Genomic DNA, 288358 nt, shown 5'->3' with positions numbered 1-288358 from the left:
TGTCGACTTGGGCATGTGAACATGAAACGCATCTCTAAGATCCAATAGGATGGGATCTTTGAATCATTTGACTTGTAGTCGAATGATATATGACAGTCTTGCTTACTTGGCAAGATGACAGAGTTGCCTTTCACGGGAAACTGTGAACGATGTATGGATTTGTTGGACTTAATCCACACTGACGTATGTGGACCGTTCAAATCTACCACAAGGCATGGTGAACATTATTTTCAAAATCATCCACTATAAATACTTTTATTCTTCAAGAAATTCACGATATTCTAGTAACGACTAATATTTTACAGACTCTCGTCATTAGGGGTGAGCAAACTCGAACCAAGAAACCGAGAAACCGACGAAACAAAATTAGAAAAAACCAAAAACGAAGAAAAACCGATGGTTAGGGTTTCAAATTTTTAAAACCCAAAAAATCGGGTTCGGTTTCGGGTTTTGCCCAGAAACTGACCCATCCAACCCGAGAAACCGACCTAACGGTTGAGTGCTATGTTTTTTTATATGTAATCGTATGAATATATATATATATATATATATATATATATATATATATATATATATATATATTGTGAATTAAAAACATTAACACTCTCTTGGCCCAACAATTGAGCGCCTTCCCCTTGTACCTGATGTCAAGGGTTCGATTCTTCGTGCTTGCCAGATTTTTCCCCAAGTTTTCTATTTTAATTTGCATCTTCATCTATCCTACATCGAAGGTTGTATGAAAGTTACGTTTGTTTCACCCTTAATATAAGGATTCCTTACCTCTATCATTCCCCGTATCAGTGAAATTGGGATTAACATTGGGTTCGGGTTTAAACCCGAAACCGACCCATGAAGAAACTGAAAACCGAGAAACCAAACCGACGGTTTGGGTTCTGGGTTCGGTTTTTATTTTTGATACCGGTTTTATTGGGTTGGGTTCGGTTTTAGGTCAAAACTGACCCAAACCGACCTATGCTCGCCCCTACTCTTCATACTCCTTTATCATAATACTATTGTCATGACAAACTGTTTACAAATGTTCTTCATTTATCCTTATCGATTTGCCTTCAATGACTAATGTTAGTATCCTTCTTATGTTCCTTTACTGGATTCTTTCTGGAACCAACCATATGAATTTCAAGGGACATATCGACTCATATTGTTCCTTTATCCCACACAATTACTTCTTTTAAAGGATGCTACATAAGTAGACATTTCCCATTGCTATATAGGGTTGTTTACCCCAATCCAATCTCATCACTTCAATGTACTACATAGTAGTAATATATCTCTTTTACACTGGGCAATTATAATTATCAATTATATGCAGGTGTTAAACCTCTACTATATTATTCTAATTCTATAATCGGCCTTCTTCAATCCTTTTAGTGAAGCAAGAAACAAGTTTACTTCACATCCAATCTTATCTATCACATTTAACTATTACTATTTATCTATTACTCATATATCTTATGTACATGGAATGTTATCCATGATGATGTTATATTATCCATTCACTATAACCCTTTATCGTACTTTTTATTCTCATACCGCCAGTCGATCGACAATAGATTCGGTCAAGTAAATCTCATATTTTTCTCTTGGAGTTATACTATTCTTATAGTACACATTACAAACAAAAATATCTTCCAAATAAAATTTCGAGCCGCTAGTATTTCTTGTCCATGTTGTGATCTCATTTAATCATTTTTTAGCACCGAAGTTTATAGAAGAGTTGTAAATAAATTTCAATCGCGTCGTGTTCTCCACGTTTGTTTATAGCATCGTACTTCGTAACCACACCGCGAATAAACTTCAACCGCGTCGTGGTCATTTTATGAATTTATAACATTGTACTTTATATTCGCGTCGCGAACATCTCTAGTCGTCAGTCGCGTATTTCTCTGCATTTGTCATCGTCCACTATTGTTCAGAAATATCTCTACAATTCCCCATGCATCACCAGCATCATTAATTTCGAGTTTCTTCTGGAACTTTTATTGGTATAAAATACATGCCACATTCATCGCAACATTCGCCGCAATGTGTACCACAACATACCCGAGTATACTCCATAGCGTGCACCGCGACATACTCTGCAATGAAATTCGTAGGGAATTTAAATATATAATGTGACATCCCCTAATTTCTCGGCCAGAAAAAACCGATTTAATTTATGCTTTTTAAAATAAAATCAGAGAAATCTTTTCAAAAGATGTTGCGGCGTTGGTCCCCAAACAACATATGATAAAAGTTTATCAAAACCCTTCCTTGAGAAGGTATATATTTTCCATATATATCAAAACCTCGGGATGTCATGTTCCGATACAGATCAAAAGCATAAACAAGACATTATAAGCCTTACTACAGTTATTTACAACTACTGGCCTATAATCCAAAATTTTCACGTCATCCTCCGACTATGCTCGGGGTCCACTACCTGTAATCATAAAAAAACTGAGTGGGTCAGGCTTGGGAGCCTGGTGAGCATATAGGGTTTTCAACCCACAATAATAATAAACTTATTAAGTTCACCAATCAACAATAACCCTGATTACCCGTTCCCGTTATCCTCACTTTACGTCCCTAAACACTTTTCACAAGGGACCTAGCCTAAAGAATATCATCGGGATGGACACTACTACTAAGGGGTTTCCTCAGTCATACATGTCCTACAGGCAACCATGAGGGGGATGGAGTATAGAGAATGAACACTCTAGTCCATTAACACCTACAGGTTGCGGACCTGCTAATGTTTCCCACTGGACTGTCTAGAAAGTCCGTGGTCGTCATCCAAACTCCGCTAAATGACTGAATCACAAATCACATCGAGGCCTCTCATTACTTTTATTTTATCACACATCACTATCTACCCATGTTCTACCCAACATATTTGTAGATAAAAATACTTATACAGTTTAAAACTTGTATAAAACATCAACTCAACAGTCACCTCAAATAATCAATTAATATATTTGCACATAGCACGTATTATAAGGTAAATACTTCATATCTATGTGTAAAATGAAAGTGACTATACACTCACATGTTTTGATGAAAATCGGGCAGCAATTCGTTTCCTAAAACGTTCGTTTCTAATAAAACCGGGAGTTTTATTGAGAAACCAGGCTCTGCAAAGGTCGGGCTTCGAAACCGAAAAGATAAATTTTCCGGGCTTCACGGGCTCTTCATGGCGTATTTCGGGGCTTATAATCGATACCGGGGCTTTGGGGAATGTTAAGATGAAGAAAATATGAAGAAATGGGTGAAAGATGGCAAAATTCCAAATCTACGAGAGAAGGCTCGCAGGACCCTTCTATTTATAGGGGGTCCGAAGTCGGTTCCGGTGGTGGGGTCCGCAGGCGAAGGTGCGCAGGTTGCTGCACGTGCGAAGGCCTCGGTGGCAGCTGTTGATTGGACCGAGGTCTAGTGGTCCATGTGCGAGGCTCGAAGGCTAAGGCGTGCGAGGCTCGGTCCACCTGCGAGCTTCGGATTGGGCCTCCCTTCGGTCAAATTAGAATCCGACACGCAGCTACTGTTCATGCGAGGGAAGGTGACACGTGGCTTCGCATGACTCACCAATTTCGGACACGTGGCACTCTTTCAGCGAAGGTGACGTGGCAAAACGTGACTATGCGAATTTTCTCGAATTTCGCGCCAAAACTTCTAAAATCCATAACTTTCTCATACAAACTTCGTTTTTGACGTTCTTTATATGCACGCGTAGGTAAAATTACGCTCTACAACTTTCGTTTAGACTTCGTCGGATAGTTTTGATTTTAATTTTTATATTATTATTTTTAACAGACCGGGACAGGAAATCCGTTAAAAATTCATAACTTCTTCATCCGACGTCCGTTTTCGTCAGACTTTTTACCGTTGTGCTACTAATGACGAGACCTTCGATTCTCGTTTAGGTCGTGTCGGCTAAAAATCATTCGATCTAAAATTCGAGTTTTTAGCTGTCTACTACTAAGCTGAAACTTCGAAAAATCATAACTTCATCATACGAAGTCAGATTTGGGCGTTCTTTTTATACTTACTCTCGGTTTAACGAACACTACAAGTTTCGTTTAGATCACTAAGGCCAAAAAGTAGTTTATCGAAAACTCACTTTTTACGACATTCGGCCCCGTGCCGGTTTGTCGCGAAACTTCGACAGGTCATAACTTCTTCGTTATAACTCGGATTTCAGCATTCTTAATATATCCGTAATCCTTGTCACGCCCACTACAAGTTTCTTAATAGATATCGGCTTTATCTAATATTTAATTTTTGACGCTCATTTTTATTCTTAATTAATTAAGCCCTAATAATTAAGCATAAAACACATAATTCACATAATATTCACATAATTCCTTTTCATTTCTTCAAAATGAGTTACAAAGGTTAACCTAGACTATAATGTCAATATAAATGCCTAGCCTAGAAACACGGGCATTACATATAATCATTTCGCCAAATTCTCTAAAATATCTAAGAGCAGACTAACCTATGTTTATCAAGTCCAATAAATTTATATCATTCTACTTTTCAATTTAAGTTTAGGAATCTACTACAAGATACCTAATTCGCTTAAACCATGGTTCTGATATCAATTTGTAATGCCCAGGTTCACCCCAGGTACACCGCAAAATATACTTTCCATTCTTCATTTTATAGAACATTATTAGTATACACTAGCATTCCGGTTTAGAAGAAGCTATCACAAGGAATCGTATTGGCATCAAGTACATGATCCGAGTCGGGCGCTAAAATAATTTAGACTGCAAAATAACCCCGAGAAATATTGTAAGTCATACGATTTAGTGAATAACATCTACAATAACATAACGCCATATAATAATCGATTTCTCAATAATAAAAGAACATTTCAATAATTATATCAAAATCAACTAATTATCGTCTTGTGGCTTTCTTCTTCATTCCAATGATATTATTTCTGCATAATAATGATTGCATATGACTTCGTAAAGTCAATCTATACTTCTCATCAACAATATTATTTCTTCATGATAATGATTGCCTTGAACTTCGTAAGGTCAATATATAATTTCTTTGCCGTAATAGTATACATCCTTGGATATACTATGCCCAAGGTAACTATCCCATGTTCGTCATGTATTTCATATATTAGCTATCATATGAACTAACTTGCTTCGGCTATATTATATCTCCATGTGTATGTTACACAACATAGCAATATCACGATGTATCTCAACCACATAATATGCAACGTTACATATCCATAACCATAGGTGTTAGTGTTGGATTAGTGTCTAAGCCCGTAACCATATTTGGTAAATACTTGACCCGGTTGTGCATGGTCCTTTTGGGTTGCCTTCACCAAAGCAACTTGACTGGAGAAATTAAATAGAGAGAGAGGTTATTATGATTTATTAATATGTTATAAGAATAATATATTAAAGGAAAAATCATATTTGATTAATTAATATTGGTCAATAATTAATTAGGAATTAATTTTGTGATCAAGTGTAATTAATTAAACTAGAGGGGCTGAATTGTAATTATGTGATAGTTGCAAAATAGGGCAATGGTTATCCTTGTTAAAGGATGGACGAATTCAAGGATAAGGATATCCTTAAAATCGTCCAAGGTCCAAGAGATAAGGGTTTTCAAGGCTTATCTTGTGGTTGCTTGGTGGGCAAGTAACTGGATAAGGATAAGGACTGAAACCCTAATCCCAACCCTATATAAAGACCCCTAAGGCCTTAGGATTTCGTCCACTTGATCCCTAGAGCATCTAAGGACGATTTCTACCTCCTCCCTTCTCCCTTTATAGCCTCTCCAATTGCTTGTGGTGTTTGTGAGCCATTAGAGGCACTACACTTGTGGTGCTTGCTTTCAAGACTAAGGGTTTGAAGATTTAAGTTGTTATTGCAATATAACAACAAGAGGTATGTGATCTAACCTTATATATGAATTTCGAAAATAGCATGCTACATTAGGGTTTTATCCATGTGTTCATAATGTTGTGTATCTAATAGTGAAAACATAGATCCACCTTAGGGTTGCATGCACACATAGGATTGTTTGTACAAAACCTATCAGTGGTATTAGAGCATAGGTTAACTTGTTTTCAATTAGTATTATTCAATTGTATGAACTTGACAAATTAGGGTTTATAGCCAATAAACCCTAGGAGGTCATAGATTTCGAGATTAGGGTTTCCTAACCCTAATTTCCGAAAATCTTGAAAGGGTTTTTGAATCCTTTCCTTTTAATCCAATATTTCGAAATCTAGGGTTTGCAAACCCTTAGATTTCGAAATTTGCCTCCTTCCCCAAGATAAGATCCTAAATTTTAGGGATTTGGATAATCCCATATCTTGTAATTATCCTTTAATAGTTAAATATGGTAATTAAAGATCATGAATTATCCCATCCCTATTTTCGAAATTTATAGAGGGATTTAAGGGATTAGGATAACTTAAATGTTTAAATGGTAATTATCCATATGATTTAGATAATCCCTTATGATTTGATAATTTAAATTAATAGTTTAATTTAAGATAATTATTAAATCAAGAGTTTTAATATTTAAAATTTTAATGGTATTAAATTTTGAAAATTTTAAATTGAAGATTAAAACCCTAGTATTTCGAAATGTTTAAAATACACCTATACTATTATATTATTACAAGCTTAATAAATATATATGTATAATTAAAATGCTAGTCTTACCGTTAGTAGGCCTCATTCACGAAGCCGGTCTATAAGGTGGGTATAAGGTTGCTGCCTATAAAATGGCTCTTAATGGGTGTACACTCACACCCACCGCTTGCTTGACTGGTGGAGGGTCGTTAGCCGAACGGGTAGGATAGGGCAACCTCATCTCCTCATTAAAAGTATAATATAAGAATACAAAGTAACTACATGTTTTTCAAAATTCCCAATCCTAGTTACTTTAGGAAAAGTGAATTGATGCAATCCCATGAAATTACACTTTGCACCCTTGCTAAGAAGTTGGTGGAGCGTGCGTGGTTTACCGGCACACAAATTGGTTCTAAGCAAAGGTGGTAAAGGGTGATTCATTGTTTATCATAATTCGGTGGAGCGTGTGTGGTTTACCGGCACATCGAATAGGTGATTGTTACAATGAAGGCACCGTGTAGATTTGCATGGTTATTCACACCCACTTTGTGATCCTCGGTATCCCAGTCACAAACGAGAGGGGCATATCGAGATTTAAACATGCCATTGAAAAGTTCAATGAATCTCATCGAAACCTAGGAATTCTCAATACATTTAGAACTTAAGGTTATGTGGAGAATTAGTGAATCGTCATTCACTTACCTTCAAATTAATTGCATGTTGGATTACGGCATCCCTTTTCTAATGTGTGAATAATGTTGTTGGGTCCTAGCCCTAATTTTTCATGTTGGGTGATAATTTGGGATTCAAATTCTAATCTATCTTTGTCCTTTCTATTTGTATATGTCGAATACGAACAACGCTGCTGCGAGTTCATTCACATTGATGAGCCTTTGCCAAAAGGTGAATTTCGATGGAACGAACTTTAGCGAATGGATAAGATACATTCGCACAATTGCTCGCTACGAGGACAAGGAGTATGTCCTTGATGAGAAGCTCGAGAAGATCAATCCAGAAATCGCTACTCCGGCTGAAATGACTGCTTTTGAGACTCATGAACGTGATGCAACGAAGGTTCATTGCATCATGATAGCCACAATGAACTCAGAATTCCAAAAGTCCTATGAGGACATGTATCCGTACGAAATGCACCAAGACTTATTGGAGAGATACCATCAAAACACGAGGCAGGAACGTTATGAGATCTTCACTAACATGATCTCCGCTAAGATGGGTCATGGAGAATCTCTAACCGTGCATCTGCAAAAGATGCAAAGGTATGTCGATCGTCTTCGCAAGTTGAATGTCGACTTTGGGGAAGATTTGGCTATCGACATGGTGCTTCATTCCTTACCTCCGTGTTACAACCAATTTAGGATGACCTACCACATGAACAAGGAAGAGGTCACCCTAAGTAAGCTCCAAGGTCTCCTTAGGGTTGCTGAGAGCAACCTCAAGGACAAGTCTGTTGCACCCACTCCCAATCCACCCGCTGCTCCTGTTTTGGCCATTGGGCAAGGAAGAGGAAAGAAGAGGAAGGCTTCATCTAAGAACCATCGCAAGGTTAAGTCCCGAGATGGTGCCTCTTCTAGTGGGACCAAAGTTGATCCTGCTAAACCCTGTCCTAACCCAAAGGAGGCAGAGTGCCACCATTGCCACAAAATAGGGCATTGGAAGAGAAGCTGCCCAGAATACCTGCAAGCTATCAAGGAAGGAAAGATCAAGCCATCTTTCGCAGGTATTTATACAATTAAATCTGATGATTCATCTCATGCTATTTCTTGGGTCCTCGATACCGGGTGTGGTTACCACATTTGTTCTGAATTGCAGGGACTAAGAAGAAATAGGGATGTGGAGCATGGAAGAATAAATCTAATCATGGGGAACAGAAGATCGTCGCCTGTGACCAAGATTGGAGTATATTCTCTGGTGCTTAGGAATGGTTTATGTTTAGATTTAAATAATTGTTGCTACTCGCCAGAAATGGCAAGAAACATCATTTCGTTTCATGGTTTGTTTAGACAAGGATTTAGATTTTCTTTTAATAAAGAGAATGGTTCAATTTATGCTTATCTTAATGGTGTCTTATATTTTGAAGCAATGCCATGTAATGGAATTTATGAAACTGTTATGATTGTAGATAACCTAGGAAATGATGTTTTATGCATGGATTCGTCCAATAGTATGGATAAAGCATGTTTGTGGCATTGTCGTCTTGGACATGTCAACAAGAAGCGCATAGCCCAACTCCAAAAGGATGGAGTGTTGGAGTCATTCGACCTTAGGGAAGATGACACGTGTGAGTCTTGTTTACTTGGAAAGATGACCAAGTCACCCTTCACTGGTTCTTGTGCAAGGGGTGAGGGTTTGTTGGATCTCATACATACCGATGTATGTGGACCCTTTAGATCCACCACAAAGGATGCGAACCGCTTCTATGTGACTTTCACCGATGATTATAGTAGATATGGGTATATTTACTTAATCAAGCAAAAGTCAGAAACATTTGAAAAGTTCAAAGAATTCAAACATGAAGTGGAGAATCAATTGGGCAGGAAAATCAAGATGCTTCGATCCGATCGAGGAGGAGAGTACCTAAGTCTTAAATTCCACGATTATCTTAAAGAATGCGGAATCGTTTCGCAATTGACGCCACCTAGGACACCGCAGTTGAATGGTGTGGCAGAAAGGCGTAATCGAACCTTGTTGGACATGGTTCGTTCTATGATGAGTCGTGCTTCACTACCTATCTCTTTCTGGGGGTATGCCTTAGAGACTGCCGCCCATATCCTTAACCTAGTCCCTACGAAGAAGGTTGCCAAAACACCTCACGAGATGTGGACAGGGAAAGCTCCCTCGTTGGCACATATCAAGGTTTGGGGTTGCGAGGCTTTCGTAAGATGAGATACTCACGACAAGCTCAAACCTCGTAGTGAGCGATGTATTTTCATCGGCTACCCGCAGAAATCCTTTGGATATCTCTTCTATAGACCAAGTGACAATGTTGTCTTCGTTGCAAGGAGAGGGGTTTTCCGAGAGCGAGAACTCATAAGCCAAGGAGACAGTGGGAGGCAAATCGAGCTTGAAGAGATTCAAGAGTCGAGTGATAAAGGAACCTCTACCGCTGGCACTCAACCCGAGGAGGAAACTCCGGTTGAACCAATTGACAAGTCCTTACCTCTAAGACGTTCCGAAAGAGTTAGAGTTCAACCCCAGTTATATGGTTTTCATATTACTACCGAAGGGGATACGTATATTAGTGATGGTACACTAATAAATCTAGATGAACCTAAAAGCTATAAGGAAGCCATGGCAGGCCCGGAGTCTGCAAAATGGAAGGAGGCAATGGACAGCGAGATTCAATCCATGTATGATAACCAAGTTTGGAATTTGGTTGATAATGTGCCCGGACGTAAGACCGTTGGGTGCAAATGGATCTTCAAGAAGAAGACCGACGTGGATGGAAATGTACACACATATAAGGCGCGATTGGTTGCGAAGGGCTTTACTCAAACTCCCGGAGTTGACTATGATGAGACCTTCTCACCAGTTGCGAAAATAAAGTCTATTAGGGTGATGCTAGCCATTGCTGCATTTCATGATTATGAAATATGGCAGATGGATGTCAAGACCGCTTTTATTAATGGAAAGTTGGCTGAGGATGTTTACATGGCTCAGCCAGAGGGTTTTGTCGATACACAGCATCCGAATAGAGTGTGCAAGCTTGAGAAGTCCATTTATGGGCTTAAGCAAGCGTCTCGCAGATGGAATCTTTGTTTCGATGAGAAAGTCAAAGAGTTTGGATTTGTACGAAGCGAAGATGAATCATGTGTATATGTCAAAGCCAGTGGGAGTATAGTTAGCTTCCTCGTTTTGTATGTCGATGACATACTACTCATAGGAAACGACGTCCCGACACTGCAGGAGGTTAAGTACTGGCTCGGAAAGTGTTTCGCTATGAAGGACCTCGGAGAGGCTTCCTATATTTTGGGAATAAGGATAGTGAGAGATCGAAGTAAGAGACTAATAGGACTTAGTCAGAACACTTACTTAGATAAAGTACTAAAACGTTTTAGTATGGAAAATTCGAAGAAGGGAGAATTACCGATACAAAGTAATGCCAAGTTGAGTAAGACTCAAAGTCCGAGCACAGAAGCTGAGATAGCAGAAATGAGCCGAGTTCCATACGCTTCCGCAGTTGGCTCAATCATGTATGCTATGACTTGTACTCGCCCTTATGTAGCCTTTGCTTTGAGCATGGTTAGTAGATATCAAGGGAACCCTGGCAGAGCCCATTGGATTGTGGTCAAGAATATACTTAAGTACCTTCGGAGGACGAAGGAATGGTTTTTAGTCCTCGGAGGGAGTGATGACTTGAAGGTGCGAGGGTATAGTGACGCCAGTTTTCAGACCGACAGGGACAACTACCGTTCGCAGTCGGGCTGGGTCTTTACCCTGAATGGAGGAGCAGTTACTTGGAAAAGTTCCAAGCAGGAAACAGTAGCTGATTCAACGTGCGAATCAGAGTACATTACAGCAAGCGAAGCGTCAAAGGAGGCAATATGGTTGAAGAACTTCATCGGTGATCTTGGAGTTGTACCTGCCATACAGGAGCCTATGGAAATTTTCTGTGATAATGAAGGAGCGGTTGCCTTGACAAAGGAACCGAGGGATCATGGTAGATCTCGTCATATCGACAGGAAATATCACTTTATTAGACATCGAGTAGAAGAAGGACAACTCGTGGTCAAGAGGATATCATCAGAAGATAACCCAGCAGATCCGCTTACGAAGGGACTGAGCAGGGTTAAGCACTTGCAGCATGCTAGGAGTGTTGGGCTGAAGGATGATATTAGTTTAGATTAGATAGTATTAGAAACATATAATAGATAAATGTAATTAACATTTGATGATTAAATAAAGGAGTATTATTTATGAGTAATGTTACTGTCTTATGTTAATTGTTTGACTATTGTTTCACTTTGCATGTTTTGACTTCCAGAATAATTGAGTTATTAAGAATAATTGAATTATTCGAATGATCCACAATCGTTCATATGTTGGAAGTAGATATGAAAGAAGATTGTCATGAATTGGTATGTAGATTGTCTAAATGGTATTAGACATAGCAAAGGTTTGCTGCAACATTCATGAGTGCTTATGAACAAGTTTTGAGCATTGGAATAAACCCGCGCTTGCTGGAATCACTTTATGGAATGTGACAAAAGTGATCGCAAGACGATAATATCATATGGTCTTAAAACCTAGATATATGGTTTATTATTTACTAATTGGTTGTGCATTGATAATACGAAACCGCATCAGTAAATTGATGTTATAAAACGCATTGTTGTGTATAGCTGATTAGTGGATAAGTAAATGCATATAAGTCGAAGTTTATCTGTTACTTTTATCCTAAGAGGGTAAAAGCGATATCACGGCCGCTCGATGATTTGATTTGACTTATGTGTCGGGCCCGGTTAGGACTGAATTGATGTGTTCAATTAAGTTCTATGTCAAATGAATCTGAGATCGAGAAACCAACTGCTGGACAATTAGTTCCGTAAAAATTGTCCGCACAATATCTAAACAGAGGACTGTACGATCCCTTATCTAAAGGACAGGTTACTGATGAGATCAGAGTTCGACAGCGTCTTTGAGAGCTACGATTGCTAATCGAGTTGCACGTTACATTTGTGGTTACTAGACTTATCCAAGTGGGAGACTGTTGGATTAGTGTCTAAGCCCGTAACCATATTTGGTAAATACTTGACCCGGTTGTGCATGGTCCTTTTGGGTTGCCTTCACCAAAGCAACTTGACTGGAGAAATTAAATAGAGAGAGAGGTTATTATGATTTATTAATATGTTATAAGAATAATATATTAAAGGAAAAATCATATTTGATTAATTAATATTGGTCAATAATTAATTAGGAATTAATTTTGTGATCAAGTGTAATTAATTAAACTAGAGGGGCTGAATTGTAATTATGTGATAGTTGCAAAATAGGGCAATGGTTATCCTTGTTAAAGGATGGACGAATTCAAGGATAAGGATATCCTTAAAATCGTCCAAGGTCCAAGAGATAAGGGTTTTCAAGGCTTATCTTGTGGTTGCTTGGTGGGCAAGTAACTGGATAAGGATAAGGACTGAAACCCTAATCCCAACCCTATATAAAGACCCCTAAGGCCTTAGGATTTCGTCCACTTGATCCCTAGAGCATCTAAGGACGATTTCTACCTCCTCCCTTCTCTCTCTATAGCCTCTCCAATTGCTTGTGGTGTTTGTGAGCCATTAGAGGCACTACACTTGTGGTGCTTGCTTTCAAGACTAAGGGTTTGAAGATTTAAGTTGTTATTGCAATATAACAACAAGAGGTATGTGATCTAACCTTATATATGAATTTCGAAAATAGCATGCTACATTAGGGTTTTATCCATGTGTTCATAATGTTGTGTATCTAATAGTGAAAACATAGATCCACCTTAGGGTTGCATGCACACATAGGATTGTTTGTACAAAACCTATCAGTTAGAGTAGAGTTACTCAATGTAGTTTTGCTAAGTGGAACTATCGTCTTTGCTCCTTACTTTAATTTTCCGGGTGAATTACGCCTTTTACACCTATTAACATACACACGTCACAGTTTAGAACACGTATACTCTATTTAACACATTAGTTATCCGACTCTTTATAACTCATTTATTTATCTACCGATAGTGTAATCAAACGTATCATGTGCCTTAATATCTTATCCTCTTACTTCTTGTAACAATTGGCAATTTTAGGTCAAAAGGTGACGACCAAAAACCACCGCAAAAACTTACTATACAAAAATTTAGTAAATATGAAGGTGTATAATAAAATGTGTATATGACCTCATTATTTATAACCACTTGCCAAATATAGCGGTTTAGTAAAAATCTTGCTTAACGTTAAGATATCGATGAATATTGTAACATGAGACACAAATTAAGTGATAAATTTTGAGTAAATTAAACGTCACCAATGCGACACCACTACTTATTCGTTTACTGAATCATCTCCATTTGTTTAAAATGAATTACTTTCACTAACATACATAATGATATACATGTATTATGAAACACCTACATACCTATTCTCCCTAAAAATAACCATATGGAAAATTCTCCTCAATTAAAGGAAACAATACAAATGATAGGAAAAGCAATTATGGGAATATTGGTTGCACACAGTTCTCTATTCATCTTACACGCTTTCATTTCCTTTATAGCCACATTCATACATGGATGCATAGTTTGATTTATGACAATAGTATTATAATCATCACAATGAAATAAAATGTGTTTTGTCTTCAAATATGACACCCATTAGGAAGAATAGTGTCCATCATCTCTTTCCTTATGTAGTACACTCATTACTCCCATGCACTCTCTTTTACACCCCATAAGGGAACAACCCAATGCACTCCAAAAGTAAATAAATAGCGAAGGTATTTGCTCAATTGCTGCAGCCATAAACTCACGTAAACACTCCCCCTTACTACATCATTTCTACTCCAACTTACCCAAGAAAACTCTACTTGAAAGTGTTAAACTTTCAATCTTCAACAAAAAAAAGGCAACAACCTCATGCCTTTCTTCTCCCTGCTTGCTGTCGAATTAAGCCACCCAAACACTCTAAAAAGTCGTTGGTCGATGACCTGCTCCCCCTCTCACCGCAACTGCTGATCAAAGAAGAAAGGTGACAGCCGAGACCACCGAAGCAGCCTTGCTGCCACCTGTTGTCGGCGACGAAGGCTGCCACCACCACCGAGTTCTCCTATTTTTTGGTGAAACGACCCTCTATTGGCCTCGTGTTGTTTTCCCTTCGATCAAGCCACAACAAGGAAGGATTCTCTCGTTGGATAACCCACAAAACAGTCTCGGGTCTAGTGTTGTTATCCCATTTCGTTGCATCACAAGAAAATTTCTCAAAAAAAAATGAACCAACATCACTAGAATCACGCAACGAAAGTGAGTCTTTATTGCCCTGTTTTAAGCTTTATAAATCTTTGGGAGGAGATACATACACGTATTTCATGTTATACTAATATGGAAGTTATTGTTATAATGTGTTAAACGCATGATATTATACATATAACTACGTGTTACTAACGTTTACTAGATATTACATCTAACTTGCAAACTATATGTTAAAATGATTAAATGCATCATATACTATCCTTCATGTACATAAACAAATTGGTAAACTAGATTTAAATGGAATCAAAGGCTTCAAAATGGATATAGAGTTTTTGGACACCCTTTTAGACTAAAATCTATATGCATGTCATTGTTTAGATTCTATGTGCTAAACCTAAAAATGCTTTCTAGTAAGCTATACTATGAGAACATAAAAATGGACCTAACCTATTAATAAATTACTAAGCATGGTCAAAAATATAAGTACACAAAAGTTATGGGTTAGTTTTTATATAAAATTGATATTTTACATAAAAATAGATCCCTGGTTGTTGAACATAACCAGACCAATATTGATTTGTTGAAGCCCATGCTGAAAAATACCCAGGTCCAAATGATGAGTAACCAGTAAGTTCCCTCTGTAGAACTGCATTGCGGACCTGAGTCCTTTCATGAGCCGACTCTAGTTGGCGAATGCGGACAGTGTTAACGCCAGAGTTGGCGTCAATCTCTATGACTCGGTCGATAGCTGCTCGACCTTGCTCGGTGTTCCGAGCAATCCTACGAACCATGATGGGTAGGACCCTGTCAGCTGAACCTCCTTCGGTGAGGTTGTAGAAGCTTCTGTCTCCATTGTAGGGTATGGGTTGACCCTGTTCCTGACTCCATCTATTCAAGTTTGTGGCCCACAGAGGAGTGGGTCCTTGAAATGTTGGACGAGGGTTCAGGTTTGGGTCTTGAGCAGCTGGGGGTAGGTTGTTGACTTCAGGCTCTGAGTCAGAACCATCAGAAAAGCCTTCAGCTTCGTGATCATCCAAAGGGATTGGGTGATCATCTTCTGGCTCTTCTCCCAGCCATCCTGCATTGCCGTGGTTGGGATAGTACGGGTCTCCGGGGATATGGAATCCAGCCATGAAATCTACGCAAGAAAAGGGATAAAGAAATAACTAAATAGACGAACTAATTAGATAATTGTAAGATGATCTTTATCAGTTACTCCAACATTTGCGTAGTGCATACTAGTCATATGTAACCTAGACAGGATAGACCTTCGAATAAGCGACCCTAACTCTAAGCCCACAACCAAACAAGGAACAGGAAGTAAAGCAAAGATCACAGATTCTAAGTCTATGATATTCTAGACACATATAACCTTAGCGTATCCACTCCGCAACTATTGACATACTTAATAAAGACCTTTAGTTCTCAGATAGGTAATTAATAGCAACACAAAATACTCCTATAGTATTTTAAGTTTATGTTCTGTTCTACTGTTCTCGTTGTAGTAGTGTTGGTAAGTTTTTAGACTTGTTGCAACCTCACAACCATACTTAAGCACATGCTAATCACTCCTCGGATAATGTAGTTGATCAGGCTACATCTTCCCAGGGTTGACCATATGTCTCTAAGTCTACTTGTGTTGTCCAACAATCGTAATACTTTTGTTCTGTCCTAGTGACACTGATTTTAGTATGAATGCAGGTATGTATACTTGGTTAAATATTTTATTATTTAAAAGTATAAACTCTTTATCAGAGTATTTTAATCCCGCTGTGTTTATAGTTCGTATATCTTTTATGGGTTGATACACTCGATTCACTATAAACAATGCTCTGATACCAATCTGTCACACCCCAAAACCAGAACGGCGGAAACGTTCGGGGGTGGAGGACGTCATGTTCAGTATCACAACAATGCAAAGTAGTAAACAAGCAACAACATCATCCATTGCATTAATAATATAATTTCATACAAGTGTGTTCTGTCAAGTTATATAGACACCAAAAATATACATCAAAAATAAAAGATGAGTCTTGAACGAGCTCCATCTTCTCAAAACCTGGCACCGGTACCTATCTACTAGTGACCTGAGAATACAAGTTATTTTGAAAGAGTTTATCAGCTTTAAAGTTGGTGAGTTCATAAGTATATTAGTGTCTGTATTTGTATGAAAGTGTTTGTAAGTCTGTAATGTATAAGTTTTGTAAAAGTTTGTAATTGTTTGAACTCTCCTAGAAAACCCTATATTTCCTACTAAAAGTAGCCTTCTACCAAGGCATCTAGTATCTGTGTGTGTGTCTCTTATAAGAGTGTGTATTTTCCCAAATCTGACTATCATTAACCAAAAATATAGTTTTTACATTATTGTTTATTGTGTGAATATCACAAAGTAAATGTAAAGGGAAAATGAAATAGTACTGTAGTGTTGTATTAAGTAACTACTGCTGTACTAATTACTTTAAACCAATTGTTATTTAAAGTACCATGTGATCGGCCTGTATCCTGCTACCGACTCTATAGAAAAACGACGATGTAATACGTCGTAAGAAATGACGTTTGGCACCCGTAGATTTGCAAGTCCCACTGTAGCGAGCAGCAAGGTGTAGGATAGTCAATCCAGTATAGATCTATACACAAACTCATACGCTCCCCAATTAAGGAGATTCTTGATACAAAACGGGTCATGACAGGTAGTGTCATGCCCCCATTAAGTGGCTCACATAACTGTAAGTAATGTATATGTATATGTATATGTATGTGCTAGCTGTATTGTGTGTTCTTTCTCTGTCTAGCTTGTATGTTTTGTTTCTCATCACTGTGTATTATGTTTGTTTCTCATCACTATGTATTATGTTTGTTTCTCATCACTATGTATTATGTTTGTTTCTCATCACTATGTATTATGTTTGTTTTGATGGGTTTTGAGCATTCTAACACTCCTAAGTGTACATGCAACCCTAAATACCTTGGATCTATGTTTTCTCTATTATACATGCAAATATGATTATCCAAGGTATTATCCTAACTAGCATATCAAAACATTGATACTAGGATACTAAAATAGATAGAATACATACCTTGTTATTGTTGCTTGACTCCATGAAGCTTGAGAGCCTAGTGCCCCAAGTGTGACACCTCAAATGGTTCACACAACATCATGAACTCTTGGAATAACCATGAGAAGAAGACATACATGTTCAAATTGGCTAGCCCTCTTACATATGTATCACTAGTGCCAATTTCTTGAACTAAAGGGGTTCTTATATAGTGTGGCTATTAGGGTTACACCATGTAACTCATGACTTTACCCATTCCTTATGCTCCATGGGTTTTAACCTCCATGGAGTATCCATGGATCACCACATGGGTTAAACCCAACATAAAGGAATCTTGGATCATAAGCCCACATATATAAGAATGAATGATTTACACAATCAATCCCCATATATTTAATTAGTCTCTTTTTGATCACTAAATTAAGTCCAAATTAATTCTTGATCAATACTAATTAAATAACATGATTTCATATTAATATATTAGAACTTATAATATATTAATATGTCACAAAATGTCTTTTCCTCATAAACGGTCTATCCAAATGTTCCGATGCCATGCAACCCAAATGGACCATGCCGAGTCGGGTCAAGTACATACCAATTATAGTTATGGACTTAGACACTAATCCAACAGTCTCCCACTTGGATAAGTCTAAAACTATTATTGCGTATGACTTCAGGAACCAACTGGCAATCGTAGCTCTCAAAAGCCGCTGTCGAACTCTGACCTTGTAGATGAACTCTGACCTTTGTCAATGACTTGTCCATTAGATAAGGGATCATATATTCCTCCATTCTAGATATCATATGGACTGAGACATGGATTATAATCATTCTCTCTGTCCATTTGTTGTTTCCCGATTTCCGATTTATGACGATTGACTAATTGAACAAATCAAATCAGTCCAGGCCCGGCCGAACACTTACATTTGTCATCACCAAATCATCGAGGGGCCCACAGATATCGCTTTTATCCCGAAGGTAAAAGGAATGGATAAACTTCGACTCATATGGCTTGTTCTACTACTTGTTGAATCATACACAAAGGCACGTTTTATAACACCGAGTTACCGAATGCGTTTTCGTGCAATCAATGTACAACCAACTCATAGTAACAACTCATATCTCTAGGTTTGAAGAATATAAGATATTATCGTCTCATGATCACTCGTGATAAAATCCATGAAGTGATTCTAATGAGCGCGGGTTGAATCCAATACTCAGAACTTATGAACACTCATGAGTGTTGTAGCCCCTTGTCCAACATCTTAGACCTCTACAAGCCAACCCATGACAATCTTGATTCATATCTACTTCCAACATATGACCGACTGTGGATAGTTTGAATAACTTAGTCAATCAGGAAGAACGACCTAGTTATTCTGGAAGTCAAAACATGCAAAATGAAACACAATAATAATAGAATCTAATATGGTATCAAAACCTATGAACATAAATAAAACACCTTTTATTTATCACCATATGATTACACATTGTTCATTGTATACTGTTTCGGCTATCAACTTTATTCTTGAATTTAAAACAATAGTTGTCCCATGCTCCAAGCATGTACACTATGTTTTCTAAACACTAGTCATGCCATACACCAAGTATGCATACTATGTTTGTCTATGATCTTCACTTTGTGAATTAGATCAATTGAACATAACTCCAATGATCCTCTTTCACAGTCCCAAATCCTTACTGCAAATGCAAGAATTCCAAATTCATGCTATTTACTGAAATCTGTTAGATTCTAAACTTATATGCATTGATCCTCCTGTAATGATTATGCACAGAGTTAGAAAGACTTGACAACAACCATTACAGAGCATTCCAAAGGAGACCAGCTCCTTGGAAATATCCTTCTTGCATTAAGTTTCCTAATCTTACACAGATTGAATAATCTCTAGATTCCATTTTGACTATCACTTCTGAACAAGAGTTGCCTCCTTACAGATTATGTCAATATGGTCCTTCCAGAATTATCACTATACTTCCAACTGTCCTTGAGCAACCAATCTTTGGTAAACCTTAGATTGTCCTCAACAATTGCTTAATCCTTTTAGTCATATCCAGTTCTACACCTTTTCCCTTCTTAATGCCCCAGGCATTTGGAAAATTTTAGAAAGGATGAACATAGCACATGAAATCGATCCTATATCCGAAGCATATGGGACACGAGTCATGATGTCTCACATAAAGACTAAACCAGTCTTTTGCTATAACATTTCCATTTCTATTTGCCAAGTTCTCATAATTCAGATTATGAAAAGGGATGCCGTAATCATAATCGAATTTTAGAACGCAAATAATGGACCCATATATAGAATTTCCTTATGTTGAGCCATTCCAACATGAAATTCATATATATATCCTTGACTAAATACGATTAAAATCTCAATCTAAGCTTTTAGAATTGAAATGAAGTATAATTTTCTCTCCCTTAATTATAGCAAAACAACTTTTTCAACCCCTGCAGCCTCACGAATTGAAACTTTTGTTTTCTATAATTAACATTGCTAACTTGCAACCTTTATCATAATTATCATGCTCCCACTAACATGATGATTATTAGCATAACACTTATGCTCCCACTAGCTTTGACATGTAATCAGAAATCAGCTGGACTTCTAGAAATCAATACTTTATTGACTTTCTTACCAAAGTTCAGATTTCTGATACTAGATTGCTTTGATAAAACTTTATCAATATCATACACCTTATCTTAGATAGCTCACAGGTGTGTCTAAACAATTTTAAGAACTATGAAAATGGATGCCGTAATCATAGCCTCGATTGTTTAGACCTTTACCGCTTCTCACAAGTCCATGTTAGTGTGTCGGTTAACCACACACGCTCCACTAACGACTTTAAGAATGCAAATATCACAATTGCTATCTAGCTAAAATCTACTTAGTGAAAGTGTTTCCTCACCATCATTTTCATGAATCGGAGAGAAACCTTATGACACTTAGATTTAATGGTGTATGTATTCTTATCCATGTGAATTTGTCAAACCACAATCACAAGACTAGGATAATGACAAATCCAAACTCATATGGATTGAACTCAATCTTAATTTCTTGCCATGTGGCAGCTCAAGGGCCTGCCATTGCTTCCAAGTAGCTGTGCAACCAATTGAGAACTCTCAGAACTCCTATGCAAAGCCAACTTGAATAGGCACAGACATGTCGACACGATAGGTTATAAACCTCAAGTCGTGTGCTAGTGAAGAACTTCAGGTTTTATTCTTGATTAGTTCTTGAGACTTTCAAAATCTTTAAGACTCCCACTGTCTTCTTGACATATAAGACTCTCTTGTCAAATATTCAAGAGATAGTGTGGATTCTAATCAAGATAAACACTTCACACAATTGGCCTTAGTTGGTCTTTATTTTATCCAAAACATCACAACTTACCAATTTCAAATGTACAACAGTAGAAAACTTTTACTCTTACATTTGACAAGTGTTCTAAACCCTTTTAAGACACGTCACTCAAGTTACAATTTTAGAGTATAACTCCAAGAATTGTTTTTGGAACGAAGTATGAATCATCTTCTTGATTTAACCATTTCAACAATTCATAATTCCTCTTCTTAGCCATCAGAATGCACTTAGAGGATGAATTGTGATAAGGTCTCTTAATCATTAAGATGATTACATAACATGATACTAAAGTACTCTCTCATCTTTTCAGATTTAAGAAACTTTTATCTTTCTGCCCAAGTTGATTCTTCTCATCCGTTCTGCCATACATTGAGACTTTTCCAATGCTTCAGAATTATACTTAAACTTATAAGTATAACCATATTTGCTAAACTTTAGCAAGTCATGACGAATAGTCTTATCGATCTTTGTGGTGGACTTAATCAGTGCACAAGAATGTGTACTCGATCCCTTAGTCCTTTACTTGACTCACACATCCATGCGAACAAGTAATTAGTCTTAATTTTCCAATGCTTGAAAGTTCTCATTCATCATACTATACACCTTGCATGATTCCAAGTTTCTATCCAACTGAAACTTGGGTGATGAGAATCTTTCCTTATTTGGTAAATTTAGACACTACCACAAATGAAAGAATCAAATTCATATTTCCACTCTTGCTCTTAATGGAATCTTATAAGCAACAAAAAAAATTTCACAAATGCCATTGTAAGGATATTTTTTTAAAATAAATAAAATCAAAATTTTTTTTTTCTTTTATTTTAAAACTTTGCGGAAAAACTATCCTTACAATGCAAAAGCACATGAAAACTTTGTTGTTATCTAATCCTATGCAATATATCATAACTCCTAAGATGTAGCTCAAGAATCCGATCTTCAAACTATGCGATAGAAATCCATCTACGCGATCAGATTCAGCATAATCTTTCTTTAAGTTTCTTCACTTTTTTCTTTGATTCTTAAAACATCAACATGTGACCCAGTCACATCATGTATCAAGAATCTCAGAATAGAAACTTAGTAGAGTTAGATAGTGGACTTTACCCGAAGTAGAGTCAAACTTATTGACTTTAATATCCTTAGGTAAATTTGGCAGCTTCGCAACCAATGCCCCTTTCTTTGGCAATAGACCCTTGATAATGGGACTATCTCAGACTTAGCCGTTCTCTTTACCATTTGGTCAACCGAGTTGACTATGGCCGATCCCTTTCCATTGGGAAGAGAGAGCTTTACTGGATATCCAATGTCATCATTGTCAATGTCCATAAAGTTTTAGGAAGTTGATCTTAGCAAATAGATAAGATCATTAAGGGTCTTGTCATAGTCTGTTTCATAGGAGTCCCAAAGGAACTCACTATGTGACTTAGAAAGTGATTGATCATCAGCTTCCTCTAGACTTTGACACCCAACTCTCCCGGCTTGTCAATATGTGACTACATCTCCAAGATGTGATCACACATAGACCTTTGCTTGCCAATAGGGCTTGAGTGACCTTAAACTTTTCAGGAACTTGTGGGTTAGGGAGAATAATTGGAGGAGGTGAAAGAAGTATGATTTCCATGGGAAATCATCTTCATTTAGGAAAGCTTGTTTCAAGAGATTTGGGAAGATCATAGATGTCTGAACTTAGACATCTTTTGGGAGATATTCAAGTTAGTTGATTTAGAGTCCTTAATATAACACCCAATATGAAATATTAAGGCTAGGACCCAATAACCTATTTATAACTGGAAGAGGGATGCCGTAATCCAAGTTATAAAATAGTTAAAGGTAGGTAAATGACGATTTACCAATTTCCACCATAGAAAAACGAAATATAATTAAGTTTTAATTGGATTTGAAACTCCTAGATCTTTTGAGATACATTGAACTTTCAATGGCATGTTTGAATCTCGATTGTGCCCTCTCAAGTTTGTGACTGGGATGCCGAGGATCACAAACAAGGTGTGAATAACCATACAAATTGACTTGGTACCCTCAACAATATTACCTAATCGATGTGCCGGTTAACCACACACGCTCCACCGATCTATAATAAAGTCAAGTTACCCTTTTCCACTCTTACTAGTCCATGTTAGTGTGCCGGTTAACCACACACGCTCCACTAACGACTTGGTAAGGTACAAAGTGTAATTTTATGGGCTAGCACCAATTTCACATTTTCCTAAGTAACTAATATTGGGAATTTATAAGCGTTTAGTTACTTAGTATTTATAATTAATACTTTTAATGAAGGGAGAATTATAGTCCTTGTCCTACCCGTTCGGCTAACGACCCTCCACCAGTCAAGGAAGCGGTGGGTGAGAGTGGACACCCATTAAACTGCCATTTTATAGGCAGTAACCTTATACCCCCCTTATAGACCGGCTTCGTGAATGAGGCCTACTAACGGTAAGATTGACTTTTCTTATACATATCTATATAATTAAAATTATAATAATAGTATAAGGGTTGAATTTTAACTTTTAAAATTCTAAGGGCTAACTTGGAATTAAAGTATTCATAAGTGAAAACATTTCTAATTCCAAAACTTGAGGGCAAGTTTTGAAACTATTCAAAACTAATTAATTCCATGACTTATATGTTTAAGGTAGTTTTAATTAAAAGACTCTTCAAGTTCCATAACTTGAGGACAAGTTATGGAAGACTTTAAACTAATAAAAGAATGTAACTTTTCTTTATTTTATAACTTATGGAATTAATTAAGGTTACACATTTTATTACTTAATGAAGTGACTCTTGAACCTCCATAACTTGAGGACAAGACTCTTCATTTTTGTAACCATTGCCAACTTTTATGAGTTTTATGAAACTTAAATGTGACTTTTCATATAACTTGAGGACAAGTTACAAAAACACATTTTAGAATCAAATCTTAGATTAAAATGGATTGAAAACACAAAATCAATTAACTTTTCTATTAATCTAAGCAACTCATAAGAACAAGATAATTCAAATCAAACTTTTTCATGTAATTAGCCTAATCACTAAACTAATACAAAACATGAATCTATTGACAATTATCTTTGAAATTGGATTAGTACGAACATTACCACATCAAAAACAAGTTTATAAGTTCAAAAACATCTTAGGGTAATGTTTCTAGTCCATTTCTAGCCAAAAAACTTGAAAATATGCTGTCTGGGGCTCCTACTCGTCGAGTGTATCAACCTACTCGCCGAGTAGGATGATTTTCTTCATGGACTCGGCGAGTTCATCAGTGGACTCGGCGAGTCCAGTGCCCAGAATGCCCGAAATTCGACTTTTTCAGCATTTTTCAGCAATTTGCATCAAGTATAATTGAAAACAAGCCTAGGCTCTGATACCACTGATGGGTTTTGAGCATTCTAACACTCCTAAGTGTACATGCAACCCTAAATACCTTGGATCTATGTTTTCTCTATTATACATGCAAATATGATTATCCAAGGTATTATCCTAACTAGCATATCAAAACATTGATACTAGGATACTAAAATAGATAGAATACATACCTTGTTATTGTTGCTTGACTCCATGAAGCTTGAGAGCCTAGTGCCCCAAGTGTGACACCTTAAATGGTTCACACAACATCATGAACTCTTGGAATAACCATGAGAAGAAGACATACATGTTCAAATTGGCTAGCCCTCTTACATATGTATCACTAGTGCCAATTTCTTGAACTAAAGGGGTTCTTATATAGTGTGGTTATTAGGGTTACACCATGTAACTCATGACTTTACCCATTCCTTATGCTCCATGGGTTTTAACCTCCATGGAGTATCCATGGATCACCACATGGGTTAAACCCAACATAAAGGAATCTTGGATCATAAGCCCACATATATAAGAATGAATGATTTACACAATCAATCCCCATATATTTAATTAGTCTCTTTTTGATCACTAAATTAAGTCCAAATTAATTCTTGATCAATACTAATTAAATAACATGATTTCATATTAATATATTAGAACTTATAATATATTAATATGTCACAAAATGTCTTTTCCTCATAAACGGTTTATCCAAATGTTCCGATGCCATGCAACCCAAATGGACCATGCCGAGTCGGGTCAAGTACATACCAATTATAGTTATGGACTTAGACACTAATCCAACATGTTTCTCATCACTATGTATTACTCATGAATGAACTGACTCTTTGTATGTTTCATTGTTCTAGTAATAGTATCTTCCTAAACTATACCTATTATAGTTTACTAGTAATGTTGTTTGTGTATATGAACATGTTTGTATACCTTCGCTACCCAAAGGCATTGAACTGAATGAAAGAAGTAACCTTTTATATCTATACACATATACATGATATATAACTAGGATTCAAACGACCTTCGGACAAATAAACCGAATACCCTAAGTCCACAACCAAACAAGGAACAGGAAGTAAGGTGAGCTATCAGTCCTAAGTCCTTTCAATCCTACTTATATAATTATATTCATATAGATACACAAAATATAAGTTAAAAGAGTTTAATAAAAGTATTTGATATGTAAAAGAGTTTGTAAAACAGTTTGAAGTAAAACAGTTTGATAACACAGTTTGAAAAGTAAGAAATCCACTTGTTTGGTAGTTATTAATCACATGTGATTGATATAATAACTATAATAGTTCAACTTGTATCCCCCCTATAAAAGCATTTAAAAACATTTAAAAGGTTAATTAAGGGGTATGAACTCACCTGTAGTGAGTGGTTTGGATGAACGGAATGTATAGGATGCTAGGTGTCAAGTGAAGACTTGTACACACACGATGATCCTAGTTAACATATAATATCACATATATGTATCCAATTAGTCTTTAAACAACTAATTAACAAAGTTAAGACATCCTACGACATGTAAAACACCTTATTTAAGTGCTATAAGTCCTAAGGATTGCATCTAAGTGTTGTAGGACATTGCTATTGAGTTTAGGGTTCAAGGGGACCCTTTATTTGAGTTTACGGTTTTGTGACCATAACTCATTGAGTTTACGGTCGTAAACCCATGAGTTTACGGCCGTAAACTCATGTTTCTTTGATCATTTTGTGTTTTGAAGCCTTAAAGATCACAAGAAGCATTCCTACTTCATGTTTAAGCCTTAGGAAGAGATTAGGGCACCATTTCACTCCTTTTAGGAGTTTACTGTCCTTGGACCATTTCCCTTTGGGTTTACGGCCGTAAACCCAAATGGTTTATGGTCTTTTGATGTTTTCAAGTACTAAGCACATCAAGGAAGGGATCTAGGCTAGTTTCCAAGGCTTAGAAGGGACTAGGGCACACTTTGGCACCCTTTTTGGGGTTTACGGTCCAAGAACATCTTGGACCGTAAACACCTTTGATCCTTGGTTTCTTGGGTGTTTTCATGATGTTTAGAAGTGTAACAAGCTCTATAATACTCTAGGATAGAAGTACTTACTAGGTAGAAGCTTGAAAAGGTGCTAAAAGTCCAAGAACACTAGTGTGTGTTCTTGGTGTTCTTGGTGAAACTTGAAGATCTACACTTTTGGAATGATTTCACGGATGGAATCATGTTAGATCACTAGATTAAGGTATATATCAACTTATTAGGGTAAGAAACACTTACAAGTTGAAGATCTTGAAGAAATGTTGGATGATACTTGAGAGAGAATTGAGATTTGGATCTGGAAAATGTGAAAAGTGATAAATAATGACTAAGTGTCATATTTATACCCTCTTTTAGGGTTTACGGCCGTAAACACCTTTGTTTAGGCCATAAACTCCAAACTCTTGGAGTTTTGGAATAATATTGTTGCACAATAAACCCTAGGGCATCCTCTCTCCTGTTATCTTCTGAAGTACTAATCTTAAAATACTCAAACTTATTCCAAAAAGCTTGAAAATTAGCAGAAACAGTTTTGACTCCTATTGACGTGAATGGTTGTACATGATAGAAATTTCGGGTTGTCACATCATCCCCCCGTTAGAACGAATTTCGTCCCGAAATTAGAGTTTAATCAAATAAGTAGTTACAAATAACTAAGTAAAAAGAAGAGGATATTTCAGTTTCATCTGATCCTCTCGCTCCCAAGTGAATTCAGGTCCTCGCTTGGCGTTCCAGCGAACCTTCACTATCGGGATACGGCTTTGTTTCGTTTGCTTGACCTCCCGATCCATGATCTCTACTGGTTCTTCCACGAAGTTGAGGCTCTCGTTGATCTCGATCTCGTCGAGTGGGATTACAAGAGTCTCGTCAGACAGACACTTTTTCAAGTTCAAGACGTGGAAAGTAGAATGTATGTTACTGAGTTCGCGTGGTAAGTTAAGTTTGTAAGCTACAGGGCCGATTCTTGCGAGAATCTCGAAAGGCCCTATGTACCTTGGATTTAGCTTTCCATGCTTTCCGAAGCGTATCAAGCCCTTCCAGGGTTAGACTTTCAATAGAACACGGTCGCCCACCTGGAATTCCAACGGTTTCCTTCGTTTATCAGCGTAGCTTTTCTGTCGGTCTCTAGAGGCTTTCAATCGTTCACGAATCTGAACGATCTTCTCTGTCGTTTCCAGAATGATCTCCGGACGTGTGAGAGTTCTTTCAGGAACTCGTCCTTTAGCTAACTGGGTATCACCCACCTCATCCCAGCACAGAGGGGATCTGCACTTTCGGCCATAAAGGGCCTCGAATGGAGCAGCCTTTATGCTCGTGTGATAACTGTTGTTGTAGGAAAACTCTACAAGGGGTAAATGAGTATCCCATGCTTTCCCAAAGTCGATCACACAGGCTCGCAGCATATCTTCCAAGGTTTGGATAGTCCTCTCACTTTGCCCGTCTGTTTGCGGATGGTAGGATGTACTCATGTCCAGCCTAGTTCCTAGGGAACTTTGTAACGACTGCCAGAACCTCGAAGTGAATCTACTATCTCTGTCTGAGATAATGGATATGGGAACACCGTGTAGTCGTACAATCTCCCTAATGTAAGTTCTTGTAAGTTTCTCCATCTTGTCTGTTTCCTTGATAGGCAGGAAGTGTGCGGACTTGGTCAATCTATCAACGATGACCCATATGGTATCAAGTCCACCCGTTGTCTTGGGCAACTTGGTTATGAAGTCCATAGTGATCCGCTCCCACTTCCATTCCGGTATCTCTGGCTGTTGTAGTAGACCGGAGGGTTTCTGGTATTCGACCTTGACCTTTGCGTAAGTAATGCATTTACTTACGAAGGTAGCAATCTCTGCTTTCATGTTAGGCCACCAGTATAGCTTTTTAAGATCCAGATACATCTTATCTGACCCTGGGTGGACGGAGTAACGGGTGTTGTGCGCCTCGTTCATGACCAAGTCTCTGAAACCTCCAAGTTTCGGGGTCCAGATCCGATCCATGAAATAATAAGCTTCGCCACCCTTAACCTCCAAGTTCTTATCCATCCCTCTCAAGGATTCACCCGCCACATTTTCAGGTTTCAAAGCTTCGAGCTGAGCCTCCTTAATATGTGTGGTCAAGTGCGAATGGATAGTCATAGTCAATGATTTGACTCTACGACCAGAATATTCTTTCTGACTTAGGGCGTCAGCTACTACGTTGGCTTTACCTGGATGATAACGGATTTCGCATTCGTAATCACTGAGTAGCTCGACCCACCGTCGTTGTCTCATGTTGAGCTCCTTCTGGTCGAATATGTGTTGTAGGCTTTTGTGGTCTGTAAAGATTGTGCTCTTTGTTCCGTACAGGTAGTGTCTCCAGATCTTCAGAGCAAACACAACTGCTCCTAGCTCAAGATCGTGGGTGGTGTAGTTGACCTCATGTGTCTTTAGTTGTCTTGAGGCATAGGCGATGACCTTACCTCGATGCATCAGAACACATCCGAGTCCTTGATTTGACGCATCGCAATAGATAACGAAGTCTTCTATCCCTTCGGGGAAGGATAGTATTGGTGCGGTGCACAAGGCTCGCTTGAGCGTTTGGAACGCTCTCTCCTGCTTCTCTTCCCAGTCAAAGGCCACGCCCTTCTGGGTCAGTGTCGTAAGAGGTTTCACAATGTGGGAGAAGTTCTGAATGAACCTGCGATAGTAGCCAGCGAGACCTAGAAATTGACGAATTTCTGTAGGCGTCTTCGGTGCCGACCAGTTCTCAATGGCTTTAATTTTGGAAGGGTCCACGTGTATTCCCTCTTCGCTAACCACGTGCCCTAAGAATTCGACTCGTCGGATCCAAAATTCGCATTTCGAGAACTTCGCATAGAGCTTCTCCGAACGAATGGTTTCTAAGACTAGTCGCAGATGTTGACTATGCTCCTCCTCACTACGAGAGTAGATAAGTATGTCATCGATGAAGACGATGACGAACTGATCCAAGTAAGGACGACACACCCTATTCATTAAGTCCATGAATACAGCAGGTGCGTTTGTTAATCCGAACGGCATCACTACGAATTCGTAGTGCCCATAACGAGTTCGGAAGGCTGTCTTCGGAACATCCTCCCCTAGCACTCGTAGTTGGTGATATCCGGACCTTAAGTCGATTTTTGAAAAGAAGTTCGCCCCTTGAAGTTGGTGAAATAAATCGTCAATACGAGGCAAAGGATAACGATTCTTGACGGTCAGTTTGTTGAGCTCCCTGTAGTCGATGCACATACGAAACGATCCGTCTTTCTTCTTGACGAACAAGACTGGAGCTCCCCAGGGTGAGAAGCTTGGTCTTATAAAGCCCTTGCTGAGCAGTTCGTTAAGTTGACAGGACAGCTCTTGCATCTCTGCAGGTGCTAGACGATAGGGCGATTTGGCTACGGGGGTAGCCCCTGGAACTAAGTCGATTCTGAACTCGACTTGACGTTGCGGAGGTAATCCTGGGAGTTCTTCCGGAAAGATGTCGGGAAAGTCGCATACTACTGGAATGTTCTGAATGTCTTTCGTTTCTTGGCTCACATCGACCACATGAGCAAGGAATGCGCAACATTCCTTTCGCAAGAATTTCTGAGCTTGAATGCTCGAGATGATACGAAGGTTCGTGCCGGGTTTGTCGCCATAAACTACTAGAGTTTCGCCAGACGGCAGATTAAGGCGTACAGCCTTCTCGTAACACATGATGTCGGCACGATGAAGACTCAACCAATCCATGCCGATAATGACGTCGAAACTTTTAATATAAACCGGCATGAGGTCGATCGAAAATGAATGGCTATCTAGTGTTAGGGTACACCCTATGAATATATTGCTAGTGCTCTCCGTCTTTCCATTAGCCATTTCTACAATGAACGGTTCTTTAAGTGCTCGTGATTTTTGCTTAAGTAAATGAGCAAATTTTTGATTCACGAAACTCCTCTCCGCTCCACTATCAAACAGAATGCATGCATAAGAGTTATCGAGGAGAAACGTACCAGTGACCATTGTGGGTTCGGCAACCGCTTCCTCGTGGCCTATGGCCAGAACTCTTCCCACTCCACCGGCATTCCCTGCCTTCGGGCAGTTCCTTTTGTAGTGGCCCACCTCGCCACAACCGTAGCAAGTTTGGCTCACACCAGCGCCGGGGACTTGGATGATTGGCCTCGCTGGAGCTTTGCAGAAACGAGCAGTGTGCCCCTTCCTGTTGCAGTTCAAACACTGCATTTCCCGGCAGGCTCCTACGTGGTGGAAGTTGCACTTGTTGCACTTGGGCAAACTTCCAGCGTACTGCTTTACCGGAGCAGCAGCGGCAGGTGCTATCGCAGCATGAACTGCCACAACCTGCTGCTTTTTGGCAGCTTTTGTCTTTCTCTTGTCATCCCAAAACTTCCGCTTGGAATCAGCGGTTCTGGCGGGTTCTGAGATGGCCAAGGTTGTTGTATGAGCCGCTGTGTCAATCGCTTGGCACTATCAAATGTAGTGGGGTTTGAAGCCAAAACATTTCCCTGGAATGGAGGCACCAGCCCCCATATGTATCTTTCAATCTTCTTCCCCTCTGTATGAACCATGTTGGGACAGAGGGCCACCAGTTCACAGAACCTGGCGGTGTAGGAGACTATGTTGGAGCCCTTCATGGTTAGACTCCACAGTTCTTCCTCCAGTTTTTGGATTTCGCCCCTCGGGCAGTACTCTTCAACCATTAGTTCTCTCAGAGCTTCCCAGCCCATAGCATTTGCCACTATAAGGGATAGTGACTTGACATGGCTATTCCACCATGTTAGGGCTATTGACTCAAAGGTGCAAGCAGCAAACTTGACCTTGCTCCCTTCTGGACAGGAGCAGATCTCGAAAACCGATTCGGTCTTCTCGAACCATTGCTAGAGGGCAATGACTCCGCCAGTCCCTTTGAAGGATAATGGTTTGCAGTTTGTGAAGTCCTTGTAGGAGCACTCTCTAGAGTGCACAGGGATTTCACCATGATTAGATAGGATAGGGGTTCCTCCTCCAGTGGAACTAGAAGAATGATATTGTGCCATGGCTGTAGCCACAGCTGCAGCTACAGCAGCATTCAGGGCTGCCGTGTCGAATTGAGGAGCAGGTGGTGTCAGTGCGGGAGGATCGCGTCTTGTCGATTTACGTGGAAGCATCTTTTAACTATAAGTTTAGAAAGATGAAGATATTGATAAGAATTTAATAGGAAGTAGATAAGAATGACTCATGGACTAACTCTCCATAGTCCAACAGCACAAATGAATAACACAATCGATTGTAAACGAAATCATTTGGATATAATTTCCATGAGATTAGACATCTGTCAATAATACTGGGATTACAGATGTAATGAGTTCGGGAAAAATGACCTAGAAGTAGGTCTTACATCAACCAAGATGGGAAATTTTGACAGACTACTACCTAATCAAGACCTAACGGGTCTAAGATTTACAAAGATAGGAAATTAGACTAGAGTTTTTACACTAACTAGGTTACATCCAAAAGAGAAGTCGATGAGACTCTAACGGCGACGAGAACTACTAGAGTGAGTTCTTGACTCCGACAGAAGACGTTCTATGTCTCTCACACGCCTATCAGATCTTGCTTGCTGAGCTCGAAGTTCCCTGACTTCAGCTTGGGTTTCAGCAAGTTCCCTCTGTAGAACTGCATTGCGGACCTGAGTCCTTTCATGAGCCGACTCTAGTTGGTGAATACGGACAGTGTTAACGCCAGAGTTGGTGTCAATCTCTACGACTCGGTCGATAGCTGCTCGACCTTGCTCGGTGTTCCGAGCAATCCTACGAACCATGATGGGTAGGACCCTGTCAGCTGAACCTCCTTCGGTGAGGTTGTAGAAGCTTCTGTCTCCATTGTAGGGTATGGGTTGACCCTGTTCCTGACTCCATCTATTCAAGTTTGTGGCCCACAGAGGAGTGGGTCCTTGAAATGTTGGACGAGGGTTCAGGTTTGGGTCTTGAGAAGCTGGGGGTAGGTTGTTGACTTCAGGCTTTGAGTCAGAACCATCAGAAAAGCCTTCAGCTTCGTGATCATCCAAAGGGATTGGGTGATCATCTTCTGGCTCTTCTCCCAGCCATCCTACATTGCCGTGGTTGGGATAGTACGGGTCTCCGGGGATATGAAATCCAGCCATGAAATCTACGCGAGAAAAGGGATAAAGAAATAACTAAATAGACGAACTAATTAGATAATTGTAAGATGATCTTTATCATTTACTCCAACATTTGCGTAGTGCATACCAGTCATATGTAACCTAGACAGGATAGACCTTCGAATAAGCAACCCTAACTCTAAGTCCACAACAAAACAAGGAACAGGAAGTAAAGCAAAGATCACAGATTCTAAGTCTATGATATTCTAGACACATATAACCTTAGCGTATCCACTCCGCAACTATTGACATACTTAATAAAGACCTTTAGTTCTCAGATAGGTAATTAATAGCAACACAAAATACTCCTATAGTATTTTAAGTTTATGTTCTGTTCTACTGTTCTCGTTGTAGTAGTGTTGGTAAGTTTTTAGACTTGTTGCAACCTCACAACCATACTTAAGCACATGCTAATCACTCCTCGGATAATGTAGTTGATCAGGCTACATCTTCCCAGGGTTGACCATATGTCTCTAAGTCTACTTGTGCTGTCCAACAATCGTAATACTTTTGTTCTGTCCTAGTGACACTGATTTTAGTATGAATGCAGGTATGTATACTTGGTTAAATATTTTATTATTTAAAAGTATAAACTCTTTATCAGAGTATTTTAATCCCGCTGTGTTTATAGTTCGTATATCTTTTATGGGTTGATACACTCGATTCACTATAAACAATGCTCTGATACCAATCTGTCACACCCCAAAACCGGAACGGAGGAAACGTTCGGGGGTGGAGGACGTCATGTTCAGTATCACAACAACGCAAAGTAGTAAACAAGCAACAACATCATCCATTGCATTAATAATATAATTTCATACAAGTGTGTTCTGTCAAGTTATATAGACACCAAAAATATACATCAAAAATAAAAGATGAGTCTTGAACGAGCTCCATCTTCTCAAAACCTGGCACCGGTACCTGTCTACTGGTGACCTGAGAATACAAGTTATTTTGAAAGAGTTTATCAGCTTTAAAGTTGGTGAGTTCATAAGTATATTAGTGTCTGTATTTGTATGAAAGTGTTTGTAAGTCCGTAATGTATAAGTTTTGTAAAAGTTTGTAATTGTTTGAACTCTCCTAGAAAACCCTATGTTTCCTACTAAAATTAGCCTTCTACCAAGGCATCTAGTATCTGTGTGTGTGTCTCTTGTAAGAGTGTGTATTTTCCCAAATCTGACTACCATTAACCAAAAATATAGTTTTTACATTATTGTTTATTGTGTGAATATCACAAAGTAAATGTAAAGGGAAAATGAAATAGTACTGTAGTGTTGTATTAAGTAACTACTGTTGTACTAATTACTTTAAACCAATTGTTATTTAAAGTATCATGTGATCGTCCTGTATCCTGCTACCGACTCTATAGAAAAACGACGATGTAATACGTCGTAAGAAATGACGTTTGGCACCCATAGACTTGCAAGTCCCACTGTAGCGAGCAGCAAGGTGTAGGATAGTCAATCCAGTATAGATCTATACACAAACTCATACGCTCCCCAATTAAGGAGATTCTGGATACAAAACGGGTCATGACAGGTAGTGCCATGCCCCCGTTAAGTGGCTCACATAACTGTAAGTAATGTATATGTATATGTATATGTATGTGCTAGCTGTATTGTGTGTTCTTTCTCTGTCTAGCTTGTATGTTTTGTTTCTCATCACTGTGTATTATGTTTGTTTCTCATCACTATGTATTATGTTTGTTTCTCATCACTATGTATTATGTTTGTTTCTCATCACTATGTATTATGTTTGTTTCTCATCACTATGTATTACTCATGAATGAACTGACTCTTTGTATGTTTCATTGTTCTAGTAATAGTATCTTCCTAAACTATACCTATTATAGTTTACTAGTAATGTTGTTTGTGTATATGAACATGTTTGTATACCTTCGCTACCCAAAGGCATTGAACTGAATGAAAGAAGTAACCGTTTATATCTATACACATATACATGATATATAACTAGGATTCAAATGACCTTCGGACAAATAAACTGAATACCCTAAGTCCACAACCAAACAAGGAACAGGAAGTAAGGTGAGCTATCAGTCCTAAGTCCTTTCAATCCTACTTATATAATTATATCCATATAGATACACAGAATATAAGTTAAAAGAGTTTAATAAAAGTATTTGATATGTAAAAGAGTTTGTAAAACAGTTTTAAGTAAAACAGTTTGATAACACAGTTTGAAAAGTAAGAAATCCACTTGTTTGGTAGTTATTAATCACATGTGATTGATATAATAACTATAATAGTTCAACTTGTATCCCCCCCCCCCATAAAAGCATTTAAAAACATTTAAAAGGTTAATTAAGGGGTATGAACTCACCTGTAGTGAGTGGTTTGGATGAACGAAATGTATAGGATGCTAGGTGTCAAGTGAAGACTTGTACACACACGATGATCCTAGTTAACATATAATATCACATATATGTATCCAATTAGTCTTTAAAAAATTAATTAACAAAGTTAAGACATCCTACGACATGTAAAACACCTTATTTAAGTGCTATAAATCCTAAGGATTGCATCTAAGTGTTGTAGGACATTGCTATTGAGTTTAGGGTTCAAGAGGACCCTTTATTTGAGTTTACGGTTTTGTGACCATAACTCATTGAGTTTACGGTCGTAAACCCATGAGTTTACGGCCGTAAACTCATGTTTCTTTGACAATTTTGTGTTTTGAAGCCTTAAAGATCACAAGAAGCATTCCTACTTCATGTTTAAGCCTTAGGAAGAGATTAGGGCACCATTTCACTCCTTTTAGGAGTTTACGGTCCTTGGACCATTTCCCTTTGGGTTTACGGCCGTAAACCCAAATGGTTTATGGTCTTTTGATGTTTTCAAGTACTAAGCACATCAAGGAAGGGATCTAGGCTAGTTTCCAAGGCTTAGAAGGGACTAGGGCACACTTTGGCACCCTTTTTGGGATTTACGGTCCAAGAACATCTTGGACCGTAAACACCTTTGATCCTTGGTTTCTTGGGTGTTTTCTTGATGTTTAGAAGTGTAACAAGCTCTATAATACTCTAGGATAGAAGTACTTACTAGGTAGAAGCTTGAAAAGGTGCTAAAAGTCCAAGAACACTAGTGTGTGTTCTTGGTGTTCTTGGTGAAACTTGAAGATCTACACTTTTGGAATGATTTCACGGATGGAATCATGTTAGATCACTAGATTAAGGTACATATCAACTTATTAGGGTAAGAAACACTTACAAGTTGAAGATCTTGAAGAAATGTTGGATGATACTTGAGAGAGAATTGAGATTTGGATCTTGAAAATGTGAAAAGTGATAAATAATGACTAAGTGTCATATTTATACCCTCTTTTAGGGTTTACGGCCGTAAACACCTTTGTTTAGGCCGTAAACTCCAAACTCTTGGAGTTTTGGAATAATATTGTTGCACAATAAACCCTAGGGCATCCTCTCTCCTGTTATCTCCTGAAGTACTAATCTTAAAATACTCAAACTTATTCCAAAAAGCTTGAAAATTAGCAGAAACAGTTTTGACTCCTATTGAAGTGAATGGTTGTACAGGATAGAAATTTCGGGTTGTCACAAAAAGTCTGTTGTAAGTATGAAGTTTCAAGTAATTTCTAGATTTTTGTTGCGGTTTTGATTCAAATCGACATGGGAGTAACTGAGACATGAAGAGTGGCATTAATACATGCTTGAACGTATCCATCCATCTTTTTCCATGTGATGAAATCTGGTGAAGTAGATGCAGGTGGAGAAATAGCCGAATCGATGTATGTCTCAAGATCCATGGTTTGAAGTATAGTTTTGAATTGATGTCGCCACACTAGATAATTCTCTCCATCTAATTGAGTATAAACAAAATTCGTGATGTTTGAAACAGGAAAGTGTGTGATATTTGTCGCCATTTCAAAAAAAAATCACAACGATTCAAACCTATAAATTGGGGATTATGTTTGACCTAACTGAAGAAAGAAATCGATTGAGTTTTCAATCAATTTAGGGAAGAAATAAAAGAGAAACAGAGATCTGGAGCTCTGATACCATAAAACGATTGAGAAAGTAAAAGAGAGAGAAATTTCAAGTGTGTTCTCATTATAATGAACTGATGGTTATAGACCCTGGTCAATATATATATATATATATATATATATATATATATATATATATAGAGAGAGAGAGAGAGAAAGAGAGTCAACAATAAAGTCAACATATTAACTCTCTAACAGAATCTGTAACTAACACACACTTAACTAACATCTTGACATTCATTTAACTTATATACCTAAAATTTTGATGCTACTACCCATGTAAGTATTTTTATGAAAGGTTGCATGAGCTGATGAAAAACAAATGATGTTGAAAGATACATATATGGCTAATGGAAAACAAGTTGAAGTTGAAGTAATTGACACTTTTCCTTAGATAAGACGAAATTTAGTTTCTGTTATCAAGTCGAAAAAATCTAGTCATTATTGTTCATTTGGAAGTGATGAATTTAGTTTCTCTTTTATTACTAACATTATGGGTACTAGTTCTTTAACGTGTTTGTGATAAGTCGACAACAAATATATTATCAACACAAAACTAGTTAAATATTTATCGAAAAGTTAGATGAAAGAACTTGCAAAAATGCACCAAACATACTTAACTCAAGCAAAACCGAACCGAAGAATATGTGTTAATGTCATATTGGAATCTTTCATTAACATGACACAACCTTCCAACAATATATTAAATTTTCATCAAGAAAAATGTCTTGGATGCATTTGAATTTATAGTTGGAGAAAATAACTTTTGAAAACATTGGCGGCTTGGTGCCTTGGCTAATTTAAACAAGCATGTGTTCAAAATAACCATTACAAAAAGTGAGAAAAAAAATAGGCAAATATAACACCCCCGACCAGCGGTGGAAACGCCGAGCCGTGCGACATTTGATAGGAATCACATATATTGAATACATTGAACAGTATACAAAAAAATATAACATAAGCTTTACTTTTATTAATAATATAATATATATTACATTGTTCTATTGTAGTATGAGCATAATAAATAAAAACTAAAATCCAGTCAACGACAGACAAACGACATTGCAAATCAATCCCTTGTGTGAATCTCCGATAACATTGTCACTCCCGACTCTCATTTCCGTGAGAATACATGTGATTTAAAACGTCAACATAATTTTGGTGAGTTTACAAGTTTTTTATGTTTTGAAAATACTCTTATACATGGTTGTGTATAATTTTTAAAAGTATTTTGGATAATTGTTAGGATACTCTTTTAAAGGAATTTTGTTATGTTTTAATAATTATGTTTACTTTCCTTTAAAGTATTTTCCTTACTAATTGTTTCAAGTATACTATTACTACTACAAGGCATTCCCCTCTAAGTAGTTTAATTAATTAAGGCTGGCGGAACAATGTTACAATGAGTTCCCATAATCGAGCTTTCGACATGATATTTGCCCCACATGATGCTTCATCGGACGTCGTAATAGATAAGAAAATTATCCCTGTTGTGACTCGATCGCCAAGGTTGTAGCTAGTGACCATAGGTAGGGGTGTCAGCCCCATGTAGATCTATATATACATTTCCTGCTCACTTAAGATTTAACGATTATAAGTTGGGGATTAGCTAAAATTTAATTAGCTAATAGATGAATAGTTGTCTCATTAACATATGTTTCGATTAGCCTTATTGTATACTTTTTCGTTGTTACTTTGTTCTCATAATTATATTTAACTATATAATTATATTAGTTTATTCTATTCGAATGAGTATTCGGGCAAAGTACTGCCTAGATATAATGTTATCTTTGAGAAATTTGGTCATAGTAACAGCTAGGCATAATATTATCCTAAAGATTTGGACAGAGTAACTACCAGACATATTATCCTAAATATTTGTGCAGTATAACAACTAGGGATAATATTATTTATAACATTTGGGCAGAGTAACTACCAGATATAATATTATCCTAAGGATTTGAGCATATCAACGTTGCATAATAAATTAGGATATAATATCTAATGATAATTTTAGAAATTAATAATTTATTAACTATCATGTATTCCCCTGTGAAAACTTTTAAAAACGTAAAAGTGGGGTCGTGAACTCACCCTAGTAGCGTGCTTGTCAGGGGCTCGGGAGTGTGTCGTCGGGACTCGGGATCACTCGGGAGGTCGGGAGGATCAAAGATCGAGAGAAGGAGTGTGAGAGGTGTGAGGAAATGTTCTAACCCCGAACTTTCTATTTATAGCAAGTCTTAGGGTGTGTGTCGCGTATTTTCTAAGGGTGCGCGTCGTGCGTGTGCATGGTGGCTCCACTTGGGCACGGACACGTGTCATTATCTTGTGACATCCCCTAATTTCTCGGCCAGAAAAGACCGATTTAATTTATGTTTTTTAAAATAAAATCAGAGAAATCTTTTCAAAAGATGTTGCGGAATTGGTTCCCAAACAACATATGATAAAAGTTTATCAAAACCCTTCATTGAGAAGGTATATATTTTCCATATATATCAAAACCTCGGGATGTCATGTTCTGATACAGATCAAAAGCATAAACAAGACATTATAAGCCTTACTACAGTTATTTACAACTACTGGCCTATAATCCAAAAATCTCACGTCATCCTCCGACTATGCTCGGGTTCCACTACCTGTAATCATAAAAAAACTGAGTGGGTCAGGCTTGGGAGCCTGGTGAGCATATAGGGTTTTCAACCCACAATAATAATAAACTTATTAAGTTCACCAATCAACAATAACCCTGATTACCCGTTCCCGTTATCCTCACTTTACGTCCCTAAACACTTTTCACAAGGGACCTAGCCTAAAGAATATAATCGGGATGGACACTACTGCTAAGGGGTTTCCTCAGCCATACATGTCCTAAAGGCAACCATGAGGGGGATGGAGTACAGCGAATGAACACTCTAGTCCATTAACACCTACAGGTTGCGGACCTGCTAATGTTTCCCACTGGACTGTCTAGAAAGTCTGTGGTCGTCATCCAAACTCCGCTAAATGACTGAATCACAAATCACATTGAGGCCTCTCATTACTTTTATTTTATCACACATCACTATCTACCCATGTTCTACCCAACATATTTGTAGATAAAAATACTTATACAGTTTAAAACTTGTATAAAACATCAACTCAACAGTCACCTCAAATAAACAATTAATATATTTGCACATAGCACGTATTATAAGGTAAATACTTCATATCTATGTGTAAAATGAAAGTGACTATACAATCACATGTTTTGATGAAAATCGGGCAGCAATTCGTTTCCTAAAACGTTCGTTTCTAATAAAACCGGGAGTTTTATTGAGAAACCGGGCTCTGCAAAGGTCGGGCTTCGAAACCGAAAAGATAAATTTTCCGGGCTTCACGGGCTCTTCGTGGCGTATTCCGCGGCTTATAATCGATACCGGGGCTTTGAGGAATGTTAAGATGAAGAAAATATGAAGAAAGGGGTGAAAGATGGCAAAATTCCAAATCTACCCGAGAAGGCTCGCAGGACCCTTCTATTTATAGGGGGTCCGAAGTCGGTTCCGGTGGTGGGGTCCGCAGGCGAAGGTGTGCAGGTGGCTGCACGTGCGAAGGCCTCGGTGGCAGCTGCTGATTGGACCGAGGTCTAGTGGTCCATGTGCGAGGCTCGGAGGCTAAGGCGTGCGAGGCTCGGTCCAGCTGCGAGCTTCGGATTAGGCCTCCCTTCGGTCGAATCAGAATCCGACACGCAGCTACTGTTCATGCGAGGGAAGGTGACACGTGGCTTCACATGACTCACCAATTTCGGACACGTGGCACTCTTTCAGCGAAGGTGACGTGGCAAAACGTGACTATGCGAATTTTCTCGATTTTCGCGCCAAAACTTCTAAAATCCATAACTTTCTCATACAAACTCTGTTTTTGACGTTCTTTATATGCACGCGTAGGTAAAATTACGCTCTACAAATTTCATTTAGACTTCGTCGGCTAATTTTGACTTTAATTTTTATATTATTATTTTTAACAGACCGGGACAGGAAATCCGTTAAAAATTCATAACTTCTTCATCCGACGTCCGTTTTCGTCAGACTTTTTACCGTTGTGCTACTAATGATGAGACCTTCGATTCTCGTTTAGGTCGTGTCGGCTAAAAATCATTCGATCTAAAATTCGAGTTTTTAGCTGTCTACTGCTAAGCTGAAACTTCGAAAAATCATAACTTCCTCATAAAAAGTCAGATTTTGGCGTTCTTTTTATACTTACTCTCGGTTTAACGAACACTACAAGTTTCGTTTAGATCACTAAGGCTAAAAAGTAGTTTATCGAAAATCACTTTTTACGACATTCGGCCCCGTGCCGGTTTGTCGCGAAACTTCGACAGGTCATAACTTCTTCGTTATAACTCGGATTTCGGCATTCTTTATATATCTGTAATCCTTGTCACACCCACTACAAGTTTCTTAATAGATATCAGCTTTATTTAAAATTTAATTTTTGACGCTCATTTTTATTCTTAATTAATTAAGCCCTAATAATTAAGCATAAAACACATAATTCACATAATATTCACATAATTCCTTTTCATTTCTTCAAAATGAGTTACAAAGGTTAACCTAGACTATAATGTCAATATAAATGCCTAGCCTAGAAACACGGGCATTACAATTCTCTCCCCCTTAGGATGATTCCGTCCCCGGAATCACACATCAGCAAACAAATGCGGGTAGCTACTCATCATGTCACTCTCCGTTTCCCAAGTGAGATTTGGCCCATTCGTATGTTTCCAACGCACAAGCACTAAATCGACCATCTTGCGGCTCAGCTTCTTAGTCTTACGGTCAACGATTGCCTCAGGTTCTTCAATCAACCTCTTGTTTTCATCCAACCTTAACTCAGAAATGGGAATTATGTCGGGCACATCTCCCGTAAACTTTCTCAAATAACACACATGAAATGTGTTATGAATACCCTCCAGTTCTTCTGGTAATTCTAGCTTGTAAGCTTAATTCTCGGTCCTCTGAAGAACTTTAAATGGTCCAATAAACCTTGGACTCAACTTTCCCCTCTTACCAAATCTTATAAGTCCCTTCCACGGCGATACTTTAAGTAAAACCGAATCTCCAACATCGAAGAATATCGGTTGTCATTTCTTGTCAGCATAACTCTTTTGTCGATCTTGAGCAGCTAACATCCTTTCTCTTATCACTTTCAACTTTTCAGCAGTTTGATGGACTATCTCAGGTCCCATAAACTGCTTTTCCCCAGCTTCCAACCAGCATGATGGCGTTCGACACTTCTCCCCATACAAAGCGTGATAAGGTGCCATCTTGATGCTCGAGTGGAAACTATTATTATAGGAAAATTCTACTAGAGGTAAGTGTTCATCCCAGTTACCTTGGAATTCTAGGGTACATGCTCTCAGCATATCCTCCAATGTTTGAATCGTTCGTTCGCTCTGACCATCGGTTTGAGGATGGTAAGCTGTACTCAAACACAACTTGGTACCCAATTCCTCCAAAACCTTGAGGTAAAACGGCTGTCACGATCGGTTGTAGACTTCTCCAAAACCTTGAGGTAAAACGGCTGTCACGATCGGATACAATCGTTAACGGAACACCGTGTAGCCTCATAATTTCCTTCACGTAAGAATTCACAAGTTTATCCATAGACCATTTCTCGTTAGCGGCTATGAAATGCGCACTCTTAGAGAAGTGATCAACGACCACCCAAATCATGTCGTGACCGTTCCTTGTTCTGGGCAGTTTAGTCACAAAATCCATAGTGATATCTTCCCATTTACCCATGGGTACAGGTAAAGGTTCTAAACTCCCATACGGTTTCTGATGTTGTGCCTTAACCCTAGCACATGTTACACACTCGGCCACATACTTAGCAACATCGAGTTTCATCGTCGGCCACCAGTAATAGGGTTTTAGATCCCTATACATTTTCGTACTGTCGGGATGAATCGAGTACATGGTTTTGTGAGCTTCTTCCATCAGAACACCTCTTACTTCTCCCGTCTTAGGTACCCAAATCCTATCTTTGAATACCTTCAATCCTTGACCGTTTGTATCAAACACCAACGTTTTGCCCAAACGTTCCTCCTTCCGGTCAATTTTCTCTAAAGCTTCCTCCTGAGCTTTCTTTATACTTTCCACAATTGTCGAGACAACTTCAATTCTCAACGCTCTTGGCCTTCTATTTTCAAGATTTACCTTCCGACTGAGAGCATCAGCAACAACATTTGCTTTACCAGGGTGGTAAAGTATCTCACAGTCGTAGTCCTTGAGTAGTTCCAGCCAGCGCCGCTGTCTCATGTTCAATTCCTTCTGATTAAAGAGATATTGAAGACTCTTATGATCAGTGAAAAGTTTACACTTAGTACCATAAAGATAATGCCTCCATATCTTTAAGGCGAACACTACCGCTGCCAACTCCAGATCATGAGTGGGGCAGTTCTTTTCATGCTCTTTCAACTGCCTCGATGCATATGCTATCACTTTATCCCTTTGGGTCAGAACACATCCTAACCCAACTCCAGAGGCATCACTATAGACTGCGAAGTCCTCAACTCCTTCAGGTAACGAAAGAATTGGTGCTTCACACAGTCTCTTCTTTAACTTTTCAAAGGCCTCCTTATGCTTTTCATTCCAAGCATAAGTAGCTCCTTTGTGGGTCAAAGCTGTTAATGGAGTAGCGATCGAAGAAAAGCCTTGGATAAATCGGCGATAATATCCGGCTAATCCTAAAAAGCTTCTAATCTCCGTAGGACTTTTTGGTTGTTCCCACTTCATCACAGCTTCAATCTTTGCTGGGTCAACCATTATTCCTTCTTGGTTAACCACATGACCTAAAAATTGGACTTCTTGAATCCAAAATTCACATTTGGAGAACTTTGCATACAGCTTCTCCTCTTTCAGAACTTCTAGCACTTCACACAGATGCTTTTCATGCTCCTGCTTGCTTTTCGAATAGATCAAGATATCGTCTATGAATACTATCACGGATTTATCAAGGTATGGTTTACAAACCCTGTTCATCAAATCCATGAAAGCTGCTGGGGCATTGGTTAATCCGAACGACATAACCAAAAATTCATAGTGTCCATATCTAGTTATGAACGCAGTCTTTTCGATATCCTGCTCTCTCACCTTTAGTTGATGGTATCCCGACCTAAGATCGATCTTCGAGAAATAGCTCGAACCTTGCAATTGGTCGAGCAGGTCATCGATCCTCGGCAACGGATACTTGTTCTTTATCATCGCTTTATTCAGCTCTCTATAATCGATGCACATTCTCATGCTCCCGTCTTTCTTCTTTACAAACAACACAGGGGCTCCCCAGGGTGATGAACTAGGTCGAATGAAACCTTTGTCCAATAACTCCTGAAGTTGTGTCATAAGTTCTTTCATTTCGGTTGGTGCTAATCGATAGGGTGCTTTGGCTATCGGCGTCGTTCCTGGTAACAAGTCGATACGAAACTCAACTTGTCGATCAGGGGGCAATCCGGGAAGATCTTCGGGAAAGACTTCCGGATAATCACACACTACCGGAATATCCGGCACCTCCTTCTTCTCCTTCTTAGCATCGATCACGAATGCTAGATATGATGTACATCCCTTGGCCAAACACTTTCTGGCTTTCATTAGGGAAATGGTTCCAGAGTTTACTCTGCGTTTGTCTCCATACACCATGAACGACTCTCTCCCTGGCGGGTTTACTTTTACTATTTTCTTCCTACACAATATTTCGGCGTCATTGGCGCTAAGCCAATCCATTCCTAAAACTATGTCGAATCCATTTAACTCGATAGGCAATAATTCCTCGTGGAACTTATTCTCATCCAAGTCAATGAGGATATTTTTCATACGATGGCTAACAGGTACAAACTTGCCACTAGCAATCTCGACTAATAAGGCATTAACTAGTCTATCTACAGGCAAAGCTAGTTTTCTACCAAATTCATGCGATATAAAGGAGTAATTGGCTCCAGAATCAAACAAAATTTGGGCAGGCAATTCGTTTACGAGAAAGGTACCTGAAGCGACATCGACTTCTTCTTTTGCAGCTTCAAGGGTCATCTGAAAGGCTCTCGCCTTCGACTTTGGTGGTAGATTGGGCTTTGCTGCATCCTTCCTCTTTGGACAGTCTTTAAAAACATGCCCTTCTTCATGGCACTCAAAACATACCCTCTTGTCGGATGGACACACGTTGGCATAATGCCCAGTCTTTCCACATTTGTAGCAAGTTACCCCCTCGCTACATTTCCCAGAGTGCTTTTTCTTGCACTTCTCACACCATTTCACTTCACTTCCTCCTCCTCCAAACTTCTTAGACTTAGAAAATTTGCTTTTCTTGTTGGAACCTGAAGTTCCTTCAAATTTTCTCTTCTCATCAACTTCTGCCCTCTCCAGACCCTTCTCTTTGATCTGAACCTCCACATTCTTAGCAGCCCAGATGGCGGCTTTCAAAGTGGTTGCTTGTTTTACCATCGGACCAAAGTCCGCTGGTAATCCGAGGGCAAACTTGTTGACCTTAGAGAGTTCAGTTGGAACTAGGTAAGGAACAAGCTTCATCTTTTCAGTAAAACTAGCAGCGTATTCAGTAACGCTCATCTTTCCCTTATTTAAATTCTGGAACTCATTATTAATTTCCACAAGATCCTGCTCAGAGCAATATTGCAGTTTCAGTTGTAGCACAAAGTCTTCCCAAGACATCTTACTAGCTTCTCCCTTGGGCATCGAATCAGCTAGTAATTTCCACCAGCTCAACACACCAGACTTTAACAGAGGAATTGCAAGTGCGGTCCTTTGTTTGTTGCTGCACTCATAGCTTTCAAACATCATCTCCATTTCGGAGATCCAGTTCATGACTTCCACCGGTGTCGGACTTCCAGATAGACATGGTGGTTTAGATGCCATGAAATCTTTGTATTTGCATCCGCGTCCATCAACTCCTCCATCATGGTTGTTTTGTCTAACTATCGGTGGGTTGGCTTGACCAAGAGTCCCACTATAGTTCCCTCCTACTGATTGCCCTTCATTCAATACGGGCTGTTCAACAGGCATCGTAGTTTCTTCCCTATTCTGTTGTAGTAATCGCCTCGTCTCCTCCATTTGGCGATCCAGCATCGTCTGTATCATTGCTTGTACCCCAGCCATCGTCATTGGCTCAGGTGCAACTCCTACAACAGGTACTTGCTCAACTACTTGAGGTTGAGGCTGTTGATCCCTGTTTCCGTTTGCATTCGCAACTCCACTACGAGTTCTTGCCATTACAATCTATATACCGAATAAGGCGAATTTAGGTCTTTATCCTTGTTAGACAATTTCAATTCCCTTATCACTCCGAAATGTTTACATGTTAGTTCTAATCTCGTAATCATACGCTTAGAATCCTACACACATAAGGTTTCCAGATCCGGTCGGCAACAGACCATAGATCCGAACAAATAATGGCACATATGGCAAACACATAACATTTAGCACATAAGGGCATTTTAGGCATCTTTCCTAAAATAAACTAGTGCTCGTGTCTAAAATATGGTAGACACTCATCTCACAATCATCACTTAGCATTCTAAGTTTAAGTCTAGAAATCGTAGGATATTTCTTAGTTCGCTTAAACTAATGCTCTGATACCAACTGTGACATTCCCTAATTTCTCGGCCAGAAAAGACCGATTTAATTTATGCTTTTTAAAATAAAATCAGAGAAATCTTTTCAAAAGATGTTGCGGAATTGGTCCCCAAACAACATATGATAAAATTTTATCAAAACCCTTCATTGAGAAGGTATATATTTTCCATATATATCAAAACCTCGGGATGTCATGTTCCGATGCAGATCAAAAGCATAAACAAGAGATTATAAGCCTTACTACAGCTATTTACAACTACTGGCCTATAATCCAAAAATCTCACGTCATCCTCTGACTATGCTCGGGGTCCACTACCTGTAATCATAAAAAAACTGAGTGGGTCAGGCTTGGGAGCCTGGTGAGCATATAGGGTTTTCAACCCACAATAATAATAAACTTATTAAGTTCACCAATCAACAATAACCCTGATTACCTGTTCCCGTTATCCTCACTTTACGTCCCTAAACACTTTTCACAAGGGACCTAGCCTAAAGAATATCATCGGGATGGACACTACTGCTAAGGGGTTTCCTCAGCCATACATGTCCTAAAGGCAACCATGAGGGGGATGGAGTACAGCGAATGAACACTCTAGTCCATTAACACCTACAGGTTGCGGACCTGCTAATGTTTCCCACTGGACTGTCTAGAAAGTCTGTGGTCGTCATCCAAACTCCGCTAAATGATTGAATCACAAATCACATCGAGGCCTCTCATTACTTTTATTTTATCACACATCACTATCTACCCATGTTCTACCCAACATATTTGTAGATAAAAATACTTATACAGTTTAAAACTTGTATAAAACATCAACTCAACAGTCACCTCAAATAAACAATTAATATATTTGCACATAGAACGTATTATAAGGTAAATACTTCATATCTATGTGTAAAATGAAAGTGACTATAAACTCACATGTTTTGATGAAAATCGGGCAGCAATTCGTTTCCTAAAACGTTCGTTTCTAATAAAACCGGGAGTTTTATTGAGAAACCGGGCTCTGCAAAGGTCGGGCTTCGAAACCGAAAAGATAAATTTTCCGGGCTTCACGGGCTCTTCGTGGCGTATTCCGGGGCTTATAATCGATATCGGGGCTTTGGGGAATGTTAAGATGAAGAAAATATGAAGAAAGGGATGAAAGATGGCAAATTTCCAAATCTACCCGAGAAGGCTCGCAGGACCCTTCTATTTATAGGGGGTCCGAAGTCGGTTCCGGTGGTGGGGTCCGCAGGCGAAGGTGCGCAGGCGGCTGCACGTGCGAAGGCCTCGGTGGCAGCTGTTGATTGGACCGAGGTCTAGTGGTCCATGTGCGAGGCTCGGAGGCTAAGGCGTGCGAGGCTCGGTCCAGCTGCGAGCTTCGGATTAGGCCTCCCTTCGGTCGAATCAGAATCCGACACGCAGCTACTGTTCATGCGAGGGAAGGTGACACGTGGCTTCGCATGACTCGCCAATTTCGGACACGTGGCACTCTTTCAGTGAAGGTGACGTGGCAAAACGTGACTATGCGAATTTTCTCGATTTTCGCGCCAAAACTTCTAAAATCCATAACTTTCTCATACGAACTCCGTTTTTGACGTTCTTTATATGCACGCGTAGGTAAAATTACGCTCTACAACTTTCGTTTAGACTTCGTCGGCTAATTTTGACTTTAATTTTTATATTATTATTTTTAACAGACCGGGACAAGAAATCCGTTAAAAATTCATAACTTCTTCATCCGACGTCCGTTTTCGTCAGACTTTTTACCGTTGTGCTACTAATGACGAGACCTCCGATTCTTGTTTAGGTCGTGTCGGCTAAAAATCATTCGATCTAAAATTCGAGTTTTTAGATGTCTATTGCTAAGCTGAAACTTCGAAAAATCATAACTTCCTCATACGAAGTCAGATTTGGGCGTTCTTTTTATACTTACTCTCGGTTTAACGAACACTACAAGTTTCGTTTAGATCACTAAGGCCAAAAAGTAGTTTATCGAAAACTCACTTTTTACGACATTCGGCCTCGTGCCGGTTTGTCCCGAAACTTCGACAGGTCATAACTTCTTCGTTATAACTCGGATTTCGGCATTCTTTATATATCCGTAATCCTTGCCACGCCCACTACAAGTTTCTTAATAGATATCGGCTTTATCTAAAATTTAATTTTTTACGCTCATTTTTATTCTTAATTAATTAAGCCCTAATAATTAAGCATAAAACACATAATTCACATAATATTCACATAATTCCTTTTCATTTCTTCAAAATGAGTTACAAAGGTTAACCTAGACTATAATGTCAATATAAATGTCTAGCCTAGAAACACGGACATTACATATCTCGTCGGGCCACGTCACTCATATCTTCGCAAATCCGGCGTCAGAGTGCGGTCCACGTGTGGCGTGCATGTTGTGCGCGTGAATTTTAATGATTTTGTAAATTTCGTAACTCCCGTGTATGAGCCACATTTTCGACGTTCTTTGTACACACGCGATGGCCTCGACGAGTACTACGACTTTCAATTAGGTTAAATTAGTTGATCTAACTTTCTTTTTAGCCTAATACTTTGTAAGGAGGGGGGATTCTAAAATGATTTTATAAAAATCATAAGTCCCTCATACGGGCTTTGTTTTATGTGTTATTTGTCTCAAAAGTCTTACATCAATGAGTCTTACGATTCTCCTTTTTATGACTTTAGGTACAACTCAACCAATCTCTCTGTAACTTTTTACGTCGTAAATTTTTTCGTGCGGTTGATTTTTAAATTTTATAAAATTCACATCTTCTTAATATGAAGTCCGATTTCTACAAAGTTTATCATTTCATAATCACGTTAGTGTGTGCTTTTCGAATATGTCATAATATATATGGTAACAGAACTTTTTGCGCACTCAATTTCTAGGTTTTTGGTTGAGTTGTACTGGCCATATTTTTATGAATATGTAAGGACGTACTCGCATATGTTATTAATATTAAATAAATGTTACACCCTTAGTCTATTACATTTGTTTGTTTCTATTATTTCTAACGGCGGTGGGTGACGTTTTTCCTTCTGTTGTCACAACAAAGGTTCTAAAGAAACGTCCATGATATTCCAATCATGATTTTTCATATTAGTTTATGCAAAATAACATTGTCATTCAAAATAGTGCTTAAAAGTTAAAACAAGTTTTGTCGATTAAGTTTGTTTTAGCACTTACTGTTACATATAAAATTAGTTACACTTGTTCAATTTACAAATTACACTAAAGTGATCCCCGAGTTTTGATCTTCTTGTGATTTGTCGTCTGTTTTAGGATCAGTTCTTCGGTGATCAACGTCAATGTTGTCAAAATATAATTTTGAACAAAACCCAAAAAACCAAACTTGCATTAAGGACAACATATTATTATATGAGTATTCTATTGGGACAAACTTGTTTTAACGGATTACACTTGTTTTCTAAAAGATCAAACAAAAATTATTACCAATGATAAAATGAAACATTTTATATCATGCATGCATTGCACTTATGAATGCCTAAACGTGAGATTATGGCTTATGGATTCTGATCTTAGCCCCGTGTGGACAACAACTATACACAGAAACAAATATATATTTTGGTGATTTTCTGCATGACGAATATTCAATTTCTTGGAGACGAGATACGCCTTCTGTAGTTCTGTTGCCTTTTAAACACTAACATGATGTCGCTCTCACAAGGATACCATTTGTCGTGTAAAACCACCAATTCAAAATCACATTTATAATTGGATATGCCAAGGTACAATACTTATTAGGACAATCGAACTTTTCTCAAAACCATCTTTTAAGATCTAGATGCTTTTTCTAGTTTATTCCATTTGTCTCAAACAATACTAATTTAGGTGTCAATTTCATACTCAACATTGGTGTATAATGAAAATGAAGACGAGAACACGTCATTGTAGCAATTGTAGCAGTATCGAGTCATTGAGTTCACATGTCATGTACTTCTAATAGGGCATATACACCTAATAGGGCGTGTCTAATTGTGATTACAAAAATAACTAAAGTTAAAATAAATGAAATGTTTGCACATGAAGCTAGCTAAATTAACAAGATGACAATATTCGTTTGTATAGTATTCAACTTTCTCCATTTTCCTCATCTTAAGGACACCCATCGCAAATTGTAAGAATATATCCTTTTTATATTTATTTTATATTATTTGTTTTTCATTGTGATTTCATGTACTTAAAATCTACATGCTACATGACTTGAGCCAATGAAACCTTATACCAATAATCATCTTACCGTTGTCTTTAGTTGTCTTTAGTTGTCTTTAGGTGTCTCTTTGAAGGTCAAAAGGTCGGTAAAACAAATTAATCTAAAGGCTAGTTTGCGTAGAATCCATATTATCCATCAATTATCGTCGATTTTTGACAAAACATTTACACATAATGTATATAATATGTTGACATCGTGTGAAATATATTTAGGATATTCTATATGCATACACATATCCAACTGTTTTATTTGGCTATAAATAGCTTTCAAGTGAACAATATCATCTTATAAGTTGCATATGAATAAAGACTTTTAAATGTATGTATGCATTACGGGGTAATTACTCCTTGGGCAGTAGACCATTCTTTTCTACCGCCAAGGGAGATTTGCCCTGCAATTCATCGTTTACAACAAGTCGATTAGCCAAGGTAAGTTTCCTTCTAAATGTTATTTAATATTGTTTGACAACTATGTAAGTAAATTATTTAGTCATTTGTATTACCATCTGTATTACCATCGTGACTAGATTTTGATACTACTAATACTAGTGTATTATTTATTTTTATTGAAAACAAAATGCAGTATAAACTATATATGTGGCTATGGACACATATGTAGAAAAAAATATGCAAATGTATATTTAATTATTCTTCTACCCTCTCTTTAATCAAACTAGCTAACTTGATGTTTTTCATTGGATGTTCTGCGGTGAACTTTCTGTTGTTCCACGTTATTCATCATCCAAAGCCAAAGGATGATGCTGGCACTCACCAAGGTCACTGCCACCCATTCAAACCACGATTTTACAAATTATAACTACGGAAACAAATTAGTTGATTGCATTACAAAATAAAGGGAATGATCTGCCATACCATATATATGTGGCTTGAATCTCTATAACCCTAATATCAAAATCGGACCTATATTAAGACTCTGAAGCTTGACATTTGGGTTCATCTCTTGTAGGGCTTGAAATTTTATTTGAATCCGGGGGACCAAGTGCGGCATCTATATCACGGATTTGGCTGATGTTTCGATTTTTGAACTCCTTTGCTACAGATGGCGAAGGGAAACGGGGCTTCTAATAATTTGTAACACAGATAAAGATTTAGGCACAAGATAAAAGTTGTAGAACATTTGTGTCCTTCATGAAAAAAAGTTTTCTACCCCTTAAATATATTTTTATGTATTTTTAATTAATTTTCAATGTTTTATTTTTATTTAAAAGAAAAACAGATCCACACCCCTAATCATCGTCGCTACTTCATCCACCTTCACCATAGAGGAACACCCTTTAGCAATGAAATTTCTAAAGTATGCAAATAAATTAAAGACAACGAAGAGAATCCAATTTGGGCATAGACAATTATCATTACTGGTCACCGATCTAAGTGTTCAAACATTACGTGCAAATTATATATATTGACATTTATTAAAGAAACTTGAACAACAATAGGACTTAATGCAATAACTCACCAAAAATTTCCTAATATATTACACTGCAAATTGAAAAGTTATGATTAACCGATATCAAACAAATATCATCCATCAACCCAAATATAATGGGCGTCAAATTCGTCAAATTCGGTAAGTACATTTCTTAGCTTGGCAAACCAACAAATGATACTGGGGTGTAAAACGTGAAATTGGATGAAATAAAAAAGGATATAAATGCCATTTCAGGTCTCAATACAAAAAACTTAGGGACCAAATGCACAAACTACAACAAACCACACGAACCATTCATGTAATTTACCATAAAGAAAAAAAAACGTTTTGTCAACTGAAAATATATGTGGTATATGTTGGAGTGAATAGGGTCGGCCCTGAGAGTGTGCAAGGTGTGTAGCCGCACAGAGTCCCGAAAAAAATAGGGCCCGAAATTTTGCAAAATTATTTAATTTAATTAATATTTGATAGTTGATATATATTATATTATTCAATTTTAAACAAAAAAACTCTTTGGTTCAGTTGGTTGAAGACTATATGATTCGCTTCCTTTTCTGTTTCATTTCACGGATGATGTAAGTTCGATTCCTCCCATTGATGCTTAATTTAAATAATATTTTACCCATGTTACACTTTCAGTCCTTCATTTATGCTTCATATTTTACAATCTATCACACCGTCCAATTTCTTTACAAAATCAGTTTTTAGAAATACATATTTATCCCTTCAATTTTAGAAAAATGCCATTTGTCCATTTTTTAATTTATTAAACTTTACTTTTTAGACAATTTACTACCTTATATATATATATATATATAATATATATATATATATATATATATATATATATATATAGAGAGAGAGAGAGAGAGAGAGCTAGGTTCAAATGTTTCTAGTAAATATTGTGTTCCTAAATGCACCAATGATAATTCAAGAAATAATAAACAATTAAATAAATCATTTAAGGGTATTTTGGACATTTTGTACTTTTTAATTAAGGAATCATTTAATTGAAATCCTGCAATTAAGGAAATAAAATCAATATTTTTGACCTAGTCTCTCTCTTGCATCGTGTCTTATATTCAAGGAATTACCAAGATGAATGACCAATTCAACAAGTTTGGAACAAAGAATCGGAGCCACAATTATGGTGATCGACACCCCACAACACAACCGATCAAGACCTCGATTTCTTCTTTCTTCTTCCAGTCGACGCACACCACATATAGAAGGAGTCGATCGCTTCTCTTTTTTTTTTCTGATACGCACACACGAGATGGAGAAGAGAAACGCAACACCCCCTTTCTTCCCTCCTGACGATCGATACTTAATAACCCAAGTTAGTTGAGGCTTCTCCTGGTCGAATGTATAAGTCCATCAAGAAGCGTATGAAGCCTAACCGATCCTCATAATCCCATAGGATGTAACCCCAGGAATATTTAATGAGATCTATGATCAATAAAATTGATTTGGTAAGTTTCTTTCGACATCTATGATCGACAAAATCAAATTGATTTTATCAAGTCGTCTAGATTTTATCTTGATTATATATATATATATATATATATATATATATATATATATATATATATATATATATATATATATATATATAGAGAGAGAGAGAGAGAGAGAGCTAGGTTCAAATGTTTCTAGTAAATATTGTGTTCCTAAATGCACCAATGATAATTCAAGAAATAATAAACAATTAAATAAATCATTTAAGGGTATTTTGGACATTTTGTACTTTTTAATTAAGGAATCATTTAATTGAAATCCTGCAATTAAGAAAATAAAATCAATATTTTTGACCTAGTCTCTCTCTTGCATCGTGTCTTATATTCAAGGAATTACCAAGATGAATGACCAATTCAACAAGTTTGGAACAAATAATCGGAGCCACAATTATGGTGATCGACACCCCACAACACAACCGATCAAGACCTCGATTTCTTCTTTCTTCTTCCAGTCGACGCACACCACATATAGAAGGAGTCGATCGCTTCTCTTTTTTTTCTGATGCGCACACACGAGATGGAGAAGAGAAACGCAATACCCCCTTTCTTCCCTCCTGACGATCGATACTTAATAACCCAAGTTAGTTGAGGCTTCTCCTGGTCGAATGTATAAGTCCATCAAGAAGCGTATGAAGCCTAATCGATCCTCATAATCCCATCGGATGTAACCCCAGGAATATTTAATGAGATCTGTGATCAATAAAATTGATTTGGTAAGTTTCTTTCGACATCTATGATCGACAAAATCAAATTGATTTTATCAAGTCGTCCAGACTTTATCTTGATTTTGATTCGAGATCGAGATCGTGTTCATCGTCTTATTAAATTCGATTTCTTCAATGTTCTATTTCTTTTCGATTGAAGAAATATTCTGATACAACTTGCACTTCACAGTCATAAGTTGGAGTTTGTTTCGAAAAAGTCAAAATTGGTGTTCATATTTCTAAATCGATATTGCAAATGTGTGTTTGTTTCTTGAATTCATGACTGGGAATGGATGCAGATGTGTGTTGATGATTCAATCACAGCTCTTGAATTCTGTATTCAATCACAACTCTTGAATTTTGTATTCATTCACAGCTCTTGAATTCTGTAATGTATTCTATTAGAATTTATTTATATAAATGTATTCTGTTAGAATGTTTGAGAATAATTGTTAACAACAAGTATATTTGTTTAACTGGTAATGAATTTGTGATGCTTTATGGTTGACTTTATAGTCTCTACTACATCCTATCAGAATTTATAGTTTTTATTTTCTACTATATTCTGTCAAACTTTATAGTCTTTAATACATTCTGTCAAAGTTTATAGTTTTTATTCTCTTAGAATTCATTGAATTTTTTAAAATTTTGAAACTTGATTATATTTTCTTTGTGGATTTAGGTTTTGAAGAGGCTAACATTGATGTGGAGAAGGAAGAAAACATAGAGAACGAGAGTGTATTATACCAGAATGTGTTATGCTACAATGTATAAAGTGTTGCTTAAAAATAATATTCTCTCAGAATAGATTGGTGTTTTTTAAGATTTCGATGTTTTTTTTTTCTTTTTTCTTTCAGAATGTTGTTATTATTCAATGAATCACAATCATACAATATAATTAGTTGGTATATTATTAGTTCAAGAATTGATTTTGTGTAGTCTTTTCAGAATGTATTTACTAGTTTATGGTTGGCATTCTGTCATTCTGACAGAATAAAATCGAAAAATATATTTACTAGTTTATGGTTAACATTCTATCATTCTGACAGAATAAAATCGGATTTTTAATTTTGAATTAATTTAAAATATTCAGATTTTTAAAAATAAAGGAATTAATTATCCCTAAAAATCCGAAAATTTCCTTTTTTAATATAGGTTAATTGACTAAAATGCCCTTACGCTGAAATTTGTGTGATTATATGGTACATGTTATCCTATTCTACTATCATAGACCCTCAGATCATGACCTTTGATTATATTCCATCCAATGGTCCAGATCTGTGCATTCTGGCACACAATAGTTATTAAAAACAAAATAACCTAACCATATATATATATATATATATATATATATATATATATATATATATATATATATATATATATATATATATAAATCATAAGGTAATGATTGACCAATAATAAGAAATTTTTTATTAACTTAAAAGCATATATGTTTTTAAATCATAATCTATAAAGAAAAATGCATTTCATAAATCTAAATCGTGTATGGCTATTCAAATATTTAGAAGTTGGGTTAGTAACATTTGTAGTCGATGGACTTTGATTAATCGATGTTGTAGACAAATTAATGTTTTTGTTATTATGCAGATATAAATTATTTAATTTTATCTTCTGTTTAGACTTACATGAGTCTATTATATTACTGGAATTTGAATTAAAAAGAGTAATTAGATATACAATAATATGATACACAATAAACTATCTGTATAAAGCAAAGGAAAAAATAACATATAAAGATATGATCAATGTTTGATGATTTAACCAGGTAAATGTATTATGATTATTTTAAATTAATATGATTATGAAATAGAAAAGTTATATAAACCGAAAAAAAAACTAAAACAAACAGTCATGGAATTAACATTATTTTGTTTAAAAAGAAAAATAAATATGAACATTTAAATATATATTTTTGAATAATTATTAACTTCAAATGTATTGTTTATTTGTTCTATTCAATCCATACATACTTTTCACCATTTTAATATTAATAATAATATACTATAAAAGTTATTATTATTATTTTTATTTTTAAAAAAAGTCTGCCTATCTTTTAATCAGTTCCAACATACCCACCACCCTCTTGTCAGCAAAACCCCACTCCGTCTCCCCCAACTTTTTCTTCCTATTAATCGACATATGAAGGGTTTTTTTGCCCTAATTGAATTGGGGTTTTGTTTATCTATCATCACCGGCCTACTTTCCTTCGTGTTTATTTTATGAAAAAATTTATCTCCAAATCCGTCGATATAATCGCAGAAGCATCAGTTGCAATCGATTACATCATAATATTCAGTGAATCCCTTTTGGAAATAGATCCATGTCGATTAAAAGCAGAACGGAAATCTTAGATTGTGGTATTGAATTGGATTCAACCGTACAGTTGGAATCGGTAGATGCTGAATAAAGGTATGGTGTAAAGAAGGTTCTATTTGTAGTATGAAGATGGAGATAGAAGAAAATTAAATAAATATTTTCTGCTTACCTGATGCAATCGGTCATTGGAGCTGTTAATTTAAAGCAACAAATGTATAACATAAAAGACGGTAAGATTCAACATAGAAGAAAAGTTTATATTCCTCATTCTTCATTATTTTTGACATAAGAAAATGAGTTTGCCTGTTTAATGTGCAGAAATTTGGTGGAGATGATAGCCAGTCGGATATGTAGAAAGCAATGAAATAGCAAATACATGAGAGTGGAGGAAATTTGGCTAGTTGGACGTATTTACAGTAAGATAAGTTCAAATTTTGAAAATTTAAAATGCGATATTTTTTGGAATGTATTACTGTCAAATGTTTGGGTAATACATTTTTGTAAAAAAGGTTGATTTTTATTTATTTAATAGCATACATGATTATGTTGGTACACGGTTAGGATTTGTTTTGATTATTTAAACACTCCAAAGAGTTTTAAAGAAAAATAATGTACATTTATGTTTTTGATGGATAATTAAACTATTATTTTGTTTTTCTTTATGTAAATATGATTTTGGGGGATATAAATTACCATGTGTAGGATGTTTTGTTGGATGCAATCACTAAACTATATATTTTTTTTCACTGGTTCATAGATTGGAGGTGAAAATAATGTTAGAATGGATCTTGTTATGACTGTGGAACCTAGCTTTGGCGGGCAGAAGTTCATTCTAGATATGATGAATAAGGTGCTATTTAATGAACTGTGTGCTGTGTATGGGGAGTTTATTAAAAAAATTACATTTATCGGTTTTTTTAGTGATTTTTTTCTAATAAGACATTGCATGAGATGTTCATAGTAAATACTGGTAGTGGATTTAAATTACTATGGAATACAGCAAAAGGGTTTCTTGATCCAAGAACAACAACAAAGATAAATGTATACTTTACCATACTCATCTTTTCAAACCATTTTACTTCATTTTCAATGCTTTGTAAAGCTATTTTCAATTTTGAGGATGAGGGGGCATTAACGTCTTTTACAGGTTCTTAGCAATAAATATCAGGAAAAGATGTTGGAAGTTATAGACTCAAGGTATGTGTATACTTTTTATTTGCTCTAAATGCATTAAATTTACTAAAAAAACTTACACATTTATTTCATGTAGCCAATTACCTGATTTAATTACAGATTTATCATAAACAACCAAATACAGGTAAAAAAATTGCACATTATTTCCTATTTTTTTTTAAAAGCATTCATTTGTATAAAGGTTGTTTTGGTATGATGGAATGGAATCAGAAAAAGGAATGGAATGGTTTGTTATCATATTATGTTGGCTTAAATGAATAAATGGATAGATTCATTTTGAAACTGTAATTAATTGAATAAATAAATGAATGGAATGGTCTGTTATCATTTTAGGTTTGTGATAATTTGTTGATGTACTGCAATGGCTAAAAAAGAAAAAAACTAAAAATGAATTATTTTAATTTTTTTTTTGAAAAAAATTGATTTATATCAATTATAGCAATGTACTTTCAAAGCAGATTGTTACAATTGGGAAAATGTCTAACTGTATTTCTATACCACAATTCCTTAATAAAAAAAATTGAAAATGAATTGATTCGTGTTTAATGCCTAATTTAATAGTAAAAAAAATCAACTTCAGAGTTAAATTTATAACAATGTGTTTTGAAAGTACGTTGCTATAATTGTCATAAATTGATTGTTTTCCAAAAAAAATCATTTTTTGTTTTTTCTTATTAAGCCATTTTAGTACATAAATACATTAACACAAACATAATATAATAACAGACCATTCCATATCTTTTTCTAATTCCATTTCATCATACCAAATCTACCTTTTTACAGAAAAATAGAAAAACATAGATAAACATCACAGTTGAAAGTAACAGAAAAACACAAATAAACATCATACAGGATCTGAAATACACACACATACACACACACACACTTTCGACTTTGGAAGAAAGTTGGTATAAAATGGAATTTTTATATTGTAATTTTCAGTCATAGTAGGTGCTATACATAAGTTAATTCAAGAAAATAACAATAAGTGATAAGATTTTCAGTCAAAGTAGGTTGTTATACGTGTAAAAAAATATCATAAGTTATGAGGAAATATATTAAGAACATAGATACAAACACAATAACATATACACACAAACCGGAACAGAAATCGACCATGACACACACTCAGACACAACAACTTTAACAGTACAATGTTATAAATGGGATGATTGTGAATGTAAGATGCTATAAAATAAAGTTTTCATTTTATTTTCATAAAAAAAACAACATATCTAAACAGGAACGGAAATTGACCATCAAACATAATAATTTTTTTTCAGAAAAAAGCAACACGCATAGTAACATAGACATGCATAAACAGGAACATAAACACACACGCACACACACATACACTACAATATAGAAACTAATGTGAAAAAAACACACATAGAAAAAGAACAACACAAGAAGAAACAAAACAAAAACAAATAATTTGAAAGTAGTTTTTTTATAAACTTACCGGATTGATTGAACTCCTGTGAATGAATATGGTATTTTCCATTGGTGCAGACCGTGATTGGAATCAAAAGATAAAGACAGAAAAAAAAAAGATGAAATTCCAAACAAAATAAACTTGTTTTGGGGTTAGGCTTTTATAAATGATATCAAAAGGATGTATATTTGGTATAACATAAATAAATTCAAAAATTAAATGCAGATTTTAAGGGATAGAGTAAATATGTTTGAAAACTGAATTGCTGGTTTAAAGGATATTGTGATTGAATATAGGAAAGATTTAAAGGATATTTTCAGATTAAATGCGTTTGACTTATTTATAATTATTATTATGGTTTTGATTGTAGGTATTTTTGGATATAAGATTACATCCCTTCAAATAATAAAAACTGAAAAGCTGATTTCTAGGACATGATTGGTCGATTGAAGCAATGAGGTATGGGCGGGAAAATTAGGGAGTAAAATGTTGGAGGAGTGACACGTGGCAAGAAGGTGGATTAAAAGGGTGACATGTGGCACCTTAGAGAGGTTTTTATTAAGAAGATATATATATATATATATATATATATATATATATATATATATATATATATATATATAGGGAAGGGTTATTTGGAAAACAAAAAAACTCTAAAAATCATAAAAATGTATAAAAAAAATACTTAAAGATCACAAAACTTTTTTTTTGAAAAAATCGTAGCTTTCTATACAAATTCGCTGAAAAAAATTTTGAAAAAAAATGTTTTTATTAAAAAAAAATTCAGCGAATTTTAAGAAAAACCTGCGATTATTTATAAAAAAATTCAAAAAAAAGTTTTGTGATCTCTAAGTATTTTTTTATGCATTTTTATGATTTTTAGGGTTTTTTTTAGGATTTTTTGTATTCCATGGAACCTAAACCTATATATATATATATATATATATATATATATATATATATAACTCAAAAATGTATATCAGACGTATGTAATCTTACATATAGAACTTATCAAAAACTACATAATTTGAATTAAATCATTCATAATAGAAGATTATTTGTTTTTTTACATATTCTCCTAGTTAATCTCCAACGTAGGCGTCTTCGTCTTCTATTTTATATATTCACTTTCTTCATTTTCATCTAATTTCTTATGATAATATTATTCAAATAACCCATTATATAGCCTAAACAAAATCCAATCCGGACGAAATCAAATTGGAGATATGTTCGTTTATTTTTGAAATTTCTATTCATGATTAAATCAACAATACCGCATCAACAATTTTGAAACATAAAATTATTTTTTGACAGATCATTTTATTTTTTCTTCATTGTTTTTTCTTTTCTGCAAAACCACTATTTGTGGCGATGAAATTAAATTGAAATTATGAAAGCTCGTGTTTCACAATTGCATAAGAAATTATATATTATAAAATAAATAAAAAAAAGTTTGAAATGGATTTTGAGGTCGTAGCAGCAAATGTTCGCAAATAAAAAAGCGATTTGTTTTCTAAATGGTTGTTAAAATCATAAAATATATGATAAAAATAATAATTCTAAATAACGAGGTGATTTAACTAGTTTTTTTTATCGAAACTACGCTAGTTTTATCAAATTCTACACCTAAATTTGCATACATATTCACCATGCCTATATATATATATATATATATATATATATATATATATATATATATATATATATATATATATATATATATATATGAGCCCATTTGTTACGATTTGCACAGGGCTTTCAAAATCAACGGACCGGCCCTGGGAGTGAAACAAATATATATTATTTTGTAAGTACGAAAATGAGATGGCATCAATGATATATTTGAAATGATACCAAGTGTTACATAACTAGTAATTGAGTCCGGGTTTTGCAGCGAGTTTTTACATGTTTTTGTTGCGGCAATGTACATTTTTTTAATAAATGAACAAAAGTTCAAATAATAGAAAACGTGGTATATATAACCCGATTCACACCTATAAAACGTACATAAAAATAAGTATCAAAACATAAAAAAAATTAAGTCGAAACGTAAACAAACTCGAATTTGAATATGTCCAAACGTTGACCATCTTTAATTTATAACAACACATACATAACAAAAGCAAATAAAAAAATTAGTTTTTTGAAGTCAATGAACGAAAGTTATTAAGGAAAATTAGATTATATATATATATATATATATATATATATATATATATATATATATATATATATATATATATATATATATTGCGGGGGGTAAACATAAAAGTTTAGAAAATGGAGGCGGTGAGAATGACATTTTATAAAGTTCAAAGTTATGATGGTGAATAACATTTAAAAAATATAAGGGGTGAAAAATGAATTTTACAAAGTAAAGAAAGTTGAGGGGGTGAAAGTAATATTTACAAAATAAATGAGTCGCGGATTATACAAAGTTGAAGGATTAAAGTTACATTCTAATGCATTGCCATACTTGTATTGTGGATGAAGAATTATACATTTAGCTATAATAACCTTCTCTCACAAAGAAAAGTTATCTAGAGTATTTATAATAAATATTATTATTGAAAATCAAATTAAGCCAATTAATTTAATAATGAAGGTAAATAAATATTGTTAAACATGTATTAAATATACTATTTATCCAATGCCAAAATCGTGCATAAAAATGAAGATGTAAAAATTATAAAATTTTAAATTTCAAAAAAGAAAAAAGTCATAAAAAAAGACTTCTCTAAAAAATGTTTTGAAAAAGATATAGACACAATTTTTTTTAAAAAAAATGTTTGTAAAAAAGAAAATATCAAAAGTACTTTTCTAAGAAAAAATTGTAAAAGAAAATTGGACCAAATTTGAAAAATGAAATTAATATTTGACAAAAATTATAGATAAAAAATTCAAAGGGACGAATTTGAGTGAGATTTTAAAAATTTAGCAAAAAACATAATAAAAAAAGGAAGTTGAATGAGACAAATTTGACCCTAGTTAGTAAAAAAAAATGGATAGAGGAAGATGGTTTAGATATTAAAATTTGAGCAAGAATTTGAAATGAAAGAAATTGGATGGGACGGATTTGGATGAAATTCGGGTTAGATGGGAGGGTTAGTTCGGATCCAACCTTGACCTGCGTAGAAAAAAATGGGTGGGCCATGCTTCAAAACTCTCCATCTTATGGATGGCAAAGGAAATGTCAGAAAACGCCATATAATAGAAATAAATATAATATAAAGAATATGTGAATTGATAAAAAAAAAAAAAACAAAATGATAACGTATTTACCGGATTTGATAACTTTTACATTTTGATAGGCGGACATTATTTATTCGATATTGGTTCATTTTTGTTTTTGATGTTATAAGTTGGTGATAGAACAATATTTTAGGTATTATATGTAGGTGGGGCCAAAAGAATGAGAGTATCTTTTCAATGTTTTAAACTATTATTTGGTGAAAAAAAATGAAGAAGTGATCTCTCATATAGATTGAAAAAGAAGAGAATAATTACTTGTATACAAGGAATTCTAACCAACTGATAGATATGAACAACTCTAACCGACTACCAAACTCTACTATAAATATGTTAAATTACATAAAAAGTCATCTGAGTATTCCACTTTTCAATGCCAATATGATATTATAATTTATGACATCTAGATTATTGTGAATGTTCTTACGGACTACCAAACTCTACTAAGGCTAAAAGGAATTGTATTGTGATTCTTACACGTGTATGGATGCCATATCATCCAAATATTCACTTCACCACATGTCTACTAGTTTTGGGGATGGTGTTTACTAGTGAACTATTAGTGAAGAACCAATCAAGGAGAGAGAGAGAGAGAGAGAGATGAATTGGTGAACGTCCGTGATAGCCACCACTCCGCAAGACAACCACTAGGTCTTGGGATGGTGTTCACTAGTGAACATCTTGTCCACATAGATTCTTACGCATGAAAATGCTTCCATACCCCAAGGCCTAAAAATATATAAGTTAAATTACATAAAAGCCATTGAGTATTCCACTTATCAATGCCAATGTCAGATTATAATTTATGACATCTTAGATTATTACGAATGTCCTTAGCCCCATGGACTACATCTATGTACGGAAACAATATATATATATATATATATATATATATATATATATATATATATATATATATTGGTCTTTTTTTTTACATGTCGAATATTCAATACTTTGAGGACAACATATGCCTTGTATTGTATTTTTAAACATTGTCATAATGTCGCTAGCACAAAAAATACCATTGTTCATGTAAACCAACTATTCACAATCACTATTTTCTCACCTTTTTAATTGGATATGCCAAGGTATAATTCTTGCAAGGACAATCAAACTTTGCTCAATATCATCTTTTAAGATCTTGATGCTTTTTCTAGTTTATTCCATTTCTCTCAAAACAATACAAAGATAATTCAATTTCAAGACTGATTATTAGTTTAAGCAAAATTATGACTAAAGCGTTGTCATTGTAGCATTATTTAGTCATTGAGTTAACACATCCTATACACCTAATAGGGTGCATCTAATTGTGGTTACAAAAAGAAAATTTTATAAGTTTGAAAGAAATTAAGTGTTCACAAATGAAGCTAAAGTAACAAGATGACAACATTCTCTTGTTTTTGTATTTTACCTTCTCCATTTTCCTCATTTTATGACACCCATAAAATGGTAAGAATATTAACATTTATATTCATTTAACTTTATTTATTTTCCGTACTGATTTGATGTATTTCATATCCACCGGATGTTAGATTACTTGAGCCAATGAAACGGTACCAATAATCATCTTATCTTTGTGTGTCAGTGTCTCTTTAGTGTCTCTTTGAATGTCAAAAGGTCGGTAAAACAAATTGATCCAAAAGCTAGTTTGCACAAAATCCTTATTCTCCATCAATTTTCATCGATCTTGTGACAAAACCTTTTACACATAATGTGTATAATATGTTGATACTTTTAGAAATATGTTTAGGATATTCTATATGCATAAACATATCCAATTGGTTTATTTGCCTATAAATGGTTTTCAAGAGAACAATATCATTTGATAAGTTGCATATGAATAAAGACTTTATAAATATTGTATGGATGCATTACTGGGTAATTACTCCTTGGGCAGTAAGACGCACAGTCCTACCGCCAAGGGAGATTTGCCCTGCAATTCATCGTCTACAACAACAAGTTACTTAGCCAAAGGTAAGGGTTGTTTGGTAGTCTCTTAATTGAAAAATTAAGAGACAACCTCTTAAAAATTGAGATGTATAGTGTTTGGTTGTATCTTATTTTTTTGCCTCTAAATCTGAAAATGCCTCTTAATTTTTCAGAGATAAGTTTGTATCTGAAAAAAAAAAAGTAACACGTGTTCCGATTTTGCCCAAAATCTATTCCCTACTATCTTTTCTATTTCACGGCACGGCTTCCCCTCCCAGCCATCTCCGACGACTTGCAACCCTCCACCACTCTTGCCATCGACCGGTCACCGCCTCCACAAGAACCTCCGCCTCCTTCAGTGCCGCTGCCTGCGCCTCCCTACAACGTCGTTCTTTCCCGAATCTGTTTCTCTCGCTCTCTACCCTCGCCACCAATATCCGGAGAACAGTCGACGACCCTCATCACCATCGCCATCTCTGACCATCGCCACCCTCCCCATCGCCATCGCCGTCCGTTTCCACCACAGGTTTGTATCTCTCTCGCTATGTTTCTCTCGTTTTTTTGCTGATGTTGTTGAACTTTTCTGAAATTGCAAATTTTCTGCAATCGGTTTTCTGAATTGAAATCGATTTCCCCATAGCCATGGGTTCCCAACTCAACCCAAGTAGTTTCAAGAACATTACAAACTATTACAAGCTCCCCTTTTGACCAATGCCACTGCAATGTTGCTCAACAACCACATAACCATTGTGATTGCTTGCTTGTTCTACTCTATTCTTATACACATGCTTGCTAGAAGCTTGATTTCATTATAGCTGCAAGTTAAAGTTTTTTTTTGTCAAAGAATACAAAAATACTTCATAGTTGCAAGAAATTTAATGAACAATTGGTTTATGGTGATATAACTCTGAATAAATAGTCCATTGTAATGATGTTTGGTTACAAATTTGCATCTGATATGAGATGTTCTTATGTTTATTGTTTAACTAATTTATAATCCGTGAAAAGCACGGTTATAAAATTAATTAAACTTTCATAGTAAAAACTTAAATTTATTAATAAGTTATTTCAAATAAATTGTTTTAAATAAATTATTAATTAAAAGATATTTTTTTAGTTATATAAAATTATAATCGTTAATTTAAATAAATATATGAAATTATATCACCTTATAATATATATTAATTTTCTTTTATTTTTTATTCTAATGTTATTAATTTAATGTAATTAGAGTGTAAATTTGAAATTTGAAATGAAGAATCAATTATCAATTATTAATTTAATCTAACTAAAGTGGGAAATTTAAAATTTAAAATGGAGAATTAATAGGTTGAGATGTGGCATATAATATTAATGAGGATTTCTAATATTGTGACACTTGTCAATAGGAGAATAAACTTATTCATTTATTAGAATAGGGAGATTTTGTGGAATTTTCTCATGTGTTTAGTGTTGAATTTAACTTTTTGTGCCTTGTTTTTAGTTTTTGGTGAATGAATATTTTTCCCATTGTTTTACCGGGAAGAAATAAGTTTTGTGAAGGCAAGAAAATACATCCAATTTGTTGAATGAACGTGTCATGGCTGCAATGATTTCTGGGTTTTATAGGGATGTTTTCAATGAGCTTCCACATATCAATGATTTGGAACACACATAATCATTAGATAAGGTTATTGTACTTGTCGTGATGTGTATGTAAATGAGAAAATAGCAATGTACTTTTATTGATTTATCTATTATAGCATCATATTTTCACCTCTTCCAATTAGAGCATTGTATTAAAAAAAATCTATTTAGTTATAACAATGTCATCCAAAATGTTTCTATTTAGATTTTTGTTTAATATTGTATGTTTAATTTTGAATTTGTATGATGTTTATATATTTTTTAACTATTGAAGGAATTGGTTCAATTATTTTATAAAAACAAACATTGAATTCAGTATAAATAATACGGAGGGTAAAATAGTCAATTTTATAATTCGGTACAGAAATTCAGAGGTTCCAACCAAACAATATGTTAAAAATTCAGAACCTCTTAGAAATTCAGACATCTTAAAAATTCAGATCTTAAAAATTCATATCCTACCAAAGTTTGCTTCAATGTAACTTAATAGTTCATTGCTTGGTAACTATGGATCAAAACTTGGCTTTATTCCCGTGTATTACCACTAAAAACTTTATTTTAAATTTTAATACTCCTATGTCATTTGTTTTTCACGAATAGCTAAATTAATATTCATATGGTCTTACATGTTTTTTTACTAATAACTATATTTTAATATTCACAGCGGAGATTAATTAGAAATACAAAAACAAATTAGTTTGAAAAAAAAATAAAAAATAAAAATAAAAATAAAAGCTCTATTGCTTTGCAAAGTTTAGGGGGATAACTTGCCATACCATAGATTTGTGGCTTGAATCTCTTCCTCTCTTTATCTTGATTGATCGATCGGTGGTGTTGACAATGACAATGAATGTGGCGAGGGAACTTTCTGCGGTTGTGACTCCGGAGTGGTGCCGCTTGCGCTGTTGGAGTGGTGTTGCTTGCGGTGTTGGATGCCGGGTAATGGCATATGAGTGGGAATATAGGCTGGTGGATGAGTGGATTTGGTCGGTTTCCCGGGAGAGAAAATAGATGGGAGCAGATAGATGAAGGGTTACGATCCGAAGTTCTAAATTTCCTCTATTAAGCTTTCTTCTTCATTTGGAAATGGATTTTGATTGGTGAAATTGTACAGTGGAAATGGCTTTGTGTTTGGGTGTCATACGAACTCATACCCAATGTGCTATCCAAAATATCCAATTTCCATTACTAGGTGAAAAGATCATACAATTTAAAATTTAATTTTAATTTTAATTATTTAATTACAATTTTTTTGTTTGTGTTTTGTGGGTCAAATTTATTTTGGATTATTGGTTTTTGTGATTGATATTTGGTTGAATTTTTTGAGTATATGAAAAGTAAACTATATTTGATTTGTAAATACATATGAAAAATAAACTATGAGATGGTACGAGGTAAATAGGTAAATGAAAATTAAAATATATATTTATAAACTAATATACAAAGGCTTTAAATGTTTTAAGGGTCGATAGTTTAAACTATTAGATAGTTGTTTCTTTTTATCAATAAACCCACAAAACCCAGGTTCGATTCTTCTTGTTGTTTTTTAAACTAATATACAAAGGCTTTAAATGTTTTTCATAATGTCACTGGTGTTTCTTCCTTCAACTAATGTTTTTCATTTCAATCTCGGCTGACCACTTGGTTTCTATGAAGTTTTTTTTTCTTTCACAAATCTAATTTTAAAAAAATCTAATGAAGTTCTATGTTAAGTTATGAAAGTTGTTGAATTATCGGTAACTATCTGTGGACTAAATAGTTTTATGTTTATGTCCATGTAAATTTTTTTTTAAATCTTTCGTTCACATTTTAAAATCCGTCAATAAAAGAATATAGTTTATATATATATATATATATATATATATATATATATATATATATATATATATATATATATATATATATATATATATATATATATATATATATATATATTAGTTTATAACCCGTGAGAACCACGGTTATATAATTAATTAAATTTTTATATTAAAAAATCAAAATTATTAATTAATTATTTTAAATAAATTATTACTTAAGAGATATTTTTTTATTTATATAAAATTATAATCGTTGATTTAAATAAATACGTGAAGTTATCTCACCTTATAATCTGTATTAATTTTATTTTATTTTTTAATGTAATGTTATTAATTTAATATAATTAGAGTGAAAAATTTTAAAATATGAAATTTAAAATAGAAAATCAATTATTAATTTAATGTAATTGAAGTTAGAAATTTAAAATTTGGATTTTGAAATTTATAATTAATAGGTTGACACGTGGCATCATATGTGACATATAATATTAATGAAGAGTTCTAATAGTATGACACTTGTCAATAAGAGAATAAACCTATAGTAAGATGAGATGAGATGAGATGATATATATATATACTAGTTGTGAGACTCGTGTATTACACGAGTTTATTAAAAATAAAAATTTAATATCAATATTTAAACATTAAATATTTTATAAAATAATACTTTTCCATATCATAATGTAATCTTTTGAAAAATTTATAAAAAAAAATCAAATCTTCTTTAGAGTTTTTATGAGACTTTATTATCAAATTAATAGAATAATTCTCTTTCCTTATATGAAATTTTATTTTAAAAAATGGAAATTCTCAAAAAATACAAGTGGAAAATAATAATTCTAAAACTTCCACAAAATTACATGTGGCAAAACTCTTGAGAATTTGACAAGTGGCAAAAAAAACTTTCATTTATTAGAGAAGATATATATATATATATATATATATATATATATATATATATATATATATATATATATATATATAGAGAGAGAGAGAGAGAGAGAGAGAGAGAGAGAGAGAGAGAGGTTCATGTGTTCTAACTATTTATTGTGTGGATATAGGAATCAATATAAGCCAATCATTTAAAAAACCTAAATAAGGGTTAAATGGTAATTTTAACTATTAATTAATATTACTAATTACATATTAAACTATTAATACATTTAATATAGACAGATTAATGGAAATTCGTTTAAATATCTTATTATCACTTAAACCCTAAATTATCTGTACGCTTTCTGAAATCTAATTTTTAAAAAAATCTAATGAAGTTCTATGTTAGGTTATGAAAGTTGTTGAATTATCGGTAACTATTTGTGGACTAAATAGTTTTATGTTTATGTCCATGTAAATTTTTTTTTTAAATATTTCGTTCACATTTTAAAATCCGTCAATAAAAGAATATATATATATATATATATATATATATATATATATATATATATATATATATATATATATATATATATATATAGGTTTAGTTTCTATGGAAAACAAAAAAACCCTAAAAATCATAAAAATACATAAAAAAAAATACTTAGAGATTACAAAACTTTTTTTTGAATTTTTTTATCAAAAAATCGCAGCTTTTAACATAAAATCGTTGAAATTGTCAAAAAGGCTGCGATTTTTTGATAAAAAAATTCAAAAAAAAGTTTTGTAATGTTTAGGTTTTTTTTTTATGTATTTTTATGATTTTTAGGGTTTTTTTGTTTTCCAAATAACCCTTCTCTCTCTCTCTCTATATATATATATATATATATATATATATATATATATATATATATATATATATATATATAATGCAAACCTGAATATTATTCAATTTAATATTTTTTTAACTTCAACTTAAAACTAGGCCATATATTACTTTTTATATACGACGTAAACACATTTCCGATATAACATTTCGAGACATATTACTTATTTTTATTTCTAATATACTTATCAATTAAATTTATATATGAAAGGACGTCGTTTGGGTATTCCGTCCCGATTTTGTTTTTGGGTTTTTATATAAAGTAAGATCAAACAAACCTAAAAAAATCAACCTTTATGAATGCCAAAACCAAACCGGGGGTTTTTTAAAATGCTTCAGTTGTTCGGCTTTTTGGTTTTGTTTGTCGTTGGTTTTTTTGTATAGCGCAAGAGTTGTATTGGTTTAGTTATCCGACTATAGATTTCTGAATTTTAAAGGGCATCATTTTTTTCACTTTTTTCCCGGGCCTTAAATCGACTTGGGACGACCCTGTCCCTCCATCTCAATGGAAAATATCATACCCATTGATTGATTTTAATCCCTATGTAACCGAATATTTATTTTTATCGCAATTAATTATGTGTTTTATCGATTTGGAATGACTAATAAAAATTATTATTGCCCAATTATTTTTTACATATTACAAAGAAAAGACATAAAGTACCATAAAGTCATTTAATTATAAATACTATAAATTTATTTAACCTACAAATAACAAATTACATAATTTAAAAATACGAGACATCTTTTAAAAGATTTCAAGCATGTTTGTATGGAAAATCAACCCCGTTATTTCTATTTTTGTATTGCACTCTAGCTAGCTGCAAAATTTATTCTTCATCTTCATTCAATAATTCGTTTTCGATCTTATAATAAATTTTGATAAACATCTTCACCTTTAATCTTATGTCTTTAAACTTAATCTTCACTTCTTCTTCTTATTCTTCTGTTCGATACACTCTACAATATAACTTATAATGAAACATATTTTTCAAGCACACCCAACTTGACCCGTACATCAGATGTGGGAGACTGGTGACAACTATATCATCCTTAATGATTATCCAAGTCCGAACAAACATGATATCTTCTTGTGTAGTCTTGGGTTAATTTATTGCCATTCCGGAGTTGTATGTATATGTTCTTTAATTCTAATCTCTTATTTATAGTGGGTCTTGAACATTGATGAGCACATAATCCAATGCACACATTTCGGACGTCAAATCAATCATTCAAGTCATATATTTCTGACATTTCGAACTCACGGTCACACATTGTGAAGAAGAAGATTGCTTTGTTTGTTGGGAAACTAACCCATTTCCTGACGGCCCAAATTTACATTCCCGGATAAAATGTCTGATGACATTTTCCAAGCTATGACAGTCGTCGAAGAAGCCAACCAAAGGGATTCTGAAATCAGTCGGACACTCGATCAACGTGCAGACGATCTAGCGGAACAAGTAAATGAAAAAGAAAAATGGGTTGCTGAAACTATGAAAAAAAGTCAAAGAGGCTAAGAAGTGGATTCAAGATGCGAATGCAGAGATTTATAAGATTCTGGCAGAACGGACCGTCTTACAGATGTTGTTAGAATTGGAGGAGATTTTATCGACTGTGAACAAAATATGTATCTCTTACAATTTCCTAATTTGTCGAAACCAATATAAGTATGTAATAGCTTTTGTAACGATCGTTTAACTAATGTTAATGAAAAACATTTCCATTAAAGAAAACCATACAATTTCTTTTACATATTTAAGTTTAGAAAGACATTAAAATATCTAAAATTAGAGTACATTTTTAGGATAACTCGGAACTTGTATCCGGTGCAAACTAGCAGTGTCTACATGATTTTCAAACAATTTCATGTAGTTTTCAATTAGGAAAAACCCATTATTAGTCATTTGCATTTGTTCTATTATTGTTGCACCTTCCTACATGCTTCTTCGATAATGTTCATTGTGTTCACAAACTGTTGTATATCTCCAGAGATCATAATGAGGAGCCTTTGCATATTATACAACGCTAGTTTTCTATGTTCCTCAACCGCAGAAGGCGTTCGCACGTTGGTAATCACGAATCATTTCTAAAGCAGACGTATTAACAAGACGTTGTTGCTCGTCTTCAAGACATAGTATTTCATATTATATTGGCAACACATCCTCATTACTCGAGTCACTGGATGTCAGACACTATGAGTAAAAATATATAAAAAAAACATATTAAAAGAATGTTCCAAAAATAAAACTAACCTGCACAAACGTATCCATAACAAAAATTATAAAATGACAACTAGTCTAAAATAACAGGTTTGGCTAAACTTGCTTCGGTTCTATCTTTTAGAGTCTTGTCTACTTTCAATTTAAGCTTTAACACCCTCTTCAATTTTCTTTTTAATTTTGTTTGTGCCCTTGGTGGTTTACCGTTTTTTTTCTAATTAAACATCAACTTTTTTTATCTTAAAAAAAAAGAAAATAAAATCAAACAACTTTAAATGTAGTACCATAAAAATAAAAAATGTACAACAATTTTTTTAATTATAGTTAACTTTTTTCGGGAATAATTCTTAAAGCTCTTATAAATGGAAGTTAATTTCTTCATCCGTAAAACCCACTTTTTTAACAACATCGACAAAAATTGATCTTCGGACTAATACGGGGTATTGATATGGTCATATTTAACTATATATTTTATGCCATTATCCTAAGGTATTTGAGTAAAAATGTTATATTTTAAGATAAATTATACTTAATATGCTTTGAAATGTTCAATTACAGTTAAAATGGAAGCTAAAATGCAAAAGGATAAGAAAAGGAGCTAAAAAGACGCAAAAAAGATGTTGCTGGACAGCTTGACCCCTCGTCAGTGTTTTGGTCATATCTCATGACTCGTAACTCCGATTGACGAGATTCAAAATGTTCTAAAAACTAGAAGCAATTTCGGACGACTTTCATGTTTTGAGAAAATGAGGATTCCTACTCACCACGACGTGGTAAATGGAATCTTCGCGATCGTTGAGTGTACTTGGAGAATACGGGATGTCGACGAGGACTACTACGTGGTGACCAGTTATAAGATATAAATAGAGCCGAAAATTTCCCCTAATGATATATATTCAACCCTAATTCGTTCCATACGATTATAAACCCCAGAAGAGCCGTTTTCAGGGTCTAGAAGGCGGCCGAAGGGCCGTTAAGCTGATATGGAGCGAAAATCTGAAGGATTAGAGAGCAGATTCATGTCAGAAATCATTTGATTTGTTGTTGTGGTCACGATTAGCATTCCAATGTGATTCCATGTGTGTTTACTTTCTGATTTGGGTGTTAAAACCCTTTGATTTGTGTTTATGATTTGATGAATTTTGAGATTATGGATTAATTGCTATTTGGATTGTTTATTCTTATTTAATTCATTTTGTCAAGTTTAATTGCAAGATCCATATGTGTTAAATATTGTTACTCTATTCCCTATTGCTGAATTAATAGAGTTTAGATGATCATTATGATTGTGTTAATTTGAATCATAGTTATCCATGAGCATTGGTAATTATGACTAGAGCTTGATCAAAACCTAACATTAGGAAATAAAGTGGTGAACTTTAATGTGTGTGCATGAGTAGATGATCATTATATGCATGATTTAATTCCTATGATCATTAAGATTAATAAAGATCAAATCTTGCTTAATACGAATTAAAAACTGATTTACATGATTGTTTGTTCACTTGATCGATGAATTAATAGTTGTGTTAAAATCAAAGGATTAGTAGTATGATCATGATGTTAGTCATATTAGCAACCAGTGAATAATGAATAAATATTCATTGCACTTAGTAGTTAACCAGTATTTTGAGATGAAATCCAGTCTGAACCAAAGTACCCAAAGTGATTTGTTTCCATTTAGTTTATCTAGTTAGTTTAGTTATTACTTAAGATTTAATAATAAAACCCCTTTTTACTGTTTTCGTGTGTTTAGTTTAACCTATAATCAAAAATTCTAATATTAATTAACTACTGTTCCCCTTGAGGTCGACACCCTTACTTATCAAAACTATATTATACTCGATCATGTTCACTGACTGTAAGGTGTGGTTTAGATGCGATAGACTAGGAATTATAAATAAAAAACTAGTGCATTAAAAATAACACCTCAAGTTTTTGACGCCGTTACCGGGGAACGTTTTCAATTAATTTAGTTTGTTTGATTATTCGTTATTATTTTTAGTTATTTTATTTTATTTTTATTTTCTTGCCGGGGAACGGATTTCAATTGATTTGGTTTGATTGATTATTCGTTATTTGTTTTTAATTTTTAGATTATTTTTATTTTTGTTTTCGTTGATATCATGTCACTTGTCGGGAAGTTTTTTGTTGTTATTTGTAGGAATTCGTGATCATACGCATTGCTTGGTTTTATTTTTTGCATGCGTTTCGAGATTGCAAGCGATTAGGGAATTCTTGACTTGTTTAGTCTATTACTTTGGTGATTTGTCCAACTCAATCCACGAGGCGTAGTATAGCAAGGTGTATCGAGGTGGTTAAGTGGAAGACGGGACTCCTATTGCTCTTGAATAGTTGGGTCAACTCTTGTTCTACTTATTAGTTAATGGTGCAAAGAAAACAAAGGAAATAGTCTGACGGGTCCCGAAAGTTTTTATTTTCGCAAACTACTTCTTGCATGCAAATGATTCAATCAACAATTGAAACATGATTGCGACGAGGACGAGTGATCGTGATATCCTGGTTATTTATTTTAGTGTTCTTTTGTTATTATTATTATTTTTAGTTTGTTTAATTTTGTTTTCCATGTTGATACTCTTGATGTTTCAGATCTTTTGCAGAAATTTTTTTGTTCTTCGAATACTAGTAGAAATTTCAACAAATGAGGCCGAATGTTGATTTGTCACGAGAGAAAAAGTCGAGAGAGTCTGAAGTTGAATATCGAGAGACACAATTTTTAATAAGTGTGGGGTTTCCACTTGACGAGAAGAAGAGATTTGAAGGAATTTTACAGAAAGAAAAGGTCGGGAATGGTCTTACGCCATTAAGAAGAAAATGTGCATTATTTTGGTGCTTAAAAGACATTCTGAGAAGACCCCACGATGTGGCCATCATCTCCATGTCGTGGCATTTGCTATTATCACGACTGCATCAGAACTGTTACTACGACATGGCAACACTAAACCACGCCATGGCGTTCTTCTATTTCGCTATCATGTAAGTTAAATTACATAAAAGCCATTGAGTATTCCATTTATCAATGTCAATGTCAGATTATAATTTAGGACATATTAGATTATTTTTAATGTCCTTAGCCCCATGGACCACATTTATATACGAAAATAATATATATTTTGGTCTTTTTTTCTACATGTCGAATATTCCATTCTTTGGGGACAACATATGCCTTGTATTGTATTTTTAAGCACTGTCGTGATGTAGCTAGCACAAAAGATACCATTGTTCATCTAAACCCAACTATTCACAATCACCACTTTCTCACATTTTTAATTGGATATGCCAAGGTATAATTCTTGCAAGGACAATCAAACTTTTCTCAATATCATCTTTTAAGATCTTGATGCTTTTTCTAGTTTATTCCATTTCTCTCAAAACAATACAAAGAGAATTCAATTTCAAGACTGATTATTAGTGTAAGCGAAATGAAGACTAAAGCATTGTCATTATAACATTATTTAGTCATTAAGTTAACACGTCGTATACACCTAGTAGGATGCATCTAATTATGGTTACAAAAAGAAATTTTTATAAGTTTGAAATAAATTAAGTGTTCACAAATGAAGCTAAAGTAACAAGATGACAATATTCTCTTATGTATGCATTTTACTTTCTCCATTTTCCTCATTTTATGATACTCATCAAATCGTAAGAATATTAACATTAATATTCAATTAAATATTTATTTTCCATACTTATTTGATGTACTTCAAATCCACCAGATGTCAGATTACTTGAGCCAACGAAACGGTACCAATGATCATCTTATCTTTGTGTGCCAGTGTCTCTTTGAATGTCAAAAGGTCGGTAAAACAAATTGATCCAAAAGCTAGTTTGCATAAAATTCATATTCTCCATCAATTTTCATCAATCTTATGAAAAAAACTTTTACACATAATGTGTATAATACGTTGATACTTTGAGAAATATGTTTAGGATATTCTATATGCATAAACATATCCAATTCGTTTATTTGCTTATAAATGGTTTTCAAGAGAACAATATCATTTGATAAGTTGCATATGAATAAAGACTTTTTAAATATTGTATTGATGTATTACCGGGTAATTACTCCTTGGGCAGTAAGACACTCACTCCTACCGCCACAGGAACATCAACAAGTCACTTAGCCAAAGGTAAGTATTCTTCTGTGTAACTTAATAGTTTATTCCTTGGTAACTATGGATCAAAACTTGGCTTTATTCCCATTATTACCAATCAAAACTATATTTTAAATTTTAATATTTCTATGTCATTTATGTTTTTTTACAAATAACTATATTTTAATACTCTATTGCATTGCAAAGTGTATGAGAATTATCTGTTGGAAAAGGTATCTAAGCCCATAACTATAATTGGTATGGACTTGACCCGATAGTAGCATGGCCCATTTGGGTTGCATTCATCAAAACAATATGTTGGGAAGGATATTTGAGTAAGAGGTTAATTATGATTTATTAATATATTATAAGTATAATATATTAATTGAGGAATCATATTATCTAATTATTATTGATCAAGAATTAATTTAAGGATTAATTTAAGGATTAATTTAGTGATCAAAAGAGACTAATTAAATTGATACATATGAGTTAGGCTAATGATCCATGGTTTGATTTGTGATGGGCTTATGGGTTAATCCATGAAGTATTTATCCAAATGAAATGGGTGGATCATAAGCTTATGGGTATGGATTAGGGTTACACATGACCCTTGATATTCTACACACACACACACACACACACACACATATATATATATATATATATATATATATATATATATATATATATATATATATATATATATATATATGTATTCATACTAAAATCGGTTACACCTTGCATTCCAAGAAGTAGAATCTGATTTCTAGTCTCTATAACCTCTCCATACTCATCCTAATTGTTCTTGGTGTTTTGTGATTCCATTTGAGGCATCAAACTTGGGGTGCTAAGCTTTCTTGAGGCCAAGTTATTCAAGCTACTACACAAGGTAATATTCTAACTAGTTTTTATGATTAAAATATCACCTTGCATGCTAGTTTAGGTTTCATGCTTTGGAAAATGTTTATTGCATGTATAATTAGAGAAAACTTAGATCCAAAGCATTAGGGTTGTATGTGCACCATAGGAATGTTAGAGTACATAAAATCCAACAGTGGTATCAGAGCCATGGGTGTTTTCTATTGTATTGATGCAATTGTGTAATTTTCAAAGCTGAAAAACTACATTTCGGGAATCTGCCAGGGCCAACTCGCCGAGTCCATCATTGAACTCGACGAGTTGGATGATGTTTGACTTGAACTCGACGAGTCCATTATGGCACTCGACGAGTTGATGCATCTGATGGCAGAATCTTCGAGTTTGTGCCCTGTTTTGGATAAGGAACATTACCACAAACTGTTTTGGTTCATAAAATTCGATTTTAATGATATGGTAATGTGTATTCCCATCCAATAACATGATATTTATCAAATTCTAAGATAACTACTTGTTTTTGTGATATACTAGTTATTTGTAAAATTTGAAGTTATCATGTACTATGAATCAAATTAGGTCAAAAAGTAAATGATCATCATATCATAATTGGATTAGTTAATTTGATCTAAATGTTTTTAAGGAGTTTCAAATTTTTTCATCAAATTTGGAACTAAAAAGTTTTTAAAGTAGTTACAAATAAATTGATCTTAATGTTTTTGAAGAGTTCCATAAGTTATGGAACTTGAAAAGTCTTATCTTCATAAAACAAATTAACTCCTTAAGTTATGGAGTTCAAAAGTTTTCAAGAATTACAAAACTTGCCCTCAAGTTTTAAAAGTTGAAAAGTCTCAATTAAGAAACATTGAATTCACAGAAACCCTAGTAGTTCGAAAAGTTTTCAAAAATGTAACTCATGGCTTCATAACTTAAAATTAATTAAATAGTTTTTTTATTTGATTTAGCATCTTGATATGTTTTGAATAGTTCCATTAACTTTTATGGACTTTATTAATAGTTAATTAAATGTTTAATTAAAAGAGTATTATTAAATCCATAATCATATGGTTTAAGTTTAATTAAATTAAGAGTATAATTTATTAATGATTAAACCATCAAGTATTTTAAAAGTTTAAAATACACCCTTATACTATATAAAATTAAAAGTCTAATATATTATATATGTATAAGTTAAAGGTCAGTCTTACCGTTAGTAGGCTGCATTCACGAAGCCGGTCTATAAGGGGGGGTATAAGGTTACTGCCTATAAAATGATGGTTTAATGGGTGTCCACTCTCACCCACCGCTTCCTTGACTGGTGGAGGGTCGTTAGCCGAACGGGTAAGACATGACACAAACTTCCATTAAAAGTATAATGAAAATACTAAGTAACTAAACACTTATAAATTCCCAATCTTAGTTACTTACGAAAAATGTAAAAATGGTGCTATTCCATGAAATTTCATTTTGCACCTTGTTAAGTCATTAGTGGAGCGTGTGTGATTAACATGCACACTAATTTGGGACTGACAATGTGTGGCAAAGGGTAGGTTGATATTAATCATGGATCAATGGAGCGTGTGTGGTTAACCAACACATTGACTGGATGATTTGTAACATTAAGTGTACCAAGCTAATTTGCATGGTTATTCACACCTTGTTTGTGATCCTCGGTATCCCAGTCACAAACTTGAGAGGGCATAATCGAGATTAAACATGCCATTGAAAAGTTCAATGAATCTCAAAAGATCTAGGAATTTCAATTCATTTAAAACCTAAAATTCCTTTTCGTTTTTCATGGTGGAAATTGGTAAATCGTCATTTACCTACCTTCAAATAATTTGCAATTGGATTACGGCATCCCTCTTCCGAATTGTAAATTATTGTGTTGGGTCCTAGCCTTAATATTTCATTTGGGTCGTATATTAAGGACTTAAATCAACTTACTTGAATTTCTCCCTTGTAGATGTCTAGTTATGCCAACTATGGTCTTCCCGAATCTTATGGAAAAAGTTTTTCATATAAAGATGATATTCCACAAGACGATCAAGGTGAAAGATTAATCCCTTCTTCGTGCTGTAGTGGAACTTCACTTCCTCCACCTCCTCCAATAATTCTCCCTAACCCACAAGTTCAAAGAGTTGAAAAGTTCAAGGTTACTCAAGCCCAATTGGCTAGCAAACACCAAGATGGAAGGTCTGTGTGTGCATATGTCTTGGAGATGAAGTCACACATTGACAGGCTGGGAATGTTAGGAGTCGTTGTGTCAAGGAAGTTGGTTGATGACTTGGTTCTTCAATCACTTCCTAAGTCATATGGTGAGTTCATTAGAGATTACTATATGACAGACCGTGACACGTCCCTTATCGATCTTACCTATTTGCTAATTGCTGCTGAATCAGCAATGATTTGGCGCACTGGTAATGCAGATTTGATTGGAAGATCTACTTCCCAAACTTCCATGGACATTGACAATGGCAACATTGGAAGTCCAGAAAAGATTTCTCTTTCCAAGGGAAAGGGAAATGCTAAGTCTGAGATTGTCCTGTGTACCATTCCAAAAGAGTCTGTTTGTTTCCCTTTCCAAGAGAAGGGGCATTGGTTGCGAAGCTGCCCTGACTACCTGAGAGATCTAAGAGATGGTAAAGTCAAAATGTATGACTCTGCTTCAGGTAAGTTCACTATCTAACTCTATTAGGTTCCTACTTATAGATTCTTAATACATGATGTGATAAGATTATATTTTGATGTTTTGTAGGATCAAAGGAAGCTTAAAGGAAAAGCATGCTGAGTCTAATCGCGAAGAGATGGATTTTGATCGCATGGTTCGATGATCGGATTTTTGAGCTGATGCTAGGAGTTATGATAAATTGCTTAGGAATATGTAGTAACATAGTTTTCATTTGTAATTGCATTGTAAGGAAAAGTTTTTCCGCAAATTTTATAAATAAAATTTTTGTTTTATCTTACTTATATTTCCTTGCAATGGCATTTGTGAAAAACGATGTTGGTATGTTTCTATTTTTAACAATATGGATTTAATTCTTTCGTTTGTGGTAGTGTCAATATTTACCAAATAAGGAAAGATTCTCATCACCCAAGTTTCAATTGGATAGAAGCTTGGAATCATGCAACTTGAATTGCATGATGAATGAGAACCTTCGACTTTGAGAAATTAAGACTAATTCCTAGTTCACATATATATGTGAGTGTAACACCGTAATTTTTCAAACAAATTTTTCATTTCAAAATCGCATACTTTTCATAACATATTGTATAGAAATCTTGTTTATTCAAAATACAAACACAACTCCATTAATAATCCAGGATCCTCAAAATACAACTCTTTCTCTGGTGTGTACAATCAAGCCGGTGCCGTCCCGCGATCCTGAGAAAACCTGAAACACATAACACATAACACTGTAAGCACAAAGCTTAGTAAGTTCCCCAAAATACCACATATAACACATATTAGCCACTCGAAGCTATAACTCTGTGGGCCTATTGGCCCTAACTCTGTGGACCCTCTGGTCCTAACTCTGTGGACCTTCCGGTCCTAACTCTGTAAACTCTAGAATACACACAACATAAATCACATAGAAATAATGCAGTGCAACACATCACATACATAGCATATAAGATACTCTGTCACATAACTCTAATTACCACTCAAGGTAAAGTATAGTGAGAAGACTCACCTGACCAGCAGCAAGTAAAGACCCCGCTCCTGAATCTCGAACTAGCCTCCACCTAACACAAGGGATGAATATCTCTAAGTGATACTCTAATCACAACTCTAATGACCGAAGGCTATTCTTCCTCTCTTTAACTCTTTGAAGTGGATAAAAGACCATTTTACCCATCCGTGGTCTCTACTACTTATGTTGATCCAAGCCCCAAAAGTCAACATAAGTCAAACTCGAGTCAACAGTCCATGTTTGACCCGAATCGCCGAGTGCACCCTTGCGACTTGTCGAGTCCACTTACTTTCCTCAGAAATCTCGTGGCAGTCCAGCTCAGCTCGTCGAGTTGACCCCCAACTCGTCGAGTTATCGCCTGATTCGGTTCCTCGGGACAAACCCTAACCAACTCGTCGAGTCGGCTCATCGACTCGGCGAGTTCATTCAGACCAAATGTTCATTCAGACGATTTAAGGCAAATCCATCACCCCAAACACTAGATCTACCATCCTGAGGGTCGAATGTCACGTAAAGTTGCAAGCTTTATGTTTAAACATGGCATATAAAGCTCATAATGCCAATATAACTCTAACAAGGATGATTAACCACAATAACTCTTCTATGGTTAACTAAAGCTATAATCTTTGGACTCTCTGGACCTCACAAGGTCCAGATCTGAAGTCTAGGCCTCATGAGAGACCTTATGCATACAAAGTCCCAATAATGGTGGAAGAAACCCTAATCTTCCATATCTACAAGATCTAAGCAAAACAACAAGAAATGTGCAAGCTTTTACCTCTTACTCAAGCCCTTGCACGAAGTTACACTAGATCCACTGATTCTCTAGCTCCCTTGATGGGTGATCTCCTCTTCTCCTCAAGAGATGCACTAGTTTACTCCAAGTTTTAGCTTCTAAGACTCTCATGGCTCTCTATACACGTTTAGGGTTTGCTCTCAAGGAAGGGTAGCCGCAAATGAGGCTATAAGTTCCTTTAAATAGGTCTCAAACCCGGGAAATTAGGGTTTCTCTGCCCAACACCTACTCGACGAGTCCCTCCTCTGACTCGTCGAGTCCATTCATTAAATTCACGCAATTAACTCGACTCGACTCGGCGAGTTGGTCCCTCAACTCATCGAGTCCCTCCTTAAATCTCAAGATTAACATACACGATAATGTCCCTGGAAATCCGGATGTTACAATTCTCCCCCACTTGAATTAGATTTCGCCCTCGAAATCGCTCCTCCACCACATATAGATCCAATTCATTAACCAAACAGCACCATCGAAAGGGTCTCATACCATACCACTTTCTTCCTCTCTGGACACCTGAATCCAAACAGGAATTCCTCCCTGGAAAAAGGACAGACCCATCTGCCACTATGCTACCCCTTCTGACTCTCAAGAATCTGGAACTCTAGTAGCCTGACACACAGCCAGACTGCCCTCCCCAGATGTTACCATGTTATTCGCTCCTCGAATAACAAACCCCGATAGCTCACTGCCCCTCTGATTCTCTAGTGGGAACCGATAAAACAAGTCCATGCCCAAAACTGGCTACCGATCACTCGTCCGAGACATGATAAACAATCCAGATCATATACCAAGGAATGGAAGGATCACATCACACCAGGGACTCATCCACTGTACTGCAATCACAACCCCTCTGAACAACGAACCCTCAACACCCTGTCCTCAGACACGAACAATGACTATGCTTGTTCAGAAGCGTCCTCCGACATCTGACAAGCATAAACCTCAGCTCCCTTCTCAATATCCCTTTCAAGACTGAGCGCCAGGTCATCTCCCGACCCAGCAATTGAACCTCCAAAGGTTACCCATTGCATGTACCAACACGCCTCACTGACTTCCTTATCAATGTAACTATCACGGCTCTGTGTGACACATGAGTCACGAAGTTCGCTTCACCTCAAGCGAGTACGGAATTCGACTCGCCCTCGACCTCTGCCGTCTACTACTCATTAGTTCCATGTGTTTCGCGGTTTTCTCATACCAACGAATTGACCCACTCCGGTTTAAGACACCAGATGGAACAATACCCCTTCCAAATGATGTGCATCTCTGAATCTGGAATTTCATTCCGTCTACTCAATACACCACTAGAATCGAACTCAACTCAAGAGTCTGATCCGGCACAGAATTGGAACCACTCGTCCCAACGAACCACTCAACTCATGACTCCTGACCCGCAACTTATGCGTAAACCGCTTCTCCAATTCCTTTGGGTTGCGACAACCACAACTCAATTCAGAGTATAACGTTTCCCAACAAACATAGAGACCTCCGTCTCTTTCCTGATCTGGCCCTCAGGCTCCCGAATACTCAACCCAAATAAGGCTACTCAAGCCTAAGAACTCTCTTGCGTCATGCTTTTGATCAACAATTAACGCGGCTCCCAGCCGCATCGTGACGCCCTCTTACTGAATAGTGGTTACTACGGCTCCCCGCAGTATCACAACACCCTCTCGGTGACTAGTGAGTACTATGGCTCCCCGCAGTATCACAACACCCTCTCGCTGACTAGCGAGTACTACGGCTCCCCGCAGTATCACAACACCCTCTCGCTGACTGGTGAGTACTACGGCTTCCCACAGTATCACAACACCCTCTCGCTGACTGGTGAGTACTACGGCTCCCCGCGGTATCACAACACCCTCTCGCTGACTAGTGAGTACTACGGCTCCCTGCAGTATCACAACACCCTCTCGCTGACTGGTGAGTACTACGGCTCCCCGCAGTATCACAACACCCTCTTGCTGACTCATTGAAACTGTAGCTCCCTGCAGTCTTACCACACTTATTCTTACCACTTCACAATCTCATCCTCAGGTTGACACCATACTGCGATCATTAACTCATGCTCTACGACCTAGCATAGATAGGTACACACACACTCATCCGGGCTAAGCATCACTACTTCGGACGACAACCGTCGTGACGAAACCTCTTTTTCTCGCTGCAATTCACATTCTCAATAAATCTATTTGATGTCAATTATCTGAAGGGTTCCCACCAGAACCATAGACACTCGATACACCACTCGTCTTCTCAAACTTAAACTCAAAATAATCTGAGATTTTTGGACATTAAACTCGAATACCCTGGAATATCATCACAACGCCTCGCAGTGTCTTGGCTCTACCACTGATCTCATACTCATGGCATCATACTTAGATACCGTATTGCTTCCTCGGAACCTCGCAACCGGTCTTTCTCTTGTGCCACTTGTAACCCCTGAATACTCCATCTCCCAATTTAAAACACGGAGAAATTGCCAACGACTCAGAACACGAAGATGACAATCCGAAACTTCCTCCTCTATTGCTCAAAACTTATGTAAGAATACTCTTAACGACCCTGAAGTTGGTTGCCCAAACAACTTCTTCCTTTCCCATACTGCATATAATAGCCCATACTCTGATCCAGAAATTCTCAAACTGCCGAACTACCCTCACAAGCCAACCACCTCGAATTCACCATTTAACCTTGAAGGATTCCTAACCATCATAAGGTCTCCGACCAACGGCCACTTGCCGTAGAGACACTCATCCTTTCTTAAACACGTACCACATGCACTATCTCACTCTGCACCTCTCCTTGACCACCAATAACCCTGGACTCAGGAATCCTCACCGCAGGCCTCTTTATCCAGTTCTCTAACCGTTCTTGAACAAATCTCTGATCTCCTCAAAAGTACCCGGTCCTCCCCCACTCAGGGTTCGAACCATCACCAATTGGTTCGCCAACCATCTAGCCCACATACTGTTTTTACCAATAACATCGCACCTACTCTTGGAAGGTGATACACAATGCTCGATAATCCCCCCGATGGAGGTCGAGCAATTCCAAATACCCCGAATCTCCGATGAAATCCTCAGAAACTTCTCATCATGACTTCCTCTAGTCATTCAGAATCTCATACCGTCCCACTACCGGACATCTCAACTGTCCAGTCGCAACCCTGACTCTCAGTCTGAAATAACGAACTAACATTTTCCTCATCCTTGACTCTTCAACCAATGTTCCATCACGTGGGTTGTAATAAGAGTGGAGTCCTCATTACCACACTCAATACCCATCATAGATAATAAGAGCCACCGCTCCAATATCCTCTTCTTGATCGTCTGCCGCTGCAGCTAATACATGCCCTACTATGCTCAAATAGGGTGTATCCTTGTCCTTAATCATCTCGGTCCCCGCTGACAACCTGCTCATGCTCTAACATTACCTCTCGGCAGACATACTGCCCAAATACTCTGATGAAAGATCGTAACCAAAGCTACCCCACAGGGCTCACCCCCAACCTTGGAAACCGAAAATCTCAATACCCCTCTTGTTTCTCACAGGAACAGAAATAACACCGCTCAGGTCACAGAAAATGACATCTCCACCATCGGCTGATTGCTCAACTCATGCCGTAATCCTCCATAACCGCCATCTCTACTTATTCTTGAGTCTTGCGACTCCAATTGGCATTTCACCAACAATCCCTCGGAGCTAACTCGATTTCCCTTTTAAGGGATGCTTCACTAAAACTCGTTCATCATGGCCCTCTAGCCCCATACTCTTTCACCTCTGATCTCAGTCTAACCAATCACCACGGAATAACTGGTAGAACCAATAACACTAACTGCCATGGGTCATGGTACTCGAACCATGTTATCTCTTCTTAATCCGCTACGAATCATGGTATTCGAACCATGACATCACCTCTCGATCTGCTACAAATCATGGTACTCGAACCATGACATCACCTCTCGATCTGCTACAAATCATGGTACTCGAACCATGACATCACCTCTCGATCTGCTATAAATCATGGTACTCGAACCATGAAATCACCTCTCGATCCGCTACTTAGATCCTCCGGAATGTTCCCTGTATCTATTATGGGTCCTCTGCTTTCAGTAGTACGGGCCCATACTACCTGCCACATCTACCCATACTTTCTGCACGGACCATCCCCGAGTTCCTGAGTAGCTGCTCAACCTTCTTGATCACCAATCCTGTCACGTGTGTTCGCTCCTCTGCGAAATGCTCTATTCTGTCAGCGTACTCATCTGACTAGGGTCACCCTTTCCTAGGCTCTTCCTAGGTTCTCACACTTCTCCGCCATCAGCTGCTGAAGAACTCCTTATGATGCCAGCCACCTACCTCCTGAATATCATCATATTCACTTAGTAGGTGACTCCCATCATCAAGAGTTCCACAAAGCACGAAGCAAGCAGCATTCAGGCATCGAATAACCTGTACTAACATGTAAAACGACTCTAGGTTATTACCCACTTGCTCTCCTCATACTCAAAAGATATCACCGAACTCAAGCAACTTTACCCCACGCAGGCATCTGACTACTCTCTCCGTAGGCTCCTCAAATGCTCATCTAGGTATCTCTCCTAGATTACTCCTCTACTCAGATCCCTCTCTAAAAGGATTCCTGCTGGATACTCATACTCAGCACATACTCGAAGGCACATCACATATAACAGCAACTCCTAGGCTAATGCATCACAAATCAGGCCACTCTAGTCCTAAAATATGAATACCTAGCCTATCTCTAGCATGCATAGCATATCACATCATATCTCATAACACATAATGTAAGGGTATTTTGGGAAATCACCGTTCGGGCGCTGGCTGATCGTACACACTGCTCCGTTCTGATTTTCTCAAAAATCTTTTACTCTTTTTAGAAAAATTGTTTCTTTTATGAAAAATTTCCTCAAATCCTCAGTTTGAGTTCAGATACGCCCGGAGGTGCATCCGAATCCCTCAAACCAAGACTTTGATACCAACTTGTAACACCGTAATTTTTCAAACAGATTTTTCATTTCAAAATCGCATACTTTTCATAACATATTGTATAGAAATCTCGTTTATTCAAAATACAAACACAACTCCATTAATAATCCAGGATCCTCAAAATACAACTCTTTCTCTGGTGTGTACAATCAAGCCGGTGCCGTCCCGCGATCCTGAGAAAACCTGAAACACATAACACATAACACTGTAAGCATAACGCTTAGTGAGTTCCCCAAAATACCACATATAACACATATTAGCCACTCGAGGCTATAACTCTGTGGGCCTACTGGCCCTAACTCTATGGACCCTCAAGTCCTAACTCTGTGGACCCTCTGGTCCTAACTCTGTGGACCTTCCGGTCCTAACTATGTAAACTCTGGAATACACACAGCATAAATCACAGAGAAATAATGCAGTGCAACACATCACATACATAGCATACAAGATACTCTGTCACATAACTCTAATTACCACTCAAGGTAAAGTATAGTGAGAAGACTCACCTGACCAGCAGCAAGTAAAGACCCCGCTCCTGAATCTCGAACTAGCCTCCACCTAACACAAGGGATGAATATCTCTAAGTTATATTCTAATCACAACTCTAATGACCTAAGGCTATTCTTCCTCTCTTTAACTCTTTGAAGTGGATAAAAGACCATTTTACCCCTCCATGGTCTCTACTACTTATGTTGATCCAAGCCCCAAAGTCAACAGAAGTCAAACTCGAGTCAACAGTCCATGTTTGACCCGACTCGCCGAGTGCACCCTTGCGACTCGTCGAGTCCACTTACTTTCCTCAGAAATCTCGTGGCAGTCCAGCTCAGCTCGTCGAGTTGACCCCCAACTCGTCGAGCTATTGCCTGATTCGGTTCCTCGGGACAAACCCTAACCAACTCGTCGAGTCGGCTCATCGACTCAGCGAGTTCATTCAGACCAAATGTTCATTCAGACGATTTAAGGCAGATCCATCACCCCAAACACTAGATCTACCATCCTGAGGGTCGAATGTCACGTAAAGCTGCAAGCTTTACGTTTAAACATGGCATATAAAGCTCATAATGCCAATATAACTCTAACAAGGATGATTAACCACAATAACTCTTCTATGGTTAACTAAAGCTATAATCTTTGGACTCTCTGGACCTCACAAGGTCCAGATCTGAAGTCTAGGCCTCATGAGAGACCTTATGCATACAAAGTCCCAACAATGGTGGAAGAAACCCTAATCTTCCATATCTACAAGATCTAAGCAAAACAACAAGAAATGTGCAAGCTTTTACCTCTTACTCAAGCCCTTGCACGAAGTTACACCAGATCCACTGATTCTCTAGCTCCCTTGATGGGTGATCTCCTCTTCTCCTCAAGAGATGCACTAGTTTACTCCAAGTTTTAGCTTCTAAGACTCTCATGGCTCTCTATACACGTTTAGGGTTTGCTCTCAAGGAAGGGTAGCCGCAAATGAGGCTATAAGTTCCTTTAAATAGGTCTCAAACCCGGGAAATTAGGGTTTCTCTGCCCAGCACCTACTCGGCGAGTCCCTCCTCTGACTCGTCGAGTCATTCATTAAATACACGCGATTAACTCGACTCGACTCGGCGAGTTGGTCCCTCAACTCGTCGAGTCCCTCCTTAAATCTCAAGATTAACATACACGATAATGTCCCTGGAAATCCGGATGTTACAGTGAGTCAAGTGAAGGACTAGGGGATCGGGTACACTTTGTTGTGCACTGGTCAGGTCCACCACAAAGAACAATAAGACTATTCGTTATGATTTACTAAAAGGTTGGTAAATATGGTTATGCTTACAAGATTAAGTGTGATTCTGAATCATTGAAAAAGTTTCAATGTATAGCAGAACGAATAAGCAGAATCAATTAGGCAGAAAGATAAAAGTTTCTCCAATCTGAAAGGAAAGGAGAATACTTTAGTATCGTGTTTTATGATCATCCTTATGATTATGGAACCATGTCACAATTGATCCTCTAAGGATACCTTTGTGCATTTGTATGGCTAAGAAGAGGAACTGTGAATTGTTGAAATGGTTAAATCAAAAGGTGAATCATACTTCGTTCCAATATCAAGTCTTAGAGTCATACTCCAAAATTATACATTGAGTGACATGATCTTAAGAAGGTTTATAACACACTCATCAAATGTGGAATAAAAAAAATGTTTTCTTACTCCTGCACATTTGAAATTGGTAAGTTGTGATGTCTTGGATAAGACAGATACCAACTAAGACCAATTGTGTGAAGTGTTTATCTTGATAAGAAACCGCACTAACTCTTGAATAATGTTTCTTGACAAAGAGAGTCTTATATGTCAAGAGGTCAGTGGGAATCTTAAGGATCTTGAAAGTTTCAAGAACTAATCAAGAGTAAAGCTATTATTAATCATTAGCCCATGACTTGAGGTTTGTAACCTATCGTGTTGACATGTTCTTATTTTTGTGCCCATTCCAGTTAAAGTTGACTATGCAAGTGAGTTCTATGAGCTCTCAATTGTTTGCATAACAACATGGAAGCAATGGTAAGCCCTTGAGCTGCCAGGTGGCAAGAAATTAAGATTGAACAACTTCACTCCATATGAGTTTGGATTTGTCACTAACCTTGTCTTGTGATTATGGTTATGACAAATTCACATGGATAGGAACACATACACCATAAAATTTAAGTGTTATAAGGTTTCTCTCCAATTCATGAAAATGATTGTGAGGAAACACTTTCACTAAGTAGATTTTAAGGAGATAGCAGTTGTGTTAATTGGATTCTCAAATTCAATTATGATTACGGAATCACTCTTCATAGTTCGAATTGTGAGAAATGACAAAAAGTCTAAACATTTTAGACTTATTACTATAAAAATTGAAATTGGTAGACACACATGTGAGCTATCTAAGTAAAAGTGTATGAGTTTGATAAGCCTAGATAAAGTCTTATCGAAGCATCTTGTATCAAAAATCTGAACTTTGGTAAGAAAATCAACAAATATTGATTTCTAGAAGTCCAACTTATTTCTGAGTACATGTCAAAACTAGTGGGAGCATAAGTGTTATGCTAGTAAGATAATAATTATTATGCTAGTGGGAGCATAATTATTATGGTAAGTGTTGCGATTTAGCAATGTTATCTATAGAAAACAAAAGTTTCAATTCACAAAGTTGTAGGGTTTGAAAAGTTGTTTTGCTATAATTAAGGGAGAGGAACTTATACTTCATTTCAAATCTAAAAGCTTAGACTGTGAGATTTTAATCAAATTTAGTCAAGGATATATATGAATGTTATGTTGGAATAGTTCAACATATGGAAATTCTAGATATGGAAATATTATAGCAAGAGAATGGTAAAGTATCATGTCTTTATGTAAGACATTATGAATTGTATCCCATATGCTTCGGGTATAGGATCAATTGCATATGCTATAATATTTATGTGTTCTGAATTTTCCAAATGCCTAGGGCATTAAGAAGGAAAAAGGACCAGAACCGGATATGACTAAAGTTGCTAAACAATTGCTAAGAACAATCTAAGGTTCGCCAAAGATTGGTTGCTTGTGGGAAATTGGAAGTATAGTAATGGATGGACCATATTGACATTATTATGAATAGACATGATTCTATTTATAATGAGTTGTCGTATGGGAAATATGGAAATGTTTCCATATTGGGAGTTGGATATTAGGAATCTATGTGTAGGTTAGAAACTTTTATGCTAAAAGGATGTTCAAAGGAATGTACTTTGAATTGTTTTGTTGTCAATCTCCAGTGGAATACTTTGTAATTTCATTGTCCAAGTCTCTGTGGCTTTGGTGCATTGACATTACAAAAGGATCATTGCGTAAAGGTTAGAACCTAACACATTCTAATAGTGGCAAGAATGTGGCATTCTTCCACTTGTGATAAAGATTTGGAGTTGAAATGAGTTTCATTGAAGATGTATTCAATTAAACTATTTCAAAAAGAAAGGACCATTGGTAAACATAGTGTGAATGCTTGGAGCATGGGATAACTATTGTTTTACTTCAAGTATAAAGTTGATAAATCGAAACATTATACAATGAATAATGTGTAATCAATATGGTGATTAAATAAAATGTGTTTTATTTATATTCAAAAGTTTTGAGACCATATTGGATTCGATTATTCTTGTGTTTCACTTTGCATGTTTTGACTTCCCGAATATTAAATTGTTCAAACTATCCACAATCGATCATACTTTGGAAGTAGGTTATTAAAGAAGACTGTCATGAATGGGTTTTTGTATGATTGTCTAAGGTGTTAGACATAGCAAAAGATTGCTACAAACATTCATGAGTGCTCTTGAAATAAGATTTGAGTATTGGACTAAACCCACACTCACATATCACTTCATGGAATTTATCACGGGTGATTGTGAGACGATAATATTGTATAATCTTCAAACCAAGATATATGAGTTGGCGATTATTTGTTGATTGTACATTAATAGTGCAAAAACGCATCAGTAACTCGATGTTATAAAACGTGCTATTATGTATGATTCAATAAATAGTTAATACAAGCATATAAGTCGAAGTTTATCTGTTCCTTTTATCCTAAGAGGATTAAAAACGATATCTTGGGTCCCTCGATGATTTTGTTTTGACTTATGTTCCGGGCCTGTTCAGAACTCTATTGATGTGTTCAATTAAGTTCTATGTCAAACAAATCAGAAATCGGGAAACAAAATGTTGGGCAATGAGTATGACTTTAATTCCATGTCTTTGTCCACATGATATCTTGTAGAACAGAGGATTATATGATCACTTATCTAATGGATGCGTCAGAGTTCAACATCGGCTTTTTGAGAGCTACGATTGCTAATCGGATTTTAAGTTACATTGGCAATTACAGTTATTAGACTTATCCAAGTGGGAGACTGTTGGAAAAGGTGTCTAAGCCCATAACTATAATTGGTATGTACTTGACCCGATAGTAGCATGGTCCATTTGGGTTGCATTCATCAAAACAATATGTTGGGAAGGATATTTGAGTAAGAGGTTAATTTGTGATTTATTAATATATTATAAGTATAATATATTAATTGAGGAATCATATTATTTAATTAGTATTGATCAAGAATTAATTTAAGGATTAATTTAGTGATCAAAAGAGACTAATTAAATTGATACATATGAGTTAGGCTAATGATCCATGTTTTAATTTGTGATGGGATTATGGGTTAATCCATGAAGTATTTATCTAAATGAAATGGGTGGATCATAAGCTTATGGGTATTGATTAGGGTTACATATGACCCTTGATATTCTACACACACACACACACACACACATATATATATATATATATATATATATATATATATATATATATATATATATATATGTATATATGTATGTATTCATAAGCTAAAATCGGTTACACCTTGCATTCCAAGAAGTAGAATCCGTTTTCTAGTCTCCATAACCTCTCTATATTCATCCTAATTGTTCTTGTTGTTTGTGATTCCATTTGAGGCATCACACTTGGGGTGCTAAGCTTTCTTGAGGCCAAGTTATTCAAGCTACTACACAAGGTAATATTCTAACTAGTTTTTATGATTCAAATATCAACTTGCATGCTAGTTTAGGTTTCATGCTTTGGAAAATGTTTATTGCATGTATATTTAGAGAAAACTTAGATCCAAAGCATTAGGGTTGTATGTGCATCATAGGAATGTTAGAGTACATAAAATCCAACATGATCTGCGTTACCCTAGATTTGTGGCTTGAATCACTAAAACCTTAATGGAAAACTCCATCTTCGATTTGATTATAGAACGGAGGACCCTTTACTGGATATGGCAACGGGAAACAGAGGATCTCCATACCCACCCAACCCCTTAAACAAGAGCTTGATGTTATAGAACGAAATCTTTGTCTCCATTGATGATGGAGAGATGCTAACGGGGTAGCTCTTTTCCAAAGACGGCCAACTCAGTGGAGTTCTTGCCATTTCTGACCCAACCAGACTCGATGCTCATGAATTCATCGCCATTCTCAAATCCATGAAATAAAAAGTGTAGTTGGTTACCGGAGACAACGAGGCAACCTCCAATTCAAGTGCAAAGGAAGTCGGAATCACCGATGTCATTCCTGAAGTCAAACCGGAGGACAAAGCAGTGAAATTGAAAGAGCTACAGGGTTTAGGCTTGTAGTAGCAATGGTGGTAGGCGGAATCAATGATTACCAGCACTAGTTCTTATGAAAAGTAATCTAGAAGATGTGATTCCTGCTAGCAATCGAGGGATTCGAGTTTCACTTTCTTTCCCCCAAATTTAAACCCAACATAAGAAATGAGCAGAATAAAGAATTGCACTTAACATTGGTTTGTAGGTTGATTTAGGGACCGGTAGTGGCGCAATAACGATTGGAATCTGATAAATATTAGGGAACTTTGGAAGAGTTATTTTAATCATATTAAGTCATATTGTTGTTCAAGTTGCTTTATTGAATGTCAAGATGTATCATTAGCAAGTAATGTGTGAATGATTATATGACAGTGATGATGGTTACTAGAGAAAACAAAGCGATTGAAGAGCGGGAGAGAAAAGGGAAACGGAAAGGGGAAGAGGGCGAGGTGGGGGGTTGGGAACTGGGAAAGGTTAGGGTGGTGGTATCGCCGTATCGGGCCTTTTGTATTTTTATTGAAATATAATAAGAAATAAGATTATGAACCATGAACATGAACAGTCAATTATATATAATTTAGGTTTTTGAATCGTCTTTTTAATATTGACATATTTAGTCCCTACAATTCTATAATTTATAAAAAAGGTCTCTGTAAGATTTTTTTTACAGAAATGACCCTTACGTTTAATATTTTCGTATGTTGGTATGTTTGACTTCTGTGTAGAAAATAAATTACAAAAATTGTCCATGTATTATACAGAAACGATCAATTTGTTCAAAACAAATTACAAAAAAAGTCTATACCTAATAGAAAAATTGCTTCTTTCTCCATTTTACTATATTTATGGTTAGAAAACTCACTGTTATCAGAGTAAAATCACGGTTATCAGAGTTAGCAAAGATACATTTTACATGGATACCATAAGTTAATCCCATTAAAGGGTAGGTGGTGATTACAGCCAGGGCTGACCCTGAGATTTCAGAGGCCCGGTGTAATTTAGTAAAAATAGGTCTTAAAACTTATAAGTTATACAATATAAAAAATAAAATTTTATTTTTCATTTAATATCTAAATATACTTCAAAACCAAAATTTCATTAAAAAAATACACAATATATATTTGTTTCTTAAAAATATCATCCTTTTGAGACATACCTTTCAATGAAGTCTTCATAAGGAATATACATGCTTCTTTTGATAACCAAGGCGAAAATTGATATACCAGAATCAGAATAAAAAAGAAAAAAGTATATAAAAAATCGGAAATTAATGAAATGTAAATCAAAATCTAAAATGTATAAATGACAAATATAACTATCTACCTCTTACAATCTTGCAACTGATATATGGAGACAACCAGCTAACTATCTACCTCTTACAATCTTGCAACTGATAAATACAAAAGACAAATATACCCTTAATACATAATTGATGAATATAACCCTTCATGTTCAACTTGTTAAATAAGATTTATTTATATACCTCTTAAAATCTCTTCAGCAACAACTAGGAAGCATATGAAAGTTAAAATAAGGGAATATCTTGAGCATCATTAAACTCTCCAACATCATTGTAAGAGGAACACTTGAATGCAAAACTTAAAATATAAAATCTCTAATACTATGGAACAAAATCAAGACGAAAAAAGTAAAAGTAGAAGACAATAACCTTGGAAAGTTGAAGAATCAAAAACGAAATCCCACTTGATGTTGTCGCTTCAACAAAATCTGGAAAAATGAAGCTCGAACAGTAGAACATGTCTACTTTTTTGTTGAGATTTCATGAATCATTTTACCTTAAGTAGTTCTGGAGTTGAGGATTTAAGTCGGAGGATTATATAAGGGACGAAATCGAGAAATCATAAGACAGACAACGTTGCTAAGAGAAACCAAACGTCCTCACTCTTTACAATGGAATTCAAATCAAAATTCCGCTCTATGTTTCATATTGTCGCTCTATTTGTTTCATAAGATTGAGCGACTCAATAACCTAAATATTTGGGCCATAAAAAACAAACCTACGGTAGAGGAAAAATTTATGGGCCCCAATTTCAGAGTGGACCTGTTCAAGGGAACTTCTTGAACTCCCATAAGGCCGGCCTGATTACAGCAAACTTATCACCAAACAAAAAAAATCAACAACTCTAGTAGGGGAATCGAAATTGAAAGTGAAAAGTTGTTCTTAGCTCTCAAAATCGCATAGCTTGGCTGACTGATCAGCACTCCGGGTAATCAATCATCTTCAATGTCCTGCACAACCAATAGCAATACCAATTGTTAATCGGTTCAGTTATTATTATCTATTGATTTGCTTCTTCCTAAATTGCACTTTCTTTTGCCTAAAATACTTTAAAACTCCGATGATTCTACCACCCCCTCCTACACCGACAATGGTTTTTTTCATGGCAAAAATCGAACGAACGTTTAGTCTCCAACCTTCTTTTTACTAGTTGGATTAGTAATGCCACTGGAAGAGGACGATGATCCATTTTCCATTTGTTAAGTCGATTTAATGACATTATATTCAAGTTTAACAAGAATTGAACATCACCCATGGTTAAAAACTCAAATCAGACATTGAAGATGGATTCTAGTTGGGAGCAGGAGGAAAAAGCAACACCGAAGGAAACAAAAAGGATCTTTATCTCGAGCATCGTTTGGAATATGGGTGTTCGTTTGGATAGATTGGTTCGATATGATCCAATAAAGTGAATCCAAATTGATTTCGGTTTTCAAAACATGGATCCGAATAGTCCAAAATTAATTTAAATTCGATCCGCTCCAACCAAATTACAATTCATAATGCCACCAACCTTCTTTTTTGGATTAGTAATGCCACCAGAAGAGGATGATGATCCATTTGCCGTTTGTTAAGTCAATTTAATGGCATTATATTCAAGTTTAACAAGAATCGGACATCACCCATGGTTAAAAACTCAAATCAGACATTGAAGATGAATTCGAGTTGGGAGCGGGAGGGAGAAGCAACATCGAAGGAAACAAAAAGGATCTTTATCTCGTGCATCGTTTGGAATATGGGTGTTCGTTTGGATAGATTGGTTCGATCTGATCTAATAAAGTGCATCCAAATTGATTTCGATTTTCAAAAGATGGATCCGAATAGTCCAACATTAATTTAAATTTGATCCGCTCCAACCAAATTACAATTCGGTTGGTTCGGTTTTTATAATTCGGTTTTCAAAAACCAGAATATTTTAAAACAACATATAATTAGAATATTAGCCAACTTTAAAGACAAAACAAAAACAAGATATTTAGTTGTGGTTTAAAATTTATAAACAACTGCTAAAAAATATTAAGTTTAATATTTTATAGATAAAAAAAGATTGAGAGTAATTGCATATTAAGGTTTTTTATTAGGTGAAACATTTTGAATCAATTTAAAAAAACTAATTAAAAAATAATAAATAAATATAAACATATATACTAAAAATAAATAAATAATAAATTATCATTCAGTTTTTTTAGACTATTCGGTTCTTATTTTATAAACTAAAATCAATCCGAAATCCAAAATAATAATTCAGTATTGTTGAAAACCAATCCAAAAATCCAAATATTCGAAACAAATATTTCAATCTAAATTGTCCAATTGGACAATTCGATTTTATCCAAATAATAAACAACCTTAGTTTGAAAACAAAAAGAAGGATATTTCCTTAACCGGGGGTATAATTTTCAATGTATTATCTTTTCAGTGGAAAGATAAAAGCCTTCCGTGGAAAAATCACAACCTAAGAATAATAAATTTGATAGAGGATAAGAGTGATATTTTAAGTAGCAACAAATAAATTAGGAAGCAAAATGTTTATATATGGTTTTAATAGAAAAACCAAAACGGAAAGTACAACGTCAACTAACTAATGACGAATTAGTTTGGATACATTGATCAAATCTTAGGCGATTGTATGTTTGTAATATAATTATATTTACACTATTTTTATATATTACTATGTATATAAAGAGGTATCCCTATCTTTTTTTTACTCAAGTTTTTCTTATCACATCCACACACCCGTTCAACTCGGGCTTCATTTATCATGGACAATGTAGATTCGAATGTTGTTTAGTGAGAGTCGAAAGCTAAATCTTTCATTTGTTGTCTGTATGTGTCGAAAGCAGTTGTACTTTCAGCATAATATATATTTACAAGGCTTTGTATGTCTCGACATGTCACGTTTAGTCGTTGTGCTTTTTGAGTTTGTTGTATCCTATAAATAGGATAAGTACTTAGAGTTAAAGTATGCATTCGAATATTCAGACAACATTTTGTACTCTCTGTCTCCCTCTCTCTCTCTATGTATGTATTCTTCAGACAATATATTGAGCCAATCAGATCTTATTTAGATCTCGTGTCTTTTATTACTTTTTCCGAATCGATTACGACTTTAATCAATTGGAACACACTTCAATTGGTATCGGATCAGGATTCATATCATCAGTTGAAGTTTTCTCGTATTTTTCATCTTTTTGAGACGATTGTTCCAATTCAAAATATTCTGCAGATTGAAACTGAAAACTTGTGTCGATAAATTGATTTCTATTAATTCTGCGTTTTGTGTGTTAAATTGTGTTGAGAGAAAAACTTTGAGACACACTTGAACAAACGTTAGAACAAGTATAGTTGCAGAATAGTTTATCTCGAAGGATCTAAAAGCTCAACAATAATATAAATAAGTTAGAGTTAGATAGTTAGAGAGTTAGTTGCGGAAAAGTAAGGAAATGTAAATGACAACAGTTGTTATATCAAATATACACATAAGTTGATTCATAACGAGGAATGCGTTCAAACCAAGTTAGTAAGTGAGATCAAACTTAGTGATTAAGTCACAAGTGACTTGCTACGAAGAGAGATAGTATTCAGTTATGTTCTAATGAACTTTGAGAGTAAGAAGAGATTTAAGATGCGTAATCAGATAGAGAAGAGAGATGTAATTGATAGATTTTGAAGTTGTATTGAATAAGCAAGATTGAGCTCTATTTATAGAGACTCAAGAGTTACACTAGATCACGTCTCTAAGAGTAGCCATGCAAGGCATACTGGACAATAGAGAGTATTACAATAAAAGTAGATAAAGTAAAGTAATCTAGTAACTAAGAGTGACTGCGGTTAATGATGACTCCGGGTGAGGTTGCTGATGAAACCTTGACTGCGGATCCTTGTGGGCTGCGGTAGCTGAAGTTCAAGAGGGTCACTTTTCATGATTCAACAATTTCCCCCTAAGTGACCTCTTTAACTTCTCTTCAGTTATCAAGTTTTAGAAACTTGATCAGTATCCACCAAAACTTCCTGACATTTTCTAACCAAGTGATCCTTCTTAGAATTTCGAACTTGACTTCGGCAGTTGTGTGTTTAGACTTTTGAACTGCAGTTCGACAAACTTCAATTTGTTTTCTTGTGAGGAGATTCATGGCAGTCATCAGAATGAAGTACTTAGTATCATTGAGTTTCCGTTTGAAGATGACTCCAAGATCTGGGAAGTTTGTTGCACCTAGGGATCTTTCTTGAAATCCTTCAGTGATCATTGGTGCGGGGTCAAGTGGTGGGAGATCAAATTTCTTGGCTAGGGCAGAGTGAATGTCTGCATCGATTTTTGCAAAGTCACAGACAGTTTCCTTCAAGAATATACTTGCTCTCTCAAGTGCTATCTTCATCTTCGCTATAAGAAAGACTTCTTCAGGGTTCATGCATGGGAAGTCAGCTTGGGTGCGGACATAGTCGTGATCCCTTCTTGTGAGAGTGTATTGGATGAAGTCAGCCTTCATGAACTTCCGGGGCTTGTAGTTTTTGACTGCGGATGGTCTATCGTTAGACCAGATTTTCTCTATGGAAGACGCATGTTTGGCATATAATCAATTAAGTCTTTCGAATTCCATAGGCAGTCTCTTGTGGTCGGGCAGGTTGCGGTCAAATGGCTCAAATACAGTAAAGTATTTAGCATTGGGAGAGATTGGAACATCCCAATAACCATCAGAAGGGGGTTCAACATAAGTAAGGTAGGGTTTGTAGTCATCATCAAGCAGTCTGCGGTGGGGATTGATCCAGGAATTTACTAAGGATTCATCCATAGTAATGTCGAATCCATTTTCTCTCCAGATGAGTTCCGCAAATTTGGCTGCTTTCCAGTCTTTCTTCTTTTGTTCGGTTGCGAGGGAGTCATCTGAGTGTTCGGATGACATGTTTGAAGCAAGATTTTTGAAATGAGGAGGAGTCTCTGGTCGCTTAGGAGAGGGAGGGTTTTGAGTGATTTCCTTTTGCGGTGGATACTGATGTTGCGGTGGTGTATGATGGCTTGGATTTGAGTGAAGAGATGGTTGCGGTAAGGGAATTTTTTCATTTATGATGGGGGGGGGGTGCTTTGATGATGCGAAATGCTGTTGGAATGATGGTCTTCATCACTTCCCCCTCTTGAGGAATGCAACACCGGAGCTTCCTCAAACCATTGTTTGAGACCATCGACTTTGGCATATACTTCCTGGAACTATGCTTTAAGAACATCAGGCAGTTGCTGATTGTTGGGAATGGCGGTGTTGAAGAGCAGCCGGTGAATCTCCTTTGTGAGCTGAAGAATTTCGAGGCCATGGAAGTTTGATGATAAAGATCGTTGCAGTCTGTTGATGGTAGCTTGAAGGACTGAGATAGTGGACTCATATGCAGTGTGAGTCTCATCGATCAGCTTTTGAGATTGAGTTGACTGGTCCGCAATGGCTGCTTGTAAGTCTTTCTTGATTGCGGACACCTCAGAGATGAGGCGCTCCGCAACAGCCATGAATTGCTTGTGGTCAGCTTGGCGACTTATATCTAGGGATCGGATTCCCATTTCAACCTTCAGAGAAATGCGCTCAACAGCCAATCTTTCACGGGTTTCCAGTCGTTCAATTCTTTCGATCAAGGACTGCGGTCCAGGAATGTCTTCTGGTTGTGGTTGAGTGGGCTTTACCGCATCAAGGATCTGATCGACCTTGGCTTAAAGACTGAGGAATTCTTTTCTTGTCACCGCGTTCTTCTTCTTCTTCTTCTTTGATTTTGGCTTGGAGGTTGAGTGGCGAGAGCCACTAGATTCTTCATCCTCATCAAAAATCATCAAATCATCGTCAGAAGGAGAAGGTTGATTTACCTCATTCAAATCAAAATCATCGAAGCCGAATGTGCGAGCTGAGCTGACTTCGATTGCGGTTCCTTCTTCTTAAGAGTCTTGAACAGTGGGAGTTGGAGCTGGGGGGACCTTGGAAGTACCTTCACCACCAAGAGTGGTCTGAGTCTTGTGGATTGTCTCAGCCATTGCGGTCATCCACTCTTGTACTTTCAGGATGGTGGCTACGGTATTGGCATTGTTGATTGCGTCCGCCCAATACTTGGCTACATACTGAATTTCCTGTTGCTTTTGTTGGAGTTGCTTGATTTGCTGATCCTTTCGAGCTTGAAATGCCTCACGGAAAGCGGCATACTTCTTGACATCGGATTCAGACACTGGAGTGTAGTGTAACCATGAATCATTCGATTCATCACCGTCAAATCCTTGGAATCGCACCGAGGTGTCCCTCGGGTCCATGGATCCTTGCACATTGGTGCTCACCGTGCCTAAACCACCTGTTACAGATGTAAGCAGAGTAGGATTTCCTGAGCTTCCTCGGTCTCCTTGACCCGTGGTCAAGTCTGGCCTCAGCTCAGTTCTGGCAAGGGCGGAAGAATTGCCCTGCGGTTGGGAAGGTGTTTGCAGTGTTTAGGTTATGGACAACAGGATGGAGTTCAACTCCTCAGAAGAAAAGAAGTGTAATCGGGAAGCCCTGGAGACCTTAGGGAGAGAACCAGTTCCATCCCCTTGGGAGTGAACTGGGGGTGAGTCTCCACGATGAGGTGAAACAGACACACTTTCTGTGTCTGAGTGGAAGAGGATTGTGGTGTTGAATGGGTCTGTGGCCACCCCAAGGACTACCAGAGCCTTTTGAGAGGCTGCGACATCTGTCCGGTCATGCATTTGGCCAGTGGGATCGGTTTTTCTTTTCTTTAGGATGGAGATGGGTAGTGCATCCTCATCAGAATCACTCTTAGAGTGAGATTGATTTTTAGTTGATTCGTCATCTGAGGGCACAGTTAGTGGGATTTTTCATTTCTTTGAGGGTTCAGTTGGTTTGGGAGCATCTTTCTTTGGGGTTCTTTGTTTCTTGGAGACATTGCGTTGACCTTGATGGGCTTAGACTAATTGTTTGCATCTTTGTGAAAGGTTGGAGAGAGTGGTGGAAGATGGGACTGCGGTACTGCCAGGGATGGTGAGTGCGGATGTGGCTTGTAGAGGCGGGGTAGAAAGGTATGGGCTAATACCTTCCGTAGCCTCTATATGGTCTGTGACATGAGGGGTTTCAAGTCCAAGTGAGGACAGAATATGGACTGGTAATCGTCTAATAGGTCCAAAAAGAGATTGATCTTTGAAGGGATTGTACCTTTTGAGATCTTTGGTGATGAAGAGGTTGGTATCGTTTCCCATGCTGAGTCCTGCATCCGCATGAAGATCTGAGATGCATAGAGACCAGAACCTAGCAAATGTGAGTTCGGTAGGGTTTTCTCTTGGGCTCTCTTTGGGGATGTACTGCAGGAAATCATCCCACAAGATCTGACCGTAGTTGACGTCGTGGCCAGTGAAGATGCTCCAAACTAGTTCCAAAAGCTTGAGACCCATATTGTCAGTGCCTCCGGTTCGGCCTGATAGACTGCGGATCACAAAGTGACAAACAAATTACCACACCGCAGGCAGTTGATTTTTCTTGAATTCGCCGATCCCTTTGATCTTTTTCTGGTAACCCATTTGATAGAGAGCAGAGAGAACGTCCGCCATACTTGGAGTGAAAACCTTGGTTGAAGGATGAACCAACAGATTAATGGCGTTGAGAAACTTTTCTTTGTTCAGAATGACCAAAGAAACGTTCACTAAGTTCAGATGCACCTCTTGAAGGTTTTCGAGGGGTCTGTAAGCCGAGAATGCACACTTGAACAAGGTTGAAAGAGGAACTACGTCTGTGAATGCATCGAAGGGTCCAAACAGAGGGTGATTGGTCAAGAACTTGATCATTAGCTTGATCAGAGCATTGTAGGAGGAATGTTCTTCGAACACAGCCCTAAAATTGCTTGAAGCAATCGTAGGCATTTGATTTCTTGTTTCAGAATCAGACCCAGTTGGGTTTGCAGAGGCAGAAGCCTTGGAGATTTTCTTCGAGATGCCTGATTTCACCATTGTTGAGAGTTTGAGAAAGGTTGCAGAAACAGAGTGCAAGAAAGATGGAGAGAAAGTTCAAAGTTCAGAGAGCGTAAACTGTTCTTGGGGAAGAAGAAAGGGTTTTATAGGAATGGATTTGAAAGGTAATTGATTTTACCCTGGGTGAAAGTAAATAAGGTAAAAAAAACGTTTGGGGGTTTTTCTGCGATTTGGAAGGTGAAATCTCAGCCACAGATTATGAAAGGTTTAAATTAATTTTTGAGATTTACTAAAAAGGGTTTGCAATTAATGAAGTGTCAGACGTAAAACATCACGTCTGTGATCGTGTGGTGAGGGTGGAGTTAATCCGTTGTACAAAAGAGAAGTTGTAACGGATTGGACGTGTTGGGGAAATAGGAAGGAACAGGTTAAAAGGATTAGTTTATGGGAAAACGCTCTTTTTGTCATCATACCTAAAATAGGTCTGACACAAGGTTTTATTCAAAAAAGGGAAATGGGACAGTTTCTCAAGGAATGTTTTTTTTTATTTAATGTGTTTCTTATTTAATGAAGGATCATTAAATAGCACACCATGATTAAAAAAAAATTAATGAAACAGTTGTGAAAACTGTCAATATGATTGCAGATTGAGACTTCATTGCGGATGGATGGTTGGATGCCTGCGGTAGAAGAACTGAGGAGAACACTTGAGCAAAAAGTTAGTAACAACAAACAATAAGGACCAGTGAAGGATAAATATGATATATGGTTGCGGTACATAAACTGCGGTACACAGGATATACCAAAACCATCTATCATAAGTAACTTCAGTTAGTACCGCAACGGAGACCAATAATGGTCTGCGGTACCTATCAATTCAAGAAGAATTGTGGGTCCGGATTCATCATTCCTAACATTTGTAAGAAGCTGTTGAGTTTTGTAGAGTCAAGTGACTTTGTGAACACATCGACAATCTCTTCATGAGTATGAACAAAAATTAGTTCAATGTTACCTTTCAGGATGTGGTCTTTGATGAAGTGATACCGTAGTTCAATATGCTTTGTCTTGGAGTGCTGAATTGGATTGTGAGAAATGGCTATAGCACTTTCAGAGTCACAGTAAATTGGTATCCGCAACATTCTGTATCCGTAGTCCATAAGTTGTGTTTTCATCCATAAGACTTGTGAACAACAGCTGGCTGCGGCCACATATTCAGCTTCTGCGGTAGACAGTGACACACAACTTTGTTTTCTTGATGACCAGCTGACGAGTCTTCCTCCCAGAAATTGACATCCACCCGAGGTGATTTTTCGATCTAGTCTGCATCCGGCGTGATCCGCATCTGTGAATGCTTGTAGGCTGAAGTCATTGCCTGCGGGGTACCATAAACCAAGAGTCTTGCTTCCTTTCAGGTATCTTAGAATCTGTTTGGCTGCGGTCATGTGTGACGCTTTTGGGTCAGCCTGATACCTTGCGCATACACCTGTTGCAAAGACGATATCTGGTCGGCTTGAGGTGAGGTACATCAATGAGCCAATGATACCTCTATAAGTCTTGTGATCCACCGATTCTCCTGATGGATCAGCAGATATCTTATATCCGAAGGCCATGGGGACCTTCGCCGAAGAACAGTTGTCCATTGAATATTTCTTTAACAGTTCAGTGGTGTATTTCTCCTGATGAATGAATATCCCTTGAGGAACTTGTTTCACTTGAAGTCCTAGAAAGAAGTTAATCTCTCTATTCATGCTCATTTGGAACTTGTTGGTCATGAGCTTAGCGAATTCATTCACCATTTTTTGATCAGTTGAACCGAAGATGATATCATCCACATATATTTGTACGAGCATAAGATGATCACCGTTTGCTTTTCTAAATAAAGTGGGATCAATCACTCCTCTTTTGTATCCGGACGAGACAAGAAATTCAGAGAGAGTCTCGTACCATGCTCTTGGGGCTTGATTTAGACCGTAGACTGCTTTTTCAAGCTTGTAGAAGTGGTCTGGGAATTCAGGACTTTCAAAACCCGGAGGTTGCTGAAGATAGACCTCCTCTTTTAGTTCCCCATTGAGAAAAGAAATTTTTACATCCATTTGATGTACTTTGATGTTCTTGTGAGCTGCGTATGCTAAGAAGATTCGGATGGCTTCCATACGTGCTACCGGAGCATACGTTTCATCATAGTCAATACCTTCAAGTTGACTATATCCCTTGGCAACTAACCTTGCCTTGTTCCTGACGATCGCACCAGATTCATCTAACTTATTCTTGAACACCCATCTAGTGCCCACAATGGTGTGACCTTGCGGCTTCGGAACTAGTTGCCATACTTTATTTCTTTTGAATTCTTCTAGCTCTTCTTGCATTGTGGATATCCAGTCCGGTTCGAGTAGTGCTTCTTTGATCGTTCGGGGCTCGACCGAGGACATAAATGTTGCGTAGTGACAATGATCAGATAAATCCTTGGAAGATCGAGTCTGGATACCTGCGGATGGGTTGCCGATGATTTGACCTGGTGGGTGGTCCTTCGTCCACACGTGTAGACGGGGTTGCAGATAATCAGCAGCCGCGGTAGAGGGAATGTCTTCAATATCAGAAGACTCTGCGGTTGGAGATGACAGTTCCCCCTAGACTTGAGAGCATCCTGCTGAATTATCTTGAACTGGGAAGGTGGGATTAAAGTTTTCTTGGGCAGATGGTGCAGGTTCCCCCTGGATTGCAGGAGGGAGTTCCCCTTGACTCTGAGAAGGTTCCCCTTGGATTGCGGATGGGAGAGTGATAATTCTTGAGTCTGTTCTTGTGTCAATGTTCTCTATGTTTTCATCATCCGAGTCGGAAGAAATGTTGGATGGTAATGATTCTCTGCGGCTGGGAACTTGAGCTTCATCAAGTACTGGAACCTCGATGGTTGTTGCCTGATCCGGAGTAGAGCTTTCCCCCTCAACCGGCGAGGTGGAAGTATTGAGAGATGCTACTTCGGATAGAGATGGACCAGATACATCAACATGCTGCTGTAGAGCTTCATGAGACACAAGGACTTCGGATAACTTGGTTGTTTCGACAGGGTCAAAGAGATCGTCATAGTTTACTTCAACTAGGTTTAATGGACCCTAAGAGGCATGCATATCACTTTCTAGGATTGCTGTGGTTTCTGTTGATGGAGCGGTGTTGCGGATGTGATAGTCATCAAATTTCACATCGAAGCTTTCAATGATTAGCCTTGTACGTCGAATGAGAACCCTGTAAGCAACTTTGTTTGTGGAATAGCCAAGGAAGATGCCTTCATCAGACTTTGGTGCAAACTTGTTAAGATGATCTTTGTTGTTGATCACAAAACATCTACACCCAAAGATATGAAAGAAGCGGACATTTGGCTTGCGATTGTTAAGGCCCTCATATGGTGTTTTGCTGAGTCGCTTGCATACAATACTTCGATTCTGCATAAAGCATGCGGTGGCCACTGCTTCGGCCCAGAAGTAGAGAGGAAGGTGTGCGAAGTTGAGCATGGATCTGGCTGCTTCTACTAGAGTGCGGTTTCTTCGCTCTACTACCCCATTTTGTTGCGGTGTGTAGGGAGCGGAGAAGTTGTGAGTGATACCCTTTAAAACCAAGAAACTATTTAGGAGATGATTAGTAAACTCGGTTCCATTATCACTTCGGATGCGTCGAACTGGCAGCTTGATATGGAGTTCTATCTCCTTGATGAAATTGATGAGAATCTGCGGTGTTTTTGACTTGAGTCTGAGAAAGAAAACCCATGTGAAGCATCTGAAGTCATCTACTATAACCAGTATGTATTTCTTGTGATGAAGACTGGCTACGATGGACGGACCGTAGAGATCAATGTGCAAAAGTTCCAGTGGTTCAGAAATTGAGGAGTCAATCACCATGGGGTGACATGCTTTGGATTGCTTTCCACATTCACATGCAGGATAGAGAGTATCATTGCTGAACTTAAGAATTGGGAGACCTCTGACTAGTTCTCCAGTGACCAAATTGTTGATGTATCTGAAGTTGAGATGAGCTAGCTTGTGGTGCCATAACCAGCTGACTTCGGATACTGCTTTGGATAGGAAGCATAACTGCGGTTTGCCTATGATCAAGGATATGTCTAGAGGGTACATAGTAGCTTCGGATCAGGACTTGATCAGACACGTGTTCCTATCACTTGTCATTACATAGCAAAATTGATCATCAAATTCAACTCGATGGCCTGCCTTACATAGTTGGCCAACACTGATGAGATTGTGTTTAAGGCTTTCTACATAAGCAACCTTTTGAATAGAGAAGTTTCCCGTAGTAAGAACACCATAACCTCAGATTATCCCATTCGCATTGTTGCCGAATGAGACATTTCCACCGTTGCAAATTGGCCTGAAAACCCGAAGGTATTTTAACCTTCCGGTCATGTGCAAGGAGCAGGCACTATCAATTAACCATTCATCTTCTTGTTCCTCCTTGCACAAAGCCTGAAAATTACATGGTTAGTTTAGGCATCCAAACTAGTTTGGAGCCTGGGACAAAAGGTGAATTTATGATTGATGCATGGACCGAGGTTGCAGGGACGGGTTTCGTGTCAACTGTTAAGCCTAGTCCTTGGTGTTTGTGAAATTTTGGAGTGTTGTGTCTTTTTGAAAAGTTACGAGGTTTCTGAATCCAACTAGATTTGACATGGAATGAACCATTTTGGCAACTACACTGACATTGACAGGTTGAGATTTTGTCTTTTGTTCTGACACCATGTTTGGTCAGCGGTCTAAAGGATGAGTTGGGCTTGTGACCGGTCTGAGGTGGGTAATATCTGACATTGGTCTTTTTGGAATTTGAAAAAGTTCGTTTCGAAAAAGATTTAGCACGTGTAGACTCTTTGGATCTTTTTGTTGGAATTGGTAAAATGCCCTTCCACTTGTTAAAATTTTGATGTGATTTTAAAAGTGTTGGAGTGGGTAAGATACCCTTCCATTTTGGATCATCTGAGGAATAGATTTGAAAACCATTGCTTCGAAAAGACCTTTCTTTCTTTTGGGTTGTGTCAGAAGAGTTTGGAATGACTGATGAAACTGTACATTCCTTTTTGCATGTTTTCTTCTTGGGAGAGTGTTTTGAAAAGTAGTGTGAGAAAACAAACTTTTCTGGACTTTTTGATTTAGGAAATCTGATGTGTCTTTTGTTTTTAGAAAAGTTTTTTCGATTTGTGCCTCGGGATCGAATTTCCTCTTTGAAAGCCTTTTTAGCTAAGTTTTTTGGGGAACCGCAATCAGTGATGTTCAGCTGCTGTTTCCTGGAAACCTTTGAAATTTTTTGAAAACGAGGGCTAGAGTCATCCGAACTGAGGGATTCAGGGGTTTGAGAGCATTGACCCACTTCGAAGTTTTCTATGGGTAATTCATGATGAATTGGCTGTAGAGTCACTGAACCTTTGTTAGAGGACTGCGGTAAGGATGATTTGACTACCGCAGAGTAGGTCTGAGTTGGGACTTCAGTGGGACTACTTTGAAACTTTTGTGGCTCATGACTACAATGAGAGATAGTGTGGTTTGAGGACAAAGATGGGAAGTCTTGCGAGACTTCGGGGCTTTCAATGACAATTTCCTCATCAACTACGGATGAAGTTTGAGAATTTGGGTAGATTGTGCCACAGATAGGTGTTTGATCACATGTGTGACCAGAAACCTCGGGCACAATTTCTTCAATGACACAATTATTAGTTAGATTATGGAGTCTACCGAAGTGTGTTCTGATGTCTTCGGGAAAGGTCTTGTCATTGACAGGGAAATGAAATTCTCGGTCCGGAGGGACATACAGTCTATCTTTGTTAAACCGGGGTGAGGAATCCTTTGCGGTAGGATATCCATTGGACCAACCCCAATTGTATGTATTATCCACGGTTCCATTATTCACCAAGTTTTCAATAGATTCACTTTCATTGAACAGTTTTTCTATTAAAAGATTTAAACGTACAATTTCACTCTGAGCTAAATCTCTTTGGTTCAAAGCTATTTCTAGTTGTGTTTCACTTAACATTCTTGCATCTTTTTCTAACTCTAAGTCCTTTTCTAACATAGCCATTTTGAGTCTTTTGTTATCCAATCGTCCTCTCACATGGAACATCTCTTGGGACGCAATGTTCTTCTCATCTAAGGCTTTGTTATAGTCTGTAAGGACGGCAGGACACGTGTCATTAAGATTATCTATGAAGGGTTGAACGTCATGCATGCTATAGTTAAGAGTTTGAATCATAAGTTTTATCTGTTCGATAATGCTTAGAGTTCCATCCTTTGCCATGTAGCAGTAGTTCTTTTCCAGCTTTGTAGACCCATCGTCATCCGCAGTTGGCAGCATGCAGATTTTGCCCTTTCCTTTGATACTGCTGATGGTTTCTTCTTCATCTCCAGATGACCAAACTTGGTGGTCTCTTTTGACATGGGCTACATATGCCCTTTCCTTTTCCTTATCTTCCTACTCTTGAGCCATTCTAAGGTAGAATGCTCTGTCTTTTACTACATTTGCCTTGCAATCTTTTGCAAAATGATTCTCTTTGTTGCACTTATGACAAATCACAACATCACTTTTGTCTTCCGGAGTACCGGAGTCAGTGGTTTGGATGGACTGCGGTGCTTCTTTTGGTTGAGGATTTTGAGATTGCGGTAGTGAATGGGAACTTTTGGGATATCGAGGATGGTTATTCTACGGATATGACTGAGAGTTGAAATGACGGTTGAATGGAGGTTTGTTGAACTGCTGATTCTTACGAAAAGAGGTAGGTGGTAATCGATTGAATTGTTGGCTAACAAGAGCAATAGCTTTCTGAAATTCTTCTTCATCATCATACTCTGAGTCAGCTTCGTATGACTGCGGAGGAGTGTCATACGAGGAAGAGTAGGATTGATTGTGTGGAGCTTGTGCTATGAGAGCAAGTGGTCCTCCGAAGTCAGCACATTCTTTGAGTACGGTAGATTCTTGTGCTTGCAGTTCTCCGTAGAGCTTGTAGAGAGACAAAGAGTGAATCTTTCTATCTCCTTGAACTATCATCTTGGCCGTAGTCCAATGTCTTCCCAAACCATTAAGAAACTGAAGATTTGTCTCATGGTTACTACGGATGGTGCCAGCATTAGATAGCTTAGTGACTATCAAGTTGAATCTTTTGAAGGAGTCTTCCAAACTTTCGCCAGTGTGAGCTTTGAAGCTGTTGAACTCATTGAGTGCGGTTGTAAGCTTCTTGTCTTGTGCTTGTTCTGAGCCTTCGTACAAGTTCTTGAGAACTTCCCAGATTTCTTTTGCTGATTGACAATTTATGATAATGTCGAAGTTGTCAGGAGCAACTCCACAAGAGATTTCATAGAAAGCAACAACATCATTTTCAATTTTATCGAGATCATCTTTGGTGGGATGGTTCATGACTGGTTGACCTCCTCCTAGTCTGGCTGTTGCGCCGTCAGTTTGGACTGGTTTAAGAACTGGGACATGTGGTCCTTCTTCTATGGATCGTCATACATCTCTACCAAGTCTCCTTAAATATCTTTCCATTCTTTGAGACCAGTGATGATATTCATTTGCCACCAATATTGGGGCTCGATTAGAACGACCAACACTGTTGGAGACATTCAGAGATAACGATTGTGCCATATTTCCTTGTTTTTGTTTTGAAAAGTTTTTTTTTGAGAAATGAGCTTCAGTGGTATAGAAGGCCCTTTGAAAATCAGAGTTTTGTTTTTCAAAAAGCAACCACTATGGCTCTGATACCAATTGTTGAGAGAAAAACTTTGAGACACACTTGAACAAACGTTAGAACAAGTATAGTTACAGAATAGTTTATCTCGAAGGATCTAAAAGCTCAACAATAATATAAATAAGTTAGAGTTAGATAGTTAGGGAGTTAGTTGCGGAAAAGTAAGGAAATGTAAATGACAACAGTTGTTATATCAAGTATACACATAAGTTGATTCATAACGAGGAATGCATTCAAACCAAGTTAGTAAGTGAGATCAAACTTAGTGATTAAGTCACAAGTGACTTGCTCCGAAGAGAGATAGTACTCAGTTATGTTCTAATGAACTTTGAGAGTAAGAAGAGATTTAATATGCGTAATCAGATAGAGAAGAGAGATGTAATTGATTGATTTTGAAGTTGTATTGAATAAGCAAGATTGAGCTTTATTTATAGAGACTCAAGAGTTACACTAGTTCACGTCTCTAAGAGTAGCCATGCAAGGCATACTGGACAATGGAGAGTATTGCAATAAAAGTAGATAAAGTAAAGTAATCTAGTAACTAAGAGTGACTGCGGTTGATGATGACTTCGGGTGAGGTTGCTGATGAAACCTTGACTGCGGATCCTTGTGGGTTGCGGTAGCTGAAGTTCAAGAGGGTCACTTTTCATGATTCAACAAATTGATTGAACTCTGATTGATTTCTGGTTGATTTCTCTTTAATTTCTCTTTGATTCAGAAATTTCTTTCTTCTAAATCTGTACAACAATGGCGAACTTCAACATGAATATGATGACTAATTTCTCTCATCTGCTTGGATCTTCAACAAAAATTCCTATGTTGATCCCAGAGTACTATGAACAATGGGCTGACAAGATGAAGGATTACTTGAATGGTATTGAAGAAGATCTGATAAGATCCATCAACAAAGGACCATTTAATCTGGGGATGTTACTCACTGTTGGAACGTCTACAATGTTTGAGGAAATGATCACAAGAGGAAACAAGATGACGAAAAACGATAAGAAATGTATGCGTGAATTACATGGTGCTCTTCCACTAGTAGTTTACAATTATGTTCGAGGATGTGTAACTGCAAAGCAAATTTGCCAATTTGGGATACTCTGAGGGAGAAGTATCAGCGTAATGAGATGTCAAAGAAGAGTTCTGTAACACAATGTTTGTTGGAATTGGGCGATTTCAAGCAGAAAGAAGGTGAATCAACCGAGTCATTTTATGATCGACTGAAATGTTGATCTTAAAATTCTCTCGATATGGAGTTACACGTTCGTCTCTAGAATACATTTTAACATTTCTTATAGGATTGAGAAAAGAATGGAGGAATATAAGTCTGATGATAAAAAAAACAGGATAACTTTGATGGTTATTCACTCTCGAATCTTTACAATATCTTGAAGGCTCATGAAAATGAGGTTAAAGATATTAATGAAGAAAACAAATCAAGTCTGGGTGGACCATTGGCATTGATGTCGAAAGTTTATGTGAAGGAAGTTGAATGTGATGAAGAATCCAAAAATGGCGAAGAAGGATTTTTGTTTAATTATGATGACGAAGCCGTTGCATACTATTCAAATAATAAGGAGAAGAAGTTCTTTAAGAAATCATTTAATCCAAAGTTCAAGAATAGTTATGAGGGTAAAGGAGTTATGTCGTCTGGAAAAAGTGTGAATGAGGATTCGAAAGTGGAGAAGAAAGATGGTGAGAGTTCACATGAGAAGAAGAAAGACTTGAAATTGAAATGAGACTCAGGTTACAATTGTAACTATTGATGAGTCTAATCATCTAGCAAAAGATTGTATGTTAAGGAAGAAGGAAGAAAATAAGGAGAGAGTTGAAGACGAATCTTAATACGTGGAGAGGCTAGAAGAGATCCGATCTCAGAAGAAGAATATTTCGTTAGTTGTAAGAAGATATGATAAGGAAGATGGAACCTATCAAACCTGGTCTCCGGGATGAGATGATGAGGAAAAGTGCCATCCAACTCATGGTGCAATGTATGCGAAACTGGAAGAGGATGAAGATGAGAAGGTTGTTTCGGATGAGGAGAATGAAGAAGAAAGAATTTCAGGAAGGTATTTTGTGTCGACAGACTCGACTAAATCACCAATGACTGCAAATGTAAGTGATCTTCTGTAACACTCAAAAAGCACAATAAATTTAAAATTTTCAATAGTCATTGTTTCAAAAGAATTATTTCAAATCAGAATTTTCCCCAAGGCCCAGATACATAAAACAGGAAGCTGTGTACGATCACGCCTTCGCCTCCCCACGATCCTCGGAAGTACCTGAAACCATAAACTAAAAATGTAAGCCAAAGCTTTGTGAGTTCCCCCAAAGTACCACCACACATACAGATAATCAAAAATATAAAAGGTCCACAACCTCCTGGCTGGATTACCCCTGGCCCACAACCTTTCGTTTGGAATGCCATGGCCCATAACCTTTTGGTTGGCTTGCCCAATGCATAATGGGTCCACAACTTCCTGGTTGGATTAACCCCGACCCACAACCCTTCGGTTGGAATTCCCCGGCCCACAACCTTCAGATTGGAATTACCGATCTGTTGACTTACAACACAAAGCAGTACAGTCTCAACCCCACAATATCATGTCAACATATACATAAAATTAACACATATTTAACACCAGATAATCATATAACCAGTTAACAGACTATCAGACAGATCTACAAATCACTACCGTATAACATCATCCTATATACTAGGATACATAACTAAAGGGGCCGACATTGGTGCCTTTGACCCAAAAGAACAGTGAGAAAACTCACCTCACAGTCTGACGAATAGCTGGACAATACACTCCTCGGAATACCAGCTCTACATGTCACCTATTCAATAGATAGATACCAAGGCTTAACTATATCTCAAAATACCCAAAATACCTTTAAGTCAAACTTTGTCAACCCTGGTGAAAGTCAAAGTCAAATTCAACGGGTCAAGGAGTTAACTTGGTCCACTCAGCCGAGTACACGGGGCGTACTCAGCTCGTACATAGGGCGTACTCCTGTTTTGACCGGATTTAGGAGGTTGACGACGTACGTGCGGCGTACGCTGAGGTACGCACGACATACGCTCAAAATTTTCTTTCCTCAATAAGAGCTTAATGCATTAAGCTCTCACGTCCAAATTTTAGATCCAAGGCCAAAATACCACTAAGAGTCATAAAGCTTCCAACTTTACGACATTGCATGCCCATTACGTGCTTAATACACAAAATCCCAACTTCTTAACACCATAAGACCCTCTAGAGCATGCATGGAGAAATACTAAGCGTCAAAACCGCATTTTTATGACTCAAGACCCCTCATTAGGTCTGAAAGGACAACTTCTTCGATTAAGAGCATGCCATGCTCAAGAATCACCATTTTTGGGACCAAAAAACACCCTAAATGAAAAAAATGGCCAGATCTACAAGATAAGATGATTAAGCAAGGAGCTTTTTACCTCCTAGAGGTTGCTAGCAAGTGGAGCATCCCATATTTTCAAGCTTCTCCCATGCTCCAAAGTCCTTCTACCAACTTATTCTTCTTCATGAACACCACCAAACACACACAAATGAGCTCAAAATGCACTCTTCTCACTTAGGTTTGCTAGATGGACGTTTTCTCAAGCGGAGGCTATTTAGGGTATGAGAAACGAGGTGATAATGATGCTTATATATGGACCATACCCTAAAAATTAGGGTTTGAGGATTTACCATGTACGCCCTGCGTACACGGTGTACGCCCAACGTACTAGGGTTCACCCCGGTACGCCTAATGTACACAACGTACTAACTCCTTGGCCAAAATCACCAAAAAGCCAATATGGGCCATTCTTGCAAAATTTCTCATGCTCAAAGGTCAAAATAGATTATTTCTTCTTACATAGGGTTAAAAATCAAAATTACCTCAACATCGGGATGTTACAATTCTCCCCCACTTGTGCTAGACTTTGTCCTCGAAGTCAGCTGTTGTGAATAACTCTGAATAATGCTCTCGCATCTCCACCTCCGACTCCTATGTCCAGTCGGAGCCTCTCCGATGTGGCCTTTGAACCTTTACCAAAGGTATATCCTTGTTGCGTATGACCTTCATTTTCCTCTCCACTATCGCTATCGGCCTCTCAATATAATTAGGCGCTCATCGACCTGAATATCATCCAAATGGACCACTTCCTCATCGTCCAACACGCACTTCCACAACTGCGAAACATGGAAAGTGTTGTGGATATGACTAAGCCCACTCGGCAAATACAACCGACAGGCCACCCTGCCTACCATGGCGATCACACAGAACGATCCAATATATCGGGGACCCAATTTTTCCCTTTTCCTGAAGTGTATCACACCTTTCCAGGGTGAGACCTTCAGTAGTACCATATTGCCGACCTGGAACTCTAACTTTGATCGACGCTGGTCGGCATAACTCTTCTGCCGACTCTGAGTTGTCTGTAATCTATGCATGATCTGCTGGATCAGCTTTGTAGTCTGGAGGACCACCTCAGTCCTCCCCATGACTCTGTGACCAACCTTCCCCCAACAGACTGAGGTACGACATCTCCGACCATACAGAAGTTCGAAGGGCGGGGTACCAATGTTGGAGTGATAGTTATTGTTGTAGGAAAACTCTGCAAGAGGTAGGTAGGAATCCCAACTCCCACCAAAATCTATGACACAATCCTGCAACATATCCTTAGGTGTTTGGATGGTCTGCTCACTCTTGCCGTCAGTATGCGGATGATAAGCAGTGCTGAAATGTAGTCTCGTAACCAGTTCCTCGTGGAACTTCTGCCAGAATCGGGAAGTGAACCGAACATCTCAGTCTGATACAATGGAAACAGGAACCCCATGATGAGAAACAATCTCCCGAACATACACATCGGCCAACTTTTCGGCGGAGGTGCTCTCCCGGATGGCCAAAAAGTGGGCACTCTTGGTCAATCGATCCACGATGACCTAGATAGCTCTCCCGGATGGCCAAAAAGTGGGCACTCTTGGGCACTCTTGGTCAACTGAAGAACCAACCGACTTACGACTTAAAGCATCCACGACCACATTCGCTTTACCTGGATAGTAAAGGATCTCGCAATCATAATCCTTAACTACGTCAATCCACCGGCGCTGCCTCATGTTCAGGTTCGACTGGTCCATAAGATATCGCAAACTCTTGTGATCCGTGTAAACGGTAGAACAGACCCCATATAGACAATGTCTCAAAATCTTTAGGTAAAACACCACTGCCCCCAACTCCAGGTCATGAGTAGGATATCATGCCTCATGCGACATCAGCTGTCGAGAAGCATACACAATCACTCACCCCCTTTGCATAAGAACCACCCTCAAACCAATGATGGATGCATCACAAAAAGTACCACGAAATCCTCAACACCCTCCAGAAGGGTCAATACTGGGCCCTCGCATAATCTCTGTCGCAGTGTCTCAAACGCTGTCTGCTGCTCCGGGCCCCAATGAAAATCTACGCCCTTCCTCATCAGATGAGTGAGGGGTACAACAATATTGGAGAAATCTTGGATAAATCTTCGATAATATCCTACCAAACCCAAGAAACTCTTGATCTCTAATGGAGACTTAGAAACCTCCCACTGCATCACGACAATAATCTTGGGCAGATCAACCAAAATTCCGTTTTGGTTAATGAGATGCCCCAAGAACTGGACCTCTTGTAACTAAAACTCACACTTCGAGAACTTGGCATACAACCGTTCCCGCCTCAATACTCCCAAAATCTCTCAAAGGTGCTCCTCGTGCTGCTCCCTGGTCTTGGAAAACACCAAGATATCATCAATAAAAGTGATAACTAATCGATCGAGCATCGGCCTACATACCCGATTCATCAAATCCATAAAGACTGCAGGCGCATTGGTGAGCCCAAATGGCATCACCACGAAATCGTAATGACCATAACGAGTCTGAAACATGGTCTTCTCCATGTCTTCCTCTCTAACCCTCACCTGATGATATGCTGACCTCAGATCAATCTTGGAGAACCAAGATGCACCCTCCAATTGATCAAAGAGGTCGTCAATCCAAGAAAGGGGATAATGGTTCTTCACCGTCAACTTGTTCAACTCCCGGTAATCAATGGACATCCGATGTGAACCATCCTTCTTCTTGACGAACAATATCGGTGCTCCCCATGGCGAACTGCTCGGTCTGATGAACTGCTTGCCTAACAACATATGAAGGTGAAGGGACAACTCCCACATCTTGGACGGTGCCAAACGGTATGGCGCCTTGGAAATTGGATCCTTACGTGGCACTAGGTCAATCCTAAACTCAACCTGCCTCTCGGGAGGCACACTGGGTAACTCCTCCGGAAACACATCGGCAAATTCCTTGACAACTGGCACATCCGAAACCAAATCCTGCTCCCCAACTCGAACATCAACCAAGTAGGCAAGATAACCCATACAACCATGCTGAATGTACTGCCGAGCCCTGGCCGCCGAACAAAACCCTGACCCAATCCTGTTACCCTCTTCATAGATGACCAATTCTCCCCCACTTGGGGTTCGAACCACCACTCGCTGACCCTCACAATCTATCATAGCACCAAACGTGCTCAGCCAATCCATCCCCACTATCTCCAAAACACAACCCCGATACACTCTAGATGCAAAAATCCCATGTCCGTTGGCGATAGAAACCCGCAACGGACACTCCAACTCGCTAAGGGTCAGATCAAAATCCCTACTAAAAGACTGAGACACAAAGGACCGACTCGCGCCCGAGTCGAATAACACAAGAGCATACAAATAATTCACTAAGAATGTACCTATCAGAAACATAAATATAAGCATACCATAAAATAATCAACATAATGATAAATAGAAACATACCAGTAACGACGTCTGGCACTGCCCCAGACTTCTCTACCGTGAGCTGAAAAGCGCAGTCGCGATCCCTCGGGGGCTCCACCATGCCCTGGCTCCCATCAGTGATTCTCAGAGTAGCCGGCGCTGGAGCTTGCATCGGTCTAGTAGTAAGCAATGGGCACTGGGCCTTCATATGGCCCACCTGATCACAGTGATAGCAAATCTTGGTACTCAGTACTGGAGCCTGCTGACTGCAGTGCTTGGCGTAATGCCCCACCTTGCCACATTTGTGGCAACCAGATGAAGATCGACAAACACCCTCATGAACCTTGTTGCACTTACCACATGTGCGGCCCCTCTTCCCTCCAGACCTCGAATCAGCGGGCTTGAACCGCTTTGCCACAGGCTGTCTGAACCCGAGCCCGCCTCCGCTCTTTCACCTGGAGCTCCATCTCAATATACCGTCTCCTAGTGGCATCCTTCAACTCCACAAGTGTACCATTGCGTTGTGTGGATACAAACCGATGAATGTCCGTCTTGAGCATGCTCAATGTCACACCCCCAAACCGAAACGGCGGAAACGTTCGGGGGTGGAGGACGTCATGCGTAGTATCACAACAATTGTATGATAGCAAGCATAGTAAACACAACCAGACATTGAATACATATATGAAAAGTGTTTACATCATTTTGAAACTTGTTTTAAATACATCAAAAGTATGTATAATATAGAAAACATGGCTCCTATTGCTCCGGCTTCACCGAATTCCTGGAAGTACATGTCTACTAATTACTTGAGAAGACAAGCAGTTTGAAAAATATCAGCATAAAGCTGGTGAGTTCATAAGCATTTAGTTTTAGAGTAAAATGTTCTTTGATTCTTTTGAAAAGTGTTCCTCAAGAAAATCCTATATTTTCTTATGAAAGGTGGGGTTGAAAGAGTATCTATTAGTAGAAGATAAACCATCAGTTTTAGAAAACATGTTGTCCACCCTAGAGGTAGAGATGCCAGTTTAGAAATCCTTGATTACTATCAACATATATAAAAGTAGTTTTCTTACTTAAAATAAAACAAATGAAGAATAGAGTCCGTAAACAAAGTTAGTTTATACTTATTTGCGAGTCGTATAACCATACTTGATATGGCCGAGAGACCTTTATAACGTTCTTCAGGCGTTAAGCTAAATGGCATTTTTTCACCCCAGGCGTGCCCGCCTAAGTCTGCCACAGTATAAAACAATAATTATCCTTGAATAATAGTACTTTATACTCCTAAGAAAATATATAACATAAACTAAATCTGCTATAGTTTATATATATTCATTTATGAAATCTGATTAAGTAGAGACTGCGTAGAGGGTTATCCCAAACTATACCCATTATAGTTTATTAGAGTTGATATGGAAAATGCTTTGTAAAAACCTTTTTGAAAGCTATGAAGTTGGATTTCCAAAATAGAAGTTTCCCTTATGCTCAACATATTACAAAAAGAGATAAAGTATCCGAATATGTTATTAAACGTGGAAATCGTTGGACTGCATTAATAAGTTTAAAACTTAACAAAATACTTAGAGTTTGGCTTACAAAAAGAGATAAAGTATCCGAATATGATATAGGGGTATGAACTCACCTCGAGCGATTCGAATGAAAGATCGATACGGCAAGCGGGATGTTCAAGTGAAGCCTTGAACACGATTTGATCCTAATTAACATGTAATGACACATAAAGGAGTCAAATGATGGTATTTCCTTACTAAATGTGATGGAGAACCACTCTAGGGACTTGGAACTACTTGCACTAAGTGTTAGAGCCCTAAAGGATTACATGAGGTGAGTGTATGGCCACCTTTAAGGTGTGTGCGGCCATGGGTGTGTGGCCCAAGGGGTGTGCGGCCGTACACCCATGATGAAAGGTGTTCTTTGGGTGTTTCAAGGTCCATACTTGCAACCCATGAAATGTTCTTGGTCCAAACTTAGTTGTAGTACAAGCCTAGGATCTTAGAAGTGGGTTTGCGACCCTATGTTGAGTGTGTGGTCGCACACTTGAGTGTGCGGCTGCACACTTGGAGTGTGCTGTCGGACAGGTGTGTGCGGTCGTACACCCCACACCAAAATGTCCAAAAATGCCATTTCCAAGGTGCAACAAGGCTAGGGGCATGTCTATCTCGAATATGGAAGTCAAACTCTCTCTTTGGAGGGTCTTTTAGGAGTGTGCGGCCACCATATAAGGGTGTGCGGCCACACTCCTTCAAGTAGATGAAGAACATGACGGGACTTGATGATTAAAGGCTTAGATCAAGTGGTTCTTCAAGCAAAATAAGTTAAGGGATGGATTACTCACGTTTTTGCAGCCTTGGAAGGTTTGTGGTTGAAGAAGCTTGAGAGAAATGTTGTTGTGTGCTGCCAAGGTGTTAAAGGAATGAAAGGAAAGGGGTCTATCCTTTATATAGGGTGGGTGTGCTGTCAAGAAGGGAGTGTGCTGCCAGGAGGTGTGTGTGCGGCCGCACACCCATGTGTACGGTCGTACACTCCCTATAAAGGTGTGTATGGCCTTGTTTTGATAGTATACGACTTGCTGACTCAATCCTAGACTCAACCTTGGTCACACTCAAGCTTGTAATCACTTAAACGAACCCTCAAACAGTGCAAGAAGTCAACAACATAAGTTTAACTTTGATTGAATTGACTAAGTGAGCGAGGTAAAAGTTCCGGGTTGTCACATCATCCCCCCGTTAAAGGGAATTTCGTCCCGAAATTCAAGAATGAGAATATAACTTGTGGTCTTGGAAAATATGGAGGTACTTAGGGTTCATGGGACTCTCGTGCTCCCAAGTGAATCCAAGTTCCTGTTTGACATTCCAGCGAACCTTCACTATCGGGATGTGACGTTATTTCGTTCGCTTGAATCTTCGATCCGTGAGCTCGGATGATTCTCTCACAAAGTGTAGACTCTCGTCTAACTCGAGGTTGTCGAGGGGAAATCGTAGGCGTCTCATCGGACGGACACTCATTTTGGTTCGACACGAGGAAGAAGGAATGGACTTTGTTGAGTTCTCGGGGTAACTAGAGTTCGTATGCTTACGAGACCGATCCCAACAAGGATCTTGTACCGTCCCACGTATTCTGATTTTAGCTTTCAACGCCTTCTGAAGCGTATCAAGCCTTTTCCAGGGCGAGACCTGCAAAAGACACGTCCACCAATCTGGAACTCCAATGGTTTTTGTCTCTTATCGGCGTAGCCCTTTCGTACGATCCTTTCAGTCGTCTTACGGATGGTTTTAGGACTCGTGCGAGTGTTGTCGGGGACTTGACTCTTGACTACTTGCGTGTCGCCCACCTTAGCCCAGCACAAAGGGGATCTGTACTTACGACCATAGAGAGCTTCGAACGGTGCAACCTCGATACTGGGAAGGTCACCGTCGTTTGCAATAAGTTCAATTAAAGGTAGATGAGTGTCCCACGACACATCTTCATTCGTATGAATCGCGTTCTTACTCTGTCCATCTCTCTGTGGATGATACTCTTCACATGAATACTTTCGGGCTTCGAAGAGAAATGGATTCTCCGAAGTTCGCATCTAGTTTGTCGTCACGAGCGACGGGAGTTTTGCGTTCGAACGTTTTAAAACAAAAGGGTTCCGACTAGATCTTCCTATGATTGCTTGGTGTATACAAGCCATGTATCAACACAACTGACTTCGATGTATACACTAGGCTACCATAATTTACCCATTAGGGCATCAAATTTTAAAAGTAAGTTGTGATTTAATTTGGACGGGAAAGAAATCACGATTATGAATAATCATTGAGGTTTTTGGAAACGTACCCAAAACACTGTAGGGTTCTTTGATGCTTCCCATTTTCTGAGGTCAGACTCCTCCTGTCACCTCATCGTTCTTCTCTGTTGGGCAGTTTCTTTTGAAATGTCCCATTTCGCCACATGCATAGCACACTTGAACTATGCTAGCATCAGTGGTGGAAGTGATGTGTTGAGTCGGGGTTTTTGCGAAGTGAGCTTCCTTGTCGTCCTTAGTCCTTGGACAATTTCTTTTGAAATGTCCTACACTACCATAGAGGTAACAGGTTGGACTAGCCCCAACATTGGCATTCAGAGTGACGAACTCGACTAGGGTCCTACATCTGCTGGAGGTGTGCCCCTTCCTGTTGCATCTGGTGCAATGCAACACTCGACAGACTCCATGATGTTGGTAGTTGCATTTGCTGCAGTGCGGGAGATTTCCCAAGTAGGGTGTGGTTGGGGTTGGAACAGTAGGGCTGACTGGGGTATTGATTGTCCCAATTCGTTGCCTTTCAGTAGGTCCTTGGGTTAAACAGCTTCCCTCGAACTTTCGCTTCAGGATGTTAGGTTGGGGATCAAGGGTGTCCTTTCCAGTAGGTACTTGTGTTTGAGATTGATTAACACCAAGGTTTGGATTGCCATTAAAACATCCACTCACATTGGTGTTGTTAGCGTTAAGAACAGCTAGGGCAGCTGCTACGGCTGCTGTGACAGTAGCTTGGAACGTAGCTGAATCCATCTGAAGGATTGGTGTCTTACCGGTGGGTTGGTTACGTTTCTTTGGAGGCATGATTTGCTACATGTCAAGAAAAGAAATTTGTGAGCAACAATGGTTGCCCCTGGATGTATCCTAAATGTTTATCTATGCATTGAGATTTCCCGTTTTGCTATCTGACTCTCAGTGATTCGACCCACATCCCCATGATGTAGTCTTAGCAATGATATAAAGATTTGAGCACACAAAGTTCACATACAATAAGTTTACGAACTCCTGGTTGCTCAGCTCATCGGGCTGGCTGAGTAACTCTCGCATTTTTTTGTCGGCTCTTGACGATATGGAGATTTGGATATAAGGGTAGTTCCGAGGATCAAGTCGATATGGGACTCAACTTGGTACTCGGAAGAAATCCCTGGAATGTCTTTGGGGAAGACATCGGGAAAGTTGCAGACTTCGAAGATGCTCTCGAGGTCCTTAACTTCTTGCGTCTCATTGTCAACATGAGCCAGGAATGCATAACATTCCTTCCGCAAATGCTCCTAGGCTTGACGCAGGAAATGATACGAAGGTTCGACAAATCTTATCACTGAGACCAGTGAGGAATTCGTTGAAGGGAAGATTGAGACAAATCGCTTTCTCGAAGCAAAGGATATCAGCACGATTTGAGGCTTAACCATTTCGTGCCGATTAGGATACCGAAGCTGATACGAAATTGAGGGGGAAAATGAATAATCATCTAAGTACATCTTATGATTCACGTTTTGAGGACAAAATAGTGATGGGACCTTGATAAAGTTGCTTACTTTTCATGTTATCGATCTAAGGTATACTTTTGACAATGAACATCTTTAACTGAAATATGATAGTTTCCACCATTGTCGATATCAAGATTACACCTAGTTTGGAAAATTTGACCTAGGAGTAGGTCTACCACATACCAACATAGGAACAAGTTGACAACATAAAGAACTAGTGAATCGGTACTTGCAAGACAAGAATGTCTACAGAGAAAGGAGCTACTTAGAACATAAATAGGAAAGCTATTCTTTAAACCAAAAGGAAGGACAAGTAGAATATTTCCTACTGGCGACGGACACTCCTCGGGCGGAACCTTAGGTTAGTCAACTGGCGCTCCATGTCGACCAGGCGACTCTCGTATACTGATTGGCGTGCTCGAAGCTCTACGACTTCAGCTCGAGTTGCAGCTAGCTCCCGCTACTGGGCTTCATAGTCTCTCAAAATCCTCCCATGAGCAACCTCGAGACTGCGAATACGGTTTGCGTTGGCATCCAAGTCTGCCTCGAGTTCCATAGTTCGATGAATGGCCGCCACATTCATTTCGACATTGCGGGCCACTCGGCGGACCATGATTGGAAGGGCTCTATCTGCGGAGCCTCCTCCGTCCACATTGTAGAAGCGGCGATCCCCATTATACGGGCGGGGTTGGCCTTGTTCGTGACTCCACCTATCCAGGCTTCTGACCCACATAGGCGTTGGGCCTTCGAGTACAAGCTGAGGGTTGGGATTTGGTATTGGGGCCACTGGGGGTAAGTTCTCGACTTCTGGTTCCGAGTCAGTCTCTTCAGGAAATGGTTCGGCAATGCCATCGTCAAAAGGGATTTCATGGTTTCCTTCTGGCTCTGGTTTGATCCATCCACCATCTCCTTGGTTGGGAAAGTACGGGTCGCCAGGGAGATGGAATCCAGCCATGCTATCTACGCGCGGTGATGGTAAAGGAATAGTTAATAGGCATCGACACGGATTCTGATACTCCGGTATACTTATATACTTTTATAAAAATACTTGTATTTTGAAAGTATAATTTTAGTTTAGAGAACTTAGGCCCCTTAGTATTTATAGTTGTATACCATGTAAGGTTCGATATACTTAGTTCGCTATAAACAAGGGCTCTGATACCAATCTGTCACACCCCCAAACCGGAACGGCGGAAACGTTCGGGGGTGGAGGACGTCATGCGTAGTATCACAACAATTGTATCATAGCAAGCATAGTAAACACAACCAGACATTGAATACATATATGAAAAGTGTTTACATCATTTTGAAACTTGTTTTAAATACATCAAAAGTATGTATAATATAGAAAACATGGCTCCTATTGCTCCGGCTTCACCGAATTCGTGGAAGTACCTGTCTACTAATTACTTGAGAAGACAAGCAGTTTGAAAAATATCAGCATAAAGCTGGTGAGTTCATAAGCATTTAGTTTTAGAGTAAAATGTTCTTTGATTCTTTTGAAAAGTGTTCCTCAATAAAATCCTATATTTTCTTATGAAAGGTGGTGTTGAAAGAGTATCTATTAGTAGAAGATAAACCATCAGTTTTAGAAAACATGTTGTCCACCCTAGAGGTAGAGATGCCAGTTTAGAAATCCTTGATTACTATCAGCATATATAAAAGTAGTTTTATTACTTAAAATAAAACAAATGAATAATAGAGTCCGTAAACAAAGTTAGTTTTTACTTATTTGCGAGTCGTATAACCATACTTGATATGACTGAGAGACCTTTATAACGTTCTTCAGGCGTTAAGCTAAATGACATTTGTTCACCCCAGGCGTGCCCGCGTAACTGTAGCTAGCAGTTCAGGTGTGGGATTGTCAGTCCCGAATAGATCTATTCACAAATCTCACGCTCTCCCTCCAGGAGACTCTGGTTATACTAAAAGGATTTATCACTATACACCTAAGTGCACAGTATTGAAGTAGAGCCTCACAATTCTGTATAATCTAGTTTACTAGCGAGAAACAATATAAAACAATAAGTATCCTTGAATAATAGTACTTTATACTCCTGAGAAAATATATAACATAAACTAAATCTGCCATAGTTTATATATATATATTCATTTATGAAATCTGATTAAGTAGAGACTGCATAGAGGGTTATCCCAAACTATACCCATTATAGTTTATTAGAGTTGATATGGAAAATGCTTTGTAAAAACCTTTCTGAAAGCTATGAAGTTGGATTTCCAAAATAGAAGTTTCCCTTATGCTCAACATATTACAAAAAGAGATAAAATATCCGAATATGTTATTAAACGTGGAAATCGTTGGACTGCATTAATAAGTTTAAAACTTAACAAAATACTTAGAGTTTGGCTTGCATTCCCCCCTGAAAACATTAAAAACACGGAAAATGTAGGGGTATGAACTCACCTCGAGCGATTCGAATGAAAGATCGATACGGAAAGCGGGATGTTCAAGTGAAGCCTTGAACACGATTTGATCCTAATTAACATGTAATGACACATAAAGGAGTCAAATGATGGTATTTCCTTACTAAATGTGACGGAGAACCACTCTAGGGACTTTGGAACTACCTGCACTAAGTGTTAGAGCCCTAAAGGATTACATGAGGTGAGTGTATGGCCACCTTTAAGGTGTGTGCGGCCATGGGTGTGCGGCCCAAGGGGTGTGCGGCCGTACACGCATGATGGAAGGTGTTCTTTGGGTGTTTCAAGGTCCATACTTGCAACCCATGAAATGTTCTTGGTCCAAACTTAGTTGTAGTACAAGCCTAGGGTCTTAGAAGTGGGTTTGCGGCCCTATGGTGAGTGTGTGGTCGCACACTTGAGTGTGCGGCCGCACACTTGGAGTGTGCTGCCGGACAGGTGTGTGTGCGGCCGTACACAGGTGTGTGCGGTCGTACACCCCACACCAAAATGTCCAAAAATGCCATTTCCATGGTGCAACAAGGCTAGGGGCATGTCTATCTCGAATATGGAAGTCAAACTCTCTCTTTGGAGGGTCTTTTAGGAGTGTGCGGCCACCATATGAGGGTGTGCGGCCGCACTCCTTCAAGTAGATGAAGAACATGATGGGACTTGATGATTAAAGGCTTAGATCAAGTGGTTCTTCAAGCAAAATAAGTTAAGGGATGGATTACTCACGTTTTTGCAGCCTTGGAAGGTTTGTGGTTGAAGAAGCTTGAGAGAAATGTTGTTGTGTGCTGCCAAGGTGTTAAAGGAATGAAAGGAAAGGGGTCTATCCTTTATATAGGGTGGGTGTGCTGTCAAGAAGGGAGTGTGCTGCCAGGAGGTGTGTGTGCGGCCGCACACCCATGTGTACGGTCGTACACTCCCTCTAAAGATGTGTATGGCCTTGTTTTGATAGTATACGACTTGCTGACTCAATCCTAGACTCAACCTTGGTCACACTCAAGCTTGTAATCACTTAAACGAACCCTCAAACAGTGCAAGAAGTCAACAACACAAGTTTAACTTTGATTGAATTGACTAAGTGAGCGAGGTAAAAGTTCTGGGTTGTCACACTCAAATACCGGGTCATCTGAGTTTGCTCAGAAGCAGCAAACTCAAGAGAAACATAGCTTTCTCCGTAAACATTTTGGTGATCTCAGTCACCGACTCAGTCCCCTGTCTCAGATCCAAATACTCCTTAGCTAGCCTCTCCCGCTCCACCAATGGAACATATCTCGAGCGGAAAATCTGAGAGAACTACTCCCAAGACACGACAGCCCTCTGCTCCGGAGTGTACGAGCTAGTCACCAATCTCCACCAATCCTTCGCTCTAGATCGAAGAATGATTAGAGCGTACTTGACCTTCTGGTCTGCTGGGCATGAGCTAGTAAAGAAACATCTCTCAACGTCTGACAGCCACCTCATAGCAATAATCGGATCCTGAACCCCATCAAACATCGGGGGCTTCATATTGTCGAAGTCCCCATACTAGAAGGCTCTCCTCGCACCAATCCCCACAGCTGCGATGGTCGCGGTAGTTGCAACAGCAATAGCCTCAGAAAGTGCAGTGTATCGATCGTCAAAGAACTCCATCATGGTGGTCTTGATATACCCAAACAACTCTGGTATCTGCCCCCAGACAATAGAAACAACCTCAACATGAATCATCTCCCTAACCTAGTCCTCAGTCAGTGTTGACCTATCCTGGCCACTCGATCCAGCTCCCGTCTCAAATCTCCTCGTAACCACCATACTGAAAATAAACCAGAAAATATCAGATGAGGCATATTTCATACCTCATAAGCTATTCCAAATAACAAAACCCTAGGGTTGTGATTTCCCTGCTACTCGTACGGGTCCTGTTCTTCTAGTAGTACAGGCCCATACTACCTTCCGCACCTACCCGTATTTGTCTCAGAAGATCATCACAACAACCCTAATAGCACACACTCGAATATACATACATCCTATTCTCACTTCCTAGAAAAAGACTAGACATTCCTCAACTGGCCGACTGACCCCATATAACTCACCCATGCAACTTCCACCAACCCAAAACCACTCGTGTATGCTAATCATACATAACATTGGATCCTATAGACAGTCGAATACCTGATTCTAAACTAAGCCCTTCATCAAACAAGAACAGGAAATAAGGCTAAACCAAACATTCTCAGGCTATAGAATCTTAGTTATGTACAACTATGATATATACACTAAGCAACTACATTAATGATGTCAATTTTATACAAGAAAGAAACCCTAGGCTATCAGGCATCAACAATCAGACAATTCTATCATGCAATTCCTGAAGATCCCTAACCTATCACTAGCATGATGTTCTATCATAAACATAATAGCAAATAACTATGCGGGTAATTTAGGGAATACTTTCTTGCTCCGGCTGATCGTACACATCACATCCTTCCTTGTTTACTTTTGAAAAAAAAAATTGAAAATCAGTTTAAAAACTTTTGCAGTTCCCTAGTTTGAGTCTGGATTCACACGAATGCTCATCCAATTCTCTCAAACCAAGGCTTTGATACCAACTAGTAACACTAAAATATCACAATAAATTTAAAATTTTAAAAATCAACCATTCATCAACATTGTTTACAAAAATAGTCATTGTTTCAAAAGCATTATTTGAAATCAGAGTTTTCCCCAAGACCCAGATACATAAAACAGGAAGTTGTGTACGATCATGCCTTCTCCTTCCTACGATCCTCGGAAGTACCTGAAAAACTATAAGCCAAAGCTTTGTGAGCTCCCCCAAAGTACCACCACACATACATATAATCAAACAGATAATGGGTCCACAACCTCTTGGTTGGGTTACCCCTGGCCCACAACCTTTCGGTTGGAATTCCTCGGCTCATAACTTTTCGGTTGGCTTGCCCATTACATAGTCCACAACCTCCTGGTTAGATTACTACTGGCCCACAACCCATCGGTTGGAATGCCCTGCCCCACAACCTTCCGATTGGAATGCCCCGGTCTTTTAACTTACAACACAAAGTAGTACAGTCTCAACCCCACCATATCATGTCGACATATACATAGCGATTAACACATATCTAACAACAAATAATCATATAACCAGTTAACAAACTAGCAGACAAATCTACAAATCACTACCGTATAGCAACATCCTATATACCACCATACATAACTAAAGGGGTCGGCATTGGTGCCTTCGACCCACAAGAACAGTGAGGAAACTCATCTCACACTCCGAAGAATAGTTGAACAATAAACTGCTCTGAATACCGGCTCTACACGTCACCTATTCAACAGATAGAGAGCAAGGCTTAACAATAGCTCAAAATAACCAAAATACCCTTAAGTCAAACTTAGTCAACCCTGGTCAAACTCAAAGTCAAAGTTAATGGGTCAAGGAGTCAACTTGGACCATTCAGCCGAGTACGCGAGGCGTACTCAGCTCCTACATTGGGCGTACTCTTGCTTTGACCGGAGTCGGGAGGTTGAACACGTACGCGCGACGTATGCTAAGGTACGCACGATATACGCTCAGAATCTTCTTTCCTTAATAAGATCTTAATACATTAAGCTCTCACGTCCAAATTTCAGATCCAAGGTGAAAATACCACTAAGAGTCGTAAAGTTTCCAACTTTATGACTTTCCATGCCCATTAAGTGCTTAATACACAAAATCCCAACTTCTTAACACCTTAAGACCCTCTAAAGCATGCATGGAGAGAAACTAAGCATCAAGACCACATTTTTATGACTCAAGTCCCCTCATTAGGTCTGAAAGGACGACTTATTCGATTAAGATTGTGTCATGCTCAAGAATTACCATTTTTGGGACAAAAAATACCCTAAATGAAGAAATGGCTAGATCTACAAGATAAGATGATCAAACATGGAGCTTTTTACCTCCTGGAGGTTGCTAGCAAGTGGAGAATCCTATATCCAAGCTTCAACCAAGCTCCAAAGTCCTTCTACCAACTTCTTCTTCTTCAAGAACACCACCAAAACACACAAATGAGCTCAAAATGCACTCTTCTCACTTAGGGTTTTATAGAGGGATGTTTTCTCAAGTGGAGGCTGCTTAGGGTATGTGAAATGAGGTGATAATGATGCTTATATATGGACCAAACCCTAAAAATTAGGGTTTGAGGATTTACCACGTACACCCTGCATACGCGGTGTACGCCCAGCGTACTAGGGTTCGCCCCAGTATGCCTAGCGTACACAACGTACGCCCAGCGTTCTAACTCTTTCGCCAAAATCACCAAAATGCCACTATGGGCCATTCTTGCAAACTTTCTCAAGCCCAAGGTTCAAAATAGAATATTTCTTCATTCATAGGGTTAAAATCGAAATTACCTCAATATCGGGATGTTACATCATCTAGTCCATGTAGTTTGGACCGACAAGTTTTTCTTTAACAAGGACCGATAGTAGAGTGAAGTTGTGGCTTGATGGAGGATGTGGAGGAGGAGGAAGTTCACTAATTGAAGACATTTTCTTTCTGAAAATAGAGACAAGATTTTAGTTAGTTGATTTAATCCTTGATATTTTAACCCAAATTAATATTCAAGGCTAGGATCCAATAATGCAATTCGAAATTAAGAAAAGGGATATTGTAATTTAATCACGGATTCATTTAATGTAGGTAATGCATTTTACCAATTTCGATCTATATGAATTTTCTAGGTCATTTGAGATTTAATTGAATCTTATCAATGGCATGTTTAATCTCGATTATGCTCTTCAGTTTGTGATTGGGATGCCGAGAATCACAAACAAGATATGAATGACCATGCAAACCCGCTTGACAACCTCAATGTCTTTTATCATCTCAAATTAACGTGTCGGTAAACCACACACACTTCATTAATTAATGATAACTTTTTGAGTTGTGCCATCAATTCAACTTTATAGTCCCTAATTAGTGTGCTGGTTAACCACACACGCTCCACTAACGACTCATAAATATTGATGTGCATTTTCATGGATTAGCATACACTATCACATTTTTCTTAAAGTAACTAGAGTGGGAAAATTTTATAAAGGGTTTTGTTACTTTATAGCATTATACTTTTAATGTGATTATGTCCTATTGAACCCGTTCAGCTGACAATCCTCCACCATACAAGGGAGTGGTGGGTGAGAATGGTCACCCAATGATAGTTATTTTATAAGCCGCTTCCTTATACCCCCCTTAGAGTATGGTTTTATGAATGGGGCCTACTATTGATTCAAATGGCTCATGTTATACATATAGTATTAAAATTTTAATATATATATAAGTATAAGGGTGTATTTAAAACATTTAAAATAAAGTTCAGAAATTTATATTAATAATTTCGAGATTAATCTTTTAATTAATCAAATAATTAAATTTAATTAACTAATGAGGATAATTCAAAGATTCTAGATATTAGGCGATTAGGTTACCAATTTAATTATTCAGATTTTATCTAATTAAAACAATATCTTTAAATGTAATTATCTTAATCTATACCTTAATTATCTAAAAACAAATTGTTGAACAGGAGGTCCCCCATGACGTGGCAGATAAACTCCACGTTGTGGCAGAAGGAAAAATAGCGCGGATCAGACATTGACCACGACGTGGCAACAAAACAGAATGACGATTCTGTTAACCTTCAAGTGTTCCAGTTCAATTTATGCACATTCAATTGTTAGACAACCTAATGCTCTAATACCACTGATGGGTTTAACATGTAATAATGCGGAAAATACCTTCACTCTTAAGGGTACATGCAACCTAATTTGATATTTGTCAAAACTCTATTGAACAACACAATTCTAACCCTAGTTGAAATCGAAATTCACAAGGATAATAACATACATATGATTTTGTTATTGTAAACAAACACTTTGATCCAACTAGATCAATCCATTAGTCTCTTGAAAACTAGATTCATATGTGTGCAAGCCTCTAATGGTTCACACCCACAATACAAGAACCCTAGAAGAGTTAGGAGAGAAGGGAGAGGTAGGAAATTTTCGGCTATGGTCTCTTAAAAAAATTTGTCTGAAAATTCAAAGTGTAGGGGTGTATTTATAGCCGATTAGAAAACACCTAGAAACCCTAATTTGAACATAAAATAATATTATTTCAAATAAGGTAATTATCTACTTTCTTACTTATCTTCAAAAAGGCTTTCAGAAGACTCCAAGCGGAACCTTAAAGCCGTCCCACATAGGAGGGTTCTAGAACCTGTCCTCTGCTCAACTTTTGAACAATTACAACTATATAGTCCTTCAACTTTTAATTAATTCTAATTAACCTAGAATTAATTCCAAATTAATTCTAATTAACTTCAAATTAATTATAACCATTTCTAATTAATATATCAGTCATATAATATATTAATAAACATTTATTTCTCTCTAAAATCAATCTAAGCAATTTCTTGGTTATGAGGGCAACCCAAAAAGGACTTTACTCATATTCATCAATATTATACCAATTTAGTTAGGACCTTAGACACCTTAATCCAACAATAGAAACGGGCCCCGCTAGCATATAAATGGGCCCCACCCAACACACAGTGCAAGAGTCACAAAGACAGCTAGCAACCTACACAGTATAGTGAGCAAACTCACCCGACTCACGAAGTCAGCTAATCCACTGCTCAAAGCCACACAACCGGTGCTAAAACACACTTATCGAAATATACTAGGTCTAACCTTAGTCTATACACTAAAACTAGAAATATTTGACCAAAAGTCAACCCGGGTCACCAAGTCCGAGTCAACGTTCCAATGTCAAACAACCAAAAACACCTCAGCGAGTCGCCACATTCTGGCCTCCCATTGGCCACGTCATGGCAACAAGATGACAAAATAGTCGGGGCTCACTCCAGTCGCCACGTCATGGAGGCAAGGTGCCACGTCGAGGGAACTGGATGTTCAGCAGCTTAACACATTAAAATGCTTCTAACCACACCAAGGGCTCCAAAGCTCATATCTACTTCTTCCTAAGGTCTTGATGGATAAAGTTTCCAACTTTATCCCTTAGGACACTCCCATACACCAATATCTCAAAACCTAGTTTCTAATGAAAATTTTTGGTATGACTTAACCATTAAGCTCTTAAACATAAAAGCCATTTCCCCAAAGTTTCCAGAAGAGTTTCCTACACCTATTGGACCATAAAATCGCAGCTTTATGGACATGCATGTCCAATGCATGTCTCCTCCATTTTTAGGTCAAAATATGGGCGACATGAACTTAAACTTGTGCATGGGACCAAATACTCCAAGATACTCTAGATTTACATCATATTACCTCAAAGAGACCTGATGGATCCATAAAGTTGCCAATTTTATGGAATCCACTCCTTCAACCATTCATAATTATGAAGAAAAGGGGCAATAAATCTAGATCTAGAAGCATATCACCAAAAAGCTAGGATCTTGAACACTTACAAAGGTCCAAAGAAAGCACAAGAGAATGATGATGAGGTTTGCTTGCTGAATTAACACACTTGAACACTTTATTCTTCTTTTTCAACTCACCAAAAGTACCAAAATGAGCCAAGAATCACCAGGAGGATTAGGGTTAGGGTTTATGGGATTAGGTGTGACGAAGGCTGAGAAAGATGAACTAGAATGGGAGTTAAGGTGTTTATTTATGAGAGAAACCCTAAAAATCCTGGTTTTTGGGTTGCAGTGGCTGTCACGCCGTGGCCATCCTTGGCCACACCGTGAAGCCCACAAAAACACGCGTTCCAAAATAACCTTGCCACGTCATGGATTTCCATGCACCACGCTGTCGCATAGAGTTTTTACCAAAACTCCATCTATGATTCCGCTAAGTTTCAAGCTACACCAATATGGAAAACATGTGTTACAACTCTCCCCCACTTAAACTAGATTTCGTCCTCGAAATCATTCCTCATACCTTACTCTGTCACACCTGACGACCCTACCAGAACTTCCTGAATTCCGATTAGGACTGAGAAGTCATCTCATACAGACGACCACCGTCTAACAGTGCTATCAAAGCCCAATCTTTGCATACATCAGATGCCCTGACGTAGAAGCGAACCTTGGCACACCGACCTTAACCAGTGAAGAGAAAATTCAACTATTCTGCCCGAAATCCGAAAACCCTATACGATGCCTGACTTCCGAACAGACAATAACATTCAGTCCATCTCCATAAAGAGTTCAATCCGCAACCCGAAACGAAAAAAACCACTCCTCCAAATATTTTTCTGATAACTGGAAATAAAACAGAACCCCTGACCATTCACTGATCTCGATAACCTTGAACGTTAAACAAACGTGACTTCATGTGTCACACACTGAGCTTACAAGGACTAAGATTCCATGACTAAACAAACGGGGGTACACACACCCCAAAACAAGGTTAAACACTCCGTTAATCTTGCCGAAAAACATTGCCGCATCCAAAGCACTTTCTCCTAATACAATTCCAAATCCTTGAACAACCTCACTGATAACAAACAAAAAATTAAACCAATATCAGAACAGACGGATCACCAATCCAACGAATCACTTGCTGAAAGATCGATGCACCCAAAACATCGTCAACTGATACAACTCGAATATTCTCGAACAATCTCAGCAGCTGAACAAATCCATGAGAAAATGCATCACCCACACCCAGAAGTTGACAGTTCACAACAGCTGTTACCCTACTAACGATAGTGATCGGTTCAACGAGCTAACCATCCATTCAACTGGCATCCCACCTGAGAAGCACAAGCACCTCTGAACTCTATCTTCGTTGTACCAGAAGGGACAACCAGATACAACGAGATCTTTACCTAGAAGCCTCCGATGCGAGGACCACACGTACATCCCTGAAAGCATGAATCTGACAAAAACTCACCCAGAACCCACATTCTGACCAATTCTTTATACCTCTCAACCATGAAAGATCTCGACCATATCAAATTCCAAAAAAAATCTGATGAACTTACACTGCAACCTCCTCCGACCCAATGCGGCGAAACCATCAAAATCAATCTGGATGCTGATCCTCCCAGCAAAACACCCAGTTTACTCCCACTTAAGTCTTACATCATCATTGATCGTTGCCTCACGAAATGACGTCTTAAACCGGCTCAACAAGATACTCTTCAAACATGATCCTCGGTATGCAAAATGGCATATGACAAACCCTCAAAAAATAATAACCAGACAACCATAAAGAAACTATGATCCTTAGGTGGATACTTAGCTAAACCGAACATAACGTCTCACACACACAATCACATGATCATAGTCATAAATAATAACATCATGAAGGAAGTGAATACGATACACACCTACAACAACATCTGATGAGACTTGGGTCTCCTCGGCATGCAACTGAAACGCTTAGCTCCTCACTATTGGAGCCTCCATTCTGCCCTCACGACCATCAGTAATCCTTAGTGTAGATGGAGCTAGTGCCCCCACCTCTCCACTCATCATCCTTGGACTGTCGGCCTTCTACCTGATTGCAGTGAAAACAAATCGCACTCGAACCCTAAGGACAATCTCTGCTAAAATGACCAGCCTAGCCGCAATTGAAGCAGCCCCTTCCTTTCTCACGACAACTCCCCTCGTGATTCCTCCCACACTAGAAAAAACAGCTTCAGTCATGATGGCCTCCCGATCTTGAGTCCTGAGTCGTGGGGCTCTTTGCCTGGCCTACTGATTCCTGAACCTGTTCCAACCTGCGCTTCGTCCGAAGCTGCATCTCAATCTCTTGCTCTCGTGCTCTATCAATCAAGTCATCCAAGATCTTGTAGCTCGACAGTCTCACAAACTCCCGAATATCATCCAGTGGTATATCATGGTTCCTCGTCTTCTTCATATCCTTATTTGTAGTGTACTGCGGAACCAAAAAGCCCTCTCCCTAAACTTGGCAGTGATCTCTGCCACGGTCTCTGTCGTCTGGCGAAGGTCCTAAAACTCCCTCACCAACTGCTACACCTAAATGGCCTGTACAATCTATGCCATGAATCTCCTTACGATATCTGACCAAAAATTGACTGTCACGACCTCATATCCTAAGGAGTGTCCAACCTCCCCCCCCCCCCCCCCCCCCAGTCGCGGGCTCCATCCCGCAGAAGGCAAGATGCAAATCCCACCTTTGATCCCTTAGGGCAAAAACTAGTGTGTTGAGCATTCTCCATGTCAGCAATCCACCGCCTACTAGAAAGAGGGTCCTTCTTTGCAAATAACTTTGGGGCTTCGCAGGCCTTGAACTACCAAAAAGAGAGAGTTCGCACCTCGATTTGACTAGCCACAACCTTTGCACACTCATCCAGCAGCTCCATGATCCCCCCTTGATGGTACCAACCATCATAGGATTCGCATCCAAAATGTTGCGAGCAAGATCAGACGAAACCAACTCGTGTACCCTCTCATCAACCGGCTCAACACCTGAACCAAAACCAGAACCTCTTCCATGAGTGCTCATCACCATGCTAAAAGCAACCAACCAAATTATCATAATTCATCCAAAGAATCCTCATTCTATAGGCTTCTTAGAGTCCTCGTGACTTTCCTTAATTCGAGTACGGATCCTGTGCTTTCAGTTGTACAGGCCCAATACTACCTTCCACACCTAGCCATAGTTTCCTCAAGAATCATCTCGAATCTTCTAAGTCACATTTTCATACTGATACTCCAATACATGCTAAACAACACACCCCTCGCACTAAATCACTTCTTAGGATCTCCTAGGATTCCCACCTCCTCCTGCCATCAGCTACTGAACGACTCCTACCAACGTTAGCTAACTACTTCGTGAATATAATTACATGCAACAAAGATTAAATAATCATTTGACTCAAAGACTCAACCCTACAACGGCTGGACTCAAACGAGAGTTGCAAAATAGGGCCAAATTAATCACTCTAAGATTATTTACCTTTGCTGTATATAACTTAGCATATTCATTTAATAGTTAACTCGCATCAATATTAGTCTTACAAAGCACAAAACAAGTAGCATTCGAGCAGTAAAACTGTATAGGCCACAAAACATCAACATGCATCCTTCCTAATAGGCATTTCTCTTACTAGGCATTCTAGCATACAGCCTTGAACATATCCTTATACTACCTTCTAGCATATAACAACATGTATGGGTATTCTAGGAATCACTTACTTGAGCTAGGTTAATTGGACGCACCGCACCCCTTTCTTTGTAAAAGTGTTTTTAGTAAATTTATTTTCTTTCAAAAAAGATTATCAATTCCTCAGTTTGAGTTCACACACATCCGAGAGTGTGCCCAAATCCGTCAAACCAAGGCTCTGATACCAACTTGTAACATCCCAAAAATATTGATAAAATTTTTCATTTTTAAATCATGAATTCCATACAACCATTTGTTCCAAAACCAATCAAAGTGAATTGTATTTTCCAAACATCAGAGTAACAAATATAATCACGGACAATCCATCGGGGGATGTTGTGTAGTCAAATCGGGCCATTCCCTTTTGTAACTGGAAGTACCTGAAAATGTTAAACCACAAACCATAAGCACGAAGCTTAGTGAGTTCCCTAAAATACCACATACCATACATAACATCGGTCCCCACTCACATATCGGACCCCACCCATCATAACAGCCCCCACCATTATAACGGTCCCCACCCACATTTCGGGCCCCTCCCAGAAGACATACGGGCTCCGCCCATAAGACATGCGGGCCCCACCCAATATTCAAATGGGCCTTGCCCAACATAAAAATGGTCCCCGCCAACGTACAACGCAAGGGTCACAAAGACAGCTAGCATCCTACACAGTATAGTGATCAAACTCACCTGACTCACGAAGTCAGCTAATCCACCGCTCAAAGCCATGCAACCGGTGCTACAACACACCTATCACACTATACAAGGTCCCACCTTAGTCTATACACTAAATCCAAAAATATTTGACCAAAATTCAACCTAGTTCAACAAGTCAGAGTCTACGGTCCAACGTCAAACAACCAAAAACACTCCAGTGACTCGCCACATTGTGGCCTCCCATTGGCCACGTCGTGGCAGCAAGGTGACAAAACAGTTGGGGCTCACTCTAGTCGCTACGTCATGGCGGAAAGGTGTCACGTCGTGGGAACTAGATCTTCAGCAGCTTAACACATTAAGATGCTTCCAACCACACCAAGGGCTCTAAAGCTCATATATACTTCTTCCTAAGGTCTTGCTAGATAAAGTTTCCAACTTTATCCCTTAGGACACCCCCATATACCAAGATCTCAAAACCCAGGTCTTAATGGCAACTTATGGTATGACTAAACCACTAAGCACTTAATCATAAAAGCCATTTCCCCAAAGTTTCTAGAAGGGATTCCTACACCTATTGGAATATAAAAATCGTAGCTTTATGGACATGTATGTCTAACGCATGTCTCCTCCATTTTTAGGTCAAAACATGGGAGAAATGAACTTAAACTTTTTAATGGGACCAAATACTCCATGATACTCCAGATCTACAACATAATACCTCAAAGAGACATGATGGATCCATAAAGTTGCCAACTTTATGGAATCCACTCCTTCAACCATTCACAATCATGATGAAAAGGGGCCAGCAATCTAGATTTAGAAGCATATCACCAAAAAGCTAGGATCTTGAACACTTACAAAGGTCCAGATAATGCACAAGAGAAGGATGATGATGCTTGCTTGCTCGATTAACACACTAGAGCACTTTCTTCTTCTTCTTCTTCTTCTTCTTCTTCTTCTTCTTCTTCTTCTTCTTCTTCAAGCCATCAAAAGTACCAAAATGAGCCAAGAATCACCAAGGGGGATAAGGGTTAGGGTTTCTAGGATTGGGAGTGATGGAGGCTGAGAAATATGACCTAGAATGGGAGTTGAGGTGTTTATATACGAGAGAAACCCTAAAAACCCATGGTTTTGGGCTGCAGCGGCTGCCACGCTGTGGCCATCTTTCGCCACATCATGCAGCCCACCAAAACGCGTGTTCCATAATAACCTTTCCATGTCGTGGGCTTCCATGCGCCACGTCGTGGCATGGAGTTTTTCCCTAAACTCCATCTTTGATTTCGCTAAGTTTCAAGCTACACCAATCTAAAAAACAGGTGTTAGAGAACGAGAATCTGTTAAAAACTAACGAAAGTAACTTAATAGGCGGGTAAATTGTAAGTTTCATGACCTGTTGTGCAAAACAAATATTTTAGTGGCCAAATCGAGTCATAGACATAAGTTTAATGGGCTACAGTGACATTTTCCTATCTTTAATATATATTTAATTTAATAATTATATGAATATTATCGTATATTAATTAAAGTATTGATATATTAATTATAATGTTGTATTATTATTAATGTTTTTAAAAAAAAATGCAATCTTAATCCCATCATTTTACTTAGTGTCGACAATACTAGCCACTCTCCAAAAATGATTTGGAAATTAAACATATTTAATGATATTTAAATAATTTATATGTATTTGTGAATATTGTGTTTACTTATACTTTGATATTTTATTTATGTTTGGAACTAATTTAAGTGGTGTAATCTTTAGTTAGTTTATGTACTTTTTTTTATTTTAAATGGGTTAACCCAATTTTAACCAATTTATTTAATAGGTTGGGTCGAGACCAACATAAATAGGTCAACCCGGTGACAACCCATTTATCTAAAAGGTTGGGTTTGAATTAAAATATCAACCTATTTAAATAAATAGGTTGGGTTTGGGTTGAAAGATTCAACGCAATTAATAAATGGGTTGAATTTGCACCCAACCCATGTCGACCCATTACAAGCCCTAGTTGGGGGTCGTCTTCTTCATTCAACCGGGTCACCTGTCCCGGAAAGGACATTTCTGTATTGCAAACTTTAAGGGAATGAAAATAATCTGCAATACCATAGATTTTTTCGATTGAAATCGTTGAAACCCTGACACCAACAAGATCGTTAAAGCAAGAAAATCAAATCGGATCCACGTAATCCTGACTACTATTAAATACTAGTCCTTATCCCCCCTCAAAGTTATAGTATTGAAATTTGAGGACAATTTTCTTTTCTATTATCATATCAAGTTAAAGTTTAACGTGATTGAATGCTTGATTTGTTCATTAAACATTGACCATATAAATATACAACTGGGTCCTATAACTATGGAAAGGATATATACAATATTATACAATATGATCTGTTATACATATATACATATATATATATATATATATATATATATATATATATATATATATATATATATATATATATATATATATATATATATATATATATATATATATATATCGACTAAGAGTCCCCCCTTAGTTTGAGCGGGATGAAGCCAGATGCTCAAACTGTCTCTGAAATCCAGGAATAGCTGTCTGGGTAAACCTTTTGTGAAGATGTTTGCAAATTGGTAGGTGGAAGGAACATGAAGAACTCGTATTTGGCCAATTGCAACGTTTTCACGAACAAAGTGTATATCCATTTCTATCTGTTTGGTGTGCTGATGCTGGACAGGATTACCGGGCAAATAGACGGCGGAGATATTATCACAATAGACGATGGTGGCTCGCTGTAACGGAGTGTGTAGCTCAAGCAGGAGGTTACGGAGCCAGAAAGCTTCGACAATAACATTTGCAACACCTCGATATTCTGCTTCAACACTGGATCGAGAGAGAGTGGCATGTCTCTTTGCAGACCATGAAATGAGATTATCGCCAAGAAAAATACAATAGCCTGAAGTCGAGCGTATGGTGTCGGGACAATCGCCCCAATCAGCATCAATATAGGAAACACACTGTATAGAAGGACAATAATGCAGTGTCATACCGTGCTCTGGAGTACCCTTAAGATACCGAAGAATGCGCTTTAGAGCATTGAGACGAGGGAGCTTTGGGGTGTACATAAACAAACATATTTTTTGAACAGCATAGGCAATATCAGGACGTGTAAATGTGAGGTATTGCAAAGCGCCTGCTAAGCTACAATATAGGGATGGATCAGACACCGGTTCACCATTACAAAGACTAAGTTTGGATTTGGTGTCAACTGGAGTGGCGACAGGCTTACACGCTTCTATGTTTGCACGTCTAAGTATATCTTCAATGTATTTGCGTTGTGACAAAAACATGCTATTGTTGGTGCGAGTGACAGAGATGCCCAAAAAAAAGACAAGGGTCCAAGATCTGTCATGTCAAATTCCTGTTTTAATCCAGTAATGAGACGCGTCATGAGTGCGGTGGAGGAGGTGGTCAAGACGATGTCGTCTACATATAGAAGTAGGTAGGCGATGTCATTGTCTTGTTTGTAGATAAACAAAGAATTGTCACTTTTGCTACACACAAAGCCAATAGTTAGTAGATAAGACGCAAAACGTTGCTACCAAGCACGTGGTGCTTATTTTAAACCATAAAGAGACTTGCACAATTTAAAAAACATGAGTAGGATACCGTGAATCAAAAAATTCGGGTGGTTGGTGCATATACACCGTTTCTTGCAAGTTCCCATGCAAAAACGCATTTATAACATCCAATTGATGAATGTCCCACTTTCGGCCATATGCAAGACTAAGAATTGTTCATATTGTGATTGGCTTGACGACTGGACTGAACGTTTTGTCACAGCCGATCCCAACTTCTTGTGTTTTTCCATTTTCAACGAGGCACACCTTGTATCATTCCAACGTGCCATCCACCTTAAACTTATGGTGAAATAGCCAATGACAACGAATTATATTGTTATTCGTTGGTCTTGGCACAAGGTCCCATGTCTCATGTTTCAATAAAGCATTATATTCTGTTTTCATAGCATCGAGCTAATTTCGGTCCGTAAGGGTAACCCTAGGGTTTTGGGGTATAAGTGAAACATGTTGAGTGTGTAGAGTAAACATGGTTTTGGGTTTGACAATCCCACTTTTTGACCATTTTTTCATGTATGATGTTGGTGGCGGTGGTGGGGGTGTAGGTGGAGGTGATTGTGGAGGTGATAGGGGAGGGGTGGGGGGGGGGGAATTGGGTGGTGGGATATTAGGAGTGGATGGTGGACTAGGTATATGTGAAGGGGGAGGGGTGGGAACTACCGAGGAGCCGTGGTTGGGGTCTGAGGTTGGTAGTAGGTCAGGGTTAGTGAGATATGGAGACGGATCAGTGGCGTCTATGAAGTCATATGATTCGGCTCCGTATTTGGTGAGATTAGAATATGGAAAAATATGCTCGTGAAAGGTGATGACGAGATATGATAGGTTTGGCGGTAGATAGGCAGAGGCAAAGATAACCTCGATGGTTGTCAGGATAGCCGAGAAACACACATGGTTGGGAGCATGGTGCGAGCTTGTGTGGGACGGTAGCGGAGGCATTCGAGTAGCACAAACAACCAAAGGTGCATAGGTGTTTATATGTTGGTTTTCGGAGGTGACGTATTTCTGCTGGTGTTTAATTTTTAGTTGCTCGAGATGGCAAGATATTGGTGAGGTAAGTGGATGTGTGAAGGGCATAATTCTAGTTGGAGGGAGGAAGAGAGGCATATGTAAGGGAAGTTCGGATCATGTTATTGAGAGTCCGGATGATACGTTTGGTTTTACCGTTTTGAGAGGATGTATACGGACAGCTAAACCTTAGTTGTATGCCATTGTTTTTACAAAAATCTTTGAACAACCCGTTGTCGAATTCCCGACCATTGTCGCATTGGAAAATTTTAATGGTGGTGGAGAACTGGGTTTGAATTTGTTTTTGAAAGTGAAGAAGTGTGAGAAAGGTTACAGACTTTGCTTTTAAATGGAATGTTCATATGTAATGGGAAAAATCATCAAGTAAAACAAGGTAATATTTTTGGTTTAGTTTTCTTGTTATGGGTGACGTCCATATGTCGGCATGTATAATATCAAAAGGTAAATTCATCATAGAAACATAATCATCAAAAGGTAAACGACAATGTTTTCCCAATGAGCATGCATTAGAAGAAAACAAATTGTTTTTAGTGGTAGGTAATGAAAGACAAGAATTTAAATGCTGAAAATTGGAAACTGGTGGATGGCCTAGACGGGTGTGCCATATGTTGGGATACACGGTGTGAAAAACGGTTGGAGGATGCTCGTGTGCGGAGGATGGTGTGAGTGGGTAGAGGTGACTCAGGCTGTCACATAGGGTGATAGGTGTCTTCACGGCTAGATCCTTCACAGTAAAACCGGTAGTGTCAAATTCAATAGGTGTAAGTTTGTAAGGATGATTAAGGTAATAGGTGATAGCATTTCCACTACCAAGAATTGGGACTTGAGTGCCATTACCAACAATAATATAACTATTATTATTGAAATGAGAATAGTTTGAGAGATTACCCGCATCGCTTGTGAGGTGCGAAGTAGAGCCCGCGTCCATCTACAAAGATCGATTCGGGGGATGCATCTGCATGGTGTAGAAGGCTACAGCAAGCTCAGTGGGTGTCATCGAGTTGTTGTGGGCCGAGTGTTGGTCTATGGTGAAGTGGGCTTGCGCCACAGATTGGTCCGGTTGCTGTGGTGGGCGATAAGTGGGTCTAGGGCCCACGATTCCGACCTCAGATGGTGCTGTTGGATACGGGGATGAAGGTGTAGCCCAAGGGTAAGATGGAAACCATCTAGGCCATTTCTAGGTTGGGTTGTAGGACGATGAGCGACCATTTCCTCGAGCCCGTCCTCTGCCGCCACAATATACGCCACAAGCCCACCGCCGCGGATGGTGCCACGAGATTGACCATGACCACTGTAGCCAGAGTTTGGTGTAGATGAGATGCCATGTGTAGCCGGTTCAGATTGTTGAGTGACAAGAGCATGGGGAATGGTGGAATTGGGTTTGTTGCGTCGTGTTTCTTCAAGAAGGAGGGAGGATTTCGCTTTGTTGAAAGTGGGGAGGAGGGCGTTCTACTGAATAATAGTGGTGACAGTGTCATACTCACCTTTGGTGAGACCAGAAACGAGTTCAAGGACCATCTTGGTGTCGGATATGGGGTGCCCAAAATTCTCCAGTTGATCAGCAAGGTCTTTGAGTCGAGCACAATAATTTGTGACATTTGAAAAGGAAGAGAGGCGGGTATTATTGAATTGTTCCTCAAGGTAAACGGCGTGAGCGGTTCGATTATTGAGGAAAATTTCTTGAAGGCGTTTCCAGAGATCAAGGGCCGAGGCACCTGGTTTCATGATCGTGTGGGCAAGTTCAAGATAGATAGTGCTATATATCCACTATTTGACAAGGGCATCAAGACGATCCCGTGTGGTTTTATTAACATCGGTCGGTTTTGCTGCCTCTTCATCGATGTGATCTTTCACATTGTAAGCACAAACGTGAATGTTAAAGAATTCCACCCATGATGCATAGTGATTATCAATTTAATTGAGGATGAGGGGTATATCATTCTTGATGTTACTGACTGTGAAAGCTGGGTGGAAGTTAGTTTTGGGAATGGATGCGTCGCCTTCACCCATGATCGATCCAAAGAAACACAAAAAGAAAAAGAAAAGAAGAGAAGACGAAGAGATTATAGAGGGCGACAGAGTGGGTTAGGCTTGAGAAGGCTCTGATACCATAAATATTAATGTGATTGAATGCTTGATCTGTTCATTAAACATTGACCATATAAATATACAATTGGGTCCTATAACTATGGAAATGATATATACAATATTATACAATATATATATATATATATATATATATATATATATATATATATATATATATATATATATATCGACTAAGATAAGTGACTTTTTTTCGATTAATAAATGCCAAGTTGCAACATGTTTTACGATTTAAATCTGATACATGACCTGATGACCTTATCAGCTATAGGTCTTGCTAACGGTTGTATATTGTTTAATGTAGAAATAAACCTATTTTTTTAATTACAAATGAAGCTTTTATTCAGTTTTGTTATAAATACAATTTATTTTAGAATAGCTAACTCATACAACAAATATAATTTTATTTTTAAGTTAATATTTTTTATATATAAAGAGACTTGATCCGTTTATCACATGGAGAGGGACATATATCCTACACTATTGATATTGTTAGACCAAAAGACTTTTGGTTCGTATAAATCATTGTTATTGAAATTTAAGAATTGTTGTTTAAAAATTGAAGTCAACAAGGTGGTAGTGGTATGATTCAGAGAAACTATCTATAGAAGATTTATATTCCAAACATGTTAAGTTGGAATATATATATATATATATATATATATATATATATATATATATATATATATATATATATATATATATATATATAGGGTGAGGTTCAATAGAAAACCATAATTAACCAAGGAACCAAGGAACCAATCGTAAGCGTCGGAAATTATAACGATCAACGGCCAAGGAAATAGATATACACTTTTACATTGGACGCACACACACCGGATTATAACAAAAAATTCACCATTTACAAAAAAACTCAACCCTTTTTTTCGTTTAAATTTTCTTTTAAGCCATGTTTTTTTATAAATAAAAAAAAACAAATATACCGTTGTTCACGATTTTTCGTCCTCTTTCCATAGAGATCCATAATAATATATAAAAAACGAATTTTTTTTTTTCGAAAAAAACTCACTTCATTTTCTTTAATGAAAAAAGTTAAGGTCTATTTTTTATAGAAAAATTAATAAATATATCAAAATTCATATTTTTTGTACTTTTTAAACATAGATTCATATTCATGTTAAAAAAAAAAAAACGATATTTCTGTTCAGATTCATATTGTAAACCTGTTCAGATTCACATTGTGAACCTCCTCAGATTCACAGTGTGCATAATAATAAGTCAGATTCACAGTGTGAATCTGAACTGATCGGAGCTTTTTCACATTGTGAATGTTAAAATTTGAAATATTTACGGTTTAGATTCACAGTGTGAATCTACACTGATCGAGGTTTTTGTTTTTTTGTTTTTTTTTTTGTGAACCTTCTCAGATTCACAGTGTGCATAATACTAATTCAGATTCACAATATGAATCTGAACTGTTCGAGATTTTTCATATTGTGAATGTTAAAAATTGAAATATTTATAGTTTAGATTCACAATGTGAATCTACACTGTTCGAGGTTTTTTTTTTTTTTTTTTTTTAATCGGTGTTGATGGTTATTAATAGAGTACAAAAAATTAATATTTTTGGTATAATTAGTTTTTTTTTATAAAAATAAACTTAAATATTGAAAAAACTAAGAAAATTAAGTGAGTTTTTTTCGAAAAAAAAAAGTTCGTTTTTTATATATCATCATGGATCTCTATGGAAAGAGGACAAAAAATCGTGAACAACGGTATATTCGGTTTTTTTTTTTCGATAAAAAACTTGGCCTAAAAAATATTTTAAATTAAAAAAAAGGAAGTGAGTTTTATTATAATCCGGGACATGTGCGTCCATTATAAAAATTTTACAACCCTTCCATTTGCCGTTGATCGTTTTAAATTCAGACGCTTTGGATGGTTCCTTGGTTCCTTGATTAATAATGGTTCTCTATTGAACTTTTCTATATATATATATATATATATATATATATATATATATATATATATATATATATATATATATATATATATATAAAACAAAAAAAAACAAAAACATAATATGAGATAAAAAAAGATTGTAAAGATTAACATGAAAAAATTAGAGGAATTAAGGGGTTTGTTGTACTTGTGTCATCTTAGGGTTTACGGATTCATTCACTCCTAACATGCTCAATCCATCGCCACATCAGCTTCACATTTGTTTTTTTCTTTTATCTTTTTTTCATCTTTCCAAACCCACAAAACATGAAAACCATATCTTTCCCAATCCGCTCAATTAAAAATATACAAAACAACTACGGTACAAATTTTTAAGTTCATGGTACAAAAGTATATATATATATATATATATATATATATATATATATATATATACAGAGAGAGAGAGAGAGAGAGAGAGAGAGAGATGAATTCGGTTTACTTAACCCGCATGTGAGGCCAAATTAGCGGTACAACATAAGGAGAGGTTGTCCCGTTGGAGGTACCCCGAACCCAAAATGCAAAAAATTTCATGCCTTCCTCCTCCCATGGAGAGATTAAAAGTGGTGAAGTTGGAAAAAAACTCCCACAACATGTGGTTAGACATGTAATGGTGAACTCCAATTACATTTCTAGATCGGGTGGTAGGATCTATATAAGGTAAAAAGAGAAGTGCAAATTAAAAAAAAAACAAATAGGTATTCAAACATAAATTCAAGGTAATGTAAACACTGAATTTCGGGATAATGACATAAAAACCTTTAAGTTTAGTAGAAATGTATGGATTTACCCTTTTGATGAATTTTGGTTCACTAAAATCGAATGTTTCCAACTTTTTTTTTTTTTCAATTTTCAATTTGTATTTCTGGTTCATTAAACCCTTTACGTTTTGAAAGAAATGTTCTCTTTTACTTTTTTCTGGTTCATAAAAGTACTTAAAGTTAGTTTTCTAGTGCATTAAAACCCTTAAGTTTCGGAGAAATGTTTGGTTTTACCGGGTAAAACTGGAAAAAGTGTAAAATTGAAAAAAAAAGATTGCAAAAATCCGGTTTAGTGAACCTACAATCCGCAAAAGGATAAATCTGGACATTTCTGCCAAACTCAAGAGTTTTTATATCATTATTATAAAGATAGATTTGAATAATCTCCAATGATTTTGGAGTGATGTATATTCCACAATATATAATCGATACAAGAGTACATGATAAGATATATTTAAAATACAACAAGATCCTATAAACTGGGAATAGATAAATTTCTTTGATGTTTGACATCTTATAGTTAATACCCCTCGTCAAGCGAGGAGGTGGGGGACCAACACATAGTTGTGTGACATCCCCCATTTTTTACAACCAATTAATATTTTTTCTTTACACTTTAAAATATCATTTGTCTTTGTTGCGGAAAATCCTAGTTAAATAAAACATTTTGAGATAAAAAATATTGTTTCAAAATAACAAAACATTAAGGATGTCAAATTAAATATCCAACATAGCTTACAACATAAATATATAAGGTCATGAATACTATTACATGCTTGTCTCTTATTCACTCGACATCCTAATTTAGATTCCAGCAATCTTAGAACCTCTACATCTGATGTATACAAATTGAGTGGGTCGGGTTTGGGAAAACCTGGTATAACAACAAGTTCCAAGTATATTTGCTTTAGTTGTTGTGGGTATTTGAGGCTTAAAAACAAGATTTTCGTGGTGGCCACGACATGGTGGTGATAGCACCACGATGTGGTGGCCCCAAGTGAAACACACATTTCACTTGAGTGCCACGACATGGCAAGATATTGGCCATGGCGTGGCAGCCACCTGCATGTAAAACCCTAATTTTTCGGGACTTAAGCCCTATTTAAGGGATATGATAGCTTGGGTTTGCACACCCTCATCTTCCATCACCTCTCTTTCACCCCAAACGAACCATATCCCCCATTATTAAGCTTTTGAAGCTTTTGTGGTCATTTTGGTGCCTTGAAGGAGAAGAAGTTATCCATTGAGTGTAGATCCAACAAGCAAGCTCCTCCTCCATATTCTAGTACATATCCTAGACCACTGTGAGTCTTCAAGTTCTAATATTTATGTATTACATTTCTAGAACTAGAATTTTATGCCTTGTTCTTCATGTTTGGGTTAGTTTGTGTGGATCCTTGAGGTCCCCTCGAGGTCATATGTTCCAATATGTATGTACTATCATTATGTAATCATGCTTATTTATTATTATTATTAATCCAAGGCATATTACTTTTCATATCATACATCAAAGGTATATACTCAAAACTACCACATAGCATCAAATTGTAGCATTTAACGTGTTACACCCTTTTAACAACCACCTTCTAACATGAATTACCTAGTTTCATTCAAGTATGACAAAACAACAAAAATCCATGCATATCATCACATTTTAAAATCATAAACAAACCTCACTACTAGCATGGCCCTAATACCCTCTTTTGCATCAAATAATTAATTTAAGAATTATAGCATGCCAAAGGTTTACTAAATCAAGTGTTACTACCCATACTTCACAAATTCATATTGCACACATCTCACACATTTAGATCACGACATCACACAAACATCATATAGAACATACATATGTACAAGAGCATGCAATTTTCCTAAACAAGTGCTTAAACAACCACAAGGAATGACTTTCCTCTAGTCCAAGTTATGTGGAGCTATGAACAGAGGAAAAATACCTTCAAACAAGTACTCTAACACCGCTAAAAGATTACACAACGAACTGATCAACAACAGAACATAAAATAAAAATGGTTAAGTCCAGACAGATCTCACGTCGTAGCTATAGGAGTGTCATGTCATGGGCAAAGTGTGTGACATAAACATTTTCATGGCCATTTTAAAACTTTTTGTTTGTGCTTATTTAAAACAAAGTTTATTTATAAATGCGGAATTTGGTCCCATAAAAGTATTTCCGAAGAAATGTTTTTCATTAATTTATAAAAAGCTTGGGATGTCATAACTGATACATGAAACATAAGGATAAACGGAGACTTACAATGTCTCAATATACTAACGATCTACATCTACTTGAATCTCTCAGCAGATACAAACATCATTATCCAAGTATCTTTATTTCATAACCTGTGATTCAAATAAACTAAGTGGGCCAGGTTGGGAAACCTGGTAGTACATAGGGTTTTCAACCCACATTAATGTAGTTAATATGTTTAATTATCAAACAATTAACCTGCTTACCTATCCCCATTTTCTTAAGGGTCATCGTAGTCATTGTTACTGACAGTACTGTTACATGGATTTCTCCGCAATACATGTCAGTAGGCTTATTTCTATATTCATTCCTAAGGGTTTGTCCTAAGGAATAGGCATGAAGTCCATCGTTGCATGTATCCACGGGACTGTCAAATAAGCACTAAGTACATCGCTGCCTCTGTCCATCAAATAGACACAGAGTCCATCGCTGCCTGAGTTCATCTAATTGGCATGAAGTCCAATGCTACCAGAGTTCATCTAATTGGCACAAAGTCCATCGCTACAAGTATTTATCTAATAAGCACTAAGTTCATAGCTGCCAATGTTTATATAATAGGCACTAAGTCCATATAGCTTCGAATGTTTATCTAATAAGCACTAAGTCCATAGCTTCCAATGTTCTGTGGGACTGTCATCAATTATTCCGGTAGTTTTCACACATACTTTGGTAAGTGACTACATAGTTGACACACTAGTACCATTCCAAAAATTATGGCATCCTACCTTTGTCTATATGTTTCATCATACTATGGCGTCGTACTATGGCATCTTTCACTACCCTTCGTTACCCAATGTATACTATTTATAAAAATACATATACGGTATAAATCATATAAAATTATCTTTATAACGTTTCATCTAACACATAACATCTTTGCACATAAACACATATAACAATTAACTAATTAGATACTTCATATCTATATGTAAGATGAAAGTAACTATGCACTCATTTTTTAAAGTGATGATTCGAGATTTGGGCAGAGGTTCGCTTCTAGCAATTAATCTTTTCTTTGACGTGACCTAGTATCATTATCACTAAGTCTTAGTCTAATATTCTATGTGACTAAAGATGGTCTAGACCTATCAATCATTCCAGTGAATATCGATAGCTCTATCAAATAAGGATTAGCCAGACATATCAGTTAGGAGGCAGAACCATTTCGGTGTGTAGCCTTTCTGAAATCCAACAACCAAGCCAACGTGACCATTCTTGCCACCTTTCCCGTAAGTAGATCAATTAGTCTTATAACTTGGAATTACTGATAGTTTTTATTTATAGGTTCATAATAACGACTTATGACTATAAATATAAGTTACAATGAAATAAGAAGAGTGTAGCTTAACTTACATAGGTTCCTCCTTACCAAAGTCCGAAAATCGCACTCGTAGGGCTCCTACTTGATGGCTACTACCTATTTGAATACATCAGGGGTTGTAGGGCGTCGTCGGAACACATAAAGTCAAGAAAACTGGCCTAAAAGTGAAGAATACTCGAGAGAGAATGTGTGTAGGGTGTGGGGTTGAAAGCATATATGAAGCCGACTATTTGTAGGCAAGAAAAACATTGCACGCCGTACACTCTAGGCATAAATGATGCGTACTAGGGTGGTGTTGGCTCCTTTGGAATTATGCGACGTGTCGTCATGACGTTCTTCCGTGTACGCCTATTGTAGAAGGTGCCATGTGTCACCTTCCTATGGTGACATGTGTCAAAATCTCCTTGGTCCACGTCGGCATGTCTAGGATGAAAGGGGCTGCCCCCACATTGCCATGTGGCGCTCCCTTGTGGTGTCACGTCCTCGTGCGCTTCGCGCACTTCTCGTGCGTGATTTTAGAGCTTTTCAAAATGGTGTAACTTTTACATACGAGCTCCATTTTGACGTTATTTCTATCCCCGGAAAGCTCTCGACGAGATCTACAACTTTCCTTTAGGTTCCAACAACTAATTCTCACTCTATCAAAAATTTATATATTTGATAGGCTTAGGCTGTTAGAAATCACTGCAGAAATTATAACTCCTACATACGGACTCCTTTTTTGATGTTCTATATAATGACAGACTCCTATTGACGAGATCTTCAACTCTTGTTGAGAATATTTGGTCTAATAACCTACCATTCCAGAATTCGATTTATGTGCCTGCACTGCTACGTTGAAACTTCGAAAAATCATAACTTCACTTTACAAAGTCAGATTTAGATGTTCTCTATATGCACGCTCTCAGTTTACCAACTACTACGTCTTTCGTTTAGATTACTAAGGCTAAAACTAGTTTATCGAAAATTCATTTTTACAATACACAAAGTCGGGCCGGTTTAATCGCGTAACTTCGAAGAAGCATAACTTCTTTATACGAAGTCATATTTCAGCGTTATTTATATGTACAGAATCCTTGTCACATATACTATGAATTTGGTTAAGATTATTTATCCTAAATAATCTTTTATTAAAAAGTCATTTTTAACGCTTATTATCTCCAAATTGACTAGCCTGAATCTGTGGGCGTTACAATTATCTCCCCTTAGGATGATTACGTCCCAAAATTATCAACAAAACAGGGCTTGTGTAATGACTCTGCACATTACCTTTTCATCCTAGGTAATAACCATAACTATTATGGCTTTTCAATCAAGTTTCTACCTCTTAGACTTCTTGACTATTGATGGTGTTGCACCTACTCTTCCTTCTAAATTCGATCTCTATCGGAGGCTCCTGCTCCTTCTATAATTGACTTATCCTAAGATAAGGTATTTACTTTGACTATCCTAACAGACTAATGGGTCATGTTCTAATGACCTCTCATCGTAGTATGCAATGGTTAGACCCAGGTCACTTTGAGTAAGACTCTAGCACGAAAGATACATTTCTTCATGTTCTAATGTGATATAATCACATTCTATCTTGTAGCACCTCTAGCTACAAGCTTCCTAGTCTCAACGATGGTTGCGATACTCCTATCAATCTCTTTAATTATCTTTTCCTTCGATCTTTTAACTAAAGTAGGATGCTACGTCGAACTTACTTTGTAGATTAGTTGAGCTATTTTGTTCATTTTAAACATTACCTTTGTCTTGGTAATGACTACGAAGATAAATATTATTGAGACTTAGTAACCTTGTGACTTTCCCTGATCCAAGTACGAGTCCTATGCTTCCGGTAGTATAGGCCTCTACTACCTTTCCCACCTACTCATGCTCGTCCCAAGAATTGCCTCCCAACCCTGAGTTGCCTATTCCTAAAATCACAAATGATTTAACACATACGAACGTGTCCAAATAATTATAAAATTTTTTCCTAGACTCCACTAGGACTTCTTCCATGCGTATCTTCAACAACCATTCCGCTTCAACTCGGTTGGTGGTGGAAACCCCAGATCATGGGACGACTTCAGGGATTACACCAAAGTTCTATTTTTCCACCAATCGAAAGTGTATTTCTCCCGTACCATACATATTATTTATCAGACGTATTCCAAATGAAAGATACCACTCTATAATTATTACTTATGATATCTTCCGATAGGTATCATTCACTATCATGAGCCTTCTCATTTCCTCCATTTGATCGGTCTGCTATGAGTCTTCACCATGACGTTCTATACACCAAAGCAGGTGTTCGGTCTACCGAGACGAGAATATAGATAGGGAAGGTTTAGATGTTAATCCTACTTAGTACTCCAAAAAGTTATATGTCAGTTCTAATACAGTAATTAAACGTTTAGAAACCTGAAACACATAAAATTTCCTAATTCTAGGTCAGAAATAGACCTTAAACCTAATAATAGCAATTTAAATAGGCAACCGAAGGCATGCAATAATTTAAACCATTAGCACATAAAAGCAAATTAGGCATCTTATCCTAAAGTAAGCTAGTGCTTGTGCCAATTCGGTGTACTACCTAAAATATGATAGACACTCATCTCATGATCATCGCTTATTAATGCTCTAATACCAACTGTGACATCCCCATTTTCATGGCCATTTTAAAACTTTTTGTTTATGCTTATTTACAACGGATTTTATTAAAAAAAAGGAATTTGGTCCCTAAAAGTATTTCCGAATAAATGGTTTTCATTGATTTATAAAAAGCTTGGGATATCATAACAGATACAAGAAACATAAGCATAAATGGAGACTTACAATGTCTCAATATACTAACGGTCTACATCTCCTTGAATCGCTCAGCATATACATACATCATTATCCAAGTATCTTTATTTAATAACATGTGATTCAAATAATCTGAGTGGGTCAGGTTGGGAAACCTGGTGAGGTCATAGGGTTTTTCAACCTACAATAATATAGTTAATATGTTTAATTATCAAACAATTAGCTCGCTTATCCATCCCCGTTTTCATATTTATTCTTCCCTAAGGATCTATACTAAGGGTCATGATAGTCATCGTAACTGAAAGTACTATTACAGGGATTTCTCCGCAATACATGTCAGTAGGTTTCTTTCTATATTCATTCCTAAGGGTTTTTCCTAAGGAATAGGCAGGAAGTCCATCGTTGCATGTGTCCACGGGACTATCAAATACGCACAAAGTCCATCGTTGCTTGTGTCCATCAAATAGGCACATAGTCCATTGCTTCCTGAGATTATCTAATTGGCACGAAGTCCATTGTTGCCAGAGTTAATCTAATTGGCACAAAGTCCAGCGATGCCAGTGTTTATCTAATAAGAACTAAGTCCATAACTACCAATGTTTATCTAATAGGCACAAAATCCATAGCTACCAATGTTTATCTAATAGGCACTATGTCCATAGCTGCCAATGTTTATTTAATAGGCACTAAATCCATAGCTTCCAATGTTCTACGGGACTGTCATCAATTAGTCCGGTAGTTGTCACCTATACTTTGGTATGTGACTATATTTTTGGCACACTAGTACCATTCCAAAAGTCGTGGCATCATATCCTTGTCTATATCTTTCATCATACTATGGCATCCTATCTCTCGTCGTACTATGGCATCTTTCACGACCCTTTGTTACCCAATGTATAATATTTATAAAAATACATATACAGTGTAAATCATATAAACTTATCTTTATAACGTTTCATCTAACACATAACATCATTGCATATAAGCACATATAGCAATTAATTAATTAGATACTTCATATCTATGTGTAAGATGAAAGTAACTATGAACTCACTTTTTAAGTGATGATTCAATATTTGGGCAGAGCTTCGCTTCTAGCAATTGACCTTTTATTTAACGTGAGCTAGTGTGATTATCACTAAGTCTTAGTCTAATATTCTATGTGACTAAATATAGTCTAGACCTATCAATCATTCCAATGAATACCAATAGCTCTAGGAGTCAGAACCATTTCGGTGTGTAGCCTTTCTAAAATCTAACAACCAAGCTGGCATGACCATTCTAGTCACCTCTCCTGGTAGTAGATCAATCACTATTATAACTTGGAATTACTAATAGTTCTTATTTATAGGTTCATAATAACGACTTATGACTATAAATATAAGTTACACTGAAAGAACTAGAGTGTAGCTTATCTTAAAAAAGTTCATTTTATCTTTAGTAATTTGCACGATCTCCAAACTCACGAACTGTTTCTCCGCCGGTTCCAACCAACATGTACGAGTGCAACATTTCTTCCCGTAAAGCATCTCATACGGGGCCATATCGATACTAGAATGGTAGGTGTTGTTGTAGGCAAACTCCACCAATGGAAAATGAGTATCCCATTTCCCTCCATACTTAATAACACACGCTCGTAACATATCCTTCAGAGTGTGTATTTTCCTCTCGTTCTGCCCATCAGTATGGGGATGATAGGTTGTACTCAAATGCACTCTCATACCCAATTCCTCCTGAAATTTCTGCCAGAATCTAGAAGCAAACTGACTATCACGATCTAAAATGATAGATAGTGGTACCACATGCCATGTAACTATCTCCTCCACATACATCTTGCCCAACTTTTCTAGCTTCTCGTTCTCCGTGGTTTCCAAAAAGTGGGCGCTTTTCTTCAACCGATCCACTATCACCCAAATCATGAAGTTACCTCGCGAAGTCTTTGATAACTTTGTGACAAAATCCATCGTAAGTTTATCCCGCCGTAGGGTTGTTGGTGATCAGCCTTGACTTGCACACAAGTCACGCATTCTAACACTTACTTTGCTATTTTTCGCTTCATACCCGACCCCCAATAATTGGCTTTCAGGTCCTGATACATCTTCTTCGTACCTAGATGGATCGAATACTTTGATCTATGCGTGTCTAGTAACAATGTATCATGAACACCACCCACGTTAGGGACCCACAAACACCCCTGAAAAGTCCTAAGTCCTCGACTGTCCTCAACCAAATGAGCCTGCTGCTTAACCATTACCTCCTCTTTCACATGGTTTTCCTTCAAACCCTTAGTTTGGGCAGCCCGTAACTACTAAAATATACCCGGTGTCAAAATGAGTGTCATAGGCTTCAGGTGATATGATACCCTTGGATCCTTACGACTCAGAGCATCAGCTACCACATTTGCTTTTCCCAGGTGGTAACTAATCTCACAATTGTAATCTGCTAGCAACTCTACCCATCGGCGTTTTCTTATATTCAGCTCTTTTTGGTTGTAGAGATGTTGCAAGCTCTTTTGATCAGTATACAGATTGCACTTCGTCCCATTCAAGTAATGTCGCCATAACTTGAGTGTAAATACCATGGCTGCCAACTCCAAATCGTGCACCGAATAATTTACCTCGATGCTCTTCAGCTGAGGGGAAGCTTAAGCAATCACCTTCCCCTACTGCATGAGTACACAACCCAATCTTGAATATGATGCATCACTGAAAAGCAGAAAGTCCTTGTAACACCTAGTTTTGGAAGTTTCTTTTAGTAGGATAGCGGGTCGTAAATGGATCGAGTAAAGGTCTTGGTCTTCAAAGGAATTAAACTTAGACCCTATCAGATGATGACAACGTTTGGTTAAGTGTTTAAAGCCCTCGAATTGTGTTTCGAAGAAAAGGGTGATATGAGAAAAGTTATATATTGGGCTTTTTGCATGAATTATGTTTTTAGTTTGACATGTGTTAAGCCACAGATAACTAGATAGGATTGTAGGGCTCGTCGATAACTTTTCGTGCATATAAAGAAAGCCGAAAACAAATTTAAAATGAAGAAGTTATGCCTGTTTGAAGTTTAAGTGGAAATTGGGGGTTTTGTCCTATGCAGGGCGTAGGAAAGCTACATAAGGCGTAGCTGCTACGCATGGTGTAACTAAAACTTACACAGGGTGTTAATGCTAAAATGTTGGACGTGGATTTAATAATTCATGCATGGAGTAGGTTATGCTACGCAGTGCGTAATCGAGGCAGATCAAAACCCTAATTCTTCGGTTTTGGGACCTATTTAAGGGCTCTAACTTATGGGAAACCCTCTCATGACCAGCCTCCATCACCTAAGATCATTACTTGAGAAACCTTATACTCCTCTCACTGGTTTTGAGATTTGGCATCATTTATGGGCTTATTTCTCCATTAGAAGGTTGAATATTGAAGAGCAAAGTGGTAGCAAAGTGAATAGAAGAAGGATTTAAGTATAGATCCAACAGGTTACTTCATTCCTAGACTATTATGAGTAAAAACCTTCTAACTTGCTCATTGCTTTCATAGATCTAGTTATTTGTCATATTTTCCACTTTTTGGTCCTTTGAACTTGTATTGAGTTGGAAAAAGTTCAACACCTTTTGAGCTATATGGAACACTCTTGGGACTTATTAGACTTGGAAAATTGTGTTTTGGTGCTTGTTCATTAAGCCATGCAAGTTGTGTTAGCATTTTTGGTCATTTTAGTGCATAAAGTTTAGATCTTGAAAGTTTGTGGCCTTGTTATGGATAAAGTGAGAAACTTTATCCATATAAACATCATATTGATTCAGAGATAAAGGTTCCACTTGGAATTAATGGATTAAGTTGGGAAAGAAGCATTTTTGGTTCCTTTGAGACTTAAAGACTAGATCTTGGTTGTTCAGACCATCCTAGTAGATAAAATTGGAAACTTTATCCATTATGGAGCTATTAGGAACCAGATCTGAGAATTGGATGGTTAACTTTCTATATTAAGCACTTAAAGGGAAAAGTTGGACAACAACTTATTATACGGGGCGTAATTCTGGCAATGCAACGCGTAGCCTTATTTCGACCTACAATTGGCATTTTGGGCTTTACGTTGTTCGTACTCGGGCTGGATGTTGACTTTTGACCTTTGACTGTTGACTTTGACCAAGTTTGACTTTAGGGAAATGCTGTAATTTGGTTAGTAGATTGAGGTTTGGTCCCTGTTTTTTGTTTAGGTGACCTGTAGAGTCGGTATTTGGAGCGGTGATCAATTCATCTATATTTTAGACTTTGAGGTGGGTTCTTCCTCACTGTACTCGGGGGTTGAAGGCACCTATGTTGGACCTCTGGACTTTGTATGTATCTTGATAAATAGAATGTGGCATCTTGTAGTAATTGGATAGTCAGTAGATCTATATGATTATCTATTTTGCTGGTTATTATTTGTTATTTAATATTGTGATGGGTTGGGTTGACTTGGTCCTGCTTTGTGTTGAAGGCCAAGATACCCAGAGCGGTCCGGAGAGACTGTAGGCCTTGCGAGGCGATCCAGTCAGGCCGTAGGCCCGCAGAGTGTTTTAGATAGAATGTAGGCATTACAAGGCCGTCGACTCAGGCTGTAGGCTCGCAGAGCAGTCCAGACATATTGTAGGCCTTGCGAGGTGATACAGGAAGGCTAAAGGCTCTTATATGCATGGTGTTATCTTTTTGTTTGGGTGGTATATTGGGGGAAACTCACTAAGCTTTGGATTATAGTTGTGGATTCAATGTTTCAGGTACTTTAAATTTGGGGAAGGCGAAGGCGTAATTATGCACATCATCCTTGGATGTTTTATTGATAGATGATTTTGGGATAATCTGATTAATGATTATGGAACAACGTTTTGAATGATTTATGGATTAATAATTGGTTTTCAAAATGAAAATTTTTACTATGATTTTTGGGATGTTACAAGTTCGTATCAGAGGCCTGGTTTGAGTGAACTGGATGAACACTTGTGTGAATCAGACTCAAACTAAGGATATGCAAAGTATTTTTCATAATTAACTTTAAAAGAACTAAAGGAGAGGATGTGATGTATACAATCAACCAGAGCTTAAGGAAAGGTATTCCCCAAGATACCCACAATTGTTTTATGTGTACTGCTGATATGTTAGAAATGCATGCTAGAAGCTAGAATAAAGATCTGCTCAGGATTGCATGATAGAAATCCTATTAGGAGAAATGCCTATTAGGAGATATGCCTATTAGGGAAGATGCCTTATGTTTCCTTGTTGCATGTAGAGTTCTACTGCTCGAATACTACTTGCTTTGTGCTTTGTGGGACTCATATTGATGTGAATTAACTATTAAATAAATACATTCAGTTACATGCTACAATGGTTAAATAATATTATATAGAATGATTTGGCCCCATTGTGCAGCTCTTATTTGAGTCCAAACGTTGTAGGGTTGAGTCTTTCTGTCGAAGAATTATTTAAGCTTGGTTGCATGTAATTGTATTCATGAAGTAGTTAGCTGACATTGGTAGGCGTCTTTCAGCAACTGATGGTCAGGTGAGGTGGGGATCCTAGGAGAGCCTAGGAAATGCTTTAGTATGAATGGTATGATGTTTAGTGGGTTTTGGGAGTATCATTATGAGGAGGTGACTTAGAAGATTCAGGATAATTCTTAAGGAAATTATGGATATGTGTGGATGGTAGTATTGAACCTATACTACTGGAAGCACGAGATCCATACACAAATCAAAGAAAGTCACAAGGATTCAAAAAATCCAATAGAGAATTTATGTATGGGTTTCTGTATAGTAGGTAAATTGTGATGGATTAATGATGACATCTTGGTTCTGAGATGTCAGTTTGGTCTTGTTTAATAAGATGTCGATGTATGGGCGAGAAAGCAGAGTCCTCCTAGATTTATACAGATGACACAGGGTTACATGGTTGGATTACCACTGAGGTTTCACAGATATTACTGGAAGATCTTCCTGGTATCGTTGGTCGAATCACTAAAAGGTTGATTGCCAAGTTCGAGGAGCAAATTGCAGCCTTTTGGACTGTGGAAAAGACTGATGAGGCGACTAGTGGGAGAGATCTTGATGTAGGAACATGACACAAGAAGAGAAAGAGGGCTCATGATTCAGCATTTTCAGTGATGGACGAAGAGTTCGAGGTTGCTAACATGGGTAATGGAAGTCAGGGGGACTTTGATATCTGCATAAAGTGTTGTGGAGCCCATCAGTTTGCTTGCCAGAAGTTTGAATGCTACAAGTGTGGAGAGAAAGGGCATGTGGTCCGCGATTGTAAGAAGGGTTAAACATGTTTTCGATAAACTGATGATGTTTTCGATAAATTGTTTTCAGGGGGACTATTTTATGACATGCTTTTGAGACACTTGATCTATGGTTTTTATGAAATGGAATAATTGATGATGTTTTCGATAAATTGTTTTATGAATCGCTATATCAAAAATGAAATTTTTGGTCTTGAATTTTGGGATGTTACAAGTTGGTATCAGAGCCTTGGTTTGAGGGATTCGGACACACGTTCAGGGATGTCTGGACTCAAATCGATGGTTTGAAAGATTTTTCAAGGAAAAAACTTTTCTAAAATATAAAATAAAGAGTTTTGAAAAAGAACAAGGTGTGTGATGCGTGCAATTGGCTGAGCTCAAGTAAGTTTTCCCCATGATACCCATTCATGTTTGTTATGATATATGATATGATTATGTAACACCCAAAAATTCAAGCCAATTTAAACTTTTAAAACATTTTAATCCATTAACTCATTACATAGTTTGTTTTCAAAATACAGTTATCAGAGTATCCCAGTATCAAATCATAAAAGTATTAACATCGAGAGGAGCGGTACGATCATGCCTTCGCCTTCCCGCGATCACCAGAGGTAGCTGAAACGACAACTGAAACTATAAGCCTGAAAGCTAAGTGAGCTATCCCCCAAAATACCAACCACATAACCATATCATATAAACATATAACCAAACAGCAAGCATAATGAGCCTTCAGCCTGACTGGACCACCTTACAGGCCTTCAGTCTATCTGGACCGCTCTCCGAGCCTTCGGCACGTCTAGACCGCCTTGCAGGGCCTTCAGCCTATCCGGACCGCTCGCCGGGCCTTCGGTCTGGCTATCATACCCTCTTGGGTTTTGTAGTCTATCCGGACCGCCCTGGGTATGTTGGCCTTCAGCACAAAGCAGGACCACCTCAACCCAACACCCAAATCAAACAACATGTGCATATACATTCATAGGCTATCATAATAGCAGACAAACCGATCTAGCAGATCAAATAGCATAGCAACGTCCTAAAACCAGGACACCGACCTACCCTGGTCATGTCATAGCATAATCCTATAACTAGGATATCGACCGAACCAGATCACTAAGCATAAGCATATCACCATCCTAACTAACAGGATGCGAAACAATACACATAGCATGTAATAATCCAAATACAAATCCATAAGGGCCGGCCTTGGTGCCTTAGACCCTGTTGATATAGTGAGGATAACTCACCTTGCAACTGACATCTGAAACTAGAAAGCTCAACTCCCGGATCACCAACACGAACTCCACCACCTATACTTACCATAAAACCCTTTTTCATAAATTTCCAAATTACCAGAATACCCTCAGAAGTCAACTCTTGGTTAAAGTCAAAGTCCACAGTCAAAGTCAACAGTCCATGTTGACTTGACTCGTCGAGTGTAGTTTACCGACTCGTTGAGTCCTTCCTGAACTCGAGAAGTCGTGAAATCCTTGATTGGCTCGTCGAGTTCTCCTTTAACTCGTCGAGTTCATACGTGTTCAAGAATTGGGAGAAACCCTAGTCGACTCGCCGAGTCTTCGAACGACTCGCCGGGTTCAAGACAATCTTCAACGGACTCGCCGAGTTTGTTCATCAACTCGACGAGTTCATGACCATCTTCATAACACACGCCGAGTTGACTATGCAACTCGCCGAGTCCTTTCAGACCTTCATCCATGCAGACACTTTTTAAGCCATGCCAAGGTTCCAGATTACAGATCCCAGCTTCTAAGGCATGATTATCACGTAAAGTTGCAAACTTTACACGCATGCAAGGCCCTAAAGGCTCTAAATAACCATTCTATAATTATAATGGAGCTTTACACCTTAGGAGGGTCTCATCCTTGCAAGAACTGAAAACTTTATGGACATAGGACTCAAAAGAGGTTCAAATCTGAAGTTTCAACTTCAGATCTAGCTCCTATACCAAAATCCCTTCATGAATCACTAAACAAAAACCCTAGTTTTCACATACGAATGATTCTAGAAGAAAAGAGGTTAAGGAAACAGCTGGTTACCTCCCAAAACGTGTCCAAGTTGAAGTAGACTCTGGATCCACACAAAACCTTGATGCTAGCCTCTTGATCTACAAGTTTCCTTCACAAAAGTCACTTCTCAAAGCTCCAAAACACTCTCCAAGCTCTCACTCACGGAAATTAGGGTTTCTGGCTCTCAAGGGGTGATAGGGGACAGTGGGAGGCGCTAATGATCCAATATATAGGGTGCAAAAGCCCTGAAAATTAGGGTTTCCACTGCCAGCTCCTACTCGTCGAGTCCCTCATGCCGACTCGGCGAGTCACTCATTAATTGACGTGTCCTGGCCCGCTGCTACTCGACGAGTCATACCGTCAACTCGTCGAGTAGACCTTAAACATGAAGTCTAAAAGGAAAATTAATGATACCTGACGGTTGGGATGTTACAGATTATGAGAACTGCATGCTAGATTAGGGCTAAGGATCTAGGAAGGATGCCTTATATGCCTACTGTATGTGTATGAGAACTGCATGCTAGATTAGGACTAAGGATCTAGGAAGATGCCTTATGTACCTGTATATGTGCTTAATGAATTACATGATAGAACTGATTAGTTAGTGATATGATGGCCTGAATAGGATATGCTTGGTATGGTTCCTCAAAGCCTGAATGCTGCTGGCTTTGTGCTTTTTGGGGTTCTAGTTATATTTAATTAACTAGTAAACGAATACGTTAAGTTACATATTATGCGGACTATATAATTTCAGAAGGTTAGGTCTATCCCTATTTTGCAGCTCTCGTTTGAGTCTAACCATTGTAGGGTTGGACCTCTCATTCGAAGAATTATCTGGGCTTAGCAATATGTAATGGTATTCGCGAGCTAGTTAGGGAGAGATAGCAGGAACTTCTTATGCAGCTGATGGCGGAGAATAGGTCGGAGATTACCCTAGGGTAAGCCTAGGATGCGATTAGGATGAAGAGCGATAGTAGTAGAAGGGACTTGGTGAAGTCAAGGCAATCCTTGAGGAAGGTACGGATAGATGTGGAAGGTAGTATGGGCCCGTACTACTGAAAATAGTGGATCTGTACTCGAGTCAAAGAGGGTTGAGACAGAATCAGGGAACTTGTAGTGTGTGAGACCTCACGAGGTTATGTATGACCCTGACGTTTATATGTTTTGTTTCAGAATGGTGGTGACACGTCACAGAGCGGGAGGTTTAGGGTCAGGGTCAGGATCAGGTTCAGGTTCGGGATCGGGTTCCGAGCAAGTCGATGATGAATTGCGAGCGTTCATTGCATCCGAGATTACGAGAGGCATCCTTGAGGCGACCCCAGTGATTTTCGGGTCGATCAAGGAAGGGATCATTGAGCTGATGGAGGATCGTCTCAGGGCATTCAGGAGTGACATGGCATCTGGCCAGTCAGGGACACACATACTCTCCTTCAAGGATTTTAGGGGATGTGGTGTGCCAGACTTCCACATGGTGAAGGACCCCATTGTGGCCAGGAGATGGATAGAAGACATTGAGTCTGCACAGTTGACGAGCTTCTTCCCTGAGGGGTCGGAGGTTTGGTATGATGCAGGGTGTTTGAGGGACAGAGCTAGAGACTGGTGGGAGGTAGTTAGTGATTCGTTTGGAGCCCCAGCCATTGAGGCTATGAATTGGTCGGACTTTGTGACCAGGTTTAGGGGTGAGTTTGCGCCAGCTGTGGACATTCAACAGCTGGATAGGGAGTTTCTTGATATGAGACAGACGACTGAGTATGTGGCGGAGATTACCGCCAAGTTCAGGGAGAGGGCCTTACTGGTGCCTTAGTATGCGGGTGACAAGGAGATGAGGAAGACCCGGTATTATGATATGTTGAGAGATGACATCTGAAAACATGTCAGCTACTCAGCATGCCCAACTTTGGAGGACATGATAGCCAGGGCGAGAGCGCGGAAGATTGATATAGAGCACATCCGGAAGAGGAAGGCGGACTGGGCAGGTGACTGGGGTTTCGGGGAAGAAACCCAAGGGATCCGACACTAGGTCGAAGGTCCAGTAGGGCCGGAGCCGCTGTGGTAAATGCGACAAGACACATGAGGGGGTTTGTAGATTAGGGCCATCAGGCTGCTACAAGTGCGGAAAGATTGGGCACTTTGGCAGGGACTGTACTGCCCCTACCCCCACCCTTCAGACATCAGACCTTATTTGCTTTCATTGCAATCAGAAGGGCCACAAAACGCCAATCGCCCGAGATTGACAGCAGCAGTGCCAGTGACGGGGCCAGCTCCACCGACCCTACGGATCACAGATGGCCGTTAGGGCAAGTAAGATGCTTCTGTGGTGAGGAGCCGAGCCTTCCAGTTGACCACCGAGGAGGCATGTGACGTGCCAGATGTGGTGACGGGTATGTTTTCTTCTCCCTAACTCCTATTACATTTCGGTTATGATATTAATCCTCAATGTTATGTGTTTTGCTTAGGTTCGTTCCATGTGAACAGCATCCCAGTTCAGGTGTTATTTAACTCGGGGGCTACCCGAACATTTGTCTCTCTTGCTCTTAGCAAGAGCTTTTCTGAGTCTTTAGGGATGTTAGATTGTCCTTTAGAGGCTGAGATTGCTGACAACCGATCTGTTCGGGCATCAGAGGTGTTCAGAGATTGCGTCTTGAGGTTGCTTGACGAGCGTTACCTCGTAGATTTGGTTCCCATTTCATTACGTGGGAATAAGGTTATCATCGGCATGGATTGGCTGAGCCCTAATGGGGCGGTGATCGATTGTGCATAGCAGTTGGTACGTATCAGGACCCCAATTGGGGGGGAGTTGGTGATTCAGGGCGAGAGGCCGTAGCGACGACCATATTTATGTTCAGCAGGGAGGGCTAGGCGCTACCTTCAGCAGGGTTGCATAGGGTACGTCACCTACGTTATGGATACCCGGGAGGCGGGTAAGGAAACTGTGAGCGATGTGCCAGTAGTGCGAGAGTACCCGGATGTGTTCCCAGAGGAGTTTCCTGGGATACCTCTGGAGAGACAGGTGGAGTTCAAGATCGATCTAGTTCCAGGTGCGGCTCCGATAGCCAAGGAACCATATCGGTTGGCTCCTCCCGAGATGCAGAAGTTATCTACACAGTTGCAGGATCTGTTAGGCAAGGGATTTATCAGGACGAATAGTTCGCCTAAGGGAGCCCCGATCCTGTTTGTAAAGAAGAAGGATGGGTCGCATCGAATGTGTATAATCTATCGGGAGTTGAACAAGGTAACGGTGAAGAATTGTTACCCACTCCCGAGGATTCATGATCTCTTCGACCAGCTACAGGGGGCATTCTGGTTTTCCAAGATAGATTTGCGTTCAGGCTACCACCAGATGCGAGTCATAGATGAGGATGTGCAGAAGACAACTTTCCGGACTCGCTATGGCCACTACGAGTTCGTGGTGATGCCCTTTGGGCTAACCAATGCCCCTGCCGCGTTCATGGACTTCATAAACTGCGTATGCAGACCGATGTTGGATCAGTCTGTGATAGTCTTCATTGATGACATCTTGCTTTACACCAAGACGTAGGAGCCGTTGGATTAATGTCTAAGTCCATAACTATATTTGGTATGTACTTGACCCGACACGGCATGGTCCATTTGGGTTGCACTTCACCGGCACAATTTATATGGATAGTCTTTTGATAATAGTATATTTATGATTTATATTAATATATTATAAGTTCTAATATATTAATATGGAATCATACTATTTAATTAGTATTGATCAAGAATTAATTTAGAATTAATTAAGTGATAAAAAAGAGCTAATTAAATATGGACTCTTATATATATGGAATGGGCCAAGTTCATTTAGGTTGGGCTAAGCTTTCATGGATGGTCCATGGAGCTTTTAACCCATGGATCCTATGTAAATGAAAGGTCATGGGTATTAGGGTTTACATGGATGTAACCCTAATCCTCCATAATATATAAAGGGGTCCTTGGCTCACAAAATTGGCACAAGTGTGTGAAAATAAGAGTGGGCCGACTTTAGTGTGCATACATATTCTCTCAAGTTCTTCCAAGGTGTTTTGGTGATTTGTGATTCCATTTGAGGCTTCCACACTATTGGGGCTAAGCTCTTAAAGCTTGAAGACATCAAGCTACATCAAAAGGTATGTCATCTAACTAGAACTTTGTAGTATAGGTGCTTCATAATATGCTAGTTAGGATGAAACCTTGGAATAGTTAATATTTGCATGTATAATAGAGAAAACATAGATCCAAGGTTTATAGGGTTGCATGTATACCATAGGAGTGTTAGAATGCTCAAAACCCAACAGTGGTATCAGTGCCATGGGTTGTTTTCTGTTATATTGATGCAAATGTTTTAGTTTCAAGTTGGAAAAAAAAGGAAAAAAAAACATGACGTTTGTCAAATTTTAAGATAATTACTTGTTTTGTGAAAAACGAATTATTTGTAAAATTTGAATCATTTGTTATATGAGTTGAATTAGGTCAAATTTAGTAAAAGATAAAATGATATGAATATTTTATTAGTTTTAAAAGTTTGATCTAAATGTTTTAAGGAGTTACAAATTTTGTCATAAAATTTTGGAGCTCAAAAGTTTTTTTTAAAGTTGTGATCTTAAGGGTTTTTGAAACTTCCATAAGTTACGGATATGAAAGTTTTTTTTAAAAAAAAAAAAATTTGATTCAAAGTTTTTATGGAGTTACAAAAGTTGATGTTAATGTTTTAAAGAATTTCATAACTTGTTCTTAAGTTATGGAACATGGAAAGTTTCATCATAAAACACCATTAATTCCATAAGTTATGGAATCCAAAGGTTTTCAAGAATTACAAAACTTGCCCTCAAGTTTTGGAATTTGAGAAAAGTTTTTTATGAAAAAAAGAATTGAATTCTAAAACTCTTGGGTTCATAACTTAAACAATTAATTAAATGGTTTTAATTTTGAGTTTAATAATTGGAATTATGATGTTTTGTTGAATAGTTCAAATTAACTCTTATGGACTTTATTAATAGTTAATTAAAGCCTTTAGTTAAAAGAGTATTATTAAATCCATAAATATATGGTTTGAGTTTAATTAGATTAAAAGTCTAGTTTAATTAATAGATTAAACCATCAAGTATTTTAAATGTCTAAAATACACCCTTATACTATTATAATATTAAAAGTTTAATATATTATATGTATAAGAGCAAGTCGTCTTACCATTAGTAGGCCTCATTCACGAAGCCGGTCTATAAGGGGGGTATAAGGTTGTTGCCTATAAAATGGCAGCTTAATGGGTGTCCACTCTCACCCACCGCTTCCTTGACTGGTGGAGGGTCGTTAGCCGAACAGGTAGGACAAGGACTATAATTCTCCCTTCATTAAAAGTATTAATGATAAATACTAAGTAACTAAACCTTTTATTAATTCCCAATCTTAGTTACTTAGGAAAATGTGAATAAGGTGCTAATCCATGAAATTACACTTTGCACTTTGTTTAAACCGTTAGTGGAGCGTGTGTGGTTAACCGACACACTAACCTGGATTTAACAAAGTAGGCAAAGGGTAACTTAATATTTATCATAGTATCGGTGGAGCTCGTGTGGTTAACCGGCACATCGATTGAGGGGTAAATATTAAGGGTACCAAGTATATTTGCATGGTTACTTCACACCTTGTTTTGTGATCCTCGGCATCCCAGTCACAAAACCTGAAGGGCACACTCGATATTGAAACATGCCATTGAAAAGTTCAATGAATCTTAAAAGATCTAGGAGTTTCAAATCCAAGTAAAAAAACCTAATTAAATTATTTCGTTTTTCATGGTGGAAATTGGTAAATCGTCATTTACCTACCTTCAACTATTTTATAACTCGGATTACGGCATCCCTCTTCCAGTTATAAATAGGTTGTTGGATCCTAGCCTTAATATTTCATATTGGGTGTTATATTAAGGACTTTAGATCAACTATCTTGAATATCTCCCAAAAGATGTCGAGTTCAGACATCTATGATCTTCCCAAATCTCTTGAAACTTTACTTCCTCCACCTCCTCCAATTATTCTCCCTAACCCACAAGTTCAAGGTCACTCAAGCCCTAATGGCAAGCAAGGTCTATGTGTGATCACATCTTAGAGATGAAGTCACATATTGACAAGCCGGGAGAGTTGGGTTTCAAAGTCTTGAGAAAGTTGGATGTTCAATCACTTTCTAAGTTACATAGTGAGCTCCTTTGGGACTACTATGATACAGATTATGACATGAACCTTAATGATCATATCTATTTGCTTGGTGCTGCTGAATCAACAATGATTTGGAACGATAGTGAAGCAAATTTTATTAGAAGATCAACTTCCCAAAAACTTTATGGACAGTGACAATGGTGACACTGGAAATCCAGAAAAAGCATTCTCTTCCCAATGGAAAGGGATTGGCCATAGTCAACCCGGTTGACCAAATGGTAAAGAGAAAAGGCTAAGTCTGAGATAGTCCCATTACCAAAGGGTCCATATGTTTATTTTGCCAAAGGAAGGGGCGTTGATTGCAAAGCTGCCAAATTTACCTAAGGATGTTAAAGTCAATAAGTTTGACTCTACATCAGGTAGAGCCCATTATCTAACTCTGTTAAGTTCTATTCTGAGATCCTCATTACATGATGTGACTAGGTCACATGTTGATGTTTTAAGAATCAAAGAATAGAGAGAAATCTTAAAGGAAGTATATGCTGATTCTGATCGCGAAGGTGGATTTCGATCGCATCAGAATTTTGAGCAGTTGCTTAAGAAGTTATGATATATTGCTAAGGAATAGATAACAACAATTTTCCATGTGGATTGTAAGGATAAGTTTTTCCGCAAAGTTTTAAAATAAAAGAAAATTGTTTAATTTTATTTATTTGAAGTATCATTACAATGGCATTTGTGGAAAATTGTTGCTTATATGATTCCACTGACAGCAATATTGGAAAATGGATTTGATTCTCTCATTTGTGGTAGTGTCTAAATTTACCAAATCAGGAAAGTTCCTCATCACCCAAGTTTCAATTGGACCGAAACTTGGAATCATGCAAGTTGAATAGTATGATGAATGAGAACTTTCAAGCATTGGAAAATCAAGACTAATTACTTGTTCACATGGATGTGTGAGTCAAGTGAAGGACTAAAGGGATCGAGTACACATTCTTATGCACTGGTCATGTCCACCACAAAGCTCGTTAAGACTATTTGATTTACTAAAGTTTAGTAAATATGGTTATACTTACAAGTTTAAGTATAATTCTGAAACATTGGAAAAGTCTCAATGTATGGCAGAACGAATGGGAAGAATCAAATTAGGCAGAAAGATAAAAGTTTCTCAAATCTGAAAAGATGGGAGAGTAATTTAGTATCATGTTTGTGAGCATCTTAATGATTTAGAAATCATATCATAATTAGTCCTCTAAAGGTCATCTTAGTGCATTCTTATGACTAAGAAGAGGAGTCATGAATTGTGGAAATGGTTAGATCAGGAAGATGAGTCATACTTCGTTCCAAAACAATTCTTAGAGTCATACTCCAAGATTGTAACTTGAGTGACATATCTTAAAGAAAGGTTTAAAATACTTGTCAAATGTAAGAGTAAAAGTGTCCTACTCTTGTACATTTGAAATTGGTAAGTTGTGATGTTTTGGATAAAACAAAGACCAACTAAGGCCAATTGTGTGAAGTATTTGTCTTGATAAAGAATCCGCACTATCTCTTGAATATTTGGCAAGATAGTCTTATATGTCAAGAGGATAGTGGGAGTCTTAAAGATCCTAAAAAGAATTTCAAGAACTAATCAAGAATAAAACCTGAGGTTCTTCACTAGCACACGACTTGAGGTTTATAACCTATCGTGTTGACATATTCTGTGCCCATTCCAGTTAAAGTTGGCTTTGCATAGGAGTTCTGAAAGTTCTCAATTGGTTGCATAACAACTTGGAAGCAATGGCAGGCCCTGTACTGCCAGGTGGCAAGAAGTTAAGATTGCATAAGTTCAGTCCATATGAGTTTGGATTTGTCATTATCCTTGTCTTGTGACTATGGTTTTGACGATTCACATGGATAAGAACAAATACACCATAAAATCTAAGGGTCATAAGGTTTCTCTCCGATTCATGAAAATGATGGTGAGGAAACACTTCCACCAAGTAGATTTGAAGCAGATGGCAAAAGGTCTAAACAATTGAGACTATGATTACGACATCCCTTTTCATAGTTCTGAAATTGTTTAGACACACATGCATGCTATATAAGGAAAGGTGTATGATTTTGATAAAGTTTTATCAAAGCATCTTGTATCAGAAATCTGAACTTTGGTAAGAAAGTCAATAAAGTATTGATTTCTAGAAGTCCAGCTGATTTCTGAGTACATGTCAAAGCTAGTGGGAGCATAAGTGTTATGCTAATAATCATCATGTTAGTGGGAGCATGATAATTATTGTTAGTGTTGCAAGTTAGCAATGTTAATTATAGAAAACAAAAGTCTCAATTCGTGAGGCTGCAGGGATTGAAAAAGTTGTTTTGCTATAATTAAGGGAGAGGATATACTTCATTTCAGTTCTAAAGGCTTAGATTGAGACCTTAATCATCTTTAGTCAAGAATATATATATGAATTTCATGTTGGATTGGTTCAACTTAAGGAAATTCTATATATTGCGTTCTCAAAATTCGATTATGATTACGGCATCCCTCTTCATAGTCAAATTTTGAAAACATGGCAAATAAAAATATTGTAGCAAAAGACTGGTCTAGAATCATGTCTTTATGTGAGACATCATGAATCGTGTACCATTTGCTTTGGGTACAAGATCGATTGCATGTGCTATAATATTTGTCATTTCTAAATTTTTCCAAATGCCCAGAGGTAGTAAGAAGGGAAAAGGTCTAGAATTGGATATGACTAAAATGATTAAGCAATTGTCGAGGACAATCTGATGTTTACCAAAGATTGGTTGCTCAGGGACAGTTGGAAGTATAGTGCTAATTTTGGAAGGACCATATTGACATATTCTGAAAAGAGGCATCTCTTATTCGGAAGTGATAGTCAAAATGAGAATATGGAGTTGTCTCCATAGGTGGAAGTTATCTGTGTAAGATTAGAAAACTTAATGCAAGAAGCATGTCCAAAGCAATGTACTTTGAATATGAGACTTAGTTTCCATGGAGTTGATCTCCATTGGAATACCTTATAATGACTGTTGACAAGTCTTTGTGACTTTGTACATATTCATTACAGGAGGGTCATTGCATATAAGTTTAAAATTTAAACAGATTTCGATAAATGATAGGAATTTGAAATTCTCACATTTTTCGATAAGGATTTGGGAGTGTGAAATTAGAATCATTGAAATTATGTTCAATTGGTTTATTTCACAAAGTAAGGATCATAAACAAACATAGAGTGCATACTTGGTGTATGGCAAAGCTATTGTTTAAGAAAAACATAGTGTACATGCTTGGAGCATGGGACAACTAGTGTTTTTAATTCAAGTATAAAGTTGATAAAACCGAAACAATGAATAATGAGTAATCAGTATGGTGATAAATAAAAGTGTTTATTTATATTCATAGGGTTTGATACCATATTTGATTAATTTATTCTTGTGTTTCACTTTGCATGTTTTGACTTCCAGAATAACTAAGTCGCTCTTCCTGAATGATTAAGTTATTGAAACCATCCACAGTCGGTCATATGTTGGAAGTAGATATGAATCAATACTGTCATGGGTTGGTTTGTAGAGGTCCAAGTTGGTGGACAAAGTGGTGCTACAACACTCATGAGTGCTCATAAGTTCTGAGTATTGGATTCAACCCGCGCTCATTTGAATCACTTCATGGATTTTATCACGAGTGAGCATGAGACGATAATATCTTATATTCTTCAAACCTAGAGATATGAGTTGTTACTATGAGTTGGTTATACATTGATTGCACGAAAACGCATTTGGTAACTCGATGTTATAAAACGTGCCTTTGTGTATGATTCAACAAGTAGTAGAACAAGCCATATGAGTCGAAGTTTATCCATTCCTTTTACCTTCGGGATAAAAGCGATATCTGTGGGCCCCTCGATGATTTAGTGATGACACATGTGAGTGCTTGGCCAAGCCAGGACTGATTTGATTTGTTCAATCAGTTAGTCATCATAAATCGAAAATCGGGAAACAACAAATGGACAGAGAGAATGATTATAATCCATGTCTCAGTCCATATGATATCTAGAATGGAGGAATATATGATCCCTTATCTAATGGACAAGTCATTGACATGGTCAGAGTTCGACAGCGGCTTTAAGAGCTACGATTTCCAGTTAGGTTTTGAAGTCATACTCAATAATAGTTTAGACTTATCCAAGTGGGAGACTGTTGGATTAATGTCTAAGTCCATAACTATATTTGGTATGTACTTGACCCGACCCGGCATGGTCCATTTGGGTTGCACTTCACCGGCACAATTTATATGGATAGTCTTTTGAGAATAATATATTTATGATTTATATTAATATATATAAGTTCTAATATATTAATATGGAATCATATTATTTAATTAGTATTGATCAAGAATTAATTTAAAATTAATTAAGTGATAAAAAAGAACTAATTAAATATGGACTCTTATATATATGGAATGGGCCAAGTTCATTTAGGTTGGGCTAAGCTTTCATGGATGGTCCATGGAGCTTTTAACCCATGGATCCTATGTAAATGAAAGGTCATGGGTATTAGGGTTTACATGGATGTAACCCTAATCCTCCATAATATATAAAGGGGTCCTTGGCTCACAAAATTGGCACAAGTGTGTGAAAATAAAAGTGGGCCAATTTTAGTGTGCATACATATTCTCTCAAGTTCTTCCAAGGTGTTTTGGTGATTTGTGATTCCATTTGAGGCTTCCACACTATTGGGGCTAAGCTCTTAAAGCTTGAAGACATCAAGCTACATCAAAAGGTATGTCATCTAACTAGAACTTTGTAGTATAGGTGCTTCATAATATGCTAGTTAGGATGAAACCTTGGAATAGTTAATATTTGCATGTATAATAGAGAAAACATAGATCCAAGATTTATAGGGTTGCATGTACACCATAGGAGTGTTAGAATGCTCAAAACCCAATAGGATCAGCATGAGGAGCACTTGCGAGAGGTGTTGGATACCCTTAGGAGGGAGAGCTTGTATGCCAAGTTCCCCAAGTGCGAGTTTTGGTTGCACGAGGTGCAGTTTTTGGGGCACCTTGTCAACCAGAACGGGATTTTGGTTGACCTGGCCAAAGTGGAGGTCGTGATGAGATGGGAGGTTCTGAAGTCTCCATCTGAGATTCGGAGTTTCCTAGGGTTAGCAGGCTACTACCGGAGATTTATTCAGGACTTCTCCAAGATAGCAATACCCTTGACCCGGCTGACGAAGAAGGTCGTTGTATTTTGCTGGGGACCTGAGCAGTAGATAATTTTCGAGACGTTGAGACAGAGGTTATACGAGGCACCGATCTTAGCCATGCCAGAGGGTGTAGAGGATTTTGTGGTTTACTGTGATGCGTCCATTTCAGGCATGGGCACAGTCTTGATGCAGAGGGGGAACGTCATCGCCTACGCCTCGAGGCAGCTGAAGCCTCATGAGGCGAACTACCCCACAAACGATCTGGAGTTGGGGGCTGTTGTCTCGCCCTCAAGATTTGGCGACACTACCTCCATGGGGTCCGTTGTACCATTTACACGGATCACAAGAGTTTGAGGTACCTCGTGGATCAGCCAAATCTGAACATGAGGTAGCGTCGGTGGTTAGATGTGGTGAAGGATTACGACTGTGAGATCCTTATCACCCGGGGAAGGCCAATGTTATGGACGATGCACTTAGCCGCAAGGCAGCCCCGATTAGAGACATCTGCCTAAGGATGACTGTAGTGACTCCGCTTCTGGAGCAGATCCGAGAGGCCCAACAGGAGGCTATGGAAGAGGAACATCGGAAGAACGAGCGTATTGTGGTTCAGGTTTCCTCTTTCGACTATGATAGTCGCGGGTTGTTGACACTCTATAGTAGAGTGTGGGTGTCGTATCACGAAGGTGTGCACCAGGTTTTGATGGAGGAGGTGCACAAGTCCAGGTTTTCTATCCATCCCGGGGCGACGAAGATGTACAGAGATCTTCGTCCTGATTACTGGTGGCCCTACATGAACCGGGATGTAGCATGGTACGTTGAGAGGTGCTTGACCTACAGGAAGGTCAACGCCGACCACCAGAGGCCTCACGGCAAGACACCGCCATTGGATATCCCTATATGGAAGTGGGAAGATATTACTATGGATTTCATCATGAAGCTTCCCAAGACCACACGGGGAGTGGATTCGATTTGGGTCATCGTGGATCGGTTGACCAAGAGTACCCATTTCATACCGATCCAGGAGAGCATCTCGGCTGAGAAGCTGGCTGACATCTACATCAGAGAGGTAGTAGCTCGTCACGGAGTGCCAGTTTCCATGATTTCTGACCGAGACGTGCGATTTACTTCCAGATTCTGGAAGAAATTTCATGATGAGTTGGGTACTCGTGTGCATTTTAGCACAACTTTAGACTTCGGTGGTAGCTGGGATACCTACCTTCCATTGGCATAGTTTTCTTATAATAATAGCTATCATGCGAGCATCGACTGCCTGCCCTTCGAGATGTTATATGAGAGGCAGTGCAGAACCCCGATATGCTAGCGTGAGGTTGGACAGAGGGTCATGGGGAGTACCGAAGTGGTACTCAAGACGACAGAGAGGATCCAACAGGTCAGGATCAGGCTTCAGACTGCTCAGAGTCGGCAGAAGAGCTACGCCGACAGACGCCGATCGGACCTGGAGTTCCAGGTCAGGGACATGGTTCTCCTGAAGGTGTCACCTTGGAAAGGTGTCATCCGGGGGGACATGGTTCTCCTGAAGGTGCAGGGAAACAAGGTCATTATTGGTATGGATTGGCTGAGTCCCAATGGGGCAGTGATAGATTGCGCGCAACAGTTAGTACGAGTCAGAGCCCCTAGTGGGGGAGAGTTAGTAATTCAGGGTGAGAGATCACAGCGAGGGCAAGGCGTTACCTTCAGCAGGGTTGCGCAGGATATGTCGCATATGTCATGGACACCCGGGAGGCGGGTAAGGCGACGATGGGCGATGTGCCCGTAGTACGAGAGTTCGCGGATGTATTCCCCGAGGAGCTGCCTGGGATACCTCCAGAGCGACAGGTGGAGTTCAGGATCGACCTAGTCCCTGGTGCGGCTCCGATAGCCAAGGCACCGTATCGGTTGGCTCCTCCTGAGATGCAGGAGTTGTCTACACAGCTTCAGGAGCTGTTAGACAAGGGTTTCATTAGACCAAGCAGTTCACCCTGGGGAGCCCCGATTCTGTTTGTGAAGAAGAAGGACGGGTCGCATCGGATGTGTATCGATTATAGGGAGCTGAATAAGGTAACGGTGAAGAACCGCTACCCACTCCCGAGGATCGACGACCTCTTTGACCAGCTTCAGGGAGCATCTTGGTTCTCCAAGATAGATTTGCGTTCAGGATATCACCAGGTGAGGGTCAGAGAGGAGGATGTGCAGAAGACGGCATTTCGGACACGTTATGGCCACTATGAGTTCGTGGTGATGCCTTTCGGGCTCACCAATGCTCCTGCCGCGTTCATGGACCTCATGAACCGCATGTGTAGACCGATGTTAGACCGGTCGGTGATAGTATTTATAGATGATATCTTGGTTTACTCCAAGACGCGAGAGCAGCATGAGGAGCAATTGCGGGAGGTTTTGGAGACCTTGAGAAGGGAGAACCTCTATGCTAAGTTCTCCAAGTGTGAGTTCTGGTTGCGTGAGGTGCAGTTTCTTGGGCACCTTGTCAACCAGAACGGGATTTCGGTGGATCCGGCCAAGGTGGAGGCCGTGATGAGATGGGAGGTTCCAAAATCTCCATCTGAGATTCGGAGTTTCCTAGGATTAGCTGGCTACTATCGGAGATTCATCCAGGATTTCTCCAAGATAGCATTACCCCTGACTAGGTTAACAAGGAAGGATGTGGTCTTTCGTTGGGGGCCTGAGCAGCAGGCAGCATTCGAGACACTGAGACAGAGTTTGTGCGAGGCGCCAATCTTAGCCTTGCCAGAGGGCATGGAGGATTTTGTTGTGTACTGCGATGCGTCCATCTCAGGTTTGGGCGCGGTATTGATGCAGAGAGGGCATGTCATCGCCTACGCGTCGAGGCAGCTGAAGCCTCACGAGGCGAACTACCCGACGCATGATTTGGAGTTGGGGGCTGTTGTGTTCGCCCTTAAGATTTGGCGTCATTACCTCTATGGGGTTCGCTGTACGATTTACACGGACCACAAGAGTTTGAGGTACCTCATGGACCAGCCAAATCTGAATATGAGGCAGCGTCGGTGGCTTGATGTGGTAAAGGATTATGATTGTGAAATCCTTTATCACCCGGGGAAGGCCAACGTGGTGGCCGATGCGCTTAGCCGCAAGGCGGCGCCGATCAGGGATATTTGCATGCGGATGACAGTGGTGACTCCGCTTTTGGAGCGGATCCGGGAGACTCAGCAGGAGGCTATAAAGGAGGAACATCGGAAGAGTGAGCGGATTGTGGGACAGGTTTCCTCCTTCGACTATGACAGCAGAGGATTATTGACATTACACCGCAGGGTGTGGGTTCCATACCTCGGAGGCGTGCGCCAGGTTCTGATGGAGGAGGCGCACAAATCCCGATTTTCCATTCATCCAGGGGCAACGAAGATGTATAGGGATCTTCGTCTGGACTATTGGTGGCCCTGCATGAAGCGGGATGTAGCATGGTACGTTGAGCGGTGCCTGACCTGCAGGAAGGTCAAGGCCGAACACCAGAGACCGCACGGCAAGATGCAGCCGTTGGATATCCCGCTGTGGAAATGGGAAGACATCACGATGGATTTCATCACCAAGCTTCCCAGGACCGCGCGGGGAGTGGATTCGATATGGGTCATCGTCGATCGATTGACCAAGAGCGCCCACTTTATCCCGATTTAGGGGAGCATCTCGGCCGAGAAATTGGCCGATATCTACATCAGAGAGGTGGTGGCACGGCACGGGGTGCCAGTTTCAGTGATTTCGGATAGGGATGTGCGGTTCACTTCCAGGTTCTGGAAGAAGTTTCATGACAAGCTGGGTACTCGTCTGCATTTTAGTACAGCCTTTCACCCGCAGACGGATGGCCAGAGCGAGCGGACCATCCAGACTCTGGAGGATATGTTGCGGGCGTGTGTTTTAGACTTCGGTGGTAGCCGGGATACCTATCTTCCTTTAGCCGAGTTTTCATATAACAACAGCTATCATGCGAGTATTGACCGCTCTCCCTTCGAGATGTTGTACGGGAGGAAGTGCAGGACCCCGATATGTTGGGGCGAGGTTGGACAGAGAGTCATGGGGAGCACCGAAGTAGTGCTCAAGACGACAGAGAAGATTCAGCAGGTCCGGAGCAGGCTTCAGACTGCTCAGAGTCGGCAGAAGAGTTATGCCGATAAGCGCCGATCAGACCTGGAGTTCCAGGTCGAGGATATGGTTCTCCTGAAAGTGTCGCCGTGGAAGGGCGTCATCCGATTCAGGAAACGGGGCAAGTTGGGTCCCAGGTATATTGGACCGTTTAGGGTTGCAGCCCGAGTGGGCAAGGTGGCATATCGGCTGGACCTGCCAGTCGAACTCAGTCAGATCCACAGCACTTTCCACGTCTCCCAGCTGCGGACGTGCCTGGTGGACGATTCAGCAGTGGTACCTTTGGAGGACATCCAGATTGATGACAGCCTGAATTATATCGAGCGGCCTGTGGCTATCCTAGACCGGAAGTCGAAGGAACTGAGGAACAGAAGGGTGGAGCTGGTGAAGGTACAATGGCAGCATCGGAAGGGCTCGGAATGGACTTGGGAGCCCGCGGATGAGATGATGGAGCATTATCCGGAGCTGTTCCGGAAGGGAGCGGCAGACTTCGAGGACGAAGTCTAAAATAAGTGGGGGAGATTTGTAACACCGGGTTCATGGTATGATTTTATTTAAGTTTTATTCTTATTTTTGCCACGAACTCGGCGAGTCTGCGTCCCGACTCGCCGAGTAGCAGCAGGGTGGACACGGGATTTGAGCGGTGAACTCGGCGAGTCGATGCATGGACTCGGCGAGTCCACCCGTCTGAATGAAACTCTATTTTCAGACATTGCACCCTATTTTACCCATTCTAAAACACCCATTTCGTCCCATTCTCTTCCAGAAGAACTGTAGAGCGAAACCCTAGTCCATTTGGATCCTTGTGAGTGATTTTGGCTTGGTGAAGGAAGTTTGAAGCTTAAGAGAAGAAGGAGGAAGTTGGAGGGTGCAAGGAAGTGTGGTAGATCCGAAATCTACCCTGGGAGAAGCTCCTAACCAGGTAAGGAAGCTCCTTCTTGATCTTTAGTATAATAGATTCCCTTTTTGTCCCTTATATGTGGATTGCAAGCCCTTTAAACCTCCCAAACTCCGTGTGTTTATGCCCTAGGAGCTTAGATTTATGGTTTGGAACCATTGCATGTCTCAAATTTGGCTAGAATGTGTGAAGAGTCGAAGGGTACTCGGCGAGTGCCAAAGTGCACTCGGCGAGTTCCATGAAGATGGCCTTAGACTCGGCGAGTTGGATAAGAAACTCGGCGAGTCCTATGAAGATTGTCTGGTACTCGGCAAGTCGTTCCTCAAACTCGGCGTGTCCCTTGAATATAGCCTTGAACTCGACGAGTTGTTCTTCCAACTCGGCGAGTCATATGATCAGTCACTAGGATAAGAAGGGTTTAAGTGTAAGAGGTCCAACCCTCCGTAGTCGCACGTGGAATTAGCAATTTAACGTGTAGCTATAGTCCCAGAATCTCCAAATCTCCAAGGTTGATGTTTTGATGGAAGATTGGAGCGATTTGTGAGATCTGTTCGTCGGACTCGGCGAGTCACCCCCTTGGACTCGGCGAGTCCAGTCGCGGGTTTCTTAGTTGACCCCGTCTAGCGAGTCAGGCTGACTCAGTGAGTGGGAACAGGGACCCGATGAGTCAGAGTCGGGCTAGACATAGAAGGACTCGGCGAGTCGCCATATGGACTCGGCGAGTCCAGTCAATCAGAAGGTTGACTTTGACCAAGGAGTTGACTTTGACCAGTCATTTGACCTTAGGGGTATTTATGAGTACCTAATCCATGTTTACGGATTTATAGCCGGAGGGATTACCGGTGCGGCAGCCAGGCGTAGTCTGAGCAAGTTTTTCAGCAGCTACTCTCGAGGTGAGTTTCCTTCCAGTAGGGACGGGTCTAAGGCACCAAGGCCAGCCTGTATAGACGATATGTTAGTATCAGAGTGTGGGCGGAGCCCGTATCTCATAGCCAAGTTTGATTGTGTTATATGCCAGTATGATAGAATTGCTTATACTTGCTGTCTGTGTGATACTTGTATGTTATGGTTTTGTGGCGGAGTGTGGACGAGGCCCGTACCTCCATGGATGGCAGAGTGTGGGCGAGGCCCGTATCTCTATGGGTGTGGGCGAGGCTCGTATCCCTTAGTTACTCATTATATGATTGCATGGTATGTGGCATTATGGGGGAACTCACTAAGCTTCGTGCTTACGTTTTATAGTTTTGTTTTCAGGTACCTCTTCAGCTAGGGGAAAGGAGCCGGCGCGGTAGCGGCATATCACACACTCTCATGTTTTCCGCACTATGGATTTCCTGGGATGTACTCTGAATATTTTACTATGATGTTACCGGTTCTCAGACATAAATTAATATTATGAATGTTTTGTAACGATGTTTTTATGAATTAACCTAATTTAAAAATGAAATTTTTAGCTAGTATTTTTCGGGATGTTACAGACGAAGTCTAAACGAAAATTGTAGAGCGTAATTTTACCTACGTGTGCATATAAAGAACGCCAGAAACGGAGCTCGTATGCGAAAGTTATGGATTTTAGAAGTTTTTGCACAAAAATCGAGAAATTTCGCATAGGTGGCTTCGACCACGTCACCCTCGCCCAAAACGTGCCACGTGTCCGAACTGCTGACTCATCCGAAGCTGGCTCTGCCTCGTGTCGCATACCTGTCGCTGTCTCATTGGACCGAAGCCGAAGCTAATCCCCATCCGACGCGCCTCACTTCTGACCCATCCGAGCTTCGCACCAGGCGCAAGGAACCCACCGTACCTCGGACTAGACCTCGGTCCAATCAGGAGGTGACACCAGACCCTCGCACGTGCGAGGCATGTGCTGCCCCTTTCAGATCTGCTGCCGTGTAGCTTCTCTCCTCACCGTCTGATCAGCAGCTCGCAGCGTATAAATAGGAGGGTGCGAACCCTCCCGGCTAGAATTTAGAAATTGGCAATTTTGGCTATTTTCACATCCCCCGAAGCCCCGATATCGATTATAACCCCCGGAATACGCCCCGAAGTGCCCGAGAAGCCCGAAAAATTTATCTTTTCGGTTTCGAAGCCCAACCCTCGCAGAGCCCGGTTTCTCAATAAAACTCCCGGTTTTATTAGAAACGATCGTTTTAGGATACAAATTGCTGCCTGATTTTCATTAAATCAGGTGAGTGTGTAGTCACTTTCATCTTACACATAGATATGAAGTATTTTATATAAAATACGTGCTAGGTGTATATATGTTGTTTGTTTATTCGAGATGGGTGTTGAATGAATGTTTTATACATGTTTAAAATGATTTAAAATGTATATATATTTTATCTTCAAATATGTTGGGTAAAACATGGGTAGATAAAGTATGAGGGATAAAAGTACAGTATAGATGTACGTTAGTAGCTATGAATTTAGTACAGTATAGATGTACGTTGGTAGCTATGGATTTAGTACGTTGGCAGCTATGGACTTAGTGCCTGTTGTGTAAACCTTGGCGACGATGTGACTTCGTGCCTATTTGACATAAATTGCCGAGGGAAAGCAATGTTGTCACCCCGATGTTTGTTTTATTTGACATAAATTGCTAAGGAAAAGCAGTGTTGTCACCACGTTGGTTGTTTTATGACATAAATTGCTGAGGAAAGCAATGTTGTCACCATACTGATTGTTTTATGTCAGGTGGTCTTATTTGACATAAATTGCTGAAGAAAGCAATATTGTCACCTATTATTGGTTGTTTTATTTGACATAAATTGCTGAGGGAAAAGCAATGTTGTCACCCCGGTGTTTGCCGTATTTGACATAAATTGCTGAAGAAAGCAATGTTGTCACCTTATTGGTCGTTTTATGTTAGGTTGTCTTGTTTGACATAAATTGCTGAGGAAAGGAGTGTTGTCACCACATTGGTTGCCTTATTTGACATAATTGCTGAGGAACCCCCGAAGCAAAGTTGTCACCCCTAATGAAAATCCTTAGGCTAGGTCCCTTGTGATAGTTGTTCTAGGGACGTAAGGTAAGGATAACGAGAATGGGTAATTAGGGTTAATTTGGTTGATTGATTGATGTTTAAGCATAATAATTTATATATTGTGGGTTGAAAACCCTATATGCTCACCAGGCTTCCAAGCCTGACCCACACAGCTTTTTGTATTACAGGTAGCGGACCCCGAGCATAGTCGGATGATGATGATGAGTGATTTTTGGATTATAGGCCAGTAGTTATAAATAACTGTTGTAAGGCTTATAATGTCTTGTTTATGCTTTTGATCTGTATCAGAACATGACTTCCCGAGGTTTTGATATTAAAGGAAATTATATATCTCTTAAAGAAAGGTTTTGACAAACGTTTATCATATTTTGTTTTGGGGACCAATTCCGCAACATCTTTTATAAAGATTTATCTGATTTGATTTTAAAAAGCATAAATTAAATCGGTCTTTTCTGGCCGAGAAATTAGGGGATGTCACAGTTGGTATTAGAGCATTAGTTTAAGCGTACTAGGAATTTGTAGGATTTCTAGACTTAAACTTAGAATGCTAAGTACTGATTGTGAGATGAGTGTCCACCATATTTTAGACACAAGCACTAGTTTATTTTAGGAAAGATGCCTAAAATGCTTTTATGTGCTAAATGTTATATGTTTGCCATATATGCCATTATTTGTTCGGAACCATGGTCTGTTGCCGACCGGATTTGGAAACCTTATGTGTGTAGGTTTCTAAGCGTACGATTACGATATTAGAACTAACATGTAACGTTTCGGAGTGATAAGGAGAATTTAAATACATGTCGTGGTTAAAGGTTTAAATTCACCTAATTTGGCGTATAGATTATAATGGCAAGAACCCGAAGTGGAGTTGGAAATGTAAATAGAAATCAGCAACCTCAACCCCAAGTGGTGGAATAGGTGCCTATAGTAGGAGCTGCACCAGAACCCATCACCATGGCTGGAGTACGAACTATGATTCAGACCATGTTGGCTGAACAAAGGGAGGAATTGAGGCAAATGTTGCTGAACAACAGGGATGAACCTTCAGTTCCTGTTGAACAACGTGAATTAAATGACGATCGATCTGAAGAAGGGAATAACAGCATATCGGTTGGTCATAGTGAACCGCTTTTGGTTGGGAGAAATAACCACGAGGATAGAGTGGAGAGAAATGGGTGCAAGTATAAGGACTTTATGACTTGCAATCCATCGACCTTCACTGGAAAAAAAGATCCTGTCGGAGTAATGGACTGGATCTCGGAAATGGAGTTGGCTTTCATGACTTGTGGTTGCCAAGGCAAGTTACATACCACATTTGCAGTACGTCAGTTCAGGGGTAGTGCTGCTCGTTGGTGGAACACTCTAGGGAAAACCCTAAGCCCTAATGAGCCACTGCAACTGACTTGGGCAGAGTTCTTGGTGCACTTTAAGCGCAAGTACTGCTCGGCCCAAAATGTACTTGAGTTAGAAAACCAATTTCTAACATTGAAAAAGGGGAGTATGACCGTTGATGAATATACGAATAACTTCACAGACAAAATGGAGTTTGCTTTGCGTATTGTCCCAGATGAGCTGGCGAAAATTGACAGGTACGCAAAGGGACTTCCATGGGAGTATGCGAGGCACTTACTTTGGAGGCAGCTATCTGGGCTGCTAAGTCTGTTGAAGATATGATTAAGGGGAGAGCCGCCAGCAAGGTTGAAGTTGGCGAGAAAAGAAAGTTTGAAAGGACTTCAGGGACCAACGATAAAAGAAAATTCTCGAAGGCTGGAGGAGGAGAAGGCGAAGCAAAATGGTGCGAGAAGTGCAAAAAGAAGCACTTCGGGAAATGTAGCGAAGAGGTGACCTGCTACAAGTGTGGAAAGACTGGGCATTATGCTAACGAGTGTCCGTCCAACAAGAGGATGTGCTATCGATGTAACGAGGAAGGGCACATTTCGAAAGACTGCCCAAAGAAGAAAGAGGCAGCAATGCCCAATGTTCCACCAAAACCAAAACCAAAGGCATTCCAAATGATCCTTAATGAAGCAGATGGAAATACAAAGGATCAGGAGTAAGGACCTTATATTCCCAAAGCTAAGATATAAAGTAGCAATGCAGTTAGTAATTTGTGGTGTAGCCTATTAGAGGCATAGTATAGGGTAAACTCAAACCTCTGTGTAATTATTTTAAGAAATAATATAAACCCTGGTTTTGTCATCTGATGAATTGAATGACTATGTGAAATTCTTGTATGGTGACTTGGAGAACTGCGAGACAATACTTGGGACGAGTAGGAGTAGGTGTGAATGGTAGTAGAGGCCTATACTACCGGAAGCACAGGACTCGTACTTGGATCAAGGAAAGTCACAAGGTTACCAAGAAGCTAGAAATTGATTCCGTTATTGTTCGAGTACTTCATTACCTTCGTTTCGGTAATGACTAAGAAGATGATTGTTATTCCGACCCTAGAGGTCATATCAAATTGAGTCCGACTACGATGAGTTTGTTACGTGGTTTAGAGAACCAAGTTCGATGTAGTAGTTGACTTAAGCCGAATTGAAGTAAAGGATGTTAGCAGCTCAAGATCGTCAAAAGAGCTATGCTGACAAGAAAAGACAACCGATATCATTCGAAGTTGGAGATTCGGTTTTACTTAAAGTCTCGCCATGGAAGGGACTTATAAGATTGGGTAGAAGGGGAAAGTTGAGTCCATGATTTATTGGACCATTTAAAGTTCTTCAGAGGATCAAGAATCAAGCTTACAAGCTAGAATTACCGGAAGAACTGGAGGGTATTCATAACACCTTTTATGTGTGTTATTTGAGGAAGTTCGCGGGAGATGTGCCCGACATAATTCCCATTTCTGAATTAAGGTTGGATGAAAACAAGAGGTTAATTGAAGAACCTGAGGCAATCGTTGACCGTAAGACTAAGAAGTTGTGACGCCAGATGGTCGATTTAGTGCTTGTGCGTTGGAAACATACGAATGGGCCAAATCTCACCTGGGGAAAAACGGAGAGTGACATGATGAGTCACTACCCGTATTTGTTTGTTGATGTGTGATTTCGGGGACGGAATCATTCTAAGGGGGAGAGAATTGTAATGCCCGTGTTTCTAGGCTAGGAATTAATATTGACATGATAGTCGAGGTTAACCTTTGTGACTCATTTTGGAGAAATGAAAAAGAATTATGTGAAAATTATGTGTTTTATGTGTTTTATGCTTAATTATTAGGATTTAATTAATTAAGATTAAAAACGAGCATCGAGAATAAATATTAGATAAAGCCGATATTTATTAAGAAAGTTTAGTCGTGACAAGGATTACGGATATATAAAGAATGCCGAAATCCGAGTTATAACGAAGAAGTTATGACCTGTCGAAGTTTCGCGACAAACCGGCACGGTGTCGAATGTCGTAAAAAGTGAGGTTTTGATAAACTACTTTTTGACCTTAGTGATCTAAACGAAACTTGTAGTATTCGTTAAACCGAGAAGTTCAATAAAAAGAACGCCCAAATCTGACTTCGTATGAGGAAGTTATGATTTTTCGAAGTTTCAGCTTAGCAGTAGACAACTAAAAACTCGAATTTTAGATCGAGTGATTTTTAGCCGACATGACCTAAACGAGAATTGAAGGTCTCGTCATTAGTAGCACAACGGTAAAAAGTCTGACGAAAACGGACGTCGGATGAAGAAGTTATGAATTTTTAACGGATTTCCTGTCCCGGTCTGTTAAAAATAATAATATAAAAATTAAATCAAAATTAGCCGACGAAGTCTAAACGAAAGTTGTAGAGCGTAATTTTACCTACGTGTGCATATAAAGAACGTCAAAACGGAGCTCGTATGCAAAAGTTATGGATTTTAGAAGTTTTTGCACAAAAATCGAGAAATTTCGCATAGGTGGCTTCGGCCACGTCACTCTCGCCCAAAACGTGCCACGTGTCCGAACTGCTGACTCATTCGAAGCTGGCTCCTCCGCGTGTCGCATACCTGTCGCTGTCTCATTGGACCAAAGCCGAAGCCAATCCCCATCCGACACGCCTCGCTTCTGACCCATCCGAGCTTCGCACCAGGCGCCACGAACCCACCCAACCTCGGACTAGACCTCGGTCCAATCAGGAGGTGACACCGGACCCTCGCCCGTGCGAGGCATGTGCTGCCCCCTTTGGATCTGCTGACGCGTAGCTTCTCTCCTGACCGTCCGATCAGCAGCTCGCAACCTATAAATAGGGGGGTGCGAACCCTCCCGGCTAGAATTTAGAAATTGGCAATTTTGGCCCCTTTTTCAATATTTTGGCTATTTTCACATCCCCCGAAGCCCCGGTTTCGATTATAACCCCCGTAATACGCCCCGAAGTGCCCGAGAAGCCCGAAAAATTTATCTTTTCCGTTTCGAAGCCCGACCCTCGCAGAGCCCGGTTTCTCAATAAAACTCCCGGTTTTATTAGAAACGATCGTTTTAAGAAACGAATTGCTGCCCGATTTTCATTAAATCAGGTGAGTGTGTAGTCACTTTCATCTTACACATAGATATGAAGTATTTTATATAAAATACGTGCTATGTGTATATATGTTGTTTGTTTATTCGAGATGGGTGTTGAATGAATGTTTTATACATGTTTAAAATGATTTAAAATGTATATATATTTTATCTTCAAATATGTTGGGTAAAACATGGGTAGATAAAATATGAGGGATAAAGGTACAGTATAGATGTACGTTAGTAGCTATGAATTTAGTACAATATAGATGTACGTTGGTAGCTATAGATTTAGTACGTTGGCAGCTATGTACTTAGTGCCTGTTGTGTAAACCTTGGCGACGATGTGACTTCGTGCCTATTTGACATAAATTGCCGAGGGAAAGCAATGTTGTCACCCCGATGTTTGTTTTATTTGACATAAATTGCTAAGGAAAAGCAGTGTTGTCACCACGTTGGTTGTTTTATTTGACATAAATTGCTGAGGAAAGCAATGTTGTCACCATACTGATTGTTTTATGTCAGGTGGTCTTATTTGACATAAATTGCCGAAGAAAGCAATATTGTCACCTATTATTGGTTGTTTTATTTGACATAAATTGCTGAGGGAAAAGCAATGCTGTCACCCCGATGTTTCCCTTATTTGACATAAATTGCTGAAGAAAGCAATGTTATCACCTTATTGGTCGTTTTGTGTTAGGTAGTCTTGTTTGACATAAATTGCTGCGGAAAGCAGTGTTGTCACCACATTGGTTGCCTTATTTGACATAATTGCTGAGGAACCCCCGAAGCAAAGTTGTCACCCCTAATGAAAATCCTTAGGCTAGGTCCCTTGTGATAGTTGTTCTAGGGACGTAAGGTAAGGATAACGGGAATGGGTAATTAGGGTTAATTTGGTTGATTGATTGATGTTTAAGCATAATAAATTATGTATTGTGGGTTGAAAACCCTATATGCTCACCAGGCTTCCAAGCCTGACCCACTCTACTTTTTATATTACAGGTAGCGGACCCCGAACATAGTCAGATGATGATGATGAGTGATTTTTGGATTATAGGCCAGTAGTTATAAATAACTGTTGTAAGGCTTATAATGTCTTGTTTATACTTTTGATCTGTATCGGAACATGACATCCCGAGGTTTTGATATAAAAGGAAATTATATATTTCTTAAAGAAAGGTTTTGACAAACTTTTATCATATTTTGTTTTGGGGACCAATTCCGCAACATCTTTTATAAAGATTTCTCTTATTTGATTTTAAAATGCATAAATTAAATCGGTCTTTTCTGGCCGAGAAATTAGGAGATGTCACATATACCTTGACTATTCATTTACTAGATCTCTTCATCGGTAGTTTAGGGCCATTTGGAGCATATTATGGAACCATTCATGGATGCAAGCATGTTTTGTTATAATAACTTCAGATCCAGAGTCTTTGAGGGACTCCATGGCATAAAGGTGCCAACTTTATGGCCATGGGAGTCCCATGCATCATATGAAGCACTTCTTAAGGCTTTTTGAGCCAAATAACCCATGTATTCACATAAAGTTCGAAACTTTACGTGATATACCGACCCTAGGAGACCAGATCTACATTTTCGATGCATTAAGCTCGACTAAAATCGTCTGTATGGATTTAGAACATCGGGGACTCGACGAGTTGCTCATACAACTCAGCGAGTTGGGTCGTGGTCCCCCAACCTTTTCTGTTACTGAGTAAACTCGCTGAGTCTCGGAGATGACTCAGCGAGTTGGACATGTTTTGGGCTCAAAGATTAAAGAACTTGACGAGTCCATGGAGGGACTCGGCGAGCTATAAAAAAATGTCCCGACTCTGTATGAAGAAGAACTCGATGAGTTCAAAGAGGAACTCGGCGATTTATGAGTAAAAGGTCCCGACTACGTATTAAGGAAGAACTCGACGAGTTCATGAAAGGACTCGATGAGTAGGATCGGGATTTCAGGGTTTTATGGATTATGGAACTCGACGAGTTGATGGACCAACTCAGTTAGTTGAGTCAACCAGAAAGATGACTTTGACCGGGATGTTGACTTTGACTTTGACCATTGACCAGAGTTGACCCTTAAAGGGTTTGTGAGGATGATAGAGTAATTAAAGGAGATTGTTATCTGTATGAGTTTGAGAGGAGCTGACCCTAGATCCGAGGACAGTACAACTACTACACGACACTCGAGGTGAGTTACCTTCCAGTAGAAGTGGGTCTAAGGCACCAACGTCGGCCTACTAGTAAGAGTTATAGTAGATATGATTGTCTTCGTGATAATTATCTAGTATGTCACTATCTGTTATGATTTATGTGCTAGTATGCTATGATGTTATGTGATAGTGTTAGGAGGGATAGAAATAGATCCCATTACCGGTCGATAGGGCCGAAGGGGTATGCCAGCACCCGGATAAGCTAGGTAGTATATGACTTATACGTTTATGCACTAGGATGTTATGTGGTAGAAGTAGGGGGTGAAATAGTCCCCGGTACCGGTCGACAGGAACGAAGGGGTAGGCCAACACCCTGATATGCTAGGCTACGTACCGGTCAACACGACCGAAGGGGTAGGCCAGCACCCTGATATGCTATGCAGTTACCGGTTGAAAGAGACCGAAGGGGTAGCTAATACCCAGATATGTTAGACAATATGTGTTATGAATGGAATGTGGTATGATGGGGGAACTCACTAAGCTTTGTGCTTACAATTTTCATTTTTGGTTTCAGGTACTTCTTCCGCGAAGGGAAAAGAGCCGGCATGGTAGTAGCGCATCGCACACACATGATTTTCCGCACATGGGATTCTTGGGATTTGTACTCTGACATTATTACTATTTTATGACATGGTTTTGAGACACATGGTCTATGGTTTTTATGAAATGGAATAATTGATGATGTTTTCGATAAATTGTTTTATGAATCGCTATATCAAAAATGAAATTTTTGGTCTCGAATTTTGGGATGTCACAGATTTCTAGTATTCGAGGTTATTGAGATCTTTTATGGTGGAGAGGATTAAGGGATTGATCAGAAGCGGGTGCAGGGTGAGTTACTGTTAGATTCATGCTTTCAGGGTTATGCGCGTGGTCCTAGCATCGGAAGCTTCTATACAATGATCTCATTGTAGATGATTGTCCTGTCTGGGACAACGAAATAGAGTTAATAGGAGCACATTTCACTAAGGTTGTATATCAATTGAAGGGTTGGTTAGTTCGTTGAACCGATCGCTATCATTCATAACGGTAGAGTTATTGGTTATTTATCAACCTACATCAGGGTGTGGTGGATGCACTTTTGCACTGGTTTTGTTCAGTGGTTCAGATTGTTCAAAAGTGTCGAGTAGTATCATTTGACGGTGTTGTGGGTGCATCAATCTTTCTTCAAGCGTGGAGCAATGGATATTTTTTGAACCATGGTTAGAGTGTCGGGGCCACATTGACTTGTTTTTTGGACGGGCTTCAAATCTAAGCGAAATCCAAGTTCGGTGGGTAGCGCCAACAGGGTTGGAAAAGAGTCAATCAGATCTTGGTTCTGATAGCATCCAGGTTAATTATGGATTTTTCCTTCAAACAGGAAGTTTGGTTCAGTCAGTTGAGCAATTGTAGGATATGTCCGATTATTAAAGATTAAAATACTACTTTGAGAGGGTTTTATGGTTTGAATATTTATTAATATGAATTGTGATCACAAGTTGGAACACTTAGGGTGTTGTTGATGGGTTTTTTAGGTTATAAAAATTAGATATGAGCAGAAAAACACTTAAACCCTTAAGTTCACATGCAACCTAGAAAGGATATATGTTTTCTCTATTGATAACACTAAACTATGAATATCTAGAAACCCTATATGTAGACTATGCAAATCGAAATTAGCATAAATATTAGGGTTACACACCTTTTGATTATTATATCAAATAATACAATCAAATCCTCTTGAAGTTCATTAGAAAGCAAGCACCAAAAGGATGATACATCTAATGGCTCACACCGAAAACCAGAAACCCTAGAATGAGGAGGAGAGAGGAGATATGAAGGGAATTTCGTTCCTATGCCTTTAGGGAATGCGGTGAACGAAAATTGAAAGCCAAGGGGTACTATTTATAGTTTAGGTAACTTGCAGGCAAAGCAAGATTTGAATTAATTAAATAATATTTATTCCTAATTCAAATCATTTCCTTTTATGCAACCGTGATGCTTATGGAAACCCTAAGGAACTCCATAAAATCGTCCATGACATGGATGCTTCTAAAATTGCCTCTTTTGTTCAACTATTGAACAATTACAATTCACCCATTGCACCTTCAATTAATTCCAATTAATCACGAATTAATTTCAGATTAATCTAAATAATAATTAATTAATTCTAATTGATTTCATATTAATTTATTAAACATATAAATTAACAAATCAGTTATTTAACAATTGGTCTCATATTAATTTATTAATCACATAATAAATCAACATATCAATTATCTATTTCCAATTAATATAGTAATATCATAATATATTAACAAATCTTTTTCCCCTATTTTCCAATTATTTTATTAATCATATAATAATCTAATAAGTTATACTTCTCTCTCGTAATATCATTTCTAGCTATTTTTGGTCATGAGAGCAACCCAAAAAGGACTTTGCTTCTAATTTCAAAAATATACCAATTTAGTTACTAGCTTAGACACCTTAATCCAATAGTCACCCACTTGGATAAGTCTGTAACTACAATTGCAAGTATAGACCTTGAACTAAACAACAAAGAGTGCTTTCCAAAGCCACTGCCAAACTCTGATTACAATCAGTTGTTGGCCCTAAGATAAGTGATCAACTATTCCTTCGTTCTACAAGATATCATATAAACAGAGTCATGGACTAAATGATCAACCTCATGTTCATCTGTTATTTTTCCCGATTTCCCAATTTTTGATCGAATTTCAAACTACAAAATTGAACACATCAATTCAGTCTGGACCAGGCGCCTGGTTTTCATAGATCAACTCAAATCACCGTAGGGCCCAAAAATATCATTTTTCCTGTTAGGGCAACAAGAATGAATTACTTTGAATATTTAGTCATACAATTTATATATCAAATCACACATAGAATAACCCTTTATAACACCCAGTTACGAGATGCGTTTGAGCAAACCAATGTACAACTGGTCTATAAACTATGAACTATATATATCTTCTTTAAGAATAGAAGATATTACCGTCTTAGAATTATTTGTGATTAAAATCCATGAAGCAATCTCTAAGCGTGGGTTTATCCAATACTTAAAATCTCTATTTTCAAAGCACTCATGAATATTGTAGCAATTCCAATTGCAATGTCTTAACCTCAGTTAACAATCTAGAATCAATTCATGACAGTCTTAATTCACTACTTACTACTAAAAGTATGAACGACTGTGGACTTTTGAATAGTATTAAAATTACTCAGGAAAGTAAAACATGTAAAGTGAAACACAATAATAAATTAATTAACGATGACATCATACCCATTGATTATAAATAAATCCCTATTATTTAATCACCCTAAAAATTACGAATTATTCATTGTATAATGTTTTGAGGAATCAACTAACCACTTGAATTAAATAACATCAGTCATGCCATGTTGTGAACATGCATACTATGCCTCTCGATGGTCCTTCCTTTGTGAACAGATCAACTGGACATTACTCCAGTGATGCTCATTTCACAATTCCAAATTTTTCTCCTTATTTAAGATGTAGTGGAATTTCATCTTTACATGAATTGTCTTTTTGTGATGTCAATGTTATAAATTCATAAAGACAATGCCTTCGATATTACAGAATGTTCCACTGGAAGTTATTACTAGAAACAATTACATGGTTATGAAGTTTCAAATTCAAGGTACATTCCTTGAACACTTCTCTTGCATTAAAGTTTCCTTGAGACCACTATATTTTGTAAGACATAGGGACGCAATCCTAGCCACTTATTTTGGAGATCAAAAAAATATAATTTTAAAATACAAAGTATTTAAAAAATTTTGAATTTTTTTTAAATATTATTTTCGTCATTTATATTTTCAGAAAAAAAAACAAAAAAACTCACATGTAGATTCTATAATCATTTCCCATTATGGAAACATTTCCATATTTCCATATGACCATCAATTTTGACTAAGAATCATCTCAATCCAGAACGTGTCACTATAGTCCTTCTTAAATAATGTCATACTTCTAACTATCCACAAGAAACCAGTCTTTGGTAAAACCTCATATTGTTATTGAAACTTTGTTTATTAGCTCTTGTCAGATGAAATTCTAATCCTTTTCACACAATGCTAAAAGCATTTGAAAAATAGAATAATCAAATATTATATCATATGTAATCGATCCTATATCCGAAACATATGGGACTCGAATCATTATTACAAGGTTCTAATATATGTTTAGTCTCTTGCTATAATATTTCCATATATCAAATCTCCCATGTTGAAACATTTCAACTTGATATTCATATATATCTTTGACTAAGTTCTTTAAAACTATCTAAACCTTTAGATTCGAAACGAAGTATGAGTGCCCTTTCCTGTAAGTATATTATAGCAAAACAGTTCCCGAACTTTGCAAATTGGAGATGTTGTTCCCTACGAATAGTATTTCCATCTTGCAATACCAGCATAACAATTATGCTCCCACTAGCTTTGACATGTACCCAGAAATCAACTAGACTTCTACAAATCAATACCCTTTTACTTTCTCATGGAAGCGCATATTCCTATTTCGCGATGCTTCGTCAAGCGTCTAATTAGGCTTCTTAAGCTTATGAACTTTTATCTGGATAATGTATATGCTCAAACTCTTTCAAGACGAGATAAACATATCTCCTGAAATTTTAAAACAATTCCTTTCCATTTCTCACAATTTGAAATATGAAGAGGATACTGTAATCATATTGGGAATTTAAGAATGCAATTTACACAACTAATATCCATATAGATGAGATCTTTAAAATCTATTAGCGAAAGTATCTCCTCATAATCATATTCATGAATTAGAGCGAAACCTTTTTCCATTTAGATTTCAAGGTGCATACGTTCCTATCCATGTGAATATTTCAATTCCAACATACAATCATAAGACAAGGTTTAGGACAAACCAAATCACATTTAGTTCTCCTTCATGGACCGAACTTTTCTTAATCTAAATTTCTTGCCTTATGGCAGCTCAAAAGGCCCACCAGTGTTTCCATGTTGTTAATAGCTCACCCATATTAATTGGTGTACTTTCACTTACCAACATGTTTGTCCTTTGGCAGTTAAATAAAGAACATAGAACTCATATGCTTTTCCAACTCAAATGGAAGTGCACAAAAATTAGAACGTGTCAATAAACACAACAGGTTATCAACCTCAATTCGCGTCCACGTGATAACTAAAAGGATCATTGTCGGGTGACTCTTGAAACTCTTAAGATCAATATGACTCCCAATGACTTCTTGACATATAAGTTTTCTCTCAAGAAACATTCCTTGACGATCTAAAACCAAAATTCAAAAGTTCGTGGAGATTTCCGACAAGAAAACACTTCATAGAATGGGTCTCAGTTTATCTTTTTTTTCTCGATTAATGAAAACATCACAACTCTAATTCCAAATGTGCCAGAGTAAGAAAAACATTATTACTCCACATATTACGAGGTTTTGTTATCCTTCTTAGTTTTGAAATGAGTTTCAATATATGATTCATAGTTACTAGTGCATGGCTCTAAAACTTGATTGGGAACAAAGTATGACTCATCTATGATTGAACCATTTCCAACAATGTTTGATTCCTCTTCTTAGTCATTAAATTTCACTAAGATGTTCTTGGCGGACTAATTGTGATACAATTCCCCAATTACTAAGATGATCATAAACCATGATACTAAAATCACTCTCCTTTCTTTTCAAATTGGAGAATCTTTTATCTTTTTGCTTAATTGATTCTTATATTCGTTCTGCTACTCTTTCAAAGTATCAGAATTCTGTTTAATCTTATAAACACATTCATATTTACTAAAAACATCAATGAATCATGACGAATAGAGTTATCGTCCCTTGTGGTGGATCTGAAGATTCCATATAACCTTGTACTAGATCCATTAGTCTTTCACTTGTCTCGTATTAGCATGTGAACATGATTAGTCATAATTTTCCAATGAACAAGATTCTCATATATTATACAATTCGAATTGTACGACACCAAGTATATGTCCAGTTGGTGATGAAATTTTCTTTCACTTGGTGAATTATGACGACACCATAAGTAATACCATAAGAATCAAATCCACAATTAATATTTCTATTATTAGAAACATAACCAACACTTTCTTAAATGCCATTTCAAGGACATACAAATAAGGCAACTTCATAAACCAAAATTTCGCTTTTATTGAAATAAATGAAAAATTAGAACTTGTCGTTACAATGCATGGAATGAAAAACTATATTTCTAAACATTTCTGAAGAGTAATAGAAATCTATTAAATTATCCTAACTCCATAGTAGTAGCTCCAAATTTTTACCATCGAACCATGTGACCAAAGTCCATTTTTCACGATCCAATTTAGCTCACTTTGCTCAAGCTTCCTTCTTTCTTTTAGATTATGTGATACCATCAATATATGATCATCACATTATGTATTAAGAGTCTAAGAATAGGAACTTATGGAGTTAGATAATGGATGTACCTGAAGTAGATTCATACGAATTGACTTTACCATCTTTAAGATATTTCAGGTAGTTTTGGAAGATTTGCTTCCAACGTCCCTTTAATTGGTAGTAAAAATAAATGGACTCATTGGGATCAACATGTGGAATGATCTCAGAACGAGCTTTTTCTCTTTACCATACGATCAAACGGTTTGACCTTGGCCGATCCCTTTCGATTGGGAAGAGAAATATTTTCTAGATTACTAATGTTACCATTGTCAATGTCAGTGGAATTCTTGGAATTAGACCCTATAAGCATTTCTGCTTTAGAAACCATCAACATATAGGTCATATCAATTAGGGTTACATTGAGATTCCTCTTATGAAAGTTCTTAACGAATGACCATATGACTCAGGAAGAGAAAAAATAACCAAATCATTGGCTTTCTCCTTCAGGGATACGATACACATTCTATCCAATTTGTCAATGTACGACTTCATTTTCAGAACGTGCGTACACACAAAATTTCCATCTTCATGTTTACATGCCAAAACGGCTTGAGTTATTTCATATCTTTCAACTCATAAAGTTGGGAGAGTCACATGAGGACGAGGAGGAAGAGTTGAAGAAGGACGATGTCCAATTCCACCCTTAGCCAAAAAAGGGAAGACATTTTCACCTTGATCAGAATGTGGACGACAATCTCCGGATAATTGAGGAAAAACATTTCCCAAAGAACGAGGAAGACCATCATTATCTTGATTTGACATCTAATATTGGGAGAATAGAGAATTCAAGTTAGTTGATTTTAATTTTTAATTATTAACCCAAAATTTATATTAAGGTTGGGATCCGTATTTTTTTATTCGAACTTTGAAGAGGGATGTCGTAATAAAGTTCGAATCTATTTTAGGTAGGTAGAGTCATCTCACCAATTTCAATCAAATGAAACTCCTAGATCTTTGAGATTCATTGAATCTTATCAATGGCGTGTTTAATATCAGATTATGCACTTACCAATTATGACTGGGATGTCGATGATCATAATTAAGATGTGAATAACCATGCAAACCCGCTCAAACACCCTCAATCGATTTATAATCTCTTATTGATGTGACGGTTAACCACACACGCTCCATCAACAATTATAAACACGATTTGTTTCATCATCTCACTTTATAGTCCCAAATTAGTGTGTCGGTTAGCCACACGCGCTCCACTAACGATTGACAAAGAATGATGTGCGTTTTCATGGATTAGCATACACTTCTCATTTTTTCTAAAGTAACTAGAGTTAGGATTTATATATAAAAGGTTCTAGTACTTTATAGCATCATACTTTTAATGAGGTTATGCCCCATAAAATTCGTTCAGTTAACGATCATCCACCATATAAGGGAGTGGTGGGTGAGAATGGAAACCCATTCAACAGTCATTTTATAGGTCGTTTCCTCATACCCCTCTTCGAGTATGGTTTCGTGAATGAGGCCTACTATTGATTTGACTAATTTATCTTATACATATAATATATTAAACATATAATAATTTACCAATTATCTTTAATTAACCAGTTAAATTAATTTAAATCATTAGGGATTTAAATAATTATCTTCCATTAAACAATTAATAAAATAATTAAAATTTAAATCATTAGAGATTAAATAATTATCTTCAATTAAACAATTAATAAAATAACGCAAATTTAATCATAATCCTTTAACCCTTTCAGTTTTCGAAAAATAGGGATAAGGGTTACCAAGTTTTAATTATCCAAATTTTAAGGCATTTAAAATTGTAATTTAGGAAACAAGAAACCCTAAGGGAAAACCTAGCATTTTCGAAATAAGGGATCAGGTTGCGGTTTCAAAAACCCTTGCGTTTTGCGAAAATTTAAGGCCATTAGGGTTTCTGGTTTTGGGTGTGAGCCATAGAGGCATCATCCTTTTGGTGCTTGGTTTCCAAGGAACTCCTACAGGATTTGATTGATTATTTTCTATAATAATCAAAAGGTATGTAACCCTAATCTTTATGTTAATTTTGATTTTCATAGCCTACCTATAGGGCTTCTTGATATTCATAGTTCATTGCTATCAGTAAAGAAAACATAGATCCTTTCTAGGTTGCATGTGAACTTAAGGGTTCAAGTGTTTTTCCGCTCATATGTAATTTTTATAACCTAGAAAACTCATCAGTGGTATTAGAGTTTTAGTTATCTAGTTGTTTGTGAATAATAGTGAATTGATAAAAATTAGGGTTTACTGAAGTTTTGAAGGGAATTTCGTTCCTATGCCTTTAGGTAATATGGTGTACGAAAATTGCAAACCAAGGGTCCTATTTATAGTTTAGGTAACTTGCAGCCAAAACAAGATTTGAATTAAATAAATAATAGATTTAATCCTAATTCCAATCATTTCCTTTTATGCAACCAGGAGGCTTTTGGAAACTCTAAGGAACTCCACAAAACCGCTTATGACATGGATGCTTCTAGAATTGCCTCTTTTGTTCAACTATTGAACAATTACAATTCAACCGTTGCACCTTCAATTAATTCCAGTTAATCCCAAATTAATTCCAACTTAATTATAATTGAAAATTAACTAATTCTAATTGATTTCATATTAATTTATTAATCATATAAATTAACAAATCAATTATTTAACAATTGATCTCATATTAATTTATTAATCACATAATAAATCAAAAATTCAATTGTCTAATTCTAATTAATATATTAATCACATGATATATGGTATCTGGTTATGGTATGAGTCGAGGCTCACACAAGGAATAGTGTTCGTTGGTCTGTTGTAATCATGGAGTCAAAGGTTAAGGATTTAAGTTATCTCATTCGGAGACGTGAAGCAGAGGTAGGGGTGCATTTTAGATCCCTGGCTAGGTTCAGGTTGAGGGTTGTGTTAGGATCTCTGTACCTGTTCTTGTCTGATGAAGGCTATGAGGTTGGAAGCACGACCCAAACACTTGATAGGATCCAACAGGCTGGGGATTCGGCTCGTATTGATCTTTGGTTAGGTATTCTTGTGTGTAGTTGGCAAGACCATGTGCTGGCCCATGTCGGTTTTGGAGGTGTGGTAAGTCTACGACTTGGTTCGTAGCATTCTATAGGGTGAGTTTGGTCGTATCAGGAATGTTTGTGGGACTGTAGAAGGGTTGTGTATTGTAGTAGGGTATAACTCTTGTGGTTTTGGTAAGTGTTAAGTGGGACGTTGACTGGATTTTTACAGGTCGGTGGGATGATAGCCGTATGTCTATAGGCCCACCAGACGCTGATCGTGAATCTTTATGGATGAGAAAGGGTGATGGCAACAACGGTGAGGAACCATGAGCTTCACATTCCAATGGTTGGATGGTGTTACGACGTGTCGTGGACCCTCGTGGATTTCACTGATGTGTTGGGCTGGTAGTTATGTCGTGGAGATCGTCGTGGTGTAATTTGTTTGGTCTTTAGCATAAATTGGGTATTTTGGAGCAGTATGGGAATACTGTTGACAGCTTAGTGGCCGATAGGTATGGGTCGGGTTTTTTTAGGATTTTGACTTGTTGGAAAAGTCATGATTTTCTATCGCCAGTTCCTCGTGGAGGTCTATAATGCCCACAAATTCGGGCTAGTCAATTTAAAGACATTAAGCGTCAAAAACGACTTTTTGATAGAAGATTATTTAGAATAAATAAACTTAACTAAGTTATATTATATGTCACAAGGGTTCCGTACATATAAATAACGCCGAAATCCGAGTTATAACGAAGAAGTTATGACCCGTCGCAGTTTTTCGGCTAAACCGGCACGGCAGCGTGCAACGTAAAAAGTGAATTTTTGATAAATTACTTTTTAGCCTTAGGAATCTAAACGAAAGTCGTAGTATATGTTAAACCGAGAACGTACATAAAAAGAACGTCCAAATCTGACTTCGTATGAGGAAGTTATGATTTTTCTAAAATTTAGCATAATAGTGGACAGCCCGGAATTCGAATTTTATATCGATCGATTTTTATCCAACACAACCTAAATGAGAATTTAATGTCTCGTTAATAGGAGTTCAACGATCAACCTATAAATACCATGCGAGAGTGCCTCCAATTCTCACACCAAAACCCCTTCACTTCTCTCTCTAACTTCTCTCTAAGCCTTCCAAAACCCTCCCAAAACCCTAGTAACTTCTAAGTGCTAGTGGAAAGCCCCGGAGCGCCCGAAGGCTGTGAGAAAAAGATCTTTCGGCTCAGAAGTTCTGCCCCCACAGAGTACGGTTCCTAACCAAACCTCACGTTAAGTGAGGTATCCTTACCCTACTTTAAGTATAGCTTATGTTTAAGTTCAATATCGTTATTATGAACTTATAAACAATAAATATATTATAAAATATAATATACAAAGCTTTATTATAATATCTTTTAACTACTCGCGGTACAAGGAATCTGGTTTGAAGGACCGCATAGGGTTGTTGGATTTCAGAAGTGCTATAATGCCAAAATGGTCCTGCCCTCCGGCGTTTCATGTCTGGCCCCTATCTGTATATAGTGTTTGAAAAGCATTGTATAACACTTATAAAACAATATCACTCGTAAATAGTCGCAATGAATATTATACTAACATCTAGGAGTAATGATACTAGGTTTCGTCGAAGGAAATCATATTGTTAAGAAGCGAAGCGCTGTCCAAGTTGGAATCACCACTTTAACAAGTGAGTGCATAGTTACTTTCATCTTACACATAGATATGAAGTATTTAATATAAATTACGTGCTATGTGTGTTTATTATTTGTGTTCCTGATATCTATGCTGAATGAACGCTTTATACATGTTTTTGAACTATGATGTACTCTAAACATCCTAGCAGTTGCGTCTAAAGGATAATATTGGCAGGTGAGCCTAATAGAGAACATCATAATCCTGGCAGCTGGGACGAGTATGACTAGGTGTGAATGGTAATAGAGGCTTATACTACCGGAAGCACATGACTCACACTTGGATTAGGGAAAGTCAAAAGGTTACCAAGGCACTAGTAATTGATTTCGTTTTGTATGTCGTTACCATTGTTTCGGTAATGACTAAAAGGATGATTATTATTCCGACCCTAGTGGTCATATCAAATCGAGTCCGACTAAGACGTGTATGTTACGTGGTTCAAAGAACAAAGATCGATGTAGCATCTAACTTAAGCCAGAAGAACGAAATGAAAGCGATCTGTAGAAGTGTCGCGATCGTTATTAAATTAAGAATCTTATAGCTAGAAGTGTTTCATACTAGAATGTGATTATATCACATTAGAACATGAAGGAAGGTATATTCCATTCTGGAATTTGAATCTATAATACTTGAGTCTAAGCGTTGCGTCAAACGATGAGAAGTCCTTAGAACATGACCCATCGGTCTGTTACGGTAATCGTAGTAAAGAACTTATCTTAATTTAAATTTGTTTAAGAAGGAGCAGGAGTCTCCAATAAGGATTGAGTTTGTAACTCGAAGGCTACGATTGAAAGTCCAACGCGAGATAGAGAGCGGGTGCAAGATTGAGCACCGCCAGCAGCCAAGAAGTCCAAGAGTAGAAACTCATTCGAAGGAACATAGAAGTTATGGTTATTAACTAGGATGAAGAGATAACATATGGAGTCATTATACAAGCCCTGTTTTGTTGATGATTCCGGGACGTAATCATCCTAAGGGGGAGATAATTGTAACGCCCGCAGATTCGGGCTAGTCAATTTATAGACAATAAGCGTCAAAAACGAATTTTTTGATAGAAGAATATTTTGAATAAATAATCTTAACTAAGTTATAGTATATGTCACAAAGGTTTTGTACATATAAAGAACGCCGAATCCGAGTTATAACGATGAAGTTATTCCCCGTCGAAGTTTTGCGGCTAAACCGGCACGACACCGCGTAATGTAAAAAGTAAATTTTTGATAAATTACTTTTTAGCCTTAGGAATCTAAACGAAAGTCATAGTATATATTAAACTGATAACGTACATTAAAAGGAACGTCCAAATCTGACTTTGTATGAGGAAGTTATTATTTTTCTAAGATTTAGCATAGTAGTGCACAACCCGAAATTCAAATTTTAGATCGATCGATTTTAGCCTACACAACCTAAATGAGAATTAAATATCTCATTAATAGGAGTTCAAAGATAAAAATACAGTCGAAAACGGAGTCCGTATGTAGAAGTTATGAATTTTACACGGTCGTTAAACAGTATAATGTTCTCATACTGTTAAATTTAAAATCGGTCGAGAGTTAGCCAATAGAGTCAAAAGGAGAGTTGTAGATCTTGTCAATACCTACACGTGGATATAAAGAACGTCGAAAACGGAGTTCGTATGTGAAAGTTACGGGGTTTAGAAGTTGGAAGGGTGCTACTATGAAGTGGGTGACGTGGCGCGATCTGAGCCATTGCTTTCTCCCCACGCCTTGCCACCAGATGGTGACATGTGGCAACAACTTGACGAGCTGGAGGCCAAAACTCGACGAGTAGGTCCAAAATTCAGCCTATGTATACCATGCGAGAGTGCCTCCAATTCTCACACCAAAACCCCTTCACTTCTCTCTCTAACTTCTCTCTAAGCCTTCCAAAACCCTCTCAAAGCCCTAGTAACTTCTAAGTGCTAGAGGAAAACCCCGGAGCACCCGAAGGCTCGGAGAAAAAGAGCTTTCGGCTCGGAAGTTTTGAAGGGTTTTGAGCAATTCTAACACTCCTAAGTGTACATGCAACCCTAGAAAACCTTGGATCTATGTTTGTCTAAAATACATGCAAAATACTTTTTCCAAGGTTCATAAACCTATCTAGCATACATGGGGAACTTTATAATATAAAAGATAGCTTGAAATACATACCTTGTAGTTGTTATGATCCCTTGAAACCTTGAGAGCCTAGCACCCCAAGTGTGATGCCTCAAATGTCTCACACAACACCAAATGCTTTGGAATAAATTAGAGAGATATGTAGAACACTTGAAAATCGACCTAGCCCTCTTGCACCTTCTTGTGTGTCCGATTTTGGTGTATGATATGTTCTTTATATAGTGTGTCACATCTAGGGTTACACCATGTAAACCCTAATGTGGCACGACGCTTCATTTCCATGACCCATGGGTTTGTAACTCCCATGGAGCCTCCATGAAGCATCCAATGGGTTTAACCCAACTTGATTATCCATGGAGCCTTTTAGCCCACTATACAAGTTATGGATGATTTACATAATCAACCCATATATTTAATTAGTCATCTTTTGATCACTTAATTAATCCTAGATTAATTCTTGATCAATACTAATTAAATAATACTATTAATATATTAGAAGTTATAATATATTAATAAACCACAAGTGTTATTTCTCTCATTTACTCTATCCAAATGCATGATGCCATGCAACCCAAATGGACCATGCCGGGTCGGGTCAAGTACATACCAGAAATAGTTATGGCCTTAGACACCTTATCCAACAGTCTCCCACTTGGATAAGTCTAATAACTATAACTGTAAGTATGACTTCAGGAACCGATCAACAATCATAGCTCTTTTCAAGGTTTCTCGGAACTGAGAAGATGATGGTACGCCATTTCAGATAAGTGATCATATAATCCTCTGTTCTAGATATCATCCAGAGAAATACATGGAACAGTGTCTTACTTTTTGTCCAACAGTTTGTTTCCCGATTTACGATTTGTTTGACATAGAACTTAATTGAACACATCAACTTAGTTATGACCGGGCCCGGTACATGGGTCAAAACAAAATCATCGAGGGTTCCAGATATCACTTACAATCCAAGAAGGAACAGATAAACTTCGACTCATATGCTTGTTCTACTACTTGTTAAATCACACACAAAAGCACATTTTATAACATCGAGTTACCAATGCGTTTTTGCACGATCAATGCATAACTAACTCATAGTCAACAAGTCATATCTCTAGGTTTGAAGACTTATATGATATTACCGTCTCGCGATCACTCGAGATAAATTCCATGAAGTGATACCAGCGAGCGTGGGTTGAATCCAATACTCAGAACTTATGAGCACTCATGAGTGTTGATGCCATGTCCAACATCTTAGACCTCTACAATCAACCCGTGATAGTCTTACTTCATATCTACTTCCAACATATGACTGACTGTGGATAATTTGAATAATATGTAAACACAGCATAAATATTCTGGAAGTCAAAACATGCAAAAGAAATAATAGTAAACGATTGACAAAAGATAACAACACTTTATTCATAAATAAACACAACTTTTATTCATCATCAAATGTCAATTACACTTTACATATTTCAAAATTATCTAACTACTAAAACTAATATCATCCTTCAGCCCTATGCTCCTTGCATGTTGGAGATGCTTAACTCTACCCAGTCCCTTCGTGAGGGGATCTGTCGGGTTCTCATCCGATGATACCCTCTTTGCCACGAGGAGTCCTTCTTCTATACGATGTCTGATGAAATGGTATTTTCTATCAATGTGTCTGGATCTCCCGTGATCCCTTGGTTCCTTTGCTAAGGCAACAACACTTTCACTATCACAAAAGATTTCCATAGGCTCCTTAATAGCTGGTACAACTCCAAGGTCTCCGATGAAGTTCTTCAGCCATATCGCCTCCTTTGCTACCTCGCTTGCCGCTATATACTTTGATTCGCAAGTTGAATCAGCCACTGTCTCCTGCTTGGAACTTTTCCAAGAGATTGCTCCTCTGTTTAAGGTAAAGACCCAGCCCGACTGAGAGCGGAAATTATCCCTATTAGTCTGGAAGCTAGCATCACTATACCCTACAACTCTCAAGTCATCACTCCTACCAAGGGTAAGGACCCAGTCCTTAGTCCTCCGTAGGTACTTGAGAATGTTCTTTACCGCAGTCCAGTGGGCCTTACCAGGGTTCCCCTAATACCTGCTAACCATGCTCAAAGCAAAGGCTACATCAGGACGAGTGCAGGTCATAGCATACATGATCGAGCCTACTGCAGAAGCATAAGGTACTCGACTCATTTCTGCTATCTCAACCTCGGTACTCGGGCTTTGAGTCTTACTCAGTCTAGCGTTACTCTGGATGGGTAACTCTCCTTTCTTGGAATCCTGCATGCTGAACCTCTGCAGCACCTTCTCCAAGTATGTACTCTGACTAAGCCCAATTAGTCTTTTACTCCGATCTCTCAGAATCCTTATCCCTTGAATATAGGCAGCTTCTCCTAGGTCTTTCATAGCAAAACACTTCCCGAGCCAGGACTTCACTTCCTGCAAGGTCGGGATGTCATTTCCTATGAGTAGTATGTCATCCACATACAGTACCAAAAAGCTAACTATACTCCCACTAGCCTTGACATAAACACAAGATTCATCTTCACTCCTCGAAAAGCCAAACTCTTTGACTTTCTCATCAAAGCAAAGATTCCATCTGCGAGGTGCTTGCTTTAATCCATAAATGGATTTCTCAAGCTTACACACTCTATTAGGGTATTCTGTACTTACAAAACCCTCTGGCTGATTCATGTAAACATCCTCAGCCAATTTTCCATTAAGGAAAGCGGTTTTGACATCCATTTTCCATATTTCATAGTCATGAAATGCAGCAATGGCTAACAACACCCTAATAGACTTAATCTTGGCTACTGGTGAAAAGGTCTCATCATAATCAACTCCTGGAGTTTAAGAAAAGCCCTTTGCAACCAATTGTGCCTTATAAGTGTGTACATTGCCTTCCATGTCGGTCTTCTTCTTGAAGATCCATTTGCACCCTACTGTCTTACGACCTGGTACATTGTCAACCAAGTCCCAGACCTGATTGTCATACATGGACTGTATCTCGCTGTCCATTGCCTCTTTCCATTTAGCAAACTCGGGGCCTGCCATGGCTTCCGCATAGCTGTTAGGTTCATCTAGACTTACCAATGTCTCATCACTGATAAGTGTCTCACCTTCCGCAGTAATATGGAAACCATAGTAGTGCTCAGGTGCATTCCTAACTCTTGTGGAACGCCTTAGAGGTACAGACTTGTCAATTGGATCAACAGGAGTTTCCTCCTCAAGTTGACTGCTAGGGTTTGAGGTTTCTTCACCACTCGACTCTTGAATTTCTTCAAGATCAATTTTCCTGCCACTGCTTCCTTGGCTTATGAACTCTCTTTCTCGAAAGACACCCCTCCTTGCTACAAAGACCACATTCTCAGTAGGTCTGTGGAAGAGGTAACCAAAGGATTTCTATGGGTAGCTGATGAAAATACACCTCTCACTTCGAGGTTCGAGCTTGTCGTGAGTCTCGCGTCTCACGAAAGCCTCGCAACCCCAAATCTTGATATGGGCTAGACTAGGAACTTTTCCAGTCCACATCTCATGAGGTGTTTTGGCAACCTTCTTTGTAGGGACCAGATTAAGGATGTGGGCGGCAGTCTCTAAGGCATACCCCCAAAATGAGATTGGTAGCGTAGCTCGACTCATCATGGAACGAACCATGTCCAACAAGGTTCGATTACGCCTCTCAGCAACACCATTCAACTGTGGTGTCCTGGGAGGTGTCAATTATGAGACAACCCCACATTCCCTAAGATAGTCGAGGAACTCAGTACTAAGATACTCACCACCGCGATCGGATCGAAGCATCTTAATGTTCCTGCCCAATTGATTCTCGACTTCCTGTTTAAACTCTTTAAACCTTTCGAAAGTCTCTGACTTATGCTTGATTAAGTAGACATATCCATATCTACTATAATCATCTGTAAAAGTCACATAATAACGATTAGCATCCCTTGTGGCAGTTTTGAAGGGTCCACACACATCCGTGTGCACTAGATCCAACAAACCTTCACCCCTAGCACAAGAACCTGTGAAGGGTGACTTTGTCATTTTTCCAAGTAAGCATGATTCACAACTATCATTTGACTTTAGGTCAAATGATTCCAAAACTCCATCCTTTTGGAGTTGGCCTATGCGTTTCTTGCTTACATGTCCAAGACGACAATGCCATAATGATGCTTTATCCAAGTTATTATCATTAGTAGAATCAATACACAACACATTATTTCCTAAATTATCTATAACAGACACAGCTTCATACACACCATCACAAGGTAATGCTTTAAAATAAAACACATTATTAAAGAAAGCATTTATTCCACCAATTTCATTATCAAAAGAAAAGGTAAAACCTTGTTTGTACAAAGCATGAAAGGAAATAACATTTCTTGCCATTTCTGGCAAATAACAACATTTATTCAAATCTAAAGTAAACCCACTACTTAGCAACAAAGAATAAACTCCAATCTTGGTGACAGGTGAAACTTTCCTATTCCCCATGATCAAGTTTATCTTTCCATGCTCCACATTCTCACTTCCTCTTAGTCCCTGCAAATCAGAACAAATATGAATACCGCAACTGGTATCAAGGACCCAAGAGTTAGAATAGGGTGAGTTATTAGATAAGATAGTGTAAATACCTGCATGGTTGGGTTTCACTTTCCCATCCTTCAAATCTTGCTGGTACTTTGGGCAGTTCCGCTTCCAGTGCGCCTTTTCGTGGCAATAGAAGCATTCAGCCTCTTTGGGATAAGAAGAAGGTGTAACAAAACCTTTCTTGGTTCCGCTAGAAGAGGAGCCATCAAGGGTCTTACCCTTGGTACCCTTCGAAGAGTTCTTCCTCTTCTTCCCTCTACCTTTCCCGATTTCCAGGACAGGTGCTGAGTTTGGAGTAGTAGTAGGAGTGGTCACAACCGACTTACCTTTGAGACCTGATTCTGCGGTCTTAAGGAGTCCTTGAAGTTAGCTAAGTGTAACTTCCTCCTTGTTCATGTGGTATATCATGCGGAATTCATCATAACACAAAGGTAAGGAGTGCAAAATAATATCTATTGCTAACTCCTCTGGGAAGTTCACATTTAACTTCATCAATCGGTCCACAAACCTTTGCATTTTCTGCATGTGGCCCATGATGGGTTCACCATCTTTCATTCGGGTTGTGATCACAGAGGAGATGATTTCATATCGCTCTTGACGAGCACTCTGATGGTAGCGGTCCATCAAATCCTGGTGCATCTCAAAAGGATAGTAGTCCTCATAGGACTTTTGGAGCTCGGCTGTCATAGTGGCCATCATGATGCATGCCACTTTGGTAGCATCTCTTTCATGTGCCTCATATTCAGCAAAATCCTCAGGATTAGCAGTTGGCTTAGGTACCTTAAGCTCCTTGTCGAGAACATATTCCTTGTTCTCGTATCGAGTGACCATCCTGATGTTTCTGATCCAGTCAGTAAAGTTGGATCCATCAAAGATGACTCTCCCACAAAGGTTCATGAGAGAGAAGGAGCCAGTAGGGTTTGAGCCTAGAGTAGCATTGTTGGAAGACATCTGAAAAGAAGAAAGACAAGTTTAGTTTAGATGTAAGGATAGTCCTTAATAAAACACCCAAATGTAATATTAAGGCTAGGATCCAATCACAATATATTATAACTTAGAAGAGGGATGCCGTAATCTAAGCTATAGTATATTTGAAAGGTAGGTGAATGACGATTCACCAATTTCCACCATGAAAACGAAATATAAATTATTAGGTTTTATTTGGTTTTTAGAAACTCCTAGATTCTTTTGAGATTCATTGAACTTTTCAACGGCATGTTTCAATCTCGAGTGTGCCCTTCATGTTTTGTGACTGGGATACCGAGGATCACAAAACAAGGTGTGAAGTAACCATGCAAATTACTTGGTGCCCTTAATGTTTTTTCACTTAATCGATGTTCCGGTTAACCACACGCGCTCCACCAACCTATGAAAAACCTTAAGTCACCCTTTGCCTACCTTGTTAAGTCCATGTTAGTATGCCGGTTAACCACACACGCTCCACCAACGACTTAATCAAAGTGCAAAGTGTAATTTCATGGGTTAGCACCTTATTCACATTTTCCTAAAGTAACTAAGATTGGGAATTTATAAAGCATTTAGTTACTTTATAATAATCATTATACTTTTTAATGAGAATTGTAAGTCACTGTCCTACCCGTTCGGCTAACGACCCTCCACCAGTCAAGGAAGCGGTGGGTGAGAGTGGACACCCATTAAGCTGCCATTTTATAGGCAACAACCTTATACCCCCCTTATAGACCGGCTTTGTGAATGAGGCCTAGTAACGGTAAAACGACTTGATCTTATACATATATATATATATATATATATATATATTATTAAACTATAATATTATAAAGTATAAGGGTTGAATTTTAACTTTTAAAATTCTAGGGGTTGGAACTAAATTTAATAAGATGACTTTACATGTTCCAAAACTTGAGGGCAAGTTTTGTAACTTAACTAAACCTTTCAATTCATAACTTATGAGTTATTAAAAATGAAGACTCTTCATTTTTGTAACTTGTGTGTTCTTTTAATGGAATTAACAAAGAGACTTTTGGTTATCCATAACTTGAGGACAAGTTATGGACTCCATTAAAACACATAAAGATCATGAACTCAGCAATTAACAACTAATTCCTATGATCTATCAAGAACTCATAAGAACATGAATTAATCATATCAAAATTTCAAGAACATATGAACACATATAATCATGTAATTTTGATATTTGCCATTGTAAATGGATTAGAACAACCATTACACCATCTAAAACAAGTTTAATAACACCAAAACAGTTTAGGGCAATGTTTCTAGTCCATTTCCAGCAGCAAAAGTCGAAAAACTGCATTCTGAGGCTCCTACTCGTCGAGTGCACGGACCTACTCGGCGAGTAGGATGAATTTGGTCATGAACTCGGCGAGTCCCCCCATGGACTCGGCGAGTTCATCATGCAGACAACAATAAAATCGACTTTTTCACAATTTTGCATCAAGTATCAACAAACAAGCCTAGGCTCTGATACCACTGAAGGGTTTTGAGCAATTCTAACACTCCTAAGTGTACATGCAACCCTAGAAAACCTTGGATCTATGTTTGTCTAAAATACATGCAAAATACTTTTTCCAAGGTTCATAAACCTATCTATCATACATGGGGAACTTTATAATATAAAAGATAGCTAGAAATACATACCTTGTAGTTGTTATGATTCCTTGAAACCTTGAGAGCCTAGCACCCCATGTGTGGTGCCTCAAATGTCTCACACAACACCAAATGCTTTGGAATAACTTAGAGAGATATGTAGAACACTTGAAAATCGGCCTAGCCCTCTTGCACCTTCTTGTGTGTCCGATTTTGGTGTATGATATGTTCTTTATATAGTGTGTCACATCTAGGGTTACACCATGTAAACCCTAATGTGGCATGACTCTTCATTTCCATGACCCATGGGTTTGTAACTCCCATGGAGCCTCCATGGAGCATCCAATGGGTTTAATCCAACTTGATTATCCATGGAGCCTTTTAGCCCACTATACAAGTTATGGATGATTTACATAATCAACCCATATATTTAATTAGTCATCTTTTGATCACTTAATTAATCCTAGATTAATTCTTGATCAATACTAATTAAATAATACTATTAATATATTAGAAGTTATAATATATTAATAAACCACAAGTGTTATTTCTTTCATTAGTCTATCCAAATGCATGATGCCATGCAACCCAAATGCACCATGCCGGGTCGGGTCAAGTACATACCAGAAATTGTTATGGACTTAGACACCTTATCCAACAAGTTATGCCCCCACAGAGCACGGTTCCTAGCCAAAACCTCCTGGTAAGTTAGTTATCCTTACCCTACTTTAAGTATAGATTATGTTTAAGTTCAATATCGTTATTATGAACTTATAAACAATAAATATATTACAAAATATAGTATACAAAGTTTTATTATAATATCTTTTAACTACTCGCGGTACGGGGAATCTGGTTTGAAGGGCCACATAGGGTTGTTGGATTTCAGAAGTGCTATAATGCCAAAATAGTCCTACCCTCCGGTGTTTCATGTCTGGCCCCTTTCTGTACATAGTGGTTGAAAAGTATTGTTTAACACTTATAAAACAATATCCCTCGTAAATAGTCGCAATAAATATTATACTAAAATCTAGCGGTAATGATACTAGGTTTCGTCGAAGGAAATCATATTGTTAAGAAGCGAAGTGCTGTCCAAGTTGGAATCACCACTTTAACAAGTAAGTGCATAGTTACTTTCATCTTACACATAGATATGAAGTATTTAATATAAATTACGCGCTATGTGTGCTTATTATTTGTGTTCCTAATATCTATGTTGGATGAACGCTTTATACATGTTTTAAATGATTTAAATTGTATATGTATTTTATATCTACGAATATGTTGGGTAGAACGTGGTTAGATGAATGATGACAGGTGAAAGATGATATAGATGAATATTGGCAGCTGCGCCACAACCTGTAGATGTTTTTGAACTACGATGTACTCTAAACATCCTAGCAGTCGCGCCTAAAGGATAATATTAGCAGTTGAGCCTAATAGAGAACATCATAATCCTGGCAGCTGGGCCTAAATGATAATATCGGCAACTGAGCCTAATAGAGAACATCATAATCTTGGCAGATGGGCCTAAATAATAATATCGGCAGCTGCGCCTTATAGAGAACGTCATAATCCTGGCAGCTGCGCCTAAATGATAATATTGGCAGTTGTGCCTAATAGATAACATTGGCAGTTGTGTCATAGGCAATGATGGACTTCGTGCCTATTCCTTAAGAGAATCCGTAGGAATGAATGAGTGAATGATAGATGATTCTTAGGGTAGATCCTTAAGAAATAAAGAAGATAATGGGGATGGGTAATCGGGTTAATTCTGTGATGATGAAACATAATAACTTCGTTATTGTGGGTTGAAAACCCAATGTACTTACTAGGTTTCCCAACCTGACCCACTCAGTTTATTTGTGTCATAGGTGTCGATACGAAGCTATATTACACTGAGAGATTAAAGGAGATGGAAATCACTAGTGTAAATGAATGTAAGGTCTGTTTATGCTTATCTTTCTGTATAGACGATGACATCCCAAAGTTTTAATATAAACAAAATACATTTCTTCGGAAATGCTTTGATAATATATTTATCATGTTTTTCTGGGAACAAATTTCGCAATATTATTCTTTAAAAAGGATACTCTGATTTTCAAATAAGAATAATTTTTTTTAAAAAAATGACCGTGAATTTGGGATGTCATAGTTGGTATCAAAGCACTAGTTTAAACGAACTATGAATAAGGATTTATTTCTAGACTTAAACTTAGAATGCTAAGCGATGATTGTGAGTTGAGTGTGTCTAATATATTTTAGGTAGTACACCTGAATAGACACAAGCACTAGCTTATTTTGGGAAAATGGCTAAAATGCTTTTATGTGCTAAATGATTTGTGATGCTTTATGATGTTATCGTTTGATTGGATCCATGGTTTATTGCCGACTGGATCTGAAAATTTTATGTGTTCAGATTTCTAAACGTTTAATTATGATATTAGAACTGTCATATAAGGAGGAATACACGTCTAAACCTTCATCTATCTATATTCTCATCTCGATACACCAAACGCCTGCTTTGGTGTATAGAATGTCATGATAAGGACTCGTAGCGGACTGAGCATATGAAGGAAATGAGAAGGCTTAAGATAGTGAATAGTACCTATCGGGAGATATCATGAGAGCAGTATCTTTCCTTCAGAATACGTCTAAATAGGTAATAACTCTGGTACGGAAGAGTACACTTTCGATTGGCAGAAAGAAAGAATTTTTGGTATAATCCATGAAGTTATGCCATCATCTGGCGGTTTCACCACCAACCAAGTTGAAGCAGAATTGTTGTTGAAGATACGCATGGAACAAGTCCTAGTAGAGTCTAGGGAAATTTTTAAGATTATTTGGACACATTCGTATGTGTTAAATTGTTTTGTGATTTTAGGATATAAGAACTTGGAAAAACTACGATACAATACTTGGGACGAATATGAGTAGGTGTGAATGGTAGTACATGCCTATACTACCGGAAGCACATGACTCGCACTTGGATCAGGGAAAGTCACAAGGTTACCAAGGCACTAGTAATTGATTTCATTTTGTATGTCGTTACCATTGTTTCGGTAATGACTAAAAAGATGATTATTATTCCGACCCTAGTGGTCATATCAAATCGAGTCCGACTAAGAAGCGTATGTTACGTGGTTCAATGAACCATGATCGATGTAGCATCTGACTTAAGCCAAAAGAACGAAATGAAAGCGATCTGTAGAAGTATCGTGATCATTGTTAAAGTAAGAAGCTTGTAGCTAGAAGTGTTGCATACTAGAGTGTGATTATATCACATTAGAACATGAATGAAGGTATATTCCATTCTGGAATTTGACTCTAAAATACCTGAGTCTAAGAATTGTGTCAAACGATGAGAAGTCATTAGAACATAACCCATCAGTCTGTTACGGTAATCGAAATAAAGAACTTATCTTAATTTAAGTCTATTTAAGAAGGAGCAGGAGTCTCTAATAAGGATTGAGTTTGTAACTCGAAGGTTACGATTGAAAGTCTAACGTGAGATAGAGAACGGGTGCAAGATTGAGCACCGCCAACAATGACGAAGTTCAAGAGTTAGATACTCATTCAAAGGAACATAGAAGTTACGGTTATTACCTAGGATGAAGAGATAACATATGTTGTCATTATACAAGCCATGTTTTGTTGATGATTATGGGACGTAATCATCCTGAGGGGGAGATCCGCAGATTCGGGCTAGTCAATTTAGAGACAATAAGTGTCAAAAAAGACTTTTTGATAGAAGATTATTTAGAATAAATAATCTAAAATAAGTTATAGTATATGTCACAAGAGTTCCGTACATATAAAGAACGTCGAAATCTGAGTTATAACGATGAAGTTATGACCCGTCGAAGTTTTGAGGCTAAACTGGCATGGCACCGCGGAACTTAAAAAGTGAATTTTTGATAAATTTCCTTTTAGCCTTTGGAATCTAAACGAAAGTCGTATTATATGTGTAAACCGAGAATGTACATAAAAAGAACGTCCAAATCTGACTTCGTATGAGGAAGTTATGATTTTTCTAAGATTTAGCATAGCATTGCACAGCCCGGAATTCGACTTTTAGATCGATCGATTTTTAGCCTACACAACCTAAATTAGAATTAAATATCTCATTAATAGGAGTTCAACGATAAAAAGACAGTCGAAAACGGAGTCCGTTTGTAGAAATTATGAATTTTACACGGTCGTTAAACAGTGTAATCCTCTCATACAGTTAAATTTAAAATCGGTCGAGAATTAGCTGATGGAGTCAAAAGTAGAGTTGTAGATCTTGTCAATACCTACGTGTGGATATAAAGAACGTTGAATACGGAGATCATATGCGAAAGTTACAGAGTTTAGAAATCGGAAGGGTGCTGCTGCGAAGTGGGTGACGTGGCGCGATCTGAGCCATTGTTTTCTCCTCACGTCTTGCTACCAGATGGTGACATGTGGCACCAACTCGACGAGTTGGAGGCCAAAACTCGATGAGTAGGTCCAAAATTCAGACCAAAACCCCTTCACTTCTCTCTCTAACTTCTCTCTAAGCCTTCCAAAACCCTCCCAAAGCCCTAGTAACTTCTAAGTGCTAGAGGAAAACCCCAGAGCACCCGAAGGCCCCGAGAGAAAGAGCTTTCGGCTTGGAAGTTCTACCCCCACAGAGCACGGTTCCTAGCCAAACCTCCCGGTAAGTGAGTTATCCTTACCGTACTTTTAGTATAGCTTATGTTTAAGTTTAATATCGTTATTATGAACTTATAAACAATAAATATATTATAAAATATAGTATAAAAAGTTTTATTATAATATCTTTTAACTACTCGCGGTACGGGGAATCTGGTTTGAAGGGCCGCATAGGGCTGTTGGATTTCATCGAAGGAAATCATATTGTTAAGAAGCGAAGCGCTGTCCAAGTTGGAATCACCACTTTCACAAGTAAGTGGATAGTTACATTCACCTTACGCATAGATATGAAGTATTTAATATAAATTATGTGCTATGTATGCTTATTATTTGTGTTCTTGATATCTATGATGGATGAACGCTTTATACATGTTTTCAATTATTTAAATTGTATATGTATTTTTTGTCTACAAATATGTTGGGTAGAACATGGGTAGATGAATGATGGGGGGTGAAAGATGATATAGATGAATATTGGCAGTTGCGCCACAACCTGTAGATGTTTTTGAACTATGATGTACTCTAAACATCCTAGCAGCTACGCCTAAAGGATAATATTGGCACGTAAGCCTAATAGAGAACATCATAATCCTGGCAGCTATGCCTAAATGATAATATGGGCAGCTGCGCCTAATAGAGAACGTCATAATCCTGGCAGCTGCGCCTAAATTATAATATTGGCAGCTGTGCCTAATAAATAACATTGGCAGCTGTGTCATAGGCAACGATGGACTTCGTGCCTATTCATTACGATAATCCTTAGGAATGAATGAGTGAATGATAGATGATTATTAGGGTAGATCCTTAAGAAATAAGAAGGTAATGGGGATGGGTAATCGGGTTAATTGTGTGATGATGAAACATAATACCTTTATTATTGTGGGTTGAAAACCCTATGTACTTACCAGGTTTCCCAATCTGACCCACTCAGTTTATTTGTATCACATGTGTCGATACGAAGCTATATTACACTGAGAGATTAAAGGAGATGGAAATCACTAGTGTAAATGAATGTAAGGTCTGTTTATGCTTATGTTTTTTTATTGACGATGACATCCCAAAGTTTTAATATAAACAAAATACATTTCTTCGGAAATGATTTGATAATATATTTACCAAGTTTTTCTGAGAACAAATTCCGCAATATTATTCTTTAAAAGGATACGCTGATTTTCAAATAAGCATAAATAAAATTTTTAAAATGTCCGTGAATTTTTGGACGTCATAGTTGGTATCAAAGCATAGTAGATGTATCACGATCATTGTTAAAGTAGGAAGCTTGTAGCTAGAAGTGATGCATACTAGAATGTGATTATATCACATTAGAACATGAAGGAGGGTATATTCCATTCTAGAATTTGACTCTAAAATACCTGAGTCTAAGCGTTACATCAAACGATGAGAAGTCATTTGAACATGACATATCGGTCTGTTACGGTAATCGAAGTAAAGATTTGAGCACCGCCAGCAGTCAAGAAGTCCAAGAGTTAGATACTCATTCGAAGGAACATAGAAGTTAAGTTTATTACCTTGGATGAAGAGATAACATATGGATTCATTATACAAGCCCTGTTTTATTGATGATTATGCGACGTAATCATCCTAAGGGGGAGATAATTGTAACGCCCGCAGATTCGGGCTAGTCAATTTAGAGACAATTAGCGTCAAAAACGAATTTTTTGATAGAAGATTATTTATAATAAATAATTTTAACTAAGTTATAGTATATGTCACAAGGGTTCCGTACATATAAAGAACGCTGAAATCCGAGTTATAACGATGAAGTTATGACCCGTCGAAGTTTTGCGGCTAAACTGGCACGGCACCGCGTAACTTAAAAAGTGATTTTTTGATAAATCTCTTTTTATCCTTAGGAATCTAAAGGAAATTCGTAGTATATGTTAAAACGAGAACGTACATAAAAAGAACATCCAAATCTGACTTCGTATGAGGAAGTTATGATTTTTCTAAGATTTAGCATAGCAGTGCACAACCCGAAATTCAAATTTTAGATCGATCGATTTTTACCCAACACAACCTAAATGAAAATTAAATATCTCATTAATAGGAGTTCAACGATAAAAAGATAGTCAAAAATGGAGTCTGTATGTAGAAGTTATGAAATTTACACGGTCATTAAACAATGTAATCTTCTCATACTGTTAAATTTAAAATCGGTCGAGAATTAGCTGATGGAGTCAAAAGGAGAGTTGTAGATTTTTCAATACCTACGCGTAGATATAAAGAACGTCGAAAATGGAGCTCATATGCGAAAGTTACGGAGTTTAAAAGTCGGAAGGGTGTTGCTGCGAAGTGGGTGACGTGGCGCGATCTGAGCCATTGCTTTCTCCCCACGCCTTGCCACCAGATGGTGACATGTGGCACCAACTCGACGAGTTGGAGGCCAAAACTCAAATATTAGGTCAAAATTTCAGCCTATAAATACCATGCGAGAATGCCTCCAATTCTCACACCGAAACCCCTTCACTTCTCTCTCTAACTTCTCTCTAAGCCTTCCAAAACCATCCCAAAGCCCTAGTAACTTCTAAGTTCTAGAGGAAAACCCCAGAGTGCCCGTAGGCTCTGAGAAAAAGAGCTTTCAGCTCGGAAATTCTGCCCCCGCAGAGCCCGGTTCCTAGCCAAACCTCCCGGTAAGTGAGTTATGCTTACCCTACTTTACGTATAACTTATGCTTAAGTTCAATATCGTTATTATGAAATTATAAGCAATAAATATATTATAAAATATAATATACAAAGTGTTATTATAATATCTTTTAACTACTAACGGTACAAGGAATCTGGTTTGAAGGGTCGATAAGGGTTGTTTGTTTTCAGAAGTGCTATAATGCCAAAATGGTCCTGCCCACCGGTGTTTCATATCTGGCCCCTGTCTGTACATAGTGGTTGAAAAGTATTGTTTAACACTCATAAAACAAATATCGCTCGTAAATAGTCGCAATAAATATTAAACTAAAATCTAGCGGTAATGATACTAGGTTTCGTTGAAGGGAATCATATTGTTAAGAAGCGAAGCGTTGTCCAAGTTGGAATCACCACTTTAACAAGTGAGTGCACAGTTACTTTCATCTTACACATAGATATGAAGAATTCAATATAAATTACGTGCTATGTGTGCATATTATTTGTGTTCGGGATATCTATGTTGGATGAACACTTTATACATGTTTTAAATGATTTAAACTGTATATGTATTTTATATCTACGAATATGTTGGGTAGAACATGTGTAGATGAATGATGAGGGGTGAAACATGATATAAATGAATATTGGCAGCTGCGCCACAACCTGTAGATGTTTTTGAACTATGATGTACTCTAAACATTCTAGCAGTTCCGCCTAAAGGATAATATTGGCAGCTGAGCCTAATAGAGAACATAATAATCCTGACAGTTGCACCGAAAGGATAATATCGGCAGCTGCACCAAGTAGAGAACATCATAATCCTGGCAGTTGCGCCTGAATGATAATATCGGCAGCCGTGCATAATAGAGAACATCATAATCCTGGCAGTTGCACCTAAATGATAATATTGACAGCTGTGCCTAATAGATAACATTGGCAGTTGTGCCATAGGCAACGATGGACTTCGTGTCTATTACTTTGGAGAATCCGTAGGAATAAATGAGTGAATGATAGATGATTCTTAGGGTGGGTCCTTAAGAAATAAAGAAGATAATGGGGATGGGTAATCGGGTTAATTTTATGATGATGAAACATAATAACTTTATTATTGTGAGTTGAAAACCCTATGTACTCACCATGTTTCCCAACCTGGCCCACTCATTTTTTTTGTATCATATGTGTCGATACAAAGCTATATTACACTAAGAGATTAAAGGAGATGAAAATCACTAGTGTAAACGAATGTAAGGTCTGTTTATGCTTATGTTTCTGTATTGATGATGACATCCCAAAGTTTTAATATAAACAAAATACATTTCTTCGGAAATGCTTTGATAATATATTTATCATGTTTTTCTGGAACAAATTCCACAATATTATTCTTTAAAAATGATACTCCATTTCTCAAATAAGCATAAATAAAATTTTTAAAATGACCGTGAATTTTGGGATGTCACAAGTTCCTTAGTGGATTTTATTCGTTGTTGCAAGTTCGGTTTCAAGTATGTTGAGTTACCAGTGGTAGAGTTCGTTGTAGGAATCCTGGATGAATTCTTAGTTAAATTGTACCCCCTGAGTGCATGGGAGCATGTATGTTGCCTAATATTTTCTACGGGATTGACCTATGACATGCTCGTAGGAGTGGTGGGGTGATGATTACTTGTTAGGAAGTCAAGTGTGTACCTGAGAATTTTTAGGCATTTTTGAATGGATGATCATCAACCTCTATGTTTGTCCCCGGAAATTTTAGGATTGATGGATTCCCAATTTTGTAAAGTATAAGTTCAGTCGCATCTAAGAGATTTCCCCAGTTTTAGTAGTTCGCTGTGAGTGGGGTCTTACATATGGGGGGAGAGGGAGGTGGTTGTTACAGTCGAATGCTTTTAAGTGTTTGGATTTTTGTTGACATCAGTTGGGCTCTGTGTGGTCTCTCAAATTTGATTTGGATGTGTTGGTTATACAAAGACGTTGGTAGAATCATATGGAATGTGTTAGTACAGTTAATATTTTAACCGAGTCGGATTTCGAGGATGAAATCTAATTTAAGTGGGGGAGAGTTGAAACACCTACTTTTGGATGTTTCTTTTATCTGGATAGTGGGTCATAAATGGATCGAGTAAAGGTCTTGGACATCAAGGGAATAGAGCTTAGACCCTATCGGATGAAGACAACGTTTGGTTAAGTGTTTAAAGCCCTCGAATTTCGTTTTTAAGAAAAGGGTGACATGGGAAACGTTATATATTAGGCTTCTTGCATGAATTATGGTTTTATTTCGACATCTGTTAAGCCAAAGATAACTAGATAGGATTGTGGGGCTCGTCGATACCTTTATGTGCATATAAAGAACGCTGAAACCAGACTTGAAATGGAGAAGTTATGGTTGTTTGAAGTTGAAGTGGAAATTGGGGGTTTTGTCCTACGCATGCGTAACAACCGATTCAAGGTATTTTTCATTTTGACCCTTGGTGTGTAATTAGTTTGCAAACTTGGTCCCTAGGGGCATTATTGTAATTTCTAGGAGGGAAGTGCGTACGTTGGGCATACGTAATGATGGGACAAACCCTAATCTTAGGGTTTGGACCCTATTTAAGTAACCTTAAGTCCCAAGGTTCTCTCATTTCCCAGCCTTCATTGCCCTTTTGAGTCCCATTTCGAAACCCTATCTTATCTAGAGAGATTTAACCCTTTGTGTGTGTTTTAGTGGTAGTTTGGTGAAACTTGAAGAAGAAGAAACTTGGAGAAGGAGCCTTGATAAAGTAGGAGCTTGTACATATAGAATCTACTCTCGTTTCTCACCTTCATTAAGGTTTAAAGCTTCTACCTTGATGACTCTATAGTTAGATCTAGTTTAGGGTTTGTTTTGAGCACATTTTGGTCCCATACATGAGTTCTAGTGGAGATTTGTCACTCCAGAAGTTATTAGTTGCTCCTCTTGATGTTTCTGAGTTCCTTAGTTCATAAAGTTTGCATCATGATGGTTGAGGGTCCATTTAAGCCATGCAAAGGCACCAAGTTAGTGACTTCATGGATTAAGACGTTCCCCAAGGTCTAGATCTAAAATTTGGACATTTGGTCTTAAGCAATAAGGACTTACTGGATAAAGTGGCTGAAAGGGGCGTACGAATGCGTACGTTGCGCGTTGCGTCTGGATCCTCGACTCTGTGTAGCGACCCTAGTAAGTCGTGCGTACTAGCGGTATGCTTAGCGTACGCAACTTATTCATAGGCTTTTGTTGTTGGCTCGCCTTTGCACTTTAGGGTTTTGGGCCTTTGTTGGGCTACAAGTCTTTTTGGTTTTGGGTCATTGTTAGGTCTTGGGCCTTGTTGGACTTGGGACCATATTAGGCTTTGGGTGTCCTTTAGGAATTGGGCCATTATTAGGATTTTGTGCCATTGAGTTTGGGCAACGGCTTTTGGGCCAATTGACGGCAGGATAAAATGGTATTTTACCCTAGGAGTCGGGACTACTTGATTAAAGTCTCGATCATGGTTTATGACCCAATTATTAATTAGGGTTTTATTTGATTGGTTAGTGTGGGGATTCTCCGGTTCAGCAGGTCGAACATCTATTTGACTGACAACAGACTGAGGTGAGTTTGCTCACTATACTGTAGGACATTAGGGATTGTATGTGCTTGTACTCTTTGTAACTCTTGTTATATGTGTTGTGTGCTTGTGTGTCTGTTTGCTATATGCATGTGGGATGAAATAGACCCGGGGTGAAATAGACCCGATACAACATTATGCTGACATATGAGTTGAAATCGACTCGGGGTGAAATAGACCCGGTACAGCCTTGTGCTGACATGTGAGTTGAAATAGACATGGGGGTGAAATAGACCGATACAGCCTCGAGCTGACATATATGTATGGTATGCGGTATTTTTGGGAACTCACTAAGATTTGTGCTTACGGTTTTCAGTTTATGTTTCAGGTACTTCCGGTTCGAAAGGGAAGGGCTCGGGATGATCGCATGGCACGCACCATGATTTTCCACTTATTTGAATCTGATGTACTTTTGGGATGTTTTTTGAAGACTTTATGGTTTTGTCAAATATGTTTGGTTGATGGTTCTTTAATGTAAAAACAAAAAAATTTGATTTTGAGTTTTGGGACGCTACAAGTTGGTTTCAGAGCCTTGGTTTGAGGGATCCGGGCATACTCTCGGGTACGCCTAAATTCAAACTAAGGATTTGGTAGAATCTTCATAAGAAGAAATGTTTTACAAAAGAAATTTTTAAAAAAGAAAGGGGTGTGATGCATGCAATTGACCGAGCTCAAGTAAGTTTTTTCCCAAAATACCCATACATGTTCTTGTAATATGCTTTGAATTATGAATCGCATGCTAGACTAGGGCTAAGGATATGCTCATGATTTTATATGATAGAATTCTAGGAGGGATGCCTTTATATGCCTATTGGATGAGCTTGTAGACTTGCATGCTAGTCCTGGTTCAGTCGGTGATAGGTGTTGGATAAGGTGTCTAAGTCCATAACTATTTCTGGTATGTACTTGACCCGACCCGGAATGGTCCATTTGGGTTGCATGGCACCATGCAATTGGATAAACTAAAATGAGAGAAATAACACTTATGGTTTATTAATATATTATAAGTTCTAATATATTAATAATATTATTTAATTAGTTTGATCAAGAATTAATTTAGAATTAATTAAGTGATCAAAAGATAACTAATTAAATATATGGGTAGATTATGTAAATCTTCCATATATTATATACTGGGCTAAGAGGCTCCATGGATTATCAAGTTAGGTTCCACCCATGGATGCTCCATGGGAGTTACAAACCCATGGGTCATGGAAATGAAGAGTCATGACACATTAGGGTTTACATGGTGTAACCCTAGATGTGTCAACACTATATAAGAAACCCATTCTCCACCAAAAACGGCTACACACTAAGAAACAAGAGGGCTAGAGCCGATTTTGCAAGTGTAAGATTCTCTCAAAGTTTACTCCTTTTCATTTGGTGTTGTGTGAAGCATTTGAGGCATCACACTTGGGGTGCTAGGCTCACAAGGTTTCAAGGATCATAATCAACAACAAGGTAAGTTATTCTATCTTTCATTCAAGTTAAAAATGTTCCCCATGTATGCTAGATGAGAATATAACCTTGGAATTCAACTTTGCATGATTATTAGACAAACATAGATCCAAGGTTATTAGGGTTGCATGTACACTTAGGAAGTGTTAGAATGCTCAAAACCCATCAGTGGTATCAGAGCAGAAAACAGAAAAACGATTTTTCTGTTTTCTGCTCGTATGAAAGTTTGCACATTTGTTGCTGGAAATGGACTAGAAACATTACCCTAAACTGTTTTGATGTTTTAAAGCTTGCTTTAGATGGTGTAATGTTTATGCTAATCCATTTACAATGGCAATTATTAAAATTACAAGTTTTTTTTAAGTGTAATTTTTGATTCTTGAAAGTGTTCATATTCATGTTCTTGAACTTATGAAGATTAGATGATCATAGGAATTATTTGTAACCTTCATGGTAGTTTAATTCATGATCATAATGTGTCTTAATGGAGTCCATAACTTGTCCTCAAGTTATGGAAAACCAAAAGTCTCACTTTTATTAAAGCCATTAAAAGAACACAAGAGTTATAAAAATGAAGAGTCTTCATTTTTATTACTCAATTAATTCATAAGTTATAAGAAATGAAAAGTTTTGGAAGTTTACAAAACTTGCCCTCAAGTTTTGGAACATGTAAAGTCTTGATTAAAACTTTAGTTCCAACCCTTAGAATTTTAAAAGTTAAAATTCAACCCTTATACTTTATAATATTATAAGTTACTAATATATATATGTATAACGTCAAGTCGTCTTACCGCTAGTACGCCTCATTCACGAAGTCGGTCTATAAGGGGGGTATAAGGTTGTTGCCTATAAAATGGCAACTTAATGGGTGTCCACTCTCACCCACCGCTTCCTTGATCGGTGGAGGGTCGTTAGCCGAACGGGTAGGACAAGGACTTATAAATTCTCATTAAAAGTATGATGAATATTATAAAGTAACTAAATGCTTTTATTAAATTCCCAATCTTAGTTACTTTAGGAAAATGTGAATAAGGTGCTAATCCATGAAATTACACTTTACACTTTGTTTAAGTCGTTAGTGGAGCTCGTGTGGTTAACCGGCACACTAACTTAGACTTAACAAGGAAGGTAAAGGGTGACTTAAAGTTTATTATAGGTCGGTGGAGCTCGTGTGGTTAACCGACACATCGATTGAGTAATAAACATTGAGTGTACCAAGTGATTTGCATGGTTACTTCACACCTCGTTTTGTGATCCTCGGTATCCCAGTCACAAAACTTGGAGGGCACACTCGAGATTGAAACATGCCTTTGAAAAGTTCATTGAATCTCAAAAGAATCTAGGAATTTCTAAGAACCAATTAAAAACCTAATATTTATATTTCGTTTTTCATGGTGGAAATTGGTGAATCGTCATTCACCTACCTTTCAAATATGTTATAGCTTGGATTACGACATACCTCTTCTAAGTTATAATATATTGTGATTGGATCCTAGCCTTAATATTACATTTGGGTGTTTTATTAAGGACTCTCTTAATATCTAAACTAATCTTGTTCTCTTCTTTCAGATGTCTTCAAACAATGCTGCTTCTGGCTCTAATCCTAATGGCTCCTTTACCCTTATGAACTTGTGTGGGAAAGTCACTTTTGATGGATCCAACTTCAATGAATGGATCAGAAACATCAGGATGATTACCCGCTACGAGGACAAAGAATATGTCCTTGACAAGGAGCTTAAGGAGATTGATGAGACCACTGCAACTCCCCAGGAGATCGCTGACTTCCGGGCACATGAAAGGGATGCTACAAAAGTGGCATGCATCATGTTGGCCACCATGCCAGCGGAACTCCAAAAGTCCTATGAGGACTTCTACCCTTTTGAAATGCACCAAGATCTGATGGAAAGATACCATCAAAGTGCACGACAAGAGAGGTATGAAATCATATGCTCTATCATAACAACCATGATGAAGGACGGGGAATCCGTCACGAGCCACATGCAGAAAATGCAAAGGTATGTGGATCGGTTGCTGAAGCTTAATGTGAACTTCCCTGAGGAGCTTGCAATAGATATCATTTTGCACTCCTTACCATCGTGCTATGATCAATTCCGCATGACATATCACATGAATAAGGAAGAGGTCACACTCAGCAAACTTCAGGGACTCCTCAAGACTGCAGAAACAGGTCTTAAGGGTAAGTCGGTTGTTAACACTCCTACTCTAAACTTCGCCCCGGTTTTGGCAATCGGGAAAGGTAGAGGGAAGAAGAGGAAGAGCTCTTCGAAGGGTACCAAGGCTAGGACCCTTGATGGCTCTTCTTCAAGTGGAAGCAAGAAAGGTTTTGTCACTCCTTCTTCTGACCCTAAAGAGGCTGAATGCTTCTATTGCCATGAAAAGTCACATTGGAAGCGGAACTGCCCAAAGTACCAGCAAGATGTGAAGGATGGGAAAGTTAAACCCAACCATGCAGGTATTTACACTATCTTATCTAATAACTCACCCCATTCTAACTCTTGGGTCCTTGATACCGGTTGTGGTATTCATATCTGTTCTGATTTGCAGGGACTAAGAAGAAGTGAGAATGTGGAGCATGGAAGAGTAAACTTAATCATGGGGAATAGGAAAGCTTTACCTGTCACCAAGATTAGAGTTTATACTTTATCGCTAAGTAGTGGATTTAGTTTAGATTTGAATAAATGTTGTTATTCGCCAGAAATGGCAAGAAATATTATTTCCTTTCATGCATTGTATAAACAAGGTTTCACCTTTTCATTTGATAATGAAGTTGGTTCGATTAATGCTTTCTTTAATAATGTTCTTTATTTTAAAGCATTACCTTGTGATGGTGTGTATGAAACTGTATCTGTGGTTGATAACTTAGGAAATAATGTATTGTGTATTGATTCTGTTAATGATAATAACTTGGATAAAGCATCATTATGGCGTTGTCGTCTTGGACATATAAGCAAGAAACGCATAGGCCAACTCCAAAAGGATGGAGTATTGGAGTCATTTGACCTAAAGTCAGATGATAGTTGCGAATCATGCTTACTTGGAAAAATGACAAAGTCACCCTTCACATGTTCTTGTGAGAAGGGTGAAGGTTTGTTGGATCTTATACACACGGATGTGTGTGGGCCCTTCAAACATGCCACAAGGGATGCTAATCGTTATTATTTGACTTTTACTGATGATTACAGTAGATATGGATATGTCTACTTAATCAAGCATAAGTCAGAGACTTTTGAGAGGTTTAAAGAGTTTAAACAGGAAGTCGAGAATCAATTGGGCAGGAACATTAAGATGCTTCGATCCGATCGAGGTGGTGAGTATCTTAGTTCAGAGTTCCTCGACTATCTTAGGGAATGTGGGATTGTCTCACAATTGACACCTCCCAGGACACCGCAGTTGAATGGTGTAGTTGAGAGGCGTAATCGAACCTTGTTGGATATGGTTCGTTCCATGATGAGTCGAGCTTCGCTGCCAATCTCATTTTGGGGGTATGCCTTAGAGACTGCCGCCCATATCCTTAATCTAGTTCCCACAAAGAAAGTTGCCAAAACTCCTCATGAGATGTGGACTGGTAAAGTACCCAAACTAGACCACATTAAGATTTGGGGTTGCGAGGATTTCGTGAGACGCAAGACTCATGATAAGCTCGAACCTCGAAGTGAGAGGTGTATTTTCATCGGCTACCCACAGAAATCCTTTGGTTACCTCTTCTACAGACCTAGTGAGAATGTGATCTTTGTAGCTAGGAGGACTTTCTTGAGAGAGAGAGAGAGAGTTCATAAGCCAAGGAGACAGTGGGAGGCAAGTTGACCTTGAAGAAATTCAAGAGTCAAGTGGTGAAGGAACTTCAAACCCTAGCACTCAACTTGAGGAGGAAACTTCTGTTGAGCCAATTGACAAGTCTGTACCTCTGAGGCGTTCCACAAGGGTTAGGAATGCACCTGAGCATTACTATGGATTCCATATTACTGCGAAAGGTGATACACTTATCAGTGATGAGACACTGATAGGTCTGGATGAACCTAACAGTTACGCGGAAGCCATGGCAGGCCCTGAGTCAGCCAAGTGGAAAGAGGCAATGGACAGCGAGATACAGTCCATGTATGACAATCAAGTTTGGAACTTGGTTGAGAATGTACCAGGTCGTAAGACTGTAGGGTGCAAATGGATCTTCAAGAAGAAGACCGACATGGCTGGTAATGTACACACTTATAAGGCACGACTGGTTGCAAAGGGTTTCTCACAAACTCCGGGAGTTGATTATGATGAGACCTTTTCTCCAGTGGCCAAGATTAAGTCTATTAGGGTTCTGTTAGCCATAGCCGCATTTCATGACTATGAAATATGGCAAATGGATGTCAAAACCGCTTTCCTTAATGGAAAGTTGGCTGAGGATGTTTACATGAGTCAGCCAGAGGGTTTTGTCAACACATAGTACCCTAATAGAGTGTGTAAGCTTGAGAAATCCATTTATGGGTTAAAGCAAGCACCTCGCAGATGGAATCTTTGCTTTGATGAGAAAGTTAAGGAATTTGGCTTTTCTAGGAGTGAAGATGAATCTTGTGTATATGTCAAGGCTAGTGGGAGTATAGTTAGCTTTTTGGTATTGTATGTGGATGACATACTACTCATAGGAAATGACATCCCAACTCTGCAGGAAGTTAAGTCCTGGCTTGGGAAGTGTTTCTCTATGAAGGACCTAGGAGAAGCTGCCTATATTCTAGGGATAAGGATCTTGAGAGACCGGAGTAAAAGACTAATTGGACTTAGTCAGAGTACTTACTTGGATAAGGTGTTGAAGAGATTCGGCATGCAGGACTCCAAGAAAGGAGAGTTACCCATCCAGAGTAATGCCAGATTGAGTAAGACACAAAGCCCTAGTACTGAGACTGAGATAGCAGAAATGAGTCGAATACCTTATGCTTCGGCTGTAGGATCAATCATGTATGTTATGACGTGTACTCGACCTGATGTAGCCTTTGCTTTGAGCATGGTTAGCAGGTATCAGGGGAACCCTGGCAAGGCATACTGGACTGGGGTAAAGAATATCCTCAAGTACCTACGGAGGACTAAGGACTGGGTCCTTACCCTCGGTGGGAGTGAAGACTTGAGAGTTGTAGGGTATAGTGATGCTAGCTTTCAGACTGATATGGATAATTTCCGCTCTCAGTCAGGCTGGGTCTTTACCTTAAATGGAGGAGCAATTTCTTGGAAGAGTTCCAAGCAAGAGACAATGGCTGATTCAACTTGCGAATCAGAGTATATAGCAGCTAGCGAGGCAGCAAAGGAGGCGATATGGCTGAAGAACTTCATTGGAGACCTTGGAGTTGTACCAGCTATTAAAGAGCCAATGGAAATTTTCTGTGATAGTGAAAGTGCAGTTGCCTTAGCCAAGGAACCAAGGGATCACGGGAGATCCAGACACATCGACAGAAAATACCATTTCATCAGACATCGAATAGAAGAAGGACTCCTCGTGGCAAAGAGGGTATCATCGGATGAGAATCCAGCAGATCCCCTCACGAAAGGACTGACTCGGGTTAAGCATCTCCAGCATGCTCGGAGCATAGGGCTGAAGGATGATATGAGATTTAGTAGTTAGATAACCTTGAAATTTGTAAAGAGTAATTGACATTAGATGATGAATAAGAGGTGTTTTATTTATGAGTAAAGTGTTGCTATCTCTTGTCGATCGTTTACTATATTTCTTTTGCATGTTTTGACTTCCAGAATAATTATGTTTGGTATATCATATTATTCGAACCTCCACAGTCGGTCATATGTCGGAAGTAGGTATGAATCAAGACTGTCATGATTGGTTGCAGAGGTCTAAGTTGTTGGACATGGCTACAACACTCATGAGTGCTCATAAGTTCTGACCATTGAACTCAACCCACGCTCACTGGAATCACTTCATGGAATTTATCTCGAGTGATCGTGAGACGGTAATATCATATAAGTCTTCAAACCTAGATATATGATTTGTTACTTATGAGTTGGTTATGCATTGATTGTACGAAAACGCATTGGTAACTCGATGTTATAAAACGTGCTCTTGTGTATAATTCAATGAGTAGTAGAACAAACATATGAGTCGAAGTTTATCTGTTCCTTCTTGGATTAGAAGCTGATATCTGGACCCCTCGATGATTTTGTTTTGAACTATGTACCGGGCCCGGTCAGAACTAAGTTGATGTGTTCAATTGAGTTCTATGTCAAACAAATCGGAAATCGGGAAATAAACTGCTGGACACAAAGTAAGACATTGTTCCATGTATTTGTCCGGCTGATATCTAGAACAGAGGATTATATGATCACTTATCTTAAATGGCGTATCATCATCTTCTCAGTTCCGAGAGACCTTGAAAGAGCTACGATTGCCGATCGGTTCCTGAAGTATTGCAGTTATAGTTATTAGACTTATCCAAGTGGGAGACTATTGGATAAGGTGTCTAAGTCCATAACTATTTCTGGTATGTACTTGACCCGACCCGGTATGGTCCATTTGGGTTGCATGGCACCATGCAATTGGATAAACTAAAATGAGAGAAATAACACTTATGGTTTATTAACATATTATAAGTTCTAATATATTAATAATATTATTTAATTAGTTTGATCAAGAATTAATTTAGAATTAATTAAGTGATCAAAAGATAACTAATTAAATATATGGGTAGATTATGTAAATCTTCCATATATTATATAGTGGGCTAAGAGGCTCCATGGATTATCAAGTTGGGTTCCACCCATAGGATGCTCCATGGATGCTCCATGGGAGTTACAAACCCATGGGTCATGGAAATGAAGAGTCATGACACATTAGGGTTTACATGGTGTAACCCTAGATGTGTCAACATTATATAAGAAACCCATTCTCCACCAAAATCGGCTACACACTAAGAAACAAGAGGGCTAGAGCCGATTTTGCAAGTGTAAGATTCTCTCAAAGTTTACTCCTTTGCATTTGGTGTTGTGTGAAGCATTTGAGGCATCACACTTGGGGTGCTAGGCTCACAAGGTTTCAAGGATCATAATCAACAACAAGGTAAGTTATTCTATCTTTCATTCAAGTTAAAAATGTTCCCCATGTATGCTAGATAGGAATATAACCTTGGAATTCAACTTTGCATGATTATTAGACAAACATAGATCCAAGGTTATTAGGGTTGCATGTACACTTAGGAAGTGTTAGAATGCTCAAAACCCATCAATAGGATGGCATGTTTAGGTTATGCTTGATTCAGATTACTCAATGCTCGAATGCTGCTTGCTTTGTGCTTTTAGGAGTTCCCATTAACATCATCTAACTAGTAATAGAATACACTAAGTTACATATCACTGATATTAGATAATTTAGAAGTTTAGGTTTAACCCTATTGCGTAGCTCTTGTATGAGTCCAACCGTTGTAGGGTGAGACCCTTCATTAAAAGAATTATCTAGTGTCGGTGATATGTATTTATATTTGTAAGATAGTTATAAGGTGTTAGGGGAGTTCCTTCTGCAGCTGATGGTGGGGAGTGGTGGGGTGGTAGCCCTAGGAAAACCTAGGAAGTGATTTGGTATCGAGTGCTTTGCTTTGCTAGAGGTCACTTGGATTGATAGGGAAGTAACTTGGGGGATTGGGGGTGATCCTTGTATAAAGTACGGATAGATGTGGAAGGTAGTATGGGCCCATACTACTGGAAGCAGAGGATCCGTACTCGAGTCAAGGAAAGTCACGATGATACCAGGAAGCTTATAGAATGTGGGATTCTTCGAGTATATATTCTGACAGTTTGAATGCTTTATTTTTAGTATGGTGGTCACTCGACGAGGTTTTGGTAGTGGTTCTAGTACCGGTGATGGTTCGGGTTCAGGTTCGGGCTCTGGGGTCGGGTTTATAGATGCTCAGATGCGGGAGTTCATTTCATCATAGATTACCCGCATTATTCTTGAGTAGACTCATGTGATCTTTGGTACGATCAAGGAGGGTATTATGGAGATCTGGATGAGCGCTTGGGTGCTTTTCGTACTGAGATGGTGACGATGATGGGAGCCCGCTCTTTGACTTTTCCAAAGTTTCGGGCATTTGGGGCACCAGAGTCCTACGGGAAGAAGGACTTGATTGAGAGGAGGCATTGGTTAGCAGATGTCATGAACGCCTTCCGTACTAGCTGTTGCCGTGAGATGTAAAAGGTAATACTTGCATCCTATTTATTGAAAGATAGAGCTCGAGATTAGCGGGAGTAGGTTGGACACGCCTTGGGAGGCGAGGCAGTCAACTTGATGACCTGGGAGGATTTCCTGACTGAAGAATCAAAGAATCGAGTATAAAATGAATCAGAGTATAGAATCAAGTAAGAAAGCGAAATTGAACACCGGATGTAAATATGATCTTGTTTCAGCTCTGTTACGCTTTCAAATGTTTACAGAGTACAAAGACAGGTCTGTAAAAACTCTTATCTAACTCTAGTAAATATCCCTATTTATAGGTAACAGAAAGCGTACAAAAAATATACTAAGGCATAGACACTAAAGTTTCGAATAAAAGCGCCTTAGTAAAATACATTACAAAACATTCAAAGAGGCAAAATATATTTCGACTAATTACAAAATTTTAACCCTTACAATCTCCCCCTTTGTAATCATAGTCGAACATCTTAATTCGTAAGAAGCTGGATGGAATACAGCATGACTCTTCGAATTTCCGTGTACCAGGAAATAATCTTCTTAAGCTCTTTGTTATCTCCTTCATTGTTCTTCTTACAATGATTCATACGAACAATTAAGTTCGTATATTGAGATGTTGAATACCTTTCCACTTCGCATGCCTGGAACAAGAAACATTTTGCTTTTCCAGCTTTGTCCTTTCCAGCGAAGACCATTCCAAAAGGCTTTAAGCAGATTTCACCATCAGCATACTTCTTCAATTCTGCCTGAGTCTTCGTAGGAGCCATTGGAGCTTTAATTTCCATACCTTTAGCTATAGCTAATTCCACATCAGTTAGAGCCAAGCACTCATAATAATTTTCGATGAAAATCTTGATGTGAGCAAGCCTAAGCTTAAATTCATCAGGTTCCGTGTTTTGAAGATATGAAAATGATTTGTCTTTCAGAATCAAAGCAAAGTGTATAAGATCATACAAGTTCATTAATGGAAAATCTGCAATAGTAAATTCGCAAATATTTCCATTTGCCCTGGCAACCACATACTTGATATTTTGGACTGTGTTTTCGAAAACCACATCCTTTTTCATACTGATCACTTTCTTGATCTTTATCAATGACCAAACTTCCTCAAGGACTTTTGCAAGAACAACATGAAATCGAATTTTCATGTGTGTACCATCATCCTTTTCTTTGAAATTACCTTCTGCTTTAAATTGAGGCATGATGAACATCATTTCTTTTATCGGAAAGTCCAGCTGACTTGAATCAGTATTCGTAACCATATAACTTTGCTTTGGTTTCTTCTCAAAAGAAAACATATGATTAAAAGCTACTTTGGCCTCAATTGTTTCATAATTGTAGTGTTTTGCCGGATCACCTTTGTCCATTCCCTTCGGATCACTTGCACGCTGAGTCATTATGCTTTGAATCAATCTTAGCTTTTCGATTTCAGCTTCTGCTTCGGCTTTCCTTTCTTCTTTCGATTTTTCCACCACAATTGTTTTCCCTTGATCTTTCACGACTGAATCATCTTTCACCTCCATTGTTTTCAAACTACTCCCAACGTTATCAGTAGTTTTACCAATCACAATTCCTTTCGAAATTGGTCTTGTAATTGGCATGGTTGTTACGACGGTTGAAATAATCAGCCCAGCAGATGCTATAACTGGCTTTGTTGTTGGGATCTTTGAAGAAAACATCTTTCCTACAACCTTCGCATCATCACCACTGACCTTCGAATCACCAGTTTTTCTTTCTCCCCCTTGCACCCCTGTGATAACAGGTGGGGCATTTGTTGTTGGAAGAAGGCTGGATATGCGAGATAGAGGAGCAAGTTGCTTCGAAGTGTAGGAACTTTTGAGATAAAAATTCAGGAGTAATCAGGGAAGAGGAAACCGGCTAGACAGATAGGTCTTTTAATTCCTTTAGCAAAGTAGTCACTTCCAAAAAGTTGGCTCTTTCTGTTGTTGAAAGATGAGTAAGTTGAGGACTCAAATTTTCATATAATTTGACAAATCTTGTGACAACGTCACAAATAATATCAACCTTCTGAGTCAGAGATGCATAATCTTTTTGAACAGTTGCAATCTCTTTTTGTATATCTTCACGAAGTTCATGAATCTGCAGATTGACATCCTCCCTGACTTTCTTTACTTCTTGAACAAATAGAACATGCCTTTCCTTTGTTACATGCTTGAATTCTTTCATATCTCCGGCAAACTTCGAATTTTGAGAATTGATGCGTAGTTCATTATTTTGATCACTATGATCAACCTTCTCCAAAATTCGAGATTTAGAGTTTGTAATCATCCCAGATACTTTACTTACAACTCTGGCTTCGAACATTTTCAACATTGAATCAACCTCTAAACTTGAAACAGACGAACCACCCCTAGATCAGCTTGAGATTGAATTATAGAATTCAACTTCTTATTCAAAATTTTAAATTGCTTCATTGTCATCAGTATATGATCTGGAAACTCCTCTTCGTCTTCATGAAACTCTAAATCGTCAAACGTACCTCCAAAACCCTCATTATCAGTTTCTGTTTCCATGAAAACAGTTTCTTGGACGGTGGAATTAGGTTTGGGTGTATCAGTGGATTGAGAAGAAAAAATAGAAGTGAAGGGTTGATTGATTATGTTTTTGAATGTCGGGGAATCATTGGTGGAAGTAATTGGAATAATTGGTGGAGGTAAAGAAACAGTATGTTCGAAAGTTAAAGAAGTTGGATGACCTTGATCTTATTTATTCGAATCTCCTTCACCCATATTGACATTTGCATCCGTATCAGATACGTTTGCAGGGATGCCTGAAGTTCGTACCTCCTCAGAAACTGATTTGGCAACTGAATCTTCGGGTGGTATGACTATTGTCTGCTCAGGAGTTGAATTTTCTACATGAAGAGTTACTTATGGTGTTTCAGGAATTTTTTCATCATCATCTTCTGTAGACTCAGTAGAAAGCATAAGCTTTCATGTCTTCTTCTTCTTCTTCTTCGACAAATTTTTGGCCATATCCTCAGCCCTTCGTTTCTTAGATAATGGAGAAACAGGTGCTGGCACTTCTCGAATTAAAACACCTTGATGAGTGATGTGAGGTTTTCGAACAACTTTTTGTGTTGGAGACTTGCTTTTATGTGTTGACTTCATTTTGATTCTTCGAAACATACCAGTCTTCGAAGGAATGATCACGTGTTCTTGAGAGTCTTCAGCAACAGGCTCAATCACTTGTATCTCAGCAACAGACACTGTAACTGTTAGAGGCTTCTTCTTTGGAGATTTCGAAGAAGTCAACTCTATGATTTTGTCTTCATGAGAAGTAGTTTCAGTCTTCTTTGACCGCTTGGATTTCTTACCTTCCCTGTCCAATAGTTTCCCATTTTCGATAGTAGAATCAATAGTCTTCAAATATGCCACTAAAACAGAATTCGAAGGATCAACTCTTTTGAGCATTGCATCTGGAATACGAGCAACTGATGGAAAAACCTCAGCACTATCTATGACATCCTTCGGATAGTGGTATGGTTGAAAAACAGCTTTTTCTTCATCATTGGGTACCAAAATCCCTTCCTTGTTGTAAAAATGTTGTAAAATCAAGCTCCAGTATCTTGCACACGAAATACCATGAATAGCATTCGTGTGTTCTACACTCTTTTGGAATTCCTTCCACAATTGTGTAGAATAATCCACTTGAAGATCATAGTATAGCCCAGCAACCATGGCATATACTTCCATTCTTCCTTTGTCAAGACCAATTGTTCTCCCAGTTAAACATCTTAGAAAAATACCAAATCAAAAATTCCAGATACTTGGAAGACCAGATTTCTTAAAATCACTGATCTTGGGTAACTGAGGCTGATATCCCATCTCATTAAACATATGAACTATTTGAGGAAATGTGAAAGCAACATACGGAGGTGAATTCGGAATTTCAAGAATTTGGCAAAAGAGTTTCTTTGATAATCTGACCTTTTTGTCATTCACCAGATGGAAAGTAATTGTATCAGAAGCTTTATTGTAAGTAGCGGTTGATCCGGCTTGAGAAAGCCATGACATTGGAACAGAGAATGAACTGAACATCGCCTTAGACAAAACAGAGCTCTTTAATTCAACGATTAACATCTTCAATTCTTCCGGGTATTTAGAAGCATCACCCTCCAAGTAATAGTTAGTTGCTTGAATCTTCATAATTGGCAATGAAGATACATCTTCAGTGGTATGAGAAGGATCAGCATCAACATGAACAGAAGTCGCCATTGTTAGGGTTTGAAAACTTTGAAGATCAGAGAATTTGGGAATTTGTTCTTTTTGATCGCGAAAACTGATAATGAACCCTTGAATCCCCTTTTATATGTAACCCTGAAGTTTGAATTTGAAGCGGGATGTATATTTAATGATATCTGACATGACACCTTGAAAATCGGACCATTACTGTGTAAAAGTAGCCATGCGTCAAAAAGTATATGTCACATCACCTTGAAATCCGGACAGAATACCATACATCATTTAAAAACCAGCCTGTATTGTTATCCCTAAGAAGATTGTAACCGTCAGAACCCTTCGTATGGAAGCAAGGCTCTTTCGCTTTTGGGATGAAAAGCGAAGTCATATGCCAGATGTTTGAAATCATCAGCCTGAGTTGGTATTACTCAGAACCTCAAGGATTTCGTGAGTGCAGTGTTCCAAAGAATTTAGACGAGAAACAAAGATACGAAAAATTTGGGATATTATGATGTCAAAATATAAATTTGACACAAAGGCAGATAAAATCCCGGGCAAAGATTGCTTCATTAATCATTAAAAGAAATGATCAACAGCTTGTGTAGGTTCCCGTAAAATACAATCGAATACTTGTAAATAAGTATCAAAGGGCTTCTTTTATAATGCTTCATGGGTAGTTTAAAAATTTTGTTACATGTCAACCTAAACATAAGGTGATAAATTGTAACAGAAATTTCTTGTTTGACCAGTGTAGTCAGGGACAAGTTTGTTTTGATAAATTTGAAGTGACATTGAAGTTCGAATGAAACTCACACGGAAATCATTTTCAAGAAAAAAAATTTGTGATGGATCTTGTTGGGTAACAAACATCATGGGTTTCGAATGTTTGATCAAGACCACTCATACGAATTGAATATGATTTGGAGTTTCGAATGTTGGTACTAAACCAAATGTTTTGTGAAAATCTGGAACATAGTTCCCCGTCAATTCCTTAGAAGTTTAGAAAATTGGGTTTCTCTTTCATCACGGTCTCATGATGTCAGATCATAAACACAAATTTTTGATATATCTAAGTCTCGATGGGTTTGATCAGAGACCTCTCGGACATATGTCTTCGTGTGTGATCGTGTAAGAACTTTATGGGTGAAAAAGATTGGTGTAAGACACGAAAGGTACCTCTGTTATTTTTGGACAAAACAGTAAACTCTTAATTAATTTTGAGAAGAGTCAGGTAGCTCAGAGACTAATGTGAATATAAGCCTTATTGGGAAGAAATTTTCGTATGAAATATTTCATTAAGGCTTTCGTACACACACATTGAGTTATTTGAGGCTTTGGACAACATGCAGCAGCATGCTTCTAAGGACAACTTAACTAGTTCAAAATATTGACAATTTATCGATTCGTACGAAAAATGTACCTGACCCTAGAACTGCAAGCATAATCCACTGTGTATCATCATATATATCTGCAACAAAATATGAAAAAGAAATAGGAAACAGAATATTTTTGTTGTTTTGATTTTTCGAAAGTAGAGACAAAACAAAATCTTTTTGGATTTTTAATTTTTCGAAAATTAAATGACAAAAACAAACGAAAATCTTTTTGGATTTTTAATTTTTTTTCCGAAAATTAAATGACAAAAACAAACGAAAATCTTTTTGGATTTTTAATTTTTCGAAAATTAAAAGACAAAAACAAACGAAAATCTTTTTGGATTTTTAATTTTTCGAAAATTAAAAGACAAAAACAAACGAAAATCTTTTTGGATTTTTTATTTTTCGAAAATTAAAAGACAAAAACAAACGAAAATCTTTTTGGATTTTTTATTTTTCGAAAATTAAATGACAAAAACAAACGAAAATCTTTTTGCATTTTTAATTTTTCGAAAATTAAAAGACAAAAACAAACGAAAATCTTTTTGGATTTTTAATTTTTCGAAAATTAAAAGCTACCTGTACTTGTTGCAAATACACGAAATTTTATCATCCCCTGATAAGTGACAAATTTACGAATTCGAAGGGATTCGAAGCGTTGACTATGAATAGTAACCTCTGAATCAACCCTTAAAATATATGATAAATTTACGAATTCAAAGGGATTCGAAGCGTTGACTGTGAACAGTAACCTCTGAACGTTGACTGTTATTGCTTTGTTTTTCATTCAACACCTCTGAATCATTCCTGGTCAAACATCATTCTCCTTTTTCGCATGGAACAAAATTTCCATCTATCATTCCAAGTCCTTCTAAATTTTTCACAAAGGATTTTTCATCTAAAGGTTTTGTGAAAATATCAGCTAACTGATCAGTTGTTTTCACGAAATGTACTTCAATATTTCCATCCTCCACGTGATCGTTGATGAAATGATAACGAAGAGCTATATGTTTAGTCTTCGAATGCTGCACATGATTATGACAAATTCTTATTGCACTTTGAGAATCACAATATAATGGAATCTTTTTCATATTGATTGCATAATCACGCAATTGACTTTGAATCCATATAATTTGTGATGTGCAAGCAGCAGCAGCCACATATTCTGCTTCAGCTGTTGAAATTGATACACATGTTTGCTTTTTCGACTGCCAGCTCACTAATTTGCCATCGAGAAATTGACATCCGCCACTTGTGCGTTTTCTATCAAGATTACAACCACCCAAGTCTGCATCCGAATAAGCTTGTACAAAGAACCCTGTTTTTGAAGGATACCATAATCCTAACGAAATTGTTCCTTTAAGATAACGAAATATATTCTTCACAGCAGTGAGATGTGGTTCTCGTGGATTTGACTGATATCTAGCACAATTACACACAGAAAACATGATATCAGGTCTACTTGTTGTAAGATAAAGTAATGAACCAATCATGCTCCTGTAAAGAGTTATGTCAACTGCAGGTTTATCTAACGAAGGTGTCAGCTTTATGCCAGTTGCCATAGGAACTCGTAACTTTATGCTATTCGTCAACCCAAACTTCTCTAGTAGATTTTTCATATATTTTTCTTAATTGATAAAAATTCCTTCTCTGTTTTGACGAATATTCAGTCCAAGAAAATTATTGATTTTTCCCATCATGCTCATTTTGAACTTACTTTTCATAAAATCTTCGAATTCTCTAGATAATGCAGGGTCAGTTGAGCCAAAAATAATATCATCAACATAAATTTGAACAAACATTAGATGATTCCCAACTTTTTTTCGAAATAATATGGGGTCAACAGATCCTTGTTTAAATTTAGATTGTTTCAAAAATGAAGTAAGAGTTGCATACCATGCTCGTGGTGCTTGTTTTAAACCATAAACTGCCTTATCTAAAATATAAACATGATCTGGATATTCTTCGTTAATAAAACCTGGGGGTTGTTCCACGTAAACTGTTTCTTCAAGCTCTCTATTTAAAAATGCACACTTCACATCCATTTGATAAACATCAAAGTCTTTGTGAGCTGCATAAGCCAGAAATATACGAACAGCCTCGAGTCTTGCGACAGGGGCAAAAGTTTCTTCATAGTCGATTCCTTCTTGTTGTGAATATCCTTTAACAAGTCTGGCTTTGTTTCGAACAATATTTCCATCTTTGTCGGTTTTGTTTTTAAAAATCCATTTTAACCCGACAATCGAAACATTTTCAGGTTTAGGAATTAATCTCCAAACCTTGTTTCGTTCAAATTCAGACAATTCAGATTGCATAGCAACAACCCAATCTGAGTGTTCCATTGCAACCTTAACTGTTTTTGGTTCAATTTTAGAGATGAAAACATTAAACATGCAAAATTCTTGATGAGTATTCAATACCTCATTCTTTTCACGTATTTGTGCTCTTGTTAAAACACCCTCTTGTGGATTTCCAATTATTTGAACTTTCGGATGATCTCTTGCCCACTTTTCCATTGGCGGATAAGCTGGATCAAATTCCAAAGGTGCATCTTCGTATAAATCATCATTCTCTGAACCTGCAATCGAACAAACATCATCAAAATCATTATTATTCTCAATGTTTTCTAAATGCTCCCCCTCAATATTATGCTCCCCCTCAACATCAGCATTCAATCTTTCATTCTCCCCCTCGAAAGAATGCTCTCCCTCAACTAGAGTGTTCGAATCCAAGTGTTCCCCCTCCACTGGATTATTTTGCATACTTTCGCCTTTCTCTGGAGAAGTTGATGTTGAATCATCAGTAAGCTTCGTTAATTCAGAGAGATGATTATCATTTGCATTTATTTCAGCATCAACAGCATGATCTGAAATACCAAAAATTAAATCATAATCAATATCTAAGGTTGGTGAAGATTCAGATTCATCTAGTATTTCTTTTAGAATAGGATGATTTTCACACTTCATTTCAGTTTGTTTAATATAGTAATCATCAAATGTAAGATTAAAAGTTTCTTCAACTTTTCGTATTCTTTTGTTCAATACATGATATGCGACTGAATTATGCGAGTATCCCAAGAAAATCCCTTCATCTGCTTTAGCTTGAAATTTTGTAAGATTATCCTTGAGATTCATTATAAAGCACTAGCATCCGAAAACATGGAAAAATTTGACGTTAGGTTTTCGATTGTTAAGAATTTCATATGGAGTGATGTTAAAACGACGATGAATGAAAGATCTATTTTGAGTAAAACATGCGGTGGATACTGCTTCAGCCCAAAGGTATTGTGGAAGATTCGCATATGCCAACATAGTCCTTACCGCTTCGCATAGAGACCTATTTCTTCGTTCAACAACACCATTTTGTTGTGGTGTGTATGGAGATGAAAAATTATGCGAAATCCCTTTGTCCACCAAAAATGAATCAAGAACATTGTTCTTAAACTCAATTCCATGATCACTCTTAATTTTTCGAACAATCTTCTTCAATGTTGTTTCCATCTTTTTGATAAAGTCAATTATGATTTGTGCAACTTCGGATTTAAGCCTGAGAAAATAAACCCACGTAAATCTGTAAAAATCATCAACAATGACTAATATGTATCGTTTCTTGTTGATTGTTGAAATTGTTGATGGACCACACAAATCAATATGTAACAGTTCCAGAGGTGCGACTATTTTCGAATCTATCGTAATTGGATGTCCTTCTTTATGTTGCTTTCCAATTTCTCAAGCTGCACATAAAGAATCATTATCAAATTTAAGTACAGGTAAACCTCTTACCAGATCTTGTATCACAAGTTTATTGATGTTTCGAAAGTTGAGATGAGAAATTCTTCGATGCCAAGGCCAAATTAAGTCTGATGTTGCTTTTGAAAGAAGACATATAGCAGGTTTCCCTACTATCAGATTGATGTCCAAAGTAAACATGTCACCTTTCCTTTTGGATTTAAGTAAAACTTCGTTAGTGTTGACATTCGAAATAACACTTCCTTCTTCATTCAAAAGAACTTGATTGCCAGTGCCCACAACAAGTTGGGAAACACTTATCAAGTTATGTTGAAGACCTTCAACATAAGCAACACGATTCATTGTGAATTGTCCGTTTGTGATCTTCCCATATCCTTTGACTTGACAATTTTTATTGTTCCCAAACTTCACAACTCCAGCATTCTTTAGGCTTCGAAAATCACGTAAATTCTCCTTCCCAGTCATGTGACGAGAGCAACCACTATCAATGTACCATTTATTATCATATTGCTCGTCACATAGTACCTACAATCAGTGGAAAAATTTACACCCAAGGCTTTTTGGGTCCTTGGAAATTAGATTTCAATTTCGAATGTAATAAAGAACTTTTAACCCAATCACAAACTTTGGTTTTGAGACTATCAATTAAGTTTACATCTTCATTTAAAGGAACTGAAACATAAGATTTTGATGGTTTCGAATGTTCACTAACATTACCCTTCGTATTCTAAGTTTGTGAATGTACATTCTTTGTTTTGATTACTGGTTTCCATGCTTTGACAGATATGTTCGAATCCTTAGAAGATAAACTTCCATTTGATGAAGTATTTACATACTTTTCATAGGCTTCGTGAATTTGCTCCTTTGAAAATGTATTCGACTGATACATTTTTCATTTGCCTTCAAGCCAATGATCAATGTTCTTCCTTGAAGTTATTCCCTTTTCATGTGAAATTTTCATAGTTTCTTTCTTCGTCTGATTAGGAAAATTTGGCTTTTTAGGATCAAAATCAACTTTTGGATTGGTTAGAAAAGATTCACCATAAGATGTATCAACAGTGGATTTAAAATCTTGACGTTGAAAGAATTTTTGATTTGGATTTGATGTATTTGAAATTTTAGTTTTTGAGACTTTCGAAAACTTTGGTTGTTTATTCACTTGATTTGATTTTGATGAATGTTGATTATTTGTTGAAAAAGAGGAATTTTTAGCTTTAAAAACATTTTTGGGTGATTGTAATTCAGACATCTTTTGAGACTCAATCATCTGCCAAAATATTTTCTTCCTGGCTTGTCTTTTTGAAATGTTATTTTCCTTCGAAAATTTGTCAATTTGATCTTTGAATTTCGTGGAGTTTAGTTTGACAACTTTTTCATTTTCCTTTACAACTTGTTTTGAATTCTCTTTTTCAACTTTTGATTTTTCAACCCATTTTCTTTGTAGTTTTTGACGGTGAAAAACATACGAATTCTTTGTTAGGTTGTTTTCAACTGTGCTTTGATTTGCAAAAAACCTTCATCAGTTGTTTTCAAATTATCTTCTTCAACTAACTTCTTTAATTCTGGTTTGATATTCTCAACATTTCCAGTAGTTACGAATACTTGATTTGGAAAAATGACATCATCTGTACACTTGAAATTTGGATAAACCACAGTATTCGTTTCAAGATAGTGATCACCTTTTTCATTCATCACTTTTTCAAACTTTTGTGTATCACCATACACTTGATCAACCACTATTCGAGGAATTTCTTCTTCCTTTGAAGATTTCTTTTCCTTCGAAATTTCTTCTTCTTTTTCATCATCGCTATCATCAGTTTGACTGTCTCTGAGATCCACGAAGTCCATATCACAAACTTTCGAAGTTGAGGGTATATCAGTTTCTTTCTTAACCATCAAGTCCTTAACTTTTTCTTTCCCTTTAATAGTTGATGCAACATTAACAACAGACAACTGGGAACAGTCAACATCCTCAAGATCACTAATTTCACTAATATTGTCAGAATTATCTTCAATATCAACAAAATTAGATTGAGAATCAGATGTTGAATTCTCAGTCTTTTTCAAAATTTGAATTTGTTCAGATTTAGTCAAAGTATCATTCACTATGTTAACTAACTCATTCGCATCAAGACATTCATCAATTTTGACAATTCCATATTTATATCTATCATCAGGAACTTTGTCAAACTCAGCTATTATTTTCTCACAATCATACTAAATATTATCTACCTTAGCTCTTTCGAATGCTTGAAAAGGTAGTAATTTTCTATGTTGCTCTTTACTTATTTCATATGAATGATGTAAATCAGTTAATTTGCCATAAAGTCTCTTAGCAGAATTACAGTATATGTTTCTTTGTGCTAGCAAAAGTTTGACTTCATTTGACAAAGTATCTCTATCACACATAATATTCGTTATTTGTAATTCTAAACAATCAACTTTACTTATTTCCATGTCTAATCGCTTTTTGGTCTCTAATAACTCCATGGACAACTTGTTAGCAGACACAACAATTGAATCAAAATAAGTAACAGTCTCATCAAAAGATATTAGTTCAGAGTCATAAGCATGTGTAGGAATATTAAAAGATTCGAGAATATTACGTACCTTTGTTGTCATTGGAGATTTGTCTGCTGTCTTGGATACGAAGCATCTTCCTTTCACTTCGAATTCCTCTTCATCTGATTCCTCCTCCATCTTCGCATACATTGCTCCATGTGTTGGATTCCTCATTTCTTCATCGTCTGATCCGGATGACCAGACTTGATATGTTCCATCCTCCTCCTGTTCACCCCTTGCGACCAGTGATAAATTCTTGTCTTTCGCACGAACCTCCTCAAGCTTTTCTGCATAATAAGCCTCATCTTTTACTTTATTCTTTCTCTCATCCTTCTTCCGAAGCATACAATCATTCGCAAGATGATTGGCTCCATTGCAATAATGACAATCAACACCAGCATCACCTTTCAGCTTTTTCTCACTCTTTCCTTCAGACATTTTCGAATCTTTCTTCTCAATCTTCTTTTTCTCCTCAACAACAGTTTTACTCACAGTACTTCCTTTTACTTCTTGACACGATTATTCGAGTAAAATGCTATTGCCTCATCATCCGAATTCATGATGAATCCCTCTTCTTCCTCAGAATCACCATTTTCAGCTTCTTTCTCAGATATCTTTGACACAAGTGCTAATTGACCTCCCAAATTCAGCTTCGTCTCCTCAGCAATTTCATTTACCTCAGTTTCATGTGTCTTCAACTGATTGTACAAATCATTGAGAGTTGATGTATCAAAACTTTGCTGATTCTTCACCATCATACTCACTCTTCTCCATTATTTTCGAAGACCCATCACAAAGATGAGATTGAATTCCATTAAAGTCCTGGTAATTCCATAGCGATTGCAACGATAGATTAACTCGTTCAGTCGATCATAGTAGACTTCAATTGATTCACCTTCTTTTTGTCTGAAATCTTTCAGCTCGACCGAACACTGTTTGACTGAATTGATTTTCGTCTTCTCACTTCCTTGAAACTTGTCTTTCAGATTGTTCCAGATCTCTTTTGCAATTGTACAACTCCTTACATAATTGTACACAACTGGAGGTAAAGCTCCTCGCAATTCCCTAATACACCTCTTCTCCAGTTTCTTCAGACGATCAGTTTGATTATCAACACCAGAACTTGTAGAAGATGATCCAATTGCTTGAACATTCACAGGAACATTGACATTTCCAGTGATACATGACCATAATTCTTCATCAAGACCATTCAGATAATCCTGCATACGATCAGCCCACTGATCATAATATTCAGGGATTAGCATTGGAATTTTGGTTGATGATCCTAACAAATGAGAAAACGAGGTCATCGAATTGAGATTGAAGCTCGCCATTGTTGTACGGAAGATGACTTTGAAATTTTTTAAGAAGATTTGGAAATTGGAAAACAAACTAGTTGAATCAAATCGGAATTACAAGAAGAACACTCGATTCAACAATTCAAATGCAGAATCAAATCACAAACTAAAATCTAGACAAATTTTTCACGATCAAAGCGTGTGGAAACTTTTGAACCAAAAATTTGATTCAAAAACTTTTTGAATGGATGAAAATCAGATTACAGATGTGATTCCTGCTCTGATACCAATTGAAGAATCAAAGAATCGAGTATAAAATGAATCAGAGTATAGAATCAAGTAAGAAAGCGAAATTGAACACCGGATGTAAATATGATCTTGTTTCAGCTCTATTACGCTTTCAAATGCTTACAGAGTACAAAGACAGGTCTGTAAAAACTCTTATCTAACTCTAGTAAATATCCCTATTTATAGGGAACAGAAAGCGTACAAAAAATATACTAAGGCATAGACACTAAAGTTTCGAATAAAAGCGCCTTAGTAAAATACATTACAAAACATTCGAAGAGGAAAAATATATTTCGACTAATTACAACATTTTAACCCTTACAGTGACGAGGTTTCGGGATGAGTTTGCACCTGTGATTGAGGTCCACCAGTTGGCGAGGGTGTTTCAGGACCATCACCGGACTACTGAGACGGTGGCATAGATCACCGCTATGTTCCGTGAAAGGGCGTTATTGGTTCAACAGTATGTGGTGGACGAGGAGATGAAGAGAGCGAGATACCACGATATGTTGAGGAGTGATATCAGGTAGTTTGTGAGCAGATCCAGTTGCAATACATTGGATGATCTGGTGGCGCGAGCCAGAGAGAAGGAGATTGATCTAGAGATAGAGAAGAAGAGGAAGTCGGACGAGGTTCAAGCTTATGAGGGTTTGGGCAAGAAGCCTAATGTTTTTGATTCGAGATCAAGGGGCCAGCGGGGACAGGGCCGTTGTGGCAAGTGTGACAAGTGCACGATGGAGCTTACACGGGGTTGTTCAGGCTGCTACAAGTGCAGCAAGACTGGGCACTTTAGCCGGGATTTCACAACCACCAACCAGGGATCGAGTCTGATTTGCTTTCATTGCAATCAAAGGGGCCATAAAAAGGCCAATTGTCCGAGTTTAGCAGCGGCAACACCAGTTGCAGCCCCCCTCCTGCAAACTTGCGGATTACAGATGGCCGTTAGGGCAAGGCGGAGGCGCTTGTTGCGAGGATCAGGGCATTCTAGCTAACAGTCGAGGAGGCTCGCGCAACACCTGATGTGGTGACGGGTATGTATATTCTCCTTCTCTCTTTATTTATTTTGATTTTCCTACTTAAATTTGTGTTTTGATTTTAGGGTCGTTCCTTGTGAACGGTATCTCTGCTTTGGTTTTGTTTGATTCGGGGGCCACTCGATCCTTTGTATCTCTCGCGCTCAACAAGAGGTTTACTGATGCTCCGGGGGAGCAGGATTATCCATTAGAGGTTGAGATCATTCATGATCGTCCTGTGCGGGGATCGAGGGTTCATCGGGGATGTATATTGGAGTTGTTTAGTGAGCGGCACCCAATTGATTTGGTTCCTATTCTTTTGTATCAGAGCAAGGTTATTGTAAGCATCATATGGTATGTATTCGGACTCCAAGTGAAGGAGAGTTAGTGGTTCAGGAAGAGGGAGTTCGGCGTGGGTCGGTTCTCTATTCAGCATCTAGGGCCAGGCGTTATCTTCAGCAGGGTTGTTATGGATATGTGGCTTATGTGATGGATACCCGGGAGAAGGGTAAGACGATTGTGGGTGATGTAATGATTATTCGGGAGTACCCAGATGTGTTCCCGGAGGATTTTCCTAGAGTGCCACCGGAGAGGCAGGTGGAGTTTCAAATTGACTTGGTTCCAGCTGAGGCTCTGATAGCCAAAGCACCTTATCGGTTAGCACCTCCAGAGATGCAGGAGTTGTCTACACAACTGCAGGATCCGTTGGACAATGGATTTATTCGGCCGAGTAGTTCACCATGGGGAGCTCTGATGTTTTTTGTGAAGAAGAAATATGGGTCGCATTGGATGCGACTATCGGTAGCTGAATAAGCTAACGGTTAAGAACCGTTATCCACACCCGAGGATTGACGATTGATTTGACCAGCTCCAGGGTGCATCTTGGTTTTCCAATATTGATCTACATTCGGGTTATCATTAGATGAGGTTCAGAGAGGATCATATGCATACGACAGCCTTCTGAACTCGTTATAGTCTTTACGAGTTCGTGGTGATGCCCTTCGGGCTCACAATGCTCCAGCTACACTAATAGATCTCATGAATCGTGTATGCAGGCCTATGTTGGATCGGTATGTGATTGTGTTTATTGATGACATTCTGGTATACTCTAAGACCTAAGAGCAACATGAGGAGGATCTGAGGTAGGTATTGTAAACTCTGGTTGTACGAGGTGCAGTTTTTGGGGAACCTTGTCAACCAGAACGGTATTCTGGTCAATCCAGCCAAGGTCGAGGCGGTGATGAGGTGGGAAGTTCCGAGGTGTCCATCTAAGATTCGGAGTTTCCTAGGATTTATGGGTTACTATTGGAGATTCATCCAGGATTTCTTCAAGATAGTGGTCCCCTTGACCCGGATGACGAAGAAGACCGTCACGTTTCGTTAGGGGCCTGAGCAGCAGGCAGCTTTTAAGACTCTGAGGCGAATATTGTGTGAGGCGTTAATTCTGACCCTGCCGGAGGGTTTTGAGGATTTTTTTTGTGTATGTGATGCATCCATCACGGGTTTGGGTGCACAGCTGATGCAACGGGGTCATGTGATCGCTTACGCTTCGAGACAGTTGAATCCTCATGAGGCGAATTATCCTACGCATGATTTGGAGTGGGGGCGGTGGTGTTCGCCCTCAATATTTGGTGACATTACCTCTATGGGGTCCATTGTACTATTTACATGGATCATAAGAGTCTGAGGTATCTGATGGATCAGCTGAATCTGAATATGAGGCAACGTAGATGGTTAGATGTGTTGAAGGATTATGATTGTGAAATCCTTTATTACCCAGGGAAGGCCAACGTGGTGGCCGATGCTCTCAGCCACAAGGCGGCTGCTGCCCCGATCAGGGATGTGTGTTTGAGGATGACCGTGATTACCCCACTCTTAGAGCTGATTTGAGAGGTCCAGGTTAAAGCTATGAAGGAAGAGCATCGGAAGAGCGAGCGCATAGTGGGTCAGGTGGCTTCCTTCTATTATGATAGAAGAGGATTGTTGACCCTTCATCGGAGGGTGTGGGTTCCATATTGGGGTGGTGTGCATCAGATTTTGATGGAGGAGGAACACAAGTCGAGATTCTCTATTCACCATGTAGTGACAAAGATGTATAGAGATCTCCGGCCTGATTATTGGTGACCATCTATGAAGCGAGATATGGCCAGGTATGTGGAGAGGTGCTTGACTTGTAGGAAAGTCAAGAGCCAGCATCAGCGACCTCACAGAAAAATGGATCTGTTGGAAGTTCCCATTTGGAAATGGGAAGAGATTACGATGAATTTTATCACCAAGTTGCCACGGACGGCGTGCGGAGTGGAATCGATATGGGTCATTGTGGATCGATTGACCAAGAGCGTACATTTTATTCTGATTTAGGAGAGTATTTCGGCTGAGAAGTTGGACGATGTCTACATTCGGGAGGTGGTGGCACGGCATGGGATGCCAGTTTCTGTGGCCTCTAATAGGGATGTTTGGGTTACTTCCAGGTTCTGGAAGAGATTCCACAAGGAGTTGGGTACTCATATGCACTCCAACACGGCTTTCCATCCGCAGACTGATGGTCAGAGTGAGTGGACTATCTAAACATTGGAGGACATGCTGCAGGCAAGTGTACTAGATTTTGGCGGTAGTTGGGATACGTATCTTCCTTTGGCAGAATTTTCGTATAACAACAATTATCATGCCAACATTGATCAACCTCCTTTTGAGATGCTCTATGGGAGGAAGTGTAGGACCCCGATACGTTGGGGTGAGGTCGGTCAGCGGGTCATGGGGAGTACGGAGGTGGTACTCAAAACGACGGAATTGATTCTGCAGGTTCGCGGTAGACTTCAGACATCACATTGATGGGTTTTACACAAACAATCCTATGTGTGCATGCAACCCTAGATTGGATCTATGTTTTCTCTGTTAGACATACAAGCATTGAACACAAAAAGGAAAACCCTAATATGCATCTAATAATTCGAAATATACAAAGATTAGATCACATACCTTTGTTGCTATATAGTAATAACAACCAATTCTTGATGATCCTTTGCTCTTGAGAACAAGTACCACAAGTGTAGTACCTCTAATGGCTCACAAACACACTGGGGAAAGAGGATGATTATGAGAGAGAGGAGAAAGGAGTGATTTGCTAAAAAATTCAGCTCTTCTAGGTTTTTCATAGGGTGGCCGAATTCAAGAGCCAAGGGGCTCTATTTATACTTGAGGCTAGCTAGGGTTTTAAGGTGGAAACCCTAATTCCTTAGCTTAGGGCCTAAGCAAGTCCATGGACCCCTTCCTTAGGGCTTGGACGAAAATCCCTAGATCCTTCTAGGGATTTTCGTCCCTCCCTAATAAGGGTGATCCAATGGCCCAAAACCTCAACTATCAAATATTTACAAAACAACCCCTGCACTTTCAGTCTGTTCCTTTAATCCCAAAATTAATTCCAAATTAATTTCTGATTAAATACTTATTAATAATATGATTTCTAATTAATATAGTATTCTTATAATATATTAATAAATCATTTTTATGCACGAATTTATTATTCTTAATAATAAACTCAACCTCTCTCTCCAATAGTCAACATGTCTAGTTGTCAATGTGAAGGCAACCCAAAAGGACCATGCTAACATTAAATCAAGTACATACCAATTATAGTTATGGGCTTAGACACCTAATCCAATAGTCTCCCACTTGGATAAGTCTAATAACCATAATTGCAAGTATGACTTCAAAATTTGACTAGCAATCGTAGCTCTCAAAAGCCGTTGTCGAACTCTAACCTAATCAGTGACGTGTCCTTAGATAAGTGATCAAATATCCCACTGTTCTACAAGATATCGTATGGACATGAGACATGGGTTAAAATTAATCTCTCTGTCCAAGATTTGTTTCCCGATTTCTGATTCTTGACGACTGATTCAGACTACAATTGAACACATCAACATAGTCCAGGCTTGGCCAAGCGCTTCAGATGTCATCACCAAATCATCGAGGGGCCCACAGATATCGCTTTTATCCCATATAGGGTAAAAGGAACGGATAAACTTCGACCCATATGCTTGTACAACTCACTCATCAAATCATACACACCAATACGTTTTATAACATCAAGTTACTGATTCGTTTACGTATTATCAATGCACAACCGACTCGTAAACAACAACTCATATGTCTCCGTTTCAAGAATATAAGATATTACCATCTCAGAATTACTCGTGATAAAATCCATGAAGTAATATTCTCTGAGCGTGGGTTTAATCCAATACTCAAATCCTATTTCGGGAGTACTCATGAACATTGCAGCAAACATTTTCAATATCTAAACACTTAGATAATCTACAAGCCAATCCATGACAGTCTTACTTCATTTCTTACTTCCAAAGTATGATCGACTGTGGATACTTTGAATAATCCAATTATTCGGGAAGTAAAACATGTGAAGTGAAACACAAGAATAATCTAATTAACTATGGTCTCAAAACTTTTGAATATAAATAAAAGCACTTTTATTTAATCACCATATTAATTAGACTTTACTCGTTGCATAATGTTTCGAGTAATCAACTTAATACTTGAATTAAAACATTAGTCATGCCATGCACAAAACACGCACACTATGCTTATCTATGGTCCTTTCTTTGTGAAACAGATCAATTGAACACATTTCCAATGATGCTCATTTCACAATTCCAAATCATTATTACAAGTGTAAGAATACCAAATTCTTGCCACTATAATTTGTTAGAGTCTAAACTTACATGCAATGATCCTTTTGTAATGTCAAGGCACCAAAGTTACAGAGACTTTGCCAATGATATTACAAAGCATTCCATTGGAGATTGGTTACAAAAACAATTCCATGGAAATGAAGTCTCACATTCAAAGAGCATTCCTTGAACATCCTTCTTTCATTAAAGTTACTAATCTTACACACAAATTTCAATAACCAACTTCCACTATGGAAACATTTCCATATTCCCATATGACTATCAATTATGAACAAGAGTTACTTCTACTCATAACATGTCAATGTGGTCCTTCCAAAATTATACTATACTTTCAACTGTCAACTAGCAACCAATCTTTGGTAAACCTCAGATTGTCCTTGATGGTTGTTTAACAACTTTAGTCATATCCGGTTCTAGTCCTTTTTCCCTCTTAATTCCATAGGCATTTGGAAAGTCAGAACGAATGAATATGATAGCATATGCAATCGATCCTATACCCGAAGCATATGGGATCCGATACATAATGTCTTACATAGAGACATGATACTTGATCAGTCTTTTGCGATAATAATTCCATATATTAAATTTCCTGTGTTGAATCACTTAAACACGATATTCATATATGTTAATGACTAAGTTCCATTAAAATTTCAATTTAAGAATTTAGATTCGAAATGAAGTATAAGTATCTTCTCCCTTAAAACTTTCTTCAACAAACAAATTCCAAACTTGCAACATTGAAAATTTGTAACTTTGTTTCCTATAAATAGCATTGCTAACTTGCAACACTTAACATAATAATCATGCTCCCACTAGCATAACAATTATGTTTTTACTAGCATAATAATTATGCTCTTGCCAGCATAACAATTATGCTCCCACTAGCTTTGACATGTACCCAAAAATCAATTGGACTTCTAGAAATCAATACTTATTGACCTTCTTACCAAAGTTCAGATTTCTGATACGAGGTGCTTTGATAAGTCTTTATCTAGACTTCTCAAGCTCATACACCTTTCATTAGACAGCTTTTGTGTGTGTCCAAACCCTTTCAAAAATCATAGCAATAACTCACGAATGTTAAAACTATTTTCCATTTCTCACAATTCGAACTATGAAAAGGGATGCCGTAATCATACTCGAATTTGAGAACGCAATTATCACAACTGTTATCTCTAATGATATTAATCAATCCTTTAAAATCCACAAGTGAAAGCGTTTCCTCACAATCATTTTCATGAAGTAGAGAGAAACCTCTTTCCACTTAGATTTTATGGTGTATGTGTTCCTATCCTTGTGAATTTGTCACTTCCAACAACTATCATAAGACAAGGTTTATGACAAACTCAAACTCATATGGACTGAACTAGCTTAATCTTAATTTATTTCCATCCTGTAGCACAAGGGCCTACCAGTGCTTCCATGTTATTGAGCAGCCCACCCATACAGATCAATGTACTTTCATTGATGAAGGTGTTTCGCCTTATGCAGTCAAATGAGAACTCATAGAAATCACATTTATAGTCAACTTAACTGGAATGGAATAGAAACAAGAATATGTTAACATGATAGGTTACCAACCTCAGGTCGTGTGCTAGTGATAACTAAAAGGTTTATTCTTAATTAGTTCCTGAAACTATTCAAGACCACTAAGACTCCCACTGACCTCTTGAAATATAAGATTCTCTGTCAAGGAACATTCCTCGACAAACAAATATTCAAGAGTTAGTGTGGGTTCTTAAGAAAACACTTCATCTAATTGGTCTTAGTTGGTCTTTGTTTTAGCCAAAACATCACAACTACCAATTTCAAATGTGCAAGAGTAAGAAAAAATTTCTACTCCACATTTCATGAGGTGTTATAAACTACTTAAAGCATGTTACTCAAGGTACAACCTGGAGTAACTAGTGTATAACTCTAAAACTTGATTTTGGAATGAAGTATGGCTCTTCCTTTTTTATTTAACCATTACAACAATTCCTGATTCCTCTTCTTAGTCATACAAATGCACTAAGATGTGCTTAGAGGATCAATTGTGACATGGTTCCATAATCATTAGGATGATCATAAAACATGATACTAAAGTAATCTCCTTTCCTTTCAGATTGGAGAAACTTTTATCTTTCTGTCCAATTGATTCTTCTTATTCGTTCTGTTGTACTTTGAGACTTTTCAATGTATCAGAATTATACTTACTCTTATAAGCATAACCATATTTACTGAACCAACAGTAAATCATGACGAATAGTCTTTATCATCCTTTATGGTGGATCTGACCAGTGCACATCAATGTGTACTAGATCCTTTAGTCCTTCACTTGACTCACATATACACGTAAACAAGGTATTTAGTCTTAATTTTCCAAAGATCAAGATTCTCATAAATCACACAATTCAAATCGTATGATTCCAAGTTTTTGTCCAACTGAACCTTGGGTGATGAGAATCCTTCCTTATTTGGTAAGTTATGACACTACCACAAGGTATATAACTAAGAATCAAATCCATGTTCAACATTGCTAATAATATAAATATAAACACCAATTTTCATTAATGCCATTGCAAGAAATCATAAAGTAAATAAGATAAACCACAAAATTTACTTTATTGATAATGTGCGGAATACTTGTCCTTACAATGCAAATACACATGAAAACTATGTTTCTAAATATTCCTATGCAATCTATCATAACTCCTAAGTAGCAACTCCAAATCCTAATCATTGAACCATCTGACTGAAATCCATTTCTTAAGATCAGATTTTGCCTTTTCTCTTCCTTAAGCTTCCTTCTTTCTCTTAGATTCTACAAAACATCAAAATGTAACTTTCACATCATGTATTAAGAATCTACGAACAGGAACTTAATAAAGTTAGATAGTGGATGTACCTCAAGTAGAGTCATACAATTTGACTTTACCATCTTTAAGATCTCTCATGTAGTCAGGGCATCTTCGCTTCCAATTCCCCATCAATCGGTAATAGAGACAGATGGACTCTTTAGGAGTGACATGTGAAACTATCTCATAATTGGCCTTTCTCTTACGGTCAAACTTTTTGACTTTGGCCGATTTCTCTTCCTTAGGAGAAGAAATCATTTCTGGACTATCATCGTTGTCATTACCTACGTCCATGGAAATTTGGGAGGTAAATCCTCCAAACATATTTGCTTGACCAGTGCGCCAAAGCATTGCTGCTTCAGCAGCAATTAGCAAATACGTCAGATCAATAAGGGTCACGTCATGGTTAGTCATATAGTGGTCCTTAACGAACTGACTATATGACTCAGGAAGCAATTGAAGAACCAAGAAAACACCTAGCTTCCTTGGGAAAATGACACCAAACATTCCCAGTCTATCAATGTGCGACTTCATCTTCAGGACGTGTGCACACACAGAACTTCCATCTCGATGTCTGCATGCCAATAGGGCTTGAGTGATCTTGAACTTTTCAAGTCGACGAAAACGTGGATCAGGGAGAATCACTGGATGAGGTGGAGGTAGTGAAGTATGATTTCCAGTTCCACCAATACACGAGTAACGGAATGATCTTTCACCTTGATCGACACATGGAATATCATCTTCAAAAGGAAAGCATTTTTCAAAGGATTGAGGAAGACCATAGTTGTCAGAACTAGACATCTACAAAAGGGAAAAATTCAAGTGAGTTGATTTAATCGTTAATATAACACCCAAATGAAATATGAAGGCTAGGACCCAACACAACAATTTAAAATTCAAAAGAGGGATGCCGTGATCTAATTGTAAATTATTATGAAGGTAGGTAAATGACGATTTATCAATTCCACCATGAAAAACGAAACTTAAATAAATTAGGTTTTCTTAAATGAAATTCCTAGATCATTGAGATTCATTAAACTCTTCAATGGCATGTTTAATCTCGATTATGCCCTTCAAGTTTGTGACTGGGATACCGAGGATCACAAACAAGGTGTGAATAACCATGCAAATTATCTTGGTACTGTTGAGAGAAAAACTTGAGACACTTGAACAAACGTTAGTACAAGTATAGTTGCGGAATAGTTTATCTCAATGGATCTAAAAGCTCAACAATAATAAGAAGTTAAAGAGTTAGATAATTAGAGAGTTAGTTGCAGAAATGTAAGGAAATATAAATGACAGCATGTGTTATATCAAGTATACACATAAGTTGATTCTTAACAAGGAATGCATTCAGACCAAGTTAGTAAGTGAGATCAAACTTAGTGATTAAGTCACGAATGACTTGCTCCGAAGAGAGATAATATTCAGTTATATTCAAGTGAACTTGAAAATAAGAAGGAGAGAGTAATTGCACAAGATATGAGATTCAAGATGCGTAATCAGATGTATTGAATAAGAAAGATTGAGCTCTATATATAGAGACTCAAATATTACATCGGTTCAACTATCTATGCGTAGCCATGCAAGGCATACTGGACAATAGAAAGTATTCTAACAAAAGTAGATAAAAAGTTCAACTAAGAAAGCTAGATAGTGAACTGCGGATGATGATGACTTCGGTTGAGGTTGCTGAACAGAGATGAATGCGGATCCTTGAAGGCTGCGGTAGACCAAGTTTAAGAGGGTCACTTTTATGATTCAATAATTTCCCCCTAAGTGACCTCTTTAACTTCTCTTCATTTATCAAGTTTTAGGAACTATCCACCAAAACTTTCTGACATTCTCCAACCAGGTGATCCTTCTTAAGATTTCGAACTTGACTTCGGCAGTTGTGTGTTTTGACTTTTGAACTGCGGCTCGACAAACTTCAAGTTCCTTTCTTGTGAGACGATTCATGGCAGTCATAGGAATAAAATATTTGGTTTCATTGAGCTTCCGTTTAAAAATGACTCCGAGATCTCGGAAGTTTGTTGCACCCAGAGATCTTTCTTGATAATCTTCAGTAAACATCAGTGCAGGATCAGGTGGTGGTAGATCGAACTTTTTGGCAAGGACAGGGTGAATATTTGCATCAATATTTGCGAAGTCACAGACAGTTTCCCTTAGAAATGAGCTTGCCCTTTCAAATGCTATCTTCATCTTAGGATACTTTTTAGATTTGTTTTGGAACACCTTAGCTATCAGGAAGACTTCTTCTGGATTCATGCATGGGAAGTCAGCTTGGGTGTGGACATAGTCCTGATTCCTTCTTGTAAGAGTATACTGGATAAAGTCAGCTTTCATGAATTTTTGGGGCTTAAAGTTCTTGAATATGGATGGTCTATCATTAGACCAGATTTTCTCTATTGAAGAAGCATGTTTAGCATAGAATCGATTGAGTCTTTCGAATTTCATTGACAGTCTCATGTGATCAGGTAAGCTGCGGTCAAAATGCTCAAATACAGTGAAGTATTTAGCATTGGGGGAGATTGGAACATCCCAGTAACCGTCAGATGGGGGTTCAGCAAAAGTCAGATAGGGTTTATAGTCATCATCCAGCAATCTTCGGTGGGGATTGATCAAAGAATTGACTAAGGACTCATCCAATGTGATGTCGAATCCGTTTTCTCTCCAGATAAGCTCAGCAAATTTGGCTGCTTTCCAGTCAACTTTCTTCTGTTTCGTTGCGGGAGAGTCATTGGAATGTTCCGATGACATGTTGGATGCTAGATTCTTGAAGTGGGGAGGAGTCTCCGGTCACTCAGGAGAGGGAGTAGTTTCTTGAATGATTTTCTGTTGCGGTGGCGTCTGATGGCTTGGATTCTTGTGATGAGATGGTTGCGGTGAGGGAACCTTTTCATTTATGACAGGGGGGCTCCTATGATGAGAGATGTTGTTTGAATGATGGTCTTCATCACTTCCCCCTCTTGAGGAATGCAAAATCGGAGCTTCCTCAAGCCATTGCTTAAGACCATCGACTTTGGCACACACCTCCTGGAATTGAGCTTTGAGTGTATCAGCCAGTTGCTGATTGTTTGGGATAGCGGTGTTGAAGAGTAGTCGATGAATCTCCTTGGTAAGTTGAAGAATCTCAGGACCATGAAAATTAGAAGTTAGAGAGCGTCGAAGGTTGTTGATTGTAGATTGTACGACTGTGATGGTGGACTCATAGGCAGTATGAGTTTCATCTATCAGCTTCTTTGATTGAGTTGACTGGTCCGTAATGGCTGTTTGAAGATCTGCCTTGATTGCAGATACCTCAGAGATGAGGCGCTCCGCTGTAGCCATAAACTGCTTATGATCAGCCTGACGATTTGTATCTAGAGATCGAATTCCTATTTCAACTTTCAGAGAAATTCGCTCAGCAGCTAGTCATTCACGAGTTTCAAGTCGTTCGATTCGTTCAATAAGTGACTGCGGTCCCGGTATGTCTTCAGGTTGCGGTTGAGTGGGCTTAACCGCAGCAAGAATCTGATCTACTTTGGCTTGTAGACTCAGAAATTCTTTTCTGGACACATCAATTTTCCCTTTCTTGTTTTTCTCTTTCGGCTTGGAGGTTGAGTGTTGAGAGCCACTCGAAGCTTCTTCCTCATTAAAAATCATTAAATCGTCATCAGAAGGGGTAGGCTGATTTACCTCATTGAGATCAAAGTCATCGAATCCGAAAGTAGGTGCGGAGCTAACTTCTATTGCGGTGCCATCATCTTGAGAATCCCTAACAGTTGGAGTTGGAGGAAGTTTTGATGTACCTTCACCACCAAGAGTGGTATGAGCGTTGCGGACCATCTCAGCCATTATGGACATCCACTCCTGTACTTTGAGAATGGTGGTGACTGTATTGGCATTGTTAATAGCGTCTGCCCAATATTTTGCTACGGATTGAATTTCTTGCTGTTTTTGTTGGAGCTGCTTGGTCTGTTGATCCTTTCGTGCTTGAAATGCCCTACGAAAAGCGGCATATTTCTTTGCTTCGGCTTCATTGGTTGGTTTGTACATGTTCCATGAATCATCGAGGTTAATTCTGTCAATTCCTTCAAAACGCACCGAGGTGTCCCTCAGGTTCACGGATCCTTGCACAATGGTGCTCACCTTACCTAAACCACCTGGAAACGATGTAAGTAGAGTAGGATTTCCTGAGCTTTCTCGGTCTCTTTGACCCGTGGTCAAGTCTGGCCTCGGCTCAGTTCTGGCAAGGGTGGAAGAATTGCCCTGCGGTTGGGAAGGTGTTTGAAGTGTTTGGGTTACTGACAAAAGGATGGAGTTCAACTCCTCAGGTGAAAAGAAATGTAGACGGGAAGCCCTGGAGACCTTAGGGCGAGAACCAGTTCCATCCCCTTGGGAGTGAGCTGGGGGTGAGTCTCCACGTTCAGTTGAAACAGACACAGTTTTTGTGTCTGAGTGGAATTCGATGGTTGCATTGAATGGGTCTGCGGCCACCCCAAGGAATCCCGGAGCCTTTTGAGAGGCTGCGGCATTCGTCCGGTCACGCATTTGGTCAGTGAGATTGGTTTTTCTTTTCTTGAGGATAGAAATGGGTTGTGTGTCATCATCAGAATCACTCAAACGTTCCATGGAGGGAGAGTGAGATTGATTGTCAGTTGATTCGTCATCTGAGGACGCAGTTTGTTTGAGTTTCCTTTTCTTGGATGGTTCCGTGTTTTTGGGAGCATCTTTCTTCTTTGGGGTTCCATGTTTCTTGGTGATGTTGCGGGGGCCTTGGTGGGCTGAGGCTAACTGTTTCGCCTTTTTGACAGAGATAAGTGGGATAGAGTGGTGGAAGATGGGATTTCGGTACTACCAGGATTGATGGGTGCGGATGAGGCTAGTATGTTCTGACTAGGAAGAGGCGGGGTAAGAAGGTATGGGTCAATACCTTCCGTAGCCTCTATGTGGTATGTGACATCAATGTTTTCAAGTCCAAGTGAAGACAAGATGTGGATTGGTAGCCGTCTAATGGGTCCAAAAGTAGATTGATCTTTAGAGGGGTTGTACCTTTTTAGATCTCTGGTGATGAAGAAGTTGACATCATTGCCCATGCTCAGTCCTGCATCCGCATGAAGGTCCGAGATGCATAGTGACCAGAATCTTGCAAAGGTGAGCTCGGTAGGATTTTCTCTTGGACTTTCCTTGGGAATGTACTGCAAGAAGTCATCCCACAAGATATGACCGTAGTTGACATCGTGGCCAGTAAAAATACTCCACACTAACTCTAACAGTTTGAGGCCCATGTTATCAGTGCCTCCGGTTCTGCCGGATAGACTGCGGATTACGAAATGGAAAACGAACTGCCATACCGCAGGCAACTGATTCTTCTTGAACTCGCCTATGCCTTTCAGCTTCTTTTGGTAACCCATTTGGTAAAGAGAAGATAGAATGTCGGCCATGCTTGGGGTGAAGAACTTTGTTGTAGGATGAACTAGCAGATTGATGGCGTTGAGAAATTTCTCTTTGGACAGAATAACTAAAGAATCATTCACTAGATTCAGATGTACCTCTTGAAGGTTGTTGAGGGGTCGATATGCAGAGAAGGCACATTTGAAGAGTGTTGATAGAGGTACCACATCTATGAAGGTGTCAAAAGGACCGAACAAAGGATGATCTGTCAGGAACTTGATCATCAACTTGATCGGAGAATTGTAAGAGCAATGCTCGTCGAACACTGCCCTAAAATTGCTTGAAGCAATCGTTGGCGTTTGGTTCCGTGAAGCAGAGTCTGAACCAGTTGGGTGAGCTGAGGCAGATGCCTTGGAGTGTTTCTTTGAGATACCCGATTTCACCATTTTTTTTAAAATGTTTGAAGAACTTGCAGTAAAACGGGGTGCAAGAAGATGAAGAAGAAGAAGTTCGTCTTGAGAGTTTTCAGAAAGCGTAAAACTTTCTTGGGGAAGAAAATGAGGGTTTTATAGTAGCGGATTTGAATCTGTTATTGATTTTACCCTAAGTGAAAATGGATAAAATAATAAAAAAACGTTTGGTTTTTTTTATTAGAAGGATCAATCTCAGCCACAGATGAGTTAATTAAAGAATTTATTTTTTTTTTATTTTCCAAAAGTGGTTGCATTTAAAGAAATGTCAGTCCCTATAACATCACGTCTGAAGAACGTGTGGTGAGGGGCTAATCCGTTGTATAAAAGGGGAAGATGTAACGGATTTGACGTTTTGGGGGTAACAGGAAGAGACAGTTTAATAAAAAGATTTCTTAAAAGAAATTTTATGGAAAACTGTTCTTTTTGTCATCATACCCAAAATAGGTCTGACACAGGTTTATTCAAAAAGTAGAATTGAGACAGTGATATGCCATACAAAGAATGTTTTTTTTAATGTTTTTCTTATTTAATGAAGGATCATTAAATAGCACACCATGTTTCAAGAATTTATGAAGCAGTTGAGAAAATAATCAATGTGATTGCGGGATGAGACTTCATTACGGATGGATCTTTTATCATTGCGGATGGATCATTAGATGACTGCAGTAGAAGAATTGAGGAGAACACTTGAACAAAAATTAGTAACAACTAACAATAAGGACCATTGAAAGATAAATATGGTATATAGTTGCGGTACATGAGATATACTGCGGTACATAGAATGTACTGCGGTACATATAATATAACAAGACTATCTATCATAAATAAGTTCAATTAGGACCGCAACAGAGACCACGGATGGTCTGCGGTACCTATCAATACAAAAAGAATTGTGGGTCCGGATTCATCATTCCTAACAATTGTAAGAAACTGTTGAGTTTTGTAGAGTCAAGTGCCTTTGTGAATACATCAGAAATCTCTTCATGAGTATGGACAAAAATTAGTTCAATGTTACCTTTCAGGATGTGGTCTTTGATAAAGTGATATCGTAGCTCAATATGCTTTGTCTTAGAGTGCTGAATTGGATTGTGGGAAATCGCTATAGCACTCTCAGAGTCACAATAAATTGGTATCCGCAGCATTCTGTATCCGTAGTCCATAAGTTGTGTTTTCATCAACAAGACTTGTGAACAACAGCTGGCTGCGGCCACACATTCAGCTTCTGTGGTAGACAGTGATACATAATTTTGTTTTCTTGATGACCAGCTGACGAGTCTTCCACCCAGAAATTGACATCCACCGGAGGTGCTTTTTCGATCTAGTCTGCATCCGGCATGATCCGCATCAGTGAATGCTTGTAGGCTGAAGTCATTCCATGCGGGGTACCATAAACCAAGAGTCTTGCTGCCCTTTAAGTATCTTAGAATCTGCTTGGCTGCGGTCATGTGTGACATTTTTGGATCAGCCTGGTACCTTGCGCATACACCTGTTGCAAAGACGATGTCTGGTCGGCTTGCGGTGAGGTACATTAATGAGCCAATTATACCTCTATAAGTCTTGTGATTCATTGAATCACCGGAAGGATCAGCAGATATTTTATATCTGAAGGCCATGGGGACCTTAGCCAAAGAACAGTTGTCCATTGAGTATTTCTTTAGAAGTTCAGAGGTGTATTTCTCCTGATGGATGAATATCCCTTGAGGGACTTGTTTCACTTGAAGTCCTAAAAAGAAGTTAATCTCTCTATTCATGCTCATTTGGAACTTGTTGGTCATGAGCTTAGCAAATTCATCCACCATTCCCTGATCAGTTGATCCGAAGATGATATCATCCACATATATTTGTACAAGCATAAGGTTATTACCATTTTCTTTTCTAAATAAAGTGGGATCAATCACTCCTCTTTTGTATCCGGACGAGACAAGAAATTCAGAGAGAGTCTCGTACCATGCTCTTGGGGCTTGCTTTAGACCGTAGACTACTTTTTCAAGCTTATAGCAGTAATCTGGGAATTCATGACTTTCGAAACCCGGTGGTTGCTAAAGATAAACCTCCTCTTTTAATTCACCATTGAGAAAAGCACTTTTCACATCCATTTGGTGTACTTTGATGTTCTTGTGAGCTGTGTATGCTAAGAAGATTCGGATGGCTTCCATTCTTGCCACCGGAGCATACGTTTCATCATAGTCAATACCTTCAAGTTGACTATATCCCTTGGCAACTAGCCTTGCCTGGTTTCTGACGACCGTACCGGATTCATCCAACTTATTCTTGTACACACATCTAGTACCAACAATAGTGTGACCTTGCGGCTATGGAACGAGCTGCCACACTTTGTTTCTTTTGAATTCTTCTAGTTCTTCTTGCATTGCGGATATCTAGTCTGGTTCTAGTAATGCTTCTTTGATCGTTCGGGGCTCGATTGAGGACATAAAAGCTGCATAGTGACAGTGATCAGATAAATCCTTGGAAGATCGAGTCTGGATACCTGCGGATGGGTTGCTAATGATTTGTCCTGGTGGGTGGTCCTTCGTCCATACGTGTAGACGGGGTTGCAGATGATCAGCAGCTGTGGTAGAGGGAATGTCTTCAATATCGGAAGACTCTGCGGTTAGAGACGGCTGTTCCCCTGGACTTGAGAACAGCCTGCGGAATCATCTTGGACTGTTGGAGCGAGATTAGCATTTTCTTGAGCAGTTAGAAGAGGTTCCCCCTGGATTGCTGATGGAAGTTCTTCTTGAGCTTGAGAAGGTCCCCCCTGGATTATTGGAATTGTGAAAATTCTCGAGTCTGTTCTTGTGTCATTTTTCTCTATATCTTCATCATCTGAGTCAGATGAGACATTTGTTGGTAAGGGTTCTCTGCGGAAGGGAACTAGACCTATATCAAGTACTGGAACCTCGATGGTTGTCACTTGATCCGGAGTGGAGCTTTCCCCCTCAACCGGTGTGACATCCCCATTTTCACGGCCAGAAAAGACCGATTTTGTTTATGCTTGATAAAAATCAGAGTACTTCTTTTAACAAAAATGTTGCGGAATTTGTTCCCAGAAAACATGATAAATAGGTTATCAAAGCATTTACGAGGAAATGTATTTTTATTCATTTTCAAAACATTGGGATGTCATTGTCAATATAGAAATATAAGCATAAACAGAACTTACATTATTTACACTAGTGATCTACATCTCTTTTAAATCTCTCAGTGTAAAGTAGCTTCGTATCGAAACCTGTGATACAAATAAGCTTGAGTGGGTCAGGTTGGGAAACCTGGTGAGTACATAGGGTTTTCAACCCACAATAATATAATTATTATGTTTAAACAACAAACAATCAACCCCATTTACCCATCCCCATTATCTTCCTTACTCTCAAGGGTCTACCCTAAGAGTCATCTATTCGTTTATTCCGAAGTCCCTTGCTTCCAGGGTTATAAGGCCGGCACTAAGTCCATAGCTACCAATGCACTAATTCCATAGCTGCAAAAGTTCCTTCATTGGGTACTAAATCCATAGCTACCAGTGTAGGTACTAAGTCCATAGCTACTAACGTTTATCTAACAGGTACTAAGTCCATAGCTACCAGGTACTAAATCCATAGCTACCAACACCTAACAAGTACTAAGTTCATAGCTACCTATGTTTACCTAATAGGTACTAAGTCCACAGCTACCGTCGTTTGTCCAATAGGCACTAAGTCCATAGTTGCCGGTGTTTATTTATTGGGCACTAAGTTTATAGCTGCCAATGTTTACTCACATCATCTTTTATCTCTCATCATTCATCTACCCACGTTATACCCAACATATTTGTAGATATAAAATACGTATACAGTTTAAGTCAGTTAAAACATGTATAAAAACGTTCATCCAGCATAGATAGCAAGTATATAGATAATATGCACACATAGCACGTAATTTATATTAAAATACTTCATATATATGTCTAAGATGAAAGTAAATATGCACTCACCTGGTAAGGTGGTGACTCGGTACTCGGACAGCACTTCGTTATCTCAAAAAAATTTCCCTTGACAAAACCTAGTATCAATACCACTAGGGTTTAGTCTAACGTTAACCGCGACTAACTAATAGTCTAGCTATTATTACTATTATATAAGCGTTAAACAATACTTATATAACCCATAATAATAGCCCAAGTTCTTATTATAAGTTCCTAATAACGTTACTATAATTAAATAGAAGCTATATTAAAAATATCGTATGCGTAGCTCACTTACAGCGGGTTTTCTCGAAAACCGGGCTTCGCCGGAGCAGCGTTCCCTAGCCGAAAGGCTCCTTTCTCGGGACTCCGGGAGCCTCGAGGCTTCCTTTGGGTGCTAGGGAGGTTCCCTAGGCTTTTTGGGGGGTTTAGGGGCTAGAGAGATGTTCTAGAGAGAGAGAGAAGAAGTTGGAATGGTGTGAAGAATGAGGGTACCCGGCACCTCTATTTATAGGCTGGAAAACAGCTCTACTCGTCGAGTAGGTCCTCCTACTCGTCGAGTCCATGCCACATGTCACCTTCAGGTGGCTTGCCTTGGGGAGAAACCTTGGCCCATAATCAACCACGTCACCCCTTTTGCAGCAGCACCCTGCCGACTTCTAAACCCCGTAACTTTCACATACGAGCTCTGTTTTCGACGTTCTTTTTTTCCACGCGTAGGTAAAAACAAGATCTACAACTTTCATTTAGACTCCATCGGCTAACTCTCGACCGATCTTAAATTTAACAGTAGGATGAGATTAGACTGTTAAATGACCCCGAAGAATTCGTAACTCCTTCATACGGATTCCTTTTTCGTCTGTCTTTTTACCGTTGAGTTCCTATTAATGATATCTTCAACTCTCATTTAGGTTGCGTAAGCCAAAAACCACTCGAACTAAAATTCGAGTTTCGGGTCGTGCACTGCTATGCCAAATCTTAGAAAATTCATAACTTCCTCATACGAAGTCAGATTTGGGCGTTCTATTTATGGATGTTCTCGGTTTAACATATACTACAACTTTTGTTTAGATCACTAAGGCTAAAAAGTCCTCTGTTGTAAATTCACTATGTACGTCTCCTGGTGTCGTGCCGGTTTTGCCGAAAAACTTCGACGCGCCATAACTTTTTCGTTATAACTCGGATTTTGGCGTTATTTATATGTACAGAACCCTTGATACATATTATACAACTTGGTTAAGATTATTTATTCTAAATAATCTTTTGTCGAAAAGTCGTTTTCGACCCCTATTATCTCTAAATTGACTAGCCCGAATCTACGGGCGTTACAAGCGGCGAGGTGGAAGTATTGAGTGATGCTACATCGGATAGAGATGGACCAGATACATCAGCATGCTGTTGTAGAGCTTTCGGGGACACAAGAACTTCGGATAACTTGGCTGTTTCGACAGGGTCAAAGAGATCGTCATAGTTTACTTCAACTAGGTTTAGTGGACCCGAAGAAGCAGGAATATCACTTTCTAAGATTGTTGTGGTTTCGGTTGATGGAGCGGTGTTGCGGATGTGATAGTCATCGAATTTGACATCGAAGCTTTCAATTATTATCCTTGTGCGTCTAATGAGAACCCTATACGCAACTTTGTTTGTTGAGTAGCCAAGAAAGATGCCTTCATTAGATTTCGGTGCAAACTTGTTAAGATGATCTTTGTTATTGATCACAAAACATCTACACCCAAAGATATGGAAGAATCGGACATTTGGCTTGCGGTTGTTAAGGCCCTCATAAGGAGTTCTACTGAGATGCTTGCACAGAATGCTTCGGTTCTGCACAAAGCATGTTGTGGCCACTGCTTTGGCCCAAAAGTAGAGAGGAAGATGTGCAAAGTTGAGCATAGATCTGGCGGCTTCTACCAGAGTTCGTTTCCTGCGCTCTACTACTCCATTCTGTTGAGGTGTATAAGGAGCTGAGAAATTGTGAGTGATACCTTTTGTAACCAGGAAACTGTTTAAAAGATGGTTGGTAAACTCAGTTCCATTATCACTTCGGATGCGACGCACTGGTAGTTTGATTTGAAGCTCTATCTCTTTGATAAAATTGATGAGTGTCTGCGGTGTTTCTAACTTGATTCTAAGAAAGAAAACCCATGTGAAGCGTGTGAAGTCATCTACTATAAGCAGTATGTATTTCTTGTGATGAAGACTGGCTACGGTAGATGGACCGCAAAGATCAATGTGCAGGTGTTCCAGTGGTTCAGAAATTGAAGAATCAATCACTATTGGGTGACTTGCTTTGGATTGCTTTCCACATTCACATGCAGGACAAAGAGTGTCATTGCTGAACTTGAGGATTGGAAGACCTCAGACGAGTTCTCCGGTGACCAAATTGTTGATGTATCTGAACTTGAGATGAGCAAGCTTGCGGTGTCATAGCCAGCTGACTTCGGATACTGCTTTGGATAGGAAGCATAACTGCGGTTTGCCTATGATCAGAAAGACATCCATAGGATACATAGTACCTTCGGATCTGGATTTGATCAGACACGTACTCCTATCACTTGTCATTACATAGCAAAATTGATCATCAAATTCAACTCGATGGCCTGCCTTACATAGTTGGCCAACACTAATGAGATTGTGTTTAAGGCTTTCTACATAAGCAACCTTTTGAATAGAGAAGTTTCCCGTAGTAAGAACACCATAACCTCGTATTATCCCATTTGCATTGTTGCCGAATGTGACATTTCCACCATTGCAAATTGGCCTGAAATCCCGAAGATACTCTAACCTTCCATTCATGTGCAAGGAGCAGGCACTGTCAATTAACCATTCTTCTTCTTGTTCCTCCTTGCACAAAGCCTGAGAATTACACGGTTAGTTTAGGCATCCAAACTAGTTTGGAGCCTGGGACAAAATATGAGTTTCTGATTGATGCATGAACCGAGGTTGGAGGGACAGGTTTCGTGTCAACTTTTAAGCCTAGTCCTGGGTGTTTGTGAGTTTTTGGAGTGTTGCGATTTTTAGAAAAGTTACGAGGTTTCTGAAAAGAATCAGATTTGACATGAGATGAACCATTTTGACAACTACATTGACACCGACATGCTGAAATTTTGTTTTTATTCTAACACCTTGTTTGGTCAGCGGTCTAAATGATGAGGTAGGCGTGTGACCGGTCCGAGGGTGGTAAGATCTGACATTGGTGCTGTTGGAATTTGACCTTTTTGGACCTTTCTGCTGGGTTTGGTAAAATACCCTTCCACTTGTTAAAATTTTGATGTGATTTCAAAAGTGTTGGAGTGGGTAAGATACCCTTCCATTTTGGATTATCTGAGGAATAGATTTGAAAACCATTGCTTCGAAAAGACTTTACTTTCTTTTGGGTTGTGTCAGGTGAATTTGAGATGAATGTTGAAACTGTACATTCCTTTTTGTATGCTTTCTTGATGGGAGAGTTTTTTGAAAAATAGTGCGAGAAAACAAAGTTTTCTGGACTCTTAGATTTTGGAAATCTAATATGCCTTTTGTTTTTAGAAAAGATTTGTCGATTTGTGCCTCGGGATCGAATTTCCTCTTTGAAAGCCTTTTTAGCTAAGGTTTTTGGGGAACCGCTGTCATTGGTGTTCAGCTGCGGTTTCCTGGAACCCTTTTAAAATTTATGAAAATGAGGGCTAGAGTCATGCGAACTGGAAGATTCAAGGTTTTGCGAGCATTGACACACTTCAAAGTTTTCTATGGGTAATTCATGATGAATTGGCTGAAGAGTCACAGAGCTTTTGATTGAGGACTGCGGTAAGGATGATTTGACTACCGCAGAATAATACTGAGTTGGGACTTCTGTGGGATTTTTGTGGGACTTCTGCGGCTCATGACTGCAGTGAGAGACATTGCGGTCTGAGGGCAGGGATGGGAAGTCTTTTGAGACTTCATGACTTTCTACGACAATCTCCTCATCAACAACGGATGAAGTCTGAGAATTTGGATAGACTGTGCTACAGATAGGAATTTGATCACTTGTGTGACCGGAAACCTCTGGCACAATTTCCTCAATGACACAATTATTACTTAGATTATGAAGTCTACCTAAATGTGTTCTGATGTCTTCGGGAAAGGTTTTGTCATTGACTGGGAAATGAAATTCTCGGTCCGGAGGGACATACAGTCGATCTTTGTTAAACCGGGGTGAGGAATCCTTTGCGGTAGGATATCCATTGGACCAACCCTAATTGTATGTATTGTCCACAGTTCCATTATTCACCAAATTTTCAATAGCTTCACTTTCATTGAACAGTTTTTCTATTAATAGATTTAAACGTACAATCTCACTCTGAGCTAAATCTCTTTGGTTCAAAGCTATCTCTAGTTGTGTTTCACTCAACATTCTTACATCTTTTTCTAACTCTAAGTCCTTTTCTAACATAGCTACTTTGAGTCTTGTGTTGTCCAGTCGTCCTCGTACATGAAACATCTCTTGGGACGCTATGTTCTTCTCATCTAGAACTTTGTTATAGTCTGTAAGGACGGCAACACATGTGTCATTAAGATTGTCTATGAAGGGTTCACAGTCATGCATGCTATAGTTTAGAGTTTAAATCATGAGTTTTACCTATTCGACGATGCTTAGAGTTCCATCCTTCGCCATGTAGCAGTAGTTCTTTTCCAGCTTTGTAGACCCATCGTCATCCGCAGTTGCCAGCATGCGGATCTTGCCTTTTCCTTTGATGTTGTTGATGGCTTCATCTTCATCTCCGGATGACCAAACTTGATGGTCTCTTTTTACATGGGCTACGTATGCCCTTGCTTTTTCCTTTTCTTCCAATTCTTGAGCCATTCTCAGGTAGAATGTTCTGTCTTTCACTATGTTTTCCTTGCAATCTTTTGCAAAATGATTTTCCTTGTTGCACTTGTGACAAATTACAACATCATTTTTGTCTTCTGAGGGTGTACCGGATTCAGTGATTTGGATAGACTGCGGTGCCTCCTTGGGTTGAGTATTTTGAGATTGCGGTGGTGGATGAGAACTTTTGGGATATCTAGAATGATTATTCTGCGGGTTGAGGTTACGGTTGAATGGAGGTTTGTTGAACTGCTGATTCTTTCGAAAGGAAGGAGGTGGTAGTCGGTTGAACTGTTGGCTAACAAGAGCAATAGCCTTCTGAAACTCTTCTTCATCATCATACTCTGAGTCAGCTTCGTATGACTGCAGAGGAGTGTCATACGAGGGAGAGTAGGATTGATTATGTGGAGCTTGTGCTATAAGGGCAAGTGATCCTCCGAAGTCAGCACAGTCTTTGAGTACGGTGGATTCTTGTGCTTGCAGTTCCCCGTAGAGCTTGTATAGAGACAAATAATGAATCTTTCTATCCCCTTGAACTATCATCTTAGCAGTAGTCCAATGTCTTCCCAAATCATTGAGAAACTGAAGGTTTGTTTCATGATTACTACGGATGGTGCCAGCATTAGATAACTTAGTGACTATCAGGTTGAACCTTTTGAAGGAGTCTTCCAAACTTTCGCCAGTATGAGCCTTGAAGTTGTTGAACTCATTGAGTGCAATTGTGAGCTTATTATCTTGAGCTTGTTCTGAGCCCTCATACAAGTTCTTGAGGACTTCCCAGATCTCTTTTGCTGATTTGCAGTTTATGATAATGTCGAAGTTGTCAGGAGCAACTCCATAAGAGATTTCATAAAACGCAACCGCATCATTTTCCATTTTATCGAGATCATCTTTGGTGGGACGATTTATGACTGGTTGACCTCCTCCTAGTCTGGCTGTGGCGCCGTCGGTTTGAACTGGTGTAAGAACAGGGACATATGGCCCTTCTTCTACGGGTCGCCATACATCTCTACCAAGTCTCCTTAAGTATCTTTCCATTCTCTGAGACCAGTGATGATATTCATTTGCCACCAATATTGGGGCTCGATTAGAACCACCAACACTGTTGGAAACATTTAGAGATAACGATTGTGCCAGATTTCCTTGTTTTTTTGAAAAGTTTTTTTTGTTGTTTTTAAGAAATGAGCTCCAGTGGTATAGAAGGCCTTTTGAAAATCAGAGTTTTGCTTCAAAAAGCAACAACTATGGCTCTGATACCAATTGTTGAGAGAAAAACTTGAGACGCTTGAACAAACATTAGTACAAGTATAGTTGAGGAATAGTTTATCTCAAAGGATCTAAAAGCTCAACAATAATAAGAAGTTAAAGAGTTAGATAATTAGAGAGTTAGTTGCGGAAATGTAAGGAAATATAAATGACAGCAGGTGTTATATCAAGTATACACATAAGTTGATTTTTAACAAGGAATGCATTCAGACCAAGTTAGTAAGTGAGATCAAACTTAGTGATTAAGTCACGAATGACTTGCTCCGAAGAGAGATAATATTCAGTTATATTCAAGTGAACTTGAAAATAAGAAGGAGAGAGTAATAGCACAAGATATGAGATTCAAGATGCGTAATCAGATGTATTGAATAAGAAAGAATGAGCTCTATATATAGAGACTCAAATATTACATCGGTTCAACTATCTATGCGTAGCCATGCAAGGCATACTGGACAATAGAAAGTATTCTAACAAAAGTAGATAAAAAGTTAAACTAAGAAAGCTAGATAGTGAACTGCGGATGATGATGACTTCGGTTGAGGTTGCTGAACAGAGATGACTGCGGATCCTTGAAGGCTGCGGTAGACCAAGTTTAAGAGGGTCACTTTTATGATTCAACAGGTACTCTTGATGTCATTTACAATCTAATCAATGTGTCGGTTAACCACACATGCTCCTTTGATCTATGATAATTTACAAGTTATCCGTTGCCACCCTTTTTTAGTCTAAGTTAGTGTGCCGGTTAACCACACACGCTCCACTAACGACTTGACAAAGTGCAATGTGCAATTTCATGGACTAGCATCAAATTCACATTTTTCTAAAGAAACTAAGAGTGGGAATTTATAAAACATTTAGTTACCTTTTATTTATCATTATACTTATTAATGAGAGAATTAATGTCCTTTCCTACCCGTTCGGCTAACGACCCTCCACTAATCAAGGAAGAGGTGGGTAAGAGTGGACACCTATTCAATCGTCATTTTATAGGCAGTTTCCTTATACCCCCTTATAGACCAGGTTCGTGAATGAGACCTACTAACGATAAGACTGGCTTTTCTTATACATATATAATATTAATTTTTTAATTATATATATAGTATAAGCGTGTATTTTAAACATTTCAAAATACTATGGTTTTTAATCTAATTTAAAATTTTCGAAATTAATAATTTTTAATTTAAAATTTTAAATATTAAAAACCTTGATTTAATAATCATCCAAAATTAAACAATTAATTTAAGTTATTAAATCTCATAGGCTTATCCATTAAATTAAATAAATAATTTAACCTAATCCCTTTATCCCCTAGATTTCGAAATTTTGGGAAGGGATATTTCAAAATCAACAATTATCCATTTAAACAATTAAAAGATAATACCTACCCAAAACCCTAGATTTTCGAAATCTAATCTTGGGGAAGGCATTTTTCAAAAATTCTAGGGTTATGAAACCCTAGAAAACAGAAATATGGAGGCCAAAGGAACAGGTTCAAAAACCCTAATCAATTTTCGAAACTAGGGTTTAGAAACCCTAATTTCGAAAAATCCAAGCCCTAGGGTTTAATTGCCATAAACCCTAATTTGTCAAGTTCAATCTATTGTATAAAATCTAATTAAAAACAAAACCAAAAGCTCTGATACCACTGATGGGTTTCACACAAACGATCGTATATGTGCATGCAACCCTAGATTGGATCTATGTTCTCTCTATTAGACATACAAGCATTGAACACAAAAAGGAAAACTCTAATATGCATCTAATAATTCGAAATCTACAAAGATTATATCACATACCTTTGTTGCTATATAGTAATAACAACCAATTCTTGAATATCCTTTGCTCTTGAGAACAAGTACCACAAGTGTAGTACCTCTAATGGCTCACAAACACACTAGGGCAAGAGGATGAATATGAGAGAGAAGAGAAATGAGTGATTTGCTAAAAAAAATTCAGCTCTTCTAGGTTTTCCATAGGGTGGCCGAATTCAAGAGCCAAGGGGCTCTATTTATACTTGAGGCTAGCTAGGGTTTTAAGGTGGAAATCCTAATTTCTTAGCTTAGGGCCTAAGAAAGTCCATGGACCCCTTCCTTAGGGCTTGGAGATGATTTTCGTCCCTCCCTAATACGGGTGATCCAATGGCCCAAAACCTTAACTATCAAATATTTACAAAATAGCCCCTGCACTTCAGTCCGTTCCTTTAATCCCAAAATTAATTCCAAATTAATTTCTGATTAAATACTTATTAATAAAATGATTTCTAATTAAAATATTATTCTTATAATATATTATTAAATCATTTTTATGCACCAATTTATTATTCTTAATAATAAACTCAACCTCTCTCTCCAATAGTCATCATGTCTAGTTGCCAGTGTGAAGGCAACCTAAAAGGACCATGTTACCATCAAATCAAGTACATACCAATTATTGTTATGGGCTTAGACACCTAATCCAACACACATAGACAACAAAAAAGCTACACCGATAGACTCCGGTCAGACTTACAGTTTCAGGTTGGGGATATGGTACTCCTGAAGGTGTCACCTTGATGTTTGGACATTTGGTCTTAAGCAATAAGGACTTATTGATGAAGTGGCTGAAGGGGGCGAAAGTCGGGAGTACGAATGTGTACGCTTCGCATACACATCTGGATCCTTGACTCTATGTAGCGACCTAATACGTTCAACTTACTAGGGGTATGCTTAGCGTACGCGACCTGTTCATGGGATTTTGTTGTTGGGCTGCCTTTGGACTTTACGGTTTTGGGCCCTTGTTGGCCTACAAGTCTTTTTGATTTTAGGTCACTATTAGGTCTTCGGCCTTCTTGGATTTGGTCCCATATTGGGCTTTAGGTGTCCTTTAGGAATTAGGCCATTATTGCGATTTTGTGCCATTGAGTTTGGGCCACGGCTTTTGGGTCAATTGACTGTAGGATAAAATGGTATTTTACCCTAGGAGTCGGGATTACTTGATTAAAGTCCCGATCATGGTTTATGACCCAATTATTAATTAGGGTTTTATTTGATTGGTTAGTACGGGGATTCTCCGGTTCAGCAGCCCGGGCATCTATTTGACTGACAGCAGACTGAGGTGAGTTTTCTTACTATACTGTAGGACACTAGGGATTGTATGTTCTTGTAGTCTTTGTGACTCTTGTTCTATGTGTTGTATACATGTGTGCCTATTTGTTATATGTATGTGGGGGGAAATAGAGTCGGGGGTGAAATAGACCTCGTACATCATTATGCTGACATATGAGTTGAAATAGACTCGAGTGTGAAATAGAGCCAGGGGTGAAGTAGACCCGTTACAACCTTGTGCTGACATGTGAGTTGAAATAGACTCGGGGGTGAAATAGACCTAGGGGTGAAATAGACTCGGTACAGCCTTAAGCTCACATATATGTATGGTATGCGGTATTTTAGGGAAATCACTAAGCTTTGTGCTTAAGGTTTTCAGTTTATGTTTCAGGTACTTCCGGTTCGAAAGGGAAGGGCTCGGGATGATCACATGGCACGCACCATGATTTTCCACTTATTTTACTATGATGTACTTTTGGGATGTTTTCTGAATACATTAGGGTTTTGTCAAACATGTTTGGTTGATGTTTATTTAATATAAAAACAAAAAATTTTGGTTTTTAGTCTTGGGACGTTACAGCACGGCGTAGGAAATATACGCAGGATGTATCTACTATGCATGGCGTAACTAAAAATTATACAGGGCGTAAATACTGAAATGTTGGACGCGGGTTAAATAATCTACACATGGCGTAGGTTTATGCTAGATCTTGGTTGTTTGGACCATCCTAATGGATAAAGTTCAAACTTTATCCATTATAGAGATATTAGGAACTAGATCTGAGAATTAGATGGTTGAATTTCTGTACTAATCTCTTAATGGGAAAAGTTAGACAACAACTTATTATGCGGGGTGTAATTCTCGCAACGCAGCGCGTAGCCTCATTTCCACTTGTAATTGGCATTTTGGGCTTTACACTGGGCGTAAAGCTGGTACGCTGGGGGTACTCGGGATGGATGTTGACTTTTGACTATTGTCTTTGACCAAGTTTGACTATAGGGAAAATGGGGTAATTTGGTTAGTAGATTGAGGCTTGGTCCTTATTAGTTGTTCAGGTGACCTGTAGAGCCGATATTTGGAGTAGTGATCAGTTCAACTATCTTTTAGACTATCAGGTGAGTTCCGACCCTCTAGAATTTGTATGTATCTTGGTATATAGAATGTGGTATGTTGTAGTAATTTGATAGTCGGTAGATCTGTATGATTACATGTTTTGTTGGTTATTGTTTGTTATTTGATTATGTGTATATCTTGACAGATTGTGATGGGTTGGGTTGAGGCGGTCCTGCTTTGTGTTGAAGGCCAACATACCCGGGGTGGTCTGGATAGATTGTAGGCCTTTCAAGGCGGTCCAGTCAGGTTGTAGGCCTACACAGCAATCCAGATATATTGTAGGCCTTGCGAGGCGGTCCATTTGGGTCTTAGGCTCGCAGAGCGGTAAAGACATAATGTAGGCCTTGTGAGGCGGTCTAGGCAGGCTGAAGGCTCGTGTATACATGATGTTATATGTTTGGTTGTGTGGTATATTGGGGGGAAACTCACTAAGATTTGGCTTAAAGTTGTGGATTTCAACGATTCAGGTACTTCAGATGATCGAGGGAAGGCGAAGGCGTGATTGTGCACATCATCCTTGGATATTTTATTGATAGATGATTTTGGGATACTCTAATTAATGATTATGGCTTTTGGAACAATGTTTTGAATGATTTATGGATTAATAATTGGTTTTGAAAATGAAAATTTTTACTATGATTTTTGGGATGTTACCGTCCTCGTTTCCCTCGGGAAGGGATAAAACAGGAGCTTCACACAAGAGCTTCTTCAATGTATGAAATGCATCCTCCTGCTTATCAGTCCAAACAAATGGCTCCGCCTTTTTCATCAACTTGGTCAATGAACCAGCGACCTTGGAGAAATCTTTGATAAATTTCTGATAATAACCTGCTAAACCCAAGAAACTAAGAATGTCAGTAGGAGTTTTCCGCCTTGGCCACTCTCTGACTGTCATTATCTTGGCTGGGTCCACCTTGATCCCATCCGCACCAACAATGTGCCCAAGAAATTAGACCTCCCTCAACCAAAAGTCGTACTTAGAGAACTTTAAGTTAAGTTTATCCCTACGTAGAGTTTCCAAAACTTCTAGAAAATTACTCTGATGATCCTCGACACTCCAAGAGTATACCAAACTATCGTCGATAAATACTATGACCGACCTATCCAGAAATGGTCGACATACCCAATTCATCAGGTCCATAAAAACCGCAGGTGCATTCGTCAAACCAAAAGGCATTACTAGGAACTCAAAATGCCCATATCAGGTCCTGAAAGTAGTATTGGGAAAATCCCGCTCACAAACCTACACCTGATGATACCCCGATCGCAAATCTATCTTTAAAAAGTTACTAGTTCCCTTCAACTGATCAAAAAGATCACCAATCCTCGTGAGTGGGTACTTATTCTTCACAGTTACCTTATTAAGTTCACGGTAGTCAATGAACATCCGCATAGAACCATCATTCTTCTTCACAAAAAGAACTGATGCTCCTCAGGTTGAGGAACTCGGTCTAATAAACCCTCGCTCTATTAATTCCTGAAGCTAAGTCCACATCTCCTTCATCTCTGATGGAGCTAACCGATACGGCGCCTTGACTATCGGAGTTGCGCCGTGAACGAGATCAATCTGGAACTCTACCTCTTGTGGTGGTGGTAAACCAGGAAACTCATTAGGGAAAACATCGTTAAACTCCCTAACAACCTCCACATCGGCAAGATCCATTGCCTTCCTTGGACTCTCGATCACATGAGCCAAGAAAACCTCACATCCTCTTGCCAAGAACTTGCGTGCCTTCATCACATAAATAATCGGTATAGAACCCATATACTTTTGCCCCCGAGCCATACTACTCCTTCCCTCGGCAAGCGGGATACAAACACACTTCTCGAAACAGAGGATCTAAGCTTGATTGGCAGATAACCAATGCATACCAAGGACAATATCCAATGATTTGATTCCTATTGGTATCATAGTAAGAGTAAAGGTGTGACCAGAGATAACGATCGAGCACCCATTAAAATTTTCCTTCACCAAAACAGAACTCCATATTGCTACATCAATGGCTAACATAGGACTCAAAGGACTATGAGGTATCACAAACTGAGCACAAAATGTAGGGGATACAAACGATCTACTAGCAACAGCATCAAATAAAACCATAGCAGGAAATCATTAACCAGAAAGGTTCCAAGAATCACTTCACCATCATGTCTGGCATCCTCTACTGTTATCTGAAATGCACGTGTTGGAGCTTTATCTTTCTTCCTCTTCTAATCTGAACCACATGCAATGACTTTTGGGTTAGAGCACTGCTTGCTCATGTGTCTCATTTGCTTGTAATTGTAGTAGAGATGCTCGGTACTAGTACACTCAGATATCTTGTGGCCTAATTTTCCATAACGCTTGCAGTTGATAGTGTTGCTGTTGCAAGGACCCTTGCGAGAAGACCAACACTTCACACATTAGCTTGGCTTATCTCTCCCTTCTTCCGTGTAAATCCCTTTTTCTTCTTGGAGGAGTCAAATTGACCCTACCACTTCCTCTTTTCTCCACTCTTGGCGACGACATGTCCTGGTGTATCTAAATCCACCTTAATCTGAATAGCCTCGTCTATGGCAGCCGCCAAAGTGTTGCGCTGCATCACTGCAGCCTGATACACTTCTAGTAGTCCCTCAGCATAATATTCCACCTATTTTTCATCAGTGGGATAATAACCCTTTGCGAACTGTAGCTTCTCAGAAAAAACATAGAGTTGTACTTTGTAACCGATATAGTTCCCTTTTCCAGAGCAAGGAACTTTCGCTCGATCCTCCACATCTGACCCGATGGACAAAAACGCTCTTAAAACTTTCAGCTTAGGGTCTCCCAGGTCATGAAACGTAGTGAAGTCTCAGTGATGACAGAATCCAACGCCTCCTACCATTCAACGGCCTAGCTATCTAACTTTAACACCACATAACTGACTTTTTGAGATTCTGCAAAATCGCCCGAGCGGAAAATATGACTCATCTTGTGTAACTAATGCGTGCATACTGTCGGGTCTGCTCCTCCTCAAAATATAGGGGGTTTTTGGTCCGTGAATGCTCTAAAAGAGCTACCACGCCCCTCGTCACGATCCCTGGTGGGCTCCCTACTCCACTCCCATCTACTACCTCGTGTGGCTCCTCCTTCTTATCCTCATCTTCTGGGGGTAGAAGACCAACGGTGTTCATGGCATGCTATATACGCTCCATGGCTTAATCACGCCTCAATAACTCAGCAACTCGTGCTTGACACTGCTCCTAGAGGTCTGCAATGATAGCGCCACTCGCGGTGCTGTGCTCGCTACATAATGGCTAAGAATGTGGCTGACGACCAGCAGGTGGGGTATGAAAAATAAATGGTGGCGTATCTAAGGTCTGGATGTCTTGATCCCTACCAGTTCCCCTAGCATTGACATTCCCATCAACGTGCGACGTGTTCCTAAATAACGAAGAGTTTTAGGTATACAAAAATTTTAAGAAGGGAAATTTCAGAAAGTTACATATAACTATCCTATATTTATTAACACGCACCCTCCCCCCTAAGACCTAATTGATCCAGTCTACATTGTGAGTCAGAATAGCGGCCTCTGTATTCAATTCACTCACAACATGGCTCTGATACCAAATTGTAACACCGTGTTTTTTCCTGAGAGATACCTCTTTTGCCCGAGTATGCTGCTACGGAGCAGGTTCAGATGTCACGATAATTGAGCATGCAGAAGACTGAGATTCGGGAGTTTGAGTCGACCCAACAATATCGTTCCCTTTCAGAGTTGAAATCATTTTCCCGAAGAATAGAGATTGAGATTGAGACGTAAGTGAAGGCGAATGAGAAGAGGCATGCCCTAGTTCAGACTCAGTCTGCAGCGAAGCGATTCAAGCCCGCTGATTCCTGATCCAGAGGACAGAGAGGCTAAAAATGTGACAAATGCGGGAAGATGCATGATGGTGTATGTCGTTCAGTGAGCGGGTGGCACAAATGTGACAAGAAGGGACATTTTTCCAGAAATTATCAATATCAGCAGCAACAACAGCCCCCATAGTAGGGCACTCGACTTTGTTGTCACTGTGATCAGGTTGGCCATGTAAAGGCCAACTATCCATTGATTTCCGTATTCTTATGTTTGTGATCCTGATAGGTACCTTCTTAGTGAATTCCTTGCATGCTCTTATGCTTTTTGACTCGGGTGCGAGTTGGTCTTTTATATCTTAGTCTTTCAGTAGGGATTTCGATATGACCCTTGGAAATTTGGAGTGTCCATTTCAAGTTTCCATCTCGAACGAAGACAAGGTTTCTGCTTCGAATATTTTCCGTGATTTTTCTTTAAAGATATTCGTAGTTCCCTACCCGATTTACTTGATTTTGAACCCTATGTGGGACGTGTGTGTGTGTGTGTGTGTGATTGTAGGGATGAATTGGTTGAGCAGAATTAGAGTCGTGATTGATTATGAAGGGCATTTGGTGGTGGTTTGAACCCCAAGTAGGGGAGAACTAACCATTTATGGTGAGGGTACCAGGATTGGTTCGGCTTTTTGTACGGCTGCTAGAGCTAGGCAGTATCTTCAACATGGGTGTTCGAGTTATATCGCGTATGTGGTTGACACTCGAATTTAGGGGAAGAATTCAGTTGTGGATGTGCCAATGGTTAGGGAGTTTCCAGATGTCTTCCCGGAGGAATTACCATATGTTCCTCCTATGAGTCAGGTGGAGTTTAGGATCAATCTAAACCCCGGTGTGGCCCTAATTTCCAAAACGTTGTATCGTATCGCACCACCAGAGATTCATGTGTTGTCCTTTCAGCTCCAGGAACTTTTGGGCAAGCAATTTATCCGACCAAGCAGTTCACCATAGGGAGCGCGGATTTTATTAGTGAAGAAGAAGGATGTTTCTCATCGGATGAGCATAAATTATCGGGAGTTCAATAAGTTGACAGTGAAGAACTGTTACCCACTTCCTAAGATTGATGATATTTTCGAATAGTTGGAGGGTGCATCTTGGTTTTCCAAGATTGATTTGAGGTCGGGATACCACAAGAAGAGGGCCAAAGAGGAGGATGTGGAGAAGACAACGTTTTGAAATCTATGTGGTCATTATACGTACATGGTGATGCCATTTGGGCTCACCAACGCACCTGAAACATTTATAGATTTGATGAATCGATCATGTAGGTTGATGCTCGACGGATCGATCATTTTTTGCATTGATGATATTCTGGTCTACTCCTAGACCAAGGAGCAGCATGAGGATTACCTACAAGAGTTACTTGGATTGTTGAGAACAGAGAGGTTATATGCTAAGTTCTCCAAGTGTGAGTTTTGGCTGCGAGAGGTCCAGTTCTTAGGATACCTCGTCAATTAGAAGGGATTTTGGTCGATCTGGCCAAGATCAATGCAGTTATGCAGTAGGAGGTCCCTAAGTCTCCATATGAGATCTAGAGTTTTCTTGGGTTTGCAGGTTACTATCGGAGGTTTATCCAAGATTTCACCAAGATTGTTGTTCCTCTTACTCGCTTGACGAATAAGAGTGTAGATTTTTATTGGGGGCCTCAGCAGCAAACTGTGTTTGAGACTTTAAGGTAGAGATTATGTGAGGCCCGTGTATTGACCCTTCTAGAGGGTGTTGAGGACTTTATGGTGTATTGTGATGCTTCGATCACGGTCTGGGGGTGGTGCTCATGCAGCAAGGTAGAATCATTGTGTATGCTTCCAGGCAGTTGAAGCCTCACGAGGCTAGGTTCCATACACACGATTTGGAGTCAGGGGAAGTGGTGTTTTCCCTCAATATTTGGCAACACTATCTTTACAGGGTCCATTATACCATCTACACGGATCACAAGAGCCTGAGATATCATATGGACCAACCAAATCTTAATATGAGGCAGCGTATGTGGCTTGAAACTGGTCAAGGATTATGATTGTTCCTTGAGTCGCAAGGAAGCTAGTGACCCAATACGATACTTGTATTTGAGGATGACTGTCATTTCACCGCCCCTGGATTTGATCAGAGAGGCTAAGGTCGAGGGGATCGGGAGGGAGAATTGGAAGAAAGAGAAGATCAGAGGCAAAATTGGTATATTTGTCATCGATAGTCGAGGACTTATGACCTAATGTGGGCGGGTTGGGTCCCAGTTTCTGGTGGAGTCCGGAAGACATTTTTATAGGAGGCGCATAAGTCCAGGTTCTCAATTCACCCTGGAGCCACTAAAATGTATCAAGACTTGAGACTCAACTACTGGTGGCCTTACATGAAGAGAGGGATAGCTTGGTATGTGAGGGTGATAATCACCCAAATGACATCAAATCCCATCATAAACATAAACACCCAAATGGCATCAAATCCCTTGGTACACCATGGTGAGCAATGATCTCTCGCACATAAACATCGGCCAATTTCTCAGCCGAAGAATTCTTCCGAATAGCAACGAACCAAGCTATCTCTCTCTTCATGCAAGACCACCAACAGCTGAGTCTCAAGTCTCGATACATCTTCGTGGCTCCAGGGTGAATCGAGAACCTAGACTTATGCGCTTCCTCTAACAATGTCTTCCAGACTCAACCAGAAAATGGGACCCAAACCGACCCACACTGGGTCATAAGTGATGGGTTTTGAGCATTCTAACACTCCTATGGTGTACATGCAACCCTAGATTCTTTGGATCTATGTTTTCTCTAATATACATGCAAACTTTCAAAATTCCAAAGCATCATCCTAACTAGCATACAATGGAGTATCTATATTACAAAGTTCTAGTTAGATGGCATACCTTTTAGTGTAGTTGAAAACCTTGACGCTTTAAGAACCTAGCACCAATAATGTGAATGACTCAAATGGAATCACAAATCACCACCAACAAATGGAAGAACTAGAGAGAATTCCTTGATTCACAAAATCGGCTAGCACTCTTCTAAGTTCACTTAGGTGCCACTTTTGGTACCCTTAGGGTCTCTTATATAGTGTGGCAAACTAGGGTTACACCATGTAAACCCTAATGACCTTCCATATCCCTCATGCTCCATGGGTTAAAACCTCCACGGTGTATCCATGGGTCACCACATGGGTTTAGCCCAACATAAGTAATCATGAATCATTACCCCACTTTATAAGAATGAATGATTTACCAAATCAACCCCTTATATTTAATTGTTCTCTTTTGATCACAAAATTAATTCCAAATTAATTCTTGATCAATACTAATTAAATAATATGATTTCATATTAATATATTAGAACTTATAACATATTAATAAATCATAATTATCCTCTTCTCAAAAGTCCATCCTTCAAATTGTTCTGGTGAAGTGAAACCCAAATGGACCATGCTACTCTCGGGTCAAGTACATACCAAATATAGTTATGGACTTAAACACCTTATCCAATAATCTCCCACTTGGATAAGTCTAATAACTATAGTTGTAAGTATAACTTCAGGATCCGACTAGCAATCATGGCTCTTAAATGCCTTTGTCGAACTTAGACGTACCATTTTAGATAAGTGATCATAGAATCCTCTGTTCTGAAGATATCAGCCGGACAAACACATGGAACACAATCAATCTTATTGTCCAGCTGTTTGTTTCCCGGTTTCTGATTTGTTTGACATAGAACTTAATCAAACACATCAATTTAGTTCTGATCGGGCCCGGCACATAAGTCAAAACAAAATCATCGAGGGGCCCAAGATATCGCTTTTAATCCTCCAAGGACTAAAAAGGAACAGATAAACTTTGACAGTATATGCTTGTACTAACTATTCACTGAACCATACACAACATCACGTTTTATAACATCAAGTTACCGATGCGTTTGTTGGATTTTGAGCATTCTAACACTCCTAAGGTGTACATGCAACCCTAAATACCTTGGATCTATGTTTTCTCTATTATACATGCAAATATGAACTTTCCAAGGTATTACACCTATGACTAGCATACAATTATCATATACCACACATGAATCTAGTTAGGATAACATACCTTATAGTAGAGATTGAAGTCTTGATGTATCTAGCCTTAAGAGCTTAGCCCCAATAGTGTGGAAGCCTCAAGTGCAATCACAAATCACCATCAACAACTTGGAAGAACTTGAGAGAATATGGAGCTCACTAAAATCGGCCACCCTTTCTTTTTCACACACTAGTGCACATTTTTGTGAGCCAAGAACCCCTATATATATTATGGAGGATTAGGGTTACATCCATGTAAACCCTAATACCCATGACCTTTCATTTACATAGGATCCATGGGTTAAAAGCTCCATGGACTTCCATACACTTTTAGCCCATCCTAAATAAACCTTGGCCCATTCCATATATATATATATATATATATATATATATATATATATATATATATATATATATATATATATATATATATATATATATATATATATATATATATATATATATATAAGAGTCCATATTTAATTAGCCTCTTTTGATCACTAAATTAATTCTTGATCAATACTACTTAAATTATATGATTTCATATTAATATATTATAACTTATAATATATTAATAAATCATAAATATCCTTTTCGCATAAATCTATCCATACAAATTGTTTCGGTGAAGTGAAACCCAAATGGACCATGTCGGGTCGGGTCATGTCATACCAATTATAGTTATGGACTTAGACACTAATCCAACAGTCTCCCACTTGGATAAGTCTAATAACTATTATTGCAAGTACGACTTCATAACCCGACTAGCAATCGTAGCTCTTAAAGCCACTGTCGAACTCTGAACAAATCAAATGACGCGTCCATTATATAAGTGATCATATATTCCTCCATTCTAGATATCATATGGACTGAGAGATGGATTATAATCATTCTCTCTGTCCATTTGTTGTTTCCCGCTCTTCGATTTATGACAACTGACTAATTGAACAAATCAAATCAGTCCAGGCTTGGCCAAGCACTTTGAGGTGTCATCACTAAATCATCGAGGGCCCACAGATATCGCTTTTTTATCCCTTTAAGGGTAAAAGGAATGGATAAACTTTGACTCATATGCTTGTACTCACTACTTTTTGAATCATACACAAAGGCACGTTTTATAACATCGAGTTACCAATGCGTTTTCATGCAATCAATGTATAACCAACTCATATCTCTAGGTTTGAAGAATATAAGATATTATCGTCTCATGATTCACTCATGATAAAATCCATGAAGTGATTCAAATGAGCGTGGGTTTAATCCACTACTCAGAACTTATGAGTACTCATGAATGTTGCAGCTAAGTCTAGCCACCTAGTCAAACTACAGACCCATTCATGACAGTCTTGCTTCATACCTACTTCCAACGTATGATTCACTCATGATAAAATCCATGAAGTGATTCAAATGAGCGTGGGTTTAATCCACTACTCAGAACTTATGAGTACTCATGAATGTTGCAGCTAAGTCTAGCCACCTAGTCAAACTACAGACCCATTCATGACAGTCTTGCTTCATACCTACTTCCAACGTATGACCGACTGTGGATGTTTGAATAACCTAGTTATTCGAGAAGTCAAAATATGCAAAGTGAAACACAAGAATAATACTAATCCTATATGGCCCCAAAACTCTTTGAGTGTAAATAAAAACACCTTTTACCTACGTACCATATTTATTACTTATTATTCATTGTATAATGTTTCGATTTATCAACTTAATACTTGAATTTAAAAAACACTAGTTGTCCCATGCTCCAAGCATGTACACTATGTTTTTTCTAAACACCAGTTATGCCATACACAAAGTATGCACACTCCAATGATTCTCATTTCACACTCCCAAATCCTTATCGAAAAATGTAAGAATTCCAAATTCCTGCCATTTACCGAAATCTGTTAGATTTTAAACTTATATGCACTGATCCTCTGTAATGATTATGCACAAAGTCAGAAGGACTTGTCACTAGACATTACAGAGTATTCCAATGGAGATAAACTCCATGGAAACGAAGTCTCATATTCAAAGTACATTGCTTTGAACAACCTTCTGGCATTAAGTTTTCTAATCTTACACAGATTGAATAACTTCCACCTATGAGGATATTTCCATATTCCCATTTTGACTATCACTTCTGAACAAGAGTTGCCTCTTTTCAGAATATGTCAATATGGTCCTTCCAAAATTAACACTATACTTCCAACTGTCCCTGAGCAACCAATCTTTGGTAAACCTTAGATTGTCCTCGATAATTGTTTAATCATCTTAGTCATATCCAATTCTAGACCTTTTCCCTTCTTAATGCCCCAGGCATTTGGAAAATTTAGACAGGATAAATATTATAGCACATGTAACCGATCCTATACCCGAAGCATATGGGACACGATTCATGCTATAAAAATTTTATTTGCCATGTTCTCAAAATTTGACTATGAGGAGGGATGTCATAATCATAATCGAATTTTGAGAACACAATATATAGAATTTTCTTATGTTGAACCATTCCAACATTTAATTCATATATATATCCTTGACTAAAGGTGATTAAAATCTCAATCTAAGCTTTTAGAATTGAAATGAAGTATATCCTCTCCCTTAATTATAGCAAAACAACTTTTCCAACCCCTGCAACTTCAAGAATGGAAACTTTGTTTTCTATAATTAACATTGCTAATTTGCAACATTTAACATAATAATCATGCTCCCACTAACATGATAATTATAATCTAACTAGCATAACACTTTATGCTCCCACTCGCTTTGACATGTATCCAGGAATCAGCTGGAAGTCTAGAAATGAATACTTTATTGACTTTCTTTACCAAAGTTCAGATTCTTGATACGAGATGCTTTGATAAGATTTTATCAAAATGATACACCTTTCCTTAGATAGCTCACATGTGTGTCTAAGAAATTTTAGAACTATGAAAAGGGATGTCGTAATCATAGTCTCAATTGTTTAGTCCTTTGCCATTTCTCACAAGTCTATGTTAGTGCGCCGGTTAACCACACGCGCTCCACTAACGACTCTGAGAAAGCAAATATCACTTGCTATCTTCCTAAAATCTACTTAGTGAAAGCGTTTCCTCACCATCATTTTCATGAATCGGAGAGAAACCTTATGACACTTATATTTTATGGTGTATATGTTCCTATCCATGTGAATTTGTCACACAAGGATAGTGACAAATCCAAACTCATATGGACTGAACTTGCCCAATCTCATTTTCTTGCCACCCGGCAGCACAAGTGTCTACCAATGCTTCCAGGTTTTTATGCAAACAATTGAGAACTTATAGAACTCACAAGCATATTCAACTTAAACTGGAATGGACACAGAGACAGAAATATGTCAACACAATGGGTTACAAACCTCAAGATGTGTGCTAGCGATTAAACAATAGGTTTTATTCTTGATTAGTTCTTGAAACTTTTCCAAGATCTTTAAGACTCCCACTGTCCTCTTGACATATGAGATTCTCTTGTCAAGAACCATTCCTTGACAAAACAAATATTCAAGAATTAGTGTGGATTTTTATCAAGATAAACACTTCTCACAATTGGTCTTAGTTGGTCTCTGTTTTATCCAAAACATCACAACTTACCAATTTCAAATGTACAAGAGTAAGAAACATGTTACTCTTACATTTGACAAGTGTTAGAAACCTTTCTTCAAATTATGTCACTCAAGTTACAATCTTAGAGTATGACTCAAATACTTGTTTTGGAACGAAGTATGATTTATCTTTTGATTTGACCATTTCCACACTTCACGATTCCTCTCCTTAGCCAAAAAAATGTACTAAGGTTTTCTTAGAGGATCAATTGTGGTATGGTTCCATAATCACTAAGATAATCATAAAACAAGATACTCAAGTACTCTCCTATCTCTTCAGATTGGAGAAACTTTTATCTTTCTGCCTATTTTGATTCTTCTTATTCATTCTGCCAATCATTGACACCTTTCCAATGTTTCAGAATTACACTTAAACTTGTAAGCATAACCATATTTACTAAACTTTAGTAAATCATAATGAATAATCTTATCGACCTTTGTGGTGGACCTGACCAGCGCACAACCTAGTGTACCCAATCCTTCAGTCCTTCACTTGACTCACACTTACATGTGAACAAGGAATCAGTCTTAATTTCCCAAAAATGAAAATTTCTCACTCATCATACAATACTACTTGCATGATTCCAAGTTTCTGTCCAACTGAAACTTGGGTGATGACAATCTTTCCTTATTTGGTAAATTATGACACTACCACAAATGAAAGAATCAAATCCATTTTCCAATATTGCTTATCAATGGAAACATATAAACAACAATTTTTCACAATTGCCATTGTAAGGATACTTAAAATAAAATAAATCAAAAAAATTTTCTTTTTATTTTAAAACTTGCGCAAAAATCTTATCCTTACAATGCAAATACATATGAAAACTATGTTGATATCTATTCCTAAGCAATCTATCGTAACTCTTAAGCAGTTGCTCAAAATTCTTATCAGAATCAGCATACTCTTTCTTTAAGCTTCCTTTGATTTTCTAAAACATCAAAATGTAATTAGATTACATTATGTATTAAGAATCTCCAAAAGATACTTAATAGAGTTAGATAATGGACTTTACCTGAAGTAGAGTCAAGCTTTTGACTTTACCAGATCTTTCAGGTAAGTCTGGCAGCTTCATAACCAATGCCCCTTCTTTTGGCAAAAGAAACATATGGAATCTTTGGAAATGGTACATGAGACTATCTCAGACTTATCCTTTCTCTTTACCATTAGGTCAAATGACTTGACCATTGCCGATCCCATTCCATTGGGAAGAGAAAGCTTTTCTGGGCTTCTAATGTTACCATTGTCAGTGTCCATGGAAGTTTGGGAAGTTGATCTTTGATATGGGCTTATTTAGTCATAGAAATCATTCATTATCTTATTAATTATTGTTGATTTTATATCATTTTATGGACAAAAGGTACTTAATTAGCTTAATATTTCAATTTCAGCAATAAAAGACATGCTCGGGTGAAAAAGGAAGAGGATTGAGTGATTGGAAGCTTGGAGATTGAAGACTGAAGAAAGAAGGATGTTATTGGACAGCTTGACCCCTCGTCAGTGTTTTGTCCATATCTCATGAACCGTAACTCCGATTGACGAGATTCAAAATGTTCTGAAAACTAGACACAATTTCGGACGACTTTCGTGTTTTGAGAAAATGTTGATTCCAAGAGAACTCGACGAGTTGACCCAAAACTCGACGAGTTGGTCAGAATGTTCCCGATTCGAAGATGCCTTGCCGTACACGCTGTATACGCGGATTATCGAAAAAACTCGACGAGTTGGTGGTGAAAACTCGTCGAGTTGGCCATGTTTCATAATTTATATATAGAAATGCTTCTCATTCGAACCCTAACTTTTTCTGGAGGCTAGCTGCGATTATTGAAGACCAGAAGGGTTCTTGAAGCTTCAGTTTTCGAGATTGCAACACAAGAAACAATTTCAAAGAGAATCAAAGGCAAACAATCATTCTTCTTTTCTTAATCTTTGTTTTAAACCATGTTTTAATCATTAGATTTTGAAATTAGGTTATTACTTGCTGTAGATATGAGCTAAAAGCTTTTTACTTCTGTTTGGATGAGATAATCTTATGAACATGGTTTGATTGAATGGTTGAATTGATATTAATTTGGTTATTCATCTTGTTAAGCTTATTAAAGATCCTTATGTATTGATGATAAATGTTTTCAGTTAACAAATAAGTGATTGAGTTGTATGAATATCTTCTTGATTACTTGATTCATATAATTTTGAGAATACAAGATTGTATGCCTAGGAATAGTGAACATGAAACTAGGGTTAACTAGAAAATATGTAAATCAATGTGTGAGCATGTGTGATGAATAACCACATATGAGTTGATTGAATTGAACAAATTTGATTAGCTATTATTACAAGTCTTACTTGATATGAACTAAACACTAGGAAACTTGTTAGTTTAATCAACTGGCCACTGTTTGAATTAACTTGTCTACTAAAGGATTGGTAATAGTGAACATGAACCCAATCATATTAGGAATCGGTAACCATTGACATATTGATCCATTGCACTTGCCACGAAATCAACCATAGGAATAAGTGAATCAAATCTGAACAGAAGTCTCTTTTATCATTGAATCTAGTTGTCCTTTCTTGTTCTTCTTAATTGTTAACTGTATTTTGTTTGAGTGTTAATTGATTGTTTCAGTTTCTAGTCTTGCAAAACTAGAGAAACCCCCTTTTATATTGTTTTATTTAGATAATATTAGCATTTATATTAATTGTTTACCGTTCCCTGTGTTCGATACCCTACTTACCTGAACTAAACTACTAATCGATAGGTACACTGCCTTTTGTGTGTTTGTTTTTTTTTGTTTAAGTTAGTAGGATTAAAACTAGTACGTTTCACACACATCAATCTTCCAATCATATTTTGCTTTACCAATGCCCCAAATCATTGCTGATTTAGCAGCATCAAGCAAATATGTAAGATCATTAAGGGTCATGTCTTGATCTGTCATCAGGGTGTGACTAAAGAACCAAGTCAACGGCCAGCTACCTCGAGACTTCGACACCCGACTCTCCCGGCTTGCCAATAGGGATTGAGTGACCTTGAAATTTCCAAGTATTGAAACTTGTGGAATAGGGAGAATTATTGGAGGAGGTGGAGGAAGTGAAGCATGATTTCCAGTCCCATTAATGCACAACAAAGTGAAAGTACCAGCTATAAAGGAGCCTATGGAAATTTTCTGTGATAGTGAAAGTGCAGTTGCCTTAGCCAAGGAACCAAGGGATCATGGGAGATCCAAACACATTGACAGAAAATACCATTTCATCAGACATCGAACAGAAGAAGGACTCCTCGTGGCAAAGAGGGTATCACCGGATGAGAACCCAGCAGTTCCCCTCACGAAGGGACTGAGCAGGGCTAAGCATCTCCAGCATGCAAGGCGCATAGGGCTGAAGGATGATATTAGATTTAGTAGTTAGATAATATTGAAATTTGTAAAGTGTAATTGACATTTGATGATGAATAAAAGGTGTGCTTATTTCTGAGTAAAGTGTTGCTATCTTGTGTCGATCATTTACTATTATTTCTTTTGCATGTTTTGACTTCCAGAATTTTTATGTTATGTTTTACATATTATTCAAATTATCCACAGTCGGTCATATGTTGGAAGTAGATATGAATTAAGATTGTCATGAAGTTGGCTTGTAGAGGGCTATATGGTTAGACATAGTGAGAGATGCTACAACACTCATGAGTGCTCATAAGTTCTGAGTATTGGATTCAACCCACGCTCACTGGTATCACTTCATGGAATTTATCTCGAGTGATCGTGAGACGGTAATATCGTATAAGTCTTCAAACCTAGAAATATGACTTGTTGCCTATGAGTTGGTTATGCATTGATCGTACGAAAACGCATTGGTAACTCGATGTTATAAAACGTGCTTTTGTGTGTGATTCAACAAGTAGTAGAACAAGCATATCAGTCGAAGTTTATCTGTTCCTTCTTGTATTAGAAGCGATATCTGGGCCCCTCGATGATTTTGTTTTGACCTATGTATCGGGCCCGGTCAGAACTAAATTGATGTGTTCAATTAAGTTCTATGTCAAACAAATCGGGAAATCGAGAAACAAATTGTTGGACAATAAGTAAGACATTGTTCCATGTATTTGTCCGGCTGATATCTAGAACAGAGGATTATATGATCACTTATCTTAAATGGCGTATCATCATCTTCTCAGTTCCGAGAGACCTTGAAAAGAGCTACGATTGCTGATCGGTTCCTGAAGTCATACTTGCAGTTATAGTTATTAGACTTATCCAAGTGGGAGACTGTTGGATAAGGTGTCTAAGTCCATAACTATTTTTGGTATGTACTTGACCCGACCCGGCATGGTCCATTTGGGTTGCATGGCATCATGCATTTGGATAAACTAAATGAGAGAAATAACACTTATGGTTTATTAATATATTATAAGTTCTAATACATTAATAATATTATTTAGTTAGTATTGATCAAGAATTAATCTAGAATTAATTAAGTGATCAAAAAGAGACTAATTAAATATATGGGTTGATTATGTAAATCATCCATAACTTGTATAGTGGGCTAAAGGCTTCATGGATTATCAAGTTGGGCTAAGGTCCATAGGATGCTCCATGGATGCTCCATGGGAGTTACAAACCCATGGGTCATGGAAATGAAGAGCCATGTCACATTAGGGTTTACATGGTGTAACCCTAAGTGTAACACACTATATAAGGAACATAATATCCACCAAAATCGGCTACACTAAAAAGAATAGAGGGCAAGCCGAATTTAGAAGTGTTCTACATTCTCTCAAAGTCATTCCAAAGCACTTGGTGTTGTGTGAAACATCTGAGGCATCACACTTGGGGTGCTAGGCTCTCAAGGTTTTTCAAGGAATCAAATCAACTACAAGGTATGTAATTCTAGCAATCTTTTATGTTTAAAGTTCCCCATGTATGCTAGATAGGATTATGAACCTTGGAAAAAGTATTTTGCATGTTTTCTAGACAAACATAGATCCAAGGTTTTCTAGGGTTGCATGTACACTTAGGAGTGTTAGAATGCTCAAAACCCATCAGTGGTATCAGAGCCTAGGCTTGTTTGTTTGATACTTGATGCAAAATTGTGGAAAAACTCGTTTTTATGCATTCTGAAGCATGAACTCACCGAGTCCATGGGGGGACTCGACAAGTCCATGAGTAAACTCATCCTACTCGTCGAGTAGGTTCTTGCACTCGACGAGTAGGAGCCCCTGAGTGCAGTTTTTCGAGTTTTGCTGCTGGAAATGGACTAGAAACATTACCCTAAACTGTTTTGGTGTTTTAAGACTTGTTTTAGATGGTGTAATGATTGTTCTAATCCATTTACAATGGCTAATGTCAAAATTACATGATTATATGTGTTTATATGTTCTTGAAATTTTGATATGATTATTCATGTTCTTATGAGTTCTTGATAGATCATAGGAATTACTTGTTTAATGTTGAATTCATGATCTTTATGTATTTTAATGGAGTCCATAATTTGTCCTCAAGTTATGGATAACCAAAAGTCACTTTGTATTAAATCCATTAAAAGAACACATAAGTTACAAAAATGAAGAGTCTTTATTTTAATAACTCATAAGTTATGAATTAAAAGGTTTTGTAAAGTTACAAAACTTGCCCTCAAGTTTTGGAACATGTAAAGACATCTAGTAAACTTTAGTTCCAACCCCTAGAATTTTAATAGTTAAAATTCAACACATATACTTTATAATATTATAAGTTTAATAATAATTATATATGTATAAGATCAATTCGTTTTACCGTTAGTAGGCCTCATTTACGAAACCGGTCTATAAGGGGGGTATAAGGTTGTTGCCTATAAAATGGCAGCTTAATGGGTGTCCACTCTCACCCACCACTTCCTTGACTGGTGGAGGGTCATTAGCCGAACGGGTAGGACAATGACTTAAAATTCTCATTAAAAGTATAATGATTATTATAAAGTAACTAAATCTTTTTATAAATTCCCAATCTTAGTTACTTTAAGAAAATGTGAATAAGGTGCTAACCCATGAAATTACACTTTGCACTTTGATTAAGTCATTAGTGGAGCGTGTGTGGTTAACCGGCACACTAATTTGGACTTAACAGGGTAGGCAAAGCGTGACTTAAGGTTTTTCATAGGTCGGTGGAGCGCGTGTGGTTAACCGGCACATCGATTAAGTGAAAAACATTAAGGGTACCAAGTAATTTGCATGGTTACTTCACACCTTGTTTTGTGATCCTCGGTATCCCAGTCACAAAACATGAAGGGCATACTCGAGATTGAAACATGCCGTTGAAAAGTTCAATGAATCTCAAAAGAATCTAGGAGTTTCTAAAAACCAATTAAAACCTAATCATTTCGTTTTTTCATGGTGGAAATTGGTGAATCGTCATTCACCTACCTTTCAAATATGTTATAGCTTAGATTACGGCATCCCTCTTCTAACTTATAATATATTGTGATTGGATTCTAACCTTAATATTACATTTGGGTGTTTTATTAAGGACTATCTTTATATCTAATCTAAACTTGTTTTCTTCTTTTCAGATGTCTTCCAACAATGCTGCTTCTGGCTCAAACCCTACCGGCTCCTTCTCTCTCATGAACCTTTGTGGGAGAGTTATCTTTGATGGATCCAACTTTACAGATTGGATCAGGAACATCAGGATGGTCACTCGGTATGAGAACAAAGAATATGTTCTCGACAAGAAGCTTAAGGTACCCGAGCCGACTGCTACTCCTGAGGAGCTTGCTGAATATGAGACACATGAAAGAGATGCTACCAAAGTGGCATGCATCATGATGGCCACTATGACAGCCTGGGTCCAAAAGTCCTATGAGGACTACTATCCTTTTGAGATGCACCAGGATTTGATGGACCGCTACCATCAGAGTGCTCGTCAAGAGCGATATGAAATCATCTCCTCCATGATAACGACCAGGATGAAGGATGGTGAACCCATCACGGGCCACATGCAGAAAATGCAAAGGTATGTGGGCCGTTTGCTGAAACTTAATGTGAACTTCCCCGAGGAGTTGGCAATAGATATCATTTTGCACTCCTTACCATCGTGTTATGATCAATTCCGCATGACATACCACATGAACAAGGAAGAAGTCACCCTCAGCAAACTTCAAGGACTCTTAAAGACTGCCGAAAGTGTTCTTAAAGGTAAGTCGGTTGTTACCACTCCTACTCCTACTCCAAACTCCGCACCTGTCCTGGAAATCGGGAAAGGTAGAGGGAAAAAGAGGAAGAACCCTTCGAAGGGTACCAAGGGTAAGACTCTTGATGGCTCCTCTACAAGCGGAACCAAGAAAGGTTTCGTCACTCCTTCTTCTGATCCAAAAGAGGCTGAATGCTTCTATTGCCATGAAAAGGCGCACTGGAAGCGGAACTGCCCAAAGTACCAGCAAGATTTGAAGGATGGGAAAGTAAAACCCAACCATGCAGGTATTTACAATATATTATCTAATAACTCACCCTATTCTAACTCTTGGCTCCTTGATACCAGCTGTGGTATTCATATTTGTTCTGATTTGCAGGGACTAAGAAGAAGTGAGAATGTGGAGCATGGAAAGATAAACTTGATCATGGGGAATAGGAAAGCTTCACCTGTCACCAAGATTGGAGTTTATACTTTGTTGCTAAGTAGTGGGTTTACTTTAGATTTGAATAAATGTTGTTATTTCTCCTGAAATGGCAAGAAATATTATTTCCTTTCATGCTTTGCACAAACAAGGGTTTACCTTTTCTTTTTATAATGAAGTTGGTGGAATAAAAGCTTTCTTTAATAATGTGTTGTATTTTAAAGCATTACCTTGTGATGGTGTGTATGAAGTTGTGTCTGTTGTAGATAACTTAGGAAATAATGTGTTGTGTATTGATTCTACTAATGATAATAACTTGGATAAAGTATC

This window comes from Lactuca virosa, chromosome 3 (assembly GCF_052849685.1).
Source record: "Lactuca virosa cultivar CGN04683 chromosome 3, Lactuca_virosa_CGN04683_v6, whole genome shotgun sequence".
Lineage (NCBI taxonomy): Eukaryota > Viridiplantae > Streptophyta > Magnoliopsida > Asterales > Asteraceae > Lactuca > Lactuca virosa.
The sequence above is the reverse complement of the archived record's forward strand: the minus strand, read 5'-3'. Positions refer to the sequence as shown.